At 38.4% G+C, this 288,358-nt stretch overlaps 1 protein-coding gene across 3 annotated transcripts; it reads left to right on the top strand.

Moving 5' to 3' along the window:
* The first annotated feature begins 46,262 nt into the window (after positions 1–46,262).
* On the top strand, positions 46,263–286,900 carry LOC124166134 (sodium channel protein 60E-like). 3 transcript variants are annotated; one of them, XM_046543791.1, is made up of 34 exons: positions 46,263–46,844; positions 107,933–107,938; positions 161,539–161,747; positions 189,057–189,277; positions 190,059–190,437; positions 193,568–193,645; positions 196,449–196,590; positions 199,301–199,435; positions 200,244–200,745; positions 203,740–203,814; positions 209,025–209,326; positions 211,341–211,554; positions 212,836–213,050; positions 218,409–218,579; positions 224,692–224,885; positions 225,026–225,131; positions 225,281–225,406; positions 228,977–229,253; positions 234,467–234,651; positions 236,924–237,135; positions 237,554–237,869; positions 238,625–238,741; positions 238,914–239,072; positions 240,858–240,962; positions 242,504–242,695; positions 244,227–244,381; positions 259,964–260,097; positions 260,196–260,389; positions 267,462–267,664; positions 268,259–268,540; positions 273,516–273,735; positions 275,562–275,701; positions 277,312–277,499; positions 283,561–286,900. In XM_046543791.1, the coding sequence occupies exons 1-34, from the start codon at positions 46,560–46,562 to the stop codon at positions 284,202–284,204; spliced, it is 7,083 nt and encodes a 2,360-aa protein (XP_046399747.1). In that variant the 5' UTR covers positions 46,263–46,559; the 3' UTR covers positions 284,205–286,900. The 3 variants fall into 3 exon arrangements, with proteins under 3 accessions (XP_046399747.1, XP_046399749.1, XP_046399750.1); XM_046543793.1 differs by lacking the exon at positions 107,933–107,938; XM_046543794.1 differs by lacking the exon at positions 203,740–203,814.
* Positions 286,901–288,358: the final 1,458 nt, after the last annotated feature.

Genomic DNA, 288,358 nt, shown 5'->3' with positions numbered 1-288,358 from the left:
ATTTTGTAAACTTCTCAGTACATAAGGATAAGGTATCCTAAAGTAGTTTTTATTTAATTCTGTGCCATTTATATCTATGATCTATATCCTCGGTATGAGTATATACCTGGATTTCCTATAAATGGTAAACAGACATGGTGTCTCTATTGTGTACCACTATGTATCACATTTAAGTCTCTTTTTCTTATACATTCTGTGAACTTCTTAGTTCACGAGCAGAAAGTACTCTAAATTAGTTTTTTCATTCTGTGCCATTTATATCTATGATCTATTCCTTCGTTATGACTGTAAATCTGGATTTCCTGTAAATGGTAAACAGACATGGTGTGGGTACTACTATGTATCATGTTTTAGTCACTTTTTGTTTTATATTTTTGGAAATTTTCACATTTTTCTGTCATATTATATTCTGCAGTAGATCAGCACTATTTCTTGCTTTAGGTCTAGCGGTGTATTCAGTTCTTAAACTGCCTTGGGCTCTTCTTCCACGTATCCTTCTTGATCTATACTAGCTACTCGTCCCTTGATCTTCCTCTTGGGACTTTTCCATCAATTTTTCTTTTCATTATGTTTTCCACGTGACTGATGAGTCTCATCACGTGGGCAATCTACCGCATTCTTCTTTGGCGTACAGTGATCTATAGCGTCCTTTCTATATACCTCCTCATTCCTCACTCTATCTATCCATTTTATCTTTAGCATCCTCTTCCAGCAACACATCTTGAAGGCCTTTATTCATTTCTGATCACTTTTTCCGATAGTACGAGCTTCAGAAGATCGTCGGTACTAAGAAAAAAATAGGGGTACTGCTGTAATGCACGAGAATATACGGCACGAGGCATAAAACATGTACGAGGTGTTTAAACGAGGATTTTTTTAATGCAGCACTATTCAGTTGATCCGCAAGATTTATGCCAAGGGCAGGCAAACAGCAGGTGATTCCCCTTCGACTTGTACGGTGAAAAGAGGGAGACGATTCGATGTCTGTGAATATGAAGTAATTAGCTCTACGGCCTTGATAAGTAAATGTTAAATAAAATGCTTCAAAAGCCGTAACAAGAACTTACCATTATCCGTTTTAAACTAACCCGGAATTTGCTGCGATGGTTTGCGAAATGGAAAGGACAGCAGGGACCAAATACAGCCTCTCAACCGGAAAGCCTTTGCACTCACTCACTCACACCCACACGCCAAGTTGAAACTGCCGGGAGAATAAGCTCAAGAAGAGCGGGTCAAGATGTATTATAGGAAAGTGAGAAGCGTACACTTACAGTTTTACACCGACCCGGATTTGCTGCAATAGTTTGCGAAGATGGAAAAGGAATACGGCGACCATATACAGCCTCTCAACCTGCCAGCCTTGGCACTCACTCACTCACACACAATCAGGGATGCCGACTTACAAAAAACATTGGGGAGGCCCATAGCGGGGATCTTGCCCCGGGAAATTTTATAAGTAGTTAGTTTTAAGAGGAAAACCCGGAAACCTTGCTACACCATCAAGTTTATGTTTCTAGAAGGTCCAGTATAACGAATACAATAGTAAAATGCATGCAGTTCAAGTTGCCCAGGTCGGGCGGCGCCAATGTCTACGGCTCTGGACCCTGATGTAGCTTCATGGATCCAAGTGATTAATTCACGCTACTAAAGAGTTAACCACTTCCCAAGATTGAATCCGTTAATAGTAATGTTTAGGAAGGAAGTATAATGGGGATATGCAACGATATTTAATTGTGTAAATGTTAAATAAAATGCTCCAAAAGCTGTAATAATTTAAACTCATCCGTTTTACACTGACCCGGAATTTGCTGAGATGGTTTGCGAAATGGAAAGGAGTCAAGGGACCAAATACAGCCTCTCAACCGGTAAGCCTTTGCACTCACCCACACACACACGCGAAGCTGAAACTGCCGGTAGAATAAGCTCAATAAGTGTGGGTCAAGATATTTTATAGGAAAGTGAGAAGCGTACACTTAGAGTTTTACACTGACCCGGGTTTGCTGCAATGGTTTGCGAAGATGGAAAAGGAGTACAGGGACTACAAACCATCGCAGCAAATTCCGGGTCAGTGTAAAACGGATAAGTGTACTTGTTACGACTTTTAGAGCATTTTATTGAACATTTACGATTCGATGTGTTTGAATTGGCCTAATAACAACACACTATTGAAAGAAAATTAATTCCCCAAGGTCGTACTCTTTAGTGGGCAAAGTGGGGGGTGAGAAGTTACAATGCTAACAAGGGGAGTAATACACGGAAAAAAGATAAAACACTAAGAGATTAAACAAACGCGCAGCTCACTCACGCACCTCGCGGATTTGATCCAAGGAACAAATGTCCGCGTAGGACACAGGCACTCACTCACACAAGTTTGTGAAGCTCTCGCTTACAACAGTGACCCACTCACACACAAGAATAGACAAAATTATAAAATTAAGAAAAATACGCTCTCACTCACGCATTTCGCGGATTTGCTCCTTGGCGCGTGAGTGAGCTGCGTGTTTGTTTAATCTCGTAGTGTTTTATCTTGTTTCCGTGTATTACTCCCCTTGTTAGCATTGTAACTTCTCACCCCCCACTCTGCCAACCAAAGAGTACGGCCTTGGGGAATTAATGTTCTTTCAACTGTTTAACGGCCGTAGATCGTAGATCACTTATAACAACACACTATCAGAGGGAAAACTGATTGTCTCGCATACCACGGATTGACGATGATTTTTACCTCGATGGTGGTGCACCCGAGAGAGATTGCTGAGTTCCTCATGCTCTCTCCTATGAAGCCGACTTCGGTCACTGAATACTGTCACTGCACCGAAAAGATTCCCGGTCGATTGAGGAGACAAAAATTGGATACAACGCTTTTCAGGCGAATAACTCGGGTGAATCTAAACCGGTTTTCCTACCGTATTTAAGGTCTGCATGACTTCAGCCAAAAGTTCATTGGAAGACCTTTCCAGCTAAGCTTCACTTAGTATGGCAATGCATATCTCAAAAAGATGGCCAAAATTGAGGTAAAATAATACTCTTGTAGTAATTTTTAGTATGCAATTAGGTATCAACCTGTAGACAATTGTATGATTTTTGGCGGAAATTCGCTATTTATTTTCCCTCAGAGTCATTTCAAAAATGAAGCCCATGAAAGACACTCGGATGTAAGAAACAACAGCTACTTTCAAGCACGACAAATTACATTTATGGGTCAAATTTTACTCTTATAAGTGATTATGAATCTTTCTTATTCTTAAATATCCAGAGAATATTTAAATATTATCATAATATAATCAAAATAAAAATTCCGTTTGTTTTTTTCTAAAATTTGGGAGGATCGCGTCAGTATCCATGCGTACCTTAACCCGGTGGGAAAATCTACAAGAATGAAAGTACACCCCGTATAATGGTGGTGATTACAGTGGGTTTTCCACGTTAGGACGATGGTAACTATAATTGGCGACGTGATGAAATGATGCGATTCATTACCTTGTCTAAACACGTTAGCGCACTCCTCCTCCTTTCCAGTTCGTGGAAAGCAAAAATGACACTTTAGAAACTTTTTTCTGAGACATTCTCCTTTGCTCAATATGCTCATTTTATCAAAAGAAGGTTTAGAGGATGTAATGGCATTTTCAGCCTTAGATGTGAGGGGTTGAGAAGCCAAGGGGTACAAGTGATTTTTTCTCAACGTAGTTAGGTAAAGTTATTTGTTAGAATAAATTCACAAAAACTTGGCTGCCATGGGATACGAGTGAGTCTCTCTTCTGTGTTGAAATCGAGTGGAAAATCGGATGCACTACTAAATATCTAATTGATCTCGTTTGTTTTACATACCTAATTTCTGTACCTAACTCTGGGTAGAAAAAAGAAATCACTTGTACCCCTTGGCTTCCAACCCACTCAATTATGATGCAAGGGAAACTTCAGAGATACCTCGATGTTTTCGCAGTTAAAAAATTTCTATACTATCCTACAATAGAAAATTTCCATGGTGGACACGGTTTACTCAGCAGTGGAATCAGGCAATGCTCCCGTGAAAATACAATGATGAATGAAAATTTCTGCTTTCAGGTAATTCTGGCGTTTACCATCGACTTTATAGGGCGAAAGGCGTACCTATAATATGCATTATCTGAGAAAGAATTGAAGCCTAAAAATATTTTCATAAAAGCGATTGCATTTTCAGCTGTAAAATCCTAGTCCAGAGAAATCCGCTTAACGTTTCCGGCTTAACTTCGTGAAACCATGATACCGGAAAATAAAATTCACATACGTTCCAAAATGACAATTTTTTTCGATGCTAATGTCATAACCACGGTTCAAAAATGAAGAGTATTATAAATAGATAATGAGATACAAAAAAGATATTTTTGATAATTTATAAAGAGATTATGGTTTGAGTGCCGAAACCGTGGTAGGAAATAAATTTGCAGTGTGGAATTTAAAGTGAATTTTATATTTTAGATAAAAATTAGGACATTTCTGATTCCACGCCACTAAATTATGGTGAAAATCGTTCCCATTTAGCTATTGTCTCGTTAATCACGCGAATTATTGCTATTTATTCCATATTTTTTCCTTTTAAGATTTGTTTATTGCATTGCTGTTTCCCTTTCACTTCAAGAGGAAAAGCATACAATTTTTTAGTTTTTTGGAGGTTCATTGAAGACAACCATAAATTTAGAGGGATATAAGTAATTTTTAGATATAAAGTACCGTTCTCATGAAGGGTTTCCTCAATTCCAGGATATTTAGGATATGTGAACTTAGAGTGTTTGGCACTTTATGCAGCTGCATCTTAATTTATTTACTGCGTTGGTCAAGTGAAAGCTTTTTTATTATGTAGTGCGCTTGCTCATTAATTTTTTATTGCCGATGATGATAGATAGGCAGAAAAATGAGGAGACATGTATTTTTCCATTTTTCGAACCATCACCTACTTCTCGATTATTCCCGACGAAAAATCACAGGCCTGAACGATCTCGTAGATTAGTTGAAAACGAAATGAACACTTGATGAGAGGGTCACCGCTTCTCTGCTACTTCTTAGCCTTGTGCATGGGCCTCATGTTGTTGCCAACACTCTTGTGAGCCATTGCTTCCAAGTTCACCCCCAAACGGGGGTGAACTTGGAAGCAACTTTATTTAATGCACCAGATCTCAAATGACGTCATCAACTTATGGAAAGTGGGCAGCAAATTTCGCGCGTCTCTGTTATAACATATTGTTGCATGGCTTAATGAGGAACGCATCTTTTTAGTCGTGACTTAACTTACCCCTCCATCTACCAAACTCTTAGATTAGATTTCAATTTTGGCTCTGAGTGAACAACCCCATTGCGGTTAAAAAGATATCTGTGTTTTAGTGGTAGGTCGGAAGCAATTTTGACGGATCTTTTATCATACTTTACCATATTTTTTATAATTCTACCCGTGCACCAGAAATTAACCCAGGAAGAGTCTCTCTGATTTCAATATATTGGAATCGGCAACTGGAAAAAATTTACATCACCTAGAGACTTTTGTATCCTGCGAGTTATGCCTACCAACGCTTTACCTGATTGTGCGCGTTGCATATTCACAAGGATGTCCGCATCTATACTATCTGCGACTTCGCTAGGCTTGCAGACTAGGGCTGAAATCGAAAAAAGCTGGCAGTAATTCAAAATTTTGACTTTATAATCGGATCTAATGTATAATTGTCATGTTAAATAGGATCCATGCGTCAATGAACCGAATTTTCTTCAGCTTAAAGACTTTTTACGTTCTTTAGAAACTGATAAGTTTGACCAAAAACGGTCAAATTTGAATTCTTCCAATTTTTTCACGCCTCCACGTTCTTTCTCATGGCTGTTATGGCCATATGAAAGAGCAGCTATATGTGTTTTATTATAAAAATTTGAAAACGATACTCATCGAAGGGAATTATCGATATCTATCGTTCGCTAACCTTATTTTTATGAAAGATATTATACTTTTATAAGAATTCTGATTTTTGATAATTTTCACTTTAAGTAAGAAAAAGGTTTAAAAAAATAACTAAAAGGGACGAAAATCATCTAAACACCCATAAATTAAAATGGCCGTCCATCTCGGCCGACGTTTCGACATACGAGTTGTCCATCATCATCAGATCATTCAGGGCAGATGTCAAAACGTCGGCCGAAATGGAGTTGGAGAACCTGACGCGGTGAAATTCCCGAGTAATCTTCGACGATTTGTTCAATACGTCATGCGTGTCCCATTCACTTCGTATTTCCTATTTGTTAGCATGGGGAGTAATATTTTTTTTCATGCTAAGAACTGCCGAGACATTGAACACCAAACAGTCAATAAATTGAACTTCGTGTAAATAAAGAAATTCCTCAAATATTTAAGCACTTAAGATGAATTCGTTTCGACTAAGAGTGGTAGAAACAATTTGGGAGCTATTCGTATTTTTTGTGTGCTAAATGTTTTCTGCTTTACAAGAAAAATCAAAGGACCCGAGTAACCTTCCACGATTCTATTCCGGAAAATCCTGCGATCGCAGTGAACAAATGTTTATGTCATATTTCGGAGAAAATATGGCGTTAAGAAATATCAATTTGTGCTCAAATGAAATTATTACTTTGTTATATTGCATTCACCAACAATTCGAGATCGATAGATACAATCGTATAAAATTATCTCAAGAATTCAGTCCGAAGAATTCTGATGAATTTTTTCACCCGCACGCTAATATTATTCATATGCAGGATTGTTTATCATAAATGAAAATTTAGGTCAAATTTATCCAAAGCTGATTTTTTAAAGCGTCATTTCAATAGTGCTAAAAACAAAAGAACTCAACCAAACTCAGTTCTTAACTCGGTGGTCGGAAGAAAAACATAACAATTTCTCCGGAATCTGAACTTGAACAAAAGTTAAAACGCCAATTCCTAATGCATTTTCACGAAGAAGAGTGATGAAATTCGTCGCCCGAATTCCCGAATGTAACGGAGGAATGTTTGCACTGGCCTTAATGCATCAGTTATGCATTAAACTTTGCCCAGTCAGTTACGCTCTTAACCTCTCCGAGATGAGCTACAAAATAATGAGTGCTCACGCCTCCGAGGGACAACCCAGCCAGCCATCCCCTCCACTCATCCCACTGACCCACATTCAGCGACGCTCGAGTGCAGTGGACGAGAGGGTTGCTGGGCGACAGCCTCCTTCAATGTTTCATCATCACCATTGTCAACACGTCATCTCGGCCCGTCGCTGGGAACACGTCGGCCACGGCGGTCGTGTAATTCTCTGAGTTCAGCTCACGTCTTTCTCTTGACCCGAAATGTAAAATCACCGAAAACGTAAATGCGCATAACGTATTCTGAAAATGGAGTCGTTCGTCAATTTTCTTCTACTGTTAGTGGTGATAGAGTCTAAAATATATTGGGACTAAGAAATCTATGCAATTCTACGCCTTATTCCCAATAATTGAGACCCCTTATAAAATCCGAAGACTCAAGAGTGATGGAGTGGAAACCTTCCATATTGGAATAAAAAATTGCAATTTTCCAGAATTCCAAAATTTATTACGACCTAGTTTTCAATGTTACTGCACCATCTGGAAACCCTTCACTCATGCGCGAAAACCTTTTCATTTTCCAGAAATATCAATTCAATTGCATTTAATAAGATCACAAAATCTCTGAGAAAGCAATTCAAATGAGTAACAAGTTTAAATATTTATGAATAATATCGTTGATGGTGTGGCACTATTTCTTTCATTCACTAATTATGATGCACCAATTTTTAATTGTTGATGATAGTAAGTATAATTAAAAACTTCTATCGTTGATTGTTTTGGAATTAGAATATATTGATACTAAGAATACTGTGCCAACGCCTCATCCCCGATAATTGAGAAACCCTTGCTCTTGGGCGAAAATCTTTTCAGTTTCTATAAAAATTGATAGAATAATACTTAACAAGATCAAAAAACCTCTGAGACAGCAATTCAGATAAGTAATCAGGTTGAAACGTTCATTAATAAATCACTAACAATGTGGCACAATTTTTTTAAACTCACTAATTTTGATGATCCAAATCACCTATTTTTTAGTTTTGACGATTGTAATAATAATTTTAACCTCCTATCGTTGATTGTATTAGAGTTTAAACTAAATTGAGGATAATAATACTATACCAACGCCTTATTTCCAATAATTGAGAACCCCCTACTCAAGGACGAAGGCCTTTTCATTATCAAGAAAAATTGAATTAATTATATTTAATAGGACCACAAAATCTCTGAGAAAGCAATCCAAGTAAGTAAAATTTTTAAATATTCATGAATAATATCACTGACAGTGTGGCACTATTTTTTTAAACTCACCAATTATGGTGGCCTCGCGCACCAGTTTTTTATTGTTGCCAATTGTACTATAATATGAAAAATAAAGAGATCAATATTTTTCCGTTTCCTCATTCTTATTCAATATTTATGCACTGATGGTTATGTTGCCCAATTTCCGCTATACAGTCCTGCTGATGGTTACAAAGAAAATTTTAACATCAGCACAAAAAGATATCATAATTATGTATTTAAAAAAATACGGACAACTCGGCGGAAACCAGCAAGCAATACAAATACGCTGGTATTGATATAAGCTATCACCTATCCCTATTTTACTCTAACACTTACCGTGCTCATCTTAGTACTGTTGATCTGTTCCCCTAGTTCTGGCTATTTTGTGTTATTTCTCAACAACCAACCTTAAATGAAAGGAATAGGTGTTTGGTATCGTTTTTAAGAAAGAATTTTGCTTTTGTGTTTTCATTTTTTTATTCATAGGTTAATACTACTTTGTTTAAAAAAATGGCAAACTACGATTTAAAAAACATGGATGGCGTAATATCACACCCGTAGCAAAAATCTAAGGATTTTACGTGGCGTTATATTACACCCATTGCACGCAAAATGTTAGAAATGTTCGTAGTATGGAATTATATACCGTCCAATGCGATACTGCATCGGTTACTGATCACTATCTCTTAGATGTGGAATTGCAGTGTCAGTGACTAAGGCTATGTTTAAGGTACATGCATTGAACTACTTCAAAACCTTACAATAGAAGGATCGAGTAAGGTGGTTGTTTTTGTAGTCACCTAGTAAAACATGTTTACTGTTTTGAGGAAAATTTTATGAGTGTAGGTTACGGTTTGGTCTGGATTCAAAGCGATCCCTAAATGCATGAATTGAGCCAAGCACTTGTTGCATCTGTTTCGTGGCGCCATCGCCCAGCCAAAGAAGATCCTTTCTCGAAAAAAAATGCATTGCGGGTGTGCACACGATATACGGGAATGCTTTATTGGGAATGGACATGAGAGAATCTAGCAGTTGGGATGTTGTACCTATAGACGCTCACCACGGAGACAGTAATTTGCTCCTGGCGAATCTTGCGTTCGGCGTTTTGTGTGGTCAATCACTTAGACATCAAATAGAAATTCGTTAAAATATTTCGGTATATGGCTATGAAAGCTGAGTGGCCACGGAAAACAAGCCTTCCCCGTTCAGGCATTTTCTCCGGCTAAAATAAAAAAAACGCGAAATTTTCCGCCCTTTTATTAAGAGTTGGTGATGTCATTAAGGATCTGACCCGCTTACTCGTTCAGCGGAACCCTAAACCTTTCGCTGGGGGAAGAATAACCCACAAGAGTGTAAGCAAAAACGAACCAGAAGCGGTAGAAACACCAGATCCAAGGGTTGCTTGAAATCAGTACTCTGTTTTGCAGGAGTCTATGACATGAACAATTTATTTATTAAAGGAAAGGCCGTTGATTTTTTGCCAGAAAGCTCGAGAGGTAGGTAGCAGATCGAAAAACGGTGAATGAATGAAACTTTATTTTTCAAACTCAACCATGTTCCACAAATAAGTAATCGGTGAACAAGCTTATTGATGAAGTTGGTCTATCTTTTGCAATTTTTCCAGTTGTCGCGGAACGTGGCTGCTTCACTGCACGACTGCTTGCAAGCGAAAATCGCTGCACAACTGATTACAAGCGCACATTTCTAGAGCGGCGACAGACGACGTTAAATGCCTTCTCATTGCATTATGAAAAATATTTCGTAAAGTTTTAGTTTACTGCTTCCCCTTAACTTTCAATTACCGATTTCAAATGGTTATATGGTTTCCTTGAATCGCGCTCAAACGATTTGCGTGTCCTACTTCTGACTGTGGATGTGCCAAAATGTTTCCCATTGACTGCATGCCAAGTTTCTTTGTACTCGTATACCTTTCAAGTGGAACTGTTTCATACAAGTTTTGCCTTGGCTAGGTCGTTTTTACCGAGAGGGATAGAAGAGGAAGGTTAGGTTTTTTGGAGAAAGAGTCTTCTTTTAGGGTCTCTGAGGGGTCAGCGTCGTCTTGGAGCGATGGGTCTCCAGGGTAACGCACGTCGCTTTTCAGCTGTTTCTTCAGGCCAACGTGTTGTTTTTATCGAGGTCCGAGCATCAATTGTTCATCGTGGGTATGAACGGTTGACAGACAATTGGAATATTCTTGTAGTATGATGTGGTTGGAGAGCAATTTGGTTCCATATTTTGATCATTTTCAAACGCGCCAATAATAGTATACAACTACATGCTACTCCACAAGCCAACTAAAGAATGTGGCGGCGGGATAGGATACCAGACGTATACATATAAAAAGCAAAACCTGAAACGAAATTACGACTAGCGTTTATTAAATTTCTATTATAGTTTGGGTGAAAAACGTATTCCCACATCTATCCGTTCGGCAAAATATCTCTCTTAATTTATCGCTTCTGTCGGACCTGGAAATATAGTGAGGCTCTAACATAATGTTCTTCGTGTTGCTCTTGAAGATATGCATTATCAATTGATTAAGCAATCTAAGCCTAGCGCATAGCCTCCGAATCTCCCGACCTAGGGGCTCCCGGCCTAATTCGCTTAAAATCTGTGTAACGCTTTCCATATGCCTATAGCATTTTTTGACGAATGGCTCTGATTTTACTTTGTATTTTATCAAGTTCACGGTTTAACTCTTTCTGCACCGGATTCTATGTGCTTGATACATATTGAAGGAGTGACGCGAAATTGCACCTCTAGTTAGCTCGATCTCGAATCTAGTAAACGTGATTTCGAGTTAATGAAAGATACGATATTATATAACAACAAATGAGAAAAATAAACGATTTACGTTTTTCCTGGTGAATACTTCTGACAAATTTTTCTCGGGTTTGCATCCAGGTTAAAGCTTTTAAAAGCTTAGAACTTACATAAAAGCTTTAACCTGGATGTAAATGAGAAAATATTGATGAAATAAAAATTATACGCATTCAGTTGTTGGCTATTTGTGTTATTAACCGTAAAAAAATGATTTTAGGTCTAAGTCCGTAGCGTAAACTGGGCTCGTTCACAGGGCAGGCTAACGCAACGCTAGACCGATGCTTGACTGATGCTCAAAATAGTGTAAGATTGAAGAAGAAGATTCGTATCAAATGACTTTAGGCGCGCCAGTTATAGTATCTCTATTTGGGAAAAATGCACTGCGTAAACGTGCTGCATGCGTAAACGCACCACGGTGTGCCCTACACACTCGGGTTTAATGTCTTGCGTCAAGCGCCTTCTGATAAACAGCAGTTTTTGTTTTGTTATCAGGCGCAAGATAAAGCAAATGAAGCTGAATAAAAATAGCGAAGCGAAGCAGGGACGCAGCGAGGGGGGTTTTTTGGGGTTAAAACCCCCCCCAAGAGTTCAGAGAATGTTTTTATAAAACATTTGGTTATTAATATTAGGGGGACGGATGGGTTACAAAATATTTAACTGTTCACACAGCCGCAAAACCTACCATTTTGAACCTTTTATCCTAAAAAATGTCTGGGGAAGGCCCCCACACCTCTCGCTTACCTTGGCGAGTTTTCTATACCCTACAGACCCGCCAGTATTAGCTGCGCCCTTGAAGCGAAGGAAGGAATACGGCGGATGGTTTACCGACTCGTAAACATACATATTATTTACCATGAGAAAATCATGGGTTTTCACTGACGCATGAGAACAAACATCACAAAAACTGAAAGACTGACCATGCGATTTGTTAATCGTTATTACGAATGCAACACGAATTGGAAATTGAATACGTTTAAGCTCAAAAGGGCATATAAGTTGGGATTAAGGAATCATCGGATTGAGAACTTCCTCATCTTTGAATTTTCCTTTGAGTATAGTGGCGTGAATCACTTTCATTATCAGTTTTTTTTAATAACCAAACACTTTCCGTTGGATAGTTTTGGTTGGTTTAGGTTTCGAAAGATCATGAACACAGAGCCTACCTTTAGCTGTAAATCGTGCCGTGGTAAGCCAGGTGCGTCCAAGGACTTTAAATATTCAGATAGATAGTTGGTGACTTCGTCTTCGCTTATTACAAAGTTAAAATATATGAATTCATGCAGAGTACACGGACATTACTGATAATCAACAGTTGCTTGGAGATTTGTTTACTCACACGGTAGTTATGTGTTTGTTGACAACTCAATTCGAGCTGAGCTTACCTCTAATTCAATTATTTTAAAACTATTTTAATATTACTTTAATATTTTTAACACGTTTGAACATTTAATTTTTTTTAATAGTGTTAAAAAGATCAGTGAATACTTTAGTAAAAACGAAAAAAAAATCTTATTTTTTTGACCGTCTTAACAATCAACTCCTAAAAAGTAAACATATCTCTAAGATAAAGTTGAATTTTTTTGTGAACTATTCCTATTTTTTAATGTCCTATATGTTATCCGGGGCTGAGACGAATCCAAAGAGCCTAATGTCACTAATATCGGTGCAGCCGTTCTCGAGTTATAAGTGTTCTAACTAACACGATTTTCGACTTTCTTTTATATATATATAGATTGACGAACTATCTTCAACGGTAAAAACATCTAGTGATCATTTCCGAGTTAATGACTTCGGCACTATTGTACCATGAATTCTACAAAAATATTCTGGAGATATTTAGATTCCACGTGGATGCTAAGTTGGACTGAAAATTCGATGTCCATCTTTTTACCTCACCAATGACCGGGAAATGTCTTCTCGGTTGAAGATAGCCCGTAAATCATCATGTGATATCGTTGTCCGTCGTTAGCAAGTGAATTCGAGATCAAATGAACTTCACTGTAAGCTCTTTCGAAAACGGCTTTTGTTCGCGAGGTTTTTTTTCGTCAGGGTCTTCTTGTCTGCGGCTTACCTCCTTTAACACTAGAACCGCTCAACTTTCCAACCCCACCAAAACCGCGGCATGGGACATTTTTGTCCCATTGACAAAATACGTTGATCCTGTCATGTTTAAGTATGATTGACGGTTTTTTTGTGGTTTGTGCGAACAAAACACGTGTTTAGGTAATGTTTAAGACGTTTTATTAAGTATAACTAGGGATACAGCAAACTTATTTTGACAGCAAAAGTCAAGAGGGGCGCAGCGCCGGGCAGAGATGACGCGGCCGGCGCTGCGTGAGTCGGCGGCCGGCGCAGTGCACAGATTATTCCCTTCTGCGCTTCTAACTGGCAGAATAACGGTAGCTGTGCATCGATCCCCTTCGTAATAAACTGTTATTATGCTAAATACAAAATAAGTGTAAAAAACTGAAATTGTATGTTTTCCCAATATGGGACAAAAAATTCCCATCTAGGTAAATCGTCGTTTTTCTCGCGAACCAAGCATCGTACAATATTTTCGATACATATAATCATTCGAAAGAGCTTAAAAAATGAGTAATAGCCAGTAAATTTCAAAGGGATCAAACCACCAGTACATGAATGGCAAACATTTGCATAGGGCGATGGGAGAAAAAAGTCCCTTCCGCGGTTCTAGTGTTAAATGAGGTCACTGCGTCGCTCTATGCATTCTTGGAATGTAATCGTGAGCAATGATTAGGGGAGTTCATCGAGAGAGCGAAATACACCAACGGATCATGAAAAAAAGTTCGTCATGAAAAAATATTTGACTTAGCTGGGATTCTCCCGACTGCCGAACCCATCCCGAAGTTCGCTCTGAGGAAATGGCTTGGTGATGTAACTGGCTAATGGGAGATTCGGGTTCGAATCCCGGCGAAGTCAAATATTTTTTCATGGCGAACATCATCCGTTGGTGTATTTAACTTTGCACCCGTGCGCGTGACTGCGTACAAAGTCACTTGTTCATGAGGTGCATCAAGAGAGCGTTTGATTATCTATTTTGATCCATTACCATTAACAAGGGCTGGCTCGCTCGTTTCCCTAGCAGTTCGTGAACATTTCTCAGGGCGGCAGTCAATATTTCCTCCGCCATTTACGTTGCTTTGAGTGTGGGGATGGGAAGTGAATTGGTTTGTAATAAGGAATGAATCCTGGACGTGTATAACCCAAAAAGTTAAAAATAGAGGAATTTCCAGTCGGCTAATGCATGTGTTGCCACCCATAGTGAATTTAAATGGGTTTCAAAAGCTGCCACTCCCGTCGTTGATGGTAGAGAGATCCAGGTTTTACGAGGAAATAAACTATAGTTAGGGCTGTCAACTGAAATTTATATCCATGTTGATATGGTCAATTAATTTGGAAAATTTTCATTGCTGTTTCTCGCGATGAACAACACTCAATTGCAAATTTTGTAATGAAACGGTATCTCTACAGCCATCGCTGCACTACAGGCATTATAGAAAACCGATTAAAATGAAGCATAAGTGGCGACGTAAATCAATCTTCAATTGGATGGGCTGTGGCCTCATTTTTGTAGTATCCTTGGATTCAATTTGAATTTTCTCCGCCATCAAGTTTGGGGACGGAAGTAAATGGGTTGGAAAATATTGTATACATTCTATGCATCACTTTCATTTCATATTTGACCTAAAAAAATGGAGATTCCTTGAAAATATCCCTCTAACGCCCATGGAAAAGAAAATAAAAGACCTCAATACGTCCCGTAGAATTTTGATCTTCATCTACATCTGTACGCTACCCCGCAACCGACATTAATACTCGTGTGATGGGGAATGTTAGGGTACCAGACGTTTACAAATTAAGTAGGAAATGCCCAAGCGAAATCACGCTCGGGAGCAAGACAAATTCCCGTACCTACTCTTTGATTTCCACGTTTAAAAAATCCGTAGCGTGTTACACAATTCATTCTGGCTACCTTAAGAAATCTTCACGTATTTTTGCACGCGTGTTACAAAAGCGTAGTAAATCACCGCCATCTCTTGGAGATACTACCCGATCTACGTTGATGCTTCATGAATTTAAAAATGTCGGTGAGCAGACCTGTAGCTCATTAGTAAGCTTTGTTTGCGTAATTTGTTGTTTTTTGTACATGTGGAAGCCTATACTATTCTGTCTTATGTTTATTATGGGGTCTCCTTTGAATTTCTTTTTCGGCGATAGAAATTATTAACTTAGCCAAAATGGGCTATGCAGAGGATATATACTGCATTATATAACAACTGTTCAAACTTTTTGAAATGAAGTAATATGTATTGCACTTAATGTTACCTTAATACGATTAAATCTGAAAAAAAATTTCACTGCAAAATTTGAATTATTGGACGATTAATGCTGTTAGGAAACATTTCTCAGGGCGAAATTTAAAATTTACTACGCCTAATTTACTAATTTGCGTAGCTGCGAGCGTGGCGATGGAAGTGGATTGGTCTGAGACACTTAATACGACTTTTGTGTCTCTCTAGAATAGCACGATAGCACTCCACAGTCGGCCATTACATGTAATATTCAATGGCAGTATGGCAGTTATCCTTCTATGATTAAACGTTTTCAGTTAGGTGGTGATAAATCTGCGTGTATATGCAAAAATAAAGAGACATTTAATGACATCTTTTATTTATTCCTTTATACGTCCTTAGTTTATGACCGGCTATTTTATTGAACGAATTCCAATCTCATATATTTATTCCCCCATTCCTCCATTTATTCCACAATAGTTTAATAGACATATCCAGCTCCATCAGCGGGTATTTAAAAAAATGACAGCAAAAACCCGGGTAAAGTACGTTTTTCCTGCCAGGTGAGGCTAATCGAGGTGTCTGCCGTGACGTCATCTACGAAACGTAAACAGCAAAGTGGGATCTTAGTGAAAATTAGTCTCTACTAATATTACAAGACAGGATCCTCAAGTCGGCTTCTAAATGTGTTGTCATCCACCGCGCACTTAAATGGGTTTACAGAAGTCGCCACTCGCGTCGCTGACGGAGAAATTGATCCGAGTTTCACACGGAAATTAGGTATGCTTAGCAATTTCAACCAAAACTTATATGGATGATGATGTGATCTATCAAATTCATAAAAGCTCAATGCTATTTCTCGCTATAACAAACATTGCTCTGTAAAATATTGGAAAAAATGGATCGCGTTGAAATCATCTCTACGCCGCGGACGTTTTTGAAAACCGATTAAAATCCGACCGAATCGACAACAGAAATCACCCTTCGATGGGATGGAATTGAACTTCCTTTATACGGTTTCCTTGGTTCATAGGATCGCCTTTGTTGTCAGTATGTTTTCCTGTAATGCGCCACTTGTATTAACTACTTCACACCCTCAAATTGTTGGCCAACATCTATCATCCAACACGAAGCCGTGCAACTAGAACTGTGCAGAAAATGGAGATTCCTCGTGGAGTAGTCCTCTCGTGACTGTTCCTCTCTCATTTTGCGCACATTCCGTCGAGCGGGAGAATTCCCTCACATCTCCCATTCTTCGCAGTGGGTGCAGAGGAGGTTCTTGGTGGAGCAACGTGCCTTGAAGAACACTTCAACTCGGCCTCTCGGAATTAACGCCGTCACTCGAGAGTTTGCCTCGCCAAAGTTCAATTCACAAAGCTCCGCTCCGCTTTGCATTCTGTGCTGCCTATTTGTGGTCGCTCTTCATCCACGATTGTGAGTGTGCTGCTGACACAACCTTGAGAAAACAGCGGCAAACACGAGGAGGCCATCCAGTGCTTTCGTGTGGAATGTTTTTCGTAAAATATGAGTGACTTTAGCAGTCCTCCCATCGGCTTCTATTGTGATGTCTGTACTCTCCTCTCGTAAATCTTCCTGTATTAACCCTTTCGGTACCAGCTTATTTTGCCTGGTATGCTGAAGAATTTCAAAACTTTTCAGGCATTTTTTTAGGTTTATTTATTTTAGGTATATTTTTTTTTAATTGATAGAAATCCTAACAGTGGCGTAACTAGGAGTATGCTTTCGGGGAGGATGAATGGGTCTGGGGGCGAACCCTCTCCCTCCCCCCACACCGCCCTGGTAACGAGAAAACTTTTGAAATCTGTAATGCCTGGAAATACATTTTACACCATTTCGGCACTTAAAGTTTGGATTTCACTCGTAATTCTGCGGGAAGTCATCACATCAAGGAAAGCATTAGTATTCAATAAAATTTTCTGTGGCTTTGGGTCTCATCTATCCCCTCATTCCCTCCCCTTCCCCCCCCCCATTGTTACGCCACTGAAGCCTAATGTGCATTTTATGAAGATATGAAGCTAACATTTTTATTTGCTCTTAATACTTACAGGTATGTTACATTATTGTATTAAAAACCGTTACAAAACTACACGAAGCACATAAAATGAAAGGCGCGAATTTAAAATAAAAACCTCGGCCGATAGATCGTCCCGCTGGCAATATAAGGGTAGAAATATCTAATATTAAGGCCTTTTACACGGGGCATATCATTGCGCAGTTTAGTACTGCTAGCATTTTTGAAATTGCGAGAATGCTAGCTCGGAATTAGAACAGGGGCAATTTTGCCATTTCGCAACCACGCATTCTAGCATGAGGCCTAACAATTCACCGCTATACACGACGCTATTCTGACTGCTCCTTCGTACATACGTCAGACTACGCAATGACGTGCCCCGTGTTAAACGGCCTTTACACAGGAAAATGCATTGATGGTAAAAGTGTAATAATCTCTTGGATGTGGCAAAATACTTCTAACATACATCAATTATTAACTTAAACTGATGTTAAATCAACCCCAACCACAAGGACGTATTGGCTCTGAATGTCGATAACATGCACATTATAAGACTTATGATATCACTATATTAGTACCACATATAATTGTATTACTAATATTATTTGTACAATAAAAAGAATTTTAATGCTAGCTTGGGCATTAATCAGGATTTTTAGGCAAAATATACTGAGATCGCAGGATGAAGGCATACATTTATAGCAATCATTGAGTCTGAACGAAATTGGATTGAACTTGCGACCAACGCGGTCTCGAATGTTTACCTCATCACTACAACATACCATGTAAGAATATTCTCAAACGTTTTTTATTTAAAACATGGTATGGCATTGCTTCTGTGCAAAACGTTGGTTTGGGTTGTGCTCACATTATTGCGTTTTCCCGCGCTTATGTGAGATGACCTTCCCACACTGCCTACGCCTTTGTGCCACAGCATTGATGTAGTGGAAGGGCTTGTGCGTTTCAATGTCCCCTAGAGATGCATTGGTGGGATTGATTCTCTATTTCAAAAAGCGTTCAAATGGTTAAAGTTAGTGGCTATTCTTAAGAAAATAGAATAGATTGGAAGGATAGATGACTTATTCATAATTTGCATATCGCAAAGAATGCACAAGTGAGGGTAGCTGACGGAGAATCAGGCTGGGCCAGCATTGGTCGCGTTTCAAGACATGGCTGTCTACTTTTGCCGAAATTCTTTGATATATTTTTTTATGCAGGAGAAATAGTGAGGTAGGCATGAAATAGAGAAATAGTGATGGGAGCTAAACTGGTAGGATTTACATTTTAATAATTTTTATAACTCATTATTATAATTATTTTTATTTAAAAATTTTCGTATTTTTTGCATTAGATACACAAAACAAAGAGTCTTGGTAAATGCAAGATTGACTTAACTTCAATGGAGAATGGCTCGCTAGCAAGAAAATAATCACATTTTACCGAATTTCATTATGATAAACAAGGTATTCAAAGCCACATACATAATAAACATAGCAGTTCCGCATGCTGAAAGTATTATGGTTTCCTGAAATTGCATAAAAGAAAACTTACTCCTCTATCGATTGAATTCAGGAGTATCTGAATAATGATTCTACACATTGTACTCAATTATATTATCGACTATAAGCATTATTCATACCCATATTTCTTTAAAGAAGAAGAGGATAACTTTAAGATCTGATACGTAAGAGATGGAGGATTTAGATGGAGCAAAAACTGAGCGTGGAAAGGCTGTTAGAAAAGTGTAATAAGGTACGATTTTAAGTAAATTTGGGAAGGGAAGGAAGAGAAAAGTATTCATAGATAGAATTCAGAGGAGTAGGCCTTATAGTGAATCGAAAAGGGAAGTCCAAATTGGGAGGGAAGACAGGACACGATAATATGTAAAATGTTCCATGTAAGCTTCCTTTAACCGGTAGGATACTTCATTAATAATAATTATATGCGATGATGTAATCACAGCGAAAGGCATCCATCTTCAAGTCTTCTTAAAACAATCAACTATACACTTATATACCATTTACACACTCAGGAGACGTCGCCAAAGTGATGTTCAGGATCTGGATACGGATGTTATTTTCTGAAACTATATAGGTGGTAGAAAAATTGTCACGGCTTTCTTCCGCATAGGCCCGGGTTCGATAGATATTCGCTTGTAAAGACTTGGCGCAACGTGACATCCCTTGAGTAATCGCCGAGGTAAGGCACAATTCGGAGTTTCGTTTAAAATCCATAAAATGATATTAAATTTTAAAAAATCACGAAGTAACTAAATAAAACGAATGGGGATAAAATGTAACAGTGATTTCAAAAATTAGAAGAGAGAAAAACACGGCCATAGTTAAGAGGTAGCGATTACTCAAGGGATGTCATGCTGCGCGAAATCTTTACCAGCGAATGTCTCTCGAACCCGGGCCTATGTGGAAGAAAGCCGTGACACTTTTTCTACCTTACCTATATAGTTTCAGTTAATAACATCCGCATGCAGATCCCGAACATCACTTTGGCGATGTATCCTTGTCAGAAGTTAATATATGTGACAATCATTTACATACGCTTGAACTCCCAATACATTATATGGGTGCAGTATAATGCCTATACACTTTTAGCATATGGCAAACATGTCTAACATCAGATTACAAATGTTCGGCAACGCAATTACATATAGTTACCGGTGCACACTTAGCTGTGTCCCCGTGAATCTCCAACATTTTCCGTGCTGCAAGGGTGGTACCATGGCACCGAAATGTGAACTAATGAGAAAATTATTTCAAATTATTGCACGAAATTAGTTATGCGAAGACTTCAAAATTGCATGCAGTAGCAATCGCTAAAAAAATAACCAGGAACTCATAGTCACGTTTCAAACATACTCAAACTTGGCACGAAGAGGTTTCTTTAGTTGCCAAATTACTTTATTAAACCCCCTAGTAATAATCAACTCAATTCAGTAACTGAAGTGTGTGCACAAATTTTCTAACAGCATAATAAATAAAAAAGTACAAGTTAGTTGCCTAGTGGCTTAGTGGTTGCCTAAACTTTGTGGTCAGTATTATTTCTGTAAGAGTGGCGAAGTTTGGATCCCTATTCACGAGCGACTCATAATTTAAACAAATGACAATCGGAAGCGCTCAAGTTTACCGTCCTCGTCCTGGCAAATGTGGCGAGAGTGCGCTCCGCCGCCATCTTGCCCGCTCCGCCCTCAGCCGGTATGCATTATGTAGTAAGCATGCGGATCGATGGATATGGCGCTGCTGAGGTACCTCTATGGCGGCAAACTGCCTTCTCTCCACCAATGAAACCCGACGGAACGAGCGGAATTGGCGAGCCCCATGAAAAGTTAATTTACTCATCCTAAATACGGGCACGCTATTCCCGATTAGTTTGGGTAAGTGTCACTTGAATGAATTCCTGTTCACCACGCTGGTCGGTATCGACATTGCGAATTCCCCTCGCACTTAATAAAGCTCAAAGCCACCGAGTGCGTCCACCGGGTTGCGGATGATGGGTCGACCTCTAGGTCACTTGCGAGATGAGAGGGTTGACCATAAGGCACTGGAAGAGATCAGGATCCCTTTCCAAACTCGGCTCAGGTAGTAACCATTATCCCTATGGAAATTCTTCAGCCCACATTAACCCCTCGGGGTCCATAGGACATGTGTTTCCCACACTTTTTTTTTAATTCTCTCAAATTCAATTCAGAAGGTCTATAGGCCTGTTTACACGATACATTAACACGTACGAGTTAATGTACGTTTGCGTGAATGATTTTTGTGGACCGGAACGGAACATGTACGAATGCATGAACCAAATTAGAACAGGTTCTATTTTATGTGCATGCATTCGCACAAGTTGGGTGGTTACACGATGCATTTTGGCGTTCATTCTCGCGTTCATACATTTAGACATTAACTCGCACGTGTTAATGTACCGTGTAAACAGGCCTTATGATTGTGAGGATTGGTTGTATTGACGAATAGGCTATTGGCTTCAAGTTTTAAAATATTTTTGCGATATTAGCTTTAGATATTGTAGTTTTGTACATTGCTAAGAATGTACTTGAAATGCTGTTTACGAAGCGGAGATTAAATATTTTAAAACAAGTCAATTGGGAGGACGGTTTATCCTCTATGTGTGCCGTTGTGTTTTTGTGAGACACGAAGCAGAGATTTATCATTGCCTTGAAAATGTTTCCAGTTGAAGAAATTTTGAGCAGAGCTGGTTCAAATGCATCATTTCCCGATGGAAAAACAAATGATCTTTCCATTCAATATTTTTCATATTTTACGAAAAAGATCGAACTCAAATTATATTTCAGTATCATAGATTTGAGAATAAATTGCAGGGATTTTCTATGCTGGTTCACATCCAAGTATTCATTTTCTTTAAACATAATGTGCGTTTTCAAACTGCAACGTTTCTCGCCGTCAGCACGACGGCAAGAGTACAATAAAGTGCCATTGTGTGTATAATATGTAATAATAGAAGTTTTAATTAATTACCGAGGCTGAATGACATGCAAATCAAAAGGCAGTACCCCGTAAGGTAAAATCAAATGCAGAGACCAGTGCACTTTTGTTAATAGGTTAAATTACTCCTTCAACAACCACCGTATTTATTTTCTTTTTTTATGAAATATTACTTACGCTACCGCCTTGAAATTTTCAAGATATAATGTATTGATGTATTTCATCTCTTTCATATTCCCTATAGCATGTCCAATGAAACTCGTTCGGTGTCGTCCCTGGCCCATCTTCCCTTTCAACTACCCTTCTGCAATTGTTTTCATCAGGCCATCATACCTCATAATGTGGCTACTAAGTTGTCCTGCCTCCTCTTTAAGGTTTTTAGAAGACTTCTTTTTTCTCCACTCTTCATAGCACTTCCTCATTGCCTACTCCGTCTATCTTTATAATGAGAATACCGTTGAATGTACCTGTATTTCATTTATTAAAACTTTCATTTCCGAGAAAATACTCAAATTAAACTATGGTTAATGGCATTTTGGCCGGGCCCCAGCAGGTTCCACGTATAAGAGACCCTGGCCAGGGGTAATTAGTAGGGTCCTCGCCCCATCTTGACCCTTTTCCGCACCCTCCTCCGAGCGCCGAGAGATAATCTGGGTCCTCTTGAGACTGCCGTTAACAGCATGAGGTGTCCTCAGGTGGACATGATCAATCGTAATACATTTTTACATTATTAATTCGGATACTTAGAGGTAAATAAATACGCTCATCTCACTTCTGACGGTGCAGCGACCAAGTTCGTCTTTTGATCGAGATTCTACGATGATAAACAACTATTTTACGGATTAAAAATGTTTATATTTAAATAGCATGAAGAGTCATCATCATTTGGTGTTCTGCCTTTCGGCAGTTCCCTTGCGCCAACCCTGTCTCCATTATTTCCAGTTTCCGGCTATTTCTTTGAAGTCTCTATATTTTCCCATCTTTAAATTGTCAATTAACTTCAGCCTTCTCCATCCCCTTCTTCTGATCCCTTCAACCGTTCCCTCCAAGGCTACCTTCAGAATGCCATTACCTCTCATCACATGTCCCAGCCAGTCACTCTTCCCTTTATTTTCTTTTAGCCATAATTGTTCTTTCCTCGTCTACCCTTTTCAACACTTGCTCATTCCTTACTCGATCCATCCACCGTATTCCCTCCATCTTCATCCAAACCCACATCTCATGCAATAAAAGACAATGAAAAAGTACGAAGAGTATCCAAACGGATCGAACAAGTGGGCAACGAAGAAGTTCTAAGTAGGAGGTAAGAGAAGGCTAGTGAAAACTTTAAGAAAAGCTCGAAAGCTCTTAAATGGTCACAAGTTGAGACATGATGGGCTGGTGAAAACTATCATCGAGAGAAAAGCGGGTGGCAAGAAATGAAAAGGAATACTTCTCATGAAATACTTGGAGTATATGAAGAATTACTTGAATGATAATTCTAATCCGTGAAGAGACTTGATTCACCACTGATGATTATGATTAAAAATGCAAGAAAATGGTATAAACATCTTCTCTATAAATTCTCAAAAATTGTAGACCAGCACAGCAAGTGTTAAGCAAGCTAAATGTTACCATCAAAGATGGCCGGGTAGGAATGAAGCGTTCTCTTGGATGGTGACTGGGCTGGCATGCCGGAAAGCTTCACTCAAAACTTCTGATATTCCAATGGCCATCATCATAAGTCAACGATTCTAAGATTGGTCTGACACAGCTCTCCATTCTTCTCTCTTATCCGCTAGCCTTTTCATAGCAACGTATTTCTTCTCTTTTACATCCGTTATAACCTGTCTTATGTAACTCATTCGGGGCCGTCCCTAACCCATCTTCCCTCCCCCTTGTCCTTCTACGATTATTCTCATAAGGCCACCATGCCCCATAATGTGGCGAACTAAGTTGTTCCGTCTACTCCTTAAGGTTTTTAGAAGACCTCCCTTTTCTCCCTCTCTTCTCAGCACTTTCTAATTACTTACACGGTCGATCCATTTTATCTTCGTTACTCATCGGTAGCACCACATTTCGAATGCTTCCACTCTTGACTTCTCTGCTGCTCTCAACGTCAAAACATCGCTTCCATAGATATAAATGCTCTATATCTAGCATATGATGGTTATTGTTTCCTTACTTCTATGCTTTTATTCTCAGCAGACGGAAGATTATTCTTTTTTTAGGAAGCCCTCTTTGCCTACGCTATTCTATGATAGCAGAATATTAGTCCATCCATCATAGCAAAAATTTACATCAATATGCTATTCCGCGAGCCTCCTTAAAAGGCGTGTGACTCTGGGTGTTAGAGCATCAGCCGTTAGCAGAAAAGGAAATTGAGCGATGGGGCGATTTGACTTTCGAGTTCCACCTAGCTTTTAGCAGTCCTTTTTTTCCTGGAGACAAAATAAATGTTGTATACCAATCCATTCATAAAAATATCTCATCGTATTTATCGTTTCTGTGAGAAAAATATTATTTATCGTCTCTGTCTCAAAGGTGATATTCTCCATTTCGATTTAAAAGACACTTGTTCTCAATTGTAAGCCTTGCCCTTGGCATCCGAGATTCAGGCAGTCCCCAGCCTAAATCACGTGGCAGCTGAGTAATACTCCCTCTTTGCTCGTTGAGTTTTTGGCAAAAGGCACATTTTCTTTGTAATTGATCTTTTTCACAGATCACGCCTTTCTGAACCAGATTTCATACGCTCGTCGCGTATTCCATGTGATGAGTGAAAAATAGCACCTTTTCTTTCACTTTTTCATTCCAAAATCTTCAAACGAAACGCTGGCAAAATTTTGCTTTTTCAGGGCTCTGTTACAAATATTTCTTTTAAGAATTCCCTACGTTAAATTCAACCTCTTCTGTTTCTCTTCTCCTCAAATACAAAAATTAATCATCATCCACTGAATGTGAATAATTTTGCATGAAGTTCCCTTCGAGAACCATGTACACTATTATCTCTCTTGGAAGTTTTCTATTTGAAAAGATCAATTTTTCACCAGTAATATAGAAGTAAATATTTCTCTGTAACACATTGTCAAAGTTGCCGTTAACTCCTATTTCGAAAGTTAAAAAAAATATTTAGATCCCGGGCAATTTCCCATCGCATAGCGATTCGAATAGTGATTGCCAGAAGCTAATTTCGTGAGTGCAATAAGAGTTAATGGAAGCCACAGTTGCAGGACAGATGATAGGTATCAAGCGACGCGCAGCTGCACAAGCGGCAGTTAAATTTGGCGTTTAAAAATAACCGGTTCTAAAATTTCTGCGACAAGTTACAGCACGACAAAGGCCGATGTAATTCTTAAAAACACATTCATGCCGTAGGGAGTTATACGGACTCAAGCCCCTCCAAATCTCTTTTTCCTTTCCATGATTACCCACTGTGTATCTACTGAGGAGAACACTTGCCCATTGGCACCCATTCTATGACACCCTGCATTTTGATATCAGACTTATTGAATTATATTTCAGACTTACTGCTAAAAACTAACGATGACTTTAAAATTCCATATTACGAAAAAAAAATCAGCTGTTCTAATGAAATGAATGGTTTTTCGATGCGAGAGAATTGAGAACAAAAATGTCAGTGTGGGACACCAGCACACAAACCAAGAAATATTCTGGCAACGTGCCCGAGTCTTGCATGAATGACTTTCTGCTTTGCACGACTTTTTCCCATTTAGCTACCTGACTTGGCGGCTACCACAAAAAATTGACGGCCAAGTTGATATAAAACTGGTTGTTTCATGGGAGATCTCGTGGAACCGTTCCATCATGAATGATAGATACTTTAAGACTTCCATGCAAGAGGAGGAATTCCTCCTTTCCGGTCATTCATTCTTGATGATGGATTACTCGCGTAAAACTTAATACTATTATCTTGAAATTTTATGGAGCCGTCACCTTAAGTACGCCGTTTTCTACTTTTTACTGTATCTGTATCCTTTTTTGATGATTTTAGTCAAATAAGGTAATTCCCTGAGGCCGCACATTTTTGTGGACAAGGAAAAGGAATGGATATTGACAATAATTTGGTAAGAAAAGACAAAGAAATTAATAAAATGGGAAGAACAAAAGGTAATTAATAACGTTTTCATAACCTTTCGTTCCTGGTATTTTAATCACTTCTTTGCATTTTCCTCTCAATCCTATCCTATCTTCCTATTCAATCCTATTTTTAAAAAAATACCTGCCCTAGTCAACGCTAATCCTTTTCAAATATCTTTGCGTCTGACCCAGTCGTGCAAGGTCGGAATGTTTCAAGCGGCGTCGCGTCGTGGCAGGAGGTGGGATCTGCGACAATAGGGATGTGGGCCTGAGAGAGAGAGTGTTGGGCGTTGCCATGTTTTTTCAATTTTTACATCAGTGCGAATCATAGAGTTATTAAATTACTATAAAAAATTTGGTCAATTATTTATACGAATGGCGAAGCCGAGTGGGCGTAACCCTCCGCCATATTGAGTGTCCGTGGTTTTCCATTGCCTTAATAGGCTAGAAGCTGTATATTTACAACTTTTCAGTTCATAAGATGTAGAATTAATGAGAAATGTGGATATTATCGGTAAAATTGATAGTGATGTACATTTTTGTCCTATCTGACGTATCACAGAGGTAAATTAGCGTGTAGGAACAAAGGAAGGAATATCGTCTGCTCATGAAGGGCTTAAGAAATTAGAAAAATGAATGCAGAATTTAAATTATTTATATCAATTTAGATAATTATTTATTATTAAATTACTTGTCGAAAAGTAAAAGCGTACATCAAGGGAATGCATATAGCACGTATATGAAGGGAACGGGAGAACCTTCTAAGGAGAAGAGGAGGACTTCTAGATGTTCGTGGCGATCATGAAATTCCATACAAATACAAAAATGCTAGAAATACGACAGTTAAGTCCCCTATAAGTTATCGGACAGTGATATTATTTAGGCAAAGTCGTATAATTACGTACAGTTTCGCACATTAAATACTATTTTCATTTGTCATCGAAGAACACTTTATGCATCATTTCTGTGGTAATGCTTTCGCAGCACTATTAAACAAACGCCATTAATTATCTACTGAGTACAACTGCCAGTTGTAAAATTTTCAACCTGGCTTCTCACAGAATACGCCGCGTCACCTCTGTTGAATTATATACTCAAAGACGCGAATAAACGAAATACTGTGTTAAAAACCCTCTTCCAACTTGGCAACGCAGCTAACTTACTCGCGGAGGTCTGAATGCGACTGAATTTCCCGGAGGCTAGGCTCCACCTAAAACGATTCGTTTTGTTTCCTGGAAATCACATGCAATCCGACCTCACTTCTCAAAGAAACTCTGGCCTACCTCAAAGTCGGAAAGATATTTGAAATGGACTCTAAATAGTAAGTCTTTCGGTAATTATTTCACTCATCTGCTACCTAGACGTAAAAGGCTCATTAACTGATATTTTTGACTTCTTCATTTAAATTATCTTCTAGGATTTTTTTTCATGTTAAAGAAACAAGAAAATGTTGACAGTCGTCTCAATTTTATGCAACTTTTTAAGCGAGAGATCCCGTCACCGGAAGAGACAGGTTTAGCGGGAGATATCCGTCTCCCTAAAAACTTTATTGGGATACGACACGTTTCGAAGTTGACGTATCATTTTCAAGTGTATCCAAGCGCGTAGCTCACATTTGAAGATGATGCGCCAACTTCGTTCTGACCCAATAAAGTTTTTAGGCGGAACTTGCAAAGGGTTCTTTCATTCATGAAGCTAAGTTTACGCCTGTCTTCCTATTTCGTACTTCACCATCCAACAACTCTTTCGTCTGACCTCCGACCCCCAACTCATTTCTCTACGTGGAATCTACCTCTACATTTTTACCCCGCATGCTACATTCAGAGGTGTTTGGCAGGTGGTGAACCATCACTAACATGCACCAGAGGATTAAAATTTACTTCCACTTAAATGCACTACATGTCATGTACGCTATATATGATACATAATGTACTTTATCCTACTTATGAAAACAATCTCCCTACTAATGGAGTTAGAACATGCAAAACATTCTATTCGAATTTCAAAGATAATTCAGAAACATGCTTTAAGGAATACTTAAGTTAGCAAACTCCAATATCAGTACAATAACCTATTTCTAAGTCTCAACGATCGCCGGAAGAAACGACATTCTAAATCTGTATTTTCCACAGTCTATCTCTCTTATTTTATTTTTATAATCTGATCTAGTGCAGTATGTTGGCGTTCGTAAGGTAACTTCGACGGTGCATAAACTCTTCTTGAATTTACATAATAGATTAGCCAAGTTTACAACAAACGGTCTGACAGTGATTCCCATCCGAGATTTTCTTAGAGGTAGTAACACCATGATCAAGATCAGGTTGGAATAGTGGACATTGTGCTGGCTATAGTCCCTGTGGATTCGGGTTCTAATTTCGGCGGTGGCAGAGATGTTTCAGAGGTTACACGATCCATAAGCGAGTCCTGAGTGGAGGGCAACTCAAAATCAACACTCCGTCAGTGGGATGGGTTGTCAAGTCTCATTGGGGCCTCTCGAGGGGCTTATGAATTCCCTAATGCATGTTTCTGAATTTTCTAGTATTTCTTAGAGCGTATTTTGCATGTTCTAGCTACATAGGCAGATTGCCTTATAAGTATGATTCAAATTTATCCAATAGGTTATGTGTCGCATGGAGCATAACATGAGTGGGAGGGGAGTATCGCATCATCCTCAAGTACGGGCATGAGTTTTTCTGAACGTTTATTCTCATGCACATTTATTTCATAAAAATTGACTATATTCATCATGTTTCAGTAATACAATGAATTATTTAGATCATTTATGTAAGAAAATAACTCCCCTAAAATAATTTCACTATTACGTTGAACACAATAAGAGAGATACCTAGTGCGATGTATGCAACCCGCAAATCAACACGGGAAGTTCCTAGATATGAGAATAACATTCACATAAAGAAGTCTTCATATGGAAAAAATGTATTTTCATACATTGCAATTTCGGTAAATCAATATCAAGGGTTTATGGTAGAAGATGGTTTTCGGAATCCATGAAAATGATAGGCTGTGAATCATTTTGACACGAAGCCATCCTTCCAGGAATAGCGTGTATTTCAAAACTTCCTCTGAACAGTGGCGAAATTTTCTTTGTACATAATTATATTGTGAGTCAAATACTCCAATGTGCGGACTTTCAGAAGAATACGGTAATCATGTATGGTTAAATTTGATTGTACACATGAGACATGGATCTAAGTGACCCATCCCATCCTGCTAATACTCATAACAGGCTAATGTGTACTCCGGGCTTTTCTCCACTCTTTCTTCCTACCCTTACAGCACAAAGTACCTAGTCGGTCGGTCGTATAATTGAGAAACATACCATCTTACTGCGTTTACACTCATAACCCGAGAAACTTACTGAAGGTGTTCTTGCGAACTCGACGCTCTTCGAACTGGGGCAAAGGCGCTGCGCGATAAAGCACACCAAAGGGACTGCATAGAGGAGGCCCAATTCCATCCCATCGAAAGCTGGTTTCTGTTTCCACTTCAGTCGCATTTTAATCAGTTTTCAAAAATGTCCGCGACGCGGTGATGGGTGCAATGCGATTAATTTTTTTTCCCAATAATTTGCACAATAAGTTTTTAAATGCGAGGAAAAGCATTGCATAGTTATGAATTTGATAAATCACATCATCATGAGTATGAATTTCGGTTGACACCCCTAATTATGCCTTTTCCCCATAAAAACTCGGATCACTATGTTCATCAGCCACACTAGTGGCGATTTTTGTAAACCCATTTAAATGCGCGTTGGGTGAAAACACATTTAGAGGCCAACTTGAGGATCCTCTGTTGTAATATTCGTGGGTAGAGATAAAAAATGGCACGCAGAATGGTCAATATAGTATATTATCAAGGAAGTGGAGTAATGACCATTAATAGGAGGATTCAACTCGTTGAGAAGCATTTCCATAGCCGACTCTAGCACACATTTCCTCCGATAAGGAAGTGACTACGCCCCCTCCTCCATTATCCACTGCGGCATGTAACTTGGGGGCACATGACGCATTCCATATATGCAGAAGAAAAGCTTAAACATTAGCCCGCAGGTGCTATCCTTTCGCCCACTACGTTTTTAGGAATAGCATTGAAGAGCTATGAATTTATTACATCACATCATCATGCGTATAAATTTCGGTTTATACCCCTAATACACATACCTCTGCTCGCGGCTGTAATGGCAGAGACAATTTTCAGCAAGGAGACTCACGAATATTATAAAAGAGAATCCTCAAGTCGGCCTTTAAATGTGTTGTCACCCACCGCGAATTTAAATGAGTTTACAAAAGTTGCCACTCGTGTCGCTGCCGGACAAATTGATCCGAGTTTTACGGGAAAATAAGAAATAATAAGGGGTGTTAACCGAAATGTATGTACATGATGATATGCTCTATCAAATGCATAAAAGCTCAATGTTATTCCTACCGATTACGAACATTGTTCGGGAAAATATTGGAAAAGTCGTATCGTAGTGCACTCATCACAGTGCCGCGGACATGACATAAAACCAATTGAAGAGCCAAACTTAACCAAGAATAAAAAATATTTAATTAAAGTTTACCCTGATTTTTTCCAACGAGATATTTTTTAATTTTTCCATGTTTAAACTCAAATTTTTGAGGAAATTAAGTTACTGGCACTGATTTGTTTTTTTTTATTCCTTAGGTCCCCATAAATTTGGGAAATATATATAATGTGGCACTTATGCCATTAACCAATTAAAATGCCACCGAGGTGTCAACAGAAATCAGCCCTCTATGGGATGTAATTGGGACTCCTCCATGCAGTCCTCTTGGATATTATACAGAGGTGAGCCCATTAAAATCCGTAGAAGTTTTATTTATGTCACCAATTCTGGCGCCATTTAATTGGAATTCCATAGCTTAAGTTTTATTCGAATAATCCGTGATCAAGAATGTCCGATCGGAGGGAAGTTATTCCTCCCATTAAGTGGAACTCGCAAAGATGGAACGGTTCCAGCAGAACTCGCATTAAACAACCAGTTTTATATCAACTTAGCCGTATAGTCAGGGAGAAGAACGGGAAAGAATCGTTGAAACAGATATTCATTCATGCAAGACTCAGGCACGAAGCCAGAATTTTGCTTCGAGGGGGGAGTCTAGCTGGTTTGCGGGTTGCATACACCAGGGGATCTTTAAACTTTTCAATGCACGGGACACATATTATTTATTCCCCACATTTATGCGGACCGAAGGAATTAAAAAAAAAACAAAAAGTGCCTATAATTTTATTTCCTCAAAAAATAGAGCATAAAAATGGAAAAAATACAAAAATATCTTATTGGAAAAAATCAGTATAAACTAAATAGTTTCTTTCTCCTGCCTTTAGTTTTATGCAATCAAAGTAGTGTGACGAATGATACCGTCATTTTGACTTCAAAATTTCATAAAAATCCGGTTCCAATTTGATGAGTCAATTTTAATAATTGTAAGTAAATACACCGATTAAGTAATGAGCCGGGCCACATTTTGGAGACCACTGACCTACACTGATATTTTTTGCTCAATTCGCTCGCATTGTAAAAATTATACAATTCGTAAAAGCAGCTAATTATGCAATTTGCAAAATGCTGTAAGTTAAATTCATCGTCGGTCATAGGTCGAAACTCTGAAATGTAACTATATCGAAAAATTGAGTGCAAGGAGATAGGTACCTATGGTCTAGTGTTTTCCTCAGAAGATATATAGCGGGTAGTTGTACTGCGATGAGGACGGAGTGATTAATTTCGTCTTATTTTTTTTTCCATGTAGTATTTTCACTCGTGAGAATTAGTCGTGTAAATATATGAATTCTATACTTAATACCATAACGAAAATATTTTTAGCCTAATAGCCCTGATTAAAGTTAATTACCCCATGTTAATTTTAAAACAATTTGCCTAAAAATTGGCAATAATTCGAAAAATATCCCTTAAAGCTATTATATGGCTTTTGAAGATGACAAAATTACAGTATTCGAGCGATTAACATTGTGTACATTGAAAGATATGCTCTCAAACCTTTTCTATCGAAAACTATAAAAATGGCATGAATAGATCCTCTGATTGCATGGTATTTATTTACGAAGCTAACGATTCACCTCTTGGGATAAAACTACGGCCGTTATTTCGCGGTAGTCCATAGGACTGAAAAACTAACTTTTTAATTTTCTTCCATACTTGTATTTACTCACATATATTCACCACTTCTGGGCCATTCTCAAGGGCCTAACAATTTAGGATAAGGCAGTTGAATTAACTAGTGTACCGGAATAGCGGTGGAGGATAGTCATAGGAGTCATAAACTTTTCGCGCGATAAAATCCAATGGTTAAATAAAAGTTCAAATCACAAGTGAATGCCATAGTTAACTGCAGAAATATTTGTTTAACCTAATAAAAACCAGATAAGGATACGAAGATGGTAGAGGTATTCTTCATTTTTTAACCAAAATTTTAATTATATAGAAAACTATTGCCGTCACTTGGCGATATTTCATAGAACTGAAAAAATATAATGTACATTTACTCAATGATCTTTCTGCACACCGAGTTTCACCACTTCTGCGTTATTCTCAAGGAACTGACAATTCAGGATAGGGGAGTACTAGCTTTAAATAGTTCACCGGAAATAGGGAAGAGGTTGGAGTTAGACCGAGAAGTCGTTAATTTTTTACGTGATAAACACCAATGGCTAAACTAAAAGGTAAAACCTCGAGTGAATACCATAGTTTACTGCAGTAAGTGTGTTTTTAAATCAAATAAGTACCAGACAAGGTCGTGAGGAAGGTAGAGGCGCTCTTCATTTCCTCACCGCAATTTTAATTATGTCGAAAACTACGGCCGTCGCTCAGTGGTAGTGCATAGAACTGAAAAAATATACTATATACTTTTCCACAATGTTTTTTTGCACACCGTTTCAGTACTTTGTGCCATTCTCCAGCGAATAAAAATTCATGATGAAGGAGTGGCCTTAAATAGCGCACCGGAATAAGGGTGGAGGGAAGACAGAGAAGTCGTAAACTTTTTTGCGCGATAAAAATCAATGGTTACAATAAAAGGTAAAACCTCAAGTGAACGTCATCGCTTGCTGCAGTCATTTTTTTAATTAAATAAAAACCAGATAAGGATATCAGAAAGGTAAAGGCATTGAAGAATAATGGGGTTAAGTCATGGGATGAGGATACAACTGGGGGTACAGTCAGTTAAGGTCGAAAGAAACGCCATGCGTTTCATTTATATTCTCATAGCATATAGAAGACCATGCGTTATTATATTTCAAACTTACCCCTGTGGCCGGGTATATTTCCCAGCTAGCTTGGTTTTTTAGCGTTCAACTGTAATTAATTTAATTACTAAATAACTAGCGAAAACACAAAGTCAATCGAGTTAAATGTATTATCTACTGTTGTAATCGGTGCTTAGACAAAGTATTGACGATGTAATTTTGTAAGGGGGAGTAAAGGTCAGTTTGCCGCCCCCTCCCTCCAACCTCCCCGCAACACTGCAATATAATGACTCCGTAAGCTATTCTTTAAGAAGCGGTAGTAAAAATGACAGACTGTATTTTTGCTGTTAATAAGTTTTATTAATATTATTTTTTAATAATTTAAGTTTTAGTAATATTTTTTAATGATTTTATTGTAAATATAAAATAACTTTTTGAATGAATTTTTCTAATTATACCACCCCCTGAAATCTGCCGCCCGGAGCAAGTGCCCTCCATGCCCCACCCTAGTTCCGGGCATGAGGTATCACTACAGGTGGCATGTAAAAGCAGAATGTTGAAAATACGAGTAAACTCATGGCCCGTCCGCAATGTGCTAAGAATGACACGTAAGTGGCAAAACAGATTGAGAAAATAAAATTATTCCGCAAAAGTACTTAAGTTATTGTATCCGCGCTAAGTTCTTTTTAAATTGTTTATAAGAAAACTCCGCTGCTTCTCCATTTCATTTGCATTCTCCAGACTGTTTGATATACCTGGGCCGACGACGGAAATTTATCGACAGTCATAAAAATACTTAGGGCCTAAATTATTTAGTATGTTGCAAAGAAATGTGGCAAACTCGGAAAAAATATGAGGATTTACATCCGCTGTCAAAAATGGCTTAAGAGGTATGAGGAAGTAGAGTTTCTGTTAAGAAAAGTGACATGAAAACGTTTTCAATAAAAGTATATTGTATGTATGTAGTTATGCGTTTATGTAAGAAAGTTTGTTATCCTTGTGTACATTTTTGAAATATCACAAGTGAATGCAATCGGTAAGATAAAATATCACTGAATGGAAAGAAATAAATTTACTTTTCATGCATGTTTGCACCAGACCTGTACAAAAAGTGTAAGATGGTAGCCCCAAAACTAATCAATAAGAGGTGCCTATATATTCCACAATTATTTAAGTGTTTTCTAATGCAATATATTTGAATATAAATAGAATAAAGTTTATATTATATTATATATTGTCTTCGCCCCTCGAACTGTGACCTTCAGCGGGAGCGGCACCGAGTGCTGATTCTCTAATGATGTGATCAGTGCTTAGACAATGTGGTTTCCATGTACCATTACCGTTGGCAAAGTAAAGTCAGAATGCAGAAAATACGAGTGAACTCGTGACCCGTCCCAAACATATGGCGCGTGAAACACGTGCAAACTCCTGTCACGTCCGAAAAGTGTTTATAATGGCGCTTAAGTCACAAAAAAAAGACTGATCAAATAAAATTATTCTGGAAAAGTGGCAAATTTATTTTATCAGCAATGAGGAATTTTTAAATGGTTGTATGTCGGGAGGAGTCGATTCCACTCTTTCCGATTCCGATTACAATTCCGGTTCTTTAAAATCGATTCTCGACTCCGATTCGATCGATTCTTATTCATACTAACGGGAGGGATATTGATTCGTCAGTAGCATTGCTCTCATTAAATTAAAATAGAATAAAATAACAAAGAGAATTATATTTATTAAAAATCGCGAATTAGCAATACATAACAAAATATCCTCAGCCTTAGTAAAATAGTACACATTTGAACTGTTTCAGACGTTCTTAACTTATAAATGTTCAGTACTCAATGGCTCAGGTGTGTGGCGGCCTATATACCCCAAACTATACTCCAAATATCTATATTTCTGGAATCGGAATCGACTTTAGGCTATCGATTCTTCGATTCGATACCATGCCCGGTAATCGATGGAATCGAGAATCTACGTTTGGAATCGACTTATCCCTACTTGTAAGAAAAACTCCGCTGCTTCTCCATTGTCTTCAACCCTCCTAACTGTGACCTTAAGAGGGTGCGACCCGGAGGTCATCGGCAATCGATTCTCGATTCGATTCCGTGCGCGAGAATCGCTGGAATCGAGAATGGACATTTGGAATTGACTTATCTCTAGCTGTAAGAAAAACTCCGATCCTTCTCCATTGTCTTCAACCCTCCTAACTGTGACCTTCAGAGGGTGCGACCCTGAGGTCATTGGCAATCGATTCTCGATTCTATTCCGTGCGCGAGAATCGTTGGAATCGAGAATCGACATATGGAATCGACTTATCCCTTTGCTGTAAGAAAAACTCCGCTCCTTCTCCATTGTCTTCAACCCGCCTAACTGTGACCTTCAGAGGGTGCGACCCCGAGGTCATTGGCCGACATCCAATCCACAAACACTCTCCCTCCAAAATGTCGAAGGACAAACGGTGCTGCCACCGGAGTGCCGAACAATTGCGACACGGGTTCCGACCAATCGGAGTCGCCGCCTCTCCGGCGGAAATGAAATGGCCCCCCCGGGGCGGACCACACGCGGTCATCACGTGGGCTCATATACGAAGGAGGAGAAGCGGGATGTTTGCTGACATCTCGTTGGAGATGCGTTTGAGATGACGGCAAGGCGATGATGATGATGATGATGACGACGACGACGGAGCCTCGAGAGGAGTCGAGTAATGTCGCCGGGGTCCGCCTGGGGCGCTGGCTCCGCTTCCGTCGCCGGAATGGCGAAATGAAGGGGAGGAGGAGGAGGTCTTTATGGCCCTTCCCTTTGCCCGCGGGCACGAAACGTAAAAAAAGTGATATTATTTTTCTCAGCCAAAAGACTCGGAGGAAAAAAGTCTCAACTCGTGCTTTCACTGGGGCAATAAGTATGTTTTTTGGTATTCTCTCCCGATGATGACGGTTTATATTCAAGGAAAGAGGTTTTTCTTATCGCGATTGTCTTCCAAATGTGTCACATTGTGACCTAAAACGACAAGTACTTATCGCTTGCATTTCCATGAAAATATCAAATTTCATCGTCTTTTAGTTGCACATCACTTTTAATATAACATAAAATGTATTCTTCTCATTCAACGAATAATTGAAATGCTAATTTACTATCTATTAATGCTAATTTCTGGAAAAGAATGGAGAAGGTGAAGTGGGAGGAGAGGAGGAGGATCGATGAAGTGCTGCTCATGGTGGGTGAAGAGAGAGGGCTCCCAGATGTGATGCGGAGGAGACAGAATGTATGGATGGAGCAACTACTTAGCAGGGAAAGGATGTTGTATACAGTGTTAGAGAATAGAATGTTGGGTAAACGAGCTAGAAGAGGAAAAAAATCAGTGACGTCATGGCAAAATTAGCAGTGCTGGAACGCACTTTTCTCAACTTTTTTTTAGAAGCGTGTGTGTATTTTTTATTATCAGTTAATAATATCTTTTAATTTCAATTTTATTTTCATTTTGGTTACGAATCTATACATTAGAAATTTTTAGTCATCAAAATTTATAAAAGTGTTATTTGACTATTATGGATTTTGTTAACCACTACCGGAACGGCATTTCGGCTCGTTCCGGCACCATGATACCACTGAAGAGAATAGGATTGTTTGATAGAATGAAAGGGAGTAGATCTTATTTTGAATTAGAGACGGAAGTACATATAGGAAGGGCAGGATGCCAGAATGCTTCCTAACCTCCACAGTTCCTTGATATACGCCGTTATTTTTGGTCTGAATTTCAAGTTTTCTGGTCAATTAGATGTTAACACAAAAAATTAGCGATTTGTGTGCTTTATGAATGATGCGTTCATCTGTTAAGAAGCACTGAATAACTTTCAATAATGACATTTCACTTTGCCAAGCGGAAAAAATTCAAACGTCGATGTATTTTATACAATACGCCAGGACCGAAGAGGTTAAGTACTACATGGAAACCAACATTAATCGGTGGTATACTTCAACAATAATATTACTAAATCATACGAATTACGACTAGCATCTAATAAGTATACTTCCGACAGTACAAATGTTTAGCGGCTGAGCTTTAAGCCTCCGAGTGCATCCACCGGGTTGCGGTTGGTGTGTCAACCTCTAGGTATAAAGGTTAGCTTCGATGTTAGCGGGTTTACTTGTCGAATAAGCAGTCGTGGACAAAAAGCGGTGGCATTCCGAGATGGTATGGGTCTATCCCTGCGTAAGATAGGCCATCTAAATGATACATTAAGCCTGTGAAGAAGCCGTGACTTGGCGACGGGATGCCGCCAAAAATTATGCCTCCCAACACCCGGACTAAAGGGCAGCAGTCCTTCATTTGAGTGAAAGTGGATACAAAGGCGGTCAGTACAGCGACACTCATTTATTGCAGGCGTGGTAAAATTTACTTTAATGGCTGTAGAACTGCGATGTGGAAGGCAAGGGGAGACTGCTACATTATTTTCCCGAAGAGACGCAGCTATTCCAATGTTTTAAAAAGCAGGCGCGAAATAAAGTAGAAGATATACGTCAATATGAGAAGGCTAGCAGACAGAAGAGCGGAATGGAGAACTGCATCAAATCAATCACAGGATTGTTAACTGATGATGATGAAAACAAATGTGCATGACATTAAATGTAGAGGAATTTAGAAACGAAAAATCTTAATATGAATTACCGTCTTAGTAATTAGTGTTAATAATTAGTTGGCACGGATGCTGTCAGCATTGTGACAGTGAGCAGGAGATTATATTATTTTTCCGAAGTTTGAACCCAGAACTAGTCACTCAGAAGCCAAAATGTAATAATAAGCAATGGAAATAATATCATCGCAATTTCTATCAATGCTGGAAACAATCTAACTCTGATATTCTTATGTGGCGAATGTAAAAAGCATGAATATTACAGTGGAGGATTTTTTCAAATTAGCCAAGAGATGTGCTGATACCCACCGCATATTTAAACTGGTTTACTAAAGTCGCCTGTCGCGTCGCTGACATTAGAGCTATCAGTATTTCATCGAGAAATACGCTACAATTAGGACTGTTTCTAAGAAATTCACACCAATTGGGAATTCCACTGAAAATGGATGATTAAACTATAAAAGAAATATCTTCAACACCGAAAATCTTAGTGAAAGCAGTTTTACTTTAACCTGCGAATCATTCGTAAAATTCCACTTTGAAAGTTGTTTAGTAATTTTGCTCTCAAAACGACCCATGGCCATGTTTACTGAGAGTGACGTCGGAGTCCAGTAAACAATACGTTAACGTGGTGCCAGTAGATTATTTGTCACAATTTTAGAAAAACTTATGCATCTCTCAGTACTTTTTTCTCAATAATTTATTCTCCAAGCTCTAGATTATTAATAGAACGAGATAGTTGATTTAATATATATTACATTTCAATTTTTTGGCTTCTCAACCCCGCGCCTAGAAGTCTTCACTGCCGGATAAGAAATACGCGACCATGAATTAATCTACCTTCAGAATGGTCCCAAAATGTGCCTTTACGAATTCGGAGTCAGCCATTGTGCAAAACGTACGCAGTAAAATCTTTAAAACTATTACCAACTGTTCTTCACACATCCTTCAAGTCAAGTATTAGTATTGCCGTAGCTGTTTGTTATCGTCGTTGCTGTTTGTTATTGCCATGGATCGAATCTGCCAACTCGCATTCTGACGTCACAGGGCGTTCTTGTAGCTAAAAGAAATTAGTACTTTTCGCGAACTTTGAAGCTCTGTAGCAACAAGAATATTGAGAATTATGAAGTCATATTTTGCACGCGTTAATAACTTTTACTCAATTATCTACACATGTAAAAAAATTATATTTGTAGATTTATGAAAGCACCCCATTCACATTTAAATAATATTACTCTCAACTCATATCTGTTCAAAGCTATTCCTCACGGGTAAATACAGGATGTTTCCAGTGGAATCTGCGATACTTAAGGAGGTGATAGGGGTGACAATTTTAAGCATTTCTTTATCCATGTGCATGGGGTCACAACTAATTAGTTGCTGAGACATGACAATGCAAAAATTGTTTTTGAGTTACCATGAAAACTGTTTTCCTTTGGTATATCCAGCCTTCTTGACATTTTATTTAATACTCGGAATTTTAAATGATATTAAATAATTAAAGTTGAACGAAAATTTGCCAATGTTTTCTATGCAGGCATTACTTCGGCTTTCGTCGTACTCATTCGATATTATCAGCTTTTTTTGCTGCCCAAGGTCGACTAAAATGAGATCACTATCAACAGAGATGCGGCCATTTTTAACCACCTAAACCCACCCTATTTGTGATGGGTCTGAAACAATAAAACTTCGAGATTAATAAACGAGAGGTTGGAGCAAATATCAACAATACGATTGCGCCCTCTTACCCATTTTGAGATCAATTATTTCAGACGATTATAATCACATATTTTCGTACAACCTTAATTAATCAATGACCTTAAAAATCCAGAGTGTCAAATAAAATGTCAAAAAGGCTGGATATACGAGAAAAACAGTTTTCATGGTAAGTTTAAAGTGCATCCAAAAAATTTTTGTGTTGCCATAGGTCAGTAACTAAGTTTGAGGTCAAAAAATCCTTAAAATAATATCTCCTACCTCCTCCTAAAGTATAGTAGATACCTCCTGAAAATCCCTGTACACTCAAATTTGATATTGTTCTTTCCCGGCCTATGATGCTGCTCAAGTCTTCTCGGGTATTCCATCGGGTGAGTTGATTGTAGGCCGACGTTTCGATGGCAGCTTTTGTCATCGTCTTCAGGTCATGACAAATCAAGAATGGTGCCTTCCTAAATACCGGTCAGTTTCGCGCCAAATTATTCACGTTACTCCTGGTTGGCTCGCTTAGGTTTTTTCCCTTTCCTCCTTGATTTTCCTTAGGGCTGGGTACCTCTTGGACCAGCGCGAATCGATCAGAAGTTACCTGAAGAATTTGGCGCGAAACTGACCGGTATGTAGGAAGGCACCATTCTCGATTTGTCATGCCCTGTAGACGATGGCAGAGGTAGCCACAGTAACGTCGGCCAAAAATCAACTAATAAACCCACCCGGCGGAAAGCCCAAGAAGGCTTCACTAACCCGGAGTAGTATTCTAAAAATATTGAGAATGAATGGATCGCTCTGCGTTCATCTCCGCGCTGCGGACGTTTTGCAAACCGTTTAAATGCGCCCGAAGTGGCAGTGTAAATGAAGCTTTCAGGGAACTGAATGGAGCCTCCTATATGTTAGACTCCTTGGTTGACGCGGTAAGAGGAGCTGAAGGTCGGAGATCGGTCGAAGGACAAGTAGGAATGGTAAGTGAGGAATACCAAGATGAGTGTAAACTTTGCCGTCAAGTGGGAATTCAATGGAAGTGAGAAGTTACGAACAGAGTATCGTTCATACATGTTTTCTATGCAAGCATTCCTTCGGCTTTCGTCGTACTCGTTCGTTATTATCCGCTTTTTTTGCTGCCCAAGGTCGACTAAAATGAGATCACTATCAACAGAGATGCGGCCATTTTTAAACCACCTATACCCACCCTAAATGAATAGGTACTGAAGTTAACACTGCATAAATTACATTTAAGGATCAAATAGCCCTATCGTTTGAGATGCAATTTTAAATACTTGCGTTGAAAACTACCGTACGAGAACAGTTTTAGACCGCCATTTACGAACTTTCCATGAATGTTACCTTCAGATTAGTTCAGAATTGATATATTCAACAACACAGTACTTCTTTTTTCCTGATTCTGCCTCGTGGACGGCGGTGAAAGTCGCAATAATTGCCATGGAAAATGATACCTAATATACTGAATAAATAATAAGTAAGCAACGTATGCTACATATGAAACACAAGTTATGGACTTAAATTATATCCTACTTATGGAGTCAGTCTGTCTATTAAGCCCTAACTTACTGTTAGCAAACTAGGAAAATTCATATACATCCATTAAGGAACACATAAGTTGGTAAGCTAGACTACCGGTCAACTAGCCTATTACCAAGTTCTATCCCTGCTATCATAGTCTCTTATCGATCGCGGGGAAAAAACGTCATTCTAAATCTATCTATTCTACTGCCAATCTCTCATTTTTTTATATAATATACTATAGTTTTTGGCGTTCGTAAGATATGGTTAACTTAATGGTCGGTAAATGAACTGCACTGCACTTACACTCATGTGTGGAAACTTATTATTCCAATTGTGAAAATCGCCGTGAAAAAAATAAATATTCTTAGTCGGGATTATAACCCAGATCCCATAATTGCCAGAAAGGCAGGAAAACTCAGTCTGATATTCTACTCGGATTTTGGAGGAAAACTTAGTCTGGTATTCTACTCGGATTTTGGAGGTAGATGGCTTTGTGGTTAGGTGGTTAAGTGAGCGGAAATCGAAAGATACGATTTCGTAATTCTGGCTGATCCGAATGCTTTCTATCTAGACGAATTCCAATCTTGGTATTATTACGTGCATTATTTAGGCTTTTTAATGAAAATTTCAAAACTTGGTTTTAAAACTGTTTTTATCTCATATTTTCGGAGATTATTTACTGATCAGTCTGCTATTCCACGGTCGTATAGGAGTGAAAATACCTTGAAATAACTGCGACGAGTAATTCATCGACATAACCGGTCTTTCCTTGAACCACGAATACTACTTGTACAACCCTTGAATCTTGCGGTGGGAAACCATGAATACCTGGAACACGCGATCAACTTCAGAAAAATAAATTTAATTGCAAAAGTAAAAAAATCACACTTCTATCGATCAAAGAGACGTAAGGAACGAGTAACTCGTCAAATGTGAAGACGAGATGTGAGGAAATACAGAGAGAACTTCATGAAGGATTTTGGCCTCAAAATCAGCTAAAAATGGGATCTTGCATTGACGTTTCATGAAATGAAATAAACTCTTAACCCTCCTTTTACAATCTCTTACCCTCCCTGAATCATCTGCGACAGGAAAGCTAACTTATATCCTCAGATGAAGTGACCAAATAAGGCCATGAAACGTAGGGCAATTAGGTACCGAATCAGCACTTGAGATTCACCCGAAAATAACAAATACAAATTTAAAATACGCGAAAAAACAAGAGATAGTACGCGAAAATTCAGCCGAATATGTCCAAAATTCTATTTAATCACCCTTGATTTTGGAAATAAAGAAATAAAACATTGCAAGGTTCACTATTATTTTAATATGAACACGACCCGGTTTTCGTAACGTGGTTACATCGTCAGGTGACTGATCTTATATGCATCTTATATTTATACATACATACTGAATAAAATACAATATAAATATAAGATGAATGTAAGATCAGTCACCTGACGATGTAACCACGTTACGAAATCCGGGTCGTGCCCATATTAAAATAAAAGTGAACCTTACAAAGTTTTATTTCTTTATTTCCAATATGGAAATTTCTTCAGGTTTCACAAAGTAAAGCCTGAAGTAATCAGAAGTAATCAGTAAATAGCCTTTATTTTGAATTACTGGCCGGAATCCAACACCCTGGGCAGTTATTCCAGGAATTTATTATTAACTGGCACTTGAAGAATGCATTTGAATAATGACGCCTTCACTCATTGAGTGCCTTCAATAGCTATTTTCGTCAATCGCCTTCATTCTCACTTTCTTTTTTTCTATTTCGTATTTTTTCTACAGTATCGTATAGCAAATAAATATTAAATAGCAAATACTTTTTCGGAAGTAAATATAAATGAAAGGTCAACCCTTTCTAACCCAGAGCTCCTTCTGGAATAAGTAACATTTCAAGACTTATCTTTTTAAAATATGAATTTTTTCTACTCGGTGATAATTATTGTGGCAGCTACATATTTTGCCATTAAAATTTACAGCACAAAAGAACATGTAGTTAAAATCTTCCCTGAATAGACCTTAAAAATGTATACATTTTTGATCTTATTTAGAAGCAACATAGGGTTTTAATGGGCTAAAAGGAAATTTTAACTAGTACACCTCATATTTTATACTAAAGGTATGCTAGAGATTTCAAAAATTGGAAAATACGATTGCTTTGGCAGAAGGGTGGGAAGTACTGCGATATCTCCACGCAGCGGGTGGTATGCACCTCAAACGTAAAAACTTTCTCCTTTTTTTGGGAAGGGGCGGTTGCCATAGCATACACCTCAGCTTTCCAACAGCAATTAATATTCATGGCTTCGCCATTACCATAGAAAATTCCCCAGTCAAAAACTAGAATCGTGGTCGCTTTAAATGGGCCTTTATTTAATTTAAGTAAGCGGGCTGAAATTCGTAGTCACTACTCGCGGCGTTGATGACAGAGCATTCCGAATTTCGCGGAGGAATGCGTAGGTTTTGAACCAAAAAAATATCACTAATGATAAAAAAAATATCACCAATGTTTAGAATCCATAACTTTTCATTACTATTCCTCACAAGTGCAACCAAAACTCTAAAAAATATTGATAATTAATGTTCTAATTACTCTGCCCTCATCACGATACATTGTTGCGCTGATGATACTTTTGAAAAACGATTAAAAATTTCGCTCGTGAAATGACAGCATAACTGAAGATTTTACGGGACGTAGTGAGGTCTCCTCTACTTAGTCTGATAGTTCAATAGATATCATTCTTTGGGCTAAAAAAATGTAATATTATGATGTCATTTTCATTTTCTTGTAAGGAATGTCTTCAGATATTCTCTCGATCAAGAGTTCTATTTCATCTACGCCGTGCCAGCAGTGGAATGGAAATTGGTGGCGAAAAGGGAAAGCGGTTTGAAGCCCTACCTATATACTCGAATTTGTCTCTCAGGCGTTTATCCGAAAAACATTAATGCAATCAAGCTCTCGCTAATTTTATTAGGTTTCAAATTTGCTATATTTTTCAATAACTCCTACAAAAAAAGGCTGCGTAGAAAAATCAAAATTTTTCGATGTTTCCGAGCAAAAAAATCGCATTCAACTGAGATATTTTGTTGCCAAAACCAATTCGTATTAAGCAGACGAAAATACAAGCGAGAACCGAAAATCATCTCTCCGTCACAATTTCGAAGGGAGACATATTTTTTAGCCCAGGTTGCTTGGCCCACGAGAACTGCAGAGAGGAGGCCCAATTCCATCACATAGAAGGCTGATTTCTGTTGCCACTTCGGTCGAATTTTAATCGGCTTTCAAAACTGTCCGCAGCGCGGTGATGAGTGCAATACGATCCAATTTTATCCATTATTTTGCATTATAATGTTTGTAATTGCGAGGAATAGCATTAAAAAGCAATGAATGTGTTAGGTCATATCATCATATGTATACATTTCGGTTAGTACACCTAAATATTCCTTATTACCCCGTGACACACGAATTAATTTGTCCGTGTGCGACACTAGTGGCGACTTTTGTAAACCCATTTAAATGAGAGGTGTGTGACAACACTTTTAGAGACCGACTTGATGATCCTCTTGCGTAATATTCATGGCTTGGCTTCTTTTTCAGTTCTTGTTCTTGTACAATCGAAGACCGCGGCGGTTTTAACATCCATCTTCAAACTTCATTTTGTTTCACTACCGTTACCAAGGGGGCTGCATGGAGGGTGGGAAAATTCCATCCCACAGAAGGTTGATATCCGTCGTCACTTCGGTCCTATTTTAATCGGCTTTCAAAACTGTCCGCAGCGCGGTAATGAGTGCAATGCGATCCATTTTTTTCCAATATTTTGCAGTGTAATGCTTGCAATCCGACCTTAAATCACTGTGTAATAAATATAATATACTGTGAATAAAATGCTGAATTGGTTCATTATTAGAGAGAACTGTTTCAAAAAAGAGCACAAAATTCAATGTAATGGTGCACATTCTATGGATAAAAGTAATAGTCCTTGTTGAAAACGTATCTTTACAATAGCATGTATCGTAAAAGGTTGCTGAAGTATTATGTACCTCATACCTTTAATTATATGCCAAAAGCTCTATGTAATCTAAAATCTTTGACCGAAATTTAATGAAAAGTGAAAGAATGGTTAATTAGTTAAGCTGTAAACTTGTGATTTCTTTAATTAATCTGAAATCTACAAATTACATTAAATTTAAATACTCATATTTTGATTTCAAAGCTCCTAAAACATTTTGTGTCATGTTATTGTTTTTTTGTTTATGAAGTTGAAACTTGAATTGTAATATAAGTTCTCTCAATGTTCCACTATGTAGGATAAATGGAACCTTCTGACAAGCCGTCGAAGGATCAAGTTGTACATGCTAATAAAGGCAATCTGTACATAATTTAAGGGAATAACATTGAAACGCTATGAATTTGATAAATAACACCGTCATCAATGTCAATTTTGGTTAATACCCATAATGAAACCTCATTTCTTCGTGAAACTCGGATTAATTTCTCCGTCAGCAACGCGAATGGCAACTTCTGTAAACCCATTAAAATGTGCGGTAGGTGACAACACAACACGGAGGAAACCTTAAGGATCCTAAGTAATATTCGTGACCGTTCCTCCAAAAAACTGCAATCGATTTAGTAAAAAAATTTATCTAGGTTTTAAATCTACCATTCTTTTCTATTACTCCCACCAAGGAACGGTTACATAGAAAAATCTGCAAAAAATAGTGATATATTTCCATGGAAAAGATCGCTTCCCACTGAGATAATTTGTTGCAAAACCTCAGATTCGTATTCAGCAGTCAAAAATAAATTCGAGAACCCAAAGTCGTCTCTCCTTCGCAATTTCGAAGGGAGACCCATTTTTTAGCCCCGGTTGCTTTGGCTCTTGTTCAGGAGTTAAATTTCTGTCGCATTTGTAGTGAACAATCGAAGAACGCGTTCTCCACGGCCACAATCTCTCCCTCCAACACAACCCCCCCTCCATTCCCTCACAACCGGTATCCCTGCGGAGGTAGACGCTCGTGCGCATGCGCCGGTGACGTCACACTCGGCCCGGCTGCCGTTTCGGGCGGCAGTGGGCCATCGAGTGCAGAGCACATCGGGTGCAGAATGCGGGCGCTCGTGGTGCGGGGGGGAGTTGCGGGGCGCCGCTAGCCGCTCTGCACTGCGGCTGCGGTCATTCTCTTGTTCTCCAAGTGCCCGCGGGTAGACTTTTTTGAAAAGGGGGGGGGGAAATAATAAGAATTTCGCTCGTCGTATATGAGTTCAGATTGAGTGATTGTCGAGAAAGAAAGAAAAGAGAGAGAGAGTTGATTTCGTTGCTATATTTTCCGTTCGCCAATTGTTTTTTTGTGTGTTGGTGTGTGCACAAAGTGAGTGAGTGTGTGTAAATAAAACGAGTGTTGGCATGGAGACGGGTGAGGTCAGCCCCGGGGGGGGTTCTTCTTCGGATGCTGCGGGTCGCGGTAGCGGCAAGGGCCCGCCGGCCAAGACGCAAGTGAAGCCGTTCACGCGTGAGTCGCTAGAGCGCCTGGAGAACAAGACTGTGCAACTGGTGCGCGAGTACGGCTTCCAGCCTCGACGCCGGGTCTCCGTCGAGGACGGCTCCGTGCTGCCGGAAAAGTTCGAACCGTTCCCTCGACGCCTGTACGGACGGCCGCTCGAAGAGATTGACAACTTCATCTACGACGAGGTGAGTGGAGTGAGCGAGTCATTCGAAACCTGTGGGAAATGATATAAAGATTTAATGTGACTGATCGTCGCTGCCTCAACTTTGTGGAATACCGCCATGTTAATGAGAGTATTATCTACTTAATGCCCGGTTGAAATTATGCTAAGATTTAACTATCGAATCGTAGCACAATTTTGTGGAACATTTTCATGTTAATAAGAGTATATACGACTTCATGCCTGGTTACACGACACCCGTGCGAGTTATTGTGTGAATGCACGAACTATTTTGGTGAAAAGGAACACGTGCAAATTCATGGATCAAATAAAGGCTTGTTTACACGTTAAATTAACGCGTACGAGTTGATGATTATCGCATGAACGATATTTGTGGAGAAGAACATGCACAAATGCTGGGATAAAATTCGAACGGGTTCTTTTTTTTGTTAATGCATTCGCACATGTTACTTATTTACACGGTGTATTTTGGCATTCTTTCCAGAGTTTATACATTTAGATATTAAATTGTAAGAGCTAATGTGCCGTGTAAACAGGTCTTAAGAAAAGGTTCTTTTTTGTCAATGCACTCACACAAGTTGGTTTCAAGGGGCATTCTCGCGTTCATAGATTTAGACTAGCACGGATGAAGTGTCGAGGCCTTAAGTTATTTTCCATAGTGTGTGTTTATCGAACCCATCCGGTTTTGACACTTCGTTCTCAAGGGTTCAACCCCGTGCGGATACAGCTTGGGAGTTGTTCCTTTGATAATAGCAAAGATTTTTGATCTTGGAAATGCCGTAAACGGCTGCGTTAAATAAATATTGAGCGGAAAAATTACAAGTCGTTATTAATCCCATTAAAATGCAAGATTTACTCCATGTTCTTGAAGATGTCTCGATGTTTATCTGGCCCCCACAGTTCCCAGTCGGATGGCTATCTCCCAAGTATTTCTTGGCTTCATGGTATCACAAGAAAATAGCTGTTCACACTTTTTAGAACATTAAAACCACGTTTTTTGTAAATACTTTGTGTGGTTAGTTAGGATTGTATTGGGGGCGCCTTTGAGAAGTCTGTTTTTAGGTTTTAGCGGTGCTTGGTAGTCCCAGACGTGATTTAGAAGTTCGTTAATTAGCGACGAAAAAATATTTGTTAGGTTTACATTCTCGGCGAATTTTATTAATATCGTAAATAAATCGCGCTTTTCTAGCCGATTTTCTGTGACTAAACTATCGACACCAATGCTCTGAGAGATGATGTGAGTGTATTTAGTCAAAACGTTTGCCGAAAACTCGGCTAGATACCTGAAAGTCAATTATAAATGCGAAAAAATGATCATGAAGCCCTGTGACATTGAATTCGTAGCAAGGCGGAAGGGGAGGGGGTATGATGGTACAATGATTTTACCCACCTCCAAATATTTTGAAGACAGGGTATCGGTGCCCCCCGCCAAATTTGTACCCCCTATCTAAAAGCCCCTTGGAATTTTTACCTTCGGCCTTGTGTGCTGTACATAATAGCAGGAATGACAGCGAAAATTTATTTCAAAAAGTCATTTTAGAGTTGTGAGGGTATTTTGGCAAGTAACACCGACGCCGTAGCGAGCAGGTGGAGGGGGTTGGGTGGTTCAATCCCCCCCCCCCCTAAATATTTGGGAGATACGGTCATTTTGCTTCCTCGCCGAACTGAACCCCTCTACTACCCCTACCATTACCCCTCCAGATTTTTTGGCTGCTGCTTTGTACCATTCATGGTAACAGGTAGAATAACAACAGAAAGGTGTTTCAATCAACATGTTCCAATTAAATCCGACAATAAATAAATATTAAGAATATATAGGTACATTAATTGTTAGTGCGGAAGAAGTTTTATTTTCTCCGCTGCTTGGCGCTAAGAATCACAGCGTAGGCCAGTGATGGCGAACCTTCCGGCGATTGTGAGCCAAAGTTTGTGAAATAAAGAGTTCACTCGCTCGGGCCTGGTACGAATCAAACCCATTGTCCTCACCACCCTCTCAACTCTGCGTACCACTCGTGCCATTGAATTCTCCCCCAGACGTAGCCGCTGAAAGCACGCAAATCGCCCATTGGCCCGTGTCTTATAAATGATGACTCGAAGCAGACGACACCGTGAAATATCACCCTCGAGGATTATTAACGCAGCAAAATTTATCCCGGAACTTCATGAGTCTCCCATGCGACAATTATGAATAGATTTGCACAAAGGAAATAGAGTGAACATGTTCCAATCCAGAAAAAACAGCATAAAAAACGTCTTCAGGGATGGTATGAACATTTTTCAAGTGATGACCGTATTACATTCATTATGTTCTTACTTTGTTACTAACCACGTGAAATTTTGATTTTAAAAATTAATTGATAATATAAAGATGCTAAATAGATTTTTATTAACTAGATTATTTTCAAGTTCATCATATAACTGTGGAGATTTATAGAAGTGGCGTGGATAATTTTGTGCGCGGAAAGACATGCCGGCGCCATCTCTACTGTCTGCGTCGCAGGCGCCGGCGCCTGTTGTGCGGATTGCGCCATCAAAAGTGGAAAATGGCTCGCGGTACTGTATTCTGAGGCTCACCAAAATTAAAGCAACAGAACGATCAGTGGTAAATATCTATAATAAAAGACCAACCCCAGGCGTAGGCTCAGGCAAAGCATTCAAATAAGGCGGGAACTCAACAACAATATCTTCACATATACCAATGTTAGAAATCAAAACATATTACAAAGGCTTCTGCGGTAACCAGTTGATACGATCGTGCTTTCCTGACTTCCACAGTCTATTTTGATATCTGATGGGGATAGTTAAGCCTGCAATTCCGCCAGTATCTCGGGGTCACAATGGGATTATTCACTTCCACTCTAACCGGAAGTTGCTTCCGAATTTTCCGGCGAAATATGTCATCAGACAACGCGGTGAGAGCCCGGAAAACATGATCGCATCAGTCAAAACATGGCCGCGTGATTTCTTGCAAGTCCCGCGGAAGCTGTACTGGTGAACAGAGGAGGATATTTCGAATGGAAACCAAATCGGGTCATTTAAGACTATTCGGGTCTCCCACCCTGTAAGTTTTCTCATAACTGCTCATTTTTTGGGTCTCGACTCGAAATCTTTCCTCAGGGTTAAAGATTCATTCGGCAATAATCCGTTATTCAGAGCCCTGAAGATATATCATTACTGAAGAAAGATTTCGCGCTTTTCCGGCGAATGGACCTGGTGAAGAGTTCTCGGGATCGCCACCGGGTCAGGAACTCCGTATCTTCCGACGTTTCGATGTCCGACTCGGCCAACCCGCTCAGGGCTGTGAATTCACAGCCCTGAGGACGATGACCGAACCGGACATTGAAACGTCGGAAGATATGGAGTTCCTGACCCGGTGGCGATCCCGAGAACTCTTCACCATATATTATTACTACCCGAAACGTCGACAATTTTGATAGAATTCACGCCGTGAGAGACCAAATATGCCACATTCATTTAGTACACCGGAAAATAATTGCATCATACTTCAATTACAGTGGGGGTGGCCGGTGTTGGCTAGCAATACTCGCATTTTTGTGTTTTTTACTCGGTAAAGAACACAAAAATGCGAGTAGCGGGATGGTGGAAGTTCTTAATATTAGTAAAATTAGACATTGCAATATTTCCACTGAGTTTTATTATGGTCATACGCGTTCCGTCGTTATAAACAACATTATCAAGTGTAACAACCAAGATATATAAGGAGGAACTCTTCAGACTTGTTACACTTGATAATGTTGTTTGTAACGACGTAACGCGTAGTATCATAATAAAACTCAGTGGAAATGTTGGAATGTCTAATTTTACTAATACCAAACAACCTAGTATAACATTATATTTATTTATTCCCAAACCACCGAATACAACTCATATTGGCCATTTGATATCGGGGTATCCAACAAATTTAACATTTAAACGTACACGAACAACCATACCCTGGAAAGGGGAAGCTTTCCCAGGCGGGACTCGAACCCGCGACCTCTTTTTTGGCGGGCTAGAATTTTGCCACGCCGCCACCCATCCTGGGGTGAGAGGGTGATGTGGGAGTGATAAGGCAAAGGCGACATGTTATTTTTTTCTAAACAGAGTTAGGTACAAACATTGATAGCAGAAATTAACAAAAACTTGGATGCCAAGGGATACGAGCGAGTCTCAGTTCTGTTCTTACATCATGTGAAAAATAAAATGTGCTACTTAATATTTAGTTAATCTCGTATGCTTTGTTTGCATAATTTTTGTATCTAATTCTGTTTTGATAAAAAATGATTTGTACTACTGTGCTTCTTACCTCCATCATATGAGCTTTTATCTGTAAAAATTCAACATGAGAAATAGGCTTAAGATATAATTTCCAACATGTTTCATTATATCTATTCATTAGGACAGCTAGTTCATAACCATTAATATAAGAGACAAAATTTACTGACAGTCTTTGGCGTGATTCCATTGAAGCGATTCAACATGTAAATGACAATACTGACTTCGTTGTTCCGCAGAAAAAATTCTATATAAACGACTCGTTTTTCGACGTAAAACGTCATCTTGTGGAACAACGAAGTCAGTTCTGTCATATACATTCAGAGAAAACGGGTGGTGCTCTTGAACCTTATTCCAGATGTGCAACGTGTTTTGGTATTTTGACAGTTATTCAGGCGAAACTGCCAGACGATGGATGACTGTGTTTCTTGGGATTTTGCGTTGTGTATAAGTGCGTTTTTATTTTATTGATGCGATACAGTTCTTGGCAGAGTGGGAATTTTGAGCGACGTTGTCCGGAATGGGTATTTGTGTTTTATTCCCATTTTGAGTCAAATTTAGGTTTTTTTTTAATAATTTAAATAACGGGTGCATATTTCTTGGGCTTTTATGTTGTGTATTAGTGCGAATTCTAAGTTTTTTGATGTATAATGGATATTGGAGGAGTGCGAATTTTGCGAGAAGGTTCTTGAAATGGGGATTTGGGGTTTATTCCCATTTTTGGTCAAAATAGGGTGTTTTAGTTAACGGGTATGTTTCTTTGGCTTTTCTGTGTTGGCTTAGTGCGTGCTCTTAATTTGTTGAATCATTGGTTATTGTCATAGCGGGAGTTTCATGCAAACCACGTTTGAAATGGGGATTTGAGGTTTATTCACACTTCCGGTCAAATTAGTTTTTTTTTTTCAAATGAAGGGGTATGTGGTTTTTGAGATTTTTGTGCTATGTATTAGATCGTGTTCTTTATTTTTTGATGTCCATTGGTAATTGGCGAGACGGCAATTTTGAGCGACGGTGTTAGAAATGGTTTATTCCCATATTGGGTCAAATTAGGGGTTTATTTAATTATTGAGTGTTGACGGATTTGGCTTTTAAGTTGACTGAGAGGGTGGTATGTTCAATGTGCCCACGCGATAAAATCCCATACATCCCTGCGGGTGGCCAAGCGGGATGACGCCCGGCATCGCCGAGAAGCCGACAGGTGCACTGCAAACCAAGATTGCGACTCGAGGGCTTTGCTCGAGAGATCTTGCCGTCGAAGTGGGCCGAGGGGGATTTGCTCTCTGTGCTCCACCACAGGGACATAAAATGGGGAGAGAGGAATGCCTCTGAGCCCACTCCTCCATGTTCGGCCCAATTTTACCGCAGGGTGAGGAGAAGTCCGGCGCAAAGAGATATAATCCGGAAACCGTAAGAGGGCGCATTACTACCGCTTGATCGGTCCTTTTTTTCCGTGAGGGATTACTTCAAATTTTCAGGTTGCATAAAGATCCTTGTTTAATTTCCTGCCTCGGAGGCGGCGGGATAAAGTCTCCGCCTGCCTATGTAGGAGTCGTGGTTTCGAGTCCCGCCGGGATGAATTTTGACCATCCAGGGAATGGATGCACGTTCGTTTCCATCAACATAATATTGTAAGATAGGACTTCATAATCCAAATTTAGGGATATAAATTCGTTTAAGTTACTCCGTGTATCTATTTCTGTAATGGAATTAGTGAAAGACATTATTATAATCATCATTATTATATATGTGAAATGACTCAACCGCCCATCTTTGAAATAAAATGAATCGACCGATTAAGTAATGAGGAAGTGCTAATGAGAAAGGGAATATAAAGAATTCTTCTAAAAACCTTAAGGAGACGACGGGAAAACTTATTTGGCTCTTGAAATGGTTAGCGGATAGTAGAGAAGAATGGAAAGCTGCCTCAAACTATTCTTAGGATTGTTGACAAATGATGATGATAACGTTTACCCTGGAAAAAATTTTCATCTCAGATTTCACAATTTTACGTCCGTATTTTCTCATGGATGAACATGAACATGGTCTAATATATATGCTCTGAAATTTTCAAGATATAGCGATATGTTTTAGACGGCTAATCCGTGACAAAAAGTACAAAATGCAATCGGTATAGAGGAAGAGAAGCGACCTCTTAATCCGGGAACTTAAGAGAACTCACAGCTAACCCTCGATTGGGAATACTTTGTCCTTTGAGTTCCCAGAGTAGACCTTTTTCAACATTTACTTGTATAGCAAGTATCAAAAAATTCACCGAAAAAATACAGGGGTAGAATTATCGTCATTGAGGTGAAGTCATTTGTTTACTTAGGCGTGCTGTACATACCCTGGAAATTTCATGATAAGGGAAATAGTTTTATTCAAGTAATCCGTAGCTAAAAATAACAGATCAAGTTACAGTAATCCATTCACTTAATAATATACAAAAGAAATCGGTGCGATTCGTTAAAAACTGCTGCTAGCAGTCAGTAAATGCGAAATAGACTGGGAACCGGTTGAGACTCGAAGATTATGTGCTAGGCATAGTTTGCTTTAAAGAATAATGTATATTTTCCAGAGTGACCTAGAAAAATAATCTTAGAACCTCACTATGCCCCTGCTTCGAATGGAAACGAAAAATTACAAGAGATATTGCGCAGAACAGATGGATAGAGTAATTCGTTTTCCCGCGATCAATGAAGAGCTTTCACAAATGCTAGTTTGGAGTCAGTAGTAAAAATATCTCCAACGCGCACCTCATTTTTGTTTTTTTTGTAAAGGCTGGTGTGCTAGCATCCTCCGCCACACGCCTAATGAGGTTGCTTGCGGGGTAGTATACAAATATAGATAAGGTATATACGCGAGATGTCTGTGAACGACGCCCTCTCAAATCGAGTCTTTCTCGCTCTGAAATATCTCGAGTGAATCCAACCCGACCCTCAAGTGAGGTTCGTTCTGAACGTCATTCGATCTTATCAAAATAACGTAGTTTGTAAATAACAGGCAATGTATTTTGTCGCGTGCTAAGTGATCCATAATGAGTAACATGTTTTGTATCATTGGGGATACTTACCCCAATTTACTGGCAAATTTTAAACGATAATTACCTTTTATTTACATTATGCCAATGCTATAACAATATAATACCTTTTGATGTGTGCGGTTGGTTCTCTCCATTTCAATCTCGATGACCTCCTGACGAGTTGAGTATGTTGAGCGAATACCTTAATTTTTTCCATTAGATGGCCAAGGGCTTTGCCGCAGCCGGCATCGAAGGTTGTCCTAAGCAACTGATTCTCTTCTGCATTTGTTTTAAATCATCATCACTGGTCAACAATCCTAAGATTTGTTTGACGCAGCTCTCCACTCAGTTCTCCTATCAGCTAATCTTCTCACACCTACGTATTTCTTCTCTTTCACATCTCTCTTTACTTGTTCCATATATTTTGTTCGAGGTCTTCCTTTTCCGTTCTTGCCTTCCACTTTTCCCTCGACGATTGTCTTCATCAGGCCATCATGTCTCAAGATGTGGCCTATAAGGTTGTTCCGTCTTCTTATTAAGATTTTCATGAGGCTTCTCTTCTCTCCTACCCTTCTTAGGACTTCCTCGTTACTAACTTGGTCGATCCATTTGATTTTCATCATTCTTCTGTAGCACCACATTTCAAAGGCCTCTATCCTTGCTTTCTCCGCTGCGGTCATTGTCCATGCCTCACTTCCGTATAGGAGCATACTCCAGATGTAGGCTCTTATAAATTGTTTCTTTACTTCCACATTTAAGTTTCCCGCTGTAAGCAGGTCTCTCTTTTGGTGGAATGCTCTCTTCGCCTGGGCTATTCTGCTGATAATTTCTTTCTTGCTTCTCCCGTCACTAGTTATCTTGCTTCCCAAATAACAGAATTCATCCACCTCTATCAGTTTTTGCTTCCCTATTTTAATACTGCATCAATTTCCGCAGTGCATTTTTACCGTTTGAAATATCGATTACTCTTTCTCTAAGTGGGTGCGTCCTATCTCTAACGTTTATTAGGAATGATTTGACTTGTAATTGAGCTTTTAATGACGTCGTGCATATTTTCTGCGCCAATAGGCGTATGTTCATTGCACTTCACTACACCTGTAGTATGGTGCAAATTACGAATCGTATTTGTATCGCGGGAGCACAAGGCCTGTGACTCACTCAACTTACTTATTGCCTATACCGCAAGATACACGGGCAGAGAGCGTTGACGAAAATTGTTGGTTTACATCGGCAACGTGACACCTGACGCTTATTTTGACCACGACTCTGGCAATGTTCTCTTCGTTGTTTTTTTATGTTATCATTAGCAAACAAATGAAGATTTGACTTTGAAATTTCTATCTCAAGCCCACTTTAGGATTTGCTAAAAGTGAACTAGTAATGATTGCCTTATCATTTATGTAGTGGTTCATTTGGTAAGATAGATTTTTTAAAAGTATCTAACTACTTTGAAATGTGTGGGTATACTTACATTTTTACGGGATTAACTACTGTACTCATTGGGTAATGTCGTGAAAATACTTGTGAAATTGTTGTGTACATTAAGGGGGTCATCATCGTGCCGTGCAAATGATATGGCCTAACGATACGATCTCATCATCAACATCATCACTGGTCAACAATCCTAGGATTGGTTTGACGCAGCTCTCCACTCAGCACTCCACTCTACTCCACGATACGATGTATACGTATTTAGATTGTTACATTGTATGATATAATCATGCAGTACCTGGTACTTGGTGTAAAAGATAAAGAAGGACTCAAGGAGGAAGAAAATCGGCGAACTGTGGGAACTATCTAGGGACTGAATGGAGGGCTGCAGTATGTCATACCCAGTATTTTAGTACTAGGAATGGCATACTCTACAGTGCATTAAAGATAGATGCATAATAAGTGCCCTGAACACTAGTATGTGACGCACTAGAATCTTTGAAACCGGAGGAATTCAATTCTTTACATGTTAAATAGATGCTTAATGAAACCGAGAACTTATTATCAGTGGTTTCAGCAGTCTCGTCACCGATACTCTTGTAACTGAGTCCATATTCACTCAGTTTATGATAAATTGATACTGCAGATAAACTTACCGTTGAGAATATAGTATCTTCTTCTGGTCCTACTTCACAATCATATTGACCTGAAGTTGCGTGACCTTCATCTAAAATTACACAGCACCAAGGAAGTCAACTTTATGGTGTTAGGGAGTGAATTATCATCAAAATGCTTCACACTCACAAAATGCTTACTACAATAACAAAAAATAACACACACCTCCGCAGGTGCCATGAACTCTCACTAAGCATGCAACCCGACTTTTAAACATAAATACACTTTCATAGAATTTCTAAAATTTTCTTACGGTTTGTAGTAAGTATAATATCCATGCATGGCTATAATCAAATAGAGGATTTACTTCTGGAATATCTTCTGAGAGAACGATGCTCTAAGTCAGTATAGCTTTGTATAATATACAGGTGGGTGATTTGTTGTGACAGAGGAAAGATGAAAAGTTTGTGATGTTGGAATTCTCTTCTGGCTTATTTGGAAATCGTAATCTCCATTGAAGTTTGCTCTCTGTTTTTTAGTCGCGATAGTCTTTTAATGAAGCCAACGTTTGAATTTTTGTAAATAATAACCTTAGATTTTTCGATTTGATGACAAAGGGCTAGATACCACCGATTTAAAAGGTCGCGCAATTGTTGTTCTTACATTTTTGTATTAATGCTACTCCCATTTCTGCAATCCACTTATTCCCGCATGCAATATCGTTCTAAATGCAGGAGCGTCAAATCTTTAACGTTTATTAGCGCTAATTTAGCCAGCACTTGAGCCTTGAATATGGCGTTAGTTTTATGTTTTTTTTTTATAATTTCATGGAGATCGTGCTTTCTATATACGATATTTCCCCGTAAATTTTCCGGGCGAATATGGATAGAAATTTGTTTTTCTTTCAAAACTTACAGTAACGTAATCAATACTAGGTGGGATTCATCTGTCAAATATATTCAACACTCTTCTTTTCTTATTTCTTGTTTGCGGGTGTTTTCTCATGGCTGAGCCACCCGCTGCAAACGTTTTGAGGCGGCTTGCGGGAAACTATGTAGATGTGGTCGTGTTGTCGTCAAGTTGCGAGGCCGCTGTTTCCTGCGGTTGCCCCTGTCATCAGCTCTTTTATAACCTCGGCAGATGACTCCGACGCACTCATTCTGGCGTAAAATGGCTTCTTGGTTTTACTTTTCGGTTTGCCTTCTGCATTGAACGATTCGATTCTATATCGATTAGACTGGTAATGTCACTATTTATTTGAGCCGGCGTGGAGAAGCAGTGGGTTGAAGTCTGCTTTCAATGTTCTATAATTCCATCCTTCTCCAATTGGATAAAAAAAGAGGAGTTCTTCGGATAAAAGGCACACCTCCACTAGAAAAGGATGCAGTTGAGGCATATTTAGCTCAAAAATATGTAGTCAAAACGGTTATAGTGCAGTCACTACTCATATCATAGGCATGTATTTAAAAATTTTCCATATACTTATATGATAGAGGATGTCTGTTTGTCTATCCGCTATGCATTTCTATATGGCTCAACGGATTACGACCCAAGTTACTACAAAGGTGCAACTCATACTTCCGAACCCCATGTAGCTACTTTCGGTTGCGTCCTTTGCGTATTTTTCTCATTACTGTTTGTTACGTCGAGTCTTACAACTTCTGTGGTTGGACATCCTGCCGGGTCGGCACACCTATCGAAACCCTCAAAGGGAAAACGTGACTATGATAAAGAATTCTATACTTAACTATTTATACTCTCGGAGCAAACATTTTTGCCGAAGTATGCGTTCAAACGACGTTTTTGGCCTATACTCGTTCTAAAATAGACAACGATCAATGTTGTGGAGCGGGGTATAGGTTGAAGCCGTGCACACTATTCGGAAATCTTTTTTTCCATTGTTTTTTGTTATATGTATACCATAATGATACCTGCTTTGTTCCTTTACCTAAGAATCCTGCCATGTGACCATGAATTCCAAGTGCCAAGTTTCCCTATTCTCTGGGAACCATCCCCCCCGAGCAACGCCGGGTGGCCTGCTAGTTTGCAATATAGTAAATGCACTCAACTTGCTGCTCCCAGTATCAGACGACAGTAAAACGAGTATACTCACGCAGCAATCGTCCATTAATATTTTCTCTGCATAGAACTGCATCTAAAAACAACGGGGGATGACTAAAAGTCGAGGACCTAGGTCATCCCTCCGGAGTGGGAGGAATGTTCTTACCATAGAAGAAAGGCGTTGTCGGTGTTGTATAAAAAGTATATTTTGCCCTATCTTCAGAGGAATCCCCAAGTCACTTTTTACTCTGTACCTTACTCTAATGTTGTGGAGCGGGATATAAGCTGATCCCGTGCGCGGTATACGGAAATCATTTTTTCCATTGTCAGCTGTTACGTATGTATACCATTATCTGCTTAGTTACTTCGCCTTAAATTCCCAACATGTGCCCACGAGTTTCAAGGCATGGTATTTTGAGGAGGCGACCGATAGCTGAGGTCATTTGCGCCATGAGGGAGGGGTATTGAAGGAAGGGTGGAGAGAAACCCGGCGTCGGCATTAGCCTGCTCTTGACGAAAGGCGCCTAGGGGACCACGGCTTAACGTCCCATCCGATGGACGGAGTGTTGCGCTTGAAATGTCCTCCACACGACATTCAGGCAGGGATCGGGCAGTCTCTGAAAATTCTCTGCCACTGCCGGGATTTGAACCCGAGCCCACCGGGTGGGAAGCCAACACTCTAGCCACCACACCAACCCAATCCCCACGAATCCCAAGTTTCCCACTACTCTGGTTACTATACTTCCCGAGTAACGCCGGGTGGCCTGCTTGTTCTCTTATAAATCGTCTCCCCTGGGATATATATCCCGGAGAGACGATAAATATAACTCGGTAGACTGCACAGTATTAAAGACCACAGTCTGCGTAGTGATCTTTTCAAATGCCAAATGTGAGAAAAGCACGCCACCATGTCTCAAGCTTCGTTTCATGTCGAATTCCTCCTCCAAGTCCCCGTCTATCTTCTCGACTCTCCGCGAGGTTTTGAGTGCCATTCTTAAAAAGCATTTTAAGAACCTCCGCAATTACTCCATCTTTTCCTGGGGCCTCGCTGTTGTTTCTCTTCTCGCTGAATTCCCACTGCTCACAATTTCGTTTCCCGTCGAATATATAAAACATTCTACATCAACACAATACCCTGCGAGCCACCTCTAGGGTGTTTGGCAGGGGGTATCAATCACTAGCATGCAATAAGATTTCCACATGCACACCACACGGTCCAAAAAAACGTTACGCATGCTAACAAATTATACTTCAAAATTCATGTAAAGGTAAAACTTGCCAATACTCATTAATTTAATCTGCCAATAAACATAGAACACACAAAACATGCTTTTAGAAATAATTAGAAAATTCTGAAACATGTATTAAAGTATATTTGCTATTTGTGAGTTTTAACGCTGCCGTTATAGTCTCTTATTAATCGTGGAAAAACGACATTCTGAATCTATCTGTTCTACAGTCAATCTCTTTTCTTTTATTTATATGATCTAATCTACTGTAGTATGTTTGTGTTCGTAAGATATGGCTAACTTCATCGGAAAATACCCTGCTAATGAATTTACGTAATAGGTTAAGTCTATTTTTCAGTCTACGGTCAGACAGAGATTCCCATCCGATTCTACGAGCATCTTACGGCTAAGTATCTAGATGATCAAGATTACGTCAATAACATCAGCCTTACTTTTGGTTTCTTCTCCGCGGTTATTTTTATCTCTTTTGCTTCTAAATCTCCCTTTAAAAAATTTTCCATTGTTGGTGAAATATGGGATACCATAGCTACCCCTAATGTCTGCCGGTGAAAGTAAACACTCATCCGGAAGAGGGGTCTGTTGAGGCATATTTCACTCAAGGCGTGGTGTTTTTGCTAAACTTTTTTCAACAATTTTCATTACCACGTGGCAGGGAATGTTTGTGAAGAGTGAAATTTTTCTTCGCATCTACAAGCTCAAGTAGAACTCTGGCCTTCTTTATAGCTTACTTCCTTTCTTTTTTTTTGTTGTTGGATACTTCCTTCCGCATCCGAACCTCCAGCTTCCTCAAATCCTCTTTCCCTTTACTTCACCAATATTTTCCTGGGTCATCCTTTATTCTTTCAATCCTCTGGTTTTCTTCGTACAACTTTCTTCGCTTCTCTTTCTCACCCATTTTTGCACATGCCATGCCATTCCCGGCTGACTAACGACTTCTTGACCTCTGTCAAAATTCCATCTTTGCTGTTAAAATACCTCAAACCATTTAATCCTCCAGTTTGATTCTTCACTGACTAGTCTACGAATCTTTTCTTATGATTTTCTTGATTAATCTTGATTTTTTTGATATCTTTGTGATTTTTTCCTTCTATGTAACAAATTCTCTTCTGGAAATATACACAAAGATATCGTACTGTCTACTTATTTATATTTCAAAACTTTACAACACGTGTCTTCACTGACTCACGTTCATTGTTATGTTCAGAGAAATTTCACCTACTGATGGTGGCGAGTCAGTTGAAACACTTATTGTAGATTTTTAAATTAAAATAATTGTATGTATAGAGTACGATATCTGTGTTTGTCTTTTTGAGAGAGATATCGTAGAACAATATAATGAAAAATCCGACTTAATTTCTTTTCTTTCCCTCATCTTTCATGGCTCTGGAGCATAGATGACTATTGTTCCGCTGATAGTTTCTCAGATTTTGGTCTTTGAATTCTTACTAATGGTTTCACACTGAATATTTTTACGAAGATTAGAACCCTCAATTTCCTACGCCTATCCTTGTTCCAATCTTTTTTGCAACAGAAGTATTATTATTTACCACCGTCTTTGAATATCTGAGACACACCGCAAACTTAAATTCACTGACTATTTTACCTCAGTCTTCTAATATAACTCCTCTTGGAGCAACGCCATAAATTTGATTTTTTTCATGCTTAATATTTAAACCTTTTGTTCAGCTTCTTCAACAAGGTGCACTCATATCTCCTCGAATTTTTTCCTTTTTTTTCTCAGTACCAACATATGTGATAAATTAAGTCATCCTGTTAAAATTCTTTTCTCCTGGTTTACTATCATTGTCTAATGAACCGTCATAAAGCCAAATTAAATGGCGTTGTGGAAATATTTCACCATGCATTAAGTCTTTATTATGCTAGATTCCTCCTATTAGCCCTCAGTTATCTTCACACCACTTCCAGAGTTTTTTTAGTATCATTCTCAACAAACATTTTATTTTTATGGGGTGCCATTAACCTGCATGGCTTCAATTACCATTCCTCGAATCACTTAGTCATGCGCTTTCTTAAATCTGTATACAGTCTCGGAAAGAAAAATCTTACCACCCTGGAATTAAAAATTTTCAGAGTCCCGCATTGATGCCTCTTGGCAATGCCGCTTAACCACTCCTCCACCGCAAAGAACAAAAATTGTCAGTATTTAGTCAATCCCAGCGCTTTGTTCAGTTGTAAAGCCTCGATCATGTATTTTAAATACCTATTTTCTATATAAATGAATCAATGTGTGGTTAATAGAAAAATCAATATTGTGCGCATTGAAAAAGGAAAAAATCTTCCCGGAAAAGGCCTCTATGGAAAGGCTATTAGTTTTCTCGCAATCCATAAAATACCAAATTAGGATTCTGTGATTGTTCGTACCTCGGTAAACTTCATCATATAATTTTCACAAAAGCAAATTGGGGATAGTATTTATTCAGCAACCAAATTCACCAGAAATAATGCGTTAGCAAGTCACTTCCTTTATATCCTTCCCATGACCTTTTCTTTACCTTACAGAATTGAATGGTTTTTGTCCGACTGAAAGGATGAGGGTTGAAAAAAGTGGCGGTCACAACCTTGTCCGGAGGCACCACGTCAGAGAAACCGCTGGTCAAAAAGTCTTCCAACGTGGGCTTCTAAACTCTCTTTGACGGAAGTGGAAGATGTTCTCGCTCGACGTTCCAAGTGTTTGTTGTTCTTTGAAGCGGTGACGTGGTTCACCGGCATTGAATGCGGCACCGAATCGAGATTTGGAAACTTTTATGCTTTTGGGTGGCGACATTTTTCTATCCGGTACTGTATTATAAGATTTACGAACACGTTGGACTCAAATTACTTTTCTGGAACGTTTCTTATTATAAAAATCTGCTCTTTAATTTATCTTCCTTGAAGTAATCCTCCTCGATATCCTCTAAATATATTTCCCACCTTTTTTATCTTAATCGTTTCACTAGTGCCTTGGCCAGCATACTTAGCACCTTTATAACATTCACACACGGTTTTATCTGTGTTTTTTTCTGTGGGACATGTGATTCCAAGGTATCTCTTTCCTCGGTATCTCCTAATATTACCATACCTCCAAAAATAGATCATATCAAATTTCAATAACTCGTTATTAACTTTGTGGTATTCCATCATAAGTTTTCTTGGATATTACACTATTACTTATACCACTCCTTTTTACATAACGCGATCTAGGTTTCGATGAGTTATCATCATCTTCAGGCGTCATTATTATTATTATTATCATCATCGCCATACGCCTGAGGATGATAACAGCTCATCGAAACCCGGGTCGCATTATGTAAAAAAGCAGTGGTATAAGTGATGCTGTAATATCCAAGGAAACTAGATCATATCGTTCAAAAGTTATTTATTCGCCTCCATTCTTACGCAGTTCCTTCGTTATTTTATCCTCGTCTGGATCAGTATCATTAGTATGATATTACAATCCAAGATTGTTTTTTTCTCTCTCTCCCAATGCATTCCCCCACTCCCCTATATTCCATGATGATAGGAAGATTCTATATTTCCCTATACTTCTTTCAGGTGTTCTTCGTCTTCTGGGGGCTTTCCTTTCACAGCAATTCTTATCATCATCGGATGATACTTCTTATAGCATCAGATGTGACATAAATACTCTATTTTGCAAACTTTTTTGCGGAAAAATTACATTTTCCTTCCTTTTATTAGAGTAGATTAGACTTCTCCGCCTCTAACTACTGCCAAAGCTGGATTAACTCGGAAAACACGTGGTTACAATATTAACTCCTAAAATTATGATGTGACATACATAATACTCGATTCACCGGCGCGTTGATAAACTCGTATAAAATCTGTCTTAATTGAGTCGAGTGAAAAACCTAAAATTTTGTAATATGCTCCTATAAAGTTATCATTATACTGCACGTTGATTTTGTTTAAAATGGAATTTATTTTTAATGAAGGTAACATTTGCTGTATGTGGCGTATCGAATATGGCACAACAGGAATGGATATTAAATATAAAATAGCATGCTGGAATAGCACAGTTTTTATTAATTGTAGACTGTAGAGGAAGCTCAATTACGAACATTAAAATTAGAGAGAAAATTAAAACATAGGAGATAAATTCCAGAGAAAATAAATATCTGTTTCATACAATTAATTTTGAAAACTCGCAATGAATAACTTATTTAATTTCGAATTTTGGCAAGAACCTAAATCTGCAATTGTTCAAAACCAGTTTTTAAGTTTCGGATGATAAAGTACGATTATAGATAAGTGTCTAAATGAATTTTTAATGGCCTTTTAAAAAACCCCAATGGCTTTAATGACCCTAATTATTCTGTCCATTTTTTCACCTCTATTTTAGGAAATTTACGAATGAAAGCGTTTCCTGCTGCTGAAAATTAGTTCATTTGTAATAAATAAATATAAAATAAAGATGTCTTCCATTATTCTAATTAACTCCAAATGGCCGCTCCCTTTTTCCTCAACACTTAGAATAGCGGCCTCATCATCGCCTCAGACTACATTCAGACAAAACATACTTGCAAACATTAGCTCTAGGACTTATAAACCACTACGTATATATCCCAGCCGTTCTCATGGTTCTCCATTGGGGTTTTAATGACGGATATTTCGAAAAAAAATCCATATTCGTAGATTTTTAGCGGCAATAGAGAGTTAGCATTTAAAACTGTGTGCTTCTCAAGTTATGTTATTTTCATAAATCCGAAAGCTAATGTCCTCCTTGTTGCTCGCATGGATTAAAAACAGTAATTAACTGTCTATAAAGTCATCATCAACATTGGTCAACAATCCTAAGATTGGTTTGACGCAGCTCTCCACTCAATTCTCCTATCAGCTATTCTTTTGTCACCTATGTATTCTTCTCTTTCTCATCCTTCTTTACCTGTACCATATATTTTGTTCGAGGTTTTCCTTTTCCGTTCTTGCCATCCACTTGTTCCTTGACGATTGTCTTCATCAAACCATCATGTTTCAAGGAATGGCCTAAAAGGTTTTTCCGTCTTATTGTCAAGGTTTTCATGAGGCTCCTCTTCCCTCCAACTCATCTTAGGACCTCCTCATAACTAACTCGGTCGATCCATTTGATCCTCATCATTCGTCTGTAGCACCACATTTCGAAGACCTCTGCCATTGATTTCTCTGCGGCTATCATTATCCATGCCTCACTTCCGTAAAGAAGCATACTCCAAACGCAAGTTCTGATAAATTGTTTCCCTAATTCAATGTTTTAATTTCCCGCTGCAAGTAAATCTTTCTTTTGGTGCAATGCTCGCTTCGCCTGGGCTGTTCTGTTGATTATTTATTTCCTGCACCTCCCTTCGCTTGTAATCCTGCTTCCCAAATAAAAGAATTTATCCACCTTTTTTCCGTTTTGGCTTATCTATTTTAATGCTAGACTTGACGTCTACGAAGTATTCGCACGAAAAAATGTTCAATCGGTCCGGCGAAAAAAAAGCTGCGCGCGCCGGCGCCATGTTTTCAAACAAGCATAGTGGGAGGAGGAGAGGGGAATGAGAGGGGCCCCTATTTCGACTCTACTCTCCCTCTCCCTCTCTGTAGTACGCCATTTCGCTCCGTACGCATCCGTCCGTCCTTGATCTAACCACCGGCCAATCCCTCTCCACTCGTGCCAATTTTAGTCTCCTTCTTCCGAGTCGTGATTTTAAAAGAAACCCTTTCAGGAGTGACGCAGCGGAAGTTGCTGATATTATTGATATTGTACTTATTTATTCTCATACCACCGAAAACAGCATATATTTGCCTCTTACATCATTTTTTTTTTTTTTACAAGTTAGCCATTATATGTGCACGTATCCTGAATAGGAATAACCTACCCAGTCTGGACTTTGAGTAGTGATATTTTGCTTGCCAGGCGAGAGCTTCACCCCAAAGATTGCATTGTGTATAGGGAACATCATTGTATTGGCCTTTTACTTCGATGTTTTTCACCAAGTTAATAAATACACGAGCACAAACAACCGTGCCCTGGATATGGGCAGCATACTTCGGTCGGACTCGACCTTTCATTTTCCAGGCGAGGAATTTACCCCAAAGATAGAAAAAAGCGTTATACGATATTGGCTTTTTAAAACGGTTTTTTCAGAAAGCTCTCAATTACACGTGCACGAATAATGCCCTGGATAGGGGCAACCTACGAGGCGATACTCGAACTCGTGACCTCTTATTTGGCAGGCAAGGAATTTGCCCCAAAGATAGAAAACAGGATTTTTTTGGCCATTTTCATGGTATTTTTTTTCAATAAATAAACAGGTGGACGAACAACCTCGCCCTGGATACGGAAAACCTAATACATCTGGATTCCAACTCCCGACAATTCGTACTCCAAACGAGGACTTCACCCCAAAGATAGAAAATAGCATTATATTGGCCTTTTATATCGGTTTTCAACGAGCTAACAACTAAACGTACATGAACATCCGTACCCTAAAAAGGGGCAAACTGCCCACGTTGGACTCGAACTCGCGACCTTTTGTTTGCAAGGCGAAGGCTTCACCCCACAGATAGAAAACAGCATTGTGCTTGCTTTTTTATACCGGGATTTCTTAACAAGTTAGGAATTTAACTTGCGCGAACATCCATGCTCTGGATTGGGGAAACCTACCTAGGCGGAAATAGAACAGGCAGGACTCATGTTTGGCAGGCAAGGACTTTACCCCATCGCCACCGAGGCTGGCATTATGAAACCCAATGGTAATACTCCGGACTTAATTAAATATCATCATAATTTTTTTTCCTTTTCTTGACCTTCTTAAATATATGATATAATATTTCTTGGAGTTTAGGTCATTTTAAAAATAAGTTTCAGCCAACGTCTCGATTTATTTTTAAATCATCATCAGGGCTATGTAAGAAAAAGTATGAACAATATAAAATAATAATAATAATAATAATAATAATATAACCTAGGTGTGGCAATACCTTAGCAACAAAACATCAATAAATATGTTCTTTAAATTATGTTATTGTATAAAAAACCCGATTGTACCTTTTTTATGTATAAATATTGTGTATCGTTTTAATCTTTGTATTTTATATTGTTCATACTTTTTCTTACATAGCCCTGATGATGATTTAAAAATAAATCGAGACGTTGGCTGAAACTTATTTTTAAAATGACCTAAACTCCAAGAAATATTATATCATATATTAAATATCATCCGATCCAGGTTTTGGCAGCTCAATGCCATTGTCTAGGTACAAACATGTTAGGTTTAAAACATGTGGGGGTAGGGAGCTCGCCAACGAGATTAAGTTAAATAATTAATTGATGCATAAATGAGGATTCTTCAAAACTATTTTCCTCTTGGTTAGCAATTACGAGTAGTTCATTTGTAATAAAAATAAAATAAATAATTCGCTCGTCAATTCAATGAAATCCAAATGGCCGCTCCGTTTTACCGTTGCAGTTTTGGAACAGTAACCTCGCCATTGCTCAGACTCCATTCAAGCAAACCCTACTTGCAATTATTAACCCCAAGACTAGTAAACCACAATGTTTAAATCCTAGCATTGTTCGTGAATAACCCTTAATGATCTAATTAACTGACGCGAATGTGCACCTCGAGTCATTTTCGTTTCGTTTTAAAGTTGAGAAGTAATGTTTACTGCATGCATGGGCCAAAGACCTGCCTACTTTTACGAGAAATAGGAAATCGCCGCTCCTACGGCAGCGGAGGCCCTTCTTTGAAGGCTAAATTCCCAAAGCGTGACTACGGTCGGTTACTATTAGTTCTTTGACACCCGTACGCGACCTCTAAGAGTCGCAAAAGTAACCTTGAAAACTCAAACAATCCAGAATTGAGCACAAAATTTAATCCATATTGCTTACGGCCAGTTGAATTGCAGAGAATCGATGGAGAAATGCATTCAATGATTTTTATTCATAGGAATTTAATGATCCCTACAAAAAACTGCATTTATAAGGGAGCGCTAATAACCATTCCAGGAACCCACGCGAAAAAATCCTGAACGTGCTCTTGCTAATGTTCCGCACGAATATAATGCATTGAATTTCCTATCATATATTTTGCTGGTTTTAATTTCATTTACAGTTGTATCGTGACACGAAGCAATCTAGGTAATGAGAGCAGCATATCAATAAACTTGAGCTTTAACCTACTATACTTATCATACTTTAATTAAACGAACATGAAGCATAAATTTATTTCTACACAAATACTTATGCAAACTACATGCAAAATTTTATGTTGTGAATATTTATTATCCACTTCCAGTTGACGATTGCCGTAATAAACGTTTAAATCGCTTGAACGATGCCTATAAATCAATGAATATCTCGCAAGATGTGCGCCCTTTCACTGGGAATACAAATTTAGATGTGTCATTACTTGCCAAAGTCGGTCCCCACGGCTAGTGCTTGGATTTGCGTTTTCCGCTGGGCGCAAAACTTCGGTTATTGCTTATGGGTCTAAGGTTTGGAAGAGCGAGTTTGATATATTCCCACAGTTCCCCGAAGGCCTTTCCAAGGCATTCTTGTACTATCTCAAAATAACCTAATTTCGTACCCGAACTCTGAACGAAGGCCGCAAGGCACTGCGTAATTTTCCAGAGAAGTCCTGTTTTGTCCGAAATACTCCAGAAATACCGTGAAGATACGCATTTGAGTTCGCAATGGAAATCGGAAAGTTAGCGAACAGAATATTCCACATGCTACCTAATGGAAAGAAATTGTCTAAACCACAATATAGCCGATTATTATTAGCAATATATTTTTCTATTAACTCATATGTATTTGCATTACTATTTATTGCAATCAAAGGATGGATAGCCGGTTGTTTACATTGCACCTACTAGACAATGTGTGCCTGCAATATGGCAGCTGCGGTCTTTATTGAATGGTTTTTATTCAAGTAAGAATTAGCATTTAAGGTCTAAATATGTATAAAGCTATTATGAATTCATACTTACAATTAGTAGCTAAAGAAAACTCATCCGAACAATTTATACAACTATTTTTCCCCATTTTAAGGCTTATAAAATACATGCATAATCTTTTTCTTTTGGATTGGGGACTTCAGGTGCGTCATTTCCTTTACTGCGTTTTTCGTGCAAGTACCAGTTCCATTTTATAACGAGGTTTATGATGTATGCTAGAGATATCCACACAATCGTGCATTTTTGTGCCTATGCATACGGTGTATACGCTCTATGATTTACTAAGCATTGCTTTAAATAACTCTAGACTAAACATTCGTATGTTTTATTTGATAAAAGTTCCGTCATTGACTATCTCAGCAAACTATTGCAGTGAAGTTTTCTCGGGTTTCGCACCGGGTCAGGTCCTCCATTTCTCCTTCCAACGTTTCGATGAACAACTCGCCCATCGTCTTCAGGGATTCAGGAATCCAATACCAATTCCTCAAATTCTGGGGTTATATATACATAATTCTGAGGTTGAGGGCGGTTCAATCAGGAGACGCTGAACCGCCCTCAACCTCAGAATTATGTATATATACCCCGAGGTTTTGAGGAATTGGTATTGGATTCCTGAATCCCTGTTGACGATGGGCGAGTTGTTCATCGAAACGTTGGACGGAGAAATGAAGGACCTGACCCGGTGTGAAACCCGAGAAAACTTCACTGCAATTGTTCGCCGGGGAAAAAAAAACAAAAATTATATCAGCAAACTATTGCTAATTATATATGTTAGCTCAAAAAATACTAACATCGTACTTCACTTCATTCTGGAAGGTTATTATTATTGTTTTCTTAGGTCGTTATAAATGAATCATATTGCCGAGTGTATGTTGCCAGCATCTCTTCTGGCATGCGTATCAAAAATAAATCCTCACCTTTGTCCCCACGAAACTCGGACTCAACATTTTTCTCAATTCATACATTCCTTACTGATGGCAGTAGTAGTTCGCTGTTTGACGTTTTGTAGTATCTTCACAAATTGTAGATAGCTTGCCTCTTATGTTTCACAATTTCAATTTGCCTTTCTGTGTTATAAATCTCTTCAGATGTCACGGGCAGTCAAATAACAGAGACGATGAACCTCAAGAGTTTCTTGTGCAGCTATACAAGTACAAGGTGTAAAACCCTTGGAATTTGATGCATGTAATCCAAGAACATCAGTTAATACGTTAAGTTTCTATTTTATCGGCTTCCCTCCTGTAACTCCTACGGCATTAGCCTAGAACATTAGCCTACTTTCTCTTCAACGTGCTAGAAATACCAATTGACTCACTTTTGTTGGACTGAGTATTTTGGCGACCTGAGGACAACAAAGAAAATTTTTGGCTAGCCTCCAAGCTCGATGCAAAACTCCCTGCTGTGCTTAAAATGTTCGGCTTCCTTCCAAGGTGAACTGTTTTGGGTTACCGGAGGAGATTTATGTGTGGGGAGAAGGCATTCCGGTTCGGAAATCCATGCTTGGGTCTTTCAGTGAGTCAAGTTACACAAGTTGCCATTCTTTTCCAATCGACGGTCCACAGGCATGAAACGTGTTAGCAAGGACGATTGGAGAAAAGCACAGAGGCGCATGGCTAGTGGCGTAGCGACGGGGAAGGTTCAGGGGGTCCGAACCCCGCCCCCCCCCCCCAAATATGAAAAAACTAATTTCCTTCATAAATGAAAACAAAATATTGAAAAATAATTAATTTACAAAATATTTCTTTGACAAATGAAGTGTTTCAGGTTATGGAAAGTGTTAAAATTAGTCTTAAACCCTTATTTATTACCCTGTTTTTCAAAAATTTTACCCCCTACCCCCCTATCCCCCGAAAGAAATTCCTGTCTACCCCACTGCGCATGGTATACGAATTTACTTCTTGAACCTTCGAATGCATGACTAATGTAATGTGGAACTTCGTCAATTCCATACAGATTTATTTGGTTAAAACATTGACCAGTTCCAACATTCCCGCGTCATGCTCTTGGGATAATACTTGTGTTAGAGGAAGGAAGTGGCTGCACCGGTCATGTACATCGACTTTCGTAAGTAATAGCGCCATTTAGATAAGTTACAAAAAGATGAAGATTTGGAACATATATTATCGTTTCAGGATTGATTTTTGTGGAAGTTCAATATATCCATGATAAAAGAACACACATAGTAATTTCCACACGTTTAATTCAAAACTCAACAATTGACCATTGTTTCACACATTGTTTCATTTTCAATGTGTTGAAACCATGGTCGGTTTTTGAGTTTTGAATTAGAATTGTGGAAATCACTATTTGTGTTCTTTTCTCATGGACGAATATTTGGATGGGTTAACCGGATAGTACGTCTTAATTTTCAACTTTCCTCATACCACAGTGGTGAAGTTATTGTCATGCAAAGATGAGATATTATTTGAACGAATATTGATTTCAATATCTTCAAGACTAATCTCAGTGAAGATAGTACTCGTTTTATACCTATCATTTTCAATTTCCTAACAAATTTTCATAGATTCGACCCAAAAAAATATCACGTAATATCTCCTTATTTTGGTCCTTCATGACCAAGATGTTTTCTTTACGAAGATGGAGCTACATTATTAAAAACTCTAACTGATGTTTCGAGATTTTACTCTGACGGTTCTTCGGTGTTTGCAACAAAAATATGCGTTCAAATATTCTATACTTATTATAAACATATTTTTTCTGAGCTTTCTCATACAAAAATAGCGGACAAAGCGCTGAGATTATTTTTCATTTGCCATGGTTTCCGTGGAGAGGGTGTGTCCCTTTGAATAATTAAATAATTCGCTTGCAAGATCCATTCGTGGACTAGAATTTCGATTTGCAAACTTTTCACGTCAGACGAACCGTAGACACGATCTCTCTCTTGAGCTGCAGAATCTATACTCTTTCGCGGAAGAGGTGATAATTTTCATCATAAATAACCAAGAGCTGGATGAGAGGCATTATGCATACATGCCTTTATTAAAACCTTGCTGAATAGATTGGAGCGTTTTACAGGGTTTGTGGCATTATACCTTATATTTATCCCTTAGGAATGTACCTTAGAACGAGTGGAGGAAAAAAGATGTTTGGACTAATCCAATGTGGAGGCGTTACAAAGAACGAATTCGGCAATTCCCAACCGTAGGTAAACTGATGATTTTCAATTTTTCGGCTCAAAATTTCACAAGTAATCCTCTTGATGCCCCCACCTTCGACCTGAAGACGCCAGAAGAATCACTAGCGAAATTGTTTTCAACGGCAATACTGGACGCGATATATCCCAAAAAATCGAAAATCACCATACAATCCGCGTAAAGCTGAGAAAAAAAACGTAGGTCAACAATTTATACGAATGCTATTGGCTCTTAAGGCCGTTTTACACAGCACACGGAATTGCGCAGGTTAGAGCTGCATTTATTTCTAAAATGGCGTGGAATTGCGCGAATGCATGAACGAAATAGAACGGGCTATTTTGCCGTCTCGCGTCCACGCATTCTCGCATGTGTTCTAGAAATTCACCGCTTTACACGACGCAATTTTGATTGCGCCTTCGCACGTACGTCAGATTGCGCAATTCCGTGTACCGTGTAAAACGGCCTTTAGAAACAAGAAGGATTGTTTCGAATCACTTCTGTGAAAGCCTTGCTTGGTGGGGAGAACTCGTGTTCCTCCTTCCTCCGAACTTCTCTCCTTCTCAGTCCACCTCATTTTCATCTTTCCGCGTCCTTTTTTTTTCAAAAATATTGCCAACTGAAGCGGCAGCAGAGCTCTTAAGGCCGTTTTACATGGGGCGCGGAATTGCGCAGGTTAGTTCTGCATTAATTTCTAAAATGACGTGGAATTTCGCGAATGCATGAACGAAATTAGAACAGGAGCTATTTTTCCATCTCACGTCCACGCATTCTCGCATGTGTTCAAGCAATTCGCCGCTTTACACGATGCAATTTTGACTGCGCCGTCATAGCCACATCAGATTGTGCAAGTAACGTGCCCCGTATAAAACGGCCTTTATAGAGGTGGGCTGGCGCCGGTTACGCCGCGCTACCGGTCTTTCATGGCATGACTCGGCGGCGTGCCATGACGCGACTGCCCGCGATGTTATCCGTTCATGATTTGAAGCAGATTTCTCGCTTAAATAGACATAGTTAATTTATTGCTCACAAATGGGTTGTATACCTTAGCTGAACTTCATTGGAACTCAAATGTCAACTAATTATTTTGGTAGATGGGGTTTTCGCTACTTTCCAAAAATCTTTTAAAGACGTAAATAAATGCAAGACGATTTATTCTTACCGAAACACTCAACATTATATCACTCTTTTTGACCGTTATACATTAAAGGAGATGGCTTTTTATTATATAATGTCTAATCACGCGCTGGTGAAGCGGTAAAACATGGACTCCTTGCGAAATTTCAAAAATGTTCCATGTAGTTCGCAAACTGGTTCACTAGCCTATCTTGTTGCATTATAATTTTTATTGATGCATCATCAGGCAGTTAAATCAATTTTCTGGACCATTTTTTTAAAAATCACGAAATGCTACTAGATTAATTTGAGGGAAATGAAAATCTACTGCTATTTTTGTAATTTTCTTTAGGTTAACCTCTTAGCGAAAACCAAAAATCTAGCGACAGATACATTCCACTGTTTTTCAACGCACCTGGTTGATAAGAAGAAACTTTGGTTACTATGAGGATTCAGCGCTGGAAACAGTAATTTTTTTATCTTATATTCACACTCTCCAATTTAATTTATATTGAGCCTTAATTAAATTCTAAAAAGTTATGCGCTGCGTTAATTAGCAGTGTCATACAAGTAATTCTTCAATACTATACTATAAAAGATATCCCTAAATATATTATTAATTATTAACATAAAATACATTCACTTTTTTCCAATTTCTACTTTCATACTATTGCATGTGGGAGAAATGAACCAAGGCGTGGATCAAACGCTTGGCGTCCAATCCGTTAGTTTCGTGCAGACGGCAATGGGGAGGCGTTGGTTTTCAAGCGCTGGTAACCACGTGACCTTTTCCCGCTTCATCAGCGCTGGCAATATCAAATATGTTTGCAGCTACCAGCGCGAGAATATATACCTACCAGCTTGCCGGTTAACTCTGACGCTGGTGAAGTGTTCACACGATGCTGATTTATCAGCGATGGTAAATCAGCAGCAAATATCATCCTCGTGTGAAATGGGGCTGTATAGAGGAGGCCTAATACTCTGCATTACATTACTCTTTTTGACCGTTATACATAAAGGGAGATGGCTTTTCATTATATAAATGCCTAATTACAGGTTAGTGAAGCGGTAAAACAGGGACTCCTTGCGAAATTTCAAAAATGTTCCATGTAGTGCGCAATCTGGTTCACTAGCCTATCTTCTTGTTTTTTAGTTTTTATCCATGTATTATCAGGCAGTTAAATCAATTTTATGGACCATTTAAAAAAATCCCAAAATGCTATCAGTTTAATTTGAGGGAAATGAAAATCTACTGCCATTGTTGTAATTTTCTAAAGGTCTCTTGGCGAAAACCGAAATCTAGCTACAGATACATCCACTATTTTTCAACGCACCAGGTTAGACTAGAAGAATGTTATGTTATCCCATAGAAGGCTGGTTTCTGTTGCCACTTCGGTCGAATTTTAATCGGCTTTCAAAAATGTCCGCGGCGCGGTGATGAGTGCAATGCAATCCACTTTTTTACAAATATTTTGCAGTATGATTGCGAGGAATAGCATTATAAATTTATGAATTTGATAGATCACATCATGTATATAAATCGTCATCGTGTATATAAATTGTCGTTAAATCCTCTAATTACACCTTATTTCCCCGCGAAACTCGGATCACTTTGTCCGTCAGCGACTCGCGTGGCGACTTTTGTAAACCAATTCAAATGCGCGGCGGGTGACAACACATTTAGAGGCAGACTTAAGTATCATATTTTGTAAAGGCCGTTGTACATGGGGCACGCACTTGCACAATCCGACGTGTGTACGAAGGCGCAGTCAAAATTGCGTCGTGTAAAGCGGTGAAATGCTTGAACACATGCGAGAATGCGTGGACGTGGTATGGCAAAATAGCCCCTGCTCTAACTTCGTTCATGTAATCACGGAAAACCCCGCCATTTAAAAAATTAATGCAGTTCTAACCTGCGCAATTCCGTGCCCCGTGTAAAACGGCCTTTATATTTGCGCTCGTGTGAATGAGTCTTTGCGCCGACGCCAGCTCATTTTTTTTCTTGCACGCCGTCATCATCATCAGCAATAATCCGTAGGCTGTTATGACACAGCTCTCCACTCAGTTCTTCCAACGGTTAATCTTTTAACTCTATCATAATTCATGCGGTTTACTAATTTCATCGCCTGTTCCTCATGCCTCATGAGAGACCCACCTAATACGTTCTTCATTTTCACCCGTGTTACAACAATTACATTCATCAGACCAAAGTGTCTCATGATGTGGCCGACTTATTTGTCTCGTCATCTTACAAATTTTTCAGAAGGCATCTGTTCTTCTCGCAACTTCCACATTAATCAGACGATCTGTGCTTTTGATCTTCATCATACTTCAGAAACACTACCGTTGTCTTCACTCTTGAATCCTCTTCTCTTGTCATCGTCCATGACTTGCTGCCAACGAGATCCGTACTCAAGAATTAAGTTCTAATGAACTGCCTCCTCCTTCGTACATTTAAATTTACCGCTGTACATATATCCCTCTTTTCGTGCAATGCTCTCTTTGCCTTATTTATTCTACAGATAATGTCTTTTATAGATTTTTTCTTCAAAGGTTATTTTTATTCATATTTAGCATAATTTTTCGGCCTCGGTGGCGGTGGGAATACGTCCTCGCCTACCACACCGAAGGTCGCGGGTTCGAGTCCCGCCTGGATAGGTTGCCCCTTCCAGGATATGGGTGAGTGTGATCATCTGTTGTTGATTGTTTGAACTCCCGATGTAAATACCTCATTGTGCTGTTTTCGGGGGTTATTGAGATAAAAAAAATAAAAAATTAATTCGCCTCTTTCGGTTTTTAACGTCGTATTTAAGGTTAATCTTAACTTATTTTCCTCCGCTGCTTAATAATATCTCAGTTTTCTTGATACTCACTGATTTTCAGCTGAATATACATTCATCGTCGCTTCCATGTTTACCACAACCTTCCTCATGTTCTTATCTCTTTCTGCTACCACGTCTATGTCATCGTCAAATCATTGCATGTTAATTTTCCCCACGGAATTTCAATTTGATTTCGATCATGGCTCTCTCGATGTGAGCGTTGAAAACGGGGTAAAGAGCACAGCCTTTTCACTTATCCATAGTAGATCCTTCTTTCCATCCAATTTTATTTTTGCCTGGGCCGTTCTACTTCTGAGCGTCCATTAAAATTAGATGCATCTCTCGCATTTCTGCTAACATTTCCATTTGCGGTTTGAATTGCCCCTCTAATTATCGTGAGCGGTTTGACCTCGGGAGGCCATAAAAGAATCTACGGCGGCTTTAAAATTCTAGATGGCTATAATTACGGTACGCTTTCCCCCTTCATTTGTTCTCACGCCTCACTATCCGCTGCTGTCGCCAACCCGATTGGAATGGACTCGTTCACCAATTTTATTTTATTGCCGATTGTGATAGTGATTGAAAAAACAACAAGACCCGTATTTTCCATTTTTTAATCGATTGCCTACCTCTTGAGCTATTCGCGACGAAACATCTACGACCTTAAACCTTTCGCAGATAAGTTGAATACGTCACAAACTTATTGCGTGATGTCTCCACTTCTCCATTTGTCCTCTACCTTGTGTAAGGGTCCCGTTTGGTTTGTTGTTGTTTTCAGCCATTTGAGTGATTCTTTCCCTCAGTAAAAGGTTATCCATGAATGATTTAATGGGTCGGAACTATAATATTGTCACCTACTCACGAAAATTGGGTAGTAACTCTCGTGTGTTTTGATTTTAAGTTCATAGAAAATAGCTGAATAAGGAGGATATTTTGGTATTACCTTTTTCATCTATCAGCCGAATTCTTTCAATATATTGGGATTTCGGATCTGAGTGAGTGACACTATTCTAAAAAAGGAAGTTAATTCGACTCCCGCCTCTTGGAGAGTGCATACGCATAGCCTCATACAAAACATCTACTTCCAATCTGCGATTGTCTGCTGCTGGCCTTAGGTAATGTTGGATCACATAGTGATACCCAGGTGAAGAATTCTTTCTCAAAGTTTATCTATAGATCGAAACCACAGATGTCTGTAAAAAAATCAAGACACCTAAGTATGAGGAGATATATCGTCCAAATGAATCAACATTTTTAATACTCAAGAGGTAAGGGAATGAGTTTTTATCGCCACGTTAAGTGATAACGCCTCTAAAAAATCCACGGGGCCTTGGTTTTTCTTGTACCTATTTTTTCATCTAAAGACTTCCCGTTTTTCCGTGCAAAAGTATGTTTTCCATGGTTGAGCGCTTGATGCTCCATTTTTTTTCTCCGATGACTTGCAATCTTGAAACAAAAAGCTTCAGCAATTCCTAGCTGAATAGAGAAAGAAAGGGCATTACCCACAACTGATACAAGAAATCGCTTTTACACATCATTTGTTGCATTAAAATCGGTGAATTTTTTACGATAAAGCTCCTCAAACTATTATGCCTCCGATGTCTTTTTTGTGGACAGTATGTCACGTAGTAACATGACAACCGCGTTGGTCAGGGGTCTCGCTTCGTCTGTCGCAGTGGAATCGTCGACATCGCAGAGGCGATGTGGCTCCCGAGCCGTAGTAGTGTCCGCCGTGGATGGTGTATTACTTCGCGAGGTGTCTCATCAAGCAACACTCCACCTCAGCATGGCGCGGAGTGACGTTTAAGATATATTGTGGCTTCGAATATTCCCAGTATTTTCTCCAGTAGGGCATTAAATGTGTTGTCTACTGCTGCTCCCTTAAATGAGCTTGCCAATGTGATTACTACCAATTTTGGGGGTAAAGCGATCTGAATATCACTGGGAAATAAGGTATAATTAGTAAAAATTTATATTCGTAATGAAATTATCTATCAGTTACTTTTTAAATCTTATCTTTAAAAGGGCAAAAGATTCACGGTAAATATTGAAAATATATGGGCCGCTCTGCATTCATCGCCTCGCTGCTAACAGTTTTGAGAACCGATTAAAATGAACCGGAATAAATGAACATTCAACATGACGGCCTCCTCTATGTGATCTTCTTGGGCGTGAAGCAAGGATGGCAAGTGAAACGAAACGAAAATGTTTCGTTTCGATCCGGAGGGAACGAAAATACGAGGCTTAGGTTTAGTTTCGATACCGCACGAAATTAAAATCACCGAAGAGATTCATTTCGATCCGGAACGAAACTTTACTCCCGGGAATGAAAATAAATTAGACTAAACTCCTCTGCTCATAGTTAAGTTTCAATCCCAAAAGTTGAGTGGAGGGGGATAAGAGAGAATAGTTTTGTCCCATTACGTTTGCCATGCGTGTTGAGAGGTTAAAACATTGAGCTTAAAAATCGAATCGCCAGTTTGCGTTCACCGTTCTCCTGTTAGTGGTAAAAATATGAGTGACCCATGCATCTAATGGCGGTAGGCCGAGCCTCTACTTCATTCGACCATATTTTGTACTCGGTGTGTGGGTCGCAACTAAACTGTTCGAAGGTGAAGCGCGTGGTCCCTCCGGTGCGAAACATTATCTGCATTTCGTTTCGTCCCAGAGTTTTAGTTAAGTTTGGACCCGAAGTATTTTTGACTCCGATTTAGTATCCACTCTCAGTTTAGCTCTCCGGGTTTAAGGGCCGTATTCTTAGTCGACCCTGTAGGGCCAACCGACCCTGGATACGTCATCAGCCCCTACATAAACCGATCTCGCCCTACATACGCTACATCAAGCCCTACATATGGCCGTTTTTGGAACTAAACGGGCCCTACTTGATGTAGGGTAGCTGAACCCATCCTACACCCTACAAAAACAATATGCTTGGTCATACATTTTCGGTCGTCTTTTCTTAGTTTCATAGTTAGTTCCATTACACCACCAGAGTGTAAAAATTGGCGCTGCGCCATCATCTACGTCATCTCAGAGAACTTGACGACGGAATTACCCCCACCACTTATGTAGGGTCGACTGAGAAACGCATGTAGGGGCCTTTTGTTATGTAGGGACGGATATGTAGGGTCCAATAAGAATACGGCCCTAAATCTACTTCGTTTCGTTTCCCCCTCCCTGGAACGAAACTATTGAATTTTTAACCTTCGTTTATTTTCTGTTGCCTTCCGTGGCGTGAAGTTGAAGTGGAGCATTTAGATAAGAGTTTCGGCCTCCGGGCGTTCGTCCGCGTTTACTTATCCGCGCGGAAGAACGCCCGAGGCTCTTATGAAGAAGCGCCGCGGAATCCTCAGATCAAACTTGGAGCATTTAGATATCGGCAGGAAGACGCAATACAAAAACGGGTTTCTAGAAGCTCTTCCCTCCAGTCATCTGCCCTTTCATCCTGCTAAAAGTCGTCCTTGAAACGGAAATTAAACCCATAGTCAATTATCAAAGACGAGAGTAGTTGTTTGATGGACAAAAAAGGGCCGATGCCACTCCGGCGTCCATGGAGTGGCGACGGAGCCAACTATAACCAGGATTATTGCCAAGGTTATCTTGATCCGTAGATTGAGCGATCTACATTTGATTGGAATACTTAAAAATTAGTAAGAGGGGCGTTTTTTTCAACCTCCGATGGGCCATGAACAGAAGACGAAATGATCAATTAAAAATTATTTCATTGGTAAATCTTGAGTACACTTGTGATGTCCTTTCGGATTCGTCTGGGTGATTGAGGATTTAGTCGTGCCTGAGGACAAGTTTTACTATACCTTCTTCATGGAATGTTGCCGACAAAATGTTGTCTTTGCCCTGAACCTCATCGTCCGTTTGGAAACGCTTCCATCCAAGCCACATCTTCATTTCAACGTAAAGATGGAAGTCACACGGCACTAGGTCGGAATTGCACGGCGGGTGATCGAAAATTTCCCGTTGAAATTTCTCAAAGAGCTTTTGGGCTGCATCAGCACTAAGACGACGGGCGTTGTCATGGATCAGAACACTTCCAGAAGTCAGCATGTCTCTTCTTTTGTTTTGAATGGGAATGGGCATAGTGTTTTACTCCGTTTCACACTCTAGCTACAGCTCATTACAAAAATTCTCTTTCATCGGTATATCATGTCAATGCTAAAGACGTTCGGCGAGTTTTCTGACAGTCACTCCGCAGAGCACACTTAGCAGGAGAAACAATTGAGGCAGTGTAGTTAATGAGATTGCCACTAACATTAAACTAACAACTTACGGCCAGAAATGACATGAGCGTATAGTGCGGAGGTCGCGCAGTTGCGCGCTATTACCCGCCTGTCGCTTGTATGGTGTTTTTGTGGAGCTATCCGAGGTTGAAAAAAAACGTCTCTCGTCATGTCTTCAAATTTTAAAATTAATTAACCCCTTTTTTATCGAGATCATCCGACTACAAGGAACTATGATTAGTGGCGGAATAACGCAATTTCCACATTTTGATTAAAATATAAGTTTTTCAGCATTTTTTAAAAGTTAAAGCATATTTTCTAGCAGTGTCCATTCTAACCTACTGATTTAAATGCATTTTAGGTCACGGATACAATCGAATATAACTGAAAATTTCTCCTCATGATTAACGCTTCTCCAAATGTATCTCCCATTAAATTCCACCGAGTCGCCACATTGCATGCAACAAACAGACATCCTCTTTTATGTATAGGTACATAACAGAACCCGGGGCGGAACGGGGTAAGCGAATTTTTTAAGTACGAAAAAAGGTGCTGCGCAAGCGGCAATAACTATATCTAGTCGAGATTGATGTTGCTAATGAGTTAGGCAAAACCAATTTGGACTAGTTATAGTTCTTGCCACTTTTTTTGTATTTAAAAATCACTTACGCCGTTCCGCCTCAGGTTCCTCTATAGATAATATTATGGTTCGTCCTGAGTTTTGTTGAATTTTAGAATATGAGACTTCAGTTTGGGATTCTCATTGTAAAACAGATACTTCAAAGCTTGAAAAAGTTCAAATAAAGGCAGCCATCATATATTCTGGGGAGGCATAAAAGGAGGAACAGTGTCACAGCTATCCTAGATTGTTTGGGATGGAAACCATTAAAAGTAAGAAGAACCATAAATGGGTTATGTTGGGTCTATAAAGCCTTTATAAAGGGCGGAGTTGGAAGGAATTAGGTCAAAAGCTGGACTTACCCTGTTATATAAGAAGTAACAGCTATAAATTCAAAATTACGTTCAAGAAGCAGTAAACGGACATTTTGAAAAATCATTCCTGCATAGAGGAATGGGGAGGAATGGGGTGGAACGACCTACTTGAAGATATTTTTAAGATCTTCCCCGCAAAAAACTAAAAATTTTATGAGCAGGTTTTCCTAAACTCTTGGCTGAGTCATCGTGATTTATTATGGAGTGTTATAAATTGGTTCATTAGTCTCAAATTTCATTTGTTAGTTGTATAGTATTCGAATTAATGTTATTGTATGTATCTTAAATGTTTATTTTCTGTCCCTTTATTTTGCTGTTAGATAGGTAGAATTTTCAATCATTTCCTTTAAATTTCATGTTACCACCAGGAAATAACCTACTTGTATCAAAGCACATCAATCAATAAGTGGATAAATGTCATCTTGGAATTTTACCGTATATATGGAGTACACCCTGTGTAGCATTTGACTATCTTGAAATTGAATACTTTACATCCATAGTATCTCAGATGCATATTTTTCTCTATTTCAGAAACTGTAAATTTTGGAAAAGATATACTTAATGCACTCCGATGATTTCAAAATGACAGCGTACGATTTACGACAAGTAAAACCTTAATAAAACAGACATAATACGTATAGTCGCGAAGGAGGGATGCGTCCTTTGAAGGAATGTCGTAAAGTTATTCAAGTCATGTAGAAATGTTTACTATTATCATCACTTGTGAAATCTTGTTGAGTCTTCCACCGGGTGAGTTTCTTGTTGGCCGACATTTCGATACCTATGTCCACCATCGCCCTCAGGGCATTCTGCGCTATGCTATGATTACGCTGCAAGGAACTCGCCCAGTGTAAAACCTGAGAAGATTTCACTAGTATCATACGCGGGGAAGAACAAAATCATTTATAATCACTTTATTACCCTTCATTCCTCATCCTTGTTGTCGTGACCAAGATGATGCCAATTTTTATCCCATTGAATTATTTCAATAGCATCAGCACATGCCGATTCCGAAATATTTTCCATTAAAACTGAAAAACGCCTTTCCATAGAAAATTTTGTTATGTTTCATGTCTATAACTAGACAGCGGCGAAATTAAATGAGAATTCACATCTGTTTCTTTGATGGACAATCATTTTTTTAATATTGTTGCAAATTTTCAGGCACCTACCTCTAAAAATGCCTTTTTTATAATTTGCCCACATTTTCGATTTAGTTACACTGTGAGTCATTCAGAAATAAAAATGGATTTACTTCCGTTTTATCGATAAAAAGATAATGCTCAAAATATTTGTTGTTGTGAGAGGTATTTCAGATTAATGGATATTGGCATCATCATCATCATCACTAGTAATCATAAAATCCTAAGATTGATTTGACGCTATTCTCCACTCAATTCTCCTATCAGCTAATATTTTCACACCAAAGTATCTCTTCTCTTTCACATCCTTCTTTACATGTTTCATACATTTTGTTCGAGTTCTTCCTTATTTGTTCTTTCCAACTACTTTTTTCTCGACTATTGTCTTCATCAGGCCGTCATTGTGCGTCGTCATGAAATAACAATGGCTTTATTTCTCCTCTATCAATAGCCAGATAATACGCTAAATATTTATTGAAGTAAGAGATTTTTTAAATTAATGGATATATCTACTCGAAGCTCTTCAGTGCCACAGCTCTCGATAAAATGTGTTCCCTAAGTTTCTGAAAAGCTGGAGTAGCATTTGATTCGCAGAGTTAGAGTGTAAATGCCTTAGTGAAATAAAGAAAACCTTTTTGCAAAGAAAAATTATCGTTTAAACAAAATATTTTCCCACTTTCCACTGATCATCTATCATCTTCGTTTAAACAAGTTTCGTTTGAGGGACATGATGTCTGAGATTTGTTCATAAAACAACGGGAATTTTAGTTTTTTGAAAATTATTTTTATTTATTAAGAACACCAGGACTAGCCACGGTGATATCTTTACGGAGTCGCCCGCGATGCACAAATCGTGCGAAAAATCCACAGAGAAAAAAATCATTCTCCTTGACCAGGATTCGAACCCGGATTCCCCGGTTTCCGTGAAGTTACCATCGTAGCTAGTCCCGGTATACCTAAATCAGTCAAGAGCTACCGCCTCTATGTGGTCTAAGTTCGGGCTTTGCTCCCCGGCTGTACCGCTGTGGGCACGATTTGGACTGCTTGTGGCATCATATGCTCAGCAGGTAATACCACCTTGTCCGTTATAGTCCTCAAACTCCCACAGGGGAAAATGATGCCTCGGTAGCTTAACTACGGCTACAGCACTCGATCAGAAATTGGGATATCCGGATTCGAACCCAGGTCAAGGCGAATGATTATTTCTCTGTATATATTTCGCGCAATTATCGCAGGAAGAGAAGGATCAACAACTTTGCTATTTCCACATATTAATTTGTTGACACCGACCATGGTTTCGTTACAGAGTAATATTATCAAGATGATCAGTATCAATCATCTTGATAATGTTACTCTGTAACGAAACCATGGTCGGTCTCAATAAATTACTATGTGGAAATAGCAAAGTTGTTGATCCTTCTCTTCCTGCGATTATGGATTTCCACCAAGTTACGCCCGCGACTATTAATTATTCGCGCAATTATTTTTATATTTATTCGACTACATATATGTTGTCGCCTTCAAAGTGGTAGTTCCCATTAGATATACTTGACGCTTGTGCTGTCGCTTCTTTCAATTCCTCAAAGCGCTCCTCAAACTTGATCTTTGAGTCTTTAGCTCTGTCAGCTATTTGTTAATTTTACATGGTAGTAAAATGGCCATATAAGGTTCTCATTATTTTTGGAAATAGAAAAAAGTCACACGAAGCAATGTTTGAAGGCTTCATATTGCAAAATGCAATTTAACTAGGGATGGACGGATCCAGGATTTTTTTCGGATCCGGATTCGGATCGGATCCTTAATTTTCGGACCCGGATCTTTCGGATCGGATATATTCGGATCCAAATGCATTTTCAAATTCCTGACGCTGAGATTCCCCCGATGATTGTTCAATCTCTTGGGAAGAGTCGCACTATTTGCCAGTCGTATGTTGCCTTTTTTATTTTCCACGGCTGAAATTCTCCTACGTAAACTCTGCGAGAGCTTTTACACAAAACGGTTCATCGTGCATGAGTAGGACAAGAATCGCATGCGACAGCGCATTCGAAGAGAGAATCGGAACTATTTCCACCCTTACTACGCTTTGCATTCACTGAAGCTATTATTCATAATTTCGGATCCAGATCCGATGTCTTCCGCGACTTTGGATCCGATGTATCCGATGAAGGGCAATATCCGCGGATATTTGGATCCGAGGTATCCGATCCGACCATCCCTAATTTTAGCTTTTATTTCATCCTGCAACAAGGAACGAGTGACGAAATAACTTAATTTTCTCATTCTGATTTATATATGGCCTCGGGATAAGTCCTCGCTTACCATACCGAAGCTCGCGGGTTCGAGTCCCACAGGAAATGGGTGTGTGTGACCGTCTATTGGTGATTGTTTAAATTCCCGATTTTAAGGTCACATTGTGCTGTTTTCGGGAGGATGAATACATATAAAATAAACGAGTCGATTGGGTGCTTGAATTCTTCAAGCGGGTAATTAGGAGGGTGGGAACATTGTTGTGTCACGTGTTGTCGAGCATTGTGTCCATAAGTGTTAAAAATATTCAAAAATTTCCCTGCCGGTTTTTGAAAGGGTAAGGAACTTAATTGTTTACTTTTAAAATTATTTGTTATTTTCAATATGATTTCATTTGACGGATAGTTCATTATTTGAATAGGCTAAGTTTAGCACTGAGACATAATTGGAATAAGGTTTTTAAAATTTCAAGACAGTGATGATTTTGTGGTTATTTTTCAACTCTTAAAGTCCAAAAGCGTTGTGATAAGCGAAACTTGAAAATGAAACGCAGATTCCTTAGATAAATATATAAAGATGTACCACTCGCAAAACATATGTCCATAATGCAGTGTGTAAAATACTAAATTGTAACGATTCCCCAAATTTCTTTGGTACTAAAAAAAAATTATTCTCAAGACATTACAATTTGAAAAAAATAGCTTTGGCATATTTGCTATCTTTATCGTATCGAATTATCAAGTATACTGACACGTGCATTTAAAATTCGCAATCCTGTTCCAGTCTTCGATCATCAACCCTAAAATTCCTTGTCAACTATGTACGTGGATAGAAAATCCTGTATGTAATAACAATTCCATATATTTTAAGAAAAAGCAGATTCGATATATATCGAATGAGAAACTATACACAAAAAATATTTCAATTGGGCATTGTGAGGAATACCAAGATGTACCCATTTACCAAGTGTCATTGGTCCAACGTAAATACTAATCATGTTATGCCAATTCGCGTATTTGCTACAATTATCGAATCGATCTTTCGATAAAACTGCTATCTGCACTGTAATATCCGCAATGCCGTAGATTTTAATTCCAGTTAATAGAAATCTTCTCTATATTTCCTGGTCAACTATGTCCTTGGATGTAAAATCCTATATGTTATAGAAATTCGACATATTTTAAGAAAAAGTAGATTCGATATATATCGAACGTGAGACTAAACGCAAACAATATTTCAATTGGGCATTGTGAGGAATCCCAAGATGTACCCATTCACAAAATGTCATTGGTGCAACGTATATACTAATCAAAATATGCTAATTTCAGCATTTGCTATAACTATCGAATCGATCTTTCGATTATACTGACATCTGCACCGTAAAAACCGCAACGATATTGATTTTATTTCCACGCTATGGTCATCTTCTATATAATTGCTGGTCAACAATGCCCGTGGGTGTAAAATCCTAAATGTTATAGCTATTCGATATAATTTGTGAAAAAGCAGATTCGATATGTATCGAATGTGAGACTACATGCAAAACATATTTCCATTGGGCAATGTGAGGAATACCAAGATGTACCCATTCACCAATTTTCATCGGTCCAACGTATATACTAATCCAGTTATGCCAATTTGCGTATTTGCTACAATAATCGATTCGATCTTTCGATTATACTGACATCTGTAATGTAAAATCCGCAATGACATTTTTTTATATCCAGTCTATGGTCATCTACTATATAATTCCTGGTCAAGAATGCCCATGGGTGTAAAATCCTAAATGTCATAGCTATTCGATATAATTTGTGAAAAAGCAGATTCGATATGTATCGAATGTGAGACTACATGCAAAATATATTTCCATTGGGCAATTTGAGGAAATCCAAGATGTACCCATTCACCAATTTTCATTGGTCCAACGTATATACTAATCCAGTTATGCCAATTTGCGTATTTGCTACAATAATCGATTCGATCTTTCGATTATACTGACATCTGTAATGTAAAATCCGCAATGACATTTTTTTAATATCCAGTCTATGGTCATCTACTATATAATTCCTGGTCAAGAATGCCCATGGGTGTAAAATCCTATATGTTATAGCTATTCGATATAAATTGTGAAAAAGCAGATTCGATATATATCGACTGTGAGACTACATGCAAAACATATTTTCATTGGACATTGTGAGGAATAAAAAGATGTACCCATTCAACATATTTCATTGGTCAAACGGAAATACTATTGAAGTTATGCCAATTAACGTATTTGCTAGAATAATCGAATCGATTCTTCGATCATACTGACATCTGTACTTTAAAATCCGCATTGCTTTTGGTTTAACTTACAGTCTATGGGTATCTACTATATAATTCCTGGTCAAATATGTCCTTGGATGTAAAATCCTATGTGTTATAGCAATTCGATATATTTTAATAAAAATTATATTCGATATATATCGAGCGTGAGACTACATACAAAACAAATTTCCATTGGGCATGGTGAGGAATACAAACATGTACCCATTCACCAAATTTCATTGGTCCAACGGAAACACAATTGAAGTTATGCCAATTAACGTATTTGCTATAATAATCGAATCGACTTTTCGATCATACTGACATCTGTACTTTGAAATTCGCAATGTTTTTGGTTTAATTTCGGGGATATGGGTATCTACTATGTATTTCCTTATCTACTATGTCCTTAGATGTAAAATCCTATATGCTATAGCAATTTGATATATTTTAAGAAAAAGTAGATTCGATATATATCGAGCGTGAGACTATATACAAAACATGTTTCCATTGCGCATTGTGAGGAATACCATGATGTACCAATTCACTAAATTTCATTGGTCCAACGTATACACTTATCATTTTATGCCAATTTCCGTATTTGCTATAAAAATCGAATCGTACATTCGACTATACTGCTACCTGTATTGAAAAATTCGCATCCTATTGATAACCCCTCCATGCGATGGCCATATCCTTATCCCTCTCTTCTCTACTATCCCCGCTTTCAAAATTTCGCCTATGTTCTTATATTGGTGACGTATATAGGGCGATGCGTGTATTTCTTACGGGGACCTAATACAAAAAGATATAAATTCATATTGATATATCTTCGTTAGGAAACAATACTCATCTAAATAATTTATATGTACGCATAATTCATTTCTTCCCTTACATATTTTTATAATTTTTATCCCCGTAACTATGTAAATAGGTCTGAAAAATGGCTCAATCGAATGCAACCTTTTATCGATCATAACTTCGACTGTAATCGCTCGATTCGCTTGATTTAACTTTTGTCGAAGAAAAGACATTAACAGTAGTATTATATATGACTTTCACATTCATGCCTTGATTTAGAAAAAAGTTATTAGCGATTTAAGCGTAACCAAGGAGATTGGTATCGATATAACTCGCACATGAATCGATCGAGCGAAATGGTCATCATTGCAAAAGTTGACCATTGTGATAAAAGTATTACTCTGAAAATTTCATTTCTCTAGCTTAACCGTTTGCTAAGATATTCAAGATTGCATGCTCCACAAAAAAATGGCGACTATGATTTTTCGCGTGCAGGACATTTTTCGGAATTTAATTATTAATTAACGAAGAGGGATACGGAGAAAGTGAGCTCAAACGTGAGGGTACGAAGTACCCTCTAACGGTTTTTCCTGAAGAGTCCAAATTTTCATATGGCACATGTCTCAAGGCTGAAATCCGAGTTTGAAAATTCGCCCATCTCGACAATGTAAAATCGAAATCGTTTATTCCTCGGAATTGTTTCGACGGACAAAATTAACCAAATAATTATCTAACTTTTTGGCAAAGGAATTTGTCGTACGATTATTGCAAGTTGGTCAAAAAAATTCCTAAAGTTTTCCCATAAGAAAAGCATTGAGAGCATTCAAACAGTAATAAAAAATACTAAATATCAATTCGTCGCTATGGCAACCACACCAAAAATTCGACCAAAAAATCTAGTCAATGTCCATTGAATATCGTGTTCCTCGGAAGTTTAAAAGTACAAAATAAATGCGAAAAAGTCGTAGTCCCATAAGGCTCCCATGTTAATCCAAGTCGATATATCTCGAAAACTAATCGATTTTTTCAACTTTTCAGATTTTTCCTCCCGATGAATTTTTTTTTACTTTTACGCCCAATATTCCATATACCCACACCTATCACAGTTTGGGCTACTAATTTGTGTCAATCACCCAATCAATGAATTACTTTCCAGCTTTAAATATGTAACGAGTCGATTGGGTGCTTGAATTCTTCAAGCGGGTAATTAGGAGGGTGGGAACATTGTTGTGTCACGTGTTGTCGAGTATTGTGTCCATAAGTGTTTAAAATATTCAAAAATTTCCCTGCCGGTTTTTGAAAGGGCAAGGAACTTAATTGTTTACTTTTAAAATTATTTGTTATTTTCAATATGATTTCATTTGACGGATAGTTCATTATTTGAATAGGCTAAGTTTAGCACTGAGACATAATTGGAATAGGTTTTTAAAATTTCAAGACAGTGATGATTTTGTGGTTATTTTTCAATATTAAAGTTCATAAGCATTGTGATAAGCCACTCTTGAAAATACAACGCAGATTCTTTAGATAAATATATAAAGATATTCCACTTGCAAAACGAATGTCCATAATGCAGTTTGTAAAATACTGAATTGTAACGATTCCTCTAATTTCTTTGGTCTTAAAAAATAGTTATTCTCAAGATATTCCAATTTGAAAAAAATAGCTTTGGCATATTTGCTATCATTATCGTATCGAATTATCAAGTATACTGACACGTGTAATGAAAATTCGCAATCCTGTTCCAATCTTCGATCATCAACCCTAATATTCCTGGTCAACTATGTACGTGGATAGAAAATCCTGTATGTAATACCGATTCGATATATTTTAAGAAAAAGCTTATTCAATATGTATAGATCGTGAGACTACACGCAAAGCATATTTCCATTGGGCATTGTGAGGAAGACCAAGATGTACCCATTCACCAAATTTCATTGGTCCAACGGATACACTAATCAAGTTATGCCAATTTAAATATTTGCTAAAATAATCAAATCGATTTTTCAATTATACTGACATCTGTACTGTTACATCCGCAATGCTATTGGTTTAACTTCCAGTGTATGGGTATCTACTACATAATTCCTGGTCAACTATGTCCTTGGATGTAAAATCCTACATGTAATAGCAATTCGATATATTTTAAGAAAAAGTAAATTCGATTTATATCGAACGTGAGACTATAAACAAAAAATATTTCAATTGGGCATTGTGAGGAATACCAAGATGTACCCATTTACCAAGTGTCATTGGTCCAACGTAAATACTAATCATGTTATGCCAATTCGCGTATTTGCTATAACTATCGAATCGATCTTTCGATTATACTGACATCTGTACTCTAAAATCCGCAACGATATCGATTTTATTTCCACGATATGGCCATCTTCTATACAATTGCTGGTCAACAATGCCCGTGGGTGTAAAATCCTAAATGTTATAGCTATTCCATATAATTTGTGAAAAAGCAGATTCGATATGTATCGAATGTGAGACTACATGCAAAACATATTTCCATGCGTCAATGTGAGGAATACCAAGATGTACCTTTTCACCAATTTTCATTGGTCCAACGTATTTACTTATCCAGTTATGCCAATTTGCGTATTTGCTAAAATAATCGATTCGATCTTTCGATTATACTGACATCTGTAATGTAAAATCCGCAATGACATTTTTTTAATATCCAGTCTATGGTCATCTTCTATATAATTGCTGGTCAACAATGCCCGTGGGTGTAAAATCCTATATGTTATAGCAATTCGATATATTTTAAGAAAAAGTAGATTCGATATATATCGAACGTGAGACTAAACATAAACAATATTTCCATTGGGCAATGTGAGGAATACCAAGATGTACCCATTCACCAATTTTCATTGGTCCAACGTATTCACTTATCCAGTTATGCCAATTTGCGTATTTGCTAAAATAATCGATTCGATCTTTCGATTATACTGACATCTGTAATGTAAAATCCGCAATGAAATTTTTTTTATATCCAGTCTAAGGTCATCTACTATATAATTCCTTGTCAACAATGCCCGTGGGTGTAAAATCCTATATGTTATAGCTATTCGATATAAATTGTGAAAAAACAGATTCGATATATATCGAATGTGAGACTACATGCAAAATATATTTTCATTGGGCATTGTGAGGAATACAAAGATGTACCCATTCACCAAATTTCATTGGTCAAACGGAAACACTATTGAAGTTATGCTAATTAACGTATTTGCTATAATAATCGAATCGATTTTTCGATCATACTGACATCTGTACTTTAAAATTCGCAATGTTTTTGGTTTAGTTTCTGGTCTATGGTTATCTACTATATATTTCCTGGTCTACTATGTCCTTAGATGTAAAATCCTATATGCAATAGCAATTCGATATATTTTAACAAAAAGTAGATTCGATATAAATCGACCGTGAGACTATATACAAAACATGCTTCCATTGCACATTGTGGGGAATACCATGATGTACCAATTCACTAAATTTCATTGGTCCAACGTATACACTTATCATTTTATGCCAATTCGCGTATTTGCTATAAAAATCGAATCGTACATTCGACTATACTGCCACCTGTATTGAAAAATTCGCATCCTATTGATAACCCCTCCATTCTATGGCCATACTCTTATCCCTCTCTTCTCTACTATCCCCGCTTTCAAAATTTCGCCTATGTTCTTATATTGGTGACGTATATAGGGCGATGCGTGTATTTCTTATGGGGACCTAATACAAAAAGATATAAATTCATATTGATATATCTTCGTTAGGAAACAATACTCATCTAAATATTTAATGTGTACGCATAATTCATTTCTTCCCTTACATATTTTTATAATTTTTATCCCCGTAACTATGTAAATAGGTCTGAAAAATGGCTCAATCGAATGCAACCTTTTATAGATCATAACTTCGACTATTATCGCTCGATTCGCTTGATTTAACTTTTGTCGAAGAAAAGACATTAACAGTAGTATTATATATGACTTTCACATTCATGCCTTGATTTAGAAAAAAGTTATTAGCGATTTAAGCGTAACCAAGGAGATTGGTATCGATATAACTCGCACATGAATCGATCGAGTGGAATGGTCATCATTGCAAAAGTTGACCATTTTAATAATATTATTACTCTTAAAATTTCATTCCTCTAGCTTAAACGGTTGCTAAGATATTCAAGATTGCATGCTCCACAAAAAAATGGCGACAATGATTTTTCGCTTGCAGGACATTTTTCGGAATTTAATTATGAATTAACCAAGAGGGTTACGGCGAAAGTAAGCTCAAACGTGAGGGTTCGGAGAACCCTCTAACGGTTTTTCTTAAAGATTCCAAATTTTCATATGGCACATGTCTCAAGGCTGAAATCCGAGTTTGAAAATTCGCCCATCACGACAATGTTAAATCGAAATCGTTTATTCCTCGGAATTGTTTCGACCTACGAAAATTTTAAGATAGCCAAAAAATTAACCAAAGAATTCTCTAACTTTTTGGCAAAGGAATTTGTCGTGCGATTATTGCAAGTTGGTCAAAAAAATTCCCAAAGTTTTCCCATAAGAAAAGCATTGAGAGCGTTCAAACAGTAATAAAAAATACTAAATATCAATTCGTCGGTATAACAACCACACCAAAAAATTGACCAAAAAATCTAGTCCATGTCCATTGAATATCATGTTCCTCGGAAGTTTAAAAGTACAAAATAAATGCGAAAAAGTCGTAGTCCCATAAGGCTCCCATGTTAATCCAAGTCGATATATCTCGAAAACTAATCGACTTTTTCAACTTTTCAGATTTTTCCTCCCGATGAATTTTTTTTTACTTTTACGTCCAATATTCCATATACCCACACCTATCACAGTTTGGGCTACTAATTTGTGTCAATCACCCAATCAATGAATTACTTTCCAGCTTTAAATATGTAAAACGAGTCGATTCGGCGCTTGAATTCATCAAGCGGGTAATTAGGGGGGGTGGAAACATAGTTGTGTCACATATTTTCGAGTCATGTGCCCATAAGTGGTTTAATATTCAAAAATTTCCCCGCCGTTTTTTGATAGGGTAAGGAACTAAATTTTTCACTGTTAGAAATATTTGTTATTTTCAATGTGATTTTATTTGACGGATAATTGATTCTTTGATCCATTAAGTTAACCATTGACACATAATCGGAATAAGGTTTTAAAAATTTCAAGAGAGTGTTGATTATGTGGTTATTTTTCAATATTAAAGTTCATAAGCATTGTGATAAGCCACTCTTGAAAATACAACGCAGATTCTTTAGATAAATATATAAAGATATTCCACTTGCAAAACGAATGTCCATAATGCAGTTTGTAAAATACTGAATTGTAACGATTCCTCTAATTTCTTTGGTCTTAAAAAATAGTTATTCTCAAGATATTCCAATTTGCAAAAAAGATTTGGCATATTTGCTATCATAATCGTATCGAATTATCAAGTATACTGACACGTGCATTGAAAATACGCAATCCGATTGATTTACCTTCCAATATTTGATCATCAACACTAAAATTCCTTGTCTACTACGTACGTGCATGCAAAATCCTATGTTATAACGATTCGATATATTTTAAGAAAAAGCATATTCGGTATGCATCAATCGTGAGACCTCATGCAAAACATATTACCTTTGGGAATTGTGAGGAATACCAAGATGTACCAAGCACCAAATTTAATTGGTCCAACGGATACACTATTCAACTTGTGCCAATGTTATGTATTTGTTATAATAATCGAATCCATTCTTCGATTATACTGGCATTTGTATTGTTGAATCCGCAATGCTATTGATTTAACTTACAGTCTATGGCTATCTTCCACAAAATTATATTCGTCAACTATGTTCTTGGATGTAAAATCCTATTTGTTATAGCAATACGATATATTTTAAGAAAAAGTAGATTCGATTAATACCGAACGTGAGACTATACACAAAATATGTTTCATTTGGGCATTGTGAGGAATACCAAGATGTACCCATTTGCCAAATTTCATTGGTCCAACGTATAAACTAATCAAGTTTTGCAAATTTGCGTATTTGATAGAATAATCGAATCGATCTTGCGATTACACTGCCATCTGTACTGTAAAATCCGCAATGCTATTGGTTTAATTTTCAGTCTGTGTGTCTACTATACAATACCTGGCCAACTATGCCCTTGGATGTAAAATCCTATATGTTATAGCGGTTCGATATATTTGAAGAAAAAGCATATTCGATATATATCGCACGTTAGACAACATACAAAGCATATTTCTGTTGGGCAGTGTGAGGATTACCAAGATGTGCACATTCGCCAAATTTCATTGGTCCAACGGATACACTATACACCAATATGTGTATATGCTATAATAATCGAATCGATTTTTCGATCATACTGACATCTGTACGGTAAAGTCCGCAATCCCATTGGTTTAATTTTCAGTCTTGGGTATCTACTATTTAATACCTGGTCAACTATGCCTGTGGATGTAAAATCCTACATGTTATAGCAATTCGATATACTTTAAGAAAAAGTAGATTCGATATATATCGAATGTGAGACTACGTACAGAACAAATTTTCATTGGGCATCGTGAGGAATACCAATATGTACCCAATCACCAAATTTCATTGATCCAACGGTAAATCTATTGAAGTTATGTCCATTTACGTATTTCCTATAATAATCGAATCGATTTTTCGATCATACTGACATCTGTACTGTAAAATCCGCAAGGCTTTTGGTTTAAAATCCAGTCAATGGGTATCTACTATTTAATCCCTAGTAAACTATGTCCTTGGATGTAAAATCCTACATGTTATAGAAATTCGATACATTTTAAGAAAAAGTAGATTCGATATATATCGAATGTGAGACTACGTACAAAACAAATTTTCATTGGGCATCGTGAGGAATACCAATATGTACCCAATCACCAAATTTCATTGATCCAACGGTAAATCTATTGAAGTTATGCCCATTTACGTATTTGCTATAATAATCGAATAAATTTTTTCGATCATACTGACATCTGTACTGTAAAATCCGCAAGGCTATTGGTTTAAAATCCAGTCAATGGGTATCTACTATTTAATCCCTAGTAAACTATGTCCTTGGATGTAAAATCCTACATGTTATAGCAATTCGATACATTTGAAGAAAAAGTAGATTCGATATATATCGAATGTGAGACTACGTGCAAAACAAATTTTCATTGGGCATCGTGAGGAATACCAATATGTACCCAATCACCAAATTTCATTGATCCAACGGTAAATCTATGGAAGTTATGCCCATTTACGTATTTGCTATAATAATCGAATCGATTTTTCGATCATACTGACATCTGTACTGTAAAATCCGCAATGCTATTGGTTTTAAATCCAGTCTATGGGTATCTACTATTTAATCCCTGGTAAACTATGTCCTTGAATGTTAAATCCTACATGTTATAGCAATTCGATATATTTTAAGAAAAAGTAGATTCGATATATATCGAACGTGAGACTGAATACAAAACATACTACCATAGAGTATCGTGAGGAATACCAAGATGTACCTGTTTACCAAGTTTCATTGGCCCAACGTACACACTTATCAAGTTATGCCAATTTGCGTATTTGTTATACTAATCGAATCGTACTTTAGACACTGCTGACATCTGTACTGTAAAATCCGCAATCCTATTGATATCCCTTCTATGGTCACTCCCTTATCCCTGCCTTCTCTAATATCCCCGCTTTCCAAATTTAGCCTATGTTCTTATATTGGTGACGTAGATAGACGGGATGCGTTTTTTTCTTACGGGGGCCTAATACAAAAAGATATAAATTCAAATCGATGTATCTTCATTAGGAAACATAATTCATCTAAATAATATATGTGTGCGCATAATTCATTTTTTTCCTTACATATTGTTAAAATTTTTATTTCCGTAACTATGTAAATAAGCCCAAAAAATGGCTCAATCGAATACAACCTTGTATCGATCATATCTTCGAGTCTTATCATTCGATCCGTTTGATTTAACTTTTGGTGGATGAATGACATTATCAGCTGTATTGTGTATGACTTTCATGTTCAACACTTGATTCACAAAAAAGTTATTAGCGATTAAAGCGTATCCAAGGAGATTGGTATCGATATAACTCGCACGTGAATCGATCGAGCGGAATGGTCATCATTGCAAAAGTTGACCATTTTATTAATATTATTACTCTGAAAATTTCATTCCTCTAGCTTAAACGGTTGCTAAGATATTCAAGATTGTATGCTCCACAAAAAAATGGCGACAATGATTTTTCGCGTGCAGGACATTTTTCGGAATTTAATTATGAATTAACCAAGAGGGTTACGGCGAAAGTAAGCTCAAACGTGAGGGTTCGGAGAACCCTCTAACGGTTTTTCTTAAAGATTCCAAATTTTCATATGGCACATGTCTCAACGCCGAAATCCAAGATTGAAAATTCGACCACCTCTACAATGGAAAGTCGAAATCGTTTATTCCTCGGAATTGTTTCGACATATGAAAATTTCGAGATAGCCAAAAAATCAACCAAAAAATCTAGTATCTTGCGTTTCAAGGAATTTGTCCTGTGATGATTGCAAGTTGGTCCAAAAAAATCCTAACGTAGTGCCATAAGAAAAGCATGGGGCACTTTCAAAAAATCATAAAAAATACTAAATATCAATTCATCGCAATGACAACCATACCAAAAAATCAACTAAAAAATCTTGTTTATGTCAAGGGAATGTCATGTTCCTCACATATTTAGAAATACATTATAAAAGCGAAAAAGTTTTAGTCCCATAAGGCTCCCATGTTAATTCAAGTCGATATATCTCGAAAACTAATCGACTTTTTCAACTTTTCAGATTTTTCCTCCCGATGAATTTTTTTTTACTTTTACGTCCAATATTCCATATACCCACACATATCACCAGTTTGGCTACTAATTTGTATCAATCACACAATCAGTGAATCAATTTCTAGCTTTAATAGGGACGTTAACGTTAATAGGGACGTTAATATCAGATTTTCAACATTTTTAGAAAATTTAAGGCCTATTTTCCAGCAATATATATTCTAACCCACTGATTTTGAGGCATTTTAGGTCACTGATACCATCGTATGTGACTGAAAGTTTTCTCTTCATCCATCATGAGCGCTGTTCCCAATGTATCGCCCATAAAATTCCAGAGAGTGAGTAAATATTGCAGACACATCGTTTCAGTTTTTTTTTTGGCCAAAATTCACGAGCAATGAAGTGTGACCCGAAAATCGCCGAGCTCATAAAAACACGTACACCTAAGGGATTACGAGAGATGATTTGGATGGTTTATGAACTCCCCCACCCCCTTAGTGACATATCGTGAGATTTGGACCTCCCTCTAATCTCACCAGGGATTGTCCAAAATGCGTATTTTCAGTGGAAATACGACAATTTATGCTTTATTGCGTTGGATTTATTTTTAAAAATTTTTTTTATTATTTTTGCTTAAGATTAGTTAACCCTTGTGTTTAATATTGCTAAGATCTTAGCATAGAATCAGTGGCGTAGCCAGGAATTTCGTTCGGGGGGGATCCAAGACAAGGGTGAAACATTTTTGAAAATCAGGGTAGTAAGTAGAGGGTTTTACACTAATTTTAACACTTTTCGTAATCGAAATAACTTCATTTGCTGTAGAAATATTTCGAAAAATTCATTAATTTTCAATATTTTGTTTTCTTTTATGAAGGGAAATAATTTGCTCTTATATTTCGCGGGGGAGGGGGTCCGGACCCCCCCGCCCCCGGCTACGCCAATGTATAGAATCGCGTTTTACCCTGTTTCTTGCGATAGTAAATTACGTTATATTTGTTATCTCGTAGGCGTTCAGAATTCGTGAATCTCTCCATTTTCCGGGTATTCGCCGCGTTTTGTTTCCAGAGGCGTCTTTGACCTGAAGACGCCGTGTGGAATCCTGGCGCAACTGTCGTCACCTCTGACAACAAAACACGGCGAAAACCCGGGAAATGGAACGAAGTCTTCACTTCGACCTGAAGATGCCTAGTGGAATCATGGCGAAACTGTCGTCACTTCTGACAACAAAACACGGCGAAAACCTGGGAAATTGAGAGATACACGAATTACGTGATATTTTCCAGGATCTATTATTTCCCCAACTCAAGATTAGGTGAGAATCAGCTTGAACCCCTGCCCCCCCTTAAAACCCCACGTAATTGATGGATTCCCCCTTAAAGTCTGCCTTATACAAAATAAACAATGAAAGCAGCTGAAAATTTAACCAAATTAATAATAGCCTAATTAATTTAATCCTTTCTTATCTAATATAACGAATAATAATCATGCATAAAACCATCGTAATAATATGAAATATTGACAATCGGAGCCTCCTAACTCGCGAGAAATTAAAAAAATTTAGTTCCCGTTATTTTCCGCGCACTCCTCGTATATATAGCGAGTTTCGCCCTTGACAGCATCCGCCGGCTACCTTTTTTTCCCCACCCCCGTCCTTTATTGCTTTTGGCGTCTGGCCAAATATCTCCTCTATCGCGCCCAAGTTTTTCTCCATGTAACGCGATGTTCAACTCGATCAAAGTGGTGGTTTCAGGTCAAAGTAGGCGGAATGAATTCATGGTATTGATTAAAACGCTTCGTAATAATTTTCATAAAGGAAGGTGAGGTTCACGAAACGCCAGCCCGAAACTTGCGTCGGGCCTTTCTCCCGTGCATATTGCGTAGGATTACGTTCATCACGTTATTATTATTTGCTAAAGCAAAATAAAAGGTGGCATCCGTGTGCAGCACATTCTATGACCAACGAAAATGGTCGAAATAGGTCCACTCATCCGTACGTCTGTATTTCGTAAAATACGAGTAGCTGGTTACTCGTTTTGTGAAAAGAATTCTCGGAAAAAGTGAGGGCTAGTTAATAGATACGGGCTGCTTTTTCCTCGTGAGATCTCATTTAGACTACGATGCCGTTACATGGGATTCCCATTAGAAAGTTTTTATCAACGATCTGGAGCGCGTGCAGTTGGTTTTATCTGTAGATAGATGATGGATTTCTAATGTATACCTCGACCAGCTAACAAATAGCTTTTTTCACAAAAAATCAAGATGTTTTCTGCTTATAGGTATCAGACATAATATATAACTCCTAATCGACTTAAGTTCCTAGAAAGTACCTATTGCCGTTGGCAAATCAACAATATGCAAAGTTTGGACGCTCGCGGTCAGAAAGGTTTGGTTAGGGTTAATGTGTGGATTACGGACATTTGCGGTTAAGACACCTTTAGGTATTGTGCGGAAACGGACGTTCTTATCTACCGAGGCAGATAAAATGTGCGGAGTACCGACGAGCAGTAATAAATTATGATTCCGAGTAATCCACTCCATTGTTGAAGAGACACGACTCACGACAATAGAGGGGCTGTCAGAGCAACAGCCAAGGCAAAGGACGCAAACAACTCAGTAAAGTGAACAAGGGATTATATTTATACAGGGAAAATTAGCGGACAAGGAGGGAGGTGCGTTTAAGTGAAAAAGAGGAAGATTTTGTTGCGTTAAGGGAGGGTACAGAGTAGCATTCGACAAGTGGCTGCCATGTAGCTGCACAATAGGACACACTTTGTAAACGCACTTGGGAAGACGTTCTAACTTGTTTTTTTTTTCCTTAAAATTTGCGCTCATATATACTGATAATGAGTGACAGGGGCGCAGCTAGGAATTAAGGCTAGGGGGGGTTTTAGGCGCAATTAAACCCAGGATGTGTGGTATTTCCGCCAGGATAAGGGGGAGGTGCGGGTGCCCTCCCCCAGGAATTTTTTAAGATGAATGGTTCAAAATGGTGAGTTTTATGGCTTTCTGAGGGATATTTTATTGTTCCTTAAACTCTTCTCTAAGTATATTCATCAAATGAAGTAAAAGTGATTAAACTTAAAAGTTTCTCTGAGCTCTGGGGGGGGGGGTTATCCCCCAAAATCCCCCCTCTCTGCGCCACGGATGAGTGAGACTACAAAATACCTATTGCCGTTGCTCGCGGTCAAAAAGGTTGGGTTAGGGATAATTGCGGATTACGGACATTTGCCGTCAAGGCAGCATTGGGTATTGTGCAGAAAACGGACGTTCTTGTCTCCCGAGGCAGGAAAAATATCATACTCCTTTAAACTTGAATGACGGTGAACTTAAGGATATCTTTTAATTTCTTTTAATTTGAGCTATTTATCATTCACTGGTTGTAATCGAATATTCGAAGAACATGAATTGATTAAAATAATTTTCTCCTGATGACACTGCATACTAGTTTCTTTTCTTTTAGACAAGTCGAGGTCTCAGAATGGGTGAATAGCTTTCTCTTCGACTGATATCGAAATGAACGTTACTGTAGCTAGGATATTCGTTTTGAATTTGGTCGATCACTAATTTGGCTTAGCAAGCAGCCTTCTCTTCAGCTGCTTCTGTAGCCAAAACTATGGCATAATTAGGTATTTATATCTACGCTGAGGCTCTACTCAAAGGTCAACGGCGGTTCATTAATCGATGAGTAGGTGATGTAATTGCATTCCTGACAACCATAATCAGGTTTCTTTCCACTCTCAATTTTGGGAGAATTCAATTTTTATACGCTACAAAGCTTTCCAATTTTTTCGTTAAGTTGTTCGAAGAATTTATGAGTAGCAGCAACACATTTCTATCCGCAGAGTTCATTAGGCAACGTGACAAATAAATGACGCAGCAATTCCTAATTATGAATGAAAATACTATCTCCTAAGCCGGGAAAGTCTTAGTGATTATCACATTATAGATCGCTAATTAACACATAAGCTGCTTCCCATAGACGAAGTGTTGATTCATATTTTTATATGTGTAGCCTTGAAGAATGTGAAACCACGATACAGCTGACCGATAACCTATTTCTACCCACTTAATCACAGGCACTGAGAATCTATATAAAGATCGCGAGAAAACACAAGTTTTTATCAAATAATACCGTTTGTGAAATCCCAATGAAATAAATGCCATGCGAACTTTAAAATTCAGAGAATAAATTGTTAAAATTAATCGGATTGCGAGTGTGGGAGGTCGTGAAGATTTGCTTTCTTCGACATTCTCAAAATTTACTTTTCGTATTTTGGTCACCACCATGACACTGTGAATGGTAAACGTTGCATGAAAATATGCAATGCCAAATTAGTTCCGTTGCTTATTGGACAGTGAGTTTAGTGGCATAAAATATGGCACTTTCATTAATCGAGGCAAAGTATAAATAAAAGACATATAAAATTTTAATCCGTTTATTTACAGCAAGTGCTTTGTGTCATGTGTAAGCTTCAGTGGTAGGAGAGCTTTTTCCTGAGGAAAATTGTTCATAGAAATTTTAAATGTGTGTGCGCAGGTAAAAAGGCCCCGAAAATGATCATATTAATAAATTAATGTGTTAATATTTTTATTAATAAATTAAAGCGTCAATTGCAATAAAGTAAGAAACTCCGATCTACCTAAATCCATTTCTAGCCAAACAAATCATTTACGATTCTCAGCCTTGAAGAAAATGTAACAAAATTCATCGAAATCAGATTCCTGTTTGCGTACGCTCTTTCTTTGCCTTGCATCTTTGTTTTGATAGCGGTGACCACATATTTACACAGCTGTGATGATACGCTTTACTACCCTTCCGTTGCTCATTTGTTGGTTTCCTTCTATCTAGGGTTGCAAATAAGCTGATTTCCAAATATTTATCCACTGGAAACCAATTTCTTTCGTTATATATCAAATACAAATATGTAAATGACGTTTACGCGCTTCGTTAGCGCGAGGAAATTGACAGCATTGCGACACCATATGTGTTGTTGGGTTACATGATAAAACACGATTTCCATAACATTTACACCACGGAAGTTAGTAAACCAACCGCATAAGTTATTGTAATTCATCACTTTCATTTCAATGGATTTTTTCTTGAAATTAAAAAAATAATTTAAAAATGTGCACTAAATGACCCATAACTATCAAAAACGTCCCGAGAAAAACTTATAAGCAAAACAGTCGTACGTATTGGCTCTCTGAGTTAAGTCAAATTTCCATGGATTTTCTCGATACGGTTTTCACACGAAGAATCCCGTTGGGCACTCTATGGTGCGAGTTTCAGAACTGTATTCCAGTCCTACACTGATTCAGTGAAAAAACAATTCCTTTCATAACTAACTAATATGTCATTTATGATTGTATTTTACTGCTTTATAATGGTGTAGTACAGTATTGATTGGATGAACAAATAAGAGGGAAATTACATCCGAAATTGTGCTGAAAAATACAGGGAATATTTACTGCATATTTGTAACAATATTTACGTTGGCCCAGTCCCGCCCATTTTCTGATAAAAACTGCTGGAGACATTGGTGACTGTAAGCGCCAATTGAAGCAAAGCCCAAGATTACCTTCGAATTAGTTCGCAAAACATTAACATCGAATTGGTTTGAACTCTGAAATTATTCCAATCTACACACATTTTCCCATGCTTGATACTTTTATTGATCGCGGTCGCGTGGTCTGAAACTCACTTCAGAAGCTAATAATTGTAAAATCTTTATTCCCACTTGGATTCCATATTAAAATGTATTTTTTTCCTCAAAAATATTCAATCATTGGTTAAGAATAAATAAAAGAGCTGCAGATATCGGATTCAGACAGTCAAATGTTCTAAATACCGAAGATTAAGTTCTCCATGACAAAATATTTGGCAGTGCTTTAGACAAATGTTCCCTCACAGTGCGAGAGAAAAAATATATGAGAAAGCAAAGCGAAAGCTGACAACCCATCGCGACCATCGTGTGACCCTGTGGCGTAACTCATAACTCGGGAAAACACCGAGATTACTTCAACGTCGGTTGCCAGTGGGATGATATTGTCAAGCTTACGGTGCGGTTATGATCATTCGTCCTTTTTGTCCAAAACTTGGCGTGTGGAATCTCCTCCTCGGTCTCCTACGTCTCTTTATTAGTTTCTTGTTGACACTAACCAGGAGACATCGCGAGAGTGATGTTCGGGGTATGAACGCCGATGTTATTCTCTAGAACTATGGAGGAGGAGTAGAAAAAGTGTCACCGCTTTCTTCCCCTTTGGCCCGAGTTTGAAAGAGAAAATGGTTCTGCCTCGCTATTTCGTCCTTCTTTTTATAGCACTTACTTAAGTAAAATAGGTTTTTCCTTACTTTAGCCGTTCAAATGCGTGAACATTTATGTTAATCGATTTAAAACGCCTCTTAGTCGTACAAAACGTCGTTGATGTGATGTGAAAATGAAAATATCCCTTTCAATGCTAGTAGATGAGAAAATTTTTAAACCAGTGGGAGTAGCCTGAAAGAAAATTAATTCCCAAAATTCTCGTCAAGTATGGATGGTTGAACAGAAAAAAATTGCGGATTGCAGCGTTCTTTTTTCAATACTCAGATACTCTAATGTTGAATGTTTCTTCCACAATTATTGCTTTGCATATGATAACCATTAAATGGGTATGAAATATTTAATGTTTTTATTAGAGTAAATGCACGTTAGATGATGTCCTGGCATATAAGAATCGATTCAGTCTTCACAGTCAGTTGAAGCGTGAAAATTCATCTATCTATACAATAAGCACGATCATCATGAATGCCTTCATGGCGAAAGGTAAAGTAAGAATCGATGGAATAACATTGCAACGTAAGCAATTAAGGGCAATTGCGTTCAATCTAATCAATGCATGATATAAAATAGATAATATGTCATAAAGAATATTTTTTACATCTTGAAAATAATAAATGCCATTAAAATAAGATTATAAATTAAAATATATATGGTTTATATGAAATAGTTAACTCCCAGAGAAGTGAAGAGGAGAGCTACGTTAGACCAAGTTGGACCACTGTTGACGAAATATAATGATTTTTAACACCTACACTTCAAGACACTGAATCAGCAATAATGATGATGATGAACGATAAATATCAAAATAAAGACGATTAGAGTAAAATTGAAGCGTAGCAAGCATAGTCACTTTAATCATCATGCGGTCATAGAAAAAGAGAAAGTCTCTAGGAGAAAATTTTTTACTTGTCGTAATTGAAAAGATTATTTTTGATTTTACATTAATATTTTGCTCCGATCGGTGCAAGACCACCAAATCTCTATAACAAGCTACTATGCCTACTTCTGCAGCGGCATTCTCGCAAGCGTCTTGGTTATAGGAAAAGTTACTTATTTTTCAGACAGGAGAGTAAATTGTCCATCAATAAAAATGCTAATAATGCAACAATTTGAAAGAATGATAAAAAATCTAACTGATAACGTCACGCTTAACTGTGTGAAACCCTACCATTATGGAAAATAAGAGAATAAAACTGAGTTAGTTCCACTAGTATACAGTGTGTCCCAAAAAGAATGACCCTAATAATATTGAAACAAATGTCACTAGGCAAGCGAAACAGCGCCAGATGTGATCGGCATTGTTTAGAGTTTTAGAAAAATCCGCTTAATGTCACTACGAGCGCTGATGTGGAGCGTGCAACCCTTAGACCATTGGCACAGAGTAGATATATACTCTGTGCCATTGGTCTAACAATTAGGGCTAACAATAAGGTGCAGCCAGTCTCGCTGAAGATGACGTACAGGACCGCGAGGACAGGCTTTACACTCTTGGCCTCCTAGGTCCCCTGACATAACACCATGCGATTTTTTCCTTTTGGGAAATGTTAAACAGCGTGTTTACGTTCCTCCCTTACCTCGTGACATTGATGAACAAAAAACATGAATATCAGCTGCTGTAGCTTCAGTGACAGAAGACATCTTACACTCAGTTTGGGAAGAATTCAGCTATCGGCTAGATGTCGCCAATAGAGGACATATTGAACATTTATGATGGTTTTTTAGAAAATTTGGTCGTTTGTGAGTAATTTAGTATACAATATGTTGATGTTACGCCCTTCTTCCTAATAAATAATCTCATTAAAATCGGGTCATTCTTTTTGGGACACACTGTATTATATTACAGCAAAAAATCTGTTTGTGGAGCAAAACTAACTGAATAATCAAAGGAATTCTACCCGAGTTCTTCACCGATTGAAATTCTCCATGGCCAACGTTTCAATGCTCCACTAGGGCATCTTCCTCAGGGCAGATGAGTGATCTTGGGCATTATCCTCATTTGCCCTGATGACGATGCCCGAGTCGAGCGTTGAAACGTCGGTCATGGAGAATCTCAACCGCTGGAAAACCCAGGAAGTTCAACTTGCTCGCCGGGAAATCTTATGATACTATATGAATGAATAATTTATTTTCTTCATGAAATTTTAGTGTAGCACTATCATTTCACGAGATTATTTTTCGAATCGTTTATAACCTTCGTGTAATTGTAGTTTAGCATCAGCAGTCCACGAGAAAGCCAGTTTCCTTTCTAATGGCGCGATATTTTTTGGCCAAATGCCGACTAGGTGAATTCAAACACGGCACACATCGTCTTTCTCTGTTAACCGTGGAAGCACAGGTGGACTCCGAGGGAATCGTTGGACCTCTCCCGTGTACAAGAGAAGGTAAATTTTACGGATAAAGAGGGGAGAGAGGAAAAATGTGGTAACTTTCGTCCAGAGAGCTAAATAAAACCTTTCATGGGCATAAAATGCGAATATTGTAATGCGTCCCCATTCAGGTACCCAGTGCTAATACCACTCCTTAATAGACAAGCAGCATAAATGCATATTTATGTGAGTTTTATGACCTGATGTCCTTTGGAACGTTTACATACTAGCATAAAAATAAGAATATTAACATCGATATCAGCAGTCCCAATTTAAATGAGTGTATCCACTAAGTACTAAAAAAAACGTTGTGTACAGTGCAATAACATTTGCAGGTTTTTACAGGTGATTATTGAAATAATTTACTCGGTTGCATGGGATTTACAATTGCATGACATTTGGCATTTTTTAATATTTCAATTTACGATTTTGTTTATTAAATCAGGTGGCAAACGAGTTATTGCATGGACAAGTTTATATTTCAGAACACCCCATTTGCAGGTGAAAAGAGGGAGACAATTCGATGTGTTTGAATATACTTACCTCGTCGGAATTTGGCCAAAGAATGCCAGCAGAAATCAAACGAATTACCCCGACCTCAGATAGTGGCGGCAGAAACTTTGTCGGGATACTTTTACCCCCGTAAGAACAAAGTTCCCTATCTTTCCGGCAGTTGCTCCGATAATTCTGTGCTCGTTTCCGCTCTAATTCGTCCTCTCTCCCGCCGGCAGTTAGCGTTCAGTTCAGCTGTGGGTTCCATTGGAGGCAGCGCCACGTAGTGTCGTTTTTACGAAAACTCACGGCGGTAACATGAAAGTCCAACACTTAGTCAAATGAAAACGCAAATTGCACCATTTGTAAAACATTTTTACGACGCGTAGGTATTCTACTCCCCTGCAATATTGCTGAAACCTGCATTAGCTTATCTATATTTTTTCGAATATTACCGCTCCTTTCAATGTGGGTAACTTGGTAAAAAACTGGCAACCGCGCTGAAGTCAATGACTGGTCGGAAGCCAAACGGCACAAGTGATTTCTTTTTTTATACAGAGTTAGGAATAGAAATTAGGCGAAGAAAACAAACGAGATCAATTAGATACTTAGTAGTGCATTTGAAATTCCACTCGATGTCAGCACAGAACAGAGACTCACTTTTATCCCTTGGCAACCAATTTTTTGTGTATTTCTTCTAACAATTAACTTTATCTAACTCTGTTGAGAAAAAAATCGCTTGTACCCGTTGGATTCTCATCCCCTCAATAGGGTGGTTTCCTATTTTTTTTATTGACTACATCGATTACCGCTGGAGTACACATTTCACGTTTTTAGATTTTTAGATGACGATATATATATTTTTCGCGATTAAAATAAAAGTGAAATTTTCAAGCGAGTGAAAACGCGACGGCTAATTATGAATGCTGGGAACAGCCCGTGTGACGTCATTCTGGTTCCGGCTGACGCCGTATGAGACCACCTGGGTGCGAGGCTATGAGCGCCGCAACGATGTCGGCTGCTAGTGGGAGAAGAGTACCCAGCTAGCAGGTAGCGCTTGGCTTAAATAAGGATTATTAATATCCTATAAAACGAAGGAAACTTTCCGACCATGGGCAGTTTTAATAAGTGATTATTAACAGATGTTTCTTTGAGATCTGTGCCACATGCATGCATTGGTAATCTCAGGCGATGTAAAAATCCTATCTACTCGTATAGAAACTAGGTCCCTGTGACGTCACGTGGAGTGGAATCGCATGGCCGCCAATCTGGAATTTTTCAAATGAGGTTAAATATAGACCATTAACATTCCTCTAAACTGGGATTTATAAAAGGAAATTATTTTTATATTATGAATACACTGATGGTGGGTAACAGTGGCGTAACTATGGGGGGATGAGGGGATATATCCCCCCCTGGAAGCCTCAGAGAAGTTAAAAATATATTTTAAAATCTTGTCTGCATTTGATATATAATATCTGCATTTGCTAGAAGTTGAATTTTATTTGCCAAAATGATGTAAAATGTATATACAGGCATTTTATTTTTCGAAATTTTTCCTGACCTCCCCGTTTCCTGAGGGGCTAGCCCCCACTAACCCCTCTCACCCCCCCCCCCCCCCCCCCGCCCCCCAAAGCCCTGCCATCCCCCTCCAAAGCATATTCTTAGTTACGCCACTGGTGGGTAACGAATCGTAATCAATGCCTTTCGTTTTCTTTGTTGAAGGAAACTACCCTATTGTGATCGCTTAGAAACCAGAAAATAGGGTCTTTCCCGTCTCGCCTTTCGAAATTTGGGAGTATTTGTCGTACCCATCTTTGCCTGCGCCTCCCTATGTTTGTTTTCAAGAATATTCATCTGTCTACTGAGCAGTGACGTCAAACTGTCGCCGACCAATGAATGGGCATGTATAAGCTCCAACGGTATTTTGAAAAGGCATTTAAATTCCATCGTCATGTCCTGCAAAATGCGACGAAAACTTTTGAAGCATTCTATATTTACTTACATCATGCAGTACTATCTCTGTAATCTGGCATTGCGATACTACAACACGTCCAGTGATCCGGTGTCCCTGTCTTGCACCTTACCATCGGCTAAAATACTTCGATAGTTTTAAATGAAAGATTTTTTAATGTATGATAAGATTTTTGGTCTTTGTTTGGGATGTACCTGTGTGTCTGTTCTTTAATTTATGTAATCTGTATGTCTTTTTTTTCCTACTTACCCAGTGTTACAGGAAAAGGAAACGAATTTATGCACAAAATACGATTGGCTGAGATTCATACTCCTCCGAGACAAAGAGGGCGAGTAGGCAAAACACCAATTGATTCCCGCATTGATAATTTATTGGCAATTTTGACAAATGATATTTCCTTTCTCTATATCATCAGTGATCCGACGTTATCGATAATTCGTCCATGTTTCGGTTGCATATATGAGTCGGATTACTGATCGCACTGGGCACAAATTTACATGTTTTTGGACGCACGTTTGAAAATGAAATTTTCTAATGTCCCCCATTATATGCATAAAGTCTAATAATTTGAGATGGTGTTTTATTTGTATCTGTACAGAATGATTGTGTCAATTCAATAACTACAACTACAATTCCTTTCTTTTAGGAAAATGTAGGTAGTGGTTTGAAGTTACAGCCTTTACGAAAACCATAACATGTAAGTAGATTATTTTGGAGTGATACTGGCAAATTGGAGCACCATTACTCTGGGATCACTGTCCTCGTAATTACTCTTCATATAAAATAAATACACCACGCACTCAAAATGAAGACATCACAGTCAGTATATTTCAAATATATTCGGCAACACAAGACACCAGGGTACTTACCTAGATATGGTAATAAAAAAACATTTATAACTTATATGCAACCACATTGCGTATGAATTATTTTTACGCTATGTCAAGCACACATTTCAACTATAAGTACCTAGTAGCTCGTGTAGTGATATTGTTTTGTATTATACCAAAGTAACATTAATATAGAGTTTTTTCCTCTTGGCACTCCTTGTTTACATTTAGTTAATATGTATGTTTTCTTTACTCCAGTCACTGAAACTTAATACCTACATTTTTTTTATTTCCGTATTTTTCTACCAGTTGAAATGCACAAAAATTTCGAGTTGTTTGCAAATAGATCTTACCCAAGTTCACGGTCACAAAATTAAATGTTTGCAGTAGAGAGAAAATATTTGCCGTTTAAACAATTAACATGTATCAATAGATGAAACTGCAATTATTCTAAGCTTCCTTTTCTTGGTGTTTTTTCACTTGTCATCGGTCAAGCTTGTTTATTTTCAGTATGTGAGAGAGACATTAATCACTTGGTAGTTATTCTTTATGTAAACGTACGTTAATTTTTTCGGGTGCTATCTAACATCATAATACTCATCTTGATTTCTGCTCATCATATAATTCGTATATATTTTTTCGTAGTCACCTACACACTACGAATATACCGTCAGTGGCAATGGATTTTTCATTGGCATCAATCACTACAGTTCATGAAGGTAGGTACTATTGCTATTGAGCTGCATATGCCAACAAATTCATACTTAAAAACAAGTTCTAAGCCTTAGCCAAAAAAACTGGGAATTAATCGTCCAGGTCCTGGGATTGAAGAGCTGCTTAGATCCTAAAAATGAACATATTTCATTATATTGAGTTGAGAAGGAGCATTTTCTCAAAAATCAACCAACTGCGATAAACTTCCGAATCAGTTGTTTTTCTTCACCCAACATTTCGACATCCATCCCCTTTGTCGAAATCAAGGAAATGAGTGCCGTGAGGTAAGCCTGGAGAAGGCGACCGACAGCCAGGGTCATGCGCCATGAGGGAAGCGTAGGGGGGTAGGGTGGAGAGAAACCAGGCTTCGGCATTAGCCTACTTTTAACGAAAGGCTCCAAGGGGACCACTCCGACTCTCATCCGACAGACGTAGTGCTGAACGTGAAGTACCCTCCAAATGCACTCAAGAGGGGATCGGGCAGCCGCGATTCGAACCCGGACCTCCTGGGTGGGAATCCAACACTTTAGCCACCATAGAAACTCGATCCCCTAGAGTGTCACGCAACTAATTTTTTGTGTCATTTACCTTGGTTATCTTGGTTGCTCAGAGTTAATCCCTGTTTTGCACATACTTGCGCAATCATCTTAAAATCGCTTTTCATGTCGGGGTTAGGTCATTGCATCCCTTCATCTTCCTTGGTTCTTCTTAGTTTCCATTACCTCCTTCACGTCTCCGGCTAGGAAACCGCTAGCTCGACACAACACTTTGGTCCCGTGTTGGTGAACCTTGTGGATACGAAGGAGACCGTGTTCCGCAACCGCTGACTAGCCTGATTGTCGAAGACACCTTCAGTGTTCTTCGAGTAGGGTCTCCAAAGTACATTATTAGAAAATAACTCGCATGACACTCACTTCCTTGAGTACAACAACAACAGTATAAGAAACGTTGGAGGAGATGAAACAAGTGACCCGGGTGGTTACCCGAGAAAACTTCACTAACATCATCCTACGGAAAGCCTGAAAAAAATCATCGAAAAACTACTTATAAGGTCGAGTTGGGTAGAATTTTGAAAGTAGTTAACATGCTAAGTCAAAATAATCAATGAAAAGTACCCACTTAAGAATACTTCTCAAATTTTTGGTAGTTTCATGAAGTCAAAAGAGAAAACTCCTCTTCGTGAAGGTCCACTGTTTTAATAAATTCGTCAAAAATTGAATCAATGTAAGACAATCACAAATAATCACACGAAATCGCCATTCAGTATTGTCATCTTAAAATTTTTCATTATTAAAATTCTAGGAAATCTTTATACCACAATTTTTTAGACGTGCCTTGTTACAGATAACTTCCTCACTAAGTCATCACGGTAGGAATTAAGTTTCCAGTTTCTTATCTCTGCGCTGGGCTCACATACAATCAATACTGGAAGAACAAGACGTATCTTAAGTCATTAATAGATCAGTGGCCTGTTTTGATACCTATCTGTCATTGATACCCGTTTCCCGACTTCTCATCCTTATTGTTAGTGGAATTTCCATTCCCACGTTGTTTTACTGACAAATTATCTCCACGGATTTTTAAAATCGCATTTCACACTTTTTCCCTCGTGCGCTTTTCTTATAAATTTAAAATTTTCCACCCTTTTTTAGGATGCTACTTCATTTATTATTATGTAAATTCCATCTGATAGAGTGAATTTCATATTCATAAATATTATTTTATCATTGCAAGATTTCTACAACGAGATTTAATGACTTCATTAAGTATCTCGTCAGCACTGCGATGTCACTAAAGAGAATAAAAAAACGAACTTATTATTTGAAAATGGTAATTTAAATATTCATACTCCCTGTGAATCAGCATATGTTTCATTGATGAATCTTGAAGAGAGCAAAGGAAATGAAATAATGTTGTTTTCTCAATAATTTACTTGAAAAAAATAATTCTAAATGAGCAAGCGCTATTTTTTCTATTTAACAACCTCTATCCAGAACTCCATTTTATGTTAAAAGAAAACTCAATGAGGCCTACCACATTCAACCGGAACAGTTTGATGTTGAAGCATATGAAGCCATTAATTCCTCAATTTTTTATTTCTTACTCCTATAAAAGTTGAGGTATCCCATATCGTTGAATGGCAGTGATTTAGGCATTCATTAAACGACTGGAGTATTATCATACACTGGATCCAATATAGCGTAAAATTAAATGAAGTGAAATAAAAAATAAACCATATTTTCTTTGGAATAACGCCTTATTTCTAGTCAAAATTATTGTGTTGTCAAAATGGATGTGGTATTCTGATACTGATCGAAGGGGCCTGGGTTCGAATATCGGGTGAAGCCTTCGGACACCCCAAACACAAATCTTCAGTGCGAGGTGACCATGGGAAAGGAACTCACTCCTCTATTCTGAATGTGTAGTATCACACGCTTGGGGCTTAGTCAGTGCAACAGAAGGAAAAAAGAAGTATACGCCGCAACAGCGATTCGAGTCCGCCGGCGCCACTGGGGTGGGAATACTATTGTCCTTTTCAAATATCTTTGCGATTGCCCCATTCGTGTAAGCTCGGAACGTTTCAAGCGACGTCGCTGAAGGAAATGGGACCTGCGAATCTGGGGATATGGTGTGGGGTGAGAGAGGCGGACGTTGCCATGTTTTCTCAAAAGACTTTGTCAGTAAATGGGATAGAAAGTCTGTCGCAAAAATTCTCATCTCAATTGGCTACACAGCTAACTTAGGAACGGTACACAACGGAGTTCTGAAACCGACTGAATTTCTCAGAGGCTAGGCTCCGTGTATCCTATTTTGGTTTTCAGCAGCGTTGGCATGATGTTTCGTTTTGATCCGGAGGGAAACTAAAATAAGAGGCCGAGATTTAGTTTCGGTACCACTTGAAACTAAAATCATCAAGGGGTTTATTTTCGACCCAGGACGAAACTTTACTCCTGGGAACGAAACTAAATTAATCGAAACTCCGCTGCTCATAGTTAAGTTTCGATTCCAGAAGTTGAGTGGAGGGGGATACGAGGGAATAGTTTCGACCTATTACGTTTGGCATAGGTGTAGAGAGGTTAAAACCTTGAGCTTAAAATTCGAATGGCCAGTTTTCGTTCACCGTTCTCCTGCTACTGGTAAAAAGATGAGTGCCCCGTGCATCTAATGACGGTAGGCCGAACCTCTACTTCATTCAACCATACTTATTACTCGGTGTGTAGGTCTAAAGTAAACCGTTCGAAGGTGTAGCACGTGGTCTCCCCGGTGCGAGACATTACCTGCGTTTCGTTTCGTCCCAGAGTTTTAGATAAGTTTAGTCTCGAAGTAGTTTTGACTCCAATTTCGTTTCGACCCTGAGTTTAGCTCCCCGGGTTTAAATCCATTTCGTTTCGTTTCTACATTTCGCTCCTGGGAATGAAACTATTGAAATTTTACTGGTTTTGACTTTCGATTCGTTTCTTTTGCCAACCCTGGTTTTCAGAAAGTCGCGTGCCCTCCGCCGTCACCCCCGAAAAAACTTGGCATTATTTCTCAGTCGCAAAGTTATTTGAAATAAACTCGAGGGGAAATAATGGGAGAATCCCAAACTGCCATTTGGGCGACGCGAGCTACCGTTACCAATACTAAATTTACTGTTCATAGAAGAATGTTATATCATCCTATGGTGAGAATGGTTCAGAGTTTTATCTCTAGGTTTAAGCTAGTGCAGTTAGTCCTGCCCTCAATCACTCAGGCTCAATCACTGAGTAAGTTATGGCGCACACGGGAATAAGTCGTGTGCAGGCGTGTCATGGTGCCGGAACGCGCCGGAACGCCGTTCCGGCACTGGTTAGAAAAGACATTATAGCCGAACAACACTTTATCAATTTTGGTGCCTCAAAATTTCTAGCATATACATTCCTGCCCAAAACAAATTTTTTTGTAATAACATATTAATAATAACTTGTGATTAAAAAAACAAACGGAGTAATGTATCACTTGTAAAATAAAGTAAAAGAAAATACGTTTCGGCACTGCTAATTTTGCCATGATGTCCCTGGTCGTGTGGCCGTGAAAGAGACAAGACGAGCCAGTGCCGCCTCGTTTTCCACTCTCTACTATGACCTGGAGACACGTCTCGTTTCGTCAACCTCAGTCTCGTCTTCATCTCGGACGATTAAATCGTCTCGTTTTCCCGAGTCGTTTAAGCGAGCAAAAAAAAATAGTTTTCACCTACATTTTTCGCTACCTCGTCCGCGATGCTTGATCGATTGGAATATTAGCACACTGTTACAAAAGCCGTTGTTTCAACTTACCGATTCGCTACATTTTTTCTACCTTTGACGTGACGCTGTTTATGCCGCAACCACTAAGTGCTTGTGCGAATCCCTTCTTCTCGACCGGCCGAATTTTTTTATATTTATTTTTTTGACGCATTGCTCGTTCAACATACTTTTCTTCTTAAAATCTTGAAATTTTAAATATATCTAGAGTCGACCATTTCCAGTATTTTTTCTCAAAAATTAAAAGAAACTTGCATCTTAAAAAATACTGAGGCGACATTTTGAAATTTAAGACATGAAACATAAAAGCAATCGTAGCAGGACAGGTGGACGGGATGAAGGGCAAGGGACGGCCCCTAATGAGTTGCGTAGGACAGGTTATAAATTATGTAAAAGAGAAGAAATACGTCGCTATAAAAAAGGTTAGCGGATAGGAGAGAGAAATGAAGAGCTGCGTCATACTAATCTTAGGATTGTTGACTTATGATGAGGATAAGGTGCAGGTAATTTTTTCCAGGGTAAACGCTACATGTTCTGAAAATTTCAAGATGATAGAGTAAGTTTTAATGGCGTAATTTGTCACTGAAAATTACCGATTGAGCGGGAGATATGCGTATTTGCAAGAATACCATAAGATCCTTTTGAGGATTTGATCTTTCACCCTTTTTCCAACTGGCTGGCTTTGAACCTCTTGAAAAATGTGATGCTAATACTAAGCGCGTAGCATTATTTTTTCAAAAGCTTCTTCTTTACATTTATATCGAATTAAGTCCCATAAAACTCTCATTCATTGATCAATCAGAAGGGAAATTAACATCAAATCAAGCAAACCCACGGTGATCAAAGACTTTCTTTGGCAAAAATGCTCCTTTTTCACCCGTGAAACCAGGCTGAATATTCTTCTCATTAGCTGTTTTTCATCGTTAATGTGAACCATTCATTTTCTTCAAGATAAGAGCAAAATTAAGTTTAATCCGTGAAATATTTTTCTTCACATAATGTGATTCATAACAAGTCTGATAAAGACATTCTAACTTTGCTGTTGCATCAAGTGTTAATCAAGTTGTTAATTTTTAATTCTAACCCAATCCCCTCCCCTTTTAATTCTCTCAATCTTTCATAAACTCCTCCTTCCACATTTTTACTTACATATGCCAAACCACCCCAGGATAATACACATATGAAATGGAACCGAGTTGCCAAAACCCGGGTCGATTGACATTAAAATAAGTCTAGAGTTCACAATTGCGTTTTATTATGAAGATTAGCTTCCACAAAGTATCCCATGAGACAATTTCTTTCATATTAACCTGTCTAAGTATCACTGTTTCCGTCACAAGCACAACCAAACTGATAAATTAGTATGCAGCGGAAGAGATAGATCAGGTCTAGGAATATTAAACAAGGAAAACAAAAGCTTTAAGAGGTGAAAGGGCTTTGCTATAAAAGGAAGCCTAGTAACCAGCGATGGACGATAAAAGAAATAAACCTGTAATCCTTAGCTGAAATTTCTATATAAAGCGTTTTGGCGACCATGATTGAAAAGGTTTCATGCAATACATACTTACCCAACCTTAATTTGAAGCCATGAATTTTCCGCTACCAACTACAAGGCGCGTTAGAGGTATTTAGTGGCTTAAGTCGCAGTTAAGCCATGACGTAATCTGTATGATACCTCAGCCTCTATTATGAATACTAAAATAATACAAAGAACGCGATTAACTGCAAAATTCACTGGCAGCGATTTCGCTCGCTCGACGGTAGACTTTTCAAAAATGTCACCGCCGCGACGGGTATAGGGGAATGAGGGGAAGGTCACATTTAAGTGCGATGACGTCTGTACGCAGCTGAGACCTTCAGTTCCTTCGATTGAGCCAAATCCCTTCCATGAAAGTCCCCTCCGGTAGGGGATTTGTATGAAAACAGCGAGAGATGAAAAAGGGTGGAGTTGAAATGATGTAAAAATATAACAATTAATTTTGATTTCCCAGTTTAATGTTTTCCCTTGTCTATTCTCTTTTGCTCCATACTAATATGTCAGTTATCAAATGCTTGAAACGGTCACAGTGGTATCTAGACAGCTTACTATATAAGAAGTCGTCCAATGCGGTACTTTGTAAAAGATGTTAACCTTCATAATATTACACTGTTGTAAACTCCTCACTTATTTTTTTAATGCTAAACGACTCAGGTTTTGTCAGCTCAATGTCATTTTATAGGCGTAATACCCTGTGGCAGTTGGGTATATATACGTAAAAATGTGTAAGAGGGAATTTATTAAGGAGTGAGAGATGAGACAGGGGGGATTAGGTTAGTGTAAAAATATAACCACTACATTATCACTTTATTTGCTAGCAAAGTTAGCATATGATTGTAATGAATCCCATTATATAGTAGAAAATTCCTCGGATGGCATTGAATTTCGCTCTTATCTTGAAAAAGAATAGTTCACAAAAACTGAAAAATAAAACCCTAAATCGCAATGAAGTATAACCCCTGTAATATATTCATAAAGAAAGATGACATGAAGTAAAACATTTATGAGTATTTTATTAACCCCGGCACTCAAATCGTACAGAAGGTGACGCGGCTCGTTTCTATGTATTGATTTTTCATAATTACCACCCCAAAATTTCAATTTCTGACCCATTTATGTCTATTCATACATTTCAATATTGCGCATCTGTTCTTATTGAAAATTACGTGACGGGATTTAACCACTACGTGAAAGTTATATCAAGTAATGACTGGAAATACGCTAGTTATTAGACCATTCCAGAAAAAACAGAAGTATATCGATAGCGAAGCTTCTAGAAGGATGAAAATTCCCCGGAGATCTGCTATACCCCTAGGGGATACAATTTCCCTTTGCTCATTCTTCCCCACAACTACTACTCCTTCCCAATCCAGCTCATGTTCAACCTCTTGACGCGTCCGGAAAGGCAAACGCTGCCATCGGAATATAAGCTATCATGCAAGCCTAACGTGTATCGCGATAGCTCCGAATGATAGCTCGCCGGGCCTGTATATTTGCTTTCTGAGGTCTTTTGTTCATTTATGAGAAAAGGCACGAATGTTAGAGTGTAGGATTTTCCAGTCAATCAGTGAGAGAGTATGTCGGCAACGGCTTTGAATGTGGATGCGGTAATGGCTAGGGAAGAGGAAGTAAAGAATAAGCTTAAGCGAGATAATGAGGCAAACCATCAAGTGGGAGTCGAATGGTGGTCGGTTGAACACATTAGGCAATCTGAGTTATCAATTCGACCTTTATTAACCCCCCTCTAACCTAAAGATAGTACACAGCTAAAACTAAACGTGCTTAACAACGTCTATTATAGTAAGTTTTACAAGTTGATATTACGTATTTAAGCTCTAAGATAGGGTATGGGTAATTGAACGATCTACGGCCGTTTAACAGTTGAAAGAAACGAGAAAGACCAAAAGAAAAAGACAAAAACCAATTACTATTTTTTTGTCATTTTCTGTGGTCATCCTTCCAAATTCCCAACCCCCAGAATTTGCCCAGCAAGGAGTACAGCCTTGGGGAATTTGTTTTCTTTCGTCTGAGATAGGGCATTAGAGAAAATGTATACTTACCAATTCTTGAAAAATAAATTGTAAAATAATGACATTTGATATCAAATCATTTAAATTGACTTTGAATATCTGAAACAATTATTGGCATTAAAACGAGAATAAAGTCATTAACCCTAGGAAGACTGAAAAAAAATTATCGCGTAGTAGCCTGACTGGGTCCAATGGACCCAGAAACATTTTTTCCACAATATTACCACTTTATGATGAATTTAGACTGAGTTAAGTGATGTTTTCCATCTAATTTACTTCCTCAACATATTCTTTGTCTTTATCATTATTAAATTATTTTGTTTGAGGCTATTACTGCAGCGAAGCATAATATTATTCCTTCTACCAGAAATATCACTCCACCTTTCCCATTTTTATGAATATTCATTAGCACAATAACATTAACATAAATTACAAAGTGGATTTTTTGTCAATGATAAATTAGATATGTAACAAATTTAATGAAACAAAAGTATGATGAATTTACAAAAGTTATTAAAAACTGTTATGCTACTACAGGCACTGATTGCATAAAATTTCTGAATGATCTTGGCATATAATTTGTGCACATTGTGAAGAGGATGTTCGTGTCTTTCTATCCCTTTTGTAGTTGCACTTACGATACTTATTTTCCTAGGTTGCTAAGGTTGTCAAGGAGTGAGTCACATTTTCTTTTTCACCATGTAAATTCTTTCGATAGTTGATTTTCTCTTGGATTCCACGAGATACCACTTTTTTAGGAAATCCTGTAGCCTGTATGGCACTTACAGTCGTGAGCTCGGGTGGAATCCCTCGTTTATTTTACCTTATGATCTCTACAATCGCTAAATCTTTGGAAAGTAGTGGGTTACCTACTTATGTTTCTGGCTGATTAGTCCCTCAACCATACCTGTAACTAATCTTTTCCCTTGATTGACCTCTCGACTTTTATGAGATTCTCTACCTGTGTATACTTAGACATTCCACTTGTATGAATCACTACTATGACTTACAGCCAAAATTTTAATTCCATACTTTCCTGGTATTGATGATACAAACTCTCTAAAGTTACAGCGCCCACGGAACATCAATAACTGTTCGTCAACTGTCACGCAGGATCCTGGCACGAATGCATATTTCAAATATTCATTCCGCCCATCAAATATCTCTCTAATAGTCTGCAATTTGTCTTTGCCTCTGCTTTCCCTCATTTCTGTCGCACTATCAAATCAAATAACCCGTAGTATTACTTTTTACTCCATAATACTGTTGCATATTGGCTGCCCGTCTAGTTTACTCCAAAGTTCTGAAAAATTTTGATTTTTTACTTGTAAAAATGATATATATTACCATTGCCAGAACCTTATTTATGACAGTCATCTTCTTCATTCTACAAAGCTTGAAAAACTAAACCTTTCAATGGTGGTCCATTTTCTATCAACATCAAAGATTTTAGGACGAAAAATTAGCAAAAGAGCATAAGACAATAAAAATTCCGCACGGCGCACGGGACATGACGCAAAATATTACGCCTTCGCATTCTACCCTTTCTGGTGTCATGAGGTTTTTTTTACCACTCCTCTTTCAGATTGCGCGAAATAAAAATTACTCCCAATAGGAATTCCCCATTTTCGTATTTCTATCATGTTCTCAGAAAGATGAAGAAGAATCGGCCAAGGTTCAGTTCTTCTTCATCCTTATTCAACATTTTAGGCTTCATCTCCACCGGATTCCCTGCTACCCTCCTCCTGTTAGCGCTGTATATTTAGAAGCTGAACACGTCGTTCTGCAATCTTTAGATAATTGCGCTCCAAATGTGTGTCACTATTAGCAAGCCTGTGAATAAAGTGACAATGAAATTTACCAATTTTTCATTCCAAACTTCACTTAGATATAAATGGAAGATAACATTGTTCGTGCTACTCCTTAGTTGTAAATTCAAGTAAAAATTAGCAAAGCACTGTCTCGTATTATATTTCTGATATCATCAAGCAATTCAAAGAGTTCAATAATTTCGCTAGAACAGCTAATTCTTACAATAATTATAAACAATCCTTTTTTGTTATTACCTCAAAAATATCTTGATAGCTATTTTGACTGTAATATCCAAATGGCGACGCCGACTTCTTAGCCCCTCAACTACACAGTATATCAATAGTCACTCTATGAATTCAGTCACATCAATACCTCACTACACAAAATTTGGTACCACCAAGCATCCGGTAAAGATAGGAATAATGACATTGTTGTATATCATAGTAGTTGTCATCTAACTAATCCATCTGAGGAGTAAACGATTTGGTAAATGAGGTAAATACTGAAGAAGTACATTAGAATGAAGGAATATAGTCTTTTATACAATCCATAAAGTTTTGTACCTACCATGCATGGTATCAAAATGTAATGATAGAATTCAAGTTCTTCAATGTCTTCAGTTAGATAGTTGGAATAACAGCAAATGTCGGCAGGCAGCGAGACCACTCCAGCTTGCGAGCGTGACCTTCTGACTGTCCACCACGAAAGCACCGCAGACGCTAGATGAACGGTCTCACATATAAAACTAACAGATTATGGGACTGAATGTTGATGATGCACACTGTGTGTGCGTCAAACCAGAGAAAGTTACAAAAACTACCCATTACGAAACGATGTGGATACATGTTTCTGACTGTCACTCTAAATGTGACATTGGAAGAGCATATGAAAGGCTTCAAGCCAATCCATAAAAAATGCCCACTATCGCCTATCGGTAATAACTATCGCCTACGACTTTGTTTACATCACCATAAACATTGAATCTCCCAAAAATACAAAGTAAATAAGAAAATTGCTGATAAGTTGAAATGAATCACCCATAGCATTGAAAATAGTCGACTGGGTCCAATGGACCCAGTCCGTCCGCTATGTAACTTTGTAGTGTACTATAAAATGTAATGAGCCCATTCTCGTTATTTCTTGCTATGTTTTAGAGGACATATATTTAGGAAAAGTCACGGCGTAAAAATCAGTTTCGTGCATTTTTGACATAATTATAAACTTTCAAAACTACCAACTGGGTCCATTGGACCCAGCCCGTCGTTCTAGGGTTAATCTACAGAAATCAGTTGGAGAAAGAAGTAATTTTTATGGTTCAAAGGTCTTTTTTTTTGTTAGAAGGTGAAAAAATTCGCTTTAGTCGCACTATTTTTTTTCATGAAACCGCCGAAAGGCATCTAGTTTGAGGCGGACATACTCTAGCAGAAAGTTGAATCAAAATCTAAGACCCTCAGGGGGGAATAAATTGTTGAATTGAAGAAGAATGACCCCAAAATGCTCGTCTTATTGTTAGTGTAGAACGCCACCACGTATTTGAAAGGTATGGTGGTGAATGCATTTTATATGGACTAAATAATTGTTCCGGCACTAATTGCAATCGTTTGAATGGTATATATATGTAAAAGGTTTATGTACGAAGTGTTTGGTAAACATTTTCATGCTTCCAAGGCATTATTTCCGATATTATAAGCGGCTTCCCGAGTCGAAATATGCTCGGACATGCAGACAGAGTGTTGGAAATCGTCTTAGACACTGGATACGTGTCCAAATGTGTTATAGAAAAGAATGCCATCAGCCATTTGAATGCTTTGCGTCGAATATGGACGTATGGGAATAGGAATATGGGAAAAGTTATTATTTCTGTTCGTGGTAGTCCATAGCGTTATTTTTATTATACTGCTCGGGGCCCATATCATTACCCTTTCTTCGTTGTAAAAAATAAAATAAGCCTCTTCGTCTTTCTTCCTCCTCATCGTCCACTTCATCCCCTCCATTCTCCTCCTCTCCCACATCTCAAACGCCTCCAGTCTCCCCCCCCCCCCCCCCCCGTCCTCCTTCCTAAGTGTCCACGTTTCCGCAGGGTAGAGCGCTACACTCCAGATAAGACTCTTCATTCCTCTAAACTCTTGCATAACGATCCTCTCATCAGCTCATTCCTATTCATGAACGCCTCCTCCTTTGATAACGAAATTGCCTCCCTTATGTCCACACTGCTGTGTCTGATATTCTCTAATGTGGTGCCATATAGTTGAGCTGCTCCACCGGCTTAAGTTCGTGACTATCTGCATTTAGGTTTAGCCTGAGATGTCTTGCTCACGATACCTCACAGAACCGCATGGCTTCGGTCCTTTTGTAATCATTATTCCTTGTGCCTCATTTCCGGAAAAGGTCATCAATTCACGTGAAATTATTAACGTATATACAAGAGCCTGCAGTTCTCTCTTAATGGTTCCGGCTTAGCAACTCCTGATTAATCGCTCGGCCAATGCTAGAGGTAGAGCGAATTCGGGATCGCACTCAATGCAAATGATTTATCCTCTTCGGAGTTTTAGCGATTTTCAAGGGTTAGGGCAGCCGCAGTGGAGAGAGTCACCACAAAGCAGAATTAAATTTATATTCGCAATCTAACGTTAGGCGGTGGAAAAAGTTTTGTACGGGTAAAATCTTGGGAAAGAATGAATATGTGTAATTGGTAAATATATTTTAATTTGCCGTATTTTGGTAGGAAATTAAATATCTTAACAACCTAATAATGGGTTTCAAAATGTTTTTAAAATGAAATACAGGAAACATAGTGTTACGTTGAAAGCTTAGTAATTTTAACCTGAATTTAAGAAGATGAGTTAGTGAATTTGCTGATGGGAGAATTTAGTCGAGAGCTGCGTGAAACCTATTTAGGGTTGATGAATATGACATTACAATAAATGACGTATTAAATTGCGCTGAACTTATTTGATTTAAACATCATTACCTCCAATTCAATTCCCGCCTCTCATTCCAAGTCTCCATTACCATCGCCTCTGCACACTCATTTAACAGCAAGGGCAATAGTGGACAGAGTTACCTCACAAACATGTTATCCGGCAAATGCTAACCCACCCTTATTCACCACCGGCCACGTTCATTTTTGCAGTCTTAACCCTCTTCTGATTACAAATGAGTCAGTTTTTCTCCCATCCACACCTTTTTTTTCTTAAGAATCCCCGTTTACTTTACTCAGTCAACTCTATCAAAAGCTTTCTCAAAATCCATCAATCAAGTATTCAAAAATTGATTTTATTCTAGATTTCTGTCAAATAGGGTTTTCGTTGCCTCTGTGGTATCACGATTTGACTAACCTTTCTCGAAACCAAGCTGATCGTTTTTCGAGTAATTTTTTCCATAGCCACAAATCATTCATTGTATTCCTCAACACCAATTTCGCCGCATGGACTATTAGAATAACAGTCCTAGATTCTCCACATTCTGTAGCTTTCTCCTTTTTCGGGATCAGAATTTGAATAGGGTGGTTTCCTATTTTATTTTATTGCTTAAATCAAAAGATTATTACTCCTGGAGTACGTATTTCACGATTTATATTTTATTTGACGATTTATTTATTTCGCGATCAAATGAAAAGTGAAAATTTCAATCGCGCGAAAACGCGACGGCCACGTATGAATGCTGGAAAAAGCCCATGTGACGTCATTCTGATCCCGGCTGCCGCCGTGTGAGGCCACCTTGGTGCGAGGCTATGAGGGCCAATAAGATGGAGGCTGGTAGCAGGTAGCGCTTGGCTCAAATAAGAATTATTAATACCCTATCAAACGAAGGAAACTTTACGACCTTGGGCAATTTTAATAAGTGATTATTAAGAAATATTTCCCTGAGCTCTGTGCCTCATGCATGCATTGGTAATCTCTGACAATGTAAAACTCGTATCTACTCGTATAGAAACTAGGTCCCTGTGACGTCACGTGGAGTGGCATCGCATGGCCGCCAATCTGGCCTTTTTCAAATGAGGTTAAAATTGACCATAAACATTCGTCTAAACTGGGAATTCTAAAACCAAATAATTTGTATGCTGTGAATATACTAATGGTGGGTATAACGAATCGCAATGATTTTCGTTTTCTTTGATGAAGCAAACTAACCTATTGCCTACGTGAAATCTTACGGCCACGATCCCTCCTCAGTCCTCATGCGTCTTGCTTAATGTTTGGAATAAACCTCCTTCCAGCCTTTCCTGAATTCTTCGCCACCTCATTCGGGATGTTTTCCATGCCCATGTTATCCCAGAATTCTTATCCCGCGGATATCACACGATTTCCGAATCTAACAAGGGGAGTGTCACAAAAGTGGGTCTCACATTTCAATCGAACTTTGTGGCGTTCTAGTCCATCGGGAGCTGTCCACGAATCACTCCTCCCCCAATAGGGGGTTACATAACCAATATTTTGAACTGAGAACGCAGTTATACATTAACAGGTTCATTATGTTGAAAGAAAATAAATTCCTCAATGCCGGCCTTGTGGAATTTATCTAAGCCAAAGTCGGCCTTGGGGAATTTAAAAATGAAAAGCAGGGATGGCAATGGAAAATAAACGAAATTCAAAACTAATGAAACATCAACAGTTTCGTTCCCGAGAGCGAAATTCAAAAACGAAACGCAATGGATTTAAACCTGGGGAGCTAAACTCTGGGTCGAAATGAAATCGGAGTCAAAACTACTTCGGATCGAAACTAAACTAAAACTCTGGGACGAAACAACGCTGATAATGTTTCACACCGGATGGACCACGTGCTTCACCTTTGAACAGTCTAGTTTTGATCCACACACCGAGTACGAACTGTGGTTGAATGAGGTATAGGTTCGGCGTACCACCATTAGATGCATGGGTCACTCATATTTTTATCACTAACAGGAGAACGGTGAATGCAAACTGGCTATTCAGTTTTTAAGCTTAATTTAACCTCTCTACACGTATGTCAAACGTAATGGGTTGAAACTATTCCCTACTATCCCCCTCCACTCAACTTCCGGGATAGAAACTTAACTATAAGCAGCGGAGTTTCGATTAATTTAGTTTCGTTCCTGGAAATAAAGTTTCGTTCCGGGTCGAAACTAAACTCCTTGGTGATTTTAATTTCGTGCGGGAACGAAACTAAACCTCGGCCTCGTATTTTACGTTTCCCTCCGGGTCGAAACGAAACATTTTCACTCATTTTCGTTCAGTGCCATCCCTGGTTAAAAGGCCGAAGAGCGTTCAATTACCTATAGGTTCATTATATTCAATTAGAAATTATTTGCAATAAAAAAGGAGTGGTAGCTCGGTCGTTACGGTATTTGACTCCTACCCGTAGGTCCTAGGTTCCATTCTTGGACGCTGCACTTTTTTCATTATTTTTCCTACCTTTCATTTTACAAAAGCCTGCTGTTCATCATTATTACCATGATTTTCAATGAAAATGTTATTTTTCTGTGTGGAAATCTTTTTCTGCAATGTGGCAGGGCGAGATGTTTTCCCAGTTTTTCACTTTCAGTTTTCACTTTTCTTGTAATATTTCCTGTCCACCACTATCCTCCTCCTCTGCGCTTTCCTCCTCAGTGTTTAATCTCACAAGCCATTTTCCGTTGTTATGCAAATCATCAGGGCATTCTCTGCAACTATTCTGAACGCTTCTTTTAACTATCAGCATCCTTCAAGTATTAACCTTAATTTTTTGTATGGTTTCCCTCATTTTCTTCCCGATAACGACTTCAATTTGGTGTACAACGCGATTCCACCTCCATCCTGCTGGAACTTTTCCATTTCTTCATATTTTCTTTTCCACTAATATCCTCTTGCCTCCTAGGTTTCCCTCTGTAAATTCTTATAAATTTATACATCCTGTTACAAAATTCTATGACCAAGTTCTTACACATCCTTCTCTCTTCTTTTTTATCATTTTCTCCAGGGTAAAAGTTTCCTTAATTCTTCTTCCTTTTGCGGCTCCAAATAATTTCGCTGCCGCTTAAATTATCCCTGTTTAAATCTGACCTCATTCTTTCTCTACCGTCTGCATGAATCTCATACTTCGGATATTATTCCGCACTAGTTCCTGGTGTTCTCTTTTCTCAGTCTCGTTCAGAGCATCTGCATTAGTTTTTTAATCAGGCTGATTGTCGACGACTTGCCTTTGTAGAAGTCCATGGATAGTAAAAATTGATACAGCTGTAGTAATTTTCCACACTTTTTTTAATATTTCTCGGTCGGTTACAATGCTTACGCCTCATGACAGATGAGACAACTCTTGAAACTGATGGTTAAGCATTGAAACTGGTCGAGAAAGATTGAAAAACTGTGGAAAATTACTACAGATGTTTCAATTATCATCATATTTTTTTAATTTTTCGTTACATCTCTTAACTAATACGTTGTGTTCTGAATCTGCATCCATCGCAGTGAAGCTGCGCGAGTTTTTCAAACAATGTCTATGCTTCAGTCCTCCAATGGTGTAATCTATGTTATATTTCCCAACATCCCCATTGACTCTTCCATGTGTATTTGCCCCTGTTATGGTGCTTGAACCATGTATTTGTGATGAATAGCTTAGTCGTCCTGCTAAATTCTACCGCTTTCTCCCCCTGGTCGTATCTCATTCATAATCCAGATTATCCTACTTCGTTTCCATGGATCCCTTTCCCGACTGAAGCGAAAAACGCCCCATTATTATTAGATATTTCGAACTCCCTAATTTTTTCCTCGCGCTGTTCATAATCCCCGTTTACATTCTCCTCCTTTAGCGCACCAGAGGGCGTGTACACTTGAACAACCACAAGATTGGTGGGTTGCGTCTAAAATTCTACCATCAGAATCGTATCCCTTACCTGCTCTATATCTTCCACTCCCTTACCCAGCTTCCCGTTTCAAACCAAAGCTATCCCTTGTTGACTTTACTCTCTGCCACTTTACATCACCCTCCATCCATCACTCCGGGGGTCTCCGCTACCTTTCCACCTCACCTAACACAGTCCCTGGGCATTTGTACTCCGTTTCTCCGCTTTCTCCTTTTTCCTTTTACATATTTTCTTGCTCACCCGTCCTCATTGTCCTTACATTCAGTGCTGCCTTGTTATTCTCAATCTCCTTTCCTTTTTTTTGGATGATGCTGACAAATTTCCGCAAGGGATTTGCATGCTTATGACCTCGAGGATTCAAAAGGGAAATCCCTCAAGTGCCACCAACATATCTCGTTCAAATTTTGCTAGGTTAATAATAATAGTAATAATAATGATGATAATAGTAATAGCAATTGTAATAATAATAATGTTGTCTTTATTTCAAGCAAATTTAGGACTTTTTAGTCCTTTCTTACAATTTACTTGTTAAACAACCACATCCATGCCCTGGACGGTGATAAATCCACTCTAGCGGGATTCGAACCCATGACCTCTAGGTTAGCAGTCGGGAATATTGATTCTGGGAAATGGATATCCATGAGGTGTAGTTTTTGTCTCAGCTGCCAACGAGAGATTAGCGACGGAAAGTAATAGGAAAACGCCGGAAATTTATGCAACCAACAATGGCACAACAATACGCCGTCAGTGCTCTTCATCCTAGCAATGGTTAATGAGGGGCTATTTTTGCGTAGAGGGTTGCATCTGAGATTTAGGAGTTTACCCGTTCCTTTCCGTCACTAATATCTCGAAAAGTATTGAGCGTTGGTAGCAGAAAAAATAACTATATAAAACTGCCTCATTGGTTTTAATTTCCTATCACGTGACAAAATGTGAACGAGATCTGGTGAATACACTTGAGCATAGGCGCCGACTCCATGGGGCCTGAGGGGGCTCGAGCCCCCTCAATAATTCGTTTGGGGGGGCGGAGCCCCCCCAACAATTCAAGAAATTAATTAAGTTATGTTATGCTTTGTAAAATCACAAAAATATGTTGGTATTTTTTATTTTCCTTGTTTGACGATAGTTACCTTTTAAAATAAATTCAGTGATGATATAAAACAAATAATTATTACGGTATTAAACAGGTTAACTGAAAAAAGTGGTGTGAATCGTGATAGTGTTTCGGGGCTGTGACACACTTTGAACTTTTCCCGGTGCGTGAACCTTCGGGTACAAACTGGCGGGCCAAGAGGGATGTAAGCTGCCTCCCGGTTGATTTAAATGGAAGAATGACTAATTTTATAAGAATGGAAGAATGACATAAAAAATGTGTCATGCTTGTAGAGCTTCCCGAAGTGACGAGTTATAGAGAGTCGAGTTTTCGGGGTTCTAATATTGATCATATGACCCCTCGAAAAGGCTTTAAAAAAACTTTAAAACTCACTATTTTTCATCTAAAATTTAGAAAATTTCCCGAGGCAAGACCCGCGGTATGGGCCCCCCCAATATTTTTTATAAGTCGGCGCCCCTGCACTTGAGGGACTTTCCTTATCAGCATACCTCGCTGACACAAGCGATACCAGCTTTTAAAGGCCAGTTCCCTTTTGATGAGTTTCCGAAGGTTATTGGAATCTATTCCAAGATCCCAGGAAAAGATAGTCGGTAGGGATTCCCAAGTCCATTCCAGCAGTGTGTCTTGCGTGATATCATCACGTGAACTTCCTGTAATCTGGCTCCAACCCGTCGACCAATCAAGCATGAGTAGCTCCACCATGAATGACAGAGTTAGGTAGCTTACCAATTTTTATAACAATTAATTGTTATGAATTTAACAAAAATTAAGACACCCGCATTTTTCTGTTTTTACCTACTTTTCCTTCTTCTCGAGCTATGCGTGACAAAAAAATCGATAGTCTTAAGCCTTTTGCAGGTTAGTTGATGACGTCACGAACTACTGCAAAGTGAGCCACCTATTTTTCGCTACTCTTCAGCCGCTCGCATCGGTCTCACGTGATTCCTTGCTGCTTACAACACAGTGAGCGATGCATTCCTTCGATTATCAGTTCTCCTGAACAAGTTAATTTATCGGGACTCTAATGAAGTCACCAACTCATGAAAAGGGGTCAGAAACTTTGGCCTTTTATTTTCTTTATGAGAGAAATTCTAAGTGAGGATGATTTTAACGTAGCTAATCTTTCATTGTCATTTATCGAATTCTTACACTGCCTTGCGATTTCGTGTCTGGGTGAACGACCACGCTGCTCCCGCCAGTGCGGATCGAGAGGTTATTTGAGGGCACAGGCCGTTCCACCGCGACAAGACTATTATCAGTTGTGTGATGTAACGTACTACAATCGATGGAATTGATTTTAACGATTTAACACCTTTGGTCATTTTTACTTATACTGGTCATCTACAAATTTTTCAAGTAATTTTTACTTTTAATCCACCCCAAAGTTCATGCGAGTCATCGTAATATTTTATTAGTCAAAAAAGAAAATTCGAATTCCACATTGAAAGGAAGTTCCATTACTAAAACCTCATCCGCAGGTGTTAATTTTGTTTGAACACATTTATTCATGCCAGAAGTGTCTAAATCAAAAATTTTTATTTCATGGAATAGAATTATATAATAATTAAAATGCTGGTTAGAATTTTTATACTGCGTGTTTGAAAAAATATTGACAGCAATTTCATCACAGACAGGGACAAAATTAAATTGTAGTCCTACTGAGTTTTCAAAGAATAATTTTTTATTGTAATTAATTAAATTTTAACAGCGTCATTTTAAATGAACCCAATCACATTTTTCAATACTTTTCTCATCACTGGCTATTATATCTCAAAAATAGGAATGGAGATAGTTATGATACAATAATTCTTCCGCCCGTTAGGATTTTTGTGCGATCGGAATGGAATCCGGTGACTTCCTCAAAGACGATTGAGCCAGTGGCGGATACAGAAAATACTCTAGGGGGGGGGGGCGCAAAAGATATATTGAGTTGCCTTTACTTTTATCGTGTTAAAAAATAATCAAGTCGCAGGCAGAGTAAAATAAAATTTTAATTTTAGTAATTATACACATATATAAGACAATGCTATATTATGATATAAAAAAGTCACAATTGTGGTTCTGCAATGTTTGGCAATACGGCCGGACCCGCAAGGGAGGGGCTCGCGCCCCCCGTGCCCCCCATCTGTATCCGCCACTGGAATGAGCTGCTGCAAGAACAAAGCAGAGGCCCAATCCGATAGAATAAAATGCCTTGTCCAGAGTGCAAAAGAATATTAAGAGAGGACGAAGAGGAAAAATGTGTTAAATTTTTGAAAAGGGAGTTTATAGTGAAGTTTCCAATATTTTGGATACGTATAAGCGAAAGCGCCAATCACAATCTGAAAGCAGGAAAGGCGCGGTTAGCACTGGTCTGAACAGTTTGAGTGGCATGCGGAAAAAAAGCATTTTCACAATTCACATAAAATCCCAGAAAACGAGTTTTTTTCATGAAAAAGTTGATACCGGATTACTTATTTCTGCAGATTCGCCGCTAAATAGCATTACATTAATGTGAATACACGGAATTATTAAGTGATTCGTGAATTATTTTATTCCACTTTCCCAGAACTTATTCATTTGCAATTAATTATAATTGTTCCATTCTATAATTACATAATACGTACATGAATTTTTTTTAAATCGGCTAAAAATGGCACATTTCACCTTTAAAATTTATTATGGGATTTAATATTTGTTGAGACAGAGCGATTTCATTTAATCGGTGCGATAATGAAATCATAAATTTTATTCATGCTTAACGCAACGCCATGTTCTCTCTAATTTTCTTACTAAATGCGATTAATAAATTAGTTTAGCCTCTTGCATGGAGTAAAAATGCTTACTGTCGTGCATTATATGAAGCTGAGGACACGATCCGTATATAAATCGATTTTGTTGACCGCAAGTGAGATCTCTTATAATAACGGTGGGGGCTTAAGAATTATCTCACATTTCATGACTTCAGTGTGATGAGACACTATAGGTATGTCTACACATAGTGCACCTGGTTGCCGTGGCACCTGCGTGCGACCTCTTATAAGCGCTAGAGTAGCCTTGAAAACTCAAGCTGTCAGTTAATTTTGGCATATCTTCAAGTATTACTAATTAAGACAACGTGACATTATCTTTTCCATTATTAAATGTGCTATGCTCAAATTTAAATTAATTTTCTTGATATATTACTTCAAGTTTAACCGAATAAAATTTACAAGGCAGTTTTATTTTTCCTTTTCAAAGGTATATTTATTAGGACGTTTGATTCATAATCGTTCTCATAAGAGACTAAATTGACAAAAGATTAAAAGAATTCTCCAATTTGAGGGGCCGTGCATAAGCATTTTTGGAACCCACGAAAGAGAAATGGGGTAGAATTTAGGAACAGAAGGTACAAAATGGCTTGATTTTAATACTGTATCCAACCTATCCTTTCTTGTAGTCCCTTATTGTTCGCGGGAAAAACGGAATTCCACCATATTTCTTCGGTAAAATATTTATCTTATTTATCGTTTCTGTCGGACAGTGGCGCCGACTTCATGGGGATTGAGGGGGTCCGAGCCCCCTCAAAAATTCCTTATGGGTGTGAGGAAAAAATGTGTCAGGCTTGTCGATTTTCCCCGTAGTGTCTATATTGAGATTCGAGTTAAAAGGGCTCTAATGTTGATCATAGGAATCTTCTAAAATGCTTAAAAAACTTAAAACTCACTACTTATATGATTTCCCGGGGCAAGATCCCCGGTTTGGGCCCCCCCAATATTTTTTGTAAGTCGGCATCCCTGCTGTCGGACATCGTGAGGTCCTGAGATGAAGTTCTTCGAGAGGCACTAAAAGTATTTTTCTAATATTTACACTGGGCGTAATTTTTGTAATATGCACAGCCAGAATATAAACTGCTTACCGTTCCGATGCAACATAATATAATAAGAACGCAGACATTAGTGCGACACGAGGCTATGCCACTTAGAACATTCAGCTGAACGAACCCCTGTAAATGGCAAATCTGAATGGTGGACGTCGAAGCCAAGAGGACATTAGCTGGTAAAGCATTCACGTTTGAGTGGCCGCGTGAAACGTGAGACGATTGTGACGCTAGGAGCCCAGTCGATGTTGCCGCTTTAGGTTGGGGTGGCGCCTATGTGGGGTGGCGCCTATAATGGAGTGGGGTGCGAGCCCTGCTGAAATCGATGGAGCGAGGTCAGCTGCTGCCCACCGCACGGCAGTGGCGCCGCAGCGGCGAGGGCAGCTACTCACGCGTGGAGCCCCTCTCTGCATCTGACGTCATCGTCGCGAGCGCTGTTGACTGAGCGGTGGAAGATGGAACTGTAGTTGTAAACAGCTTGGATGCGTGCCGTGCGCTAATTGTTTTGAGCAGCGTGCATGTGGGCACGGGTCAATTCGGTGGCACCATGAATTGAGTATCCCTCTGCTGCTGGCACTACCTCGCTCCCGAAAGCCTTCAACGTTCAATGTTTCGCACCGCAGGGACCACGTGCTTCACCTTCGAACGGTTTAGTTACGACCCACACACATGAAGTGTGGTTGAATGGAGTAGAGGTTCGGCCTACCGCCATTAGACGCATTAGGCACTCATATTTTTACCACTAACAGGAAAAAGAAAAAGAAAGAAATTATCAGCAGAATAGCCCAGGCGAAGAGAGCATTCCACCAAAAGAGAGACCTGCTTACAGCGGGAAACTTAAATATAGAAGTAAAGAAACAATTTATAAGAACCTACATCTGGAGTATGCTCCTATACGGAAGTGAGGCATGGACAATGACCGCAGCGGAGAAAGCAAGGATAGAGGCCTTTGAAATGTGGTGCTACAGAAGAATGATGAAAATCAAATGGATCGACCGAGTTAGTAACGAGGAAGTTCTAAGAAGGGTAGGAGAGAAGAGAAGCCTCATGAAAACCTTAATAAGAAGACGGAACAACCTTATAGGCCACATCTTGAGACATGATGGCCTGATGAAGACAATCGTCGAAGGACAGGTGGAAGGCAAGAATGGAAAAGGAAGATCTCGAACAAAATATATGGAACAAGTAAAGAGAGATGTGAAAGAGAAGAAATACGTAGGTGTGAAAAGATTAGCTGATAGGAGAACTGAGTGGAGAGCTGCGTCAAACCAATCCTAGGATTGTTGACCAGTGATGATGATGAACAGGAGAACGGTGAACGCAAACTGGCTATTCGATTTTTAAGCTCAATTGAACCTCTCTACACGCATGTCAAACGTAATGGGTCGAAACTATTCCGTATTATCCCTCTCCACTCAACTTCTGGGATCGAAAGTTAACTATTATAGCATTGGAGATTCGATTAATTTAGTTTCCATCCCGGGAGTAGAGTTTCGTACCAGGTCGATAGTAAACTCCTTGATAATTTTAATTTCGTGCGGGAACGAAACTAAACCTAGGCCTTGTATTTTCGTTTTCCTCCGGGACGAAGCGACACATTTTCGTTTCGTTTCGCATGTCATGCTTGGTAAAAGCTTAATATCTGTCGCCGCTTTGGGCGCATTTATATCGATTTTCAAAAACGTCCGCTGTGCGGCAATGTTTGCACTTCGATAAAACTTTTCTCAATGTTAATAATAGAGTATTTTCAATGGGGTGGAGTATCTTTGAAAATTTACATTAATTTGGTATGGTATGGTATTTGGAGGAGGCGACCGACGGTTGAGGTCATTTGCGCCATGAGGTTAGGGTATGGAAGGAAGGGTGGAGAGAAACTCGGCGTCGGCATTAGCCTGCTCTTAACGAAAGGCGCCAAAGGGACCACGGCTTAACGTTCCATCCGACGGACGGAGTGTTACGCTTGAAATGTCCTCCACACAACACTCAAGCGCAGGGATCGGGCAGTCTCTGAAAATTCTCTGCCACTGCCGGGTTTTGAACCCGGGCCCGCCGGATGGGAAGCCAACACTCTAGCTACCACACCAACCCGATCCTCCCCGTTACTACATTACGTTACTACATTAATTTATAGATTATATCCTCATGAATATGAATTTCAGTCAACTGCCGTAAATTAAGCGTATTTGGCCGTTAAATTCGGATCGCTTTGCCGTCATCGACGCGAGTGACGACTTTGGTAAACCCATTTCAATGCGCGAAGTGCGACACATTGACGGCTTCGGTGGCGCCGGGTTTAAGTCTCCGACTGCTAACCTAGAGGTCGCGGGTTCGAATCCCGCCTGGGTGGTTTGACCATCATCCAGGGCATGGATGTATGTGAATGTCAAACAAGTCAATTGTAAGAGAGGACTATCTAGTCCTAAATTCGCTTGTGAAATAAAGGCGACATGACAACACACATTGTGTCCGAGTAAAAGATCCTTTATTGTAGTAGCACATGTGGTCACATTATTGCGCAGTGGTCAGAATCGCCCATTTTGCAAACAAAATTACGCAGACAATCGAAAGTTATTCGATTAGTACCTGTGAATCAATTGATTACTCATCCGTCGCGACGCGTCGTACGAAAATGTAAAATTTTTTCTTCAACTGCGACATTAATATTGAGGTATTCTACCGATTTAGGTAGGTTTGGATGGAGAATTTACCAATTACTATGGCAGTATACCCTCTGCGTGCGCGGTGTGAGAGTATTAATGGTGGAATTTATTTTGTGTATGCGCCGGGAGTCCCGCACTATCCAAATCACCACTCACCTGAGTGTCGCACTCCCGTCGGTGGCTTCCTCAGGCAGCGTCGGCTCGGGACCCTTCTTACAAGACGACACATTCACAACTCCCATGTTCACAGCCAATAACCACGAAAGCAAATAACTCTAAACAACTACAACAACTCGCCCAACGGGCGCAGAACAAATAACAAATCAAGCGAGTGGCGATCATAGTATAGGACTCCCTATGGCGCGAACAATGCTCGGTGTCCATGAACAGTGCTCGGTGTCCGGTGTTCGCCGAACACCCTCCTTTCATGGGCTTAACTTCTCCATTTCACAATATGGTCTACTTCCTTTCAATCTATGTAAAAGTCCTATTCTCTCCCTGCCTCTCCCTCATGTGCCCAACAGTCTACTCTCTATCACTGTTTTCAACATCTCCTTCCCACTCCGTACTCCCTCCATCCATAACTTCTGTTTCCTCCGCATCTCATCAACAAGCCTTCTCTCCTCACACACCATCACCAGCACCTTGTTGTTACTCCAGCTGTCCGCTAACTTTACATTTTTCATTCTTTTCCACACCCAAATCTCGAACGCCTCCAGTCTCTTTTCGTCCTCCTTCCTAAGTGCCCACGTTTCCGTACCGGAAAGCCCTTCTCTCCCACTTCACTAACCTTTTCTTTAAACTCTTACATAACGATCCTCTCATAAGCTCCTTCCTGTTCATGAACACCTCCTTTGCTTACACAATTCTCTTCCTGTTGTCCCAATAATTAAATCCGTTGTGATATTAAGCGTTTCTCAAATAATTGATTGGACTGCAAAATACAGTGAAGAAATACGTATATTCATTTTCAAAAGCCCAATATGTATCCTCAGTTTTTAAAAAATCTATAGATTGCGGCACGTGGTCTGTGCGGACCTGTAGAACGTGTTGGTATTTTCTTGCCTCATCCATAGGAACCTATGATTCTTCACAAATATGTATGCGAATGGCGCAGTCGTACATGATCGGAATGTTTCGAGCCGCATCGCGGAAGTGGGTTGAGCCTGCGGCACTGGGGATATGGGATGTGGAGAGAGAGAGCCTAACGTTGCCATGTTTTCTCAAAAGACTTGTTCAATGAATGGAAACGAAAGACTGTCTCAAAAACCCTTCCTCATAGTATTTTTTTTATTTTCCGTAGAAACATTAAATCTCATCGCGGCGATGCTTCCCATCCTTTCTTCTTCCTCTGTCCTTCCCTTTGGATGGTGAAGGCGTATAAGTCTCTGACTTGATTCCCGGTCCTCGAGAGTGTACCCCATGCGGGCCCGCCCCGAGTTTCCAATTCCACTGTCTCAAAAACCCTCTCCCCACTTGGCAGCACAGCTAACTTAATCAAGAAGCGTGCACCACGGAGGTCTGAAAGCGGCTGAATTTCCCGGAGTCTAGGCTCCGCCTATCGCATTTTGATTGGCTTCCAGGAAGTCAAGTGCCCTTCGTCCTCCCCTTCTCCCCAAAAAAAAAAACTTGGGCCTGCCTCCTAGTCGCAAAGATATTTGAAATGAACTCTAGACGCACCGAACTGAAAACAATGGAATGCTGGTCGCAGCACGCCCGAGAGCAGTTTAATCTAGGCAAATGTTTTGGGTAATAGGGGTCATTCAGACTACTTTGCACTGATGATGGCAATATGGGTAATTCAGATTCTCTTGCACTGAAGCAGCTGGGGACGAAGATGTGGGATTCCTTTGGTCTTCGGCCGCAAATATTTCACGTCTTAAGCAGTTTGGTGCGAGAAACAAATTGCATGACATTTTATTCAAATTTTCGAAATATACTCTTCGAATCATACTTCATCGCCTGACAATCACAAAATATAGACTTCGTAGGCAGTGATACCCGTAAATTGAATTTTAAAATCCGTATGTTTACGCAGCTTACGCCAGTCTAATCACAGGAAAAACGGAAATCACTGCTATAATATTTTTTGGTCGTTTTCTACAAGAATATTACATAAATTTTCAATTTAAACCCTTCGTTAAAACTTTCGCAGGTACTCGTCATGTTGAATAAAAACTTTTGGGCTTTGTCTCCGCGTCAATTTTTGGGTGGCCCAAACGTTTCCCGACCGATGCTGGTCGCTTTCAAAGCAAAACTTATTGCCAAAGTAAAAGGTTTCAAACCGAGAATCCTCAGAGAAGCCATAGAAATATCTAAAGAGGAGAAAAAAAATTTCAACAGGGACACCAGCCTTAAAATTAGCCGTACTTGGAAACCCGTAATCAGAAAAAACAATCAACAACCTACTCCTCTGACCTCCCGCTACCCTCCCCTACCACCTGAGACGGATACCTATACATATGAATTTAAATTCCCACCTCTTCAGAATCCCTTGAGAAAGCGACCAGCATAGGTCGGGAACCAGCATGGGGCCGACCAAGAATTGACGCGGCGACATAGCCCAAAAGTTTTTATTCAACTTAATAATCACAATGAAAATGAATTATAGGCGCGCCAACTTACTATTATTGTGCTATTAGTAAATGAATGCGACCAATCCGACAGATAGTATGCTGCACTTAAATTGTCCTCATCAAGATAATCAATCAGGGATCGGCCACGCTCTCAAAAATTCTTGCCACCCTCAGGATTTGAACTCAGAACCAATGGGTGGGAAGTCGGCACTTAAGGCGTAGGCTAATGTCGACGCCGGGATTCTCCCTTGTCGAGCGACCGAGGGGGCATATATCGAGATTTATTAATTAGGAGAAAAAAAAAACTATTTGAAACGACAAATTCGAAAAATAAAAAAAACACTAACTGTTAGTAATTCTGTTTTCATTTAAGCAATGTTCAAAACCACAGCATTCTTTTATGGTATCCACAAAGATTAAATTAAGTTATTGCAAGATTGAGGCTCGCTAATAACGCTCGCTCGCTCGTCAGCACATTGGCTAAGTACACCCGGGTTGCAAGTTCATCGGGCATAACTCAGTGAGTTGGAAAGGAAAGGGGTCAAGAGGGTGGAAATGCCTTTGCAATGCATTATACGCTATAATTGATGATACAGGTGGAACGAAACCCTTAGGACGGGCTCGCGGGGTACACTCCTGGGGCAGGGACTGTAAGCGTTAGCTTTTCTCCTCTACCACCAGAAGGGGAAGGACGGGAAGGATCAAGGAAAGGAGGCGCCGCCGCGATGAGAGCCCGACCACGCCTCCAGGGGAAGGAAGGGAGAGGACGAGGAATCCTGCACCGTCACAAGGCGGGCAGGTCCTACCATCAGCGAAACCAAGCATACGCTATTAATATTCCACCAATTCTAGTAGATTTTCCTATGAGGAAGAAAAATCTATCGATCAAATCGGTAGATAATTGATGATACAATTTCAAGTTGTAAGAAAACTCTTAATCGTATAAATAATTCTTCTTTCTGAACATGTTTTCTGCTAAGCAATTGTATTCCGCCCGCTTACCATGAATACATTTTTCATTTGCTTAATTAATATTTCTAAATTCATCGCTCTAACGACACCTTATCGTCAGCTCAATGCCAAGAGCAGAATAAGTTATATGCGGCAGCAATTCTAAGTGATTATACTGGGCCATGGTTAACGACTTTCAAGCTTCAAAACATAGTTGTGACAAGGCGATAGCAAAGAAGAATGCGGGTTTTCTTCGACGGCTTCATGTGCTCAGAATGTTAGGATGTAGCCATGCGGCTAGTGTGGGCGGAAATGGGTTAACGATTTTGTTTGCCGAGGTAGATGTTTGGCTCCCCATGGATCTGAAAACAATATTCCGAGAAAATTGTTTTGAAAAAAAGTAAAGTATTCTGTAAAGTAAAAGTAAAGTATTCTGTAAGAAGCAAAATGAATTAATTAATCTCTTCTTTTGGAGCCTATTCAGACTTTTTATTTGAATCATTCCGTTAGCATCAGCTGGAAATAATTTCTAGCCTGTAGGATGGTGACGAAGTGTGAAACAAAAACAACAAAAGTGTGAAAAGCCCCCGGTGGAATTATTATTTACCTTGACTGTAATTTTGAACCCAGACACCCGAAATCGTGGGGAAACACGCCCTTCAAGCCTTAGAGGTAAAACAAATTCGGAGTCATAGTCAAGGAAAATGATTTTTCCTTTGTAGAGTCATCAATATTTTCAAGGGCCAGGGCAGCCAGCAGCCAGTTAGGAGATAATAACATTCATATCCGCAAGATAATATTGCCATAGGAATACTTTTTGTGCCAGAATAATCTAAGGAAAGAATGAATCTGAGTATTCATTGAATACATTTCCATTTTCAGTCTTATTTTAGGAACATCAATAAAACCTTTTCATAAGGTTTTCTAAATGCTTCAAAAATCAAATACAAGAAATAGTGTACGTTATATTCACATACACAGCTTATTCACATTAACCTGCGCTAAGATTTTAAGTAGAAGAATTATATAAATGTTAAAATACTATCTGAAACGAGAATTGAGTGGATAGCTGCGCCAAACCTATTTCGTATTGGTGACTGATTATGATAATGCATTGTACACTTAAATAAAAACATACAATAAATGCGTTAGCAAACATTTCATTAGCAGTGGAGTAATGTCGGAAAGTGTTTGAAAATTGCGATGGTAAACACCGATGTACGGACGAATAGACTAGGTCTGTATCCATATATGCAACGTCCTTATACAATTAACCGTCATAAAAAATTATCAACTCCTATTCACATAAAAACCTAATGTTGCTGTACCTTGGGATATACATCTATCTTTGCTCGTGACACATAACTTTTTTAAGTCTTGCGCAATTTTCCTGAAATTTTTAAGGGATACAAATTGACCTTTATAAAAAAATTCATTTATCATGAATATGAAAATTATTTCTTAGTATATTCTCAAAGATGAACCTTTTTACTCTATTTACCCTGAAAATATAAAAAATTATCTTATTTTACTGCCTCTTCAATTGAAAAAAGGCAAAATCATTAACCTTGAGAAAGTCTCCAGCATCGGGACGAAACGTTGGAATTTTAGCATTTGACGCGGGAACCAACCCAAAAGGGAGATCGCTGGAAATGTACCTTTTCTGTACACATTGAAAACTTCAAAACAACGGGTTCGTTTTCCCGGGCCCTAAGTCGCAGTCATCATCACTGATCAACAATCCTAATATTGGTTTGACGCAATTCTGCACTCCATTCTCCTATCAGCTAATCTAATCAAACTGATGATTTTTTTCTTTTTCACATCCTTCTTTACCAGTTCCACATATTTCATTCAAGGTCTTCCTTTTCCGTTCTCTACATCTACTTGTCCCTCAACGATTGCCCTTCATGAGGCTATCATGCCTCAAGATGTGTCCTATAAGCAGGAGCGGATACAGAAAATACTCAAGGGGGGACGCAAAAGATATTTTGAGCTTCCTATATTTTTATCTTAATGAAAAATAATGAAGTTACGTGCAAAGTTTTAGAAAATTTTATTCAAACTGGTTTTACACATATACAAGACAATGCCATCTTATGATATAAAATAGTTACAATTGTGATTCTGCAATGTTCGGCAATGAAAGCGGGCCCGCAAGGGAGAGCGCGCGCCCCATGCTCCCCATCTGTTCCCGCCAATGCCTAAAAGTTTGCTCCTTCTTTTCAAGGTTTTTGTGCAGCTTCTCTTTTTTTTCTTCTATCCTACTCTTGTTAGAGCTTCTTCATTGCTAACTTTATCAATCCATTTGATCGCCATCTTTCCTTCGTAGCACCAAATTTCTTAGATCTCTATTCTTGATTTATCAATGCCCATTCCTCATTTCCAAAATGAAAGTCCTTAAAATAATTCAGTAGATTGATTGGATTTTAATATTTGGAATCATTCTCGTTCAACCATTCTCTCGTAAGTTTAACGTGAGAAACCGCTAAAAATGACGCCTACTTTTCATGACATTTTGACATCATCAAAGTTATGGTTCATTTACGCGTGGGGGATCGGGTTGATGTGGTGGCTAGAGTGTTGGCTTCGCACCCCGTAGACTCGGGTTGAAATCCCGGAAGTGGCTGAGAATTTTAAGAGACCGGCCGATCCCTGCTTGAATGTTGTGTGGAGGACATTTGAATCGCAACACTCCGTCCGTCGGATGGGACGTTAAGCCGTGGTCCCTTTTGCGCCTTTCGTTAACAACAGGATAATGCCGACCCTGGGCTTTTCTCCACCCTTCCTTCCATACTCTTCCCTCACGGCCCACATGTCCTCGGCTGTCGTTCCTCCAAATCTTATAAAACCATTATTTACGCCTTCATTTACCCGTTAATTGAGGGGAAGGAATCCCTCGCAAGGGAGTAAACAACAGCGGACCAAGTGAGGCTCATGCACTATGGTCCTTTTCAAACATCTTTGCGTCTGGCCCAGTCGTGCAAGCTCGGAATATTTCGAGCGGCATCGCGGCTGGAAGTGGGACCTGCGAAACTACTGTCTGTAAAAAAAAAAGCAAGACACCCGAGTTTGAAGATCTCTATCGTCTAAACGAGGTAATCATTAACAATAGAACAAAAATCATACGGAAGAGAATTTATTTCTACTATACATCATTTACTTTGAAAAAAAACTGCTCCATAGTATTTCCGGTACTTAATTTTATCTAAAAAAAAGTACACGTTTTTTGCGCTCTCCTCCCACTTCAAATACGTCGGAATTCCAAATTTACAACTCCTATAATCGCAATTCACTGCTTGAAACGTAACTTCGTACGCATTCACGCGCACTGATGCCAAGTTATATGCACCAAGGTTGAAACTCGCCACGAAAAAGTCATTTGGCTTAGCAGGGATTCGAACCCGGATCTCCCTATTGCCGATCTGGTACGCCACCATTTATATCAATAAGCCATCTTCTTCCAAAGCGAATCTGAGACTCGATTAACCTATAAATCCTTTAATCGCAACTAAATTCAAAACCACTGCCGACATACTGAAGGATTTCATACAAATTCCGCATATTCCGCAGTATAATGGAGTCACCCGGATATAATTTTGTTTTTATTAAACAACGAAATGTTAACTTGAGAAGATTAATGATTTCTATAACTCAGGTGGTCGAATAGCGAACGATGGACGAAGCAGAGAGGAACAGAAAGCGAAGAAGACATACGTACAATTGATCTCTTAATAGCTCAATAAGTGATCTCTCAATAGCTAGGAATATAAGAATTGAAGCTAGAAATCAATTCATTCGGACGCTCATTAGGCGCATTCTTTTTATAGTGGTGTATCATTGGCGATGACAACATCGGAGAAAGAAAGGTTTGAAGATTCTGAAATGCGGTGTCACAGAAGAATGAAGACAAGCATATATGAGTGAGTAATTTGGAAGTGTATGACAGAATATAAGTCCTATTTACACCTTGGAAAAAAGACAGGACAACTTCATCGGTAACATCATTAGACATGACGGTCTACTGAAAATAATCATTGGATGAATGAATAATGAATGAATGTTTTATTATGGTCTTAGTAAAACCTAGAAGAGCAAAAGAATAGAGAATAAATAAAATGTTCTACTCTTAACAAGTAACATTTTGACAAAAATATGGCACTATAGAGATTATTGTTAGGCTAACAAGTTGTAAATATTTAGACAAAAATAGTAAAATATTCATTATTAATAACACAAAATATAATTTTTAACACGTATCATAATGAACACACATATGTATATATTTATGTAGAAAGTTTTGATAACATCACAAGTTTAAGATGATAACTTCAATAAGTTGAGGAGACTAACTTATGCCCTAGACTTCAAATAAGAGTACAGCCTTTCTTTAAACGACTGAATTGATAGTGACTTCTTTATATTTGGCAGTAGAGAGTTCCAGAATCTATATGCTATTTGATAAAAAGATTTTAAATTTATATTTGTGCAGGCTTGAGGAATTTGAAGGTCAGAATAACGACGGGTGGAAATTGCAGTAACTTTCTTGCGGTGGATGCGTTCTTGATTCGTAAAGATATGCAGGAATCTGGTTTTGGAATAAGGAGAACAGAAAATATCCCAGGGTATAATTCCTTCGGCAATGAAGAGGTAACCACTTCAGATCAATGTAGAATTTGGATAAATGTTCATCTCTACGTAAGTCAAAAATAAATCTAATATGGATGGCAGGTGGAAAGGAAGAATGATAAAGGAAGAAGATACATTTATTCTTCACAACTGTTATTTAAAACAGTAAGAAACATTTAAAATAGAAGGATTGCGTGAGTGTTGGCTGATATGTTAATTGAGCGGAGAATACCGTCAAACCAATCTTCGCATTGTTGACTGGTGATGATGATACTAGAAAACTACCATTTTCAAGATCATTCTGCTGGTACTGAGTTAACCTTTCTTTGGGCGCAATGGGTCGCATAGGCACAGTTTTTTTTCATTTCTCCACGCCACGAGGTGGCTTGGACCCTTGACGCTCATAGTAGCTGTTTGTTTTGACACGATCTATACAGCCTTTCACTTTTCGCATTTATGCCAACAGATCATTGGCGAATTATTCAGCATAATCGAGGAAAATAATGGCACAATAAATCAAAACAAAAGCATTATTAGATAAATAAGATAGCAAAATAAAAAACACTGATCTTATAGAATTCACATGCTAAAATATATTATATAGAATTATACTTAATAGCCTAAAGAACACCTTGCTGGATAGGTCCTGGGCCGTGTGATGTCATGTAAAGGAATCTATGCATGGCACGAAAGACATCATGTAAGTGTTCGACTACTCCAATGATGGTGCTTTAAACTTTTAAGGTATACTATTCAGCCATGATAAGAGTTTATAATGTTATTTTACATCTGTGCCTGTTAGGCACATTGCGCCTGAACTCAGCTATTCCAATATTGCGACTGACGAAAGGTTAAATCACCGATTCAAAATAGCATTTGAAATGCGTTTTAGGACTTCATGCTGTCAACTCTAATCTCTACTATCGTTTAGTACCCTTTTTTGTGCGGTCGCAACAATAGATTTAGTAAAGATATCGACTTTTGGTCTATGTAACCGTGACACTGTAAGGAAAAGTATAAACTTTCCCCTATCGTTTCTGGATGTTTAATCGAGGGAAAATAGTTGGCAACACTGCGTGAAGAGTTCTCGGGATCGCCACCGGGTCAGGAGCCGACGGCCGACGTTTCGATGGCCGAGTTGGACATGGAAACTTCGGCAGTAATGCAGCTCCTGACCTGGTGGCGATCCCTAAAACTCTTCAAGCAGTCTATTCGTTGGGAAAGCACTAAATCTATCTGATTGATAATAGTTCCATTCACAAATTTATGAGTGATGTGATGTCGGAGGAAAGGACATCATAATTTCATAACATCATTTTAATTCTAGGTTGCCACGTTACATTTATTTTGAGACTAGTGTCCCCGTTGAAACTATTTTTGCCCTTCTATTGAATATCAATAAGTCTCGTGTCGGTGGAAAAATTCTGGCCGCGACCTTTGAATTCTCGAAGTCGATTGCTTGGCCTAGCGCTGCGTGCTCGGTTGCTGCGGACATCGTCGTCTGACTCAGCTCTTACATGTTCTTCAATGCGGTTTTTTTTATACCTTCCCGTGTCCCCTACGTATTTCTTTCCGCAGTTTTGACGCGGAATTTTGTTTGCCTTTTCCACTTTTCGACGCCCTGAAAATCTGCTAGTACAACTCCTATCGCTCTTGGTAGCTTCACAATGCAATCCACATGCATAGCTCTGACATATCCCACAATATTAATACTAAAAGACATTTTGTTTCTTCCTCAAGCTTCAAGTTTCGATTTAATATTCTACAATGGTGTAATTTTTTTACGTTTCTAAGGAAAATAATAATTTGGCTAGGAAAAAGTTTATTTATTTAATTCTGACGTTTAATATAAACACCTTCTTATTATAAGACACGGTCTCAGGCATTATTTTGTGGAATTGCTTCATTATTGAATAAAATAACTTTGTTTTAAAAAAAACAGCTTTACCCGTCATCAATGTTCCTTCCCACCCCTCCCCATTTTCGGCCCCCCCCCCTTCCACCCACGATTACCTATTTAAGAGCATGCCACCCATCCAATTGTACCTGATGATAACACTAGATGTTGAAACCCGGGTCGTGCTATTAAAAATAAAGTGTGGAATAAAACAAAGTTATTTTATTGTATTCAATAATCACCTTCTTGCCGCGTCGTGAGGTGCATACGTTTAAAATTAAAATAGGTATATCTTTTTATGTACCTCGATACGGTAATAGAGTACCTACTGGCACCATTTAGATCACTTTCTAGTTTAAATGTCCCTCTCCTAACAGACTAATGCCTTTTTCATTATGTTTTTTCGGCCTGAGGTAGTAACTCATTAGTCATCACGGGAACTGCTGTTATATCCAAAATAGTCAACTATCCTAATTCGGAAATATTACCAACAATTCTTCGGAAACGACCCCTTCCTCCAAAAATGAACTAGTCAAGAGATTTTAGTTCTCTAAAAAAGAAGCCTTACCGTGAACGTATTGGTGTCACTGAATTGCTTTCTCGTAAGTTACACCCGCTCTCATCACGTATAGTTCATCTTGATGATCAAATTTATTTACACCAGGGATTAAGTTCACCATGGAAAAAGTATTTGTCTTAACACTAAAACCGCGGACGGGACTTTTTTGTCCCATCGCCCTTTGCAAATGTTTGCCATTCATGTACTAGTGGTTTGATCCCTTTGAAATTTACTGACTTTTAGTCATTTTTCATGCTCTTTCGAATTGTTGTATTGAAAATATTTTACGATGTTTGGTTCGCGAGAAAAACGACGATATACCTAGAACCGCGGGATGGGACTTTTTTGTCCCATATGGGAAAAACATACAATTTCAGTTTTATTTGTACACTTATTTTGTATTTAGCATAATAACAGTTTATTACGAAGGGGATCGATGCACAGATACCGTTATTCTGCCAGTTAGAAGCGCAGAAGGGAATAATCTGTGCACTGCGCCGGCCGCCGGCTCGCGCAGCGCCGGCCGCGTCACCTCTGTCCGGCGCTGCGCCCCTCTTGACATACAACACTTTTGCTGTCAAAATAAGCTTACTGTATTCCTAGTTATACTTAATAAAACGTTTTAAACATTACCTAAACACGTGTTTTTTTTCACACAAACCACAAAAAAACCGTCAATTATACTTAAACATGGCAGGATCAAAGCATTTTGTCAATGGGACAAAAAAGTCCCATGCCGCTGTTTTGGTGGGGTTGGAAAGTTCAGCGGTTCTAGTGTTAACCGGGATTAGAACCCGAAACTTCGATCGCCGGTCAGGCGTGCTAGCCAGTTACACCACGAAGTAATTTACTCAGAGCGAGCTTCATGGGTTAAACCAATCAAGGTGTCAACATTTTGTTCGGTAAAACTTATCCTGAAGTTCGCTCTGAGAGAGTGGCTTTGTGGGGTAACAGGCAAGCACCTGGCCGGCAATGGGGAGATCCGAGTTCGAATCTCGGCTATGACGAATATTTTTCATGGCGAACTTATCTTTTGCGCAAAAAAATTCGCACCCGTGGGAATAACTGCGTACAAATTAAATTGTTCCTCGCAGTGCTCTAATTATAAAAAATATAAAAAAATTGAAGTACTAGTATTCAAATTTACGGGACGCCTTTTAGCTTCAGATTCGGGATTTGGTCAAAATATGGAGTAATATGTAGAAGTTGTCGCAATCGCAGTCGACTATTAGAACTACTACGCTCGACTCGTGCGTCTAGACAGTGACTGCGGAGAAAATGGGAATTTATCTAGCATATGGTTAATCTTACGCAGCTGCTATGACAGGAGCTTAAAAACGATGCTCTCGAGTCTTGGTTCACAACACAGGAGGGTTCCAAGAGTGCCAATACGCTTCGTGATGGCAGTGTTAGGAAAACAAAAGAAGTGACGGCTGCGTAAGGGAAATATTTTCATCTCCTTTTCTTTGTGAGAAAATTGAATTTTCGTTTGGCTTACGATTGATCCCTAGTTAATAGCAAATGCAAGTAGTGACTCGAATATTTGCCTTCGTTGTTGCATCAACGTTTTCCGCTTGCGAAATAAATATCCATAATCTTCGATTCGCAATTTGTTTAAAGTTTAAGTGCTTCAACTGAGGAAATTACCCACTGATGTAAGTAATTCTTCTTTCTGAGCATGCATTCTGCTTAGGAATTGAATTCCACTTTTCTGTATAATATTTCTAAATTCATCACTCTAATGAAATATTATCCTCATCGCAACGCCGATAGTAGAAATTCTCGTAAATGGCAGCAACTTTTAGTAATTTACACTGGGAAATAACTGGCAACACTTGTTGTTTATCCAGGTTATTATTTTAGGGTTCCCCTTGGATCTCGAATATGGTGATCTGAGCTTGTTGTTTGGAAAAAAACGTATGTTAAAATTCTCAAAGAGGCACATTGAATTCATTACTCACTTCCGTACGAACCCATTCAAACTTTGATTTTTGATTATTCCGTTAGAATCAGCTAGAAATAATTTTAGTTAAATAATATTATTGTGTTCATAGTTTAACTGTTCCAACTTCGCAATTAGATTGAATTGTGATCAATCACGTCATCGATCAATTTTTACTATCTCCGCAATCACGTTCGAGTAGAGCATAAAGATCGACTTCGTCGTGTAAACAAGGTTTTAGCGATGTCGAAGCAGTTCAACTTTGAGCGCAATAGAAGTCGATTGCTTAAGAGGATTTGGTTTGGCCATATAAAATTTTGCCTGCTTCCGAAGACCCGAGAGTAATGAGTAATATGGCTCCTTCTCAAAATATCTCTTCATGAGCTTATTGGCCAGATTATGCTGCACGAGAGCGCGAGAATAGACATTATCCTAGGATCAGAGAGTTTAAGATAATAGTTCCAATTTGAATCTGTTCATTCCAGTGAACCTTTCGTTTTTAAAGTTTGTTTCTTTTTAACCCATTTCTACTTTCAACAGAGTTTTTTTTTAGTCAAAAATTGGCTTTGTCCAACCTTTCCTTGCCAATTGTCCTTCATCTTTTATGGAACTATACATCTGCTGATCTATTTCATTATATCTCTCTGGCGTAGAGCAATGTATAGGCTTTTGGATTTGTACTGAGCTGATTACCGAGAGTTTGTCTCTTGAACTTCATGGTAGGAAGCCTCATTTACTCCTTTGAAGCTTCTTTTGATGTCCTATACTTTTCGAAAGCAGCATCTATTTCTCTTTTGAGGGTAGCTACTAGATATGTGACAAACTCTCTGCTGTCTTAGGTTTTCCTCACCTCTGCATTAAACAATCGATATTCCCTGCCCTGTCTTTTATTACTCAATGGAAAAATATATTTTTAAATCCCAAAACGTAAGATTGATAAAAGCTTTTCCCAAGTCGCCTCCGCATCCCAGTTTTCATTTTTTTCTTAACAATCGGCAAAGGATGCTTATAGAGGTCAAATATGCTTTAAAAATATATTTCTCCTCTGATTAAATTTCATACTGGCGTCCAATCAGAAAATTACGGTATGTCCTATTATCAATTTCAAGTTCATTCATCTCCTTGGAAGTCTCAATATTCGTCTCTTTATCGGGTTTATCAGTTACCAATGAGTAAAAAGTATGATCTCACCTCTTTGATGCATTAGGTAGCGGTTGTAAATCTTAGAAGGTAAGAAGCTTTTGCTAGAAGATCCTCGCTGTTATATTTGTCTCTTCCGTCTGAAATGTAGCTGTATATCTTCCAAATGTACTATGAGGGCATTGAAATCTCCGCCAAAGATGAAGCTTTATCCTGAGTCCTTGGAAGTCATATTAATTTTTATCTCTCGAGTTCAATGTTTGATTTCATATCACGGGCAGATGATCTTTAGTTATAAATTCAATTGTCTAAAAAAGGTAATAAATGAGCTTCATTAAACGAGAACTTTGAGCGAGTCTCAACAATACGATTGCGCAAACTCACCTATTTCGATATGAACTTTTTAGACAAATATTATCGCAAATTTTTGTCCGTCCTTAATTCTTTTATGTCCATTTAAATCCAGAGTATCAAGTAAAATTTCTAAAAGACTGGATACCAAAGAAAACTCGTTTTCATGGCAACTGAAAAGTGCATCAAAAAGCTTTTTGCGTTGCCATTGCTCAGAAACTAAGGAATTGCGATCCCACGTTTATGGACAAAAAAAATGCTTAAAATTATCTCCAATATCACCTTGTGAAGTATTGCAAATTCCTCCTGAAACAGCCTGTATACCAAGACTCATATTTGCAATTAAAAATTCGTTTGACTTAGACAGGATTCGTCTCCGGATTTCCCCATTGCTGGTCTGGTATTTTACAACACCATCTTAGGTAATTTTAACAGGGAAAGTCCCTCACTGCTCACCACCAGAACTCTTTCAAATTTTTCTAGGTGATTAGAAATACCCATATGGTGTAATTTTTATTTCAGCCCCAAATGCTCAATACTTTTTGAGATATTTGCAACGGAAAGTAACAGGGAACGTCTAAAGAGTGAAGAAACCATGATAGGTAATGAAGTTGGATATGAAAGTAAGGATATTACTATTTTTGTTTTACATTACATTATGGATTTCTTGTGGCTTGACTATATCTGGTATGAACGTCAAAGATTCAGTGATTCATTATCCCTGGCTCATCAAAGGTAACCGGCCTCTAAGGCTCTTTATGGCTACAGCACTGTTTTTTCGGAAGGAAAGCCCTGCGCTATTTCACAAAATCTAAGGCCATTTGCTCAGAATTACGTATATTCAGCTTATTTTCTCTTTGGCAAAGCTATTGCTTACACGAATTTTCTAAAAATGATTTATAATTCAATGGAAAAAATATTTCGGAAAATAGGTTAAAAATATTCTGAATCCCCATATTTCCAGAAAGAGATATGTTGGTAATTAATGAATGCGCAATTAAAGCTTACGGAAGACCGAAGGAGTTTAAAAAGTTTAAGGATAAGTGTAGGACGGAGAACTGGGAATGAAATCTTGAAATCACTACTATCAACTGCAGAAAGTCGGAGAGCTTTTTTTATGAAAAATAATCTTTAATTTATCAAAGAAAATTAGGGTAGCCGATCAATTGAACGAGGTCACGGAGGTATAAAGATAACCGAGAACTATGTGAGAAATTTTAGCAATTCACTTTCCTTCTGTGTTGCTATATCATGAAATAAAACCATTTACGTAACGTATTATCCACAATTTAAGGACTTCCGCATCATAGGAGGTAAAACGGTTGAAAATACTGAAAAAAAATTAAAATAAAACTGACGCTTTGAAACAAACCAGCCTTTTTTTAAAATATGCCTTTGGTAATTGATGAAAATAATTTCTGGGAATGGATGCTTGGTTTGATCATCAATTTCTTTCTGCCGAATAAACAAACCCTTATGTGTCATTAAGGTGGCATGTTAACATAATTAATAAATATGATGATCAATTTTATTAAGAAGCAGAAAAAGTGGAGCTTCGTGGTTCACTCACTACGTTACTCAAGAGTCCTTCCGCCCATGCCCTCAAAATAGCAAATTCGTGGCTAATTGGTCACAGGCACAACAAAAACGAACACAATTTTCACCCTTAAGACCCCTATAAAATTGATAAAAAAATGGGTATACATTTATGTATTTTTAGTTTTTCAAGCCCCCCTCCTCGTTGGCCAATGATTGAGGATCAACGGTTTATTGAAAGGCCTCAGTTTTTTGGCCTCATTGTAAGTTATTACAACAAATTTTACATTATTATCAAGGTTTCTATAAATAAATAAAAATTTATAGCCAATGCGGTCCAACTAATGTAGCCTAACTCGTCTTTATCAAGTGAAAGATTTTCTCAACCATTTATACCACGGGCAAGTATAATCTACTCCACAGCATTATCAAATTCCGCGAACAAGCTTTCTACTATCGACAGTCTTTCCAGTTGGCCAACTACAGCAACGAAGCCGTTGACGAGCGAATTAGCACTGACACATTACACAAGCTAAAAACATGAACTACATCATTTGGAGCACCCGGCTGGATACCGGGAGGTTCTGGGTTCGGGTCCCAGTTAGACCGCAATCTTTACCTCTGATTTCTGGCCTTTTTTCCATCTACCACACCACCTTGTCCTCGTCCTTTTTCTGTTAAATGTTCCTATCCTTTTTTTTCCTATTCTATGAATTAATTTGTATGTCAGCGCTTAAGGCGTCGTGAGTATTAATGAAGGAGTGTATTGGCTATATTTGCTTGTTTCACTGGGGCTCAGCGTGCCCCGAAACGCATGTTCCCCTCTCTTTCCAGCTATCTTGTGGGTGTGTATCTTTCCATTCATTATTCTGTCCTTGTCCATTTCTTCTGGTGGTTAGTGGTGAGTTGCCCCAGAGCCATCTATTAGTTACTCTTGTGGGCCTAAGCTAGAGGGCCTTTTCTGTCTATAAACCCCCGCCTAAAGCATGGTAAATCTGAGCGTCCTGTAGCGCAACTGGTACATTACTCGGCCGGCAACCGGGAGGTTCGAGTCCCAGTCTGGTCGCATTTTACCCTCTGATTTCTGGCCTTTTTTCCATATACCACAGCACCTTTGTCCTCATCCTTCCTCTGGTATAGATATTCCTATCCCTTTCTTTCCAATTCTATGAATTTATTGGTATTTATATAAAAGAGAATATTTGTTTGTCTGTCCGCTGTGCATTTTCACAAGGCTGCGCAAATTGCAACCAAAGTTATTACGTATGCGAATATCATGTTCTGAAAGCCCCTAGTACTACTTCTGGTTGTGTCCGACGCGTTCTTTTCCTCGTTTTCTAATTACCGTTTGTTGCGTTACGTTTTACAAATTCTGAGGTGGGTCATTAAACCGGGTAGGCTCATCTCTTGATACGCTCAAAGGGAAAAGAAAACTCAAAGGATTATTCACTTAACTATTAATTCTCTTGGTGCAAAACTTTTTCTGGGGAATGCGTTTACACGACGTTTCTGATGTACAAACGTACGGACACACATAATGATCAATTTTTGAGGAACAGGATATAAGTTGATCCCGTGCGCGGTGTACCGAAATCGTGTACGGTTTTTTTTCATTTTTTTCTGTTACATTTTTATATCATTCTCATACCTGCTTTGTTCCTTCACCGAAAAATCCTGCCATGTTCCCATGAGCTCCAAGTTTTCCACTTCTCTGGTTACTATCCTTCCCTAGCAACTCCTGGCAGTGGCGCAGCGATAGGGGTGTTTTGGGGGATAAACCCCCCCCCCCCCAGAGCTCAGAGGAATTTTTAAGTTTAATCCATTTAACTTACTTGGATTGATATTACTAATAGAATAGTGCAAGGATTAATAAAATATCCCTCCTAAAGCCGTAAAACTCACCATTTATCTTAAAATTCCGCTATTTATTAATATCGCACCTACCTCTTATCCTGGTGGGTATTCCATACCCCAACACACACCGGTATTAGTTGCACCTAAACCCTCCTCCCCACACTTAATTCCTAGCTGCGCCCCTGACTCCTGGTGGCCTGCTGGTTTTCAATACAGCAAATGCACTCAACTTGCCGCTCCCAGAATCAGACCACAGTAAAACTAAGAGAATCACGTAACCATCGTCCATGGAGGTTTTCTCTGCGTAGAACTGCTTCAAAAAACAACGGGGGATGACTAAAAGTCGAGGGCCTTGATCATCCCACCAGACTGGGAGGAGTGTTCTTACCATAGAAGAAAGGCGATGTCGGTGGTGTTAAAAGAGTTGAATGTGTCCTATCTTCGGAGACACTTCCAATACCCTTTTTTACAGTGTACCTAACCTCTCCTCACTCAATTTCCCTCTCCAATACTAGGCCTATTGCGTCGTGTGGCCATATGTTACTTCGCTGAATTCCTTCATAGAACACCAAAAGTAAGGGAGAAGCATGTGATTCATTGAATGCCTTCTAGATGGTGACCTTGAAGGTCTTAACCACCTGTTGTGAATGGCACGGAATATCTGCACCACGGAGGGTAGTTTGGGTCAGCGCTGCCAATGCAGTAAAGAATACATTTTTTTCCAAAGAGGCAGGGCCATTATTCATGATAACCCTATACCGCGAGTTAAGACACGGAAATACAAAATGAATGGCATTTTTCCTCTCTTCCTGCGATCATGGTCCCGAGAGCAGGTTATATGTAATGCTAGATGCAAACAGCTGTTGGAATTGAGGGGGGAGAAGCCAAGGGGTACGAGAAATTTTCTTTCTAAAGCGAGTTAGGCATAGGTTTTGGAGGATAAACCCCCCAGCTTGGAGTACTTAACCCGGGGATAAACCCCCAGCTTGGAGTACTGGGGGTGGGGGATAAACCCCCACCCCCAGAGCTCAGAGAAATTTTTTAAGTTCAATCCATTTTACTTAATTGGATTGATATTACTAATAGAATAGTGTAAGGATTAATAAAATATCCCTCCTAAAGCCGTAAAACTCACCATTTATCTTAAAATTCCGCAATTTATTAATATAGCACCTACCGCTTATCCTGGTGAGTATTCCATACCCCCACACACCCCGGTATTAGAATATACCCCGGTATAGAATAGTGTAAGGATTAATAAAATATCCCTCCTAAAAAATAAATATCCCTCCTAAATATTCCCCCTAGAACTTGATAAAAAATAAACAAAAACTTGTTGGTCAATGCATACGAGTGAGAGAGTCTGTTCAGTGCAGACATCGAGTGGAAATTCAAATTCACTATTAAATATCTAGTTGATCTCGTTCGTTTTCTTTACCTAAATTTTGTACCTAATTCTGTATAGAAAAAGAAATCACTTGAATCCCTTGGCTTCTCACCCAAGGGCGGATCTTGGATTTTTCTGGAGGGTGGGGGGATAAGGGTCTGACAGGGAAACGGTCTTCTCGTATTGGGGATTAAACACAACATGTAACAATTAATCCTCGAAATATACTGTTAAATTTAATTTAAAAAAGTTATTAATAAGTAAATATTTATCAATTTTATATTAAAATATAAAATTAATTAATATTAGTATCAAAAATCTCGTCTACCTTTTGAGCGTATGGGGGGTGGGCAGGTGCCCCCATGCCCCCCTCCAAAATCAGACAATGTTCTCACCCGCTCAATTGAGATTTGAAGCTTTCTCAGTGAATAATGTGGGTAGACTTTTCTCGGGATTCCCATAGGGTTAAGTACTCCATTTTAGACAACGTTTCGAGCTCCGACTATCTCCAGGGCTGCTAAAGATGTGCCCAGAACTCAAATAAATTTATATTGAGCGGCCCTGAGGATGAGCCCAGAATCAGCGCTCAAAACGTTGGCTAAAATGAAGTATTTAACCCGGTTTATAACCCGGTAAAGTATTTAATCCAGAGAAACTTTTTTCCGCCGCTGTTGAAATAGTTGGATACAGCTAATGTATCCAATTATGTAGGAGACAGAAATTATTGATTTATTTCCAATGCACCATATCCAGCACAGTCTTACAGGAATACTTAAAACCCGTTATCCAGGATTAATTTGCGTGATATGATATCTAGTTTTGCCCCTTTTACGGACCTGATCATTGTTTAGCAGATTCAAGGCTACCACTTGTAAGGGGGTATCAATTAATTACATGATGTGGTTAGGGGGAAGGGGTTCAAGCTGATTCTCGACCTTTCTCACGTGGAGGAATTATCACGTCCTGGAAAGTATTACGTGATTTTTTATCCCACAAGAAACAGTGTAAAATTGCGATCTTAGTAATATTAAATAATAGTCTAAACTAATCTTGAATAAAAATAATAAAATTATTTGTTTTTTTATAAATTCAACGCAATGAAGCTTAGGTTTACACCAAAAATACGAATTTTGAACAATCTCACGCGTGATTATAGGGAGGGGTCGATGCAAATCTCACGATATCCCACTAAGGGAGGATGGGGAGTTCAAAAATCGCTAAAAGGCGTTTAGGATGAGAGGGGGTCAAGCCGATTCTCACCCAATCTCATGTGGGGGAGAGGAGTGTCCTAGCAAGTATCACATAAATTTTTTCAGCAAGAAACAGAATATTGTGTGATTATAGACTACAATTTTAGCAATCTTAAATACTAGTCTCAACAAACCTTAAATAAAAATAATTTAAATTTTTTAAAAATAAATCCAACGCAATGAAGCATAAATAAACGTATTTACACTGAAAACACGCATTCTGCATAATTTCCCGTGAGATTTGAGGGAGGGGGTCGATGCAAATCTCACGACATCTCACTAATTGCCAAATTCACCCCTTATAATTAATGTAAGTCCCCTAATTCTTAATATTATCTCAGCTGGCTCAAACATTATACCACGATAACGATGGCAATCATAAGGTGGGGCTGATAGGTCCTGAAAACGGATATCTACTTTTCTGGTAGTTATTAGCCTGATTTTCATACCAAGGGAAAATAAAATAGGTCATTTATGTGCAAGTAGTAATGTGTAGGGTCTTAAAATTCGAAAAAAAAATTTTGTCTTAATGAAAAAATAATAAAATAAAAATAAAATTTTGGACTTGAGGTTGCCATTTTCTGACCAGTATTCATGTTGGTGTCGTCGCACACGTCGCACACGTCAAGAAAGATTAGTTTCGAGTTTGTAACCTCCATTGAAGCAGTTCTGAGTTTTTTCTTCCTTCTCAGAGTTTCTGAGGCATTTCCCCCACTAGGCTCCGTCAATAGCTTTTCACGGATTTGTGAAAGGATTTTACGAAACGAAGACAACTTCATGCTAAAATAACCCAAAGCAAATATATTCCGCAGAGACTTTCCTGGCGCATGTGAGTAGTGCCTTTTTCTTGGGCTTGCGCTTGGGTTAAAAGCTCCATCGTCGCCAACGTTTCGAAGCTCATCGGAATTTTATTAATCACTCAAATACATCACTTTTACCTTAAAGTTCCTAAAATCGCATCTCCAAAGAGAAACCACTGATTATGAATATTGAGTGCGGAACCTAGATGTAGAGTTGAGTTAAGATCCCTATTCTCCCTACAATTTAAAAGATGCTTGCGATTAAAAAGCAGTCGCTCTCGTCGTTCAACAAAGTAAACAGCTTACGAAAACAAGAAATAACCTCTTTTCAAAGTTCAGCCCAAGAGATATGCGTGTTTTTGGGAATGCATTTAGTGATGCGGTATCAACTGGTCCCAAGTTTTTGGTACGATTATCTGGGACTACGGTCCTCTAATCCTTAATTGCAAGCAGTGGCGGATACGCATGAGGGCGAGGGGGGGGCGCCCCTCCCCTCCTCTTGTGGAGCCGCCCGCACTATCGAACATTTCAGAACCACAATTGTAACTTTTTTATATCATAAGATGGCATTGTCTTGTATGCGTTGTTAATGAGTTTAAGTAAAACTTTCTAAAACTTTGCACGTAACTTGATTATTTTTCATTACGATAAAAATATAGGAAGCTCAAGATATCTTTTGCGTCCCCCCTTAAACTTTGCATGTGATGTGATTTTTTTTTATCACGATAAAAGTAAAGGCTGCTCAAGATATCTTTTGCGCCACCCCCACCCCCCTTGAGTTTTTTTCTGTATCGACCACAGCACGTAAGTACATAGCCAATGCAATGCCTTAAAAGCGTTTTGAAATCTTCAGGAATGCTTTGCATTCCACAAGTAATGACTAAATGATTCCCAGAAGTTACTCCAAATATTATCGACCCCTCTAGAACTTCGGCTTCAGATTTACCATTTCAATTAATGCTTCCAGAGCAACGTAAACAGCAGTCAATAGATGATTAAATGGTACGTTTTCGCTAAGGCTTTCGCGGTGGGAAGTGGATGTGATGATAATTTTCGGGCCTTTACCGTGTTGTCTAATGACGAGTTTCTCTGGCAATTCCGCCATCATTTTCTAGCCTGTAGATGCTAGCGGGCGAAACTGTCGTCATCGAACAACGCGGTGGAAGCCCGAAAACCACCATCACATTATAGATTATGTGGCACACCTCAAATTTTACAACATCATGAAATATCCCATTAAAAGTTTTTCCTTTGGATAATAAAAGAATTAACTTTTCAAGGTTCACTAATTTACGAATAACTCGTATTTATAAAGCACCACCCGAGTTTCATAACATTGTTATATCTTCCGGCATCTGAAGTTACCTGAGCAATTTAGTCATCTGATGATGTAACTATATTATGAAACCCTGGTCGTACTTTTTTAAACATATTAGTGAACCTTACCAAGTCTATTCTTTTATTTTCCATAATGGAAATGTTTCACGCACTTAATCCTAAAGTTAACAGTTAAATAATGTGGGGTTTTAAGATATGGTTTAGATGTGACTCAAAATTTAGCTATTTTTATAAATTTTCCTGTGTACAAGTGAAAAAAACTGACCCAATATGACCTACATTTTCTCTTTCATCCTATCTGCAAATCGTACCTCCCTTTCCTCGCTTGCCTAATATCCTTAACTCTATCATGGGTTTATAATTCCCCTCGCCGCTCAAAACTGCCTCCATCCAAACCTTCTGTCTCCTCCGTGCCTCCTGTAGAGGTTTCCTCTCTTCGCCCACCATGTCTAGCAATTCGTTGTTCCTCTTCCTCTCCCTTAGCACAACCTTCTCCATTCTCCTCTTCACACACCACTCGGAAGATTCCAGTCTTTTATCAACCTCCTTCCTAAGTGTCCACGTTTCCTTCCGTATATCATTACCTTACCGATCAGATGTACTCTTGGAAACGCTTATTTCACTCGTAAATTCTTATTTTATTTATAGTGGACTCACTATCGTACCACTATCACTCAAATGCCTTCTTTAACGTTTCACACATACTGTCAAACATTATTTGCTGATCGTTCTTTGCTTTGGAATCATTCCTTGATCCATTTCTTTTCACAAAAATCGCCGAGCTTATAAAAACACGTCTAAGCCACAGACAAAGTGAACAGTCAATACAACTGAAAATTTTGTCATACTACTGAAGCATTTATATCGTACCATGTGTACAGGCACAATAAATAATTAAAATCAGGCTCTCCAAACCCACGATATTAAAAAATTCCCGTTATTTTCTGAGCACACCTCGTACCTATCGTGTTATCGGCATTCGTCTGGTAAGTCGAGTTCCTACCTGGGTATTCGAAGCATCTGTATGGATATTTGGCTACCATCTTTCTCACGTATTTCAATTTTATCTCGAGATGTCGGATACAGTGGACATACTCGTTGCTAACGTCGTCCAGTGGAAACTTGCAACACCAGTCAACGCATCCACTATGGGCGACCCGCTCCTTGCTCAAAGAAATTCCATGTAGATGATCCTAAGGTAATCTAAGAAGTGCCACTGCGTGCTTTACAAATTTGATTTCCTTTTGACTACACGAGTTTTTTAGTATAACTTTGTGTTGGAAATTAGATTTTATTCACAATTTTATTGAAAAACTCCAATTTTGACTCTGCTTTAGCTTTGTTTTCTGTGGTGATAGAGTCCAAGAATTAATCTTTTCCAAACAATAGCATGTGAGTTGTGAAGTCGAGTACTTTGCGAAGCAGAAAATTGGTGTAATGAACAGAAATTATAGAATGGTGGTGGAGTATTTATCGTGCCAAATAACCAAGGGTAATCAGGAAAATTGTACTTTAATTGCGGTGTGATGAGAAGGTAACGATATTTAAGTGATTGATTCCAAGATAATGTAAGTGCTTAATCGTTTTCATAAACCGTTTTTTTTTATACATTGAGTGGATGATAAAACCATTTTTTCCATATGAGTGTGATGGAGTGGGCCTTGAATGTATTTATAACCTGAAGATGGAAATATTAAAATTCCGACACGTCCGTGAAGAATTGCTGTATTATATTTACGAACTAACCGTTAGAGAACCATCCCGTGTTATTAGAGGTCGTAATGGTGAGAATCTTATAGTTATAAAGTATCACTCATTATCAGTGAGACATTAGATACAATTATATCAATGTACAAAAACAAAAAATAACATTTTTTCAAACTAAAGCCCATGAGATATGCTCGTTTTTGGGGATGAATTTGGTTATGGGGTATCATCTTGTCCCGAGTTTTAAGGAGTATTGGTCCTCTGATCTTCAGATTAAAGTGCCATAAACTGCCAACACAATGCCTTAAAAGGGTTTTGAAACCATCAGGAACGATTTGCATTTCGCAAATAATGAAAAAATGATTCCCAGAAGTCACTCCAATTATAATCTACTTTTCCAAGCTCGGCCTCAGATTTACCATTTCGATCAATACTTTCAGAACTCACTGAAACCATGTTAACACCAGTCAATAGATCTTACTCCTTAGGAGCGCAAATTTTAAGAACAACAAGTTCAGAGCGTGTTAACAAATGCGTTTATGATGTGTGTCCTCATATGCAGCTTCATGGCACAGTGGCGTGGCCAGCAATTCCGTTCGGGGGTAGGGGGGGGGTCCATAACAAAAGAGGAAATTTTTTTAAAAATAAGGTTCTAAGTAATGGGTTATAAACTAATTTTAACACTTTTCATAACCGAAAAAACTTCATTTGTTAAAAATGTATTTTGTGAATTCATGATTTTTCAATATTTTGTTCCCTTTTACGAAGGAGAATAATTGTGTTTTTACACTTCGGGGGGGTTCGGATCCCCCGGACCCCCCCCCCTGGCTACGCCACTGTCATGGCAGTCACCTGCCGAATCTTATTCTGTGATCCTCCTCCCATGCAATAAAATCTTCCTCTTATCCACTTAAACGCGCTCCCCCCTTGCCCACTGATATCCCCTGTACAAGTGTCACCCCTTGTTCATATCATCCAGATGTCTGCGTTTTTCACCTCAACTGTTGCTCTGGCTGCCCCTCTGTTCTCGTGGGTCTTGCCTCTTCAACAATGGGGTCATTCACTCGGACCCGAAATCGCAAATTACCACGATCTTTCGAGCAATCGATTTTTACTCAAAATTAAATGCTCGACTTTTCAACTAGAATCGCAACTTGAACCGAGGTATTGATGAATCGAAAAAATCGACGCTTCTTTTCTTAAAATACAGTTTATACAAAAACCTGTTAATTACGCATTCGAAAAACTCTCAAACTACACATTAGAGATGTAGAACAAAATCTACTCATATACTCTACATATGTAAATTGTTTGTAGTAAAAATTTACAAATGCCCCACATTAAAGTTTTGGTATCACCGCTTGAAAACATTCGGCTTCAATAAAATTTTTAAAAAGATCAACTGACTGCGATGCTTTCTTGCTGAAGGAGGACTTGCTGTCCAATTTACCGGTCTTAGAGAAAATTCTTACACATGGGACGGATGACGTTATCATAGGTCAGTACTTACCCTATTGGGATCAAACAAAATGGTCAAGATCGAAGTTGAAAAGTCGAGTTTTTACCGAAACTCGAAGATCATGGCTCGATCTCGATTTTCTCCACCTTTAGCATTTAAAACTCGATTTTCGATTTTAATCTAAAGCGATATTTCCATCACTATATACGTATTCCGCACATTTTACCAGCCTCAGTAGATAATGTTGTTTTCCACATATTACCCGTAACCCAAATTTCCTGACCGCGAGCGTCCAAACTTCGCATATTGCTGTATGCCAACGGCAATAGCTTGTCTCTCGGATCCTAAGTAGATATATTGTTATATGTATATTTCCTTTATTTATAGACGGAAAATATCTTGATTTGATTGTGAAAAGTTGTTTGTTTGCTGGTTGAGGCAAATATTAGACGTAAATTACCAAACCAAAAACAAACTGCACGCGCTCCAGCTCTTTATAAAGCCTATCTCGCGAATTTTCCATGTGTCGGCATCGTACTCTAAGTAAGAGAAACGGGCTGCTTTTACCGCATGAGACCTCATTTAGTCTTCACTTTTCCCGAGAATTCTTTTCACATAACGAACAGTTAGCTTCTGGTCATTTGCGGAATACAGATGTACAGGTTAGTGGACCTTTTTTTGACCCTTTCTGACGGTCATAAAATGTGAAGAATACGGATGTAATAATTTTTTAAACGAATTCGGTAGATGGAAGGGAACGATGAGGCACGATGAAAAAATATCTTTCCCATCCAAGCTTCTTCAGTGAGTTTAAATTTAAGGAACTGCAAAGGTGCCGCCCACTTTCCATGAGTTTGTGACGTCATTGCAGTTTTGGTTTCTTCAATCGATTTGAGAGAATCTCCCAATGAGGGGAAGAATCGTACATAAGAGTGTAAATAACAAAAAAACTAAGCTTGGCCCATGCACAAGTCCGAGGATTAGCTGAAAAACAGAATCGCGCTCGGGTTGAGTTTGTGACGTCTTGAATGTATCTACGAAAGAGCCTTTATCTAGAGAATTTATCTACGCCGTAGACTGCTCGTCGTGAAAAGCTCGAGTAGTATACGTCGGTTTAAAAAAACGAAAAATTTGGGCCAACGTATTTTTCAAACTCTATCACAGTCGACGATAAAATAAATATTTCAACGAGCTCTCGGAGAGGCCACAAAGTGATTGAGGATCAGATTTCTCCACCTAATCAGAAATACGTTTGAATTGCTCGATATTGATTCCGAACGCATATTACTTTATTATTGAGTAAGTGAGCCCTCCCGCTCTATGACTGTTAAAATTTTGCGTCATCTACAATGCCTCTTAGCTAACCTTCATAATGGCACAAGATTCGAAATGATGGTCGATAATAACTTGTCACTGTGGAACGTACTATAAGTAAAAAAAAATCCCAAGAAATGGATTTTAGCCGTTTATGCTCTTATGTGGGACTTTAATTTCTCTATAGTTGTTAATAACTGTGGGAGAGTGCTTTTTGTTTTCATTTGCTGAAGTTTTGGACCTGAAGTCCAATGGACGAGGCTCTTTTAATTTTAATGAAAAAGGTTTTAAGCGACACACTTGATCAAAATAAGGAGCAATAAATACCATACGAGCGTGCTGCGCCCGCTCCCAGCGGGCTTCCTCCGCTCTTTTAAATGCAGGTCCACAGAGTGATAGGCGCGTTTCTAATTTTAAAATGTAGAAAAAAAGACAGGGTCTTATGTACAAATTTAATTGGAATGTTCATGTACAAATTGAGGTCAGACGACCTCTTTAAACACAACATTGGAAGTATTTACACTATCCTCTGTTAAACGCACATGATGACTCATACTTACATATCAACAGGAGACTTGAATGTGGAATCAGCCGCATTTCGATAAAAGTTATTTAAATAATGCGGGATATTGTAGCAAATGAACAAATGTATCAGTTTGTGCGCCGTTAACGTCAGGAATATTTACCGTTTTGTTTTTTTTAATCATTTAAAAAACAATTTTAGGAAACAATAGCAATATTTAGGAAGTAAGATATGCCGTCGCATGTTCTCTGATAAATTCTATGCTTTTTGGTACCTCATTTGCAGAGTTTGGTTGCGTATAAGTTGAGAAAAAGTTATCTATGCAGTAGAAATAATATAGAAGATCGGATTTGATGCAAGTTTTTTTTCTATGTTGGAAAGAAGTCTTCCGCGGAGTGGTGTCGATCATTGGCTGATTTCAGGATCGCTCCCGCGTCTGTTCATCTCGGGTGACATTCGCAAACGTTGCAGTTTGCTTCTTCAGGTCCGAAGTGTAGGATGCATTTGGTGATTTCCTCATGAACTCCTCTCCTTCGGCCGGGGGCCGGTTCATTTTGGTGCGCGTTCTTGTTTTTGCTGAAAACTCGTTTCCAACTGCTGGGCAGAGTGTAGCCATGTTCTGTATTGAAATTATTTGGGTTTTTCTTAATTTCGATGGCTTCTCTGGTGAGTCTCGGATAATATTATATTTCTTTCGTGATCAATCTTGCTTCTTCCACATTTACATTGTGTTTCGGTCCGCTCCATGTGTGTTCGGCGATGGCTGAGGTAAGAAACTGCTTTTTTTATATAATTTAAGAAAATCAAGGATAGCGAATAAAATTCCATTCCAATTTCGTTCCTATAAGGCCATCATAAAGGGTAAATGTAAAAGCGTCACCTGCGAAATTGTATTCTCTGGTTGAAAAGTAAACAAATGCGTTTTTTTTCCGTGTTACACTGCTTCATGTGCATGGCCTTGGAATAACAAGCAACAATAGAGAATTCTTCTCGGGTTTCCATCCGGGTGAGCTCCATCTCCATCGCTGCCGACGTTTCGATAGAATCCTTTTCTATCGTCATCAGGGCCGATGATGCCAGTAGGAAAGTGCCAGGTTTATATATCCTTTCCTACTGGCATCATCGGCCCTGATGACGATAGAAAAGGATTCTATCGAAACGTCGGCAGCGATGGAGATGGAGCTCACCCGGATGGAAACCCGAGAAGAATTCACCGCCATCATACGCCGGGAAAAAGTGAAATCTTACACAACAATAGAGAAACTCAAATTTCGTCCTAGAGTTTATAAGTGACGCCACTCAATTTGTTGGGAAATCCCATCAAATCCTTTTTGACCCAACGTGGGTACAACGTAAAAAATCATCCTTTCTTACGAATTTTCAATCATTTCATAACATGCATTCTCTCACTCTCTTTTTCAGACGTTTTGCGTGGTGTCGAAGCGCTTCAAGAAGAACTACATCCACCGCTTCACGGCGACCCCTTCCTTCTTCCTGTTCTCGCCTTGGAACGCAGTGCGACGGGCCTGCATCTTCCTCTGCACCAACCAGTACTTCGACTACGTCGTCATGACCACCATCCTGCTCAACTGCGTCTTCCTCGCCATGACGGAGCCCATGGAGGAAGCCGAGTAAGTCACTTGTTCAATGGTCGTCGCCACAAACATTACAAAAGAGGACCCTTGCGTCGTCCTCTAAATGTGTTGTCAACCACCGCGATTCTCTGTGAGTTTACAAAAGTCGCCACTGGCGTCGCTGACAGACAAATTGATCCGAGTTTCACGGGGAAATTAGGTACAATTAGGGGTGTCAATCAAAATTTTTATACATGATGATGTGATCTATCGAATTTATAAAAGCTCAACACAATTTCTCGCAACTACAAACATTCTAATGAAAAATATTGGGAAAAAAAGTGGATCATATTGTACTCATCACCGCTTCGGGGACATTTTTGTGAACCGATTGAAATGCGACCGAAGTGGCAACAGAAATCAGCTTTGTTTGTGATGGAATACGGCCTCCTCTATGTATTCCCCTTGGTCGTCGCTATCGGAACGCTCTATGCATTAAAATGAATTGATTTTTAGATTTCAGAAAGTTTTTATTTAGAGAACAATTATGAATGGTTAATCTCAATGAGTTCAACGCGGTTTTTTAGAAGATTTAGAAGGGAAGAACTTTTATCGGGTTTGCGCGCGGGTCAGAGAAATTAAGGGAGCCGACGATTCTGGTTTCGTCTCGTTGCTTTCTCAAGGCTACTGATTATAATTGGACGTGACCGATGAAGATCGGCATCAGGTGGGGCGGAATTGGTCGTGGCGGCGGACCTTAAATCCAGCCATTAATTGCGTGAGGCGTTTAGGGGGTGGAGGTGGTCAAGTCGATTCTCACCCAATCTCACGTGGGGAAAAGTATCTTGGCAAGTATGACATAAATTTTCCCGCAAAAAAAACAGTACAATTGCGATATTAGTATTCCTAAATATTATTCTTAAGTAATTTTAAATAAAAATAATTAAACAAAGTGTTTTTTAATAAACCAAACGCAATGAAGTATACATTAAAATAGAAGCGTTAGGTGAAGTATTCACGCTGAAAATACGCATTTTGAACAATCTCACGTGAATTGAGCGGGAGGAGGGAAGGAATACAGCCAAATCACACGATATCTCACTAAGGGGAGGCGAAGGTCCAAAAATCGCCAAAATCACCGCACGTAAATAATGGATTCCCCCTTGCTTAAGCTGTAGCGATCTTAATCCTTTTTTTGAGTCCGATTCCAAGAACGATCGAATTACCGGTATCTCTGTTGATATTTTTCAAGTCTTATCTCTAAAGCACCTTCGGTTTATGGATCGCAAAATTGGTTGGATCGTCACAAAACTGTGGTGCCATCCCGCCTTATTTTACGGTCTTCGTTCAGGCTATGCTCGGTTATAGCTGATTTTTCCGGTTGACCAAGTCGAAATGGCCTTCGATGTTCTTTATGTCGTGTAGAGGTAGTTTGCCCAGTCTCCCCCGCGTAGATATCACCACACTCCTATGATATTTTATAAACCCTTGGAGTCATAAAGCTAACTGGGTCCTTCACACTTACAAGGTGGTCTCTTCAATTGGACTATGGTCAATGGATGATTTCAATGTTGTATCTTTTCAACACTCAATAAATTTTGCCCGATATTGTAGATACATACGGCAAAAAGGTCCTGGCAGTCGGTATTGGGTGGCCCGCCTTCAAATCCGACCTTTGTTATGTTTCAGAGGACTTTTTGAAGACCAACGATATCTGCCAATCTCCGTACCCATTCTTGCGGCTCTTCTTAAGATGGTCCAATTCCGCAGGAAGACTCCAAAAGAACAATCAACGAATTAACGCAAACTCGAGAGAAGTTCATTCATTGTATTCGCCGGGAAAGTATTAAATTGTAGATTCCCAGGGAGTTCGAAGAGAATTTGAAGATGATTGGATGGGGTTTTCAGATTTAAACTTACAAGAATCCTGTTCTAATTCTCCGGGCAATCTAACAGTGTGATCCCCACTTTTTTGGAGAGCTATTAAGAGATTTGCGACAGGATTTGTTGCGGTTTTTTCACAGTCGATTCGGAAAGGATACGAAAGAGGGCCTGGAGTACCTTCGTAGAGATTTCTTAGAGACTTGCTAGAGGTTTTCTGTAGTGATTCATCAAGGGGTTTTGGTTAAGATTAGCATATTCTACGAAGAGACTTTCAACAGATTCTGTGGAGGTTCCCCAACAGCTTATTTAAAGAGGATTATAAGGGTCTCGGTAACTTCTGAAGAAATTTCTTTAGGAAATCCCAAAGATTTTCAAAGCAAGCTTTGCAACAGGGTTTTCAAAGTTTGCGAAACCTTTATAGGGACCTTCATTATGTTTTCAAGGGGATTTCACAGAAAGATACTCCTGAAAACCTGAACAAAGTCTAAATGCCTTACCATTTTAATCAGGGCGTTAAAATTATTCCTGTGAACGAGCTTATCAAATTGCCGAATACAAGAAAAACATCGTGTGGTCACTTATTTTTGCACAGTAATAGGGCTAAGACTCACGAGAAAGCTACTAAAACCCCTGACCTCCTGAAACAAGGAATCAGCGCTCCCCCCTAAATGTGAATTTTTTGCGTTGTCCTTGAATGACTCGGAAACCATGAGCTCACCAAAAATAAGACAAAAACAAAAAATTAACCTGCATAAAATATTGTAGCAGTAAGATCCTCATCATTTTTTGTGTAGGAGTAGTAGTTTACGAGTTACAGAATTGCAGTTTTAATACCTTATTTTAATCAACGTTGAAGTAAAGTTAACTTTAACTAACACAACCAACTCACCGAATCTCACGTGGAAATAAGCTATAATTATTATTATAAACCAATATTTATGGCCTTGAAGACAGTGGCGTAACTATGGGGGGATGAAGGGATGTATCCCCCCCCAATAGCCTCAGATAAATCTAAAAAATATTTTAAAATTCTGTCTGGATTTGATACATTATAACTGCATCTGCTTAAAGTTAAATTTTAAGTGCAAAAATGATGTTAAAAGCATTTTCGGGAATTTTATTATTCAAAATTTTTCCTGAAGTCCCCGTTTTCTGGGGGGTAGCCCCCACTTACCCCCCTTATCCCTCTCCAAAGCCCCCCATCACCCCCAAAGAATATTCCTAGTTACACCACTGCTTATAAGGAAGAGGTAATGTATCAGATTCATAGCAGGTGAAGTCAAGTCTATGACAAATATTAAGAATTAGTGGATAGCTCTGCAGTCCTCACCGTGGTCATTTTTGAAAACCGCTTAAAATGCGCACAAATTGGCGGCACAAATCAAGCTTCTATGGGACGGGTGGAATTCCAGGGTCCCCTCTATATAGTCCTCTTGGCTTTATGGTTTCTCATTATTCCGTGATATTATTTGCAGCGTGGGATGGTCTTCTCGGATGTCCACGGGACAGTGTCTTAAGGGTTACGTTTGAAATATTCCCCATAAATTCTGAACGCACTACCTATGTAAAACCCATCCTGAAGTTCACTCTGAGAAGAGGACTTGATGGCGTAATCACGCCTGACCAGCAATCGGAAGATTCGGGTTCGAATCCCGGCTAAGCCAAATATTTTTTCATCGCGAGCTTCATCATCCTTGGCATAGATAAGTTTTTTATCGCTTGGTTCCTTGTATCGATGTAGGAATCGACATCAAATTAAGGCTCTTATTAAAAGATGGTTTGAAATATTATTCTCCGGTATAGATTATCTTGCGCATTTCATGACGAAGAACCGAGTAGTGATTACTTTGCACTCGCGATCCAATTCCAGTGATGGTCCATTGTTTGAAAGGTTGAGAATTCTTCCCCTCCATTGCTTGTTCATTTTTTACTCCGTAATGTATGTGAAGCAGATTAGCGATATGCTGGTGAAAAATTCTGATATCCACAATTATGGCACAAGATCCCATGATGACTTACATAGGTTTTGTAAGGACCAAGGGTGCTGCTCTTGGAACTAGATCAACTGGTCTTAAACTGTTTAATAAATTGCCTTCAGAATTGAAAAGGATTGATTGTTATAGGACTTTTGCAAAAGAAATTGAAAGTTTTTTTGCAAAACGAATTGTTTTACTCCGTGGATGAATTTATGCTGTCGTCCCAATTTATTATATCGTTATATGTACTGATTTGTCCTATGCATTTTAAATGTCTCTTGGATTAAATAAATAAATCCCTTGTACCCGCGATTCCCATCTGTATTCACGTCCACTGAAGAACCCTTAGTTTGAGTGAGTGACTGACTGACCTTAAAGGATACCTATAAATTATTTTTACCTTACTTTCACGAATCGTGAATACTTTTTACACAATACTAAAGCATTTAAGTATATCGCTACACATGAAATTGTGAGTAACAATTCCTTTGTAGTGATTTCAGGTACTTGGATACATCTACCCTAGTCGACCACTGAATTAAGGCCCTCCCTTGATACTTCAAGCTCTACTTAATGGAAATGCCGCCTCTTTTAAAGAATGCTTCTCGTACGATATGACTCATCGTGACTCAAATAAATTGAATATGTTTGTCGGTCTAAATACACTGGACGGCAAAAAATAATTTTTTCTCGAGCCCTGGTACCATTCGTGCTGTTTCTTGTGTAAAATGACCCCCTGAATCCGAATATGACATCCGTTTTCCTCCATCACTCACCATTTTCGGGGGACAGAGCCCCCTCTGATTTTCATCACTTTTGCAATAATTTGTAGGAATGGAAAGGATTATATTGACATTTATATTTGTTACTATGTCTATGAGAGGTAAAAAGTTCTAAAACATGATAATTAATGATAAGGATGTAGATTTGGGGGGATTAGTTTCCGTTAATGATTAAAAAAACGCATTAATAGTTATCAGCCTTTCCTTTTTTCGCAACTTTTTCACTTATTTTCTTCATTTTTAAGCTCCCATTTCATCTTCCCCTACCCGAAATATCCCAGAGTGATGGAAAAATATATCAACAGCTCATATTAGCAATAACAAAAATATTTAAGAATACGGCATAGAAAAAATAATGAAAATTTGTGCCAACAGTTCAGAAGGTTACGCTACCACGCTGGCGTCCTCAATACCACACGTGCATCAACAAAGAGAAAAATAACAAATGTGAAGGACGATGAATAACAAAAGTAATTTGGTATTTGATTTCCCTTTATAAACTGAGGTAGAAATTTCTCATACAAAAATCAGCAGTATGCCAAATATACATATCAAGATGCCTGCATTCAACTTCTCTGAAAATCTCCTCTCCTTTGGTGATATCTTCATGGAACCGTTCCCTATGTTAATGTGAAACTGCTCAAAAATATTCTATGAAAAGGTCCAAGTGTGAATGAAGGAAATGCATTTTTAGTGATATGTTACACCTCATGGCCTAATATGCTGACAGCAATTCCTTGACATGGGCGACATAATCATCACTTCATTGTCACCTAAAAAGCTCTAACACACGTTTCAGAATCCAAGGCAAGCTCAATTTTCTTTATGATTCAGGTGTTTCATAAACGTCGAATCTTGGAAAAGTTTCTATTCTGGGGGCCCACGAATTTCTTCCTTGGTTTTAGCCTCACTAAAACGAAGACTTTAAGTTAAAAATTGAGATTCAGCTCCTGTCTTGTCGATTGCTTTCACAAAATATTTAACCTGTCCTAGTTTGATGTGCAATGGTGGCAAGTGAACATTTTTCGTCGGAATCAGGGAAACATGAGCGACATTTTTATAACCATGTGTGAAGCTTTCTCGCAGAGGCCAGTTCCGTAAGATGTAATGTTTTTCTCAGGCGCGGCTGTTGTATTCACAAAGAAAGCAGTTCAGAAGCAGCAACAGTAGTTTGACCAAGTATTTCGTCAAATTACCGTAACAATTGGTACAGCAAACACTTGGAGCTTAATCCTAGCCTTGACCGACAATTTGGCAGTCAGAGCAAAATTTATATGCAGTTTTAAGAATTAAAGAAAGAGGTTATTGTTGCGATGTTTAAGTAAATTCACCGCAAACATAGCTGAATCGATGAGGATGATTTTTACACACGCGTGACATAATTACACATTAAATCACGGTAATAACCACAACTCAGGCCAACATACTGACATTCACTCGGAAAAAGCCGGAGTACAACAAATTTTACTGTTTTGCACAATTTAAACTAGTTTTAAAAAAGGATCCTTGTCCAGAACACCGAAAGAGTTGACTCTGCGATCATTGGAGGTATACTGAGGGAAGGTGACGACAACTTCAACATACATAATTGACTTGAGAGGCTGATATTTTGTGGAACTCCATGATTAAGGAGAAAAAATATTTTTTTAACTCCAATGAGGGTATAAAAATCTCAATCTTATATTATTCGTATAAATAGAAAGTATTACTTTTCCTTTTTTAACTGCGAAAGCAAGAGAATTGCCGTCCAAGCCTGAGCGGGACAGGCGGGAGAGGCCATCGTAGTAAAGTGAATCTTCCGAGCCATTGCTATATTTTTTATTGTGGTTGCTATGCTATGCAGCTAAATATTTTTATTATTACTGATGTTTCTAGTTGTTATATATTTTTATCATTCGGGGGAAGACGATGTGAAATGGAAGCTGGAAATTTTTTATATATATGAAAATTTGCGAAAAAAATGCAAAATTGATAATTTGTAATGCGTTTGTACACAATTTACGAAGACTAATTCCCCCCAAATCCTCCTTTTTACCATAAATGTTATTTTTTTAGGATGTTGCTCCCCTCAAAACTCCTAGAAAATATTTAAATGCTAAAATAATCATTCCTCTCAATGACCGAAAAGTGATGAAAATTGGAGGGGGGAGCCCCCCGAAAATGGTGGGTGATGGGAAAAAACGGAGTTCATATTCGGATTAAGGAGGTCATTTTACATAAGAATCAGCAGGAATGGTGTCAGGGCCGATTTTCATGCCGTCCAGTGATATCAGCCTAAACCTAAGTGAAATGATTCTGCCTGAAAACTCGAATTTCTGTATAAATTTATCTCTTCCTCTGTCAATGAAATTAAATACATTCAATTTTTTCCCTCTTATTTTCTTGGGAGAATATACATATTTTCACAAAAATAATGTATTTCCTTAGCCTTCACTTTGTTGTATTGCCTTGTATTTTGTATTGTATTGCCTTAGCAACAGAGTGGTTTGCTGTTTTTATGTAGTTCCTTTGGTATTTCTTACTCAAGTTTACTTGAAATATTTTTGTTTTTGAAAGTGAGATTTAAATCTCTGCCATAAAAAGCGAAAAATCTAAATTACGAGCCTGAAAACATTTTAGTATAAGTGTGTCTGGAGTGGCTATGCTAAGAATGGCCACCCTAAGCGTAGCCCTCGGCAGTTTAACACTATTTCTTCTCCCCGTATGTGACTGCCTAAGTCAGTCGAAAATTCGATTCTGAAGATCTTAAGAATGAGGTGGGATTAGGCCGATCACACACGCAACCAATCTGGCTGTGATTTCAAATTATAGGTGCAATGATGATCTTGTGTCGATATCTCGATAAGCTCTACAATGTCGCAACGTTTTCATGTATATTTTTCTCTCTATAAGTGCGTTCATAATTCCATAGTCGACACTAATAGAGCATTTGCTTACGTTTCGTTCGCTTTCGTGCGGTCTCGTATTGAAACCATACCCTATTTTAGCCAATGCATCATTTCAAGGCCGTTTTACACAGGGTACGTCATTGCGCAGGTTAGCGCTGGAAACACTAGTTGAAATTGCGAGAATATGAGCTCGGAATTAGAGCAAGAGCTATTTTGCCGTCTCGCATCCTCGCATTCTTGTGTGGGTTCTAGTAATTTACCGCTTTATTCGACGGATTTTGATTGCGCCTTCATACATACGTCAGATTGCGCAATGACATGCCCTGCGTGCCATGTGTTAAACGGCCTTTAAAGATAAAAATGAGAATTTTTGCAGATATATATTCAATCGTGTCGTTGTTGGACTGGTCATTCTCTACGCAGAGTATGAAAGAGGAAATAGCGATAAAAGAAGTCAGAGGACTTACACATGGATTTAATATCTGTCCAAAAGCGAAAACAAAAAGATAATTCCACCCGACACCGTTAAAATGTGCGAGTAGCCGTGAGGGTTCAAAAAAAGGAACGAGCTGCTGTTTTTCACGCGTGCTCTTTGATGGAGAGGACTCGGGGGTCTAAGTTGGGAATACGGGTATAAATCCTTTCAGCGATCGCATCAAAAATTCTGAAGCTTTTCTTATCAAATGAAGAATGTTTTATATTTTATAACGCTGGAAAATGTAAGAGCGACTGCGCAGCAAGACTCCGGGCATAGAACTGCCATAGCATTTAAAAACCAAAAAGTAAGCAACAATAAGTACTCACGTTTTACATGTGATAATTAATTGCATTCGTTTGTTCGATTCTTTTGAATAGACATAAATAGGGTGCGATGAGTCCGATACGACGCCAAATCCCAGCGTATTGCGTGGTTTTATTTATTTTAGTGAAGAGTTGCATAATCTCCTTAAGGCTCACTATGAGAAGGCAACTATGTCGTGTAAGATATGTAAAGTTGTGGGTTACACCCAAAACAATTCAGGTTAATAATAAAACCTCTTCATTGAGGTGATATTGAGAATATCATCCCTTCTATCATCCTACCCTTCTTCATTTAACCAATGCTAAATATTTGCATCATCAATTAAACTTATACATAAAAAATATAAATTAAGACTAAGAATATAAATATTGATTGCATCAAAGTACACCGTGATATAGGGAATAACGAGCATAGAAAAGATGTCAAGGTACAGAAGTAGCACTGAATAGTAATATAATCGGTGAAAAGATATGTAAAATTGTTGCAAAAAAAAACTTAGGATACTTACTGATTTCCATATCCTTTTTGGGGAAAAAATCCACTGCAGTTAAACACCCGCACAAGAAGGAGGATGTGAAAAACCTGCGAGAACTACTCAAAAATAGCTGATGTGTTTATTGATACTTCCAAAAAGGAAAAAATATACGCATTATCTGTAAATAGAAACAGAATATTAGATATAGATGGATTCCAGCGTAACTCTGGTAAGATATTTCTTTTCACGTTGTTGCGCTTCGAGAATTATTCTTTGTAGTGCCCTATTAAAAGAGTGAGGGTGCTTGGCTGAGAGTTACATCAAGATTATTCCACTCGCGGCTTGAGCAACTCCAGAGTATTTTCTAAGAATATTAAGGAGAAATATCAAAATAAATCCACAAAACCGATTATTTCTCCGTCATCGCTGGCAGAAAAGTGACTTATAGTGCAAATTTCGAATGGTTATTGTATACGGATATTATGTTGAAGTAAGTCAGTATTAAAAGCGTATGCCAGTAAAGAGCTTTAGGAATTTTCATCTGTGCGGCACGACGCCACATCTTTGGTAGCATTCGTAACTGAAGAGTTGAGTCGTCTGAGAATCACTATTTGCCAAAAAATAACCGGGTGGATTGGCCCATCAATGAGAGACCGATGACAGAATGATGACGGAAATGTGAATGTTATTGTCATTGGAGAAAAGATAGAGTAAGCTAGAAGGTATATAGATACGAGGGTTGTTTCTTTTCAACCTCCGATAGCTCCGCAAAAACATCATACCAGCGACAGGTGGGTACTGCGCAGATAGAGCAATTGCGCGTCCTCGCACCACACGCTCAAGTCATTTCTAACCGTAAGTTTGACGTTCGTGGCAATCTCATTAACAACATTACCTCAATTGATTCTCCCGCCAAGCGTGCACTCCGTAGCGACAGCCAGAAAACTCGCCGAATGGCTTTAGAAATGACTTTTCTTGACCTTTATGCCGATGAAAGAGAATTTTAACGTTAATTCAGCTGCTCAATGTGAAACATTACGTCCATTCCCATTCCAAACAAAAGGAGAGACATGTTGACTTCTGGAAGTGTTCTGATCCATGAAAACGCCCGTCATCTCAGCGCTGATGCAGCCCAACTGCTCCTTGAACAATTTCGATGGGAAATTTTCGATCACCCGCCGTACAATACAGTCATAGTGCAGTGTGATTTCCATCTTTACGTTGAAATAAAGATGTGGCTAGGAGGGAAGCTTTTTCAAACGGACGATGAGCTTCAGAACAAAGGCAATATTCATTGGAAGTCATTGGCGGCAACATCCTATGAAGAAGGTATTGAATCGCCCAGGTGATTATGTGGAAATGACACCACAAGTTCAATGCTCAATATTTACCTATGAAATAATTTTTATTACATCACTTCGTCCTCTGTTCGTGTCCCATCGGAGCATGAAAAAAAGGCCCTCGTATTTAGGAAGCGTGTTGACTGAAGACTGGAGAAGTGAGATAGATATAAATCCAAGAATAACTAAGGAAGAGGTTGCATTTAGTAAGAATTGAAAGGTGTTATGCAGCAGCATGGACCTACAGCTACAGAAGAGACTGGTGAAATGCTATGTGTGGAGTGTTGCCTTGCATGGATACGAAACGCGGACCTTGGGAAGAGTAGGATCAACGCTTTTAGAGATATGTATGTGTGGAGGAGGCTGGAGAGAATGAAGTGGATAGATAAAGTGAGGAATGAGGAGGTGCTGGAAAGAGTTACGGAGGACATAACATTGTTGATAACTAAACTAAAGAAAAAGGGGAATTGGATCGGGCATATTTTAAGAGGAAGGGGAATTTTAAATGCAGCAGTCGAGGGGACAGTGGAAGGGGAAAAGAGATGAGGAAGGCTGAAAATGACGGACGCGGTGAGGTTAGGAAGATGCTACAGGGAAACTAAAGGGGAGGCCTTGGATAGAATGAGGTAGAGTGGACTTCGGTGTCTGGGCCAGTGAAAGGCAGAGAACCAGTTGATGATGATGATGATGATGATGACAGTATTTCTCTCTCAAACGAGTTATATTTTCTTTAAAACTTCTAAAATTCATGAATTTTCTACAGGATGTTTTCACCATTTCCGTTAACGTTAATTACTGGGAATGCGTGCTGACGTAAAAAAACGCGTAAATGTGAAGTGCGTCTTAAGCTTCGTCCGTGGTAACAAAAAGGTGCTATTACTTACGCTATTTTTTAAATTCATACCCTGCAATATTAGTGACTGTGTGTGAAAGGCCATGCCTACGATTATCTTGATAAGAGAAGGCTCGAAAGTTTCGGAGATGAAATGGATGAGGAGACCTACTGATTGTATAGGAAAATGCTACTATTTTGATACTTGCTTTTTAAGCCATTTGCTCTGAAGGAGAAATTTCTGTGTTGGAAGTTTCTTCTAAGTACTAGAGCTCTTTTTCAATTGTCAGTTGAGTCATTTTTTTATTTTTGTGATGGCGTGTCAACGGGGAGAGAATTTTCTAGCGGTTTTTGCGTAACCTATGAATAAAAGATCTAGTGGGTGAACTCTTCTCGGGATTAATCTTAATAAAATATCTAGTTCGTCCACATCACGATTGCGGCGTTTATTTTGGATAAGATCCAAAATTTTATGCCCTGATGATTTTTTGGCTGGAGAGGCACGGAGGGTTTCTTTTCCTTTAAGGAACCTCTGCCGTGAGTGGGGTTTCCATATCTTCCATTTCATAAAGGATTAAAGGTTTTGAGATGACTACAAACTTCTTCGCCGGCCTGCATATTTACATTCATTTTTTTCCTCAATGGAAACCGAATTATCAATGTTCGATCCGGTTTTGGCAAATTCCATGTGAGGCTTGAACGTATCCATTAAATGTGCCCTCTGCCACTGCTTATAGATTTTTTACAACTTAATCGAGAAGTCGTTTTTGTGCTGCATGAGTACGTGTTCCGTAAATTTTTCCGCTTCTTCTTTACTGTTTCACCTAGCAAAATACAAATTAAGTAAGTAATAACTTGCATATTTTAAATTTATCATTATATTTCAGATTTCTGACACAATTAAAACGATTGGCCTCAGTTTTGGGAACTCATTCAAAGAATTGGAGGAACAGACGCTGAACATACCTTGACCCCGGACATTCCGGGGAAATCTGGAGGGGGCATAAACATGAGTGAAATAGAGTGAGCGAATATGATAGAGCGAGCCCTATGAGCGAAAGCGAGTGCGTATTAAGAGCATATTACCAGTTTACATATGGACAGCCCATAAACGTATTCATATTTGGAATGAGTTATGTCATGCCGTGAAAAGTTCTTCAATGTTAATATTCTATCAATGAAAACGTTATTTAAAATCGCTTTACGTACGGTTTGAATAATTATTGATTTTTAATGATGAAAAATTTACTTCCAATTGGTATTCTAATGTATGTCGGTACGTATTTTGAATATTTTCAATCGACTAATGCACTTTAGACTATTGGTGAATGATTTTGACGAAGGATTTCTTTGATATTCACTCTGAATATTTGCTGCTCTATTTATTCAAATTATCGCTAAGTCTTGAATCTTTTTTTATATCGAGATATAGTTATATACAATGAAAATTTATGGATCGAGTTTGAAGACTCACCTGTGGATCCAAAACCCGACGCAATTTCCTCTCGTACAAAGTCCTTTTTCTTGTTACTTATGTGCTCTCTCACGATCTCACGGCCGCGGCGAAGGCGCTTATGCAATTGCCGTACTAGTGAATCTAGCGACTCGCCCCAACCAGCCAGTTTACATATACTCTGTAATTTTTGGCACATGTGTCTGCGTTGGCGGTGTAAAATGTTGTTTTTGTGAAAAAGGACGCTTTTTCTAACAATTTGGTATTGAAAATAAAGAATTTGAATACAATTTAGTGATATTATAAAATTGCAGATTGACGCATTACTATATTATGAAATTTCAGTTATCGACTTTATTTACTATTCAGTATCTTTTATCACTTTTTAATGCGAAACTGGTATTGTTTCTTTTATATTCTTTTTTTTTAATATGAATCTGAAATTGCGAGATTCAAGCTAACTCTTCTATTTACTTTACTACATTGGGACGTAAAAAATATTAATTACAAACCTAATATCAGGAGGAGGTTTAGACAAATGGGAAAGACTCATAGAAGAGTGATGTGCTGAGGCAATGTTGATTTGTTGTTGAGATACTTAGGTAGTGGTCCCAAATTTATGTAATAAGTGTGTCATTAGTGCCCTTCAGCCGGGATTTAAAAATAATTTTCAGATGTGAAATAAAGTAATTTAGTGTAGGTTGTCTGTGGGAGGTTTCTTACATCTGAAAATTTTGATTAGTTTACTGAGACGGAGGAGGTAATGGATTGATTTATTTTGAAATCATTCAAGTTTTTTTTTTGCGTATCATTCTATTTTGGCGTAAATTTCGCATGCGTCTAGTACCAGCGGGCAAACAATGCTTTTTGTACAGACGGATCCGTCGGGCGCAATGGATCTGACAGGCACTGCAAGAGTGTTTTTTTTTCATTTCTCCATGCCACTAGGTGGCACAGACCCTTGGCGCTTATAGAAGCTGTTTGTTTTGGCATGCTGTATGCAGCCTTCCGCTTTACGCATTTATACCGACATCTCAGTGGCGGATTATTTAGCATAGTTAAACAAAATAATGGCGCAATAAAGAAAAATAAAAGCATTATTAGCTGAATAAGTTAGCAAAATAAAAACACCGATCTTTTAGAATTCACATGCTAATATACATTACATATAATGATACTTTATAGCCTAAAGAGAACATCGAATCGCACACGTTAAATGGGACATTGCTGGATCGGTCCGGGGCCGTATGACGGTGAGTAAAGGGCCATGTAAATAGCAAATAAGACATAATTTTAGTGTTCGTTTACACTAATAATGGTGCTTTTAACATTGAAGGTGGCCACTGAGCCATGTTAAGAGCTATTAATGTTTTTCATATCTGTGCCTGTCAGGCACACTGCGCCTGATTTCAATTGGTATTCTAATGTATATCGATACATATCCTGCCTGAACTCAGCAATAGGGTGGTTTCCTATTATTTTTATATTGCCTGAATCGAACTTTTATACTCCTGCAGTATGCATTTCACGCTTTTAGATTTTTAATGACGATATCTATTTTTCGCGATTAAATAAAAATTGAAAATTTTCAAGCGTGCGAAAACGCGACGGCTAAGTATGAATTCTGGGAAAAGCCCGTGTGACGTCATTCTGGTTCCCGCTGCCGCAAGTGAGGTGACCTTGGGGCGAGACTTTGAGCGCTGATACAACGCAGGATGCTAGCAGGTAGCAGAGTACCCTGCTAGCTGGTAGCGCTTGGCTTAAATAAGGATTATTAATACCTTATCAAACGAAGGAAACTTTCCGACCAAAGGCAGTTTTAATTGGTGATTATTAAGAGATATTTCTGAGCCTGAGTTCTGTACCTCATGTATGCATTGGTGATCTCATACGATGTAAAACTCCTATCTACTCGTATAGAAACTAGGTCCCTGTTACGTCACGTGGAGTGGCATCGTATGGGCGCCAATCTAGCCTTTTTCAAATGCGGTTAAAATTGGCCATTGCTATTCGTCTAAACTGAGATTTCTAAAACCAAATAATTTGTATTTTATGAATACACTAATAGTGGGTAGCGAATCGCAATCAATGCCTTTCATTTTCTTTGGTGAAGGAAACTACCCTATTCCAATATTGCGCCTAACGAAAGATTAAACGTTACGGAAGTGCGAATGCTCTAGTTAATAGAGCAGGGTATATCTACTCACTGCTTCTATCAACTCTTTCGTCATCAGTGAGAGACTTCCGTTCACCTGCGGGACTCGGTGGATAGAATTGCTCGAAATTTATTTGCTGCGGTCCTGCGTCCCGCCGCGGGGGTTTCGCTCTCGGCGTGCACGGGCTCATTTACCGCCGTATATTTTTCACCCCCCGCGAACCAAGCTCTCGCGTCAGTGCGCGCTTACCTTCAGCGGTTTGGCGAAATTTTTCATCCCTGGATTGAAAAGATCACCAGACCCTCTCATTTGCATGTTCAAAAAACAAGGCGTATTTTGCCAATCGTTACTTCAGCACGTGGAACGAGATTCTAGGGCGGGATCGCGGCGTTACACTCCCGGGGCAGGGTTTGTAGCCTCCAAGGAGTGGATAGGAGTGATAGGGAAGGGATGAGGAATCCCGCACCGTCACAGAGGCGGGTGGGCCCTACTACTAGTGAAACCATTACTTACTGTTTCTACAGAAAAGAAAAATGCCCTATGAGGAGGGAAATTTCTACGATTTTCGGTAGATTCGTAACTTCAGCAGTGTTGCCACATCTTGACTATGGTCGGTACTACAGGTGGGTTCTCCGAAGTACGGATTTTGGGGAGGCTGCGGAAAGAACAATGGCGTTAAAAATTTATTTATCGAACAACAAATCCCATAAAACAGCGCTAAAATGCCTTAACATCGAGGGCCAGAACCATCAACAACCATAGGATCAAAATATCCGCAAGAATATTTAACTAACCCAGGCGTGACTGGAACCCGCGAGTTTCGGGGTGACCGGCAAGGACCCAGCCGTCACCGCGGCCGGCAGATTCGGAAGGCGTGGAAAATGTTCGAATGTCGGTAACTTTCGTTACTTCTTGTTTGGACACCTTCCTATCCATCCTGGTTTCTAACTTTCATGGTAATTGTATCGACCTGCAAGCTTCGGTCAGGTACATACAGTTCAGTGGCGGATCCAGAGAGGGGCAAGGGGGAGGCTATAGGATTTTTAAAATTAATTTTCATTGTGTGACACATCGCACCCCAGGCAAGTCTGGGGGAAAATTTTTGAAAATTTATTTGCCTGGAAATACATTTTACGTCGTTTTCGTTCTTAAAAATTGGGTTTCACTCGTAATTCCGCGGGAAATCATCACAATAGGGAAAACATTATAGTGTACCATAAAATTTGCACTGCCCTCTAATTAAAAAAAAATATTTTCTCGGAGACTTTGGGAGGGGTTCTATACCCCTCATAGTTACGCCAGAGGCTCAAAGCATTCCAGCATAGAATGCGTAGAGATTTTTTTCTCCTAATGCAGGAATGTCACTATGTGCATATCGTATGGACCAGCTCAATTTTAAGCTATCCATGTAATAATTTCTTATTTCATATTTTTAAACCAGCAAATTTCATGGATTAGTAGATGCCTTTTTATATCACAGATTCAAGCAAGTTGCTGATCGCAAGTTATGTGTAAATGTATAAACTTATCTCAAATGCAAGGGTATGTTAACTTAGCGGTTGACATCGTTACTTAAATCACTTTGCGAGTTTAAAACAATTCACTTATCACCTTATTTTATTTATGAGATTTATCTTTGAAATTAATTGAAATAAATTCATCAGCGCGCGTGGCGAAACACTCGTAACCACGGCAACGAGAATTCAAATCTCCCGTAAATAATCTGCATCACGTGATTTCACTGTTGGCCAACCACATGCTACTGCGCAGCCAGTATGCACGCTCTTGAATTCTACCATAGAGTAAGTATATACTTACTCTATGATTCTACCTCTACGGGTTATATCGGTTATATGCATCACCGCATTACACCCAGAGGAATAGCTTGCCGAAATGCGAGGTCTTGAATGAATTCAGGAGTCTTCGAATCCATATTTTCACGTGACCTAGGAAAGAAGTAAGGGCAAATAAATGGTAGGCATGGCTTGGTTCCTGATTCAAGGAGAAAAGAGGGGAGGAAGTACTCACCATGATGTTGCGGAAAAGGTGAATATACTCTGTGAAGTATCTGGTCTATCGTATCGGTAGCCGAGTCGAGTGAAGATTCTCGAGCGCCCTTCAAACATTTTCTTCAGTCCTCATAGTGAATGCCTATTTTAAGCTCTGTCCTCGTGGTGCTGTAGTAAATTAGCTTTCGGTGTTTTTGCTGCGCCATAGCTCAATGCTAATAATTATTAAGCTTTAAAGCCATGTTTACACGATTCATTTACCTGTGCAAGTACGTGGCTGCGAAAAAGCTCGAATGGATGCTCGAAATTAGAACGGGTTACTTCCTGGACATGCTTTCGTGCCTTTATGGGTGTTAACTTGCTGCAAATTTGATGGTGAATGTTTCCTCGTGTATATGCGCGGGTACATGAATATTGTGAACACGCCTTATAGCAGTGGTGGAGAGGGGGTTAGAAGTTCAAACCTACCTCAAATATTCCCTTACCTCAAGTATACCCTTCCAAGTTAACGCCTCTTGCCCCACCTCCAAATGAACCGCACATACAATGAACCATATTAGTTTTATGGCTATAGTCTTCATTGATCTTCGTGGGAACTGCTCGCTAACCATTAATTTTAATGCTTATACTGTTCATTATAGCAGTATTTTTAATCATTATTGTATATCCCTCAATTTAATGCATTAATTTGTTAATTTTGTGTAACCAAGTATGCCCTCAAATCCAATGTTCCAAATTTCTCAAACTGCATATTATATTTGGTTTGGCTGGGCCTTTCGTCATGTACTGTGTCACCATTGCAATTTGAAGACAATCAATATACATTGCTCTCAAGTGAACCACCTTATTGATGTTTGTGCTTAGCAATGAGTTCCATTCGGGGAGAAATGTACTGTATTGCCTTTTCTCCCTTGATTGTTGTCTGAGTTGAATTTTCAGCCAAAGATGTCCAAATTTTTGTATCAGGCTATCCACTACCTGCCTTTTCATCCAAATGAATGGGAATTGCTCATCTTGCAACAATTCATTCGCCTTTTACGACTTTCCCTCTCTCTCTTTCACTATCTATGCCTCCTCATTTGAAGAAGTTACAAAGTCAATATTGGCTTCCCTCCATCCTACTTCCAACCCCAATCAGGCTCAATGACTTGCAGCAGGACTGCAGTTGGGCTTTTAGTGCATTTTCTGTGCCAGGGATCAACCACACTCGTTGAGGTACCACTTTCTCTCCTCACCCATCACGCCAACCTTACCCTTCCCTCTTTCACCCATCCTGCTTCCATACACTCCATGAACTCAACTATATAACCATTCTACTACATCTCTCTCAAGAAAGATAGTGTGATCATCATTACTGGTCATTAACCTGAAGATCGCTTTGACACAGCTCTCCTGTGAACTTATCTTTCCACACCTATGTATTTCTTCTCTTTCACATCCATCTGTACCAATTCTATACGCTTAATTTGAGTTCTTTGTTTTCCATTTTTGCTATGGACTTTTTCATTAATCATTTTCCTTATCTGTCCATCATGTTTCAAGTTGTGGTCGATAAGATTGTTTCATTTTCTTATCAGAAATTCAATCATTCGTTATTCAGAAATTTTTATGTAAAAAAAATCCCTTTTCACGACTCTGGTAGTCAGTGTTGGGTCCTCCTTCACGTGCTTCTGTTAACTGTTTTCTATATCTAAGAAAATATTTGCAACATAAATCTAGTACATAATAAGTTCAAAAATTGAAAAATTTTCTCCCGATAAGAAAAAATATTTTTGAAATAGAATATTTTAAGGAATTCATAGCACTTACCCATCATTGCTGGGGATAACTTGATTGTTGCTTTATAAAACACATCAAAATACAGAATACATGTCAATACAAGTTAACTTTATTGTAACTCCATTTTGTATTGACATATATATTAACTCCATTTTGTATTGACAAAAAACTTCACGAGTGTGTTTGAACAAAAAGGTTTGCAAAGTACCAGATAAAGATTTCCTTCCAGAGCATGATTCAGAAGTTCTTGATAAAGCGAGTGATATGGATGTGCTAGTTGGGTTACTAAAAGAAAAATTGGTGACAGCAGGCATTCGGGGAGAGATAATTCAGCTACTAACACTAGCTCCGACATCGTGGAGTAGGGAAAAAGTAGCCACCGAATTTAATGTTAGTGAATATACAATTCGGCAAGCTAGGGAACTTCTATGAATGAAAGGCATCATAGCCATACCAGATCCTAGGAGGGGCAAAAACATAGAACAAACTGCAGTGGACTTAGTACCAAAATGACGAGTATTCATGCCTTATGCCAGGAATGAAAGACAAGGTGAGTGTGTCCAAAAATGTCCACAAGCAAAAGAGGTTACTTTTAAGTAAGTAACCTAAATGAGCTGTATGCAGCTTTTTAATTTGAATTCCCATTTGTAAAAATAGGGTTTTCAAAATTCTGTCTGTTGCGACCTAAATGGTGCGTGTTGGCAGGCTCCTCTGGAACCCATTCTGTATGTGTCTGTACTATCCATCAGTATGCATCACTTTTTCTCCACGCATTCTCTATAGAGGAAACCTACAACAACCTATTTGATTACTTGGTATGTTCCAAATATAACAGGGGTTGCATGTTACGGCACTGTTCAGAATGTATGTCTGACAAACGACTGAAGGAACATCTGAAAAGTAAATTTGAGGAATGGGACCCTGAAGATGAAGTGACATGCAGTGCATGGGTGACAACAGATCGAACCCTACAAATTAGGTTAACAGTGACTCTGGATGAATATATCAATATTCTGGTGAACAATCTGGAAAAACTTCTCCCACATTCCTTCATAGCCAAACCACAGGCGAGATACCTATAAGAACTAAAAAAATAACCTACAGCCAGATGAAGCCATTGTTTTGCTGGATTTCAGTGAAAACTACCTTTATGTGACAAGATGAGGTTCAGGGTCATCTCTGAATCAGGATGGTTGTTCCCTACATCCAGCGGTAATTTATACTCGTGGAAAGCTGTAGAAAGATCTCTGTGTGTCAAGTTTTTGTGTATTTTCTGATGATCTAGAACATGATGTAGCTTTCGTATTTGAAACGCAAAAAATAGTCACTCAGTTTTTAAAGGAAAAGTTCCCTGAAGTAAAGAAAGTGCAAAATTTCAGTGATGGTTGTGCTGGCCAATATAAGAACTGTAAAAACTTTATAAACCTGTGCCATCATCACCTGGACCTTGACTTGCAAGCTTCTTGGTCATTTTTGTCAACTAGTCATGGGAAATCTCCTTGTGGTGGGATAGGCAGAACAGTTAAGCACATTCTTACTAGAGAAAGCCTTCAGCGGAATCTGGGTTGCACAATGACTTCCATTGAAAAGGTGTTTGAGTTCTGCAAGTACAAAGTAGATAAAATTTCATTGTACGTTTTAAAAAAAGAACATTTATCAATGATTCGGCAACAATTAGAAACTCGCTGGTGCCATGCAAAAACAATCCCAGGTACTCGTAGCTACCATTCTTTTATACCAATTCCAAATAACATTATTGCGACAAAAAAAATTAGCTTTGATACCACGTACAGTTCTGTCCACAATTTCTTGATAAAGCCAAGTTGGGAAGAAATTATGACAAAAATTTGTACTTATTCTTTTGTGGCCTGCTTGTATGACAATCACAGGTTATTTAGGCTAGTTATGTCAAAGGATGTTGATCAATGTGATATAAAAGTGAAATTCTTGCATCCTTATGGGCCTGCAAGATCATTTTACCAGCCAAAAGAGAAAGAAGATATATGCCATGTTCCTGTAAATAATGTCATTTGTAATGTGGAAACTCCTACCACAAGAAGCTCAGGATGAATGTATTATTTCTCGGAGAAAGACATTGAACGTGTGAACCAGCGGCTGCTGGATTTTAAAGGAAAACTTGGAATTACCACTACTGGGAAAAAAATGTAACTCTAGTGTCAACTGAAATATTAGGTTTCTCAGAGATAGGCCTCAGTGAAGACCTTGGATACTAAGCTATTTAACCACAAACTGATGCACATACAAAAGTGACTATATATTGTGATTGTTGATTTATAAGTTGTGCAACATTAATGAAGTAAGACACATTCGTGAAGTTTTTTGTCTATACAAAATGGAGAGAGTTAACTTGTATTGACATGTATCCTGTATTTTGATGTGTTTTATAAAGCAACAATCAAGTTATCCCCAGCGATGATGGGTAAGTGCTATGAATTCCTTAAAATATTCTATTTCAAAAATATTTTTTCTTATCGGGAGAAAATTTTTCAATTTTTGAACTTATTATGTACTAGATTTATGTTGTAAATATTTTCTTAGATATAGAAAACAGTTAACAGAAGCACTTGAAGGAGGACCCAACACTGACTACCAGAGTCGTGAAAAGGGATTTTTTTTACATAAAAATTTCTGAATTTCTGAATAACGAATGATTGAATTTCTCATAAGAAAATGAAACAATCTTATCGACCACAACTTGAAACATGATGGACAGATAAGGAAAATGATTAATGAAAAAGTCCATAGCAAAAATGGAAAACAAAGAACTCAAATTAAGCGTATAGAATTGGTACAGATGGATGTGAAAGAGAAGAAATACATAGGTGTGGAAAGATAAGTTCATAGGAGAGCTGTGTCAAAGCGATCTTCAGGTTAATGACCAGTAATGATGATCACACTATCTTTCTTGAGAGAGATGTAGTAGAATGGTTATATAGTTGAGTTCATGGAGTGTATGGAAGCAGGATGGGTGAAAGAGTCATACCTTAAGGAATATTAGAAAAAATAATTTAGCTTGATTCAGATATTGCCTCAGGTCAAAATTTGATGTTTAATAGAACGATGTTTTTGACGCAAAATTTTCTAAAATCTTACGAAACATATGAGTTTAGAGAATTTCCAATATCCCTTAGGATATTTTTCAATTAGTTTTTGGAATCCTCATGACTTCTATAGTAAACCTGCAAATTTTCATAAGAATCGGATGAAAACTATGGCTGAGACAAATTATTTCCCTCTGGAGGTACAAGTGCCTCTGGAGACCGCATTCGTTGAAAAACTGCAGTTTCACCCAAACTTCAAATGGTCGTGAAAAAAAAGCTATAAGAGATAGCCAAGAAATATTTTACACTGCTTCATTCCTACATGGAAGGATGAAAATTGCCAAGTTTCATCAAAATCCGAGTCGGTGGGTGTCATGCCTGGATGAACTGACATGGAATGACCCATAGCTTTCTTCATTTTCAGCATTGGTATATTAATAGAAGAAAATGATAAATAGAATTACAGACAAATGCAACCAGTGCAGATTGCCATGAGCATGAAAAAAATGAGCAAAGCAATATTTTAAAAAATAAATAAATGCACTTAGATATAACAGACTAATTTCAAGAATTTAAGGTGATAATTCATTATGATAATAGGGTAGTTTCCTTCATCGAATAAAACGAAAGGCATTGATTGCGATTCGTTACCCACCATTAGTGTATTCATAATACACAAATTATTTGGTTTTAGAAATACCGGTTTAGACGAATGGCAAGGGCCAAATTTTATCCTCATTTGAAAAAGGCCAGATTGGCACCCATGCGATGCCACTCCACGTGACGTCACAGGGACCTAGTTTCTACAAAAGAGGATAGGAGTTGTACATCATCTGAGGTTACCAATGCATGCAAGAGGCACAGAGCTCAGGGAAACATGTCTTAATAATAACCTATTAAAACTGGCTAAGGTCGGAAAGTTTTCTTCGTTTGATAAGGTATTAATAAACCTTTTTTTAAGCCAAGCGCTACCAGATAGCATGGTACTCAGCTACCCACTAGCATCCTGTGTGGTATCAGCGCTCAGAGCCTCTCCCAAGGTCACCTCACAAGGTGGGAGGGGGAACCAGAAAAGCGTCACACGGACTTTTTCCCATCATTCCTACTTACGCGTTGCGTTTTCGCGCTCTTCAAAATTTTCACTTTTCATTCAACCATGAAAAATAGATATCGTCATTTAAAAATCTAAAAGCGTGAAATACGTACTCCGGGAGTAATAATCTTTCGATTTAGACAATAAAAAAATAATAGGAAACCACCCTATTATGTAAAACAAACAATTTTTTTAAAGAAACCATAACATTAGGATAACGCTGTGATTTATCGCAATTCTAAATTAAGTTAACTATTTATTCACATATGTATCAATAAAAATAACAGTAACAATAATAATTAGGCTAAACATGAATATAAACAAAAGAAATTCAACTTGATGTTAAGGAGGCATTTTTCAGAAACCCATATGTGCTATATTTAAATCTATTGATGTTTGTAATACTTCTTATTTGGGCTGGGAGAGAGTTCCATATTCGTGAGGCAGTTACTATGAAAAATTTGTTCGAATGAGGCGTGTGATGTTTTGGAATGTGGAGGTCAATGGTATGATTACGGGTAGGTATATTATGTACTTCAGATTTTCTAACGAATTTCTCGTACAGAGGGAAGACTAATGTCTTTACTAAAGAAATTTGTATATCTAGAGTGTATTTAATTTTCTTTGCAATGCTATATTTTTCAACTATACTTGAAAACCATTGCTAATTTAAATATGCAATAGAAAAAAATTCCGCAGGCATTAATAAAAAACTTAACATGTATTTCTCATGGAAACTAGTGAGGGCCCATTCTTGGGTCTCATGGTTCCTGCAGAATAATATTCTCACATTTTAAACCTTCCCTGGTCTTCAATGAATATTTTTAAACCAAAATTAGCCAGATAGGTCCAACCATTCTCAAGTTTTAGCAAGACTAAAAGAGCAATTCATTTTTATTATGTCGATTAGCTTTTCTTAGTAAGCAATTAACATAAGTGTTGTTAGTAGAGGTACTAAGTTAGTGCCCCTTCGTATCATGTGTTTAATGTGAGATCTGTAAATGCCGTCATAAGCCTGCACTGTGTTAGCATAAGACATCCTGGTTCTCAGGACCTCTGGATTATTCCATATGAATGTGATTTAAAATAAGTGAATATCCATTGCCGCATCAGTAATTGCTGGTAGCTGGTCATAAAGGAGGACATGGAAATTTGAATGGAAGAGATGACTATCAGTAGTGACTGAGGACTGTATTCCAGGTCATTACTCGAGTCTTTATCGTGACTGAAACCTGACTCTGTTTCCACATTGGTGTTGCGAGACTTCACTGGAACCCTAAGCTATTCTCTACAAACTTTACTCTGAAGTTGATAAGTTGAGTCGCAACTTAAATTGATTCGCAAAGTTCCTTCCTCGTGTTTTTTAACAAAATATTTCTCTTTAAAATCCTACCACCTCTGATATTGTATTCCAGTAATGCTAGTTTTTGATGAGCAGTAGGCCATGAGTGACTGAAAGAATGAAGACCATGAGTGGGTGAAATTATATAGGTAAATGTATCATTTTGTAAATCTCACCTCTGAACGTTACTGTAATTACTCCATAGAACAAATGGGTTGAACTCTGTGTCCAAGATACATACTATAACTCAAACTCAGCTAGATGCGAGATCTGAATCAGTTAGGTAGACTTTAGATTCAGTCACACTCTAGAATACGGCCCTGAGGTTCCATCTAAGCAATAAGAGGAGGAAAATGGGGTTTTCACTTGGGCACAAAATCGTCATTAATTAAAGAATGCAGTTGGTAGAAGGAATAGGTAAGTATTGACAAAAAATAAAATGTTCATCATTTAGCGATTGTCTTATAACTTTAAAATAAAAATACCAAAGTCGCCTATTTTTCATGAACTTGTATTGTCATTAGCATTCAGATTCATTGACTCATTCAGGTAGAACATTTGATTGAAGGAAGGAATTGTTAATAAGAAAGGAAACAACAGCAAACCTCACTAGGCCAAAACATGTGGCTGTGGATTTTGTGAGAAGCGGAGATCCACTTGGCATAAGTTTCATGGCATGATTAGCTTACGAGGAGGACCCAAACATATCCGGACACAATTTTTTTTTTAATTCAAGATTTAATTATTTCTGTAAAAAACACCAGTCACCTTCGAAGTACTCTCCATTTAAACTGATACATTGGTTAAAATGATTTTTCCACGGTGCGAAACATCTTTGGAACTCATTGTTTCCTTGCAGGACCGCCTTCGATTCCATTTTCACCTCCATAATGTAATGAAAACATTTCCTTTTCATCACCATTTTCATCTGGGGGAACAAAAGGAAATCTCAAGGTGTGAGATCTAGTGAATAGGGTGGTTGAGAAATCAGTGTCATGCAATTTTTTACCAAAAACTCAAGTTGTGGTAAGTGGCAACATGTCTCGCATTTTAATCAGGAGTCAGCAAATAGGGATGAATTTTGCCACGATTTGTTTCATTTGCTAATCTTTAGCTTAAATTCACTGCAATGAACTCAAAGAGAGACCAGATTGTTCAGGGAGTTCGGAAAATAGTATAACTCTTATCCTCATGCATGAGAGCACAATTTTTTTTTCACATTTTCATCAGTTCTGGTCCTGGAACGCCAGCTCGGGCATTGAATGTCTTCAATCGACATGTTGCCGCATTTGAATTCTGAATATCACTTGTGCACTTCAGTTCTTTTGAAGGTGTGTTCTTTACAAGCAAAAAATCAACCATCTGTAGACAAAAGATCAACCATGTCTGACTATATTTTACCGAGCAGAGAACAAATTTTCAACACTTCATGCTGTTCTCGATTATCAGCCATTTCAAAAATCGAAGAGATCAAAAAACTGACTTTGAATGTAAACTGTCACAGGGGCTCGCTATGACCATCTAAAGCCATGTCTGACTGCGCATACTGACTCAGAAATGATGAAATAACACCCATCTAATGGGAGATGCCCAAAATATAAGAATTACATGTGAAGCAATTTCCGTCCTGTTAATTTTGGGTCCCCCCCTCGTATGTGCTAAAGGGTTAAGTGCCTTGATTTTTTTTGCAAAAAGCTAGCATAATATGTGCTAAATCGTATAGTGGTCTCATGTTTCAGTTCTTTAAAAATCAAAATATCATTCTAATTATCTTGCAACAGAATCAGTAATAGATGGATTGATAAATAGAAAAAATATTTTTTTATTTTTCAAACTTATCAAAATTTTGCTTTGCAAACTTCTAAATGAGAAGACAGAAGGTTTGAATGTAGCAAGTACTGAGTGGGGAGGGGCATTAAAAACGGCGTTAGAAGGAAGGTTGTTGGGTAAGGAAGGAAGGGTATGGGAGAGAAAAGGATTTTTAGGTAGGATGAAAGGTCATTGAGTGAATTGAAGAGGGAACTACAAGTTGGGAGGAGAGACAGGCAGTGGAGATCAGTAAAAAGCTCTATGTAATATGTAATGTAAGCCTTAATGTTTTGACTCCAAGTGATCAAAAGTGACAATAATAAATAATTGGTGAACCCATTCCGGGAAAACATTTGATTGAGGAAAAGAATTACATGGGTGGAAACAACAGCAAACCTCACTAGGCCCATCCATAGACCCATGGACAACTTTTGACGTACATTTTGTGGCGTTACATTGTTAAATCTTGGAGATTGTGCACGTAAGCCCCAGACATAGGGAACTCCAATCGTCGGTCACAAGCTGGTTCAGGGAAAGACTCCACAAACAAGAAATCAGCACTCAAGAAACAATTGTCAAAAAAATTTACGAGTTATTTTCAATCAATATCTATTAGAAGTAGAAGTATTCAAAATCAGAATTATTACAGAAAACAACGATGATAACTAATGATCCCACAGGAAACATTACCAAACTAAGTACAAGCTGTATAAATTTGCTAAAATCACCCATGTCAGTCACGGCATCCGTCTACCACGAGCGCCCGAGCAAAAAGAGACCTTGCGTACTCTGAGATGTGTCAGGGTGGAGGGGAGGGATTTTGCCAAGGAGTGGAGGGGTAAAAAGGGCGATGTTCAATCAGCTGCGAATCTGCCCCAAAAAGTGCCCCTGTTGACTGGCAGCTCCGCCAAGCATCAGTCATCCCAGCCGGGGCAGGAGGGGGGGAACAGCGCGCAGGCCGGAATTTTCCCCTCAATCTTCTGGGTTGGAGACATCACTGGGAAATTCATTGGAATTCATGGAGGGGAGAGACATAGAGGGGTGAGGTGTTGGAGGGAAAGAGAGTTGTGATAGGACTATGGTGATACTTCTCACTCCAAACTGCATACTTGTGCCTCAGCACCCATTTCCCCTTGATTGCCAAGGAGTAGGTATTCCTCCGCTGTACTACCTATATAAGACTTGCTCTCCAGGTATGGCTTGTTCGGAGGCTGAATTTCGGAGGCAGAGTTTCGGAGACAAGAGATTCCGAGCCTTTGAGTCGAAGGGCCTTTGCGCGAAAAATTTTAGCGCGAAAAGTCCTTAGCGGGATAAGTTCGGTGGAATTCGGAAGAATTTCTGGGGGGGGGGGCACTAAAAAATGCCACAATTTTATGGGAGGAAATTCATTTTTAACATAAGCTAAATAGAATAATGCCTTATTTTTATACTCCATCAACATTAAAATATCTCTCTTAATATATTTCAACAGAATAACAGTTCAGGTAGCACTCATATAAGTGGTTACTTCATGTAATCATCAATGTTTGAGAAAACTTTTCCACCCGTGTTTTGTAACAAACAAGCACTACACGTACTAAGTTCTTTAATAATTGGTAATGGTAACAGCAAGTTGTCTTTTTTTGTGTGAAAATATTTCCTGTGGCAGTATATATTTATTGAGAAATTCTCCTTTTCTTCGCAGGTACATTTTCCTCGCAATTTATACCGCAGAGATGACCATCAAATCTGTGGCAAAAGGCTTTATTTTAAACAAGTACACATACCTTCGGAACCCCTGGAACTGGTTGGACTTCATTGTGATAACATCTGGCTATGTAACCATAGGAATGGAAGTGGGCAACCTTGCCGGCCTGAGAACTTTTCGAGTTCTAAGAGCGCTCAAGACTGTTTCTATAATGCCAGGTAAGCCTGAAGTTTAAAGTTTAGAATACAAGTATTGCGATCTGCTTCAAAATTTATAGGATGATAATATGTGTTGTCTTGAGAGGGATTCTTTTAGGTGGCAGTCAAAGGAAAGGTAATGCCAGCCTTGTTAAAGCATTGTGGAAGGATAAAATTCAAATATGTAGATTGGTTTTGTTCAAATGGCCTATTCTTAAAAATATTTTTAAATTATCTCATCATCAAGTTCATAAAAAATGTTTACCAAGTCTACAGTAGAATTTTTTAAGAATAAGAATTTAATAAATATTATTGTTCACTGAAAATATCATCTTCAAATTGCTTTTCACATTTAATTTTACTTCAGTTATTTTGGTTGCTTTCTGAAGTGTTTGCGACCTTCTTTGATAAGAGCATGTTGAAGTGATTAAAGCTTTTTTGTTGCATAAGACATATTTAAGTGACTTTAAATTATATTTTTTATTCATGGAAATCTATTCTAATCATTACCGGCTCTAAAATGTCTATAAAATGGCCGGTCCTCATATTGTGTTACTCCACATTTATTGTTTAAAAATTTATACCCCCTGAAAAACCTTAAATTAGGATTCTAATGAATGTAGTTTAATTTGGTGAAGCTCTGGAATGATTCATTTTAATAATTTGTTTGAGTGAGTCTATTGAGTTAAAATATTGATACAGAAATCATCACTTATAAATTGATGTGTTGAATATATTTCCCCAGCCACCTCATTTTATGTCCAATATATGCAAACCTCATCACTGTTCACCTCTTTTGCAGGCCTTAAGACTATCATCAACGCACTGCTCCACTCTTTCAAGCAACTCGCCGAGGTAATGACGCTCACCATCTTCTGCCTCATGGTGTTTGCACTCTTTGCGCTGCAAGTGTACATGGGCGAGTTGAGGAACAAGTGCGTGAGGCGACCTCCAGCACACCCATCGCTCGGAGCGCACCCTGGGGGTGTGGTGGGCGGCGTAGAGCACCACCAGCCCCCTCCTCCACTGCCCGTTCACCACGGCGTTCATCCTTCACCCCACCACCACCCTTTCTACCTGTTGCAGCCGCCACATGGCGCCCTCGACGGAGCCGACCCCTCACTCACGCTTGATGAAAATAACAACAAGACTTACATGTCTCCGCACGAGATATGGCTCCAGTAAGTGGGGAAATTTGGTTTAAATCAAAAAAGATGTACAGTGGAACCTCGTTAAAGCGAGTACGGGCTATGGCGACACCCCCGCTATTACGAGAGATAGCCGATGCACTGTCAATTGACCCTATAATAAGCGTGTTAAAGAATTCGTTTTTACGAGACCCTTTCGGTGTTGGCTCTCGCCATAGCGAGGGTTTTACCGCCGGAAGACTTTCATGAAGACTCCTTAACCTCTGTAATTGCTAGCGATCTGTTAAGGCCTGGTTACACGGTACATGAGAATGTACAAGAAAGTGTGAGAATGTCTGAATCTCAGAATGAACGCGAAAATGCACCGTGTAACCACGCAAAATGTAAGAATGTATGAATTTCTGAACGCCTGCTCTAATTTCATTCAGACAATCATACAATTTGAACTCAGAGTCACCTGGTGGCAGAATACGAAAATGACACATTCATTTCATCTGGCTTGTATAGGCGACTTCTTTATTTACGTACGGCCCCGATAGTTATTTCGATTTGATATGATCTTGCTTGACTTGGATATCTCACTGATTAGATATGGGTAGCGAAAGAATGGAACACAAGAAAAGGGGATGGGTAAAATGAAGTATCAGATGGAAAGGCGCTGAATGTATGAACCGCGAGAATTGTCCAAGATTGAGATCCAAATGATCGTTAAAAGGTCATAAAAAGCATGTGATAGGCAAAGAAATAAGATTCAAGTACTATTTACGCTGTATTTACTCAAGTTCCTGTTTTTGAATCGAGACCGACTGCAAAGCGAGTCGAAATTTTAGGTGTTGCGTTGACATGCAGCGAACGTTATGGGCATCGCAGTAATAAATATTGAATTTACCTTGCCAAAAGCCTCATATTTCTCGTATATTCCTGTAGCGTGCGCCGATTCACAGGAGAAGGATGGAGAGAAATCACGACACACTCGCTTTCAAATCTAAAATTCAACTGCCTTTATTATGTCCTGTTTATTATATGACAAGGCTTAAGGGCACGAGAAATTTTGAAAATGTGCTTTTATTATGGAACACTACTATCCAACAAAATTTTAACGATATCGGCAAAAGACACTTTGTGAATATTCCTTGTTAGGGGCTCCTTGTGACGAGAGGCCGGCCGCCCATTACATTCCTTATTTTTCACCGTGGTTTAATCGTTTTCAGTATTTATTATCGTAAACAGCCACTTTCCTTATAATTTGATCCTACAATGGGTAGAATGATAGGTACATTTATAGAGTTGTTTACAAAGTGAAATAAGTAACTTGATAAAATCCTGCGGTAACCCTGATTTAATAGTGTACTTACGTTGAGGATATCCCATTGACAATATAGATAATGTATTTGGCTCCATTCTGTGGATCATCAACCACTCATTACTCTTATTTTTGTCCCTTCGAACACAAGCAAAAAACTTCTCCGGCGAGTAAGTAGAGGTACTAGACGCGTCGGGGCACTTTATAGGGTTTTATGGGATACACTATTTATATGGTTTTCACACGTTTTTCTATTGAAGGTCCATGCTACAATATACTTACTGCATTAAGCAAATGATGTAGGTGTGTAACGTAGATCACAATCTGCAATCAACTTATTTTAATTTAATCTTTCCATAGCCCCCCAAACAATCGCCTTTATTTATTTCAACAACGCCTTGGCAACCCAATATATTCACAATCCGAAGTTTGACGTTAAAGCAGCAATTATATTCGCCAAATTTGCGTTTGAGTCCCAAAATAGACAGTTTTTCTTTCCACTTCCTCAGTCTGTCATCAGTGGATTCCAGGCCGTGATGTAACACGCGCACGCTCCGTCACGTGTTTTCAAACAGTCGATGAAGATTATTTTTAAAGACTCATATCTCAGCTATAAAACATTATTCACCCGCGAAATTTTCGGCAAGTACATTTGAGGTAAGGATCTTATTATTCTAGTACTTTTAAAAAAGTTTGCATGTTCCCCATTGGTTTATAGATGAAGTTGAAATAATTTGTTGCGCATAAAAAATGTACGAAAAAATGTCCGAAAAAATGTACCGTGTAACCACCTACTCGTGGATCTTGTCCATGAGAATGTACAAGAATCTGTTCAGAAAACCATTCAGAAAAATGTACAGATTCTTGTACATTCTAATGTACCGTGTAACCAGGCCTTTAGAAATGAAGTTAATGGAGTGCTCAGTCTCAAATTTATGTGGTAAACTGTCTTTCGATAAATATAATGATTGAAGAAACAATGCTTTGCATGATTTTTATTCAGTGCGGAGCTTATAAATTGTTTGAATAGTTAGTCGTTATTTGAGTAAGGAAATTAAGTGATGCAAAAAAACATTGCCTTTCGTCTGGATTTATGCTTACGATTATCGGATAGATGTTTATCTGTCGCCACACCACTCCTGTTCCTGTATATCTGTTCGCAACAGGTATATTGGCTATTATTTGCTCCACCTCCGGTAAAGCGACAATTCGCTATAGCGAGTGTTTATTAGTGCACCGTGGGGTGTCGTTATATCGAGGTTTTACTGTAATTAAATAGTACATACCATGGGATCGCCTTTTCTATAGCCAAGGCCAACCCAGAAAGTAAAACACCCTGCTATTAAAAGAGGCATTGAATTAAATATTCACAAAGGCTCCCAATAAAACAAAGAGTATTGAACTTCTTCCTCAATTGGTCATGGGAAGTTGAATGCATGATTATTAGAGCTTTAGATCAATGTCCCTTCCTGTTTGCTGTGAAGTACTGGATGACAGTGAAATGAATGAATTGCACATTAAATTTCAGGATAAAAAGTAAAAAGATGTGTAGCTTTTGAGCTAGGCTTAAATGAAGTCTATGGTATTGATTAATGCTGAGCGTGTTCTTCTTATGAGCATGGTATTAATAATATAAAAAAATTGTAAGAATATCTGTGTTCATGATGAAAATTTTCTAATAATGTTAAATGAGGTTTTGTGTGTGCTTTGGCCAAGTGTATTGCTGCACCTTTTCTGGATGCAGATATTATAAGTAGGGGTTGAAGGAGGGGGTACTTTGCAATCGAACCCATTTTTATATCTTGATGTTATTATTTTGATGATTCAATTTTATGTGTATGATTTTTTGTACTTCAACAGGTGGATTAAAGATGAGGACAACTGGTTGAAGACTGAAGCAGGAGAGCCAGTTTTGTGTGGCAATACCACTGGAGCAAGGTAATATATGCTTTGATGTAAACTAGTGTCCAAAAGTTAAGTTACAAATAAGCTGGGAAACAGGAAGTAGACTGCAAATCGCACGATATACGTGCATCTACCCACCGGGCATGTTCGCTCTGTATAAGAAAGGAGTATCCCTGCTTTTAATAGTGTAGTAACTGCAAGGTAAACACATCCAGTACCAGTGATTCACATTCCATCAGTCGTGTTTGCCCTGTTATAGTGGGTGGAGTGTAGCCTCATGGTAATTGTGACAAAACAATGGCACAACGACACCATTGGGACCATGTTTTGCTGGGTAGAATACTTGGCTGCCTGGAAGCAGGCAAAAGACAGACCAAAGTCACAGTTTCCTTGAATGTGCCACTAAGTGTTGTAACACTACCTAAATTACGTAACACTACTCACCTACTATTTATTTGGTTTCGTGTTATCTTAGGGTATAAAAACACACTTAATTATAAAATAACATGCACAAAATATCACTTTTACACTTTTATATTCAGAATATCAAGAAATAAGACTAATTGGGCCCAATTTACAATCGATCATTAGAACAAACAGATTGCATAACTTCCAATTATATTCCAATGGGCTTTTAACTCTTCCCCTTGTGTATTGGTTATAATCATTCAAGTCTACTTATCGGGTTCACTGCTCGCGTCTCCACTCAAACATTGCCGGATAGTACAGTACTCCACAACTCCACTCTCTGCCTGATATCCTCCTCTGCGATCCCTGTCTCTCGATCACGCGTCCTTCCTTGTATCGGTTCTTTCTCTCTTTTGGGCGCCTCCTTTTTCTTTGCGTTCTCTCTTTTTTTTATTCTGCCGATCTTCTAAAACACGTCTTATACGTAGCTCTCTCAACACAATGACTCCCGCTTGTGTATTTTCTCTCCACGTCCCTAACTACCCATTCTTGCCTCATCACTACCGTTGTTAATTTCAAATTATCTCAACAAACAACATGGTGGCTTGTTTACATTATGTTACAGTGTCATTTCCTGGCTTTGGAGACGATTTCAAGATGTAAAAGATGTTAGTCGTAGGTCCGCATCAGGTTGACCAAGAGTAACCACCCCGTAGCAGGGCCAATATCTGGCCTTAAACACCCGATGAATTTGGAGCACCCCTGCAAGACAATTGTCGGCGGAGCTTGCAGCGGCATTAGGGAAACTGGAAAACTGTGTACCTGAGGCTCAGAACAGCAGGGCTGTTTGCCAGACTTCCAGCGGTGTGCATCCCACTCACTCCAGCACCGAGATGGGCCCTTTTACTGTGGAACTATCAACATCTAAACTAGATAAATGAATGGAGGCATGTGCTCCTTATAGTGAATCCTGTTTCAGTTTGCAGACCGATTCCTGTCAAACATTAATCTAGATAGAATCGAATAGCTGTGTTACAACCACAGGAAGATTGTGGAACGGGACCAATATGGAGGTGGTGGAGTCACGGTTTGGGTCAGCATCATGTTGAATGGCTGTGCAGATCTTCACATCTTCATGGGTGGTCTGAGGAACACTGTCAACGCTCGGAGGTACAGGGATGAGGAACTGAGACCACATGTTCGACTCTTCAGAGATACAGTTGGTCCAGACTTCCTCTTAATGGAAGATAATGCCTGACTGCTCTGCGCTGCTCTAGTAGATAAATTTCTGCCTGGGGAAGACTTTCACCGCATGGATTGGCCACCGAGGTCTGTAGATATGAATCCCAGACAACAAGCTGGGGGTACATGGGGGAGGCGAATTGTATTTCGTCAGCCTCCACAAAGGACCCTCCAAGACCTATGCATAATAACCCTTTCTGAGGAACAGGATTGACTGACACAAGAGCTCTTGGTCCATCTGATAAAGAGCACACCACATCGCTGAGAAGCATGTGTGGTCATTAGGATAACTATATGCCCTATTAACGGCAAATTTTCTAGTTGAAAACAAGAGTGGAAGACTGTCAAGTTTTGTTAGTTTTTGTCAAAGGTGTAACTTTGCGATCAGGACCTTTCTGAAACTGTGATTTGGCAATTTTTGTGACATATGATTTGTGATTCAGCTCCCGTTTTTCAGCAACCCGTCTGACATTCCTATCAGGCGGCATGGTCTAGTTTAGTGATTATGCTTAACTTTTGGACACTAATGTATATTTATCAATATTGTGTTTATTCCTCTTGCCATTTTACTTTTTTGATTAGTTGGTAAAATACTGTCCTAGTTGTATTTAATATAACCATTACATAACAAAATTCATGGGACTCAAAAATTAATTGTGAAATTCCTTACTGTGAAGCTAAAATTTTAACATCAAATTTATTATAATGTTGTAACTATTGAATGAAGTTATATTGAAGCAAATATTTTGCACTCAGAATTTCATTCTTATTAACTTGATATTAATGGTTAAAAGACAAACATGTAATATGTATTTCTTTTTATGGAGGTACATATCTTGTAATTAATTTCTTCAATATGAAAAATCTTTTTTGTATCAAACATCTACCTTAGCATCCATTGACATGCTACATATTTTTGCCATGCAGCTGTCAGCATGATAATATTAATATTTTTAATAATTATTCCTTTTTACTGCCATCATTACATTTCAGAATAATTTCTTGAGTCCAGAAAATGATTTGATCCACTCATAATAACTCCAGTAGAAATTACAGTTATGGTCAATACTTACTTTTTGTTGTTATTTCATCAGAGCATTGGTGAGCATGTCTTTCTGTCCCTTACCTGCTCTTTTATGTATATCGTTTTCTCTTATTTGTCTTCTTTTTTTGTATCCTATTTTAGACACTGCCCCAATGATACCGTTTGCCTGTGTGTGGGAGAGAATCCAAACCACGGCTACACCAGTTTCGACAACTTTCTCTGGTCCATGCTCACCACCTTTCAGCTCATCACTTTGGACTACTGGGAGAATGTTTACAACATGGTAAACTTTGGTATTTTCCTCAGAAATAAGTTAAAGTTATCTGGATTTGTCTATGAGACTATAGGAGAGTATGACTGCCAAAAGTAGATGTCACAGATTGCATGACTCAGGGTGAAGTTACAACTAGCATAGATTGCACAAATTGTAATGTGTTATGTTACTGTAGACTCTCGTTATTATGAAGTTCACGGGACAGAAAAATTGGAGGCTCGTAATAGCGAAGTTTGTATGAACGTTTCTTTTAGGAATCGTTGAGAAAAAAAAACTTTGTAATATATGCGATTACAGTATGCGCACATATATAAAAGCAAGAAAACTCTTTCGGATTCTCAGTAGAAGCATAATGCATTCGAGGGTTCATATCTTCCCAAATACTGTAAGTCATCGATATACAAACTAGATGCATTCCGAGACCTTGTTCATAAGTTGATACACCTACAGTCCAGCCACCAAGAGTTACCTGAAGACTGGTAGAATATTCTAGTCTAGAGTCAGGGTTCCCACTCAACCGTGAAAACCTTAAAACCGTGAATAAGCCGTGAATTTTGTGTGCCGTGAAAAAACCTGGAAATAGCCGTGAATTTCGTCATAAAACCTTAAAAATCTCTCAAAATTGATTTTATATCTACGATTGACGGAACAAAAGAAAAATGGATACGTCGATCATACTTCAAGGTCACACGCAGACACTGCACACTTATATTCGAGGCGCAATTATTGGTCCGTATGCCATGATGGCATATTGACCTTAAGCCTGTACCAAAGCCGGAAGACTGATAACCAAAGTATTCATTAACCCCGGCAAAAATTCAGACACTTCTTCCCTGGCACCCTGGTCCCTCCATTTTTCCCACTCACAACCTTTAGCCAGAGCTGAATTTTGCAAACGATATGTGACGTTAGGAGAGACAGCACTTTCATTGCTGCATTTGCATTCACAGCTTCTGTTGCATTTATAAAATTTTAAGTTAATGTGCGACCGGTGATTGTTACATGTTCAATGCTTCTGCCTAAAATGGCTTCTCAACAAACCGTGAATTTCACGCAATTTAGACCGTGAAAACCTGGAAAAAACCGTGAATTTTATAATTTACTTTGAGTGGGAACCCTGAGAGTAGGGTGCACGGTTGTCAAGCAAGAAAGCGAAACGCCTGCATCACTTGTAAACAGAAGGGTTCCCTGAAGAAAGGAGCCAGAAGGGACGATGAGCGTGATGGACCCAACGGAAGAATTTCTTGTTTTGGTTATTTGAAGAAAGGGGTTGTTTTGGTGGTTGAGGCTTATTTCAGTGCTCCACATGCATGCGACAACGTTGCATGACTAGGCAAGGGTGTGAGGTGCATTTGGGGGACAGCGATTGGCTGCAAACCGTGCTGGTGCAGGGTTTTCCGCCCCTCCTTTTGTGCTGTCACCGGACAACTCTCGCCGGCTGGACTGCATGCAAGGCATCGAGGAGTACGGTTATCCTGCAGAATGCAACACCGCATCACAATTGTGCGCTAACTCACAATTGTGACGAACTGATCTAGCTGGGTGTACGACGCAGCCGGAGCCGAAAAAAGTCACTCTCCGCGGTAAGGAAGAACAGGCGAAATGCTGAACAGATAGGAACTTCACACCGGATTCAATGGCACTTTGTTCAGATTATGCCCCAAGTGCGAGTTCCTCTACGCCACACCGTGTAGCTTCCGCCGCCAAATACAAAATTTGAAATTTTGGAATGCTCGTATCCCTGACAGTTTGTAAATCGAATGTGGACTAACTGTACGTCCAATTTACCAGCGGTAATGAGTGGGCCACCAAGATTCCACAGTAATGAAGCTTATTATATGATGTTGAGTGCATACTGGAGTATCTCTTACTGAAGAAAGAACCATAGTTGACACTCTTGGGCACAGTTCACAAGAAGAACTTAAACATAGTGTAATGATTATAACGTAGCATAGTGTATACTCAGCTAAATACCATTTCTTACACACAGAACTTCATATTTAAGTTCTTTTTAAACCACCAGGACCGGTACTGAGGTTGGTAATTTTGCAATAACGAAAATTTTGTAATAACGTTTCTTTTAATATAGAATGTATTCAGCCTTTTCGTTGGGACCAAAGATTTGCTTTATAATAATGAGAACTTCCTAATAACATTGCTCGTATTGAGGAGAGTCTGCTGTATTTACTTTTTAGTGAAATGTATGGCCCTCTGTACTTCATTTCAAAAAAGTTTCCCAGTTAATGGAGCCATATATAAATGTCACTTACACTGTTGTATGAAAATTGACTTTCTCTCTTTTTGCATGTTATTCTAAGCCATGGTAAATGAAGCCTGGTAACAAATGTATTTGTTTACTTTTCAACCAAAAATATTATTCCAGAGATTATGCCTTCACAAATACCATTCTTCAATGTCCTATAAAAAAGAAATGATTGGTATGAAAATGTTTCTTTCCTCTTGCTTTTCTTTAAATTCTATAATAAAACTTACTTGAGGGTAACGATATCATGGAAGAAAGGCATAGCAAATTATTTTGATTGTCACATGTATGGCCTTGTGTAACAATAAAGAGATAAATAAAATTTTGTCCAAGTGAATAAGTGGCACCACTCAATTTGTTGGAAACTTTGTTGACCCATAGTGCATGGATTATTCAGGTATATGAGTAACTGTGAGTGTTCCAATGTCTCATTGATGAATGCTTTTCTTTTTTCAGGTGCTGGCTACGAGTGGACCAATCAGTGTTTCATTTTTCACCGTCGTTGTCTTCTTTGGTTCTTTTTATTTAATAAATTTAATGCTGGCTGTTGTTGCTCTCAGCTATGAAGAGGAAGCAGAAATCACACAAGAGGTAAGTTGTAACATTATTGATCTTTCTGATTTTGCATTCATTTCTTGATTAATTTTGCTATCTTGATCACATAGTTCAAGAAGCAAAGATTAAAAGCATTTCATCGGCTGTATTTTCTGGGAAAAATATGGTGCATTTTTTCAAAACATCAGTTTGTTTGTTCTGTTATATAATACCAGTAATAGTTCCCTGATGATAGATATAGTAGAGTTTGCTTGAAATATCTGTTTCCAGTACATAGTAATTGACCCAAACGAATAAGTTTGATCATATACTTTTGTGTCAAATTCTGATAATTTGGAAAAATACTATTACATTTCATTAAGTGCACTGTTTAAGTTCAATGGACATGACCTGGGTTCCATTACATAATTAAACTTTTAGGTAACTGATCATAATTACATTCATATTAATACAGTAATTAATTGTATAAAGGAAGGAAAGGGGAAAGATGTGAGTGGAATTGTTTGGGAGGAAATGGGAGGATGTAAGATTTTGGATAAATTAAATGCAGAAGGAAAAAGGAAGGATTAGCCCAGACAAAGTATCCTTGTCACATTTCTCTGGGAAATTTAAGGCAATAGTCAATTTTAGTGTATGAAACCATGCTATCTTTGATGTGGGGCATTATTGCGAGATGCACTGACATGATAACAAATACCAACAACTACCAGGAATGAGTGCCATAAAAAATGGAATGGATTCTCAGAGTAAAGTCTAATTCTAAAATTTCTAAGAAAAGAAAGTTATTTGTAACATTCTAATAATTTGCTTCTGTTACATTAATCATCTGTCTTATTCAAACTAGGAACGGCGGAAGGACTTAACTGACCACCGAGATGACTCAACCTTCTCCTTCGACCCCTCTAAAATCAATGTGAAAACCTTGGACAAGAACAACCGCAAGAAGATAGACTCCCGGAAGGGCATCCTTCTAGCATCGTACTCAAAGAAAAAAACACGCAAGCGCAAAAGAGCGCAACCTCCAGGCATTGGGGCAGCAACGCAAGGCTCGGGCACGGAGGGAGGGTTGGTTGAGGGCAAGAGGCCATCGGTGGGTAGCATTGCGGCCCGTGCCAGCAGTAGCCGCACCCCTAGCCCCCGTCACAGCACAGTTTTGGAGCGGCCACGCGTGCTCGTATTGCCCTCGGTACCTGACCTGCGCCACCGCGCCTCCCCCGGCATCATCGCTGTGATCCCAGCCGAGGGCAGCGCTCCCCCCGAAGGCCACAGCCCACAGCGCAGCCGGGCTCCAGTCACTGCCGTTGTTGGAGGTGAGGAGAAGGAAGGCCTGCACCCGAATGCTCTCGGTGAGTTGCACTCAATGCATGCCAGCCATAGCCAGTTGAAGATTGTGCCAGAATTCCAATCCAAGTATACTACCTTAGTTCATAGTATTTACTAGCCCAACTGCATCTTAGGGACATGCTAAAGAACCAGGACTTGACTATTTGTAACCATTGTGCTCATTCCTTCATACACCAATGTGGCTGTCGGTGAATTGTAATCGAAAAAAAATCATAAGTAGCAGTCTTATTATGGTGGTGAAGTTCACTGAAAAGGAAAATAATACATGATGACTCTTCCAGAAACTACAAAAATTTAAGTAAGCCTTATGTGGATTGAAATTCAGCCTATTTTGTACTTACTAGCCAAAACAAATCTTTGTTTAAATTAGACCAGTTTTAATAACACCATTTAAAATTCTCTTCAGTAATATTGTGTCTGATGTATAGTAACTGCTTGCAAGAATGGTAGGAAAGAAGGTAGACATTTGGCTGAATTTTGGGTGTAGGAAATTGATGCCATTCCACTCAAATTCATACAGGCCTCTAGTTTTGGGCCAATGTACATATTGGCATTTAATTACAAGCTACCACATCATAGAAAATTTGATGAAAAAATTTAAGCTTTTCAATAATGTATTTAACAATGAAGAATTCCATACTAATTATGTCCCTTGAATTTCATTATATCAAGGTTCTTGTGTATGTTTTTTGAGAAATATTCCTGAAGTTCTCACACCTCCTTCATGAATTTGAATGGAATGACCCTGTAATAAATCGATTTTTACCAATTTTGCCTCCTTTACCTGCTCTTAAAGGCTGTTTCATTAGTGGTTCTTGTGCACTTGGAAAGTTTGCTGCTCCAAAGCTAAAGTAAATGGTGGCCCTGCATTAATTTCTCTGAATGTACTACAAAATGGTACACATTTGAATCGTATACCAGTGCCCTTTGCTGTTAAGAATTATATGCAGTGAAACCCCTCTTTGATTGGACGACGGAAAAAAGTTTAAATCTCGCGAAAGTGTGAATTGAGGAAATTCTTAATTTTCTGGGAATAGAAGCAAAATCAGACCCCAAAATTAAATAACATTATTGAATTTACCTATTGTTTTTAATAAGTAACCAGTCAACTCCCTAAGGCATAAACAAATGAATAAACTTCAACAAAAAGTAAAAGTATTCTCATATTTTACCTCAAATTCATTTGAGGTGGTATCTACCACTTTATAATTATAGAGTTGATGAAAAATACAATGATTTGATATAAGTGGTAATTTGGTTGTAACTCTTTGGCTTTAAGACTTCCATGTAAAGAAACAATTTTATTGCCTCTTTCTTTCATCTCCTCTTCATCATCCTCATCGCTCTCTGCATTTTCATATTCTAATGAGTGCATATCAATTGTGTCATCTATCATCATAGTGTTGCAAGTCATGTGTGCCTAGTCCATCTCAGCAAAATATCAAGTCTGTTTCTAGATTTTTCCATTTATTCTCAGTCTGTTCACAGCTCTGCTCCTCTTCCTCTTCAGTCTTTTGGGGTGAAAATCCACCTTATTTTTAGCAATTTACTAATGTTGATGCCTTGACATCCATCCAAGATCTTGCTTTGAAGTGCAGAACTGATCCTTTACTTGAAATTTCTTTAGAAATTTCTTTACTTGGATTTCTTTGGCTGACACAGTCAATGAAGCTCAATAGTTTCTTTACAGCATCCTTCAGTAGATAGTCTTTAAAGTATGAATAATACCTTTAATGTAGGGACTGAAGCTGGCTGGTGCAATTTTCCGGGAAAAAATTATATGCTCCTTAATTTCAAATCAACTGGGTGTACAAAGTTTATTTTTGGCTCACCATAATTGACAATCACATAAGTAGAGAAATCAAGATAGGAAGCCTTTCAAAAGTGGAGGTAAAGTAAAATGATAAAAATTGAATGAATTGATCATTTGAATAATGTCAAAGTCCTGAGAAGAGTAAGAAAGAAGAGAAGTCTTTAAAAAAACATTGGTTAGAAGATGGCTACATCATGAAAGGCAATGCTGTGATGAAAATTATCATTGAAGGACAGATAGAATGGAAGAATGTCCGTGGAAGGCCATGGATGAGGTACAGCAGCAGGTGATTAAGGATATAAAATAATAATCAGTAAGGATCTAAAACAATCTCGTTAGGGCTAAGAGATTAGCTGATAAGAGAATTGAGGGAAAGCTTAGTCAAACCAATCTTTTGATCGATGACTGTTGATTATGATGACATGTAGTAGACTCAGCCCTTTGAAACCATCTGTGACATGGGCACACAAAGCTCAGAGTGAATTCTGTAGCTGAATTGTTTTGTTGTGATTGCTACGCTGAATGAAATTCTTATGAAGTTGCTGTAGAGGAGCATTTATTACCGCTTCATAATACAGATTGATTTGGTTGCTGAGATGGCTTTCTAATATATTGGCGATGAACTCTCTCGAATGCTGTGCCGGAACTTCCTAGAATATTCTGGAATTTCTCTGGAAAGAGACAGAAAAAATACTGGCCAGTGCCAAGATTTGAATGCCATCTGGCTGAAATTCAAATGCATATCCACCGGTCCAACACCTTGGTGCGGTAAATTATGCGCCACAGTTTCTTTAATATTTGGAAAATCACTTCTTAGAATGGTTTGATCTCATAGCCAGTTTCTTTTGCAAACAAATCTTGTATGATCAATCAAATATGGTGATTGCCCATGGTTTCCTTATTTTTGCCAAGAACTACTAGGTGGAGTTGGCAAATGGAATCCTAGGCTTGCATGTTTTGTGTGTACACATTGTATAGGTTCACTTTGCTTTGCATGCAGTTGTGAACTTTTTGGTTTAGTTTCTATGCAGTGTATATTTTTATCATTTTTCAGCCTTTTAACATCCTATTCAAGCAATTAAAACTAAAAATATCACAGTTTAAGTTACCGGCTGTTACCAATTCCTGGGGTCTTACCCATGATATTCGTCTGTCTCTCTCTTTAAACATGCCTGGCTTGCAGCCAATTATGGTGCAGTTCTGCGAGAACTGAAGAGAGTGCTTCCTCCTAGACCTACAGCTGGAAATGAGCTAACTGGTAGGTAAGAAAACATTTTATGCATGAACCAAGTTGGCACAGCTATCAAATAAATAAATGCCTTATCGATGTGTTAACTCGCAATATGAACACCTAAGCATGCCTGTGCAATGCCTTATTATAATTACTGAAAATGCAAGGGTAGCACTGTTGGCTGCTGTCAGTTAGGTCCATCAATTTTATTGTTATCCATGGCATTCTTGAATTTAGCATGGATTGAAAGTGCAGCTTGAATGTATTTTCGAACAAAAAAAAAACTAGTGGAAACATGCATGAACAGAGAAGAAGAGAAACATATTGGCATTGAAATTTGTTTTGCCCTAAACAAATAGAGGGCTTTGATATATGCTATTTTGGATTTGAATAATATATTGTTCAAAATTTGGCTTGGTATGGTCTTGGCTTTGTCAGTAAATTAACAAACTCTACCAGAAGCCAAATCTGATGGGATAACATCAACCAAGAAATAATCAAATGTATTTACGTATAATTCACTCAGTGATTCAATTTAGGGATGAGTCGATTCCAAATGTCGATTCTCGATTCCACCGATTCTCGGGCACGGAATCGGAATCGAGAATCGATCGCCTAAAGTCGATTCCGATTCCATCGATTCCAGGAAGATAAATGTTTTGAGCATAGACTATAAGTTTGGGGCATAAATGCTGCCACACACCTAAGCGGCCGCGGTGTCAGTCTTGCCCGCGCGGAGGATACGCCCCGCACGCGGGTGCTGCGACGAACATACCTAAGCGGCCTTGGAAACATTAAAATGTCGGCAAGAGCGACAAACCGACGAACCCTGAAATACCTCGTGTTCATGAGCAACTCTCAGAGAAAAAAAATTGGAAACCACGGGATCGGGAAGCAACGCATGCGTTTTCCGTTCTTTTATTAACCGCTGGTCACGGCAAATCAAATTGTTACGATTATGAATCACATTCGGAGAATTCATCTGGACCACCAATTTTAAAGTATAATAGATCGAAATATATTTTTTTACTTTCGAATGATATTTGAAGTCTGATGATAGTAAAAACGTGCAGAGAGCGAGTTTTTCTGTGAAAAAAGTTTCTTATAAATACGCGCTGAGAGCGGTTTTTTTATATAAGTAACTTTTTTAGACTAACACGCGCCTGCGTCAATAATAAAAAAATTAGACACATTCGCGTTTGTATAGCCCAGTTTCATCAATGCAACCCTTGAGGAAGTTTATACTTGCTTGGCATAAGCCGCCGCGGCCTCCGGGCGGACTCGACAGGTTGCGTTCGGCCGCCACCGCGCACCTGCCAGGCTGCTCTGGTATGTATCGACGCCATGAACGCTACATTATTGTTTAGCCACCGCGGCCAAACGAGAATGTAGCCACCGCGGCTATTGTTATTTTTAGGGATGGTCGGATCGGATACCTCGGATCCAAATACCCGCGGATATTCCCCTTAATCGGATCCAAAGTCGCGGAAGACATTGGATCTGGATCGGAAATTTTAAATAATAGCTTCAGTGAATGTAACGCCCCATAAGAGTGGAAAGATTTCCGATTCTCTCTTCGAATGCGCCGTCGCATGCGATTCTTGTCCTACTCATGAACTGTTTTGTTTGAAAGCTCTCGCAGAGGTTGCAAGTAGAATTTCAGCCGTGGCCAGGATTTTCAGCATTTCAAAAGTAACTATGTCGCAGATTTCAGAAAACCACCCTCGGCCGTCCATCAGCCCGTGCCTCTGTTGTTTTTTTTTCGCATCCGAAATCACACGGACCAAAAATCATTGTCTTCTAAGGAAAATATCAAATCACACGAAAACAATTGAAGCGTGTTTCATCCCTACCTCGTCTCACCAACTGACCTTTTTTGGCCTACCTGCTTCAATTCTCCGTTTCTAGACTACAAATGCTAGGAGAGTGACTTTCTGGGAAAGTGTTAAAATTAGTTTAAAACCCATTATTTAGTGCCCGGTTTTTTCAACAATTTTCCCCCCTGGTTTTGGATCCCCCCCCCCCAATTGAAATTCCTGGCTACGCCACTGCTCCTTCCCCTCCACCTCTCCTTTACACGCTTTTGCTGCCCACTCCTTCCTCATGCTGAGCGGTTGAGCATCTCGTCGCACGTGACGTTATTACCGTTTTAAATACTTTTAATTGTGTTGCTGATTGCGCAGTTGCTATTTAATTTAATGATGCACCAATAAAAATGTCTTTCATTGTGTATAAACATTTCCATTAACAGGAGAACCAATGAATGCAGTGTGCGTGCACTATGGCGTAAATTATTGCGAGGATGTGCTAAATCCACCTCACCATACTGAAGCATTTTCGGATGAAACACAAGACCGTATGCGATGAGAAAGTAAAATTCGGGGGAAACGCGTGTGAGGAAAATTTGAATTCAGTCGATAGCAGGGGGTTAGCCAGGAATTTTGTTAAGGGGGGGTCCAAAACCAGGGGGGAAAATTTTTAAACAACAGGGTACAAAGGAGAGGTTTTCAAATTAATTTTAACGCCCTTCATAATAGAAAAAACTTCATTTTTCGGAGATTCATTTTTTTTTCATTTTTGTAAATTCATGATTTTTAATATTTTGTTTCCTTTTATGAAGGAAAGTAATTGTGTTTTTATATTTTGGGGGGTCCTCTCGCTACGCTACTGGTCAGTGGTTCATCCTAAGATTTTTCCTATTTTCATTTCCAAACCCAAGCGTAACAGTTTAGGCCCTGAGTATGTAAAGATGTTTTTAAAAAACAACTTGAAAGCCCATAAAATAATTTTTAATTTATAAAAATATATAAAATGTGTGTGAAAATCTAAAAAGCATTCCATTGATTGTATGTACCCACAATAAACTTGAATAATGACTTTGTTTAATGGCAGGAATTCGAAAATGCATTTGGAATCGAAAATATCCGATTCGAAAGATCTGGCTCCAAAAATCCTGGATCTGTCCATCCCTAGTTATTTTATTCCATTCAATTCTTAAATTTTAATGACAGCAATACCACAGATAAATCAAAATCCCACCTGCTATTAGGAGTAAGAATCGATGGAATCGGAATCGAGAATCGGGAATCGATTTGAAGGAATCGAAATTGGAATCGGAATCGAAAAAAAGTGGAATCGACTCATCCCTAATTCAATTCATAGGTTGGTTTGTGTAGGCTAGGGTAAAGCTCCCTGAGGGTTTAACCATAAGCTCGTAGATTTAAACATCATGAGTAGGAGTGTCAGTTTCGTTCTTTGGGCTACCTCAAACTTAAATGATTTGAAAGGAAAGTGTTCTACAGCTTTACCTGAGATTTGAACCCAGGACGCATTGGTTAGCTGCCAAGTTCTTTACTCACTAGGCTGACATGCTCCCCTGTATTTCCTCATACCTTGCCTAGGAATATCTTCTTACTTTTCGAAGGTTGGTCAGTATGTGATTTAGGCCGTCGAGTGTGGGAGGCTACTCGTACATCATTTAGTCTCTGAAGGGTAGAAGGCAATTAGTTTGAGATCCTGGGCAGATCCTTTGAATATAAACTCCTGAGATTGGCTATTAAGTTAGTGACTTGTATGCCCGCACCTCAGTAGGTGGGAGGAATAGAAGGAAAAAGGAGGGTGGTGCCGCCACAATTAAGGAGCCTGATGACACTTCTGGGATGGGGAAGGAAGAGAAACGATCAAAGAATGCTGGGCCGTCACGACAGTGTTATGGAAATGGCTTCCACTTGGGAAACAATTTATCCTGTTCCAAGAGAAATGGAAATTCACCTTGTGAAGAGAATGATGCAGAGATTTTTGTCTATATGAGGTGTCTAGTTTCTCTAGTGTGGGAAGGAGGAGAAAAACACGATCAGATTCAAATCTTGGATTTGAATCTAGGAGGATTTGGTGTGTGCATGCATTTGCCTCAACTCCAATGTGACCACTGTGTCATGACAGCAACAATTCAAGAGTACAGCTCCTATGCCACTCCCCTGTATAGCATGTGCGTGTGTGCATTCCTTGTCACTTATATGTATCATTATTATTAATTTGTGGTGCTGAAGATATTGCATGATTAAACTTGGAAAGTTGTGAACAAAATTACTTTTTGAATGTGTAACTTAGAGAAATTTTGTCGCACACATGACAAATAAATTCACCTTGTATATTCCACAGCATAAAAATTTCCCCGACCTATTTTTCAATAGCGTGGCTGTGATTATCAAGGTTAAGGATTAATAGTGATGATTGATAATGATTGCCTGGAACATAAGGCGTGTTGTATTGTATTAGACTTCTTTCAGATCAGAAGAAATAAAAAAGTTGTGAAGTTACAAAAATTAAAAAAGTTACCTTAGATAAAAATCATTGGTCAGAATACATAAAATAAATTTTAAAATGCATAATGGAGTAATTATCATAATTATTTATAAAAATTGTATCTACGTAAGTAATTATTAGAGCAGGGGAAATAATGCACTCAAGCAAAATCAAAGAAATGTGTGCACCTTTTTCATTGAATGAAAGAAAAATCTAGGAAAGTAGTAACACTAACAGAGATCTGAGATCAAATTATCTGATGAACACACAAAATAAGGGAAAAAAATAATTACAAATCAGAAGAATGCACTCCTAGCACATTTTTATTGAATTTGTCAATTGTTTCAGCTACATGCTCATTTTCAAGAACTTCGTTAATGTTTTGTATTTGACCATGTGTACGCGAAACGACACGAGAGTATCAAACAAAATTAAAAGTGGACTGTATATTTTATTATTATGCGCCGGGAGTCCCACACCATCCAAAATCACCACTCACCTGAGTGTCGGGCTCCTGTCGTTGTCCTCCTCGAGGACTCATCGGCTCGAGATCCTCCCTACATGATGACACATTCACAACTGCCATTCACGGCCAACAAACACGAAAACAATACTAAAAACAATTAAACCCTCGCCCACACAGGCACCCAACAAACAACAATCAGGTGAGTGGTGATTACAGCATAGGACTCCCTATGGTGCGAACACCATGGCTGCTAGAGAGCCTGAAACAGGCCAAAAGCAAATTGGAAACTGTGGGAAGATCAGTGTACACAAGAGGCAGGAATTTTGAAATTAACTATGACTGCATTCCATCAGTTAAATTTAGGCCTTGATTAAAGTATGGTTAAAAAAATTAATTGTGGTTAAGTTAAAAGGTTGGTTAACTGCACACTCCTAAAAATTATTGCTATTCCTATTATGTTGACTAGATTATCTCCATCGGGGACGCCTTCACCCTCCTCCCAGCCGACAGCCTAGCAGTACAAACAGTGAAAGCTATAACCGTGAGTCATCATTGGAGGATTCTGGGGTGGTTGATGACCATGAGGGTGGAGATGTCACTTCCGAAGAGGTTGCCATGGTAATGATCCCGATTCCACAAGGCATGCCTGGGAATCAAGCAACCTCACAGTCACTGACAGCAACACCGCAGCAAATCAGGAGAGCGCCACCTGTCCCCCCTCGAAATCTCCCCACCCACTCACCAGCCAAGCAAGCACAGCAACATGTGGTAAGTTCACCAAGCTCTTTTGTGCACAACCTGAATTTTATTTTAACCATTTGCTGTGACAATTGGTGACAACTGGCCTTTTGGGTAACCTCGTCCCATCGTCTGTTCATCAGCCACTCACTTGATGGGCATTGGAACGTATGTGGTTGTTGTAGTCTGAGTTGCTTTTGCTCAGATAAAACCCCCTCATTTGGATGTGGAAGAATCCATACCTTCCCTAAATTTTTCAAAAACTTAGGCTGGACTGTCCATGCTAACCACTTTCCTTGCCTTCATATACCAGAAGGATCTCCCTATTTTCACTTCTAAACCTTACGTTCTGACATCTTTATCAACTGCACTTTTCTCCCCTATGATCATCTTGCTGGTGAATTCCTGTTCTACATACTCCTTCCACCTATTCTGATGTTGTCTGTTGCCATTCTTAGCCTTAATTTTAGCCCAATGAAATTTTTCCATTTCTTCTCATTGCTTTTCCAATTAGCATCTTTTTCTTTCTTTTTCACTGCTGTAATTAATTTTTTATTCTACATTGATTTTCTTTTGATGCTGTATGTCTTTATATTCTTTCACTTAAATCTCCTCTATGCATTTTCAATCAACTTCTCTGCTGCCTTTGACTTTTCCTTTTATAATCATTTCCCATTCTTCCTGTCTGCAGGTCCTCTATATGCTTACACTCTTCTCCACTTGTTCATGGTATTCCTATCTCTTTGTCCTGTTTCAAGCTTCTCCATCTTATTTCCTTTGTCTTCTAATTTTCTTGAGTCTTTTTTTCTTAAAAATCATATATTACAAATTAATCGTATGTTACTTAATTAGTACAAAATTAAGGTCTGGATTTGCATCATTTGCCAGGAAGCTGTTTGAGTTGATTTAACTATTTGCCTGACCATGATTTAATTTTTCTTACACTTCCTTGTATGCTATTGTATCCTCTTGTGTATGCCTCCATCCTTGATGATATTTTTACTGTGTGTTTTGAATAACTTGTTTCTCCAGTAAAATTCGTCAGCTTTGTTCCCTTGATCATTAAGCATTCCTGACCATAAGTCCATTTTGTTTCTATTTCTTCCTTGCCTTACTGTAGTTTATAGTCCTCTCATACCACTAGACTTTTCCTACCTAGGATTTCTCTAATTATTTCCTTAAGCTTTTTGTATACTCCATCTTCTTCCTACTCCCTATGGTTACTATTTGGCATGGCTAGTTGGCCACCCCAAGGTTAGTGGGACTAATTTCATTTTTCACCACCAAAAGATCTGGCCTACTTGGTCAATGCCTGCCTCGTTTCCCTTATAAAGCCAAATCTACCACTCATTGCCTTTCCTCCCCACCATTGTCTTATCATTCTATAGCCTTATCCCCCACGTGCCTTCATCTCACCTTTTTTCTCTTCTAAAATATTTATTCTCCCTTTCTATATTTCCCCAGTGATATTTTATAGCGACCCACCCTCATCATTGTCCTAACATCCCATGTACTTACTTTTATTGCTGGATTCTTTTCCATCTTCTTGGTATTCTTTACTTCTGTCTTGGATATTGCTAATAAGTACTTAATTGGAAGTTGCATGATACCTTACCTACCTTGATACCATGAAATAACTGACCTCTTGGGACAGGTCCTATTAGATGAAATTCCGAGGCTCATGTTATTTGGTTTCATATTTTCACTGTCAAGTCAAACTCCACATAATCGTTTTTACCAAAAATTTCGAAACATAGAGTCATGGGTATATTTGTTTAGCATCCTTAATGGTTAAATCCAATACACCTAACTTGTAAATGCTGGTATGTATTGCTTTTTGTGCAAATATTTTATAGTTTGAAGGAAAAACTTTCCTTACCCCTTGACTTCACAATGAGGCATATACCTGCTGTCTATCGCTAAAAGAGGTGAACAAATGATTGTCCTTCCACAATGGCATAATTTAAGTGAGGACATTCCTTTTTTTTTGCCCCACTTTTTTGTTTTGGAATGGTGAAGTAACTAAAGTGCAAACATCTTTCAGAGAGAAGAGATAGTATGTATTGGATCGAAGCAAGGGATGCAGACTGCCACAGCTGTTGGAGCTGGCCGAACAACGCAGCTTATCAAGTGTAATGGCGTCAGTCCAGGTAGAGCAATGGACGCAGTTGAAGTGCAACAATTGTATGCAGCTGCAGCGGCGGCTGCTGCCTCTTCCAGTGTGCCCCCCGACTACCTCTCGCACATAGTGGTCCTTGGTAAGAAGGTAGTTTCAACCCTTAGGGAGAAATCCATGGCTAAGGGACCTCAAGTGTTTCTGCATTTCAAATAAAATCACCAAGAATTGAGTTAATGTAAGGAATTCATGGTGGTCACTAATTTTTGTAAAATGAGCTAGTCTTTATGCAGCAGAAGATCATTAATCCCATTCTAAACAGCAGAATATCTATTTAACTGAAGGTGTCGAAGAATTTTGCCCAGTTTATGTTTTCCATTGCCCCTAAATATGACAGCCAAATGAGCTGTAAAAAGCAGCGTGTGAACACGTTTTGCCTTCCAAGGTCACTTAAGAATGAGAATCTCACGTTCAGTGGGCATATTAGTCAATTAATTTGCTTAAGCAGAATTTCCCTAAATAGCTTAATAGAGGCCCCATATTGGCATGATATACAGTGGAACCTCGATAAAACGACACCCCACGGTGCACCAATAAACACTCGCTATAGCGAATTGTCGCTTTAGCGGAGGTGGTGCAAATAATAGCCAATATACCTCATATTACTCCTTTATTTTTATTTTCTCGCTTAGACGTATTTGGTGTTTTTTTGGCCATGGTGTGGTCCATCAACTGCTTTCTATTCATGCAACTCATGGACGTGCAGGTATGTTGACGACTGCTTTCTGCCGCCCGAGGAACAAAAGAAGATCAGGCATTGGCGAATGCTAATGCCACAATATTTTCACCAAAATTAACTACTTATTTATCGAACGACAGTTTACCACGTAAATTTGAGACTGAGCACTCCATTAACTTCATTTCTAATAGATCGCTAGCAATTACAGAGATTAAGGAGTCTTGGTGTAAGTTTTTCCGGCGGTAAAACCCTCGCTATGGCGAGAGCCAACACCAAAAGGGCCTTGTAAAAACTAAATTTTTAACATGCTTATCATAGGATCAATTGACGGTGCATCGGCTATCTCTCGTAATAGCGGGGGTCTCGCTATAGCCCGTACTCGCTTTAACGAGGTTCCACTGTAGAAGCTTAAGAGTAGTTAGATAAAACTGGGGCCAGTTTTCCTATTTGATGAACCTGACTTGTCAATTAAATAGTTAACTGACATGTATGATCTGACCTCCAGAAGTGTTTAATAACAGAATAAAACATGATTCATGCAAACTATAGCATTGATTTTTAAAACAGTCTGTGAATGAAATTTTAATTTCAACAATTGGTGTGACAGGGAATCTCTCATATCTAGTTATGACTTATTTGAATCATTAATGAATATTCAACTTCATGTTAATTAAATGCTTGCAGATGACCTCACGGATCGGAATTGTGAGAAGTGTGCTCAATGTTGTGTGGACTACGAAGGGTGGGTGCGCTTCCAGAACTGCCTCTACCGGGTGGTCAAAGACCCACTCTTTGACCTGCTCATCACGCTCTGCATTGTCTTGAACACTGCTTTCTTAGCGATGGAGCACCATGGCATGAGCGAGTCTGTCAGGCAGGCTCTTGACATTGGGAACAAGGTAAGCATTATGACACAAAATGGCAGTGTGTATGTAATGTTGCTGTTTTTACGATAGAGGGTTAGTTCCCTGCCCACGTAATAATTGTGAACTTGATATTACTTTTAATCACCTCCCTTAGGAGAGCCTTCTCTCTCTATGTTTTTGTGTCCTTGTAAGATCCTCTGACTAAATTGTTACTACAAGTGATTCCTGCAATATGATGGGTTTGACTTCCAATGGATTTTTAATACAATCTGAGCTGATTTTGTGCACTCTTATTATTACAATTTTCAGCAAATTTGTTTCCTCTCACTCAATATTCCATCAAACGTATGACTGTATGTTTCATTTTTTGGCAAAACAGTATTTTAATGTGCAAAATTTACAAGCTCCAATGTTCTTAAAATTGATTCCTTATGTGGAAATTATGTTGATTCAACATGCAATGGAATTCAATTTATGATCGGCCTTCAGGAACAAATTAATATCATCAAGCGAGGATGTTGTGATTGTTTTTGTTTGAATATGGCTGGTAATCTCCCAACTATCGTATTACTGTATTCATTTGTTTTTTGTTCTTCACCGGAAGTTGGTTCTTTTAATAAATCGCAGTTTCGCCATGTTATTCAACACGTGTGGTCGTGTTCATTTACCACTCCTCCTGAATCTAAAACCATCGTCCCCCCAGTAACTATAAACAACAGGTTATGGGCCCATCGCACTTTCCACTGCGCTGCTGAATTCAGATTTCTTTATTTTTGTGGTAAACCGTGTGGTAGCAAAGATGCAAGAATCTCAGGTCACTTCGCAGGCGTATGGTTTCGAAAAACTCGTTGGGCGGGAAAACTATTATGACTGGTCGTTCGCGATGACGAACTATTTACGTCGTAATGGATTGTGGAGTTGTGTCCAGGGAAGTGATAATGGCGAAGGTAAAGAACGTAGGGACGAGAAAGCTTTAGCAGACATTTGCCTTATGGTGCAGCCTGTGGTATATCCCCATGTAAGGCCAGCTAAAACGGCAAAGGATGCCTGGAATGCTTTATCCAAGGCATATGAGGATAAAGGCAAGTGGCGGTATGTATCCCTGCTTCGTTCTATGTGCCAAATGAGGCTAGAAAAGTTCGAAACCATGGACACTTATATCAGCGAGGTGATAATGTTGGCACACAAGCTCGAGGGTATCGGTGAGCCGATGGCGGAAAACTTTGTTGCAGCAATGTTGCTTCAGGGGCTGCCAAATTCGTATGACAATCTTGTCATGGCCATCACGAGTGGGGAGAATGTCTTAAATTTGGATCGTGTGAAGACGATTTTGCTAGACGAAAGCTACCGGAAGAGCGTGAGTGCCGGTCAAAATGCGAGTGTTCCCGAAACCACTGCCCTGTATTCCAAGGGCAAGAAGTACAACTCTTCGACCATGGCTGGGAGTTCATCAGTTGTGAAGGCGTGGAAGTGCTGGAACTGTGGTGAAAAGGGGCATCTTAAAACACAATGCCCGCAGTCGCAGAAGAAGAGGGATCCGAACGAGAACAGAGCCGAGGTTAAGGGAGAGAAGAAAGGAGAAAATAGGAAACCGCTGAGAAGTCTTCTGTGTGCCCTGTCGGCTGCATCGTGTGACTCAGATTGGTTTGTAGATTCCGGAGCATCCGTGCATATGTCACCCCATGAAGACCGTATGCATGATTATTGTCGTGACGTTGACGGTCATATTGAGATTACTGTCGGAAATAACGGTAAGCTTAAAAGCAGAGGTGTTGGATCTGTGAACCTAAATGTAAGTGATCACATTTGTGAACTTAAACATGTTGTGCATGTTCCTGGATTGAAAGAAAATTTGATTTCTGTAAGTCAAGTTGCCGACAAAGGGATCACTGTTGTTTATGATAAAAAGGGTTGTAAAATGTATGATGATGACTTTGTCTGTAATGGTACAGAACTAGCTACTGCAAGTAGAACGAGTAATGGGTTATACCGTTTGGATGTTAAATCAAAGCAGGCATTTGTGTGCAATATTAATGATTATGAATTGTGGCATCAAAGAATGGGTCATTTGGGTATGCAAAATATGATATTGTTGCGGGATAAATTAAGTGATTGCATTGATTTCAAGTATGAACCTGCTGATGATTGTAATGCTTGTGTTCTTGGAAAACAGCACAGAAATCCTTTTCCCAAGGAAGGAGGTACTAGGGCAGATGAGGTACTAGGTCTTGTTCACTCTGATCTGTGTGATTTTGGTTCTAATGTAAAGTCATGGAGTGGGTCAAGGTACATTCTTACTTTGATAGATGATTTCTCCCGCAGAACGACTGTTTATTTCTTAAAGAGCAAGTCTGAAACCAAGCAGAGAGTGATTGATTTTGTCAATATGGCTGAAAATGTAACTGGTAAAAGGTTGAAAATTTTCAGGTCTGATAATGGAACTGAGTTCTTGAGTGATGAGTTACAGAATTTCTTTAAAAGCAGAGGAATCACACATCAGAGAACTGTAAGGTATACTCCACAGCAAAATGGTGTAGCAGAGAGACTGAATCGCACCATTCTGGAGAAAGTGCGATGCATGCTCTTTCACGCAGGAAGTCCTAAGGAGATGTGGGCAGAAGCAGCTAACACTGCTGTGTACTTATTAAACAGAAGCCCCCACAGGAGTGTCCCTGACAATGTCCCTGAGGTCCTGTGGTCAGGTAAGAAAGTCAGCTATGATCAGCTCAGGGTGTTTGGTTCTGATGCATATGCTCTAATCCCTGAGGAAATAAGGGGGGATAAACTAAATCCTAGGAGCAAGAAAATGGTCTTTGTGGGTTACTCTTCAGCTTCCAAGGGGTATCGTTTGCTTAATCCTGAAAACCCGAGAGAAATTCTTGTTGCTCGTGATGTTAAATTCATTGAAAATAGTTTCACTGCAATTAAGGCTATTGGTAAAGGGAAGAAGGGTTCTTTCAGTATGCCTGTGCCTGTAAACTTAGATGATGATTTGCCATTTACTTCAGTGTGTAATGTCAGTGATGATGTTCATTGTCAGAGTGAAACAAATGCCAATGTCAATCACATTCATGGAGCAGAGAATGATATTGAAAATCTGTCTTTTGCGGATGCAAATGAGGTGCAAATAAATCCTGGAAATAATGTCGATGAAGGTGAAAGGAGGTATCCTATGAGGGAAAGGCAAAGGAAGGAATTTCCTGGTTTTGAGTTATATTTAGCATGTGATGAAAAGGTAGAACCTACATCAGTTACCGAGGCATTAAATGGTACTGATAAAATTCATTGGAAAGAAGCTATGGAAAGAGAGATCAGTTCTTTTCAGGAAAACGATGTGTGGGATCTTGTAGACAGACCTAAGGGTGGAAATATAGTGCAATGCAAATGGGTTTTTAAATTGAAGCGGAATGGGGAGGGAGAAGTGGACAAGTATAAGGCTCGCCTGGTAGCTAAGGGTTTCTCTCAGCGTTATGGTATTGATTATCTTGACACTTTTGCTCCTGTGGTGAGACATGATACCTTACGATTGTGTTTTTCAATTGCTGTTGCTCATGGTTTGCATGTACATCACTTGGATGTTTCCACAGCCTTTTTGAATGGTTCACTAAGTGAAGACATTTTCATGTACCAACCGGAAGGTTTTGTTTCAGATGCAAGTAAAGTGTATAAGTTAAAGAAGGCCATTTATGGCCTGAAACAGGCTTCGCGTTCCTGGTATGAGAGAATGGATGAAGTCGTATTAAGTGTTGGTTTTAAGAAATCTCAACATGAGCCTTGTGTTTATTTTTGGAGAGATGGTGCATCCATGGTTATAATATGTGTTTATGTTGATGACTTTTTTGTATTCTTTAATGATGAAGTTCAAGCTGAGAAACTGAAACAAAAGCTCCACTCTTGTTTTAAGGTAAAAGACTTAGGATCAGTCGTGGATTGCCTGGGAATGAGGGTAGAAATGGTTAATGGTAAAGTAAAGTTGAACCAAAAACAGGTAATTTTGAACTTGCTGAGTAAGGTGGGGATGGCAGAATGTAAATCTGTGTCAACCCCTATGGTTCCTGGCACTCGACTGACCAAGGGTGAATCGATAACGTGTGATAGTGTACCTTACCAACAAGTGATTGGAAGTTTACTGTATTTATCAGTGTGTACCAGGCCTGATATATCCTATGCTACCAATTACCTCAGCCAGTTCAACAACTGCTATGGAAATGAACACTGGCAGTGTGTGAAAAGAGTGTTAAGGTATTTAAAAGGAACAATTGATGCAGGAATAGAATTCCGAAGGACTGAGAATAATCCGGATATTTGTGGTTTTGTTGATGCGTCATTTGCTAATGACGTCAACAGAAAATCAGTGACTGGGTATGTTTTTGTGTCTGCTGGTGGACCAATCTGCTGGGAGAGTAAAAAACAAAGTGTAACTGCCTTGTCTTCAACCGAGGCAGAGTATATTGCCATTGACTCTGCAGGTAGGAAGGCCACTTACTTGAAGGGGTTACTCTCTGAGTTATGTGGTAGGAAGGGGCCAATTCTTTTATGGAATGATAACCAGAGTGCACTAAAATTAGCCTCTGACAATGGATTGCATGCTCGCACTCAGCATATAGAAGTGAAGTTTCATCACATCAGGGAACTTGTTAAGCATAAGAAGGTTGTCCTCAATTACATGGAATCTGAAAAAAATGATTGCCGATGTGTTTACTAAGGCACTTAATGTGACTGCACACCGCAAGTGCATTATTCCTCTGGGTATGGTTAATTGTAAAAATGCAATGTAAAGTTGGTAGATTAAGGGAGAGTGTTGTGATTGTTTTTGTTTGAATATGGCTGGTAATCTCCCAACTATCGTATTACTGTATTCATTTGTTTTTTGTTCTTCACCGGAAGTTGGTTCTTTTAATAAATCGCAGTTTCGCCATGTTATTCAACACGTGTGGTCGTGTTCATTTACCACTCCTCCTGAATCTAAAACCATCGTCCCCCCAGTAACTATAAACAACAGAGGACCATCTTCTTCTCCTCATTTGCAGATTCTTATGGCTTGTGAAATGTATACCAGTTGTTTTTCATGCTCCATGCTAATATCCAATCATCTCAGAAATAGGGCGCAGCTGGGAGCATCATGTTTTTATGGGCAGCAAATATCCAAAAGAATTTTCAAATGGCTGTGTTAAGGAATTCTTACATGTTTTAATTTCAAATGTAATGAACACTTTTTTTTCAAGTAAATGTATTTAATTTATTCTATGATTTTAGTAGAAGTTTTATTCTTATCAGGAACTTTTCACAAAAATGTTCTTTTCTTATTATTTAATTGGTCAAATATTCTATTGTATTATTTTAATTTGATAATGCTCTTTCAGTAGTAATGGTTTCCCATTCTATTTTCAGGTTTTCACCTCTATTTTTACATTTGAATGCTTTCTGAAGTTGCTGGCGATGAGTAAAGATTTCTTTGACTCAGGATGGAATATATTTGACCTTATCATAGTTTCTGCAAGTTTGTTGGATCTTTCATTTGAGCTGATTGATAGCTTATCTGTATTGAGAGGATTAAGACTGGTGAGTATGACATAACATTCATCATTACTATTGCATCTCATATATAACCCACTAGAGCAAATGTCATATACCCCTTAATTAATGATAGTATATTATAATATTTATTTGTAACTCTGTATTTATGTGTAAAGCCTGAATCACACGATCATTTTTTTCGTCGCGAAAAGTGATCACTATCGCGATCACTTTTCCCGTCGTGAAAAGCGATCGCTCTGGTGATCATTTTTCTGAATCACACGGTCACTCCCGCCGTTGCTTTTCGCATCATTTCCAACATCACAGCTCGTTGTCATAGGACCCACATCATGAAATTATATAGCGTGTTTGTTTATTTATGTCATTCCCACAATTGTCAAATGCTGCGCTGCAATCACACCATACGGTCATGCGTTCTGATTGGTTGATATGGGGTTTTAGTGACGGTTTTAGCGACGGAAAAAGCGACTGGACGAGTGATGAAAAATAGCGATGGGAATCCTCATCGCGATCGCAAAAAACAATAGCCGTTGATGATCATTTTGCGAATGATCACTCTAGTGATCACTTTCGCAACAAAAAAATGATCGTGTGATTCAGGCTTAAGTTATCAATTTTAAATGCACCATCTTAATGTAATACATATATAATTGGCTGTATTGAATTCAAAATTTAAACCAAAATTTGCACCATTTTGAAGTTTTTTTGGTGGGGGAAGGATTTTCCTCCAAACAATTTTTGGTCTCCCAACTGGATGAAAATTTTCAGCTCTCCAGCCCTTATGTATGTGACCTTTTAGTGTGTGGGTGAGTTAGTCATACAAGTGACTGTACACATTTTTGACATGCTTTATTTGTTACCGCTGTCAGAATTGGGATATTTTCCAAAATTTTAAATATAATTATATACAGTAGGCTTTCGATAATATGAACACTTAAAGCTCTCGTTTTTTCAAGCAAATTGTTGGTCCTGACGAAAAGACTAATCCAATCTATAAAAAAAGAAAAGTTATTTCAAAAGTTTCCTTATTACAAAATTATGAACCTCAGTTCCAGTCCCGGCGGTTACAAAAAGAACTTTATTATGAAGTTCCACGGATGAGCTGTAGCATTTAGGTGGATATAAACCACGCTACAGCATAATCATTGCGCTACGTGTAAGTTCTCCTCGTATACCATTCCCGAGAGTGTCAATAATGGTTTTTTCATCACTAGGAGGTACTTTAGAGTCCATGCAACATCATATAATAAGCTTCATTCCTCTGGAATCATGGTGACCCACTCTTTATCGCTCGTAAATTGGCCATGCAGTAAGTCCTCTTCTTGCAAACTGTTCCTCCAATTTTCCAAATTTTGCTTTAGCCCACATCTCACCAAGAATGGGGTTTACTGTGGTTGGGGTATCCATGAATGCAGCTAACATATTGGGCATTGAAACTATTTCCTCGCACAATCACTCCTATGTTGTAGTGGTCCATGTGTCCTGCTACATACCAGAGGCTCTATGGATCAAATCTTGGTGACGGATGTTTGGGTGCTGCACTCACAATGTGGACCATTTGTCTAATCATAAATACTCCTCTGACCAGTTTATAACTTATGAGCGTTGAAATTTTAAGTGCTTATTTACCTATTTCTCCTATCTTGCATTTCTCCATGTGGGCAGTTCACAGTAGAGTGAAATTCATGTACCTTTTCTTCGTGGTTCAGTTCCTCTTCAGTGCATTTTATGACTTGGGTTTTCTCCCTTATTCCCGATGATGCTTCTCATATGACTACATCATGTGAACTTCATTTCATTTGGTTCCTAGCCTTTGCTTTTTCTTTCGTGGATGGCTCTGCCAGAGGTTCTTCGGAAAAACTCCCCCCAGTGCAGCTCAGGGAAGTGTGAGAGCCTTTCCATCATGGCAAGGTTGTAGCTCAAGAGAAAGGAATTTTTACACAAATAGTGGGTAATTCTGTGATTACTGTTGAGCACTCGAGTTTCTCTCATAATTCCTTGTGTCGAATTCCAGTCCACACTGTCAAAATTTCTATTATTTTCTTTGATTTCTGGTATGGCCTCTGATTCTGATGGGGTTCGTTGTACCAGAGACTAGAAAAAATGAAATGGAGAAACAGTTGAATGCCAGATCTTCTACAATGCTCATATTTTTCTCCGACAATGTAGGTTATACCTTCATCAGAGAATTTCTTGCACCTAAGAATTGCCATTAATTTAATAAGATGCGGAATAAAAGCTGATAAATTTTTGTATCTTGACAAAGTATGAACAGTTTCAAGACGTTAACTGTAAATTGCTTTTAATTTCAGTCAACAATGGACAAACAGTCCACTTAAAATTCCTCATGATCAGTTATAAATCAGAAGGCTCTATGATCTGGGGCTGTGGGTGCTAAGCAAGCCTGTCCTCAACACGCAACATCGCTTGCTACCCTGACAGTTATCTCCTCTTAAAGACAATGTAGGAGAAACTTGAAAACATCTTTGGAAAGGTAAATTTAATTGCTAAAATTCTGTGTATCCAATGTTATTGCTGCGAATTAGAAAAAAATAATGCTAGGCACCATCAGAGGTAACAACCAGATAACAACCTTGGTAGATAAACTCTTTTTCGTCCAGAATTACTGATAAAAGTTTACTGAAAGACTCAAATGGGCATCTTCATCTTAGTTATTCATATTTATTCATTGTAGCCTCAGAACTCATTTGAATTTTCACGCAGTTCTTTGGTGAACACCCATCGCCGGCAGTGTCTTAGTAATCATGACCTTCCCTCCTGCTCCAATATGTGGACTTGAGATGCTAGCACCTTCTTCGGTCATCCCAGTCTGAATCATACCTTGAAGAATGATTGCTTGGTGGTATGACTTGTAGTCTGCATGACTTACAATTGAGATATCCAGGTTCGAATCCTTGCTAAGCCAAATGATTTTTTCTTGGCAAATTTCACCCTTAATATAAGTAACTCATTTAAAATGTCATTGAGGAGCACCCAAAGTGAAATTCCTGAGGCACTTCATGAAAGTTCTAATCCTAGGGTCAATGATTTGAAATTTAGTGAGTTGATAAAAATGGGACAGAGTGGAAATGTTGGAAAATAGGCTTTGAAACTAATAGTGAGGCAAAATTATTATCTTGTATAATCTTATTATTCATGATGATGTTAATGAGTCAAGAAATTCCTCTCCCACTGCGAACCAAGGTTTATCATAGGATGACGATGTTGATGTATTCAGCTGGCACTGGGGAGGCATCAAGAAAACAAAGGAACATTGCCTGTATAAAACTGCTATTTCAATATTCTTTATTCGATTGCCATTCTTCGATAGCAGAGCCCACGTCATTGCCGTGGCCAACAGGGATCCCTTTTTGCTGCAAAAAAGCTTCATTGAGCCTTATGTTTGAGCCTCTTCCCTTGGCATTTCCGTATCAAAACTCGAACATGGTCATGCATTACTACCTCTTAACCGGCTATATTTTGTCTTTTTTGTGATGCATTGCTTGTTTAAAACTTATTCTGTCACAAAATTTTCTGGGCTTGGGCATCCGAAGATGCTATGGAATAGGTCTGTGAACACAACTTGTTTTTCTGTCAAAAGGAAAGAGGGAAGCCAATGACAAGTTTACTTGCTCTGGTTGAAAATGTTATAGTGCTCCTTTCGATTGCTAGATTGGCTTTCTCTCTATGTGATTGTGGAGAGTTGGCAATCTACTGAACTTTATAAAAAAGAGATGAAATCACATCTAGAGATTGGCTATATATTTAGTATAGCAATAGAATTTAGGTCTTGCAGATTCGAGGTTCTCTTCAATAGTTTTCCCTTTATGTGTGGTCAGGACTAGGAGAGGTTTTCGTAATTCAGTATCGCTTCATAGAGGATCATAAATGGCAGATTCTACTGTATTATCATCAACTCTCTTCCTCTGAAGTACCTAAACTGATGCATAGCACTGTCGTTAAGTCCATATGTATGCATCTTGAGATGGGAAGTGAATAAGTGACAGCATGTCAAGCCAATCATCTCTGCCTTTTCTCAGCTATGAGAGTGGAAAAAATTATGTACCCATGGTGCCTGTATGGAACCTATGCGTCAGCTAAAAATTTTTCCTCATATTCTCCTAAGTAAGCTTTGCCGATGTCTTGGAATTGTTGGGACATCTGTGTACACAGCCTACATATTGGGAATTGAAAATGCTCTAGAGCAGGGGTCTCCAATTTACTAGGCCACGAGGGCCACATTTTCCGAATCGCCCCGTGGGCCGGATCGCAAATTTGCCGATGACTGAAGTATTCGATACCAACTTCTACTGAAGAATCTGGTGGCGTATTTCTTATTTACGAACAGTTGAAGGCAACTTTGGCGTGCAGTACATCGCTGCAATGCTCCTAGTGGTGTCTCACAGAGTTAAATGAGCGAGAATCGTGCGCTACTTGAAACGAGTGTGCGGGCCGGATCCGGCCCGCGGCCCATATTTTGGAGACCCCTGCTTTAGAGTGCAATTGTTCAGGTGGTGTAGTGGATAAAGTATCGTGCTGCAGGCTAGAGGTTGTGCAGATCAAATCTTTGTGATGGCACAGGGTGAACATTTGTTTGATTGAAAAACTTCACAGAACATAGTACAAGGTGCAGAGGATGTCACGTGACAATTTAATTCTTAACCACTCATTTGTTGTAATTTAACTCCAACCTTGCATAACCATTTGGGCAGTTGACTGTGGAGTAACTTTTGACTCCATCGTCCAGCCCTGCTTCAATGTCCCTAGTCATTAGCTGCAGGTCTGATGCAGCGCAAGGACACTTCCAACTTTAAAAGACTATTTTTAGATTACCCTAATGGATCATGCATGGACACAGATCAAGATAGTCAAGGGAAGCTTTGAGCAGCATTCTCTCATCTGGCATTCCTGCCATGTTTCCTGTTCAAAGGGATTGTTTTGATGGATAGTTTCTACCTATAGATTGATGTCTGGAAAGTTTTATGTTCTGTTGACATAGCCGTAATATTTTCCTGTGTGTAATTTCATTCCTCAAAATATGCACATAAGTTGAATCAGTTAGCTAGCTGTTGTGGTTTAGGCATCTGCCAGTGTTGACTAAAGGGTTCACCATCTTATGGGTTCCTTCTGCATATAAATTGATGTGTTGTTGACAGTTTCACTTTATATGTTATTTGGAGAAGGAGACCAAAAGCTAAGGTCATTTGTGCCATGAGGTAAGGGTAGGGAATAAAAATAGTAGAGAAACCCGATATTGGCTCAACAAAACAACAACTGGCGCCAAGGTGACCATGGCTTAACATCCCATCTGATGATGGGAGTGTTGCACTCAAAGTTTCCTCAGACAACATTTAAACAGGGATCATGGAGTCTGAAAAATCTCCACCACTGCTGAGTTTGGAACCCAGGCCCTTGGGGTGTGAAGCCAACACACTAGCCACAAAACTGACCCAATCGACCAGTTTCACTCGGTTTGTCCAATCGGCTTCAGGTCAAAGTTAAGGTAGACCCTTGGTACCAAGGATGGATACCAAGTGAAACTGTTTTCATCACACCAAAATGTATGTGATGAGAACCTGGAAGATGTCAACCCTTCAGTCAACATGCCCTTGTGAAGAGAAGGACAATTGACCATGAATGTCTTCTTTAGCTTACGAAATAAATGTATATGTATGTATTTATCTGAAGATACAGTGTAAATTATGGATGGATTGGTTCTACTGTTTTTTTGTTACTGATTTTGGTTCAGTTTGTGACATAGGATTTTTGTTCCTGCTTCGGAGTTCCCGTTCTTCAAGTTTTTCATTATCGTTGGCTAATTTCCAAAAGCTATTAATGATTTTCATGTCATCTCTATGAAAACTGTCTTAAATAACACATCAAGTGATTTCAAAATCAATTGGATTGATATCATCACTCTACTGAAAGCATGTTATGTGAATTGTTCTTCTGAAAAGTTATCAAAGTGGAATAAGGTATATTTTTTTGGCATTGATTCTGGATCCTGGATTCAGTTCCAAATCCATTTCTAAGCTTAAGATCTGGTGGAACTGAGAACTAAAGGTGTGAACTGTCCCATCCCTAATTTTCTTTTTCAATGGTATTTTCATGTATTTATTTCTTTACTCCCTCACAGTTGAGAGTTTTGAAGCTAGCTCAGTCTTGGACAACCATGAAGGTTCTTCTCAGCATTATCATATCTACACTAGGAGCCTTAGGAAATCTAACATTTGTTTTGGTCATTGTTATTTACATTTTTGCTGTAATTGGAATGCAGTTGTTTTCTAAAGACTACACACCTGAAAGATTCTATCCTGATCCAGTTCCCAGGCAAGTAGTACACTCATGGAATACAATTAGAGTTCATTGAATTTACTTCCATGAATCAATGTATCTTAATGTGAAGTGTTTATGAAAATATTTATGCAACTCCCTTTGTTAAGTGCAATGATTTCTGTTCATTCTTTTAGGTGGAATTTCACAGACTTTTTCCATTCATTTATGATGATTTTTCGCATTCTTTGTGGAGAGTGGATTGAGCCATTGTGGGACTGTATGAGAGCTGAAGTTGATGAGGTAATGAAAAACATCATTAGCATTTAATTGCTGATGTATTAGTCTTCTTGGAACATTTTTTTTCTGCGTTTCATCTGGAATTCTAAATTAACCTGAGGCTGTACATATCCGTATTTGACTTTTAATATTAATGTTTTATTTTTTTGCAGGGACCAGAGACATGCTTTGCTATTTTTCTTCCCGCTCTTGTGATGGGCAATTTTATGGTGCTGAACTTGTTCTTGGCTTTGTTGCTCAACAGTTTTAACTCAGAAGAAATAAAGATGAAGAAAGAGGTGAGAAATTCTTGGACCAAAGTCACAGAGGCTTTCCTGTAGACTAAAATTGAATTGCATTTATCCAGGGTGTTATTATTACCATATTTGATGGCATGTAAGGTGCACCCTCACTTCAGTATGGCATGCACTAGAAAAAAAATCCGCGTGAAGGGGTAGCACCCCAGCAACTTAAGTTAATACCTTTTAGATCTAATATTATCATGCAAATTGAACCAACATGTCAAATGAGCTTGATCGTATTAATTCTATCAAGCTCGTTAGATATCATGCTCCCAACTCCTTTGATATCGCAGAAGGGAGCAAAATAATATGTAGTACTTACTTACCTACTTCCTTGGCACTACAGCCCGGTATGGGCTTTGGCCTCCCTCAAGACGCCTGTCCATTCTCTCCTGTTCTGCACTTTCTCCCACCATCTGACAATCCTCATAGCCTTTATGTCTTCTTCCACATCCTGCATCCATCTTTTCCTCGGTCTTCCTCTTCTTCTCTTTCCATCCATATTTCCATGTAGAATCTTCTTAGGCATCCTTTCTTCACTCATTCTTTTTACATGACCTAGCCAAGCTAGCCGTTGGGTCTTCACAAACCTCACTATCTTCGCCTCGGATAATATTTTCTATTTCCTTATTTGTTCTTATCCTCCAAGTTACCCCATCTGTCACGGGACCATATATCTTTCGCAAAACCTTCCGTTCAAATATCCGCAGAGCTTGCTTGTTTCCAGCGGAGATGCTCCACGTTTCTGCTCCATATGTCACGACCGGTCTGATAAGTGTCATATAGATCTTGAATTTCATCTCCTTAGATAGAAGAGTTGACTTCAGGAGCTTAATACCTAATGTATAAAATAATAAATAACGTGACATAGTATCAATGAGCTTGATAGTATCAATAACAGCTACAACATTCTTCAATTGAATAATAAATATATCTGTATATTAGTGAATGCAATGAAGTCAGTATTGAACATTAACCCTTGGAGGATTAACATTCACAGATAGCACACCAGTGATTTTTTTTAGCTATTATTTTGGAAATAATGTGCGTCCTATATGCCGTCAAATACAGTGACTTATCTATTGACAATGGAATGGAGTGGTAGCATGCAGACATTGTCCCCTGTGTATCAATGGCTCTTTTTTCCAATATCAGTGATATTTCTATTTACTCTCAAACTATCTTATTATTTATTGAATATAGTGGAGCAATGTGATGATTGTCCCTTGAAAATGGCACTCAAGAGCCTGTTGGCTTGCAACATTATACTGGAATAGTACAAAGTCTATTTTATCAGTGCAATGGACTTTCACTTACTGATATGAATTCTTACAAGGGTTTCAGTCTCAAGAAAGCCATCATGATGAACTTATTCTGTGGTTTACTTAAAACTAGTAAGATTAGTAACGAGTAGCTGCTTTGGTACATTTAATTTTACTCATTTCTTGTGGAATACAGAGTGTTGTTAGGAGAGGAAATGATATATTAATGTGCTTGTTACTCAATGAATCCTTGCGATGTTTTTGCCAGCTGCATGTGTGTTCAACATATTTACTTTCTTACGTGGTGCTTTCAAAAATACCTAGGAAAATATTAAATATTAGTTCTGCAGTAATATATTGGAAAATTTATTTTTAGTTTTATTAACGGCAAGTACCTACCTTCTTAATGGTAGATACCCGCTTATTTGCAGTGGGAAATCTTCTGCGAATTTCTTCGCATACTCTGTGAAGAGCCTGCACTGTCCTTCTTAAATATTTACTCATAAACGATGTGAATAGAGGGTGTTTTGATTTGTGAGTAGGAATGTTCAATGCCAAAAATATCTCGCACAAGTCCAAAGCAAATTCATCGCCGGTGGCTGCAAATAATAGCTGGCTCTGTCGTGAACTCTGTAAGCTCACGGTCTCCTTTAATTTCACTTGAGATAGATGCAATAAGCTGTCAATATGCTGTTTCTCATGTGACTTTTTGTCCGATGATATCTTGAAAAATAATGAGAAAGATAAATTATCATAAGAATTACTTTTAAAGTTAATTATTCAGCATAGCTCAAAAAAGGTCTTTGTATTTTTATAAAGAATTATACCTAATTAAAAACACACAAAATGTACAGTTAAAGGTTTATCTCACAATTTTGACTTATTCGGGAATGCCAAAAAATTCTTAAGATAATAATTATAATTATTAAAGTCGTCAGATACAAAAGTTGTATTGATACTCACGGTTTTTTCACAAGCATTGCAGTAAATACTGTTGCTCAGTACTTGCAGGTACTTGCATAGTGAAGCATACGCAGTCAGCTTGGCTTCTGAAGACGCCTGTCCTTTCACCTTGTAAATTTTCTTGGGCTGAGCTGCACAAACGAGCGGACGATGGTCTTGCGACGCTTGGGGACCACAGCAAATGACTGAAACTTACGCGGCTTACTCGAATATATAGAATTGTGTTCATGCAATGTGTATGCATTCACCAGTCCTTGTTGAGCCTTCATTTTTCCTCTTCGACCGAGTGCCAAGAGCGAATTGTTTGCCTCTCTACAATGTAGGCTCATTTCGTAACCATCTACACTCAACGTGAGACAGTCACTTCGTCGGAAATTCTAGATAACCTTTCATATATTTGTATCTTTTTTCCACTAATCTCCTGCAAAAAAGCAGAGTGCTAGCATAAGGTGTAGCGGGGTCCCCTTGTCAGCAGACCACTCGGGTTCAAATAAGTTGGTTCATAATGTCCCTTTGTGAAGTCTTTGGACACCCTTAGCAAAAAAAGGGTGAGGTGGCCCAGGGAAAGAAACTATGTGAATTTAACATGCAATTGGATAAGTACGTAGTGAGCCCTCATATATCCAAACCACCTTCGAGTCGAAGCACTGCACTTTTTCTTCATGAACGGTGGAGTAATCGAAAGAATTCATTGCAGTTTCCGAAGATATTAATAAAATTCCGCTTTAGCAATTGTTAGTAGCTTACATTTTAGGGTAAATATCTACTCCGTGTATTCACCGCATAAAAAAAAACAAGATTTGTCCGACACAAAGTTGAACAAGTGTGGTCACAACAGCCAAATATTAACTTAGGCAGGTATTTTCCATTAAAAGTCCCAGAAAAGTCGCTTATAATCGAAAAAGTCCCGCCACAACAAAAAAGTCCCAAAAAGTCTCTAATTAAGTCATTAAAAACGGTTTTATTTTATGAGATTGGTGAAGATTTGTATTTAAAACCACTAAAGTCCCACTTTTACAAAAAGTCGAAAGACTTTTTTTCCGCGCTCTAGTTATGATGCATCAATTCATTATGAATAACGAACAACAACTGAAAACGTACTAACGAATACGTATTGTACGCTTAAAAATTGCTTAGGTTGATGCGCCTAAATGACGAGAATCTTCGTCATCCGTCCGGAACGTTCGGGAAAAAAATGACGAGAATTCTTGCCATCCGTACGCAAAGTTGTTAACATGATGAATACTTGAAAGTCTTGTATAAGTGTGGTTACTTCTTTGCTTAAGGCTTTAATTAGCACCTCCTGCAACCCTGGTTGTTTGAACTTTATTTCTTTCTTTAGGAAGTTGGTGAAGAGTCTAAGTTGGCCCTGAGTTTTGAGAGGCTGAAGGCTCTATTGCGGAAGAGAAGGCGGAGAGAAGGAGATCCTGCAATTCCTGAGGAGATAGCTGCCGACGAGGAGGCTGAAGAGGTGCAGGAGAGGTCAGAGAATGAGGAGAATGCACGGCTGGAGAAGATTGTGCGCGAGGCAATTGTGCGTCACAAAGGAGCACCAGCAGAGCAGCTGTGCAGTGGAGGCGGCAGATACGCCCTGGCCACCCAGCAGTCAGATTCTAGGGGTGAATATTTTGCTCAATTTTGGAAGGGGAAAAGTTAGCAATATTTATTGTTCTTTAGTTGAGAATGATTTTATCGTCAAAACTGCAACCTGTAGCCCGTGGTTGATAGAAATATCGTGATTTTTATAAATCATCATCAGTTCATTACTTGGCTTTGCACTTTTCCATGCATTTTATTAGTTATGAGTAGAGGTCTGTGAATTTCGCGAGACGCGATATCGCGAAATAACACGAAATAATGCGAAATCGGTAAATAGAAACGAAATTTTGCGTTATTTGCGATTTTAGGTGGATTAGCGAAAAAATCACATCTAATGAGTCATAATCCATTGTTTAACCTTGCCAACGTTCATTTGCTCTATCTCATTACGATTCAAAGGTCTCCTTTAGTCTCGCGCATAAGGCATCCGCGTAATATCGCGCACTGTAGTAACTCCGCCAGAATTTTCCGTTAAATTTATCACAGCCTCTCTCTTTGATTCCCATGTATCAATCCTGAAATATTTAGAATGCAGCGCTTTCTCACCTGAAGAATTAGATATTATGAATTAAAATGTGCGGAAAGAAATTTAATGCGGCCGCGTAAGAGCGGAAATACAAGATCACGCGCCCGGTACGTGTCAATGCTGAGCAATAATTCCGGTGACGCACCGCGACGCATTAAGACAGCGTTATTGGATAACTTGTAGCAGGAAAACCTTGAGTGTGGGTCTAATGTAACAATTTCGTAGACTTAAACACAGCCGTTGGCTGTGACCGGGCCGCCGTTCACAGCACGGCCCACAGTGTGGCAGAGAGTCGTCTCGTCTTAAAGCGGCCTGAATTTCAGGGCGTCGTGACGTGAATGGCGGGTGGCGAAAAGTCGTTTCGTCAGAAAGCGGCCGCAATGTAGCACTGACTGTATTTCACGCCTTAGACGGCGCACCGCGGGGCCGGATTGAAATGGGCGGTGGTGACCACGGCGGCCGTCAACTGCCTGATTCGATTCGTTTAAAGACCTCCATAGACACGTATGGTTATTTGAAAGCATGAAGCGCTAGCAGTTGGGGGAAGGGAAGGAAGGAACAGAAAGGATAGGAGGAGATGGGGTTCTCCTTATTAGCAGACGGATCGCCGAATATTCGGCTCACCACCGAGCTAAAATGAAAAAAAATCATTTCGACATTGGCCAAATCTAATATCTAATTCTTCAGGTGAGAAAGCTTCTCTTTCTAGATGTTTCAAGATCGATAAATGGGAAATAATTTTTCAATTTTCTTTGAATCCGATTATTTTAGTTATGTGTGTTTATTTCATTGCCTTTCCTGACCGATTGGCAAAGGCTGTCATCAAAACTAAACGATTCTGTTATATCTAGCTGCTGTCCTACCTTCCCTTAACACCTGGGTGAGGGGTATCGAAAGGGAACCCATGAAATGAAACATTTTGACCAATTTGTAAGTTATACAGTACTATGGTTATACCGTAGCTACCCAGCACTCAGTTTGAAAACACCATCATGATAGGTTGTGTTTTGCGGTTGCACTGTTTTTTTTATCGTAGTTCCAGCTTTAACACGTTCCCTGCCACGCGCCGCCATAGGGCGTCTCACATAACTTAAAATCCGAGTTAGTGAGACGCCATATGGCGTCTCGCATTGCTGCTGGGTGCAACTAGTGAGACGCCAATGGGCGTCTAAGTAGCGTTTTCGTTGAATCATCAAACAATGTATAGAACTTGAAATTTAAGCTACATTTCCTAATGCACTGACGAGACAATGTCATCTTCTATGAAGGGAGGGTATTGGTAACACATTTCAGCTCGAATATCATTTTTTTTCGCCTTCGGTTTCTCGTGTTTTTTTTGGGAGTGGCATGTTTCAATGGCTATATCATTCCATGTTTCAAGTGGAAGCTTGAGGTATTATATCTCCACACAATGTTTCAAGTTACATTTGCAGAGCTTTTTTTCGTTTTTTTCCTTCCCTCAGTTGTCGCTCATACCTAACCGAGTGAGGAGCGCATCAGTATACCAAAATTATTCTGTGTCTGTGGCTTCGATACGGAAGTGATAACCAGTTTAGTGAATATATAATGTGTACTCCGTCATGCATTATTAGGGGAAAGAAACGTTTTAACGAAGAAGAAATGGAGCATATGTTTCATTCTGAAAATTCGGCTTCCACCAACGACCTTGAAGGATTTTCTGAAGGAGACACCGCTAATTCAGGGTGTCTGAGGAGTCGTATGAATCCTCAGAGTCAGGTAATCTTTCCTTCTAATACAGGTATGATTCCTTATTCCATTTTTTTAATTCACCTTCTAATAACAGTGTCGCCGACTCCACGGGGCCAGAGGGGGCCCGAGCCCCCCCAAAAATTCGTTACAGATGTGAGGAAAAAATGTGTCATGCTTGTCAATTTTCCCCGAAGTGTCCAGATATCGAGATTCGAGTGATCAGGGTTCCAATGTCGATCATATGACTTCTAAAATGCTTAAAAAACTTAAAATTCACAACTTACTTATAAAATTTACGGAGACAAGGTCCCCGATTTGGGCCCCCCAATATTTTTTGTAAGTCGGCACCCCTGCTCCTGCTGTAATGTTTAGATACTTCTAGTTATGTGATTCATCCCACGCTTATGGAAAGAAATCTTGGGAGATAAGTCTCATTTTGTGGGAACCATAAAAAAAAATAGGAAAGGGCTGTTAAGATAAAAAACGACTGCTAAATTAAAAAAGGCATTTCAGTGCTATGAAAAACTTGTGGAGCAACGGTAAAGAAATGGAAAGATCAGCGCGACGTATTCATGATCTCCACCACCATCAGATAGGAGATAATCCCCACGGGGAAAGAAATCGAAGAGGGGACCTAGTCCTTACTCCTCCTTAGCCTTCGACTCCTTAGACTCCTTAGCCTTCGCCCGGATGATTTCTGACTCGGAAATATATTCGTCTTCTTCCATAGACTCTGGTTGGCCATAGGCGGATACAGGGGGGGGGGGCACGGGGGCACGGGCCCCCCCCCCCCCCCCCCAGACCCTTAAAAATATGATAGATTTTTAATACGGTCCCATTATAATTTCGTTCGTTTTGTATAACAAGGTATCCTTGTGCCCCCCCCTGAACAAAATCCTGGATACGGCCTTGCTTGTGCCCCTCCCAGAAAGAAATCCTGGATCCGCCCCTGTGGTTGGCTACGCGTAGGCGAACCAGATGGAGCCGGGGACTGAGATCTAGTGGTTACTAAGCCAAAGATGGTGATTGAGTACAATAAAATAAAGAAAGGAATTGACATTGCCCTTTCGTTGCCCGACACCCTTTCGTTGTATCACTGCACTCATCGAAAAACAGTGAGGTGGTACCACAAGGTGGCCGATGATGCTCTTTTTGGGGCTTGCACTGTTAATGCTTTTATACTGTGGAATGAAACACGGAATCTAGGTGCCCACATGATCTCTCTCCAGCAGTTAAGACGTTAAATTATAGAAGAATGACTGCATATTCTTCAGGATTCCGTTAATAGGGTCTAAAAAAATCGACGCACTACCTGGTAAATGCAAACAACACTGAAGTAAGTCTTCGAAGTCTGGTAATTTAGAGGATAAAATTATCATTACATAAAATCGAGAGTTAGTATTTTTCGCAGTATTTTTAGCGCTGTTTCTTCATTTTATAAAAGCCCGTGTTGGCTGTCACGGATGTTACAAAGAATTGTTGCAGACGATAAGACGCAAAGTTGCCCTCAGTAAAGGCAAACGTGTTTCTACAAAATTTATGACCTGTCCAGATCAGCCGTACCTAAGCCTCCCAAATTTAAATTGCACTAATCATCTCCGGATACGATATCAAATATTATTAAAAGCATAATCAACAATTATAATTTCTTTTAACATTATTTTCAATCATAGCTTTTGAGTGTACACTAAAAAGTTGGAACGCAGATCCAATTGCCTGAGCCGCCATATGGCGTCTCATCAAATTTTAGGCATTGTCAAAAGTGGGGAGACGCCCTATGGCGTCGCACGTGACTAAAGCTACAAGCGATAGCGCATCACGTAATAAGGGTAAATATACCGAGAAATATTAGTAAAACCCAGAGATAGGCTCAATATCATTATTGCCGTTTGGTAATAGGTTCGAAAATATTCGCCTGGCACACGCGGAATGACAGCAGAATTCGGGCCCGGCAGCGAACGTGTTAAATATCAAACGAAGGATAGGAATTTCACCAAGACTACATACTTGAACCATTCGTATACCTTCAACCAATATAAGTTGAACCATTTCTTTCATTTAGTTTTGTCAGAAATTTTGTACGATCGAAATTGTGTTAAAAGTTATGTAAAATGCTTAATAAAAGTAAAAGTATTCATGAAACGTGTAGCATAAAAAAATAAAATGCCTATAAACATGGGAAAAATGTTGCATTAAAATAACACCGCCAAGATTTTCTATAACACCGAAATTACATGGTATTAAAACGAATTTTAGCAAAAAATAAAACCACTTTCACGGACCTCTAGTTATGAGACTATAGCAATAGTGGATTGATTCAGTTATCATTAATACCATTCAAGGTATGGGCTTTGAGCACCATGAAAATAGTAAATTCACTGATAGTTAGCTAGATGTGCAAAGCAATTTATGTTTTCAATGTGCCTGTTAGAATGTACATACTTCCATGCAATTCTACAGCAATATGTCAATCTCTGCAGTCATAAACTTTTATAAGGCCATCAAGTTCATGGTAATGTTAAGTGAATTTGAGTGGCATCTGTCTTTCTAGTTTAATCCATCTTTAATTTCTGAACAAATATATGATAAGGAGTGAAGTTGTGTTGAAGTGAATGAATTAATGAAAGTTCATTAATGCACTAGGGTAACCTTTAAGAGCTACGAAAAGAAATTACATGTCGTGTCTGCTCAGTTACAAATATATTTTTTACAAAATATTCAGTATCGGCAATACAAAAAAATACATGATTTGTTTAGGTTCAAAAGAATCATAGTGAGAACTCACTGGAAAAAAAAGTTTTGACTACAACGCAACAAAATATTCTATGGCATTGAAACAAAAAACATGACCAGAACTAAGTGAGACCAATCTTTGAGAATAATTGTGTAAACAAAAACCAAGTGCCTTATTTGAATTAATATTATTGAAACTTCTACAATATGCATCCATTGATTGATTTGATGTATCTATGTCTAATTAATGTGTATTATTTCCAGATGAGTCAAATACAGAGGAGACGATTGAAATGGACGTGCTTGGTTCGAGGGATGACGACTTGGAGGGAATGGGGCAGCGCAGGCGTCCCAACACAAACAGCGAAGCTGCCAGCGCTGCCCCAGAAGAGCTTGAGACGATGGTACCCAAGTCAACCGGTCAGCCCTCATCATGGCAAGCCAACCAGGTGAGTCTTCAATGGCTTCCACACTACCTAAGGGCAACAAATACCGTATTTGTCTGAATATAGTCACCCCTTTTTTTCCGAAAATGCCCGTGGTAAAACTGGAGGGGGGGACAATATTCAGAGATGGGCAAAATACACGTCAAATGTATTTTAAATACAAATTACAAATTACTTTTAAAATCTGTATTTCAATTACAAAATACAAATTACTTCTAAAAATTGTATTTTCGATACTAAATACAAATGTAATTTCAAAATACTCTATTAAAATACGAAATACATGCCTTCACCGAAGTTCTTACCTAATAAAAAATTTAAATAAATTCAAATATGAACTATTTTTAGAATGAGAGGCTCAAACATTCTTGCAACGTATCTATAGGAAACAGGCAATTTGACCATTATCCATGGCGAAATGTCTTAAATAAAATGGAAAAAATGTCTCCTGCACCTTTGGGAACAGCGTCAGATTCTACAAGTCCCCTCCACAAATTACTCAATGCAAAACTTCGTTTCGCAAAATACTCCACACGCGACTACGTTTTGCAAGTATACAAGGGCCTACGGGTGTTACAGAAGTAAATTAAGGGGCAATATATTGTCCCATAGATGACAGGCTAATACAGACTCATTCGGGATTCCTGCCATCTCGTCGCACGCTCTTTCTACTTATGCACAAAAAACATTGCATGTATTTTGATTTTGAATGTATTTTAAAAATACAAACTACTCTTTAGATGTATTTTCGTTACAAAATACTCTCAGAAAATGTATTTCCGATACAAATTACAAACTGCAAAAGTATCGAAAATACGTATTTCAAATACAAGTATTTTCGATACTGCCCATCTCTGACAATATTCAAACGCATTTTTTTGACTTTTCCCGAAACTAAAGCCTCAAAATCAGGGGGGGGGGACCATATTTAGAGGGGGACTATATTCAGAGAAATACGGTATGTTCAATTCATTAGAACTGAAGGTAAGCTAGTCAGAGTGGGCAATCAGAGTGCTGCAATGGAGCCTTCTGTGTTTGCTCTCGTCACAATTGAGATAATGGTATGAAATCTGAAGTGAATTTGTAGTTTTCTCCAAATTTCATGGGCAACATATCTGGTCCTTAATTGTAAGATACATGGATTAGCATGCAAATACTTTTTACCTTTTGTGCATTCCAAAATTGCTGTCTGAAAGTAATTTATTTGCACATTCCAACTTTTTGATGGAGTGGAGGATCATGAAGTGAAGTGGTTCGTTATTGAGATGAGGGTTTAAGAAACTCTCCATGTTATTTTCAAGCCAGTTCAGAGAATCAGTTCTTGGTAATCAAAAGAGGAAGATAAACCTGAAAAAGCTGCAGTTGTAGTGGAAAATAAAAAAAAATAATTTTTATTTTAAACTTGATGGGAAGTATGTTTCATCCAGTAGTGTGGCTTCTCATTTTGCATTGCAAGAAATCATAGTATGTGCATTGAAAAGGGCGGTTTTCTGCAGATCTTTATAATTGAGCAGCAATGCATTGGGTGGCTTTTGATGATTATTATGGGACACAAATCTCCAAAAGAGCCTGTACTGTCAACTACATGTGGAACAAACTATAGATTAAGCACATTGAAGTTGTCTTCATATTTCATACTCATCTAGTCTAAAATAAATCAATCAAATTGTGAGGTAATGTTTAATGCTGAAATGTTTGCAGGATTCTGTGACTTCCGGCCACTTTCATTGACTTAAGTTGGCAGTCTCAAAGCCATCCTGCTATTGCCTTACGATCAAAGGTGAGAAGCTTGGTTAATTTTATGCCTTTTATAATGCTGGTCCCTTGCCAGATTGCCAACCTAGGGGTACAAACAACAGGATAGCCAACCTAAGAAGAAATTGCGATAGTGATGGTAGAGGTTTTTCAGAGACTGCCCCTGCTTTAGTATTTTCTGGAGGACCCGCCAAGTGCAACACTTCATCCGTCAGATCGTTCGTTGAGCAGTATTCCCTTCGGTATCTTTTGTCCGGAGAAGACTAATGCCAATGCTGGGTTTCTCTCCACCCTTCCTTCTCTATCCTTCCCTTTTGACACAAATGACATCGGCTGTCAGTCGACTCCTCCAAACACCAAATGGCTTTCAAAATTGTTGTTTCACTAAGTCAATGAACATGAGTGGAAAACCCATAGTCCTACAATCATCATGAGCATTGCCGTGGAAACATACGAAAGAAAATTTGGTGCTGGGAGTTCTCCTTTTGTGAGCTATATTTATTTTTTTTGTTTGTGCCAGGGAGGAGGAACACCATGCGGCATTGGAGGAGCTGGTGTGGCAGCAAAGTATCCGTGGCATGCTTTGGTCTCATATGTTGATGAGCTAACAGTGGGAGGACGTCGAGATTCGCAAGGGCGATTCATGGATAACATAAGTTCCTTTCCTGGATTTGGCCGTCGGAAACCAGACAAGCTTCCTCAGAACTGCTTCCCAGATCATTGCTATGACAGGTCAGTATTTCAAGGAGCTTGTGATACTCTGATGTATTCCATTTTCTTAGTTCTGAAGTAGCTGTATGTGTTTGTGATGGAATATCAGTTTGACTGATACATAATGTGATGTACTTTAGGTGTGTGTTCTGTTGTAGTTGGATAACTTAAGGTCTGAGATGTCTACTATCATGGTACATAGTACAGCCTATATTAGTAGTGAATAGCGAGTGATTTTTTTGTTGAATGTTCCATGTAGAAAAGCATACAGAAATAATCTTAATAATACATAGCTTAAAGGATATGGTTTTCATATGCGTTCAAACTCATGTCTCTATACTTTTGTTATGGACAGTAGTGGTCAAACCCTTAGTCATATGATATGCTTGAGTGTGAATCTAGTCAAACTCATGATGCCAATATTTTATCCTTCGTGTAGGTGCAAATGCTGCCATGCCTGGATGCTCACTCCTGCCGGGATGCGCTGGAAGTTGGTGCGCACCCGTGTTCTGCGAGTGGTGGACACTCCGGCTTTTGAGTGGCTCGTGCTGGTCCTTATTTTTGCATCCAGTATCACATTGTGTTTTGAAGATGTCCACTTAGAACACAACCCTCCCCTTAGAGCTGCCTTATATTGGACTAATCTTGCGTTCTGTGCTCTCTTCTCAATTGAGATGGTTCTGAAGTGGCTCGCTCTTGGTTTTTGGAAGTACTTCACATCCTTTTGGACAATTTTGGACTTCATCATAGTGTTTGTAAGTATTCTGTTGTGTATGGTTAAACTCTGTTTAATTTTGGTCTTGGAATAATTTTAATATTGATCGGAAAGTTTTAACTCTGATCAACATTCCAGTGTGTGGAGCAGTACGCAATTCATAATGAAGCTTATTCACTAATCATTTCTCCTGTTTTGGGCAATTGAAATTACGGGCAATTCTTTCTAGAGACTTCTAGTGGCGGATCATTAAAAGCTAATGTACTTACTCTTGTTAGAGTTATTAAGGTTAAGGGTGTTTTGACAGAATAGGATTGGAAAATAACTGCATATCAACTGGTACACAGCATATGGTGTCTTCAATTCAAGCTGTGATTTGGTATTAAAGAGAAATTAAAACTATGGAATCTACAGTTTTACTTATAGGCCCAAAATCATATTTAGAAAAGGTAATGCATATATTAAAACTAAATAATTACTAGAGGCACCAAATTTTTGTAAACTTCTTTAACTGCAGTGGAAGCTCGGTTTATCAAGTACTCACAATCCCCAAAAGTCACTTGCTGTGTGCTTCTCAGAACTCATAATGAGAAGCATTGGTGCGTTAAGCTGTGCTAGTTAAATAGTTAAAGAGAGAGCAAAATTTGACCAATAATCGCAACGATTATGGAAAGTATCCTTAATGGAGCTACTCTAGTGGTACCAATTTACCGAAATGGTAACACTTGAGTGGCACCTTTCTTCATTAAATTGTTTTGTTGTTGTATTTTCATTCATCCATATGTATTTTTATAGGTGTCTGTGTTCAGTTTGCTGATAGAGGAGAATGAGAACTTAAGGGTTTTAAGATCGCTAAGGACCCTAAGAGCATTGAGGCCGCTCCGTGCCATCTCCCGATGGCAGGGAATGAGGGTAAGTTGTTGCACTAGGAAATCATTGTATTTAAAGTGTGTACATATTCAGTGTGAATCACTTTAATGCTTCTAAAATGGTTATAAACAAGGTTAAGTTAGTCTGTTTGCATGTTTGCACATGAAAAGGTATTTTATGAAGAAATTTAACATTTTCATTTACTCCATTTCAGATTGTAGTAAATGCCTTAATGTATGCCATTCCTTCCATCTTCAATGTATTGTTGGTTTGCCTTGTGTTTTGGCTTATTTTCTCAATAATGGGAGTTCAGTTTTTTGGTGGCAAGTTCTTCAAGTGCGTTGATGATGATGGAGAGCTTCTTCCTATTAGAGTGAGTACACTTTAAATATTGTATAGGTGATATGACATTATAAAAATTTTAGGTCCAAGGCCACAGGCCAGAAGTATGCAGAATCGGCAGTCGTTCACCCATAATCTTTTACTGTAGATTGTGATTTGGAAATTGAAGAGACCCTTATTTTTAGGCTTGTCGATCAGTCACCTAATTTTTTAGCTATTCCCAGTTAAAAGCAGATGACCTAAACCATTTCACAGTAAGTTGATGGCATCATAAGCTCATGTCGAGCAATTCGCTGCTTCTCAACCACTCATTGGCCTTTTACTTAGGTCTCACATGGTTTCTAGTTGTTTACTCTCTTGTGAGCGATTTCTTGTGTCAGTGAAATGGTTTCCTCCAACAAATAAAGGAACTAAAACTCTGCTGATCTCAGAAACCTATGAAAAGTGGGTGGTAACTTTCATGTTTTCTTTCATTAAACTTTCAAGAACACTGGCATAACTAGGAGGGGATAGATATCCCCCGCCCAAGCCTCATGGAAATAAAAAATTATTTAAAACTATTTTGTAGTTTTGATGCATAATAGCTGTATCTGCTTCAAGTTAAAGGCCATTTATTAATATCTTGGCTGTTAGATGAGTCACTAATACAGACCAGTGACTAAGGAGTCAGGGAGGGTCAAGAGTCGTGCAACGGTGCAACACTCCATGTGCAGCTCCCATTGCCTGGGCAGGGAGGGTCGCCCCCCTAGGTGGGGCACATGGGGGGGGGCGACCCCTAAAGCATGTTCCTAGTTTTGACGTTGTTCAAGAGAGTGACTGAATAGGAGAGAATTTATTTTTGTGGTAATTTATATTTCCCGTTACATCTACTGAATGTCTTCTATAAATTACAATTTTCAGTCTTGGGTGAATAGACTCCATTCTGAAAGCCAGAAACTTCCTCCCTTTCGCCATCATTTCTTTTGAAAACCCACACCCCATGATGACATACTGTTTTCCTTTTAGATTTTTCAATACCTTTCTCTTTGCGATGATGATTTGCTGAACATCGATGATATCTTAGCTACTTGGATAGTAATGATTAAATCCAGTATCATTACCTTACCTTTTTCTCTCTCTTCCTTTCCCTCTCTTTTTCCAAAATATGTATAAATGGTAGCACTCAACCCTAGATTGGTGACATCTCTCAGATTCACAATTTAATCTTTCTCATAATACATGTGAATTATAATATCCTGTAGTCCACAATCGCAACTTCGTACTTCAAACTTCTTCTCTCCTGTATGAGTTTAAATTTTAATTCTACGTGAGATTGTGTCCAAAATGCTTTTGCAAGATGCAGCATTTCTAATAGCAGTTACTGAGTATGACTGCTTCTTCCTTATCAGGGTTTTCATTTTTATCAGATAATTTGTTAAGGTTTCCATTGGGCTTGCATTGTGCTTACAAGGGATTGAGGTGCTCTTGCATGTTATATTTAATCATACGAGATCAGCTGTAGTGTCCCATAGATGTAGTATTTGTTTGCTCTGGTCTGTAATCCTGTATGTACGTACATTTCAAATCCTTGATTTTAGAGCCTGTATTGTGGTTATTAAATTCATTCAAATTCTTGAAATTTTATGTTGTCTTAAAAAGCAACTGAGCATAATATTTATCCTACCATTATGATCAATCACTATTGAAATCATCTCGTTCTGAATTAGCTGATTGAAAATGGATGTGTGTGTCTAAATGCAGATCTATACATATAAGTAGATTATTTGCAGAATTTTGTATGTGAAATTAATAAAAAAAATATTTTCTTTTATTCTAGCAAGTCAATGACCGCTACGAATGCCATTATTTGAATTACACATGGATAAACTCAAAAATCACTTTTGACAATGTAGGAAATGCATATTTAGCTCTTTTTCAAGTGGTAAGTACAAATCTTTTATCAATATTGATTTATCCTTGTTTTCACAGAATTCTTTCATTTCAGGATACGCTGTAATTTCGAAGCAACAGGTCTTTGCAATGGCAAGGTGCAGACAGTGCTTCTGCACTGATTACAGAGACTCTTTGACTCTCAGTACATCTGGTTGTGGCAAATAAAACAGGCTGCTTTGTGAATTGATAATTTTCTTTTCCTTTCCTGAGGTTCTGTCATTCTTAACTTGCCAGTTGCTGTGGGTTATTGTATATTCCATTGTCATAATTGTAAGAATGTTATTTGAGCTTTCATAGCTGGGTCATTAGAAAGTTTAATAGCTTCAGAGTACCTAAACTTGAATGCTTATCTTTTGCAAATATCATTTTGAGAACCAACTGTATACTTAAAATAGCATATATGTATGCTGTTCAAATGTCCTGTTCATTTTGATGCTAAAGCTTTGTGAACTGGAACAAGATTTCACTCTCTGCTTATATCCCTACTTCCCCATCAAAAGTATACTGTAGGGTTTCATTCACTGTACTGTATTTCCATTTCCAAAAATATTTTTCTGTGAATGAGTGAGTTGTTGATCATTGAATGCTTTAGAGAAACATTTTAAATTGGAGTGACAATTAAAAGGATAAACTATTCTTAGCATGAATTGCTATACTATGCAATATGGCTAATAGTCTGCCTAAGGAACTTGAATGGATTATTTTCTTGCCCAAGCTGAGACATGATATTTATTTTAGTGGGCAATGCATTCTCTTGATATTGTGTGTTAATGTAGTGAAGTTGACATCAGATAAAAAAATGAAGATAGGATTAATTTTTTCATGGAAGTTTTTACAGTTTTTTTATCTATTTGTTTAGTTCATTTCGGGAAATTCTGTGTTGGAGTCATTTTTGCTTGACATTTCACTCCTCCTACTGGGAGTGTTATCAAGATAAATATGTACTAATAGCTGGTCAGTGTCTATTTCTCTCTCTTCAGTAGGGGAATAAATGTCCATTTCTCCACTGTCATGTCTAGAGCAAGTAGGTCACCTCTCAAACCTTAAAGAGAGCGATGGAACTTCATAAATGGGATTCATTAGCACTTGCCAAACATTATGCCTAAAATGCTGTTGAGGATTGGGTTGATGTGGTGGCTAGAGTTAAGGCTTTCTATCCTGTGGGTCCTGGTTCAAATCACAGCAGTGGTGGATATTTTTCTGAGACTGCCCTTTGCTTGATTACTTTGTGGAGGGCACTTGAAGTACACCACTCCATCTTTTTATGTGGTCCCCTTGGCACCTTTTATTAAGAGCAGACTAATGCTGTGGGAATAGAACATCAGATGAAAATGACTTTGATACAGCATTTTCCAGAAGGAATAAATATTATTGATCTTAATATTGTAGTGTATGGTATTTTGTACAAAAGATCAAGGCCATATGGTTGCATCACTTTGCAGCTATATTGCTACTCATTAAAACAAAATATATTGCAATAAAGTAAGAATTGATTTGCATTCATCATGAGAATCTCTTCCTTTACTAAAGGCCACGTTTGAGGGCTGGATGGAAGTGATGGCGGATGCAGTGGATGCTCGAGGAGTCGACCTCCAGCCAGAAAGGGAAGCCAACCTCTATGCTTATTTATATTTTGTCATATTCATAGTCTGTGGCTCCTTCTTCACACTCAACCTCTTCATTGGAGTTATTATAGACAACTTCAACATGCTCAAAAAACGGGTGAGTTAAGTTTCCATCCATTTAATAGACTTGACTTCAGTGGACTTGATTTATGCACAGACTTAGTTGCCAAAACAGAGGATAAAAGGATTGATGTGCCATGGAAATACTTCTTAGACCTCGCTATACTTCTATGCCAAGGAATCAACAAACATTGTCTGCCCAAAACTGAAATGTGGTAGTAAAGACCCTTGAAGGTACAACAACAATTTAACGAGAGACCTTTCGAAAACAGAGGAAACTGTGCAACTTGTTCAAAAGTCCATTAGGTTTGGTGAAAAATCATAGGAACTTGTAGTAACTGAAATTTACACTGCATAATACTCAGTAATCAAGAAATCAATGCATACTGCACGGCAAAATTTTGAGAAAAAAGTACTCAGTGAATTACTCAAAGAAAATCCAAAATATTTTTTGTTATATTAAAGAGCATCTGGGTAAATCTTCAGATTCATTGTTTGATGAAGATGGGAAACCTGTCAATGAAATATTGGCAAAGCTAACATTTTAAACTACCTTTCTGAAAGTGTATTCACTGCAGACTGTACTGTGCGTTATTTGGTCATTCCATTCACTGATGAAAGAAATCACTGTTCAACACAATGGGATTACTAAACAATTACAATCAATAAAAATTAGTAAATCTCCAGATCCAGAAGGAATACTTGTGAGCATCCTCAAGGAGTTAGCACCGTAGGTTGCACCATTCTTAGAGATAGTATTCAAGAAGTCATTTTCTGAAATAAAAATACCTGTGGACTGGAAAATTGCACACATTACACCATTATTCAAAAAGGGAAACAGACAAGTCCCTTAATCCCCATTTAATGTACAATACTTTAACCTGTTAGTATCATTTTTTGAGGTGTAAAGGTGATTATGGCACTGTGCACACGATTTGGACTGCTTGTCACATCATATGCTCAGCAATCCATACCACCTCGTCCGGTATAGTCCTCAAATTTCCACAGGGTAGAATGACGCCTCGGTAGCTTAACTGGTTGAAGTACTCGACAGGAAATCGAGAGATCTTCGAATCCCAGTCAAGGCAAATGATTTTTTCCCTGTGGATTTTTCACACAACTACTCTGTATGGTTGTACTGCTGTAAATAACCATGTTGTAAGGTAATTGAAAGAGCTCCTCGATCATGTTGTGTACTATTTTATTTTGAAATTTATTATAAGAAAGCTGTGTTTAAGTAAATACAAAATTATGTACTTTGGCCAATTTTTTACATTGATGGCAATTTGGCAATCAATCTAGAATTAAATGGAACCAAGGAATGTAAATTTAACTAAAAACTTAGAATATAGCATTGTAACTTGAGCTAAACAAGAACATGCAAAGTTTTAGTCCTATTCAAGTTGAAAAAGTTGGCACCTGTCTGATGATTTGTCATTAATCTTGTTTTGATCATTGGAAAATAAATTATATTCTTGTTGTTACTTCGTACTAGTAATGCTTAAGAGCAATGAAATATTGGAGAGTTTTGATTCAATTGTGTAATCATGTTTATCATACATTTTCAGTATGAAGGAGGAGTTTTGGAAATGTTCCTTACAGAAAGTCAAAAGCATTATTATACTGCAATGAAGAAATTAGGTAGAAAAAAGCCTCAAAAAGTTATCAAGAGACCAAGGAACCAGTTTTTGGCTATGTTTTATGATCTCTCCAATTCAAGAAGGTGAGTAGCATATGTACCTATGTGTCCTGCATAAATGTGTGTGTGTATAGAAGCTCGTGAGTATGAAAAATTTGTTACTAGATATGACACACATGGATAACACAGAAAGAACACTTATGAATAAACTAATGACCTAGCCTTTCGGAGCGTATTACATCATTTTCAATGAAGAAATCTAATGCACAACATTTTTGGAGTCAATTGCGAGTCTTTCCTAAGCCCATATCAGTTTTGTATCTATGGAAAAATTTATTCATTTTTTTTTCAATTGCTGTACAGTCTTAAGTATCCCCTCAAGAATATCCTTAGCAAGTAAAATAAATGGAATAATCAAGTAAACGATTCTTGTCTGCTCCTGTCATCTCCCTAATTCATTCCGTCATTGGGAAGGGCCCAGGCAGTGTAGAAGCCATTCTGCTGTCCCTTTGGCTTGCTATGAGCCCGTAAGCACACCTGTGAGGCCCCGCAGAGGAATATTCATGGAGAGTATGAAACTTAGGAAGCTCCTGTCTCTGATCAGTAGTAATCGTGGCAGAGGAAGCTTCACATTTGTGATTTTATTACCAAGCGTTAGGTACCTTGATACCAAGTTTGTTCAAAATCTGCGGAGTTCACCTTGTGCGTGTCTATTGTAGAAGGCTCATTCACATCTGTCTTGAACTTTTCTAACTTCGGTGTCCATCAGTCGCCTCTTATGGCAACTTTAAAAAGTTTCACCCTATTACCCTCCCTCCTGGAAAACCTAGAAATTAGTGCAGTAAAACCTCTATAGGAATACTAAGGGCACAATGCAGAAAATTCTGTAACTCCTACATGATTCCATGAATCAAATGCAATTATATATGCACTTCCACTTGCTCTCTTTTCATCGAGGAATTGCTTTATTGGGTATGGAAAGATGTTCTCACTGGGGCAAAAGAGTCTCTTAAAAGTAAATTACTTTGTAAAGTATTTCCGAAGCTTAATTGGAGTGTTTCTGTCATGAGTGCTACCATAGATTTCTTTTCATATTCCAAGAATTTGCTGTTTTAAGTTTACTGTACAAAAATCAGTTGCAAGCACCTTTATTTTATTACCAAATTCAGAATGAAATTGCCATTATTTAAAATTTCTATCAAAAAAACCTCTTATCAAAAATATATTAATTAGAGATGTGCGAATAGTATCCGCGAATACTTGAATACCTCGAGTACTAGAAAGTATTCGATATTCGAGGCCTCGAATAATTATGCTTAAGGTACGCTCTCGAATACTTTGAATTTCGCGCCGTACACTGTCGTTGGTAGTTGAGTCGGAAAATTGTAAAGAACTCTAGTCTTTTAGTGCATGCAGCGCCGTTATAGGCAAGTTGACGAACTACATCAAATTCGCGGATTAGAGCGGTGAAAAGAGTTTGACGTGGGAAACCGAAAATGATTGGGTGAAAAAATTCGAAAATCCCCGGTTTCCCCCACCAGGAGAACCTCAGTGCCGTGGGATAGTAACTAAGTAGCACAATTCACAAAATCTGCTACCCTCTCCATCCATCAGCCCTCGGCCTGCTTCAAAGTTACCAGTTTCTGGAGGTCAACTGCTGCATGAATCACCTATTAGCCCAAAAGGTGTCTAACAATGACTTTCAGCAATTGATATTACACCTTTAATGTATTGAAATATTAGTAATGTGCGCATAATTTAAAAAAGAATAAGACCAAACGCGATGTATTTCTGACTTTATTTAAGCATTTTACGCGAGGAAATAAATGTCAAAACATGACGGAGACTTAGCATTCTGGCAAAACTCGATATCCTCACAGCAGAGCTTCTGAGAAGTTGATGTGGTATTTTTTTCCAAAAACATATATCAAGTTACAATTTACGAGTTATTCTATAAATCTCTATTGTCACAGTCACAGACGAAGGGATATTTTCTCAGGATATTTGGTTTCTCCCTGCTAGCAATTCGAATTCATTTTCTATCTCGTGAGAACTTTCAAAGATGGACTGAAAATAATTGAAGAAAATCCAGTGGAGAAGCGCGTGCATTTTGCAAAACGCCTCGGATTGTCCGCTAGCACTTGACCGCAGGAGTGGGGGTAAAGCGAGCTACCTGTTGAAAATAAGAAGTTGGATGAAGCCGAGTATTAGTTGGGCATGCGGCTGAAATGGCGTTTGGTAGATAAGAATGTATACATCAGACAGAAATCGATCGTAGCAGTGTAAATGCCAAGATGGCATGCAATCATTTTTTGTGAGGTGGTGTGTCCCCTTAGAATATTTGAAAGAGATGTTAGTTGAATCAACTATATGCCCAATTGTTTCCATAAAATTAAAATATTCCATTAATCAGCTAAATTCTTGTTTGAATTCTTTAAAGGAAATCAAAATTACCGTATATCTCCGAATATAGTCCCCCCCCGAATATAGTCCCCCCCCCCCCCAATTTTGAGACCTCAGTTTTGGGAAAAATTTTAAAATGTAAAGGAAGGCAATTTTTCTGTGGTTAGCAAGTTAAGATTCTAGATTCGATAAAAACTATTATTTTCTGTGAAGATTAAGAACAAATCTGTTCACATATTTTCCATCACAACAAAATAACTATACCTAAAACATGTTGTGATCCATTGCATGTATCAGTAATTTATAGTTCCTTAACCAGATGTAATGAAGAAATGAGAAATTTTTTTAAGTATCCAAGGCTATTGTATTTTTTAAACCTTCACAAATTATTAATATTTTTGATTTCCAAATGACTACAGACAATGTCAATATATAAGCTTTAACTTAAAGCCCATAAACAGTATTGCATTTGGCCCTGAAACTTCCTTAGATCCAGTGTAACACACCCATCAAGTCATCACAAATCCAAGTGACCTGAAGAATTTAGGAAATCTAAATAAAATTGTGTTAAATAAATTATAAATATTATAAAAATATTGCTATCAAATGCCTGCTAAGCAAAACAATTAAACTACAGGACTTACAAATATCAAAGTAATAATATTAAGAAATAAACTTTTTCCAACAAACATTAAAACTGAAAAAAAATTATATCAATTTTCAATGCCTCGTCGCGAATCATTGCATAAGTTACACAAAGAGCTTCTGCTCTGCATTTGCGCACAAATTCGACGATATTTTCCTCTAATTCTTTGAATCTGCCGCATCGAGACCCCCGAAATGACTTCCGCGATGTATTAGCGCTTTGCTAGCGCTGTAAATACTATGATTTATGGCGTATTCTGCAACGGCTATTTTTAAATTGGCATCGAAACTCCGTCTTTGAAGGCCTCTAATCTGCGGCAGGATTGATCCTCATCTTTCTACTTGATCCATCACCTCACTGTTGAACGTAAAATTATTTTTAATAAAGAAAATATCGCGGAAATAATTGCGAAACGTTATGCGACGTAATTTATCGATCCTATTTACCCTGACGAATTGAAGGTATTCCTCAATAAATTGATTACACTTTCGATGCTGAGTCGCTGTATTTCGATCAAATGCAGTAATGCCGGCGCTTCTGGTTTAAAGTCGTCGATTATTGCGCCTTTTCAGAAACAAATGCATCACCTATTGCGCATTCTTGTTCTGTGAAGGCGGTAAAGGCAGTGGTTGTAAACACGAACCGCACGGACGTATAGTAGCTACGGACGCAATGAAATGCTAAATCGTCACGAAAGGTTCACTTTATCTGTTTATTTTTCGCAATTATTTAAATCGTGTAGTTATTAAATGAGCGACGGGTACATATACTATTGATTCAATTCTAGTGTTCGATCAATGTAATGATAGTGTGTGTTTAGTTTTCATTTTAATTATTTACTGTTTTGCGTCATTAAGTGATCAGTGTCGATTGAATTATTCTAACAATACTTTTCCAAGAAAAATTAGCGGCTACCCGATGGATTCCGTGAAAACGCATATTCGATATGCTATTTGAATCGGAATAATCGTATCTGTACAACATTTGTGGTAAAAATTGTCTTAATTTCCGGTAAAACGTGGCAGTATTTACTAATATCTCCGATTATAATCCTCATAAATATACTCAAATAGAAAGACTACGAGAACATTAGCCATTATGCCGTTATTTATTACTTTATGGTCACCTTTAGTATGCTAAATTGGATTACACTCGATTATAGTCCCTCCCCCTTACTTTTCCGCGGCCATTTTTGGAAAAAAAGGGGGGACTACATTCGGAGATATACGGTACTCTCCAAAATCTTGTATTTCCTGCTGCATAGGCAACCGAGTCAAACATTCCCGCTTTCATCATTTAGTATTCGAGGTATTCGAAATTTGAGGTATTCGAATATTCAAGCAATGATTTAATATTCAAATTCGATATTCGAGTTCGAGAAATCTGCTCTTCCACCCATATCTTATATTAATAATTATTGTTTTTCCGGGCCCTAAGGGTGTGAAGAAATGGAGGTTTTGAACTAGTGGAACTGAAACAACTTGCTCTGAACATAGAAAATTTTCAGTGATGATCCTTTGAAAAACACCTCTTCTCACTTTCTTCTAAATCTTCTTAGCAAGCTACCACGGAACCATCTTGTATTGCAAATATTTCATGCATGAACCCTGGTTTTCATTTTGTATGTGTACATTTAAATTTTTTTAAAGTTTTCATTCTTTTTACTCAGCAAAAAATTTTAATTATGTATTTGTACTTCTTTATAAGTTTTTATTGTCAATACATTAGGCACCTGCTTTACAATAGGTCCAACATAAGAAGAATTTGGCACACTATGTGATATTTCACTTGATTTTTTGTTGGTATTTATCAAACATTATTTGAATATACATGTATTTTATAAGTATCTCTCTCTTGTTTATCTACCACTAAAATCTCTATCATTTTTTTTTTTTTCTTTTTTCACCAAAATAGTTTCCACTCACACATTATTCCATCAATCCAGTGTTTAAAATGAATACAGTAAACTCTTGATTTTACGAAGCAGGATTTTACGAAGTTTTCGATTATACGAAGTGATATTGCGGTCCCGGCGAAAAGCCTATGCTAAATACATGGCGCTATTCGATTATACGAAGTTTCGATTATACGAATTTTTTTGAATTTACGAACCTCGGCTCGGTCCCTAGGAGCAAATGGCATTCGTTTATACGAACTACGGCGAAAAATTTGTCAACAAAACTAGTTACGCCGGCGTAAGTAGCTAAAAAATCAGCGCTTTCAACTGTGGTCCATCAAAAGTGCGAAATCGTAAATGATAATGCAACTTTGGAGAGAAATGGGTCGCCAAAAACCTCACTGTGGGAATTTAGGGGGAGTAGGAGTTCAGTTAAAATAACGCGGCTGACATTATGCCCCTATTTACGTGCCTGTTCGTAAACATAGCATCGACAATAATTCGTAGTTTAACATGTCAGGAAGGTCGCGCGGAGTATTTCGAACACCCCTAATTAACCCTTTGCACTGCTGTGAACGTACTTCGAAGACTACTTGACTACTTTTCGCCGAAGCACTTCGAAGGGTCCCTAATCCGGGACCCTTTCCTCGACGAGCTCACCCTCGCTGGCCCCTGAAACTGGGCTATTTTTTAATGCATTACCTGACGCAACCCTGGGTTTCAAAGGGAAAAGGTGCCAAGGGGGGAAAAAGAGTAAAGTGCGTGTTACTGTGGGGCTGTGCGTCAACCAAACGGGCACGGACAAAATAAGCCCGTTGTCATTGGGAAATTTGAAAGGCCACGGTGCTTAAAACATGTAAAATTGGAAGCCCTCCCAGCTTTTTACCATGCAAATAAAAACAGCTGGATGACCCGAGAAATTTTCCAGCAAATGGTTATACGTCTACATAGAAAAATTGCTGGAGAGAACCGCAAAATTGTTTTAATAATGGATAATGCCACCGTCCATAAATTCGTGGAAGATCTAAAATTGGCTAATGTTCGAGTCCTCTTTTTACCCCCGAACTCGACTAGCAAGTCCCAGCCCTTGGACCAAGGCATTATCCAGGATTTTAAAGTCCTGTACCGGAAGAAGCTTGTGCGGTATTACTTGCGATGAATCGGTATGTATACATTCATCTATTTTGCTCATGTGCGTTTGGATATCGATTTAGATATTTTTATTCATGATTATCATTCTTTCAAATCTATTTGCTACTTTTATAAATGGGAACAGAAATTTATAACATCCCGAAATGGACGTTGATACATGCAATCCGCGCCATTATATCTTTTCGTGTATATATTGGCCTTTGTGAATAAACGACTTAAATATCTTAAGTATTGGGCTCTATTTACCGCCAATTTATATTTCAAGCTTCTCGTAATGAAGACACACTTCCAAGTCTAACCATGAACTTTCTTCTCACGCGCTTCCCCGTTCTCCCATGCTGGGGTTCTTTCTTTCCAAAGCCATTGTTTACTCCCTCCTGCCGCCTTTGGCTGATCTTGCTGACACCCACCTTATGCTTCCCAAACCCCTCCTTCCCCAGCATTTCCCATTCACTCCCTCCCTAAGGTGACTGAGCTTGTGTGCGTCGCAAAAAAATACGGCCCCCAAAAGTAGACTGAGGCAGAGCTCAAGGCCATTTCCCCACCCTTCTTTCTCCTGCCCCCTTCACCAGTCCTTATGCTGACCACACTTCTTCCCTCAGCCACTCTTATTCACCCCACCCACTGGGAACGTTCCCCGATTGTGGAGAAGGGCATGGTTCATCTTTACCTGCAACGGGGGGAAGTTATTCACCGGAGAGAGGCGGAAGAAGTATCTTCCACTATCGGGAAAATGGTGCCGCGCTTATAATTGTCTCTCTTCTTTTCAGCTGACTTTTCAATTGAAATTATTTTCTTTGCTCTTTCCACACTATATTTATTTACGATTATGGCGCGACTATTTTTTAGTGCTAAAACTAAGAAAATCTTTTCTCTATGTCAATGATCCTTTGCAAAACTTTCAATACGGCGGAGAAAGGAACACGAAAACTAAATGAGGTGACGGTACAGCTTTTGCATGTCATTTTTTGGGAATTCACGCTAGTGAACTAATACTTAACCACGTTGAGAAATGATAAAACGTCTCTTGAAGGAAAACAATCAATGTGGATAATAACGTTTCTATCTCTATTTCTCCGATACTGTAAGATGTTTCTCCTGTCATTTTCCGGTTGGAACCTTGCTCCAGTCGGCATAAAAGGAGAGAAACATACTATATGAACAGGTCACCTCACACCCGGTATGAAGAATATGGTCCTGATGAAGAATTAAGTCTTTTATGGCAACGTCTGCGAAGATGATGGAACACAGTAGTCGGACGGAGAACTCAAACAGAATTTACTTCAAATATTCGCCGGAAGATAATCACATCCTACGCTATTTACGATCGTAATTGAATCTCAGTGGAAATAGAGCACATTCTGCTGAAAATACGAAGTAACTCGAAATATTAACTTACGAAGGTTATTTTGGAAACGGGGTAAGACCCTTGTTTTTCTTTTTTTCTCGTCACTGAGCGATAGAGGGCGACATAAATGGCGGTTAGGCCGGCTGCCGCTAAAATTCCGTGGGTGTCAGAAACAAATATCTATCTTTTGCATACTTAATAGTAGCTATTGGCTCCTAACCGCAAATTTATAACATTAAATTCTTATAATAAACATTGCAGTTCATTATTTGAGTACGTTTTCTAAACTGGTCGGGAATTTCTTTAGCGATCGTGGATGTTGAAGTATGATCAAGAAATGGGAATTTTATGGTGGTATATGGTGGTATTTAACGATTTATCACATAAATCGATAGCAAAAAGCCTTTTCTATGATTTATACCGAGAATAACCACCGAAAACAGTTAAATAAGACAACTAAAGACCAAAAACGGCGGAAGAAACAAAAGCGAACATTTTTTTCGTGACTTATGAATAAGGTTTGAATTTACGAAACTCGATTTTACGAAGTGCCAATTTTCCGGTCCCACTGACTTCGTAAAATCAAGAGTTTACTGTAGCAGGGTTTTAATGCTTTATAATATTTACTGTACAAAAGTAATAGCTTTTAGCAGATTTAATATGCGATGGAAATGGCCTGATGACCGATCCTCCACAACAGATTAATTGTAAAGCAAAAGTTAACTGTGTAGTTGTAATAATGGTCATTTATTCTGTCATGAAGACATTGCGGGAAAGTATAGGACAGGTCAAGATAAAAAGTTGTAAAAGGTTTGTGAAAAAGGTACAAACATATTATAACTACAAAAAGTACGCTATAAAAACATTTTGACATGAGAACCTCCTTAGCTGGCATTTGAATGCAGATATGTTTTTTAATGCATAGGAAGGGCATTGTACAATTTTATACAGTAGACTCTCGTTAATACGAACAACGTTAATTATGAAGTTTTCGTTATTACGAAGCAAATCGTTGATCCCGACAAAAAGGCCTATCCAAGCTATTGTAAAAGAAATGCTTTTACGAAATTTTCGTTTTTATGAAATTACGAACATCAGTCCAGGTCCCGGCGGCTACAAAATGAACTTAATTATGAAGTTCCACTCATAAGCAATGGCATTTAATTATGGATCTTTATTCAGTTCACATGCGACATCATCTAATAAGCTTCATTCCTGTGAAGTCATGGTGACCCACTAATAACCGCTCATAAATTGGACGTACAGTTTGTCCTCTTCCTATGCACATTCGATTTACGAATTTTCAGAGGTTCGAGCATTCTAAATTTTTAAATTTCGAATTTGGGGCCTTTCAATTTGGGCACAATCTGAACATATCATTGAATCCAGTCTGAAGTTGGGAATTGTTCAGCGTTTCGCACGTACTTCCTCTCCGTGGGGAGCTATTTTTTCGGCTCAGGATGCGTTGCATGCCCATCTAGATCAATTCTTCACAATTGTGAGTTAGCGCATACGTGTAATGCAGTATTGCATTCTGCAGGATAACCGTACTCCCTGATTCCTTGCATACAGTCCGGCCAGCGAGAGTTGCCCAATGATGGCACAATAGGAGGGGTGGAAAACCCTGAGCCTGAACAGTCTACAGCCAATCGCTGTCCCCCAAACGCAGCTCACACCCTCGCCTAGTCATACAACGTTGTCAAATGCATAAGGAGCTCCGAAATAAGCCTGATCCACCAAAACAAGCCCTTTCGAATCGCCAAAACAAGTGATTCTTCCTCTGGGTCCTTCACGCTCTTCGTCCCTTCCGGCTCGCTTCTTCACGGACCTTTTGTGTAAAATTGACGAAGGCATTTCACTTTCTTACCCTTCTAACCCTTTGTAGGCGTTTCCATTTCTTACCTGGCACTCTCCGACCTGGACCATTCTGCCTGTCATCGGACAACTCTCGGCTGCCGGACTCTAGGATTATCAACTTAGTAGCAAGGTCTTGGAATGGATCTAGTTTGTATATTCAGACGTACTGTATTTGGGAAGATATCGACCCTCGATTGCGTCATGCCGAATTCTTCTGCTGAGAAACTGAAACGAATTTTCCTGTTTACATATATTTCCACATAATTTAATCGCGTTTAATATGTACTGTTTTTTTTGATGATTCCTTAAAGAAACGTTCATATGAACTTCGTTATTACGAACCTCCGGTTTTTTGGTTCCCTGAACTTCGTAATAATGAGTCTACTGTATGCATTACTCTGAGACCAGAAGGAGGGACCTCAAAGTTTCGTTGAATCTCATGCAGATCAGTGGTCAGTCTAGAATTGTGTTCATGGTATTAGTCAATTTTTAGCAATCAAAGATAAATATTCCTTGTTGGAAACCAATGTGCAATAAATATATATAGAAGGTACAGTAAGCAAGTCTTTTATTTAAAAGAGGTCTGCAATGGCTAATATATTGGGCATTGCTCATAGTTCATATCATCCTTTTTTTTCTGTTGAGGGAATTCACATCAACAGCAATATTACTACCTTGCTATGAAAAAATATTCTTTTTAGTCACATAACAGCAACATACATTAATACCTTATTATGTTCGTTATGCAGTAGGATCACTGGTAGGTCATTAGCAAAAATGAGGAAGAGTACAGGCCCCATTATAGAGCCTTGATTTACTCCAGTGGATAAAATTCATACATTATTTGTGCACCTTTTCCCATCCTTGCATATCTCTACTACCTGTTGACAGTTGGACAAATACAATTTTAACCAACTACGTACATGCTAAACCTCTTAGGCCTATAATATCACATTTCTTGAAAAGTAACTCATGGTGTACATAATTATAGACATTAGTGTAATAAGAGGAAATTCACTGGCCAGTATGACTATTGTATAGCTATTCAACAATGCAGTCAACTGCATAAAAGAGATATTGAGCCATTGACTTTCCACTATGAAAATGCTTCTCCAAAAATTCCTCTAACCTAGTGCAGTAAGCTACTCTATTATTTTGGAAAATCGTAAAAGAAGAGATATTGGCATATAATTGAGTTCATTAATAGAGATTACCTTGAAGACATTAGCAAATTATTGTGAACTATCACAATGTCTTCCTTGGACAAGGTCATGTTTATAACTGGGAGATGGGTCACATCAATCTCTTTTGTTTCAGCACCTGATTTAATGCATGTTGTTTCACTTCAGTGTGCACTCAAACGTTGATGCAACAAATTTTGCATTGGGCAAAGCAACCATGTTGTCGCATTGTTGCATATCGTATTGTTCTGGTGTGCACCCTGCCTTTGATGAATACAATAATGTTGCCTTTTGTATTTTCATTCATTTTGAGATTGTGTGCAGAATTTTTCCGGAAGAAATGTCTGAAACTTAATATCATAGACTTTACTCATGCGTCACCAACAATATATTTCATTTTTAGCTATAACATTAGCTTCAGAAATGGCCAGGTAGTAGTTTCAGATCTCTAATGCATGATGGATAAGGATTTCAGTGAATGAACAGTTTCAATGCCAATACTTGGGTAATAGGGTGGTTTCCTATTATTTTTTTATTGCCTAAATCGAAAGATTTTTACTCCTGGAGTACGTATTTCACGCTTTTAGATTTTTAAATGACGATATCTATTTTTCGCGATTAAATGAAAAGTGAAAAATTTCAAGCGCGCGAAAACGCGACGTGTAAGTAGGAATGATGGGGAAAAGTCCGTGCGACGCATTTCTGGTTCCCCCTCCCGCCTTGTGAGGTGACCTTGATCGAGGCTCTGAGCGCTGATAGGACACAGGATGCTAGCGGGTAGCTGAGTACCTTGCTGGCTGGTAGCGCTTGGCTTAAAAATGGTTTATTAATACCTTATCAAACGAAGAAAACTTTCCGACCTTAGCCAGTTTTAATAGGTGATTATTAAGACATGTTTCCCTGAGCTCTGTGCCTCATGCATGCATTGGTAACCTCAGACGATGTATAACTCCTATCCTCTCGTGTAGAAACTAGGTCCCTGTGACGTCACGTGGAGTGGAATCGCATGGGCACCAATCTGGCTTTTTTCAAATGAGGATAAAATTTGACCCTCGCCATTCGTCTAAACCGGTATTTCAAAAACCAAATAATTTGTATGTTATGAATACACTAATGGTGGGTAACGAATTGCAATCAATGCCTTTCGTTTTCTTTGATGAAGGAATCTACCCTATTATGATTCCTTGTGTGCTTGCGATGAAAAAAATATTCATTTTTGTCACACATATAGATTTCTAAAGATGAGTATATGAATGGCCTTGGCTCGAAATACTGATAATCAGAAAAGGATGCAATTACAGCAGGAGATTGATAACCCTCAACATGCGAAACCAGGGGCGTTTTGGAATTATATCTTTTGGGTGCATATATCACTTTCTTTTTTGTGAGCAATTTAGCCAACCAAACTGCTACAGTTTTAATTGGGGTATTGGATGGGATAAATCAGCACATAACCTGGAATAAGCTCTTCTCTTTAAATTTCCACCTATCTAGCTAGAAGATTCTCATGAAAATGTATAAAGAGTCAAATGAATCTACTGGGAAAATCGTCATCATCAGTGTTCATTGGAGCATCAGGACCTTCAGCTCACAAGCTGGCTACTGGCTGTTTTGTCTGAGCGTTATCTCTAAACCCTCCCCCGTCTTAACACCAGAAACTTTTTGCATTCAATTCCACATAATGGTGCTAAGTCATTCCTAAAACAGCTGATCTTACCTTCTTACCTTTCATTCTGCTTGTATATGACTTAAATGATTACATAGCAACTGACACGAGTTTTTCTTCAAGGCCAGCTACTTTGATGATTAGCTTGGAAGGCATTGGTGACTTAACCCTTTCGCGCCAGACCTTCTTTGAGGGAAATTCTTCCTTAATACGAGTCTCTTGAAAGTTTTCTTTACTCCCCTGCATGAAGCTTTTTTGCTTCGACTGTGGGCAGTGGTTCCCTCCCTAACCATTTTTGGACCCAACTCAGTGGGGCGCCGATCCCTTTCCTTGGCCTCTGTCCCAGACCCTCGAAGGATTAAAAGCCCCTTCCTAGGACGAGTCCGCGGTCAACTGGCTAAAATATTAGTGCAAAATATATGCAAATATTTGTTGTTCGCATCGATTTTTTACATTCAAAATGAATTTTGTGTTTTTTTCTGAGCGTGCAGAAATTTTAAACGAAGTTCTAACGTTGATATAGACGGATTTAGTGTATTTACTAGTCGGTCTATAACTCCGTTGATATTAATGTTAGAATTTTGTTTGAAATTTCCATGTGGTCAGCAAAAAAAGATGAATTCATTTATAGCAATAGATATGAAAAGTAAGCAACAAATATAGTTTTGGAAAACACACTGCAAATAACAGTAGTTGACCGCATGGAAAGGATAAGAAAGGGTCGACCTGAGTGGCCGAAGATGGGACTGGGCTCGCGCTAAGCCGGATCACGAGGGGCGACCGTGTCCGTGGGTCTATTGTGTCCGCCACGGTCACTTTTTTCGACCTGTGCCGCACAGGCGTGGCATTCGTTGCTTAGGCTAGGAAAATTAACGCCGCATAGGTGTGGCATTCATTGTTCATGGAAAAAAATCCTCGCCGCACAGGTGTGGCATTCGGTGCGAAAGGGTTAAGGAATTACTTTCAACTGTATACACTACGCAGTAAGTCCGTGACATATGAACAAGATATATTCCGAGACCTTGTTGGAAGTCGAAAAACCTAAGCAAGGCATCGAGAAGTGTAGCTATCCTGTAGCATGCAGCACTACATTAAAATTTTGCGCTAATTCTACGATAGTCAGAAACTCACTTGGCTGAGTGTCCAAAATGGCTGGAGCTGTAACTGTTCCTGCCTACACAGTGGTTAAATTGATTCTTTAAATAAATATTAACTTAAAAAAATTTCACCATGTGATTACGCAACATTACGCCAGTTTTTGACGCGATTGCGTCTGTGTGCAGTGTCCAAATCCAAAGGTGCCAAAATTGAAATTTCAGGCACTCTTGAATTTTTTTTATGTTTGTATCTCTGAAAGTTCATAAGTCGCATGTTTCAAAGTAGAGGACTTACTTAACAGTGCAGCCATGTATCAATGGAGTGCATCGTTTGCCACGTATTTACAGTCCTCAGATAGCCCTTTTCAAAGGGAGAAGCCAAATGTTATTTGCCCAGTTCCCCCAAATATCCTTTCTTTACTCCTTTCCAAGATCATTCTCTGTGCAGGATATGTGGAAGAGCCGAGGAAGTGTTTCTCCTGACTTTTCCTTCATTGGTGTGTGAGCATTCTTTCTATATGGAAAAGCATCATTGGCTGTGTTTATAGATTTGTTTGTAAAGTATTAAGAAGTTAGTACCTGGCTAATAATCACTTGAGATCACAATGGTAATCATAGCATGTTTTTATGCTTAGTGTGCTAATAAGGCTGACACAGATTTTTAAACAAGGTTTTTGTCCCTTTTGGTTAACAGAGCTATGAATTGTGGTGGTATGCAGTAAAAGGTCTATCTCGAGAGAAAGTTCAATTACTCATCCACAATTTATCCTGCTTAACCTATTTCAGAAAGCTTTAGATTGTCTATTTTATTATATTTGGAAAGGGGTTCACCTTTCAGTAGTATCTTCTTGGAAGCCCATATTCCCTTGTGTTGCAATCCTCGATGGACCATATTATGCAACATTACAAGCAAGTCTGATTCGGAGGGGTTAAACATGATGTTGATGCTTCCAGATTGTCTTACATGCTTACCAAGTGCTACTTCTTGCTAGACATAACTTATGGTGATAAAAATATATAACAGTCAAAATTAATTTATGAGGGTGTATTTCTCTGGACTCATCTCATAAAATATTGTTAACATTATCTCAGTCACTATGGACACCATTGAAAATCACTTAGAACAACCTGCCCTCTAACAGTTTTTTAGCATCCTGATTTCAGATCCTTTGTTTGGATTCACAAATTTAGAACCATTATTGAAGTTAGAAATATTTAATTATTGCAAGCAAATAGGTGGTCATGGCCATGATAATCCATGCAATATTTGGGCACAGATGGTGATATTGGGTGGTGTTCCCCTCTGTTATTAACGAGAGAAAAAAATCACCAAAGAATTAATCCTGATTTCCTCCGACATACAACGTTCTGAGATAATTTGTATAATCCTGCTGGAGGAGGAAGCTCATATAGCACTGATGTTCCACAAAAGAGGGGCAAGTGTATGGGTGTGGACAACAATTCCAAAGTTTCCAAATCAAGATTTTGTTTTCAAGAGCTTGTGTGACATGTTGTGGGATTCCAGAGAGCCTTCGGAAACCCCTCCTTTCTCTAGAAATCCTTAGCAGGGGGAAGTTCAGGCTCAAAAGAGGCGCTGTGATTTTTCAGGTTGATTTTATGAAAAATATGTACTTTAATCAGGCCGAAAAGAATGAAAGAGTTTATTTTCAAAATATTGCGGAACATGATTTGCTGGTGCAGTCAGCATTTTCAGCCCCACTGCCACCATAGAGCAGACATAGTTCCATGAACTGCTGTGTTGGGTGGCATAGATTTACCACATAACCTAGCCTTTATATGATTTATTTGTAATTTTTTTAAGGAATTACTGTTATAGAATTAGTAGAACCCTTCCAACTTTTTACTGGCTCAAAATAAAAGTTATTATGAATAATTTTAATAAAGGCTGCCGTATTCCCAGCGAAGCAGCTTATGTTAGTTGAGGTCGAAGTTATACTCTTTGCCCATAAGACGCTGGCTTATTTTAGGGCACATTTGTAAGGAACTAAAGTGTTATCTTATGGGCTGGGAAATTTGGCAATTATCACTCAGGGCAATACATAGCATGATGCTGAGGAATTCCAATGTACAGACTAGTTAGAGTTACCAAGAATGAGAACAGTTAAATATTACTAATCATCAATGGAAGTGCAGAAATAGACACACATGTACTTTATTTAGGAGGCCTATCTGGGCCTACTATTTAGTTGATCTTGGATATACCAAACAACATTTTAACTGTAATTTTCCATCCTTGTAATTTCCCCCTAAGACTTTGCTTGTATCACTGTTTCCAATCTTTACTGTATGCTGAATATATCTCACTTTCCAGTTTGTTGTTTCTTCTGTGTCTCTTTTTCACCTCTTTATGGTTGACTTAAACTGCACAGTTAAATATGTGTATCAATTTATGTTTCAGGTTTGAAATTGCCATATTTGTGTTGATCTTCCTGAACATGCTCACAATGGGTATTGAGCATTACGGTCAATCCCATGCCATATTTTTTGTTCTTGAAGTAAGCAATGCCTTCTTTACCACTGTCTTTAGTTTAGGTAAGTCATTGTCATTGTTTGACATATTTTCTCTGTTTAATGATATGTAATGACTATGTTTCTGAAACATACTGAGTGACTTCATTTTTGATTCCCAGAGGCTATTGTCAAGATAATGGGTCTTCGTTATCATTATTTTACTGTGCCATGGAATTTGTTTGATTTTGTACTTGTGTTGGCTTCCATTTTGGGCATTGTGATGGAGGACATAATGATTGACCTCCCTGTCTCGCCCACATTGCTGCGTGTTGTACGAGTCTTCCGCATTGGCCGAATCCTAAGGCTCATTAAGGTATCTTTTATTTTCCATCTATTATTCATTCCTAATCAAAGAAGTTATCTGTCAAGTTACGATGGAAATTTCCTTACTTATAGATAACGTTGTTAAACTTTCAAAATTTTCTCTTTCTACTATTACTACTATTCTCTTTGCTCTACTATTAGCTTACTTATCTCATTTCCCTGATTAATTCACCTGCTTGCACTATCACTGATAATATGATTCAACCTTAGATGTAGAGTGCCATATCCCGCGTAAATCCATGGCTTTGAATTTTCTCTGAGATAATTTACAAGATATTACTAAGAAAGAAATCATTCACTGATAGGGTTTGAATCAGTCTTAGTCCCAAGGAATGCCTTTTTATGACTACAATTTAGCACGTTTTTATTTCTTTTCCTCTCCTACCCCTACTTCTATTCAAAATTGCAACCAAGCCTATCACTTTTATGCTTTTCATCTCTCTGTACCTTATCTCGCTACTGAAAGCATGCCTTATTTTTTAGGTAACTTGACATCTTGTCTGAGATTTTGGGCATTGATTATTACCCTGTTAAATGTGAGCTGTTAAATTTTTAGCATACATAAGAATAGCATCTGAATATGCTTCAATAGTGTTTTGGATTAGTGAAATAATATACATGAATTACTAATGTTCTACAACATGTGGTGGGTGTTAATAGTTCGTCTTAGAAAAACTTGGAAATTAATTACTCTAGATTTGAATAATCATCAAGAAGGATAAGTAGATGCATAAATTTTTTGAATCATGTATGCGTCATTAAAAATGAATAGATGGAAACTAGAAATTTATTCTAGCTAATTTGAATTTACGAAAAAAATTATCCTAGCCTTTCTCCTTTTAAATGTTTCTTTTGCTCAAAATTTTTATTTAGTTGAATGTGAACCAAATGGATTTGATATTTGCCTCCTGGTGCTTTAGATTTTTATGTAATTCTATAAATGGTACTCGGAGGCTTAATGTTTTGAACTGGCTATGTAGGAGTCTTCAGCAGGACTTTAGAACTTGCTTTGGAAATGGTTTTAGATTAAAATACGCAGATCATTTTGAAGCATAAATGTAATCAACAACTCATACCTTCTATAACCCTGGTACATAGCAGTATGTAAGAAGTATGTATTCCATTCTTTTCCTGATAGTGAATAGCTATCCATTAAATTCTTGCAAAGGCTTCCACAGTGAGTAGTTGATGCCATCATGTTTTCCTGGGTTCCACCACAATGTTTTATGTCTGATGATGACAGTTTCATATTCCAAGCCTGAAGAATGTCTGATAGTGATTGAATATTGGTTTGCAAAGATTTCATTCTTAGATATGTTGTTGCAATCAATTAAAAATTTAGCCTGAACTTGGTTAGTTACCATTAAAAAATGTATTCATTAAATGTATTGTAGTAAGTTTTTATCCTTGTCATAAGGTAAAGAAGTCAGGGCTTTAAAAGCATATGTGTCAACATTTTTTAATTTAATATAATTTTTTAAAAATATTTCTTCAGCCCATCTTGGCCCTTATAAAAATGTAATTTGTTTTGCTTGAGTTTAGTTTGAAACTCACATTCTCAGTTGCCCACCTTCTCTCCAGCTTTAGGCTGAATCTTCTCAAAATGTAGCACAAATATTTGGTCACAATTACTTGTCCACCGGAGCAACTCTTCTCCTGGCTATAACTCTTTCCTCCACAAGCCTTTAATTAGGCATGAGCATGAGTTATTTTACTTTCAACACTAATTAAATTACTTTATTTTAGGCTCAAATCTTTGTTTGATGACATTTTATATCTAATGGTTGGAAATGCCTTTCCATCCTTTCCTTCCAACCTTTACACAGGTTTTGCAAAAAACTATAATAATTTGCACTACGGTTGCATATGGGAGGGTAAATGATGAAGTTCTAGCGTTGCTACATCATCAATAAGAATTCCAAATATTTTATTTACATACATGTCATAAGTCTTCATTGTTGGAAGCCTCAGTAAATTGCATTTATGAAGTTGAGTGGATAAAAATCTGGAGAGAGGATTTTGAAATAGGTACTTCTATCATTTATAATCAACCTCTCACTTATTTGCCCTTACTCATCTTCCTGGATAGGCAAAGTAATACTTTTTGGCTGGAAGAAATGATTCTATTTGAAAGAATGCACTGAAAAATAATAGCATGTCACCATGCAAGTATTTCACGAAATACTAAATTTTGTGTCATGGGAAGATTTTGAGCTGTTAATACTGCATTTCATGTAGTCTCAGTTATTCAGTGCAATGCATGGGAATAAATTTTTATCAGAATATTTACCTGCATAGACATATTTTTTGAAAGTTTTGCTGCGGAATACAAATCAAGAGCATAATACATGATTACCAACAATTATATTAAACCATTTTTTCCCTGAGTGTTGTCTTAAAGAGTCTTGTGAAATTCTTCATCTGAAATTATGTTTTACGATAAAGATATTTTATCTCATATTCAAGTCTTGATTAGCTCTGTTGGAGAACTGATTACTGTAGTTTTGAGAGTAATTTTTTAAATAAAACCTTTGAAATTTTATTTTTTTACTAAAAGATAGCTGTTTTATGGGACAGCTGGCTTCAGTAGGCTACCTCTGAGGAGATGAAGTGTATGAAACAAATGCCATACTCAATAGAATTTCAATGTAGAATATATTTGAACCAATTTAATGTACATTTTTTATACTTCTTACTACTACAGAATACCTGACAGTTGGGAAAATAGTTATTACACTATATCCAACTCTTGCTAGCATACTTTAGACCATTGATAACTTATATTTCTCGAGAAATGTATTGTAGTACGACGAGAGTTACAATGCCCACCTCTCATTCTTCTTTTTGGTTTTTGTTGTACACACATCTGTTTCATTTTTTTCCTATCCTCTTCCTTTATTTTTCTGATAAATAATTATTATGTGTAACTTTTTGTCTTCTTAATCCTTATCTTATCGTGTTATTCCCTTTAGGATTAGATACCTGATCCTAAAATAGTAAATAAATTATCACTTACAGCATCAAGTATCAGACATATTTGACACAGGGAATGAACATGAAGGAAATTTAAAAAAAGAAGTAGAGACATTTGGCCCACGTACTGAAGAAAATTATAGAATCTTTCAGCATCATTTGACCAATCATTCATGCCATTTAATGATTTGTCAAATTGTTTTACTGAAAATTGGTAGGTTCGATTTTTCGGTTCTCTGTTCCACTGGCTCTTCCAGTTTGAGGTCGGAACAGCAGCTGATGCCAAAAAGAACTGTTACCAAAATAAATGGTGGGAAATCAGTTTGAAACCTGTTCACTGATAGAAAGTTATGCAAAGAAAAGTGAAATTTTGTGTAGTAGAGGATCGAGTCCGAATTTCAGGTTCTATTTTACAAATGGTCTACTATAACTGTGTGAACTAGATTTTATATGTTGCCTCAACAAAATGACAGCTATGTAAGCTGTTTTAAAAAGCTTCCTCCATGCATAGCTTGGCTTATTAGGTCATCGGAAAAAGAGGATCTTACTTCTAGTATGCAGCATTGGTGATCTTATATGATGGAAACAGAATTCATCCTGTAATTTTGTGATGTCCGCTCTATGTGGCATGAAGGGAGGTGGGGAAAGTTATATGCATTGCTTAACACTAGAACCGCTGAACTTTCCAACCCCACCAAAACCGCGGCATGGGACTTATTTGTCCCATTGACAAAATATGTTGATCCTGTCATGTTTAAGTATAATTGATGGTTTTTTGTGGTTTGTGTGAAAAAAAAACGTGTTTAGGTAACGTTTAATGTTTAAACATGCTGCAAGGCGAAGCGTGTTGGTTGCAAGCTCAGACCTGCAGACGCGCCAGGAAGAGGTGACGTGGCCGGCGCTGCGTGAGTAGGTGGCCAGGGCAGTGCACAGATAATTCCCTTCTGCACTACTAACTGGCAGAATAACCATGCATCGATCCCCTTCGTAATAAACTGTTATTATGCTGAATACAAAATAAGTGTGCAAAAAATACTGAAATTGTATGTTTTCCCCATATGAGACAAAAAAGTCCCATCCCGTGGTTCTAGGTAAATCGTCGTTTTTCTCGCGAACCAAACATCGTACAATATTTTAGATATGACCATTCGAAAGAGCATGAAAAATGAGCAAAAGTCAGTAAATTTCAAAGGGATCAAACCACTAGTGCATGGATGGCAAACATTTACAAAGGGCAATGGGGAAAAAAAGTCGCGTCCGCAGTTCCAGTGTTAAACAACTTGCTGACCAAAACTGTCTTGCATCACATCTCAGGGGACCTGGAATCAAATTAAGCCAGGGTGGAACTTAAATACCTAGGAGCAAAACTACAAAGAGAAAAATATTTTCCAAGAAAGCAGAAATTGAGGGGGAAATAGGTCTGTGTCGCTTGGTTTAGGCAGTTTCATTGGAGATGTGTTATCAAACAGTCAGCCACTTTGGAATGTCAAACTTTCATATATTTCTCCATTTTATCTCGGTAGGGAAAATTAATCCAATGCTTTTTTCCATTACTAGTCATAAAATTGTCTTTTTGGTGGTAGATAAGTTGTCAATGGCTCGGCAGTAATTCTATTGGGGCATTAAATACCAGCAGATAAACATTCTTTGATTAATGCTTTTTCTAATAGCTCTCCACATTTAGTATCATAGCATGTGTGATATGTGCATTATGATGCCAGATTTGGTTGTTCCACAGCGTAAGCATATGCTCGCTTTCCAAATGAAGACATGTTGGAAGAAACATTGCCTCAGCTCTTCCTTGGCAGAGACAGACTTTGTGATGGATCAGAGAAAGAACCAAAGGGTGAACTGCACAATTAATATTGGGTTTCCTCCTTAGAAAAGGTCAAGTAGAAGAATGGGTTAATATTGAGCAAATAATAGACTGCCCACTGCAAGGAGAGTTAAGGATTCCAAGGTCATCAATGCCTTTCCAGCAAATAGAAGATAATAATTCTTGCCATCAGTTGTCATTTAATCATTTGAGTCAAATTTAGGCGGAATGAACATAGAAAGGTATTCTCTGCTGATTTAGGAATAACTTAGAACCATTAGGTTGGATTTATTGCAAAAAGTATCCAGTGTTTTGGAGGGGAAGGGAAAACAAAACCTTATGCAAAGACAAAGCAGCTGGCTGAGTTAAACCAAAGGCACAGTCTTTACAGAAGAACAACAGTTAAGGTGTGTCATGCGGGAGAGCTCAACTCTTCCTACAAATTTATGAGAATATTCTTGCTATTACATCATAAGAGATGATAGAGACCTGTACCTGTAGTTCTTCCCGAGAGTATTCCCTTATCCTCATGTTCAGTGCCTGCTCTATCATCTCAGCACTCAGATATTCGTTAATATTTTCCATGTTAACCTTGAAAAACTGTCACACATTGCTGATAAATTGATACTGCTGAGTGAATCAATTCTCAACTTGTTGTGGCACTCATTTCTGAGGTAATTTTGAATGCTGTAATTTTGTAGCCAACTATTTGTTCATACCGTATATGTCTGAGTATAGTCCCCCCCTTTTTTTCCAAAAATGCCTGTGGTAAAAGTAAAGGGGGGGGGGGACAATAATCAAATGCATTTTTTTAACTTTTCCCGAAACTGAAGCCTCAAAATTAGGCGGGGGAACTATATTCGGAGAAATACGGTATTTTAAATTATTAGCAGTCTGGACTATCTTGCATTTTAAAGGATGGCCTCTTATAGTCTCTTATTCCTCTTTATCTGCTTATTAGATCATTATTTAGATGCAATTAATGTTACATATGTAGATATTAATACTAATGAGACGAAAACCTTATTTTGCTCTTGAAAATTGAGCTGTTTTTGTTCTAATTTAAGTAGTATAACTGAGAATCAAAGCTCAGAACTAATCTGGAACTGAAAAAAAGTGGAACCAACCAATCCCAATTGTGGAGAGGCAACTTCAGCGGATGATGAAGGTTTTCTCATTCATCATATTCCAGTGAAGTGAAAAAAAACATGAAAATTAGTTCTTTAATTTTTTAATGGCATCTTTCCCTATGAACAGACTATTAATGTTTAATTTTTTATGAAAGCTGAAGTGATTGCTGGGTGATGGACTGATTGTGATAAAAACTCTTCAGTTGGGTAGGGGCTCAAAAGTTCATGAAACATATAGTTGCTTAAAAATATTTGAAGCATCTTTTTTTTAAATGTTCAAACATGAAATTTACGAATCATATCCTTGTAATGTGCTTATGCACTGTTTTAAGAAAGCCTAAGGCATATAAAAAATTATAAGAATTTATTACGTCTAATATCAAGGAAATACGTATCCCTAAAAAGTCAGGGGCTCTTAAAAATGTTCATAATAACATTTTTTGTCTAATTTAGAGCAGGTTGTTAGAAAGGAAAAGAAAGTTTTGGAACCAATGATGGAAGTAAGCCATTATATTTAAACACCCAACTGCTTTTGTGACACATCTTAGGTGGAAACTAAACAGTAACTCAAGATTTTAGGGATTTAAACTTTGATTTTGAAGAGGAAAATATTTCTTTTCTACAGATTTGCATTAATTTAGCACTGTTAAATATAGTATATCATTTTGGGCATCACAATAGAGGTAAATTTAAAAGATACAAACGGAGTCTTTCTCTCCAAAAATTCATTTAGCGAATAGAATGCTTTGCTCAAAATCCAAGTGAGGAGAGAATAGTTAAACTTAGTTAATGCAATATCTCAGTTTTGCTGGGGTGAGTGGTTAAAAAGATAAGGTTTTGCTGAGGCAAATGATTTCCTTGTTGCTGACATCCTACTGTGAGGCCGTATGCAGTTATTTTTTACCTGGTACATATTAAGTTGGTGGACATTATAACCAGCTTAAGGCCATGCTCTCTTTTACATTTATTAAAAATGTAATCACATACATATATATTGCCCTAGCAATGTCAGAACCTTAGCTCCTTTATGAGTGATTTACAATGTTCCTTTGAGTTGCAATTATAAATTATCCTATTAAATAATTTCATGTAAACCTTGGAGAGGAATATTTAGAATTGTTTCTTTTTCTTCTTGATTTTAGGCTGCCAAGGGAATAAGGAAGTTGCTGTTTGCCTTGGTGGTTTCGTTGCCAGCTCTGTTTAACATTGGTGCCCTTTTGGCTCTCATCACATTCATCTATGCCATCATCGGAATGTCTCTGTTTGGTCACGTCCGCCTCCAGGGAGCTCTCGATGACATGGTCAACTTCCAAACCTTTGGCAGATCAATGCAACTGCTCTTCCGGTGAGTGCATACATCCATTGCTGAACTTTCATTTTTTTAATTGCTCAGTACTTACATATGGTATTTATCGCATTCTATTAATACTGGCTGCTTAGCCATAGTCACTAGCTTTTTATTTGGTACTTACATGGATATCAGTTGTGAAATTCTTTAACTTTTTCAGAGGGTACAAAAAATATAGTCTAGTCTGAATCTATAAAATCTTCTTCAATGCTGTGATTCTCATTTAGTCACTCCATGAGACTTGTTACTACTCTTCAATGCCATCATTTTGTGTTGTTCCTAACACTCCGAATTTGAGGAGAATAAAATTATAAGGAAAGTAAAACCAGTTTGTACAAGTGGCAATTATCTGTACTCAAAGATGGCAGCATGATGTAGGAATGCTTTCTACGGATGTAACTAAACAGTGTGCATGGGAAACCATCCCGGCAGAGTCATTTGCATTGACTACTTTATTCTGGACTAGCTTCATAATTTTTTTATTGTTTTGTGCTCTTTTGTGAGATCTGCAATACATTTTACAGATATGTATATCTCATTGAAGGAGAAGTCTCTCTCACAGGGTTTAATGTATCTTAATGTTTTTACCAGGTTGATGACTTCAGCTGGGTGGAATGACGTCTTGGAGTCCTTGATGATCCAGCCCCCTGACTGTGAGCCTGATGACGTCCGAGATCCAAGGTTTCCTAACGGAGACTGTGGCCACCCCCTCTTGGCGATCACATATTTCGTCTCATTCATTATCATCAATTACATGATTGTCATCAATATGTACATAGCAATCATTCTCGAAAACTTCAATCAGGCTCATCAAGAAGAAGAAATTGGAATTGTGGAGGATGACCTGGAAATGTTTTATATTCGTTGGTCCAAGTAAGTGTGGGGATATGTACTTCTCATTTTGGTGTCACTGTTGCGAGATAGTTGCAAATGTTATTGTTGATATGCATGCATGCTTAACAAACATTTTTAGATAATGTGTACCATGTCCTTTCTGAAGTGAGTTACCCTCTGTAAATCTTTGATTTTGGCAATTAGGATTCAAAGTTTTCTAAGTGATGACTCAGTTCATCAAACTCTTAAACCTTTATTCACCTCCCTCAGATTCATTATTTGTCCCACCACCTACGTTAAAAGCTGTCACTGCCAGCTGACGATATCCTTGGTGGCAGCTAATACCGCTTACCTTTTTCTGTACCATAGATTCCATTCCCATGATAAGGTAAAGCGATCTGAAAATAACTTGCTAACTCTCTCTAACTCTACGTACCTAGTGTCTTTTTTGATTCCAGCGCATGGGAAAATTTCAACAGCTTCGTTGATTTTTTCAGTTTTATGCATCAAGACACAGGAGTCCTCCAATGAGGCACATCTGTATCAAGTCCTCTTTTTCCTTTTTAAAAACTTTTCAGCTGTAAGTCTTATGAAAAATAATTTCTTGTTTTGGATCACTTACAATCCTGAAGTACTACAAGTACGGCACCAAAGAATAGCAGAGAAAGGGGAAAAATTGTGGAACAGCATTTAAATATTAACCAATCTAGGTTTTGACAAATTATGTCATAACTAGGTTGCTTAATAATAAAATTTTGTTGGCCAGACAATACACATTTTTTTTGTCGTAGTATAACATGTAACACAGTTCCTCAGAATATCTTCCATCTATTCTTTAGGTTAGCTATACATAATCAATGATGGATGAACAGAAAAAAACTTTGTAAACTTCCGCAGAATTATATATTGCTTGACAATGGTTTCATCGAATAGTCCACATCAGGTGACCCATCAGTCAGCATCATCAAGTGACGTCAAACCTGATGAAATTGACTGATTGATGAAACCATGATTGTTTATTAAATCATCTTGTGGAAGTTAACTAAGTTTTCTTTCTTTTTGGTTCTGCATGTGTTATCCCCTTCATCAACTCCATAATTTTCAGTAAATTCTTCTTGGGATTTCATCGGAATGAGCTCCTCTGTCTCCATCGCTACCAATGTTGCAATGAAAATCTTTTCCATCGTCATCAGGGCCGATGACGATGAAAAATATTTTCATCAAAACATCAGCAGCGATGGAGATCGAGGAGCTTATCCAAATGAAATCTTGAGAAGAATTTACTGCCACCATTTGCCGGGAGAAAGTGAAGTCCTCCATAATTTTCAGTTTTAGTATCTTAGCAATGTATCCTCCTTCTGAGAAAGCATTGCCCGAAGCTGATTCCTCAGCTCATGACCAAGGCACAGAATCCTGTTTTGATAGGGATGAGTATGTTTATGCAAACATCTCCTGTCACGTTGCATTATAGAAATTTATTTTTTGTTTGCTTTGCAAGTCATGCTTGCTTCTTGATGTTGAGACATGAAGTGTAGAGTCAGTATTACAGTAAAGTTCTTCCGAGTTCAGAAACATCGGGGTCCCAGCACAAGACTAACCACCCCAGTAGTTGGCTCGTTGTACCCTTGTTGGCTGGCAAGCAGACCTCGCACAAAAAGTCGAAACACAAATTCAGAGCGCCAACATCTCCTTTTGAAAGTCATACTTCCCTTCATCTTTTTCACCTAGAGAACAGGGCACATCATAGTTTGCATTCCTATCTTTCGCCCTGTACACCATCCCTTCCTCTTGTCGCCATTCTCTGAAAATCAGGACCACAAACTTGCATCAGAGACATGAGTGCAGGAAAGGTAAGTTGCCACATTTACTCCCGGGGAGTTCAATTCGGTCCTAAGATCTTTTAAAGTGGTCCCCCACATAGGTAGATGGCTGGAAGTTGATGGTCTGGATTTTCAATTTCTCTAAGTCCCTGAATATTTTTGTGGAAATTGATGAAATTTTCCATAGGCTTTGCCCCAACACAAGAGCTTAACATAGAGACCACTAAGTTCACTTGTAGTCTAGTCTTCTTTAAATGCCTGTACAGTGGATCCCCGCTTTATAATGGCTACACCTTACGATGGATTTGGTTTATGATCTGAGCTGATTTTCCTTGCTATGTTAAAAATTCCAAATTTCACCAATTTTTATTCCTGTTGCTCAGTATTTTGCCTTTTATGTAATTCTCTGCCTTATTTATAAATATAAATATCGCTGCCTTATTTATAACGTAGCAAAATTTTCATATGCTGCACTTTAAACTGATTCCTTGTGTGGAAATAATGCAGATTCAGTAAAATAAGTCCTCATCATAAGAACAAGAAGCGTTCCCAGGCCTTATTGGTAAGTTCGAAAGCCTAAGCAATTCATCGAAAAGTGTAATTATCCTGCAGCATGCAGCACTGAATCATAATTTTGTCACTCACAGCGGTCGCAAACTGATATGTCATGATTCTGTATCAACCATCAGTTTTGCAATACTCTATCAGTCATACTTAGTGATGCTGTTTTTCAAGCAACATTTTCAAAGTCCTGTCCCCAAAGGACAGTATCTATACAGTATGATATTATAGTTAAAATTTGTCACAGCTAAGATTCATTGAAATACATATGTCACGAACACGTTAGGCCCAAAGTACAAGTTCCTTCCTGCTAATCTGCCAGTCGCATCCGCCTACACCAAAGGTGAAAAATCTGAAATTTTGGACAATAAATGTTCATATACCTGAAATTTCATAAGTAAGATGTTCATTTGTAGATGACTGTCTGTGTTTGGAGGGATTCACTTCATGATCGGTCCTCTGCAACAGATTATTATCTTAAATCAAGGGTCTACTGTACATGCATATTTAATGCCCTGAAAACTGCTTTTTATGTTGCTTAATTGGATGTTTTTTTCTTATTATTTATTATTACACAATGCTTATTTTTTGGGTTACCTAGGAAAGTACTCAAAACTATTAAAACATTTATAAAATACTTTTATATTTTCTCACAAAGAACTGTGGATATGTAAACTGGAGATTTTTTAAACTTTAGCCGTGAAAAGTAAGAATCATGCATTTGAATGAAATGCTCTCACTTTTGTGAGGACACCCTGTTGTATAACACCACTTCACTCCCAACCATCTGCAATAGTATTTCAACAAATGTATAAAACATTTTTTAATATGCCACGCAGGTTAATGGGAAATCTTGTTTTTTTTCCTTAAACTGGTGTATTTGTCAATTCTCATGGGGAAACCCATGCTTTTTGTTACAGTGAACAACTTGCAGGGCGTGTATGTATGATTGAATCACAAATGCATATTATGTTATCATCTTGCATGCAATTGAATTTATGAAATGCCATTTTAATGAAATGAATTTTTAGCTTTACATGCATGGCTTGATGTGCGATGAAATACATAATTAAATGTAAGAAAGCATGGTGCAGTTGATTAGCTGATAAATGAATTCCTTTTAAATTAGGATAAAGTACTGCTATCTTACCTTGAATATGTGGTTCATTATTAACCAAAGTATGAAATAATGTCCTAAGCTATAAGTTATCTTTTAAATGGTCAACATCGCCATAACTCAACAATTTCGAGATCGGTTCGATGCATTTCCACCTGGCTCTTAAACCAGCTAATCTTTTTCATATTTACATATTTATGTATTCTTTTTTTCATTCTTAATAACTTGTCTTATGTAACTCATCCTGGCCTTTCCTCTACCATTCTTCCCATTCACTTGTCCCTCAAAGATTGTCTTCATCAGGGCATCATGCCTCACATTGCTTCGGATCGAAATGCCCCTCCTTCTTCTTCTTCTTCTTAGGGTTTTTAGTAGACTTCTCTTTTTTCACACTCTTCTTAGTACTTACTCAATATGCACTCGCTCAATTTGTTTTACATTCATTATTCATTAGCACCGTATTTTAAATTGAATTAAAACCTTTGATATCTCTGCTGCTCTCTATATCCACGTCATGCTCCCATAAACAAACATGCTCCAGCATGGTAGCATGTATGGTGAATTGTTTTCTTACTATTATGCTTGTTTTCTTAGCTCTAAGAAGTTCTTCTTTACATAGAATGCTCTCTTTGTCTGAGCTATTCTGCTATTTCTTTCTTGCATCATCCACCTTTGATTACTCGGTTTCCTAGGCAGAAAAACTCTTTTTGCTCTTCAGGCTTTTGTTTTTGTAGTTTAATGTTTGTCCTAGTATCCTCTATTCTTCTGTAAACCTTCTGTTAATATCTTAGTTTTCTTTTCATTGATTTTCAGCTGATATCGGGCAATTGTCCTTTCCATATGTAACAATCTTCTTCAAATCCTTCTTTTTCTCAGCTATCACTGGTACGTCGTCATCAAATCACAATATTCTTCTTCTTTCCCTGTAGACAATGAATCCAGAAGTCCTCTCTTTGATTTCATTGTTGGCTTTCTTAAGTAAGCATTAAAAATTACTGGGGACAATGCTCCTTGTCTCATTGCTTTCCTTATTCTTGCTTCTTCATGGTTGTATCCAGATTTCATTACAGCTACTTGGTTTTTATATTAACTTTGAACAATTCTTTGGTCATCGTAGATTTAAATGATATAAAAATTCAAGTACTATTGGCTTCTATTCTTATCTTTTGCTGCAAATGTAAGTTGATATTTATACTGATTAGACCATAGCAAATCTGATTGGTGACATATTAAAATACATCACCTACAAGATTTCCTGTGGTCAAATAAGCATAAATATCAACTTGACAATAGAGCTTTCAATTATATCTGAAATGTTTTACTCTGTGAACTATGATGACCAATTAGTGATGCTTTTCATCTGATATAAAGTCAGACTAAAAGCATCTTTAAAATAGACAATGGGCCAACATTTTTAAGATCATTTCATATGTAACACCATGTTATGTATGGGCTGCTGTAGGTTTTCCTTTGTACTCTTATAATGTTATTAATTAATTTATTTTTTTCTTTCTAGGTATGATCCTCACGCAACGCAATTCATTGGATTTTCGCAGCTGTCCGATTTCATTGCAAGCCTCGATCCTCCTCTGGGAATCCCTAAACCTAACACAGTGGCTCTTGTTTCCTTCAACCTACCAATTGCAAGAGGAAACAAAATCCACTGTCTTGACATTCTTCATGCTCTCGTAAAACATGTTCTTGGACATGTGGAAGAAAACGAAGAATTTCATAAAGTAAGAATGTTTGCCATTGTAACATAAATATATTTTAGGCTTACAGTATACTCTCGATTATCCATGACTGGTTTATCCTTGTTGTGTATCCATCCATTATCCATGCATGATTTTCACCCTCCTTTGATTTCTTCCGCGATCTATATAATACAGGCGGTCCCCGACTTTCGCACACAATGCATTCCCGAAAACTTGTACGAAAGTCGAATGTACAAAAGTCGAACCATTGACTTCCATACTAATTAGAGGTTATGTTCCAAAAGAGCGGAATATATGTACTAAAACCTTTTTTTTTCACGGATTTTATTTCAATTCACTAAATTTGAATAATATGTTAATAAAATTCCTCAAATCATCTAATTTCTTTCGAAAATACGCAGAAAATGTAAATAAAATTTAAAAAACAAGAACTCCGTTGGCTATCGAGTGAAACTTCCTCTTGGCGTTTAAGTTGACATTCTACTTATTGCGTCCACTATAAATAATAAGACGTATCAAGAAGCATAACAAAATATAATTGTTGAACCCGCACTCAGGATACCTATTAATTTTTACACCAAAATTCGACATTCGGCAGGTGACATTCATGATCGTGTATATTTCGCATGTTATTCAAAAAAGACAAAAGACAAACGGAATTCGGGTGATATTTCTGCAATATCGTTGCTGAAGGTGTACTTACATGAATTAAAGAGCACTCAAACGAAAAAACACAATTGGAAAGATCTTACTAGTTTTATTGAAAGCTATTTGATGATGTCTTGTCAATTTTTTTGAAAAATCTCTCCAATGAAGGCCTTCTTCTTCTCTTGATGAAGGAGCCTATAGCAGGTAGTCTTTCTCCCAAATAAATCACCTAGATTAGAGTCAACTACCAACAATTCCCTTCATTGTAAACGTTCGTATTGTTCGCATATACTGCCATTTGAAACAATTGAATGTTGGTATGCGCAGTAAACATTGCAGGAATTTAAAAAGTTACAGACCAACGTCCGAAAGTCCGAATTTAGCCTACGGAAGTCAAGTAAAAGGTGTCAATTTTGAATGTACGAAAGTGTGAATTGTACGAAAGTCGAGTGTACCAAAGTGGAGTGTACAAAAGTCAAGGACCGCCTGTATATAAAATCAGATGCTTAAACACCTAGATAATCATATAATTATGCACTAGACAGTTTGCTGTAAGCCCTTGTTTCCTAGAACTGCCCATACATGATCTAGTGATCACTTGCCAGTTGCCATTATGGGAGCTCGTATACCTATTTTCCAAGCATCATGGGGCATGATCACACTCCATGATCACAGATCCGATCCGGCCTCCTAGGGCAACTTGTGCACAATACGAAGGCAGGGCGAAGTGCCTGTCAATGTAGTTTCCTGCATTGCACATTGGTTTTGAAGCATTTGTGCGAACCACTTTCCTGGATCCATGATCACATTGCTGCAAACCATGCGTCCACAGATGCATGCTTCTATGAAACCAGACCTTATATGGAGGAGAGGAAATATGGGTACAATGAAATTATTGCTGCTAAAAAAAGATCCATGGTCGGGTGAAGACATATTTTTTATGTAAATATTGAAAATTATGAGACATAAAAGTGAAATTTGTATTATCCATGTATTCTGATTATCCGTTCTGCCTCTACCCAACACTAGCTCGGATAATCAGCAGTTTGCTGTGTTTAAATTTGAGAATACCAATAGACTCAAAGCCTGACTTTGATACATCAATATGGACTGAAGGTTTCCCATAACTTGGTGAAATTTATTTTTGGTAAAGCCAGTTTTCCATAATAGAACTTCACCAGCCTCTTATTTATTTACAGTTACAAGAGCAGATGGATGTCAAGTTCAAAAAACAGTTCCCAACTCGAAAAGAACTGGAAATTATATCTTCCACTCGAATTTGGAAACGCCAAGATAAGGCAGCTAGGCTGATACAAAGTACTTTTCGGGAATATGTTCGGTAAGTAATTATAATTCATCATTTCTGGTGGGGGTAATTCATGCGATTCAAAAACTCACTACTACTAAATGAAATAGGTTATTTTGAACTGATTAAATGTATTATCAGATTGGCAAGTTCCATGTAAACACCTGTAAGAGGTGCACCCCTCTTTTCTCTGTGCAAATTGAAGAGTATAATTTTGGGACTTTTTTTCTGCTATTGCGAGGTTGTGCACGCCTAACTGCGAACCACAGAGTTTTTAACTATTCATGCTTCGACATTTTGGCCATTATCAAATCATGCAATATTCCCTTAAATTTATGCAGCATATTGCTTCATAGGCAAGTATGAACCTTGGAGGTAAGTATTCAGTTGTTGCCTTTGCCTTATAATTATAAAATTGCCATTTGGAATAAGTGGAGTAATTGATATTCCTTTAAACAAAAGATACCTGACCTCACTGTAATTTGCATTAAGTTGGTAATTGCGGACAAATGCACCAAACTCTCTTTTTATTCTTTTTTTCCAACAATTATCTTAATGCACTAATCGTAGTCGTAGAGCACCCCACACCTTTTTCTCTAACAATAAGTTTTTATGAGTTAATAGGCCCCTGTATATCCTGCATCACCCCAAATGTAGCAAGTGAACCATTCCCTCCCATAAAATTTGTCTTAGAGGTGCATCTTATTTTCAATTTGTTTTTTTCTGGGAAAAAAGTGTGCCTCTAGCACAAGTTTATCGGGTAGAATCCCTCACATATCAATTGATATTTTAAGGTGCATTCTCTCCATTTTATCTTATGTTGAGCTTATGTAGTTCATAAAGCTTTGTACTTTTTTAGGTATAGTTTTGAAATGAAAAAAGAAAAGTTTCTACTTTTTGGCCAAATCTATTTTACCCCTGTACTGATAGTCTGAAAACCAAAAATTGTTATTGCTTTTATATTTTTTAAAGCTTTAATTTTTACTATAATACAAGATCCTATTTTTCAATTTTCTCCCCTCTATCATTCTTGACAGGCTTTTCTGCAAGTTAATCAATAGTATACCTCTTATCCTTGTTCTCAAGGGCAGGAATTTTCTCCACATTTTTACCAGTTTTGGACATGGAAGGCATTGAATGTCTTCGATTGACATGTTGCCACTTTTGAATTGCAAATACCACTCGTACCCACAAGTCCTTTTCAAGGTGTGTTCTCTGTAGGCTGAAGACAGCATATCAACTGCTTTTGAGGCATTTTTACCAAGCAGAAAACAAAATTTTAATGCTGCATGTTGTTCTGGAATTTCAGCCATTTCCATTATCGAAGAGGTCGAAAAACTCTTTGTGCAAAAACTGTTACAGGGGATTGCTAAAATGTCTAAAAGCCACTCCATTTTGCATACTGACTCTGGAAGGGTGAATTAACAATCTTTGCAATAAGTTGTTACAGCATTGTAAGGACTTGAAAAGTATTCTTGTGGTCAGTATTTTCTACCCCAATGGCATGATTAAGCCAAAATGCTTCTACAAAGAACCCGGAAAAACATGGCAATTTCTTTTAAAAACCTGGAAACCCGAGGGAATTTTTCCATCGCTACACAGTGAGCACTGAGCTGTGAATACCAACTTTTCCTCAACTTTAGGCGGCTGAAGGAGCATGAGGCCGCTGAGCTAGAGGACGGGCAGACACAAACGTCGAGTCCTGGTGGGTCGTCGGCACAACAGCACCACCACCAGCCATGGCACCGCCTCTCTCAGTTCCTGCATGTGAGGCGGGGTAGCACCAACGCAGGGCGACGTTCGCTCAACGGAAGTTCAGGTGCCACCAATGGTGAGGATTTCCTTCCCTTCATAGTGAAAACGTTCTTCTTTTTACCTATCCTGCAGCAATATTTCACAATAACACAATTATTTTCTTCAAGTGAGTGCTCGTAAGCAAAGCTATACCCCTGTTCCCCATGAGTAGACCTGCATCCGCTAGACACTTGATTCTTTGTGTTCAATTTTTCTCAGTTATGACCCTCTTCTGTGCTAGTCTTTGGGGATATATGTTCAAAGACAGGAATTCCAAATGCCAATTCAAGATGGAAGGAAAATATCTCCAAAATTGGTTTTTCATTTCTGTTGGGCAATCGCTATTAGCCTAGCCTTTTCCCAGCCAGGGAAACACCTGTTCTCCTCCCTGTTGATGATTGCCTAAGAAAATTGAAAAATCAGTTTTGCAGATGTTTTCCTTTCAACTTAAATTGACTTTCGGATGGGCATATCCAGTTTTGCGAATTACTTGCTCATTTTAATTAATATAACAGAAAAAACTACTGTGTTGTGGGCTGGGATGGTGCTCTTGTGTGTGGTTCAGGCTGGGAGGGCATCATCATGGAGGTTTCATCATGTCTTTCTCTTAACCATTAGATGCTCAAGGTGGAGATATATCAGCTTTCGGTTTTCATCTAGAAATGCTAAAGGTGCTGATATATCAACCGAGTATGTAATCACGTATGTAAGAATATTGTTCATAATAATTTGAGTTATTTTCACTGTTCTACTGGAGATTATTAAGAATCTCAGAAAGAACGTCTGATGCATTCTTGAATCGGGCATTAGTTTTCTGGGAGTGAAACGGAAATTGCCTGGAGAAAGAAATGGTTAATGCCATTTCTGCCATCGAGATAGCAGAAAATGCCTCTCTGAGCTTTTCCATTATTTCACTGAAGGTAAGGTGGTGAGGCAGCATCCTTGAGGGGTGGTTAGGCCGGCGCTTATATTTAAAAAATGATCCAATTTAAGAGTTTGTGGTCTCAAAGCGTGCGAATCAGTGAGAAAAAATTTATGAAAGAATCCCCAGGTTTGTGCGATGACTGATAGCCGTGCCTGGGGCACCTAAAGGGCCTAAATTGAAGGTTGAGGTTTTCAACCTGGATAAAATTTTTTCTAAGGTAAAGGATATTTTAGATACCCTTGGTCAAAATTATCAACCTCGATATCTCGATTCCTTCATGCCGAAACTCTGCCTCAAAGGCACCTACCGCATTTGCCCCCTGCCACCTCCCTCGCCGCACATTGCTCTATTCCCGCGACACTCCTCAGTCTCGTGGATCTTCCCTCCTTCCCCTTACATGCTGGCAGAGTGGATCTAGAGTGAGTGATAATGACAAGCCAGGGACAATATGATTTATTTGTCAGTGCAATTTTATAAAAAGTACACTAAAAGCGAAAAAGAGGGAGGAAAACTAGGGTTTTCACAAGGTAAATACGTATGTTGAAACAACGAAACATGCCAAAGGAAATTACAGTAACCCCTGCGATAAAAGTATTTGGGCATGGTTTAGATATATTAGTTGACTTATACAAGACAGCAGCCATAGACCAAATTTTCCGAAGGTGATTGGGCTGACTATAATGGTGTTAATGCATTTTTGAAGCTTTGCTTATGATTAGAAGTACAATTTTTGTGATTTCAGATTTTTTTGTTTCTGTGTATATTAATTGATGGATAGAAATTGTGAAAACATTTCCCCTGTATTTTAAGATGTGCATGCATACATAACATTTTTGACAGCATATTTATGTACAAAATGGCAAAATGCTTGAATGTCTTGCTCTTGCTTACGATTCCGTTATTTTATAAATGTTGATTTACTCTTGTAAATATTGATTTTTAAGAAACATTGTCTTCTTTAAAGGTAGTTCAATCAAGATTAAGTTCAGCCAAAATCATTTTCACGTTGAGTGTGGGAAAATATTTTCTGTGTTAATGTATAATATAATTAGTACATTACAGCCTCTTTTTTGTGCATTAGCTGATTAAAATCCTCCCATCTATGGAACGTTTTTTTATGCTGCTTAAAGACTTAAATTTTGAAAGATAGTCTGTATTAAGTAAAATATTGAAATTACCTTCCAAAACTATATTTTGTTATACTCCAGAAGTTAATTTTATGTTGTTATCAGTTCATTTAGGATCATTTATGAAAAAATGAAGGCAATTAGTCACCACATAAAAATGCATATTTTACGTTATATACTTTTTTCTGTTGATAAGGAAAGGAAAAGCCTGAAAAATCAATATTTTCTTCAACATCACCATCCTTCTCTTATTGCATGATTACAAATAACAGGTTTGAATGTATTGGTGATCCCCTCTAAACCTATAAGTCCATAAGTAAGTCTTGCAATATTCTTCCCTTGCATCTCTAAAACTCATGCTCTTGCCATATTTAAAAGGAGGGTAACAGAATTTATTTCCAGCCCTGTTTACATGTAAATACATATTGTGTAAATATTGTACTTTTATGTTCTATATGTGACTCACTGAAGTACTTAACGTCATATTTGTCAACTTTGTACGGCTTTTATAGAACATGCACTTTCATGCCAACCTCCCTAATATGTAAATAAATAAATTTGTTAGGAGTTTTTGGCTGGTTGAAGGTATAAATTAAAAAAAAAATACAGAGAACTTCATTTCGATTAGTAGTTACAATTTAAAAAAATATTATTTTGGTGAATTTATGCTTAAAGTTGCGATCTTTAGAGGATGTATACCTCCCAATGGTCCTGTCTTCTTCTGTGATGGATTACGTGCTTAAAACTTATGCCGTTATCTAGTAATTTTCAGGGTTTGTGTAATAAATAGACTCTGATGAACTTTGATGTGAATCTCAAATTTAGGATCTTACCTCTGAATTTCCTCAGATGCTAATATTTTATACTTGAGAAAGAGTAAGTGCTATCAAAGGTCTACTCTATGGACTTCGAGAATTTCAAGATAATAGCGTTAATTTAAAGCAAGTAATGCATCACCGAAAGAGGCTAATATTACTAGTGTAACGTCGCGTCCTTGATGTTGGATGATGATCCTACTGTTTTTGAGTTTTATGCATTTATTTTTGAATTGTATTTTTGTTTGTATGCATGTTTATGTTTATATTGCTGTTTTGGGAGTTGAGGGCGCTATGGTGATCGGAGTGTAAATGATTGATTGTTATGAAGAGAGCCATATTGGAGGCTGGAGAGAGAATAAAGCTCCAGAGAGTATAGAGGTCTATTATTGTTAGAGATTAAAAAAAGGTTGCGACATCACACTAGTTAAGGGGGAGGAATGCATCCCCTAAAGGTTATCATTATGAAGTTTAAATATCAAATTCTAAACCTATCCATTATTATTCTGAAGTGCAGATTTATTTACATATTTATACATTCAGCAGTTGTTCAATCTCTGGAATCCGACTCAGTAATCGGGTGTTGGGATGTGACAGCCTCACCAGGAAATCTAATGTGAAGAAGGTATAGAAACATCTTGTTCTCCACAATACCTCTCTTAGGGGCTTTTTTCCTTTATAGGAGGTCTTCTCCTGAATGACACGATCACATGATGCATTAGTTGAACTCAAGCTGTTAATTTTTGACACAATTTGAATTTTTGGATTCTCACCATTAGCATTAAGAAAGTAATGCCAGCAAATTGAAGCTTACGTTTTCCTGGAGGCAAAAAACATTACCTTGTTGACTCAACATGATATACATGTTATGCTTTCCAGGTGTAGAAGTGCTTAAGGGCAAATTTAGGTTATTTCAAGAGTCTTCTAAGTTAGTGTACGAAGCTTAATTAGATGAAATTAGGCTTTTTGGGGGATTTTCGTTTTTGTTGCAGTTACTTTTTGAATTTGCCTCAAATTCACTCCTACTAGAATTATTTTATTATATTTAAATTACTAAATTCTTTGCACTTTAGATTATGAATGCAATTCTAATAGAGATTCAGCACTACATACATTATCGTCTAACTCTAGCAAATAATTGAATCTTAAATCAGTCTCTGTCGTGAGTTTCAGTTTTTTCATGACCAGAGGAAGTGTTTATGCAGTGGCTGAAGAATAGTTCAGGAACTCCAAATTTATTATGAAAACAATTTTTAATAGAATTTACATTTTATTGATCTTAACTCTTCATAAATGTTGGGTTATGATCATAAGGAGAGTGAAAAAGTCTGGGGAGGAAATTAAGTTTTCAGCTTAGGAAAAGTCACGGAATTTGAATTTTGGAACAGCCCTGCCTACCTTAAAACCTACCAAGTTCACTTTTTTTTAATTTTAATTTGTGGCATTAACATAACATGTCTTTAATCAGCATAATAATAATAAAAATTGAACAAGCTTTTTTCAATTTCTTGAATGAAGAGAATTCAAGTGCGTCAAAGGAAAGCATCATTATGTACCATCACGATATGTTCCTTTCTTTAGCTTAGGACAAGTAAATAGAGTTCTTATAATCAAATTCAGCATATTCTTTGGTAAAGAGGATTTTATCTGTCAGATTGAGAGTCATCTGTGTTGATGCTGAAGAAAAATTACTTCTGATTGCGTTATCATCCTTGGTCCATGATGGTACATAAGTGGTAAGATGCAAGCTGTAATGTAGCCAAAATGCCATTCCACAATGGATTTAATCCGAAAGAGATATGGTCAATGGTCCATCATCCTGGCTTACTTATCAGAGTACTTCTTGTGCGTCACTAGGGTCAGTGCAATGTCTCACCAAACTGGTTGGTTGGATATTTAAATGACCTCTGCCATATGTCCAAGAAATGAATGCAGTGGTCTTTAGGGTATTTTAATCCCTACATTAGTACTTTGATAAGGACTCTTCAAGCACAGCACTCCGTCTGTCAGATAGGATGTTAACCTGTTATTCCCTCAGCACATTTCTCATAGACCATACTAATATCAATACTGGTTTTCTCTCCACCCTGCCCACATATGGTTTAAATGACCTTAGTCATCTGATACCTCCTCCAAATATCATACCAAATACATATTGATTTTCCTTGGAAGTAATTGAAAAATCTTGCATTAGAAAGAGGGGAAGAAAAGGGAGTTGGCATATGCTTATTTTTGCTTATAATTGGGGTGGAGGGGTCGTAATTGGCTGAAAATTTGCTTGTGGAATACTTGTGGAAGTTTTGCACCTGGTGACAATCACTTTTCATCCTGCCGAATGAGGTACCATTCGTAAACAGCCTGCACTGCATTAATAATTATCAAAGTTGGGTGGCACAAAAGTACTGTTTCTTGTAGCCATTTCATCACCCATGCACTTGTTATTGCCTTATTTTAGGTGCATCGATGTTGTCTTGCTCAATAAAACACATAAGTTTTATTAAAATGAGCTTCTCTGAATAGCCCATGAGAACAATTATGTGTAAGTATTTCACTGAAAACCTAAAATCACCAATGGATTTTGCCATGAATGGCTGATCTAAGTAGAAATTTTATGCTATGATATGAAGAAGAGTGTGAAAAAGTCACGAGAGAAAAACATTTTTGTTCCCAGTTGTTTGTTGTTCCCAGTTGTTTGTTGTTCCCAGTTGTTTGTTTTGTTGTTTTGCCATTGTATTTGAATACGAGAATTATGTTACAATACCCTTTTTGGCCTCAATTACAAGGCTCTTCTGTATTCCATCTTTTCTCTATTGCCTACTCTCTTGATTTATGCCCAATTTTCTTTTGCCTTATATTTTCCAAGCATGGTATCTATGGAAAAATCTGTGGAATATTCTTAATTATAGAATATTTTTTCATTTCTGATGGAACAGCAAAACATGGTTTTGCTAATGGCAGCCCACGTCGTCCTAATGTTGGCGTGGGATTCTTACATCCCAAATCCTTCTCTGCCTATCCCTGCCCTGGAGGCTTCATCGGACTCCTATTGCAGAGGCGCTTGCTTTCCATTTTTCCTTCCTCTCCACCCCTTTCCTGGGGAGTGGGGGGATAAATGTCTCCCTCTTGGTTCCCTGGAGGAGTGTAACCCTGTGAGCACACCCTGGTTACTCATTTCCAATGTCCAATCATTGTGCGCTGCTGTTTCAAACAAACTCTATGTGTTGTCTGCAGGAGGTGAAGGGGGCTCACGAGCCGGCTCCAGGAAGTCCTCAGAGGTGTCAGGCTGCTCGTCTGGTGGCCGTGGCTCATGTTCTTCCGTCGGCGATCTCTCCGAGCTCATCTCGGCAGCGGCTGCCGCGTGGCTCGGCATGCCCACGGTGGCTGCCACCACGGTTCCCCTGGCGGCTGCTGCCGTCCTTCCACCCTCCCCCAAGCACCACGGGATGCCAGGGGCGCCTCCCCCCACGCCCACCTCCCTCCTGCTCGGCACGCAGCGCCTAATCGAGGCCACCACGCCCCTCGGGGTCCTCCCTGAGACTTTCTCTGTGCAGCACGACGGCAGCTGCTCGGACGAAGAGGAGGAGCCGGTGGTTCCGGGTGCCGTGGCGTCGCCCCCGCCCCAAGAGGGCTCCATGTCGGTACACCACCGGCACCGTCTGCACCACCGGCGCCTCCTGCGGCATCAGCGGCTGCATCATTCGCCTTCACACCGCGACGCTTTGGAGGGGGATGGGGAGGGTGGCGGTGTCCGTATTCTCGTGAGCGAGGCATCCCCGGACGACGACGACGATGGTGGGCCCGAGTGGTGGGGTGGGGGTCGTCAGGTTCGAGTGGAGGTGCACCGAGAGGGCAACGACGATGACTACGGCAGCTGATCGCTGCTGCGGTAATCGTCCGGGGAGGATTGTTGATTGCTCTTGCCATAAGGTGAGGGAAGGCACATGCTTTCTCCGTAGCTAGTTGGTGATTCTAAAGGCCTCTTATCTCAGTATCCCAGAAAAAAATTGGGTCAAGAGAAAATAATAAATTTAAGCTACTTATTAAAGTTAAAATTTAGAAATAATTTTGATGCTGTGAGCATGGGACAAAATATTCATTTTCGTGTACAGAGTTAAAAAAATACACTGCATTTATTGAAAGGTATCTATTTACGATCATGTGCATTTCACCATTAAACTGTGAATCCTAATGTCCTTGAAAGGGACTGCATAATAAGGGCCTATAGCATGAGGATTTTTTAAAATTAAAGTTTGGTGATGTGTTTTGAAGTTGTTGTAATTCTGTTTCAAATGATGATATTTTGATTCCTGTGAAAACGGGAAAGGATAATAATAAAAATAACAAGGTTAAATAGACTTCAATGGCATTCCAAGATATAGTACATACTGGCCTCAATGCGGATGGATGCCTCAACACTATAGGCGTCTGTTGCCTTTCGGTGCTATATCCAATCAGATTTACCAAGGACGAATAAGTGGAAATTTTTATTGCTAACTGTGATGCCTTGTCAATTATTATATGAAGAGAACATTTTCTGGGAACAGATTACATTTAATGGCAAAAATAAAAAAAAGAATCTTTGACAACATACAAAATTTGGTGTGCAAATAATGTATCAAGCCATCATATTTTGTTTGAAAACATACAAGGCCTAACATTTGAGGGTGTTTTGAGAGTAATTAGGTGCTTTTGGCTGGGAAACTTTTAAAATGAAGGTACATTACTTATAGGTTTAGAGATTTGAAGTTCTTTTGGTTTTTAAAAAGCATGTATTAATGAAATACACTTATTCCTAGCATCAGTACAAAATGTGTATTATGCTATGACCAATGTCTCTTCCATTTATTTGTCAATACCAGTTTATGAATTCTAAAAGTTTTGTTATATATTGATTTGTTGCATTAATATTTTCATTGGATATTGAACTAATGGTTTTCAATCTAACCTACCTATTATGGAATGAGGTAATGTTGAAGCAACTTTATCTCATCAACTCAGGTTGAAAACTCAATCATTGAAAACAATCATAATTAATAGGCATAGTTCATATTAAATATCAGCTATGAAATGAATATTTAAAATTTTAAACTTCACCTTAGCCATGAGAACAATCATTATTGAAATGCATTCACTGTTTGTGATTACTTAATACTACTCGCGTAGACACGTTCATGTCTGTGAGGAAAAAATGTGGTAATGTGCATTTCTTTTGCATTGAAATACAATCCAGCAATAAGATTACACATAAATTGGCCTTTGATACTGTTGCATTGTAAATGTTATGCAATAAAAATGATTCTTTCAGGGCTTGCTAATTACCCAGGTATCTGTTAGGATCATTGAATATTAGTTCAAATTGTTAAAATATTTGGCATTTCTGCCAAACATGTTGTGAATACTTACCAGAACTTAATGTACAATCAAAAGGAAAATTTATTGACCACTTAGGATAATCACTCTGAAATTGCCAAACTCTTTTTGGAAGAAAAATATGCTGTATAGAGTACAACTCAAAAATAATATACCATTTGCATTTTTAATGGAATTAGTCTTTCTGATTAGGTAAACTCAATAATTCTATTTTGATTAATGCTATTTATTTTTTAAAACTGCCCCTATTATAAATATAAAATTGTTTGTTCCATGGCTAGTGACTTATTGCTTGGCAATTACAAATTTTCCAACTATGCAACCTCAAAGTTATGTATAAAATTTTATGTTAACAATGTACCTTTCTGTCATAGCATTCATTGACCTTTCTTTGATATCATGACAGAGAAAATTGTGATACATTACTCATGTAGGTATTATTGATAGAATAATGGTGGGTTATTTAAAATTAGGTGATGAATTGTTTGTGTAAATATGAGGAGGCATATTGTCCTCTCTTTTTATAAATATATATATATGAATATATACCTATATATATATTTCCCGACTATCTCTCTCTCTCTCTTTCCTGCTTAAACAGCCATCTTATCCACAGGTGTCTGTAGTGATGATGAAATATTTTTACTGAATCCTGTCAAACACCCAATAAAACCTATTTAATATTTAATGATTTTGAAAGGCTCACTATCGTGAGGGAAATATTATTAGTTATTAAAAATTTATCATTTGTATAAGAGAGTGTATATGATTATTGACTATATTATATTTGTTATAGAGAATGATCTGTGTGGTCATTTGGATTCTTGACAAGGGAATCCAATCGGTGAACCAGTTTATCCAATTCAACGGACTCAAATCTCCTTACCTTTTTTTTAGTTTTCTTGCATTTTAAATGATCCAAATGAAAGAATTCTGGTTCAAGCTTGTGCAATTACTGTCCATAATAAGTGCTGCATGAGAATTGAATGCTCAAAATGGTAAATCTGAAGTTTTTTGGAGGAATTACAGTGTTGAATCACTCGCTAAATCTCTAAAAGTGCACCGACACTAAATACAATGGCTAGCATTTGCCTGTTCGCTCCAGTTCATTTTATGATAAACCTTTTGGGAAAGGTGTACATATGGGCAAAGCGCTGTATACCAAAATTTAATTCAGAAATAAATCGGATGTCCAATTTTCTTGACTGCCGTATCTTTTACAGCTGATGAGCTGCACACCTCATTACATATATCAATTACACTGGAACCTCATTAAAGCGAGTACGGGTTATAATGAGACCGCTATTATGAGAGATAGCTGATGCACCGTCAATTGATCCTATAATAAGCATGTTAAAAATTTCGTTTTTACGAGGCCCTTTTGGTTTTGGCTCTCGCCATAGCGAGGGTTTCACCGCCGGAAAAACTTACACCAAGACTCCTTAATCTCTGTAATTGCTAGCGATCTGTTATAAATTATGTTAATGGAGTGCTCAGTCTCAAATTTATGTAGTAAACTGTCGTTCGATAAATAAGTAGTCAATTTTGGTGAAAATATTGTGGCATTAGCATTCCCGAATGCTTGATCTTCTTTTGTTCCTCGGGCGGCAGAAAGCAGACGGCAGCATACCCGCACGTCCATGAGTTGCATGAATAGAAAGCATTTGATGGAACACACCACGGCCAAAAAAACACCAAACATGTCTAAGCGAGAAAATAAAAATAAAGAGTGAAAAGAGGTATATTGGCTATTATTTGCACCACCTCCGGTAAAGCGACAATTCGCTATAGCGAGTGTTTATTGGTGCACCGTGGGGTGTCGTTTTATCGAGGTTGCACTGTATTATAATACATTATCATTTTTTTTCATCAAGTTTTGTGGGCACACAAATGTACTGTTCAATCAAAGATTCTCAGTGCAGGAATCATGAGCTCTCTTGATTGGTTAAAAATTACTAAATAAATGAGAGACTCAAAAAAATATCGTAATTTTCTTTGTCAATTGGACTGAAAATAGCAATTCATTAAAAGAACTCAGTGGATTGAAGGTTACCACAAAACAAAAACCTGGCCCCTCTCAGGATCCACCACTGGCTCATATTAATTGTACAAACCCTTAATAGTTGAATCTATTTTTCAGGCTTTGTAAAATTTTGGAAATATTATCTAGTTCAACTTTCATGATGCATGCATAAAAAAGCAGCGTAGGGATATGTAAAAATATTGCTTCATATTTATTTTTCCTGAGTTGCTACATTTCATTGAATTGCCCTCGGCATTCCCAGCTAGTTCCCCAGGACGTTTAGAAAAAATAGGGTTAATCTACCACAGCATTTAAATCTTTATTGGATTCTTTGATTAATTGGCACATTTCCAGTTCATATATTAATAATAGTACTGTTATGATTAGAAAATGAATCATATGTGTTGTTGGTTTCTCAAGACAACCCTTTGCAGTAATTTTTCTAGAGATCATTTTGTGCTTGAAACTGCAGCTAGCCTGCAGTTGATTTCACTCATGTCTCTTTATGTTGCAGGCTCTATTGTTGTCATTCAATTTTCTAAAGAAAAATTAATTTTTTTATCATCATTCAATCTTAGATAGTAAGTCCCTTAAGATGATGATGTCCCACAGAAGCATGCTTTCTAACAATCGCGT

The sequence above is a fragment of the Ischnura elegans genome, chromosome 9 (assembly GCF_921293095.1).
Source record: "Ischnura elegans chromosome 9, ioIscEleg1.1, whole genome shotgun sequence".
Lineage (NCBI taxonomy): Eukaryota > Metazoa > Arthropoda > Insecta > Odonata > Coenagrionidae > Ischnura > Ischnura elegans.
Note: the sequence above shows the minus strand (reverse complement) of the source record. Positions and strands in the feature narration are given on the sequence as shown.

Bases quoted from the DNA above. Each gene is read 5' to 3' on its own strand.
- LOC124166134 (XM_046543791.1), top strand. From the start codon at position 46,560: ATGGAGACGGGTGAGGTCAGCCCCGGGGGGGGTTCTTCTTCGGATGCT. The intron at 161,748-189,056 runs GTAAGTCACTTG...TTTTCTTCGCAG, and splicing joins GAGCCCATGGAGGAAGCCGA to GTACATTTTCCTCGCAATTT. The intron at 260,390-267,461 runs GTATCTTTTATT...TCTTGATTTTAG, and splicing joins GAATCCTAAGGCTCATTAAG to GCTGCCAAGGGAATAAGGAA.